Source organism: Nyctibius grandis, chromosome 19 (assembly GCF_013368605.1).
Source record: "Nyctibius grandis isolate bNycGra1 chromosome 19, bNycGra1.pri, whole genome shotgun sequence".
Taxonomy (NCBI): Eukaryota; Metazoa; Chordata; class Aves; order Nyctibiiformes; family Nyctibiidae; genus Nyctibius; species Nyctibius grandis.
The window spans coordinates 8,171,835-8,460,192 of NC_090676.1; the positions used below are offsets into that span (position 1 = coordinate 8,171,835).

The following is a 288,358-nucleotide window of genomic DNA, read 5'->3' on the forward strand; positions in this document are numbered from 1 at the left end:
TCCCGGCACTAGCCACCGTTCCTCCTCGGGAGAAGCAGCTTCCGCGGAGGGGAGCGCCGGCAGCTCCTCCTTCGCCGGCCCCGCCGGCAGGTCAGCCCGGGCCCGCGGGCGAGCGGAGATTGCGCCAGGCTACTCGCCGGTGCGCACCTCCGCTGCCGGGCGCGCACACGCACAGGCGCGGGGCGGGCCGCGGGCTTTCCGCGGGGCGCGCACCGTCCCTCTCCGCCCGTCGCCGGCCGCACCATGCGGAGGGTCGGGGCCCCGCTGCCCGCCCCCCCGCCGCGGCCGCCCGCCCCGCACACGCGGCCGCCCCCGCCGCCGCACCGCGCAGCGCCGGCGCAGCGCGCTGAGCACGGCCGGGCGCCGCCGCCGACCCCACGCCGCGGGGCTGCCGGCGGCCGCGCTCGCTGCCCGGCGCCGCGGGCAACTTGCAGGCAAGTTTCCGGGGAACTTTTTTTCCAGGAGCGGCTCGGGGCCGCGGGGCAGCGGCGGGGGAGCCGCGGGGCTGCGGGCATCGCCCCGGCTCGGGAGGCAGCGCCCGGCGGGGGCCGCCCGGGAGGGGGTTCCCCTGGGCTGCCGCCGTCCCCCCCCGGAGGCGCCCGGAGGGGTGTGCGCGGCGGGGAGGGGCGGCGGGTCGTGCGAGTCCGTGCACGGGTTGTAGCAACAGGTTTTCTCCCGCAGCAGGGATGGAAGAGCGGGACTGTCCCCCCGCGCCGGCATTGCTTCCCGACACCGGGCTGCCGGTGCTGCCAGCAGCGGGGGGCGGTCGGCTGGTGAACGGGACCGCTCGGCTGGTGCCCGGCTTGCTCCTGTCCTGTCGCGGAGGTGGCTGACGGCTGTCGAGGCTGATCCGTCGGGCTCGGTTTGTGATGCTCTGTCTTCCTCTTCCCGGCTCTCCTCTCCCCGAGTCCTGTGCCTGCACAGTGCAGTATGGAGGCTTGTGTTTCAAATTTCTTCTTCTTTGCTTAATCTGAAGGTCCTTTACAGCTTTAGTTTTAAAATAATTAAGAAATGGCTTTTATATTGATCTATTTACTGACTTCTGTTCGTTGGCAACTAACGCATCAAGTTAACTGTTCTTGATAGGCAATGTATTTCTAGCAGATATTTTTTCATTGGAAAAGACTTGGGGGGGGGAACACCACGGGTAAAATAACTCTTCCATAACTACGTATCTCTTCATTTCAGTGGCAAAATATAGATCTATATAAATAAATGACAAATCCCTTACTTTTTAAAAATATGTTTAAGAGATTGTTTTGAATGTGATTTATTAAAATTTGTTGACATAAATATATTTCACAGCAGGATAACAACTACAGTTATTAGTTCTAATGTATTTCAGAACATTCTCCTGGGGATATGTGTTATCTGCAAAGTTATTTTACTTCTGATTAGTATTGGCAGAATAAGGCTCAGCTTTATAAAACCAAACACTAACATATTTGTCGTAATTCAGTTTGTAGGTTGTCATAAGATGCCAAAAAGCATAACACTGTCCACATCAAGGAGGGCAATATAGAGAGATGAGCATATTTTTTCAAATTATTTGTTTTTCAGGATAGCTTTGTTTCATATTATACTTTGACCTTGATAAGTTTTACTTTGATTTGGCTGGAAGTTCACTTTGCAAGTGGGGTTGAAGTTTGAGATCGGTTCTTACTACATAAAGAGCTGCATGAGTATAGCTTGAAGTATTTCAGGAGGGTACCCTGACAGTGTAGACACAGTACAGAAATCATGTGTCAGAAGATAGATGAATTTAACATTGCTTGAAAATACTGCTTATTTTAACTAGGGAAAGAATAAAGGAGGAAGGATTGCTAAACTGTAAAGCAGTTTCTTATGGAATTCTGTCAAAAAAATCACTGTATTCATATTCAACCTGCACTGAAATCTGAAACTTTTTTTTTTTAAACTTAATTTACAAATGGTAAAAAGCAACAGAGACAAGTTCCAGGCACTGGAATGAATAGAAGAATCTAGGGGGGAGTTACGCATCTTCCTTGCATGCTTGTTATCATCCAGGCGCAACTTTGAATTGTCTGCACCACAGAGCAGTAGCAGGACTCCTTGCAGGAGCTCTGATTACATCAGAGATGCACTGCAGAATTCAAAGTACTGCAGAGGACACTGGGGGGGGGGGGAAACGACACTTGCAGTGGAATTTTAGCATGTTACTCATGATTTCTATTTCTTTCCCTCAAAAGGGCATCTTTAATAATTCTTTCCCCATTGCCTAGGAGTCTGGCACCCTTCCTGAATTTCGGCTGAAAGGAAGGGCAGTACAGATTTCTAATTCGATTTCTTCACCAGACATAATGGATAAAAAAAATCTTGTGCAAGACAGATTTTCGAAAAGATGTTGTATGTTGTTCACATGCACACCCCACTATTTTGAGTCACCACGAGCCCTTGCTGTGGGCCAGTTATTCTGTGTTACTGTAGTTTCTAGAAGCCAGAACAATGGTCAGGATTGTATAAAGTAGTAAGAGGGAGTTCTTGCCCCAGTAAGCTTACAAACAAAATAGGAAACGATGCTCAGAAAGAAGTGATTTGCCCAAGATGAGAACGCAGGATCAGCAGGGGAGCTGGAAAGATGGACTGGGCTTCACTGACTCCCAAGCATTCAAAGGGCCAAATACTATCTCAGACAAGAAGGAATTTTACCATTGGGCTTTACTCAACCAGAGCAGTTTTATTTGAGGATTTTACTGTTACAGCATATCCTTAAAGTTCATCTTGGTTAATTACTGGGAAAATTGTTGCTATAGGCTAATGTGTTTGTCTGACCTTATATTCCAGTGTGTTGTCTTTAATCCTTAACATATTTCTTACAGCCATCCCGAATGTCATCAGTCTGCAATGTATGAATAAAACAGTTTGCTTGTTTTTTAAGCTCAATAGCAAAAAACTCCTTCTATTAATTAGTTCTCACCCATCTTAAAACAGTGCTGACCATCATGCTGTAGAAGCTCCTTCCAAAGGAGAACAAGAAACATACAGAGAAATGTATGGGTTTATTTTTCTCCTTCCTCCATTCCTTCAAGTCAGGCCATCTTTTCTATTGATCTTTATTTCCTCCTATTCTTCCCCCTTAGATACGATGCTATGTGTATCTGAGGCAGAGAACATGTAAATAACACATGTACGGCATCAGATACTATAGCTGCCTACGTGGGATCTGTGGGCTTGCCAGTTCTGGTTATGGAAAAAGAAGGAGCCACCTTTTATAACTGCAGTCATTCAGTGTGTTACATACAGGATTAATTTGTCCAATTTATTGTCTTGCACAGGTCGAGAAGCTGGAGGCGAAGAAAGAAATTCTTTTTTCTTTGCTCTGTTGTTTCACAGTTGATGCCTCAGGGTTACAGCGTGTGTCTGACACATGCAGAACATTTACATTTCCCTCTCCCCATTTCTTACCATTGTGTCAACAATGGATGTGGTGGGAGATCAAACCAGTGACAGAGATGAGCTGCCTCCTCATTTTTCCTGGCTGAGATTCAGAGGCTAAGTTGTTGCTAACCAACATCATCTGGTGTTACAGAAGGGAAAACGGTTAACAGCTCCCATTTATCCACAGTCTTCTATCAGTCATAATCTTTATTCTCTGTGGGCCAGCCCTGCCTTAGACATAGTTGAGGCAGAAGGGAAAACGCTTGTTTCTAAATAAAACAATAGTTGCTCTAAGAAAAGGAATCCTACATAAAGATACATCGGGTAGCCCTGTTTTCCCACATCAAACCTATAGCTTGAACTCCCAGTGGCATTACTTCTACTGATGGTGTCTTGGGAACGCTTTAACAGAACACCAGCTCTGAGGTCACTAGGAGTGCTTCATGGGATGGGACTGTAGGTCAGGGTAATCGCAAGTTCAGCTGTTCCACACTTCCTCTGTTGAACACACTCTAGCCAGCACTACCTGCGCCAGCTATCGCTCTCCTCAGATCCCTTCATTTATCCGAGTCCCGCAGCTTTTCCAGTGGGCGATGGCAGAGTGCCCTCATCTGCCGTGAAGCTCCACTGATAATCCCAGTATTGGCTAGAATTTCCTAGAATGTGACTTTTTAATACAATTACATTTCATGTTAATGTTCTTTCCCAAAAAAAAGACACTTTCAGGTCAGCAGGCCTTCGCTCAGTCTTTCTTGAGGCAAGAGACAAACCGAAATTATTGGAAGTTTATTTGAGTGCAGGCCTGCGGGATTTTGTCATTGCTTGCACCCACCGTTACTTCCAGAGGAGTTGAGAATTGCCCATCCCTTGCCATGGGGATTTCCAGAGTCATAACTCTGGAGCAAAGACAGAGCAACTCAGCAATACAAGCAAGTATGTAGTGATAAGGCACTAAAAGCTAAAGAGAGTTGAGATTTTGACATGGAGAATAGGTTACTTGCCAAATAGCTGTTCTCAAATCACTACCAATAGTAATAGAGATCCCACTTTGTGATAGAAGCAAGATGACAAAGCTTACCTCTTTGCTTACCTCAGGCCAGAAAATAATACCACAGCTCTTGGAAGATCTGAATCATGCCTTGTCCATTCTTGCATTTTCCTGTAGGCTTTATCCATATGCCCTAAAGGTAAGTAAATGAACGATCCTTTTGTACTAAAGAGGATTACAGGTGAGGAATCAGGAAATGCCACTCCATCCAAAGATCACCTGGGGCCACCAGTTTGTAAGAGTATGTAAGGAACTGCTCTGTTCAGAGTAATCCCTCTGGGAAGTTTAGGAGCAGGACTGAGATAGTATTTTACTGAAAGCAGCATTTTAAGTCCCCTTGCAGCAAGGAAAGCCTGTTGCTCTTAAACTGAAGTGCAGCTATGTTTTGAGTACTTTACTGTTGTCTATTCATGGATTTTTCTTCTATAATAGGTATGTAACACTATTGATGTGGTTTATAAACCCCAGCTTCTGAAAACGACAGCTGTGTGTTTCAGGAAGCCACGCTAGCAGGGGATATATCCCCAGGGTGCATATCAAAGGGGAGGTAAGTACAGCCAGGGAAAGAACAAAACTACATACTGCCACTGAAGCCAATCAAGTGTAATATTTACTACTTTCCTGTGAACTCCAGGCTAGAAAGTCAGAATACTTGTGCATAATTAATATCTATTTATTGTACAACCTACTTAATAAATACTCTTATCAAATGAAACTCAGCAACTCCATGCATTAAGCTGTAGGTGACTGTGCAGATGGAAGATCTAGAAGCGGTACTGTACAGCTCTCTGGTGTATGAACAGACTTTCAGTCTGAGTTTTAAAATGCATTGAGTTAGAGAGGCAAAAAGTTTAACAACTTTTCCAGCACTTGCTTTTTATACCCATTTGAACTCTGTGGTCACTTCATTCCACAGACTTTACACTAGTGTTGTGTGAGCAGAATTTGAACATGATTTTCAAAGTTGTCATAAGAATTTTTTGGTTTCCTATAATCAGAGGTGAAGGCAGTCACCTTGGCTCTCAGCTGCTGTTCAATCCATTGTAAGGACAAAGACCTATTACTGCATATAGGGTGTCAGTTATAACTGAAATAATTTTCCAATGTTTGTGTAGAAATCGTGTATTTCTTTGCAATCTTTTGTAAATGAGGCTGTAAAAAGGGAGTTGCCATGTCATTAAAGGTATATAAACTCTATATAACATTTTATGTGATCATCAACATAAGTGGGTTTTTTCCCCAAAATTGTTTCCATATGGCCTTTTAGAAATTAGTCTTGTACCAACTGTTTCTTAGAAGTGTGTATTTACTGAATTACAACATAATTGACTTCTGATTCTTCCTATATACTTCATGAGTACTAAAATACTTAAGATTTTTATGCGTAATAGTTAAATAAAAATATACAATTTCCTTTTCTACAAAACACACTTGAAATTCTGTGGTCTTATGTGATAGTGTCATAGTTTTTATACTTCCATTCTGAACCAGGAATATCCTGCCAGATGCAGGAATTATTCCTGGTTTCCCTCTATATCCACTGGGAACTGACACCTCTCTATCTGAGACAGGAGAAGCCCCCCAGTGTGACAAACATGCTGAGCAGAGCTCCTGAACAAGGGAGCAGCCTTTGATAGAGTCAGAGTCAGCTCTACCCAGCTGGACAAACCCAGGCTCACCAGAAAGGTCTTCTGACCATACTCAGCGACTGCTGTTTTCTTTCCAATTGTTTTTATCAGCCATAAATGTTTTTGAGCTCCAATCACTACATTTGTTCCAAACTTGAAAACCTGTCATCCACTCACCCGATATATCTGGTTTTTGTTCCAGAAGACACTTGCAGAAGTAGCAAAGTGATGTGAAGTTATCTTCCAAGATGACTCTTCTACCTGGGGAAAATTCCGACTATGACTATAGTGCCCTGAGCTGTACTTCAGATACTTCTTTCAACCACACATTCTTTCCAGAAACAGAAACCCTTAAGGGAGTCTTTTACCAAAGAGCCAAGCTAATTCACCCTCAAGAGGATCTCCTGAAAGGCTTTCACCCCAATGATCGGAAGCATCATATTATTATAAACGTAGGAGGCATTAAGTATTTGCTCCCATGGACCACGCTTGATGAATTCCCATTGACACGTTTGGGTCAGCTAAAATTCTGTAATAATTTTGATGACATTCTGAACATCTGTGATGATTACGATGTGACATGTAATGAGTTCTTTTTCGACCGCAACCCAGGGGCATTCAGGACAATCCTGACCTTTTTGCGGGTTGGAAAACTTCGGCTCTTGCGCGAGATGTGTGCACTGTCTTTCCAAGAGGAGCTGCTCTACTGGGGAATTGAGGAAGACAACTTGGACTGGTGTTGTAAAAGGAGATACCTGCAAAAAATGGAGGAGTTTACAGAAATAAATGAACGGGAGGATGACCTCATAGAAAATGAAACAACAGGTGAAACAGTAGAGGAGACCAAAATTGGCTTGTGCATGAAAAAGTTGCAAGACATGGTGGAAAGGCCCCAGTCTGGCCTCCCTGGAAAGGTGTTTGCTTGTTTGTCTGTTTTATTTGTAACTATTACAGCAGTGAACTTATCAATCAGCACCATGCCTGACCTGAGGGAGGAGGAGGAAAAGGTAAGATAGCTTTTCAGGATGGAAAACGGTATGTGCTGGGAAGAGCAGAACAAGTACAAGGTCTGATGGTATTGATTTCAGTGGGGATTTTGCAGCTGTCTTTAAAGGGGGAAAAAAACCCACAAAGGATGTTTGAAATCTCACATGACCATGTTCAGTTACTTGTAAGAGAATTAATCATAGCAAGTTTTACATCCAAAGAAAATTTTGTTAGTGTGCACTCTCCTGTACAACTGTATATTACCTTGTTAAGCTTTGTATTTGCTATTTAGAAAGCCTGAAATTACCAAGCAATGTCTTCTGTGGAATAAGTAGCTCCTTTCTAAGTTTTGCATTTAACTTGTTCCAATTTGTCAACATGTTTCCCCATAGCAACAGCTTAGATTCCTTTAATATTTTGGTTTTAAAAAAAACAACACAGAAACCTCTCTTCCTGTCACCGTACCAACTAAAATAGTTATTATCCAGTGCCGATTACAAACTCCTCCTCTTTCCTGCAGGGTGAGTGTTCCCAGATGTGCTACAATATTTTCATTGTGGAGTCTGTCTGTGTGGCATGGTTTTCCCTGGAGTTCCTGCTAAGATTCATCCAGGCAAGGAGCAAATTTGCATTTTTGCGGAGACCATTAACCCTGATAGACATAATAGCCATTCTGCCATACTACATCACTTTGCTAGTAGACACCACTTCAGTGGGCTATAAAAAGCCCACCTCTGGGAGCATCTACCTGGACAAAGTAGGTCTGGTCCTCCGTATTCTCCGTGCCTTGAGGATTCTCTACGTCATGCGGCTGGCCAGGCACTCCCTGGGGCTGCAGACGCTGGGGCTGACCGCTCGCAGGTGCACCCGGGAGTTTGGTCTCTTGCTGCTCTTCCTCTGCGTGGCCATCGCGCTGTTTGCACCGCTCCTGTACGTCATTGAGAATGAGATGGCGGACTCGCAGGAGTTTACCAGCATCCCCGCGTGCTACTGGTGGGCTGTCATCACCATGACCACGGTAGGCTACGGAGATATGGTTCCCAGAAGCATTCCCGGCCAAGTGGTGGCACTAAGCAGCATACTGAGTGGCATCCTCCTCATGGCATTTCCAGTCACCTCCATCTTCCACACGTTTTCACGCTCCTACATTGAGCTAAAGCAAGAACAGGAAAGAATAATGTACAGGAGAGCGCAGTTCTTATTAAAAACAAAGTCTCAGATAAGCAATGCATCACAAGGGAGTGATATTTTATTCCCCGGTATCTCTTCTGAGACTAGGGACAATGAATGAAATTTAAGTCACTATTTCTCCTGATGTCAAGTAATGTTTTGTTGTATCAGATTCCATCTTTTAATTTGCTTTGGAAGCATTTTACAAAGGTAACCCTCATATTAAAATGAAGAAAAGGAGCTATTAACCAGGAATTGATATGGTTTAAGAAGTCAATTATTATGCTGTTTCTTCCTCCACCCAGTATAATGTATAGGACAGATCTTTCACTGAGATCATACAGTGGGATTTTAGGAATTAAAAGTTCTCTGACAAAAAAAAAAAGAACAACATATAATTATGTACTTGACAGGCTGTTTTGCCATTTGTAATACACATTTTTCCAACCGAATCACAATGTATATAGTCATTAAACAGGCTGCCATTTTTCTTGTTCTTGTATATAAATAATGTAAATACAAGATTAATGGCTAAATTCTCTCCCAGTAAAACGCCTTAGAGCGTAATGGAAATAACCACAGATGTTTGTCCTGTTGTGCTCTTAAAAAAACATTAAGTAAGATTTGTCATTCACACAGCAACTGTATATTTCTTTGCAAGTCGGCCCTAAACACACCAGAAAAGAATCGAGCTGTTTGTATCATAACTTGCTAAAGATGTAAATACTTATAGCTCACCAGCTTCAAAATTTAATTGAAGTTACAGTGTTGATCCTATGTCATTGAATGCAATATTCCCAGGAACAGAGTCTTTTGAGTTTTGTAGCATTTAATATTATTAAGTAACAGCTGCAAATCAAATGAAATATGCATGATGAGATGCCAGTCGTTCCCTACCATCTGTTTCCATGTTTTTACTTTACCTCAGATATGGAACAGAATTAAGAGAGGACTGTTTCCAGGGGACACCCTCCCATTACTTGACAAATCGATGCTGCAGCTACCCATTCACATTCTGCATTTGGTTCTTTAAAAGCAGCAGAAAATATATGGTCGTGGGAAGCTGCCAATGATGAAAAAAAGAAAATATCATTTGAGTCATGGAGTGGGGGGATACTGACAGCTTTATACGTTATTGTCCTCAATCACGAGGGACTTAAGACTTAATTAACTATACCTTTGCCATCATTACACACATCATAGTAATGGAGAAAATTTTAAATAGGATATGAAAAAGCAATTAAGGTCGCAAAACACAACCATTTATTCTTCATCTACATGTGTGTCTTGGTCTAAATTCTCCTCCTGAAGTCAGGGGGAGTGCATGGGTCGGTGAGACAGACACGTTTGGCACAGGTTTCTATGGAGATTGATGACAGACCTCCCATTTATTTTAGAGGGAATAAGACTGACTTGCATAACAGCTCAGGAGAAAAACTCCAGAACTTAAATAATTAAATACACTTGTTTGATTTCATGTGTGCTTAGAGGTAAAGAAGAGCTAATCTTGAGTTTCACCTTTTTTTCCCTCTTTTTTTTAGTAAATTTACTTATTAACAGTTAAGACCTAGGGAAATTTAGAAGTTCCTATTGTATTCACCAATGCTTCTCTGTCTTAATTTTAAGAAATACTATTGCTTCTTGGCATTTCTGGAGCAGATTGCTAGAAATGCCAGAACGCATGATGGTTTTGTGATTGATTGATTTAAATTAAGGCCAAGGACACAAACATTGTCCTTTCAAAAAAGGTAGAATTAGTTCCTCAGCCTATGCTGTTTGGCCAAGCCCACACTATGCTGGTTTTCTTTTCAAATGTCTTTAAAATACAATTTGAAGGTGTTCTGATATGCTTGTTCTTGAAGAATAATTCCAAAACTTTTAAAAATGAGCTTTACAAATAATTAGGGCTGTGCGTTCTTCAGCCTGTCGTAGGTAAATATGCCTACAGAGCATTACTGCAGAGCACTAAAACACCCAGTCTAAACTCTTGGCGATTAATTATGTGCCAGAGCTACGAATGCAACAAGCTTTTCACCCTTGTTCTTCAGCTTTAATTAGAGTTGGACAAAACCCAGGAACATCGTGACAAAAAAGGGACACATTTTCCATCCAAAATACTCTTAATCTCAAAACTGTTTGATCATCTGTAGCATTGGCTTCAACGCAAGTGCTATACATCCTTCTACCTTTGTGTCAGCATTCATTATAAAAAGAACTGGTAATTAGATTAGTCCTGTGAGCAACAGTTGCTTGTCTAAGAATGTTTTTGACGGGCTGAGCCATAAATAAGAAGCTGTAAGTGACTATAAGGAGAAATCAAGACTTACCAAATAAAACCTGATCTTATTTCCATGATTATGCTAGCTAATAAATGCTGAAGGTCTGTCCATTTTCTCAATGTCTTTACATTAAGTTAATGCTCTCCTATTTCATGTATCACTTTATTTTTTATCCCAAAATTATAGCTTGATCCTGAAGTCCTTGTCCAGAAAAAAAAGAATATATATCACCCTGAAGTTGGGTGTTGGTTGAGCAAATCTGTGAAAGCATCTTGCCTGTTGCAAGTTCTGCCTAAGCCAGGAACAAATAAGCCGTCCAGGATGTAATTTTGTCCTTGTAATTTTGTCCTTGGCAACACATTACTTGTAAGCATATCAACATGTTTTACTATGAATCACTGTAACAAACTTGCTTGTGTTTTACAGGAGGTAATACATACTGTAGTCCTTATGCTAAATAAATCCAGCTATAAGTCTTAAGAGCACAACATTAGCATGAAACCTACATGCTGTGTTCCAGCTTTTACTGTGAAGGCTGAAGGTTTAAGATGATTATCTGAATTTTTAGTCAAATTCATGAAAAATATGGATTGATTCAAAAGCTGTTTCCAGTGACACAGCCGACAGCTACCAAGTCAGCTATCACTCCTTTTTTGCATTTTAACAGCATGTGCAGTCAACAAGAAAGTTCCTATAAAAACACTTTGTGCTTTTATGAAGTCAAAAGAATTGTCTGAGTTGCCACTGACAAGGTGGTGCATGTCTCCAATAGAGATAGGCTTGCATTGCTGTTTATATTATCCTCTGTGTACTGCAGTAATATGTACAGTATGAATTCAAACAGCAGTAGCTGTATTAATTTTGATTAATAAAGTGTTAGGCTCTCCTTTCATTTTCATGTGCTTCTTATGGTATAGAAAGACTGTCACATGTGCTATAGGCACGCTGGACAACCTGGGGTCAATATGAGAAGTAAGCAGCAGCTGAGGGAGAATTTGGGCTATAAGCATCACTAGCTGAAGAAGGCTGGCTGTGATAGAAAGCATTTACTAGGAAATGAAATTATCTCAGTATAGAAAAATCTAGGTACCAATTCAGCAGCCTGAATAGGAAACCTCTTTCTTGTGTGTTGTCCTAAGAATCACAATCACAGTTAATTGGGACATAACTTCAAAATATTTTAACCATTTAACCAAAGAATCTAACAGATTCAGAAAAGAACAGGAAGGATCCGTAGAGATTGAGAAAAATTCCTGATAAAATCAGAATTTCCAGGTAAGGTGATATATTAAATTACTTTCTCCAAAATCTTTCCGTCCTCCATCCTCCTTCCTCAAAAAAAGTAACAAAAGCAACAAAAAATCACTTGGTGAGTGATAATACTGATAACACTGATAAATGCAGACAGAGCTACAAGGCTTCTTTAACTGTACAAAGAACATAATTTACAAGGTGAGTTGGAATAATTTGTATTACACTAACATTCATCACAGATCAAGGTCTTAGGGAAATATATAGGACTTGTCTCCATTTGTCCCTTTATATTTTTCCCACTGTAATTCAGTACTCCAGATTTCCATAGTCAGAGGCTGTAGTAGTGTCACGGAATAGTCAGAGTCATTAGCAATGTCCAATTAAACGATAAAAAATCATGCAGAACTGAATCATGGATTAACACATCATTGGATGCATGTCTGGGAAGGAAAACTGGCATGCTCAATCCATTATGCTCTATACATTCATGACTTGTGTGGGTGGAGTTTAACTGGGTATTCAGGCTGATGCAAAAGCAAAAATTTTTGCTGTAGATGGTTCTCATTCCTACAGCTGTAGCTCTCCTCTGTGCTGTAGCTCTCTTCTGTGACGAAAACCAAAGTTTCATAGACACCTCTGTGAACAAAAGCTTTCCACTCAAACAGTCCTTTAGGCTACAGCTGAGACTCAAGAGGCAAAATTCATTTTGAGCACTTACCAAAGTGCCTGAAGTGGTGGCCCCGTTGTCAAAAGATCTGAATCACCACTGGGAGATAACTAGTCTCCTCAATTTTTTATTAGAGGGAGCCTAGAATGAACTAGATCCCTAATTCAGGTGTCACTAAAAGGCCAATGGCAGGACAGATGAATTGAAGTCTTATTCTTCAATTGCACAGACCCACCAACATCTACCAGTGTGAACTCCACGTTATTTGTCCTTTCCACATCTCATTCACTGTATGTGGGGACCAAGGAATATGAAGCAGCACAAAGAATCCTGGTCCAGAGAGGTCAGCTTGTTCTTGGTCAGGGTCAGTTTGAAACAATAAGTGGCAAATACAACAGTTCTTGGCAACTCGTGCCTGACTCTAAAACAGTTGTTCCATACAGTTACTGATTTTTTTTTCCTTAGGTAAGAAAAAAGACTAGTAAGCTAAAACAAGAGGAGAGGAACAGATACTTGTCATAACAAAGCTACAAAATTTCACATCTCTCTCTTGGGTTTGCAACAGGCTGAAAACTGGACTGAGATAACCTTCAACCTACATAGATTTAATTGACTGTGTTTAATCAGAAATTAAACAAAAGTGAAAAATGTGACTTTGAAGACTGTGACATCAATCTCTGCTCACACATCAGTCAGTGACGTTAGCCCCTAACCTGACCAGTTGACTCTGGCCCGGGTGTCAGAGAGTTTCACCATTTTCGCATTCATTACTCACCATTTTCATTTCTATCAGTAGTTGCTACAATAGTACACGGCTCAGTTTTTTCGTGTTAATAGTTCTGTTGGCTACCTTATGCAAGATTTGACAGTGAATTTAGTATCTGTTTATCAAAAAGATGATATGGGTACCAAAAATACAGGAAAAATGAAAAACCCAAGTACGATGCCTCCTGAGACGGTGGAACTGCGGTATCCCATAGGCAGAAAGAAACCTACAGGAACCAGGCAGAACTGAAGGCATGAAACTAGAGTTCATGACAGCAGGTGAATGTCACTCGTCAACAAAAATACACTTAAAAAGTTCTATTGCTAAAACAGAAAATGCTTAATGCTAGATTTACCCACTCACTCATTTACCACTTCCTCTGAGGCCTTTTAACAATCCCATTTCAGCATTACTAATGATCTCAGTGTTCCTAACGAAGTAAAGATCGTATAAAAACCAGGAAAGTTAAGAAGACCAGTTTAGATCTAAGGCTTCTACTTCACTGAATCAGTTCACCTCTATGCATATTCTGTCTTCTCTTGTAACATTAGAGTGTAAGTCCTTAGGACAGGATTCCTTGTTTGGTAGCTGTCAGTCACTATGTAAAATCATACACCACAAATAAAGATATATTCATACACCACAAATAAAGTCACGGAAGATTTTGCCTGGCTACCAAACTGAAAACGTTCAGAGTTTAGCCTATTAATTATTAACAATAAAACCAGACCTTCCTCCCTTTTTGTTCATTGTTTTTTTGTCATTTTCCAGCATCTCACATCTTCTGAAATACTCCCTAGAAATCACTAAAGATATTAAGATGCTATTAGCCCTGCCAAAAGCATGGTGAAGAAACTGCAGGATCATAATATCAGGGGATGTTTCTACCCTGTCCAACAGGGCTTTTACTTTCTCTTTGCCTTCGGGAACTAATCCAGAAGCAAATGTCACTTGAACAGAAATAAAGTTCTGTCATAACTGGAAACACAGCAGGCCAATTAGGGTAATTAGAGCATATTTGCTACACTTTATACATATTAATTCGTTATCCCCGTAGCCCTTGTGACACGAGTTGAACAGCGCTGTGCAACACTAAAGTCAGCTAGGGCACATAAACACATGTAACGCTGTCGAGCTAAGGTTTCAGCTTCTCCTTTATCAGGTACTTTTTAATGACTGCAGTTTTGTAGCCATACTTAATTATGGTCATCATTTTATTCCTACATTCATCATGGGTCCAGGAAAACAGGGCTGTAAACTACAGTAATTAGCCTGCTCAAACGACTGACCTGGAATGCAAGCACTTCCCAGCCATCATCTGGAGATTAGAATTTTTAAAAAACCAAGGCCATTTGTTTCCAAAACTAGACAGCTAATTTTACAGCTCTCAGTCATGCAAGTAAAGTGGTCAGCAAGTATAACAACATTTATCTTTCTGTTAAAGATAACAATATAATTTAAATGGTGCCTACCACAGGAACAAAGTTGTAGGGACTAGAATAAGTTTCTACAGTCAATTATATATAGAAAAAGTTTTGACACAGAACTGATGAATGATAAATTGAAGTAATGCTGCTCGTTTTCACTAATGCACCTCATGTTGCAAAGAAGCTGAGTGATATAATTCGTAACTTCTACAGTGGTAGTAGTTCCCAGGTCAACCAAGGAAAAGATGACTCAGTTTCACTCATAAATAAAAGCACATTTTGGGAAATCAAAGAAATAATATCCTCAAGCAAACCAGGTCCAACACTGTGGAATTGCAGGTGTCTTTAATTTTGGAGAGGAGTGTTTCTGGGGACAACCTGAGTGAGGAAAGTTACGACTGCAAAGCATCACGCGGCACAGTAAGTGGTTGATGTTATCTTTTTAATTACATGAAAGCAGAGAGCACAAATTCAACATGGGCATCACAGGATGAAAACTAACATGATTTGATGGGAGCTGGGAAGAAGCCCCAGCAACAGCAGCATGAGGTAAGGCTGGCATCCTCATCCCACCACACAGGCTTCTATAAGCCCTGAAACTGCGTTAATAAAACGTTCCTCTTGGTGGGACTTGTGTGAACTTGCATGTGCATTTTTTCCTACCGACTCCTTGCTCTTCCCCTGGCAGCAGGAACTCTGGCCCACAGCTAAAGTACTTCAAGCACTTGCACAGGACCATGATGCATATTTAAGTTTTCGCATACGACAGGTACACAAAGTCAAAGGGCAAGTTTTCCCTGTAAATCAAAATCTGTCATTATTTGCTGTATTTGAATATGATTGTATTTCTAAATATTAAAGTTATAGTACTCAAAATGCATGACTAGCCAGAGGATGCGTTGGTCAGCGCTGCTAGAAGAGTCAAGAGTTGCTATAAATCCAACCTGTGCATCAGTATTTGGGTAAAAATAACGGGGTTTCATCAATGCCGAGCGGAGAATGTGCCCAATTCAAGGATCCTACATTGCCATCTACGGGCCAGTCCCGGCAGCTCTCCTCCGAGTCCCGGAACCTTGTCCTAAAGCATCAATCCGCACCAGTCGTTTCTAAAAGGATGTATAAAATGTTTTGAGAAATTGTTTTTAACATGGAGTGGCAAATATTCAATCCCTTGCACTGCTTGGCTTCTGCATATGTGGCCTCTCATTTACCAGAGCAGGCTGTTAGATCTGCAAGGAAACTAGGATGAAGATGCTGTTACCTTACTTTGTGTGCAGCCATACTGACACTACAGAAATACCAATAAAAAATATTTATGCAGCATTTATTTGGCTGGAATATTGGTAAGTGACATTTTTCAAAAAGCCAATGAAACTACCTGACTAAAATCAACAAGCTTCAAGGTCACATGGGGGAAATGTAAACACCTCCATTGCTTGTACAAAAGCAGTCTAGTAAGTAACCAGTTATGATTTTATTTATAAAAGAAACAAGATATACTTCAAAGGGGGGGAAAAAAAATATTTCAATTAGTTGTATCTGTGCAATCGCTCAATGTTCAAAGAGTTTCATTCCTACTCCGCCAGCCCCGGCACTCCTGCTGCTGTGGGACCAGGAAATTTGTCTTGCTGAAAAATAAGAATAGAAGATTCCCTGACCCAGCTCACACAAGTACATGTACGAGCCCAAGGCAAAGGGCACTGAGGTGCCAGGGAAAGCCTGTGTCAGCAGTGCTCAACAGTTAGTTGTGGAACTTCACTCCGTGAGGCAGGTGTCATCGCCCAGCTGACTGGGCTCTAGCAGAGCTCAGCGGGGAGTTTTCCCAGCCATCCCCGACACCTCTAGTGAGCTGGGACCGATCACCCTGCAAAGGAGAGACCCACTTCTCTCCCTGTCAGGTCCCGTCCCGCTCAGGGGACTCGGGGGGGTTCACTTACAGCTCCCTTGTGCGACAATCCGGAGTGCCTCGGCCCCTCGAGAGGCTTAACCAAAACATCAGTTTGTTGGAGAAGGTACCAAAGTCACAGCAAGCGGCGACTTGGTGAAAGATATTGGCAAAAACGCACCTTCACTACAAAACATGATAAAGAGAATCATAACAAAACCGCAACCCGACCAGTGACCTCAAGAACAGCAAAGCCTCAACAATCAGAAGTTCTCCCAAGCCCTGAGCGCTGCCGGCAGCATCACCCTTCGGGGCTGGGCAAGCGGGGGGAAAGGAATAGAGAGAGAGAAAGGGAGAACGGACTGAGCAGGAGAGCAGAGAGAGAAAAGATCTCACCACCCTTGGGTCCAGCAACGAATTCAACACATGGCCAGCAGGCACAGTCCAAAAGCATCCAGAGGCACCCGAGCGCGGAGGGAAGGGGCGGGGAGACGGACCACAAACAACACGGCAGCTTCAGCTTCCGCCCGTTGTCAGCCCGCCCCGCGGAGGGTCCCGCCGGGCCCGCGCGTGCGCAGCTCCAACTCCCAGAGAGCCCCTGGGCTGGCGCAGGGGCCATGGGGCCGCTGGAGAGTTCCTGCACTGGGGGGGTCCCCAGGGTCTCTGGTAACCCCATACACAGCATCTCTTCTAACACAAACTATGAAACTGCTTCTTTTTCATTGTCAGAGGATCAATCTATATTTCTCAAACTTGCAACGTCTTTGTGAGAAAAGTGACGTCATCACCGTGCCATTAAGCGCTGATCTGCAGACAGGGCCAGAATTTAACACAGTGGCTAGGTCAAGATCAATAGAGCAATTGAGTCCTTCTCTGTCGGTAAAGCACCTGTAAATAACAGCAGGGACTGTTGATACAAAAACCAGAAATCTCCAAACCCCCTTGCTTTCTAACTTTCCTCACCGCAGTGGGAAGCTCAGTGCGGCTGGGTAAAGAGTCCAAAAGAAAACTCAATGACACCAGAGTGTTATTAAGCAGGCGTTCTTTATTGCAGCCCTGGGCAGCACTGGGGATTATCCACCATGAGTGCCACCGATTTAGCAGATTTTCAGAGACTATATACCATAAAGTTATACACAGTCATAGGATTTCCGAGAACTCATTTACATAACCATAAGATATGCAAATGTCCACTCCGCATGCGCAGTCATCTTCCACGGTGGTCGTCAGGGGTCTTCAGATGAAGGCCGGTAGTCTTCCTCACTGTGTTCGCTGACTGACCCCTGCTTCTGCACAAACTCCATCCGGGGATCACGTAGGCCCTGTAGGCTGTGTCCTTCGAGGCAGCTGGTGCAACTCCCTTATCTTTAGGTTTCTGTGCCTCTGTTTTCCCAAGGCCAAGTTGTTTGAAGTGAAATACAGTCATCCTAATTAAAACTATCATCTTCTCAAGGCCCAATCGTCTGAAGTGAGATACAGCCATCTAAATTACAAAAGCTCCCCTTTGTTTATTTATATAACTAGGCTAGTCGAGTGTCTAAGGTATTTACAACATCCTCCTTGTTCTTGGGGCCCCAACCGTTTCACTGTTCAGAGTAACAGGCTACACAGCAAGTAAAAGTTATGCCTTGTGGATGCCAAATGTCGTCACTAGGGTGTAAATTTGTAGGTTGAGATGCTGCTCCATTACGATACAGGGTCATCTAAACCCCAGCTTCCCGTGTCCTGCTCTCCCAGAGCCCGCCACGAACCCACACCCACGCGTTCGTGGATACCAAGATATCTGCCAGACTCTCTACAGCTAGTGTAATGCAGATGTTTAATTGCAGCATTAAAGGAATACAAGCTTCATCCCACACATGAAACTAAAGATCTTAAAAACTTTAAAATCTATTTTAGTAAATCCCATGTTAAAAGATGCTTATAATTATAGAAGCTTCAAACATATGAATATGGTTATTTTCATCCCCTTGTTTCATCACTTTTGTTACCACACTTTTCTTTAGAGACCTACAAGGATAGCCCCTTCCCGCTTTTGTTATCTGAAGGTTCTGCAGAAACTTCAGCTTACTGTGAGAAGGTTCATTCAGGACATCTGCACTGAACACACTTGCAGGATTTTTTTACTTTTATCTTTTGGATACTGAAGACGGGCATCAAATGCTTCTATAGGACATGTAGACACTAAGGTTCACAACCCAGTTTCATTACCACAGAAATGGGTCCGAGGTCTGGGCACAGGTACTTCTACAGGCGTTCAGTTCTTGTTTTCCAAAGAAGTCCAATTTGTTGTGTGGGGACTCTCTGACTTAGAGAACTTTGATTTTCTTTTTTTTTTTTTTTAGATTTTATGCCTTATGTTCAGTTTTACAAAACAAGAAGGACAAAAAATAAATGTCCTTTACTTTTCAAAAAAACCCCCTGCCCTAACCAGGTAAGAAAATCTGCAATGCTTTTCAGTAATATTAAGAATGCACGGGCACCGACTCTACAGTGACTCTTTGTAGATTTAAGATCTACGGTCAATTTTGTGTCAGTATTTCTAATAGCCCTTTTCTGTACAATTATCCATTTGGCTGCAAAACCATTTCAAAATGTGAAAAAAAACACCGGTTAAGCCTCTGAAACAAACAACGCTTTGAAAACCTAGAAAGATAATTTCTGTTATAATTTTTTCTTGGAATATTTTATGTACTATTCAATTGCCCTGCATCTTGTTCTATTTCCACAGTCTTTTTTCAAAAGAACTATACAACGATACATTTTCACAAGTGAACCTCAGCTCTTGCTAAGGTTGAATTGCATCTTACAACCTAGACAATGATTTGGTTTATTAACTTGCAGTGCCACCTAGCCAATGTCCTTAACATTTTTTTTCCTAATGCAGTTTTACAAAGGACAGCTTAGAGCATTCATATTGAAAAAAAAAAAAAGACAAACTTGTGCTTGCAGTATTTTAAGCATCTAGTGCATACTTTCATTTTGAACAGTTAAATTTCTATTAGAAATTATGCTAAAAAATGGGATAATAACAAAGGTGCTCACATACCTAAAATTCTCCTATACAAACTTTGAGAACTAGTTTTGGACATATACCTTTGTCTACAAATAGTTCCATTAATCGTTGGGAGATTTTTTTGAAAGCATGCACTTTGGTAGTAGGTCAGTGCTGAATTTATTGGAGTTTTGAGATAAGAGAGACTCCTGCCACCAAGATAAGGAGGATTTTAGCTTATCAAGGCACACTAGTACCTTGTATGCAGACACCTTTTAGACTTGTGTGAAAGCTATACCAGCTTGATTTGCCTTGCCTTAAAATAATAACCATCTCCCAGGACAAAATAAGTTCTTCTTGACATCAACACACCAGAAGCCAGATGTTCTGACTGAACCAAGACTCCACCACATGTCTTAAAAGGTCTTGACTGATGATTCTTACTACACACCACAAAGCACCAATGCTTACTTTAAGTCATGGCCTTCAATGTTTTCATTGTCCTCCAAATTGCAAGAGGTATGACTCTCTATTTATAAATTCATGTAACCATTTACTTCACAAGAGACTATTATTGCTAGAACCCACGGCATGTTATAATAAAGTAGGCGGTGTGGATGTTCTCAATTTTACTAAAATATGCCTTTTTGACTACTAATTATAACGGTACTATTCTTTTTTTTTTTTCCCCTTGTATAATGCGAAGATTAGTCATGACAGGTGGTTTTTTCCTCCTCAGGAAGGAAATCCATACCTTAATTAATATAAGAAGATAATTACTATGCTTAAGTGACAAGGACTCAGGCAGCTCTCTGTTGAGAAGCTATTTATTTCTCTTTCCTTTCATTCAGTTCATTGACAAAAACTTTTTAGATATGCGTAGCTCTTCATGCCAGTTAACAAACCAATGCAGTACAACTGGGGCTATCCAACTGCCACAACAAAGAGAAAACTTATGAAATACATCCTTGTACTTGCAGAAGGGAGGCCACATATCAATTTTTTTCTCTCCCACCTCCTCTTCATCTCTCAGTCTCTGAAATCTAAGCCTCACAAAAGCATTTTCTGTATGTTTTACAAACATTCTGGGCTCAAACTTATGTCTTATGAACATTTAACCTCAGTTTCCCTGTACAAGTCTGAGAACATACTTTTTTTTGCCAGCCAACAAATGAGGATGGATGGCCCTGGAAGTTCTTAACAGAACACCCTTGCTGCAGGTGACGTTACTTGCAGTGAGCGCTTTTCTTTCATAAATACACAGTGCTACTACAGAGAACTAAAAGATGTTGACCAAAACAGTCTTGTCAGCATTGTCTTGGCAAATCCCTACGATAGGCTTAATAGTGCTACTGACCAGCTAGAGATTAAGTTAGTTGTTTTTAATTACTGCATGCATGGTTTCAATTTGTTAGGCAGAAGAATGAGGAAGAACTTTCAACACTTGACTCCTGCGCTTTGTTATTCTCCAGGTTATAATTACTAATTAGGAGTTATTCTTAATCATCACATGCACAATATTCCGAGTTTTCACTATTAAATAGTAACCAAGAAACACATTTCTTTCCATTTCCATGGATGGAAATGGTTTCACATTTTTATAAAAATAATCAGACATCTACAAAAATACATTTTTTTTTTGAAAAAAATTACCATTAAAAAAAGCAACATGGTATTTCTAGATCCTGTTTTATCCATGACATAATCATTACACAAAGAAGACGAAACCCTATGGAATTTACTATGAAAATTTGTATTTTTTCCACCATTTAGATTTCTAATACTGAGGAAACGCTGGGTCAATTTTACTGGCCCAAGCCATGAGCCCCCCTTTAATATCCTTAGCTAACACAGAACCAAATTCTTTGACAGGTAACTCCTGCAGAATTCTTACAGCCTTCTGGGAATCATTTCCTAATTTACAAACAACGTATACAGGAAAAGATGCCTGGCCATTAGTTCTCTGCTTTTCTTCACAAATTCTTTTTTCTAAACATTCCAGATATTCTTCATCTTTTTCTTCTAATTTACTCAAAGGAATGTGGACAGCATGTACCAGGCGACAGATATCCACTTCCACCTGTGGACGAACATCTAACAACACATGAGGAACTTGCTCATCCAACAGTTTTTTGTATTGCTCTACAGATATCCTGTCTTTACTGGACAGCAGATGTAAAGTCCTACACTTGTCTGTTGCAGAAGAACCACAAAATGCCTCATAATCCTGAAGGCAGGTAACAGATGGATTGTCACCACAAACAGCACAGTCTGGTTTCTTCGGTCTTAACTTGATGTTGCGAAATCTCCCTTCATGGGCATCAAACATCAGCATGAACTGACTGAAGGAGGAACCCATTCCCGAAGCAATCTTCAGCACTTCCAAGGCCTGGATGCACCCCATGATGCCTGGCACGACACCCAGCACTCCCCCATCTGCACAGTTAGTCACCGTCTCTGGCGGAGGGGGCTTGGGGAAGAGACACCTGTAGCAGGGCCCTCCCTGGTAGTTGTACACGACTAGCTGCCCCTCCAGCCGGAGGGCACTGCCGGACACCAGGGGTTTCCCAGCCAGAACACACGCGTCATTCACCAGGTACCTGGTGGGGACGTTGTCGGAGCAGTCGGCGACGACGTCGTACTGCCGCACCAGCTCTAGGGCAGTGCGAGGGCTCAGGGCCCCACAATAGGGCACGTACTGCACGGTGGAGTTCAGCAGCCGCAGGGCTGCCGCTGCAGATAAGGCCTTGGGGAGCCCTCGGCGGGCCTCCCCGTGCAGCACCTGCCTGTGCAGGTTGCTCGTCTCCACCACGTCGTGATCCACCAGGCCTAGGCGGCCGACGCCAGCCGCGGCCAGGTACTGGGCCAGGGGGCAGCCCAGGCCGCCGCAGCCCACCACGAGCACGGAGGAGCGGGCCAGGCGCAGCTGCCCCCGCACGCCCAGCTCAGGCAGCACCAGCTGCCGGCTGTACCGCAGGATGTCGGCAGGGCTCAGAGAGGCCTGGGCGGGCAGAGGGGGGAGCTCGTCAGGAAAGGCGGAGGCACCCTCCTCCGTAGCTGCGGCCTCCCCCGCGGCACCCCCTGCCAGGACGGCGGCGAGCCGCTCGCGTAAGCCGCGCAGCTCCTGCTCCCGCAGGCTGATCTCAGCGCTCAACCGCGCCGCCTCCGCGCCGCCCGCCATGGCTGAGGGCAAGGAGAAGACCGCCCCCCCCGCGCCACTTCCCCTTCCGCCGGCTGCCCCCCGGCTCCGGCGGTTCCGGCCGCGCCGCGCGCACTGATTGGCTGCGGCGCGTCCCCGCCGGTTCCGGGTGCGGCAGCGCTGACATGGCGGCCGGCGGCGCCGACAAGTTCTCGGTGCTGCTGCCCACCTACAATGAGCGGGAGAACCTCCCCCTTGTCGTCTGGCTCCTGGCGCGCACCTTCCAGGAGAGGTACCGGCTGCGGCGGGAGGGCGTGCCTCCCCCCGGGCCCGGGCCTGGGCTGGGGCCGGTGCGGGGGTGAGGGCCCCGGGGTCCCTGACGGGCCGGGGCTGAGCTCCGTGCCTCCGCCCGGGCCCGTTGCGGGCCGCTGCTCGGCGGAGGGGAGGCAGCCGGCGGCCCCTTTGCGAGGGGAGGCGGCTGTTAGCTGCAGGGAAACGGCGGTGTGCGAGCGCGGGCCGAACGCGCCCCCGGGCGGTAAGGAGCGGGCTGAGAGGGGTCAGGCGCCTCCGGCGGGGGGCTCTGACAGGGGCTCCGAGCAGCTCTCTGTAGAGCAGAGAGTCTGTAACATTGACAGAAGGACCTCGCAGCTTCGGAAGGCAATAACGTTATCCACCCCGTGAAATATAAAACGCTTCTCGGTAGCGATGGAGGGCGCGCAGCCAGGTGTACCTAACCCGGAGTGAAGAGCGCAGCTCTGCCCCGAGGTTAATTAGGGAAACGGAATTACTCTAATCAGAGGCCTCGCGTGAGCTCTGATCCGTTCTGCAGCAAGGGCTAGAGAGAGCGTTGCCGGATGAAGGCGCAAAGGCAGCGGTAGCTTGTCATCGCTCTCAGTCCCGAGGCGAGAGCGGACCGCTGCGGGGACGCCGGGGTAACGGTGAGGTTCGTAGCGCTGCGCTGTGCTGTGGGGCAGCTGCAGCCGGAGACCTGAACCGGCGCCACCGAGCCACGTTTTATCGCTGCAAGCAGAGTCTTACAGCTGTAAGAGTAACTACAGCACGTACTTCTGACTGTCAGAAAATCACTTTGTATTATATTTCTCCATTTCATGCCTTTCAAAATGACACAGGTAGTGAAACGGGGTTTTCCGTTCGTTCATTTAAAAATAATTCTCATTTCAGTGGAAACAATTTTGAAATTATCATCATAGATGATGGAAGCCCAGATGGGACACAGGAAATCGCTGAACAATTGGAAAAGATATATGGATCAGATAAAATAGTGAGTTGTATATTCTGTATGTTTTTTTCATTTTTATGCTATTGGAAAGTACTTGAAGTCCTGAGAGAATCAGAACAGTCCCTCAATTCTGCACTTTCTTTACATCCTTAAACAAGTTAAGTTTTTTGCATGCCACTTTAGACAAAATGTAAAATCACGATAGTCCTGCAGCCGTTTAGCAGCGTTATGAACTAATATGCAGAATCATGAGTTAATGTTTGCAAAATGTTTTCAATACTTTGTGCATTGCTGTGTGCTATGGAGTAATGAATAGTGGTTGTTAGCGTACTTAGTGCGTGCCTGAGGGAAAGATGAGGTTTGGATAAGCTTTAATTTCAAGTGACTGCAGGATTAGCGAAATTGGAAAGATGAAAGCTAGTCTGGTCTTGTGATTTATTTTTAATCTGCCTAGTTGCATTCCTCAATAACAGGACTTTTGTTTTTTTTCTGCTTAATATATTACCGTATAACCATCAATTATATACAACCAGATACTGTCATTTATTTAGTCTTTATGTAATTGATTTAATGAGAGGCCAACATGTTCAAGGAAGTAGATGAGGAATCAAAATGGGGTTTTTTGTTAATGTTCAGATTTAACTATTTATTAAAGAAAAAAAAAACCAGAAACCAAAATAACAAATCAGCAGAAGCACTACTGATTGCTAACTCTTCCATATCCATGTCCTTCTCTGCATTACATTATTTATGACCTCTCAGAACATGCATGAAAACTAGCCAAGATTTAAAAGTGAGATTTAAAATTTGTTTCTGAAGTATATTTAGATGACTCCTTAAATATGTACCCTCTCCTCCCCAAATGCTGACTTACATCAAAGGCACTTTAGGAAGAGTTGAAAGTTAAATTACTGTCATGATGATCTAAAAGTTAGATTCCTCTTTTGTTAGTGCTGGTGCCCCCCTCTCCCCATGCACTTCCTGTTGCCCTGCAGGAGCTGAGGATACTTGGCACGGGTTTAAAGCTTGGTCACTCATATCCTGAAAGATTCATAATGGTGTTATATGGTCGTTATTCATGGGTTATATCAGTATGCACATGAATATCTTGAAATTTATATTCAGTACTAGAAGTATGCTAAATCAGTTTGGGAAACCTGCTAAAATATTTGCTGTTAGTATTTGTCGTTCCTTAAAAGTAATGATGCTGGGGAGACTTGTTCAGATTTATAACTGTATAGTGGAATTTGAGGAAATCCTTTAGTTACTAAGATGGTGCTTTTAATTTTGTTTTTTTACTGAAGAACTACTAAATAAAGCTTAAAAGGGGTTTGTTTTTAAATATGACCCGATCAAATACCTGTTTAATATAATGGTTTGTTTCTCCTGTATTTTGACAGATAAATTTATTTTTATATGTTATATAGATTTCTAAAAATGAAAAGTACATTTTAAAATATTTTTATACCTTGAAAATAGCAGAATTTAAGGTGTCACTAAAATTAATTAAAAACTGTACTTCAAGTAATATATGTATATTTTAATATATCCTGCAGCTTCTAAGACCCAGAGCAAGAAAGTTGGGCCTCGGTAAGTCCTTATTAACTCTGGTTAGCACTTAAAAAAAAAAAACCTCTGCTGTATTCTTTGATTGATTCTAGTGTATAAAGTTCCAGAAAAAATCACAGTAAAGCCCAAGAGCAGAAATATATGTTTTCACCAAGCTTTTTGTAAGTGAATAAGCTTAAAAGCCACACACGTGAAAATCACAGAGCATTATTTATAACAAGTTCTCTACAACCTCAAACCTGAAAACTCTGGTCAGTGCAATTCTGTACAACTGTGTTTCCCCGTAAACATCATGCTGCTTCTCTCCCTCCCATACTGCATTCACCGATTACAGAATGAGGGGTCTAAATTGAGAAAAAATGTAACATTTTACAAGAGTAGCCGCTATATTTGTGTGGAACCTACTGAATCAGGGGGGACAGTGGTACTTTCTGTGCAAGCCACCCATGTGCAGGATGCTTCAAAAATTGGACCATAGTTCGTGCAGTCTCCAGAGAAGGCTGGGATGTTTTTCTGACACTTATTTGGACAGAACTTTTCACAGTTAAACCCATTTCAGTTTGAATTACAACTCTAATTAAATAAAAAAAAATACGTATCTGACAGATGTCCAGCACTCAAACTACTAAGTATTGTCTCACCTATGAACTAACATGTGAGTTGAAGGCTTTGAAGTACATTGCAAAAGTTACTCGTATTGCAGAAACCTCACTAATTTGGGAGCCAGTCTTGTACCACTGCGATTGATTATTGAAATTTGTATGGAATGATGCACGACTGCAATTTTATAGCTCTGATGCCATATTTCACAGAATATGGAAATCAAGTTTGTCATTGTTTGCTTTAGATAAAAGCAGATACCCTAGGAAGTCCTAAATGACATTAAAACTTGTGGTATGGAAACTATCCTAAAATAAAGTGGAAGTATTTCCATCTGTTAAGACTCATGTTGTATCCTTATCCCTCCTTTCATAAAAGGAATGGAGAAGATGATAAAATGCAATACCTTGTTTGATTTATTGTTAATCAGTATCTGCCTTCCTTGCTAAATGTCTTGGCAACCCCCATTTCCTGTGTAACTTTGCAAACAACATGGTAAAGAAAGGAAAGACAGGTTGTTCATTAACCAGGAGTTTAGTTTTCTGTGAGAGTGCCTGCTAAGGATGTCAGTTGAGAGTGTTGTGTTTTCAGTTTTATCTGTTCCTTATGAAATTAACAGAAAGACTCCAGAGTAATTTGGATCAGTGAAGAGTATATGCCAGTTTTTAATCTCTGTTGTGCTCCTGTACTGTCCTTGGAAGCAGTGCTGTCTTTGAACAATAGGACTCGGATCAGAAATTTGCATTGTTGAGGGAAGCTAATAGCAAGACTTGTTCCAGCTCTTATCAAGATAGCTACACCGGTTCACACAGGATGAATAAACCACAACAAAATCTAAAGTAAGAAAAAAAGACTCTCTTCGTATTAGGTATCAGAATATAATTCATGGTGCCAAGGAGAACAAACCAAAATGTATATACTACTGATAGTAAATCCTGAGCCTAGAGAGCAAGTTTTTTAAACTATCAGTGATTATTTTGTTGCCTATGTCCTATTTCCAGTTTTCTATGGCTCCTAAGTGCCTATGGTGCTAATGTCCCACTCATCAAGTCATGTTTCTCATTGCATTTCTAGTGCAGTAAGGTTTGCCAAGGTTTACATTTATAAAATCTAGTGCTGAAATTGTAGGGAAAAGGAAAAATGATTTTAATGTTTCACCACTGATACATTTTAAAATAAATTTTAGGAGTTGATCCTTTTCTAGTATAACACAGAGATTTTAGAAAATAAGTGAAGACTGTGGCTAGAAGATTGCATATGTTAAAATAGTGGGGGAAATTATTTCTGTACTGTTTTCATTAGGCACTGCTTATATTCATGGAATGAAGCATGCCACTGGGAATTTTATTGTTATTATGGATGCTGACCTCTCTCACCATGTAAGTCTGTGTTTTATGTAGTGTGTTTTTAATCTGTTAAAATTAAATTTGCATTGATTTTTTTTTTTTTTTTTAGCACCACCTCCTTTTCTTTTCTGATATGTTTTCCTTCCATTTCAGCCAAAATTTATTCCAGAGTTTATCAGGTAGGTGCCAATTGTAGTATGAGAAAATGACTTCTGAACACTTATTGTTTCGTAGTAATATTTGAAAGCTTTATATTTTTGTATAGCTGTCTAGCTGTAGTAAGAAAATTGGCAAACCAAGAATTCAAATAAAAGTGATTGGACCTCATTAGATTTGTCCCAAAATAATCCAGAAAAGCTGGAGCAAAAATCCCAAAGTTTAAAGTAACAGAGAGCATGTGTGGCTAGTACTTCCCTTCCTTGTCATGGTTGTTCAGCTTTGAAAAGCATGTATATATAAATGCCATCTTCTAATTCTGATCATTTCATCATGTATGCATGTAGGGATATTCATTGGAGGACCATGTCCTCAATTATTGGCGAAATACTTTTGTCTACCTTTCCTCTGCCTCACCTTCCTCTCCCTGTAACATTTCAGTTTGTGAGAAATGGTCAACAGGCATTATGCTGGAGGCTAAGGGCAGCAGTCTGGGTAACTTTCAACTTTCTTGCTAGAGGAGGAGCTCTAAAATTTTAGATAAGGTTCTGCAGCAGTCAGGCGTGGTATGGACTAAGGATAGGTCCAGACTTTTTTTTTTTCTTTTCTTACTATGGGTTTGTGTAGCTTTAATATTTAAACCTGTATTTAAAATCATTCTGTCTTTTATACTAGAGAGAGGCTTTAAAAATGCATAAGTTGGTCTTTATAAATTATTTATGAAGTAGTCTATGAAATTCTCTGACATAGTTGGTGAAAGATAATCATAAGATTCCCTGAAAGAGCTCTTTATAAGAGAACAGTTAACAGCTTTTTACACGCACAATGCTTATAACCACCGTAACTCTTTCTTTCCTCTCTTCTCTACTTATTTGTTCAACGGTTTGTAAAATACAGATTTTGTACTAAAAGAGTGATTGTTCTTATTCTTAAATTTGTACTACCTTCATACAAATATTCCTCCTGTTTTTCTGATAAAACCAATTGCTTATAGAAAGCAGAAAGAAGGCAATTTTGATATTGTGTCTGGAACAAGATATAAAGGAAATGGAGGAGTATATGGCTGGGATTTGAAAAGAAAATTAATCAGGTTAGTATTTTTCTAGATATTTACACATAAATTTGTTATTTAGAAATTTATAAGAATTCCAAGTCCTCAAACAATAAATCTGTGAGCTCTCCTGAATCTTTAGTCAATAGTACTGGGTACTGCAAAATTATATTAAATAATAGAAGCATGCATGATTAGCAAATTGTTTGGTTAAAACCCACCAAGAAAGAATGTAATGATATGACCAGGTTTGAGAAATGGGCTGGAACAGTGGACAAATCTGCAGGGTATCAGGGTGGGACAGTTTTTCAGCTTCATCATCTAAAGAATGAGCTGAGACTATGACACTTTTTTGTCAAGTTTGAAAGACACGTTTAGTTAGCTTTAAGATCTATAATGGTCCTTTCACTAAACAGTAAATCACTTGCTAAACCCCGCTGTTGACACTCTGATTTGTGATAAGTTACGAATTATCTGGCACGATCAATGTCAATAAAACATTACTTAGACCTTACTGGAAAGGGGTTACAGTGAGCACTAGGGAGAGGTTTCACCCCAAAAGAGAGAGGAAAACGATGTCAAGGTTGTATGAGCATATGGAGGCTGGCATCTCAGGTTTACAGGGACTTAAGATTTTCAAGAGGTCATTGGCAAGTTTCTTCTGCGTTTTGGCTTCAAGATGAACATTTATTAGTCAAATCAAGTGGTGAAAACGTATTAAAAATACGATAAAACGATAAAACGTGACTTGGTGGCATTAAAACTATAATTGTTTCATATTAAGCAATAAAGGTTTCTTTTTTTGCCCAGTAGAATGATATTTACTTACTTTCTAGAAACTCTGCTTGATCTTTTGGAGTTGTGTACTGACCAATTTTGACATTCATGTTTTCTTTCACAGTCGTGGTGCCAATTTTATAACTCAGGTTTTGCTGAGACCAGGTGCATCAGACTTAACAGGGAGTTTCAGGTATGGGTCTGGTTTGCAGTTCATATAGTTTATGTGACATTAAACTGCTGAAGAAGGAACTGGCGTAAGGACAGACCTTTACTGAGGACTATGAAATCTGTTTGGAAAGGGTGTAAGAAATGTAGGCTATTTTGCAAGAACTGTTGCTCCTATGACTGTGTTAAAGATTTTTAAAAATAGTAATGATATGAGTTAGTGATTACAGTTAAGATTCCTACACACTATCTTGATTTCTGAAGTTCCGAAACTGTGCTTCAGGTTTCATTTTCTTTGTAATCGTTTACAGGTTATACAGAAAAGAAGTCTTACAGAAACTAATGGAAAAATGTGTTTCTAAAGGATACGTCTTCCAGATGGAGATGATTGTTCGGGCTAGACAGTTAGGATATACTATTGGAGAGGTATAGTAAAAGTTTTTATAAGTATATTGTGCTTTCATTTAAATGTAGATACAGATTACTGGCAGCATAGGAAATTTTGTGCGCTTCCAAGAAGCAGCAAGATTTTCAGATCGATATAAAGAAATTACATACGTAGAACTCTATTTTTCCAACTTTTCCAGGTGAATACCAGAGCTGAAATTCCAGTTCCTTACTCCCCTGGCTGATATGCTTCTCAGATCCTTCCCTCTTCCTGTTGCCATTTCTTCAGCTGCATACAATTTTAGAAGGCTCTTCAAAGGAGGGAAAGAAGTCAAAATATACTATAAAGCTGCTCTGAGCTTTTTCTTTCCTCCATCGTATTGTACAGACATGTCTAGTTAGGTCTTTTCAAATTATGTTTTCTCCAGCAACCTGATTCTATTTCAGATTTATTCTGTTCTCTGTCATTTATTGCCTTGTTATTTTCCAGTTTTCCAGCTATCACAACTTTCCACTTCTGAACTCTTTGAATGTGCCGTCTACAGTCATTGAAAAAGAACTCCAAACAATTGTTAGATCCTATATTTCCAGCAGTCTGATTGCTGCCTTTTATATTTCGTTGAATTGCTCTTGCTGGTGTCTTTAAAGATGATTCACTGGAATTCCCTCTGCAGACAAATCTCAGAACCAGTTCTTCATCGTTATTTTCATGACTGTGAATTGTCAGAGAATTCTGTTGCTGGTACTTCTCTCTCTAAACCTTAGGTATTACACTTCTCTATCAATATCAGGTAGAGTATTTCCACACAATAAAGCAAGCTCTTTTCTTCCACCTTTCTTGCTTATGGAACAACATCACTATCCTGTGTGTAGCTGGGGTTTGCCTGACTGACAGTCTTCAGGAGGCCTCATATCTCCCAGTCAGTGTTGAGACATGGGCTCTGTTTTGGGATGGGTCAGTTAGGCCATCCTCCACAATTTGTGTGTTACATTCTCAAGGGCAGATGCCCTCCTCCTTTAGTTTCTCACATGTGGGAAGAGTTCTCTCTAACATCTGAAAACTTGCTTCATTATTCTGCTTCAGCCTAGTCTTTAAGATTTCCATTGTGGTATCTGTAACAAACTTGTCAGTGTTCAGGTTGCTGGCATGGACCTATAAATAAGACTATTGCATTTTTACTGTTCTGTGTATCATCTCTGTATTGTAACTTCCTGGGGCAGGACAACTTTCTGTTATGTTCCAAGTACATTGTTACAGTATTTCCTGATCAATACTTATGATCTTTATATATTTTATAATTATCCAAATAGTAATACAGAAATTCCAAAAGAGGTGACACTTGCACATCTAATTCCTGGTTTGTGGGTGCTGCAACTCTCCAGGCAGAATAGGAGTTTTTTGGCAGTTGTAAAATGTAGATACACTTGTGAGGGTAAAATATTTCTTAAGCAAAATTGAAAATGAAGATTGAGACCTGCCAGTCTAAAAGGAACAAATGGATGATTAGATGAACTGACACAATCTGTACCTGAATAGTCTTGCATGCATCCGTTTCATTTTGCTGTACTTCTTTACCATACATGACATGTACCCCAGTGCATGGAATACACCCTTCTGAAAATGCTTCTTTTAAGACTAATGATACAACTTCTTATGCAAGAAGGACAAAGTCCAGCAACAACACATGTGGTTAATTCCTATACTGAAGGGAAAGACTGGATACCTCTTACTAGATATCAACCATTCTTTCATCACTAGTCAGGAAATATCACTTCTGACATCCTGCACTGACTATGTATTCAGTGATTTCTGTTCATGCCCTGTAGATCAGCTGTCTCTAGTTGCCAGGACGCTTACTGGGATCATCAAAGGCACCCTACTAAGAAGACCAGAGTCATTGTTGAGTCTATATGCATGCCGTTTTAGGTATCTTCTTACCATCTTCTTGCCCTGGGTTCTCTCCTACCAGCAACTGATGTGCTAGAATTGTGAGAAATCCTCAGTCCTGGCACAGATGCAAGGGCGTGGTGATTTTTGTGTTCCACTTGCTAGATTTCTGGTTGAAACTGCCAGCAGAATGCTAAGCCAATTTTTTAATGACTTTTGCAAATGCAATTCTTTATTTTAGCCCCTGAAGTATTTCAATTTTGCACACAAACTTATATGGAAATTCTTGAATATTCTCACACAGTGTTGGTGGAATAAAATGTTCCTACCATTTTATGAGTAGTGAGTTTATCTCGACAGTATGATCACTTAAGTAAGGAAACCAAAATTACTGTTTTAAATGCCATGTAATCCTGTAAATAATCTATAAAATGGTCAAAGACAAAGAGAGGTATTGCTTGTAAAATATGCACTAACTGCCCTATTCAGATGTCCTCTTCTAGCCCGTGGTGAGGTTCAGCAAAATGCTGTTTCATGGTGGTGGAAGATTTTTGCCTTCCTGAGGCATTGACTCAAAGGTATTGAATTTAGCTAACAAGGGAAGTGGTGAAGGTTCATTTTAAGGCCCCAGGCTTTTAGTGCACTTAAAAGCTTAAGTTTGTTCTGACTGGTGTATCATCCAGCCACTGAGTAATGTCTTTGGATCATCTTTAAAGGTGATAAACCAAATAATTTCATGCTCCCCAGCCATAGGGTGTGATTAAAGCCACTGGTAAGAAGAACTGACACAAAGGAAGCCAATCTGGTGCTTGCCTTCTTCCCATGTCTAAACATGCTATAGTTCAAAGGCCGTTCTATTGTTTACAGAATATCTGATTATTTAGGTTTTGAACCTTAAAAATAGTTTTGCTTGTTTCAACAGGTTCCCATTTCATTTGTGGACCGTGTCTATGGAGAATCTAAACTGGGAGGCAATGAAATAGTCTCCTTCTTAAAGGGACTCTTGACCTTGTTTGCTACAACATGACAGTTTATCCTAAATTAACTTCTTTAGAAAAGCGTTTTCTGACATCTGTGTGGTTTTTAGTACGTAACAGCAGAAGCTTGAGAATTTGTGCGGTGACCAGTAGACCTGCTATAAACTAACAAACAATTAAACGAACCACCAATAATAAACTAAAAATACTGTATCCCAAAATGCTCCTTTCAAAATAAATGAACTGTGTGTTAAACTAAAAACTAATAAAGACTAATGCTCTATTCTATTTTTGTAAAAATAATGAAGTCCTAATAAAGAACACAAAGCTAAATGATCTTTTGCATTTAGAAATGAATCATTATTCAGCAGAAGCTAAAGATGATTTTAAAATGAAGACAAGCAAGGACATAAAAAAACCCTAGAGTTTATCTTATCTTTGTTCTGTGGTTTGCAGGTAGTATTTTAAATATATACTAATTAGTTCCCTTTCTTTCCTCAGCACATACATACATATATCTTAAAGCAGATATATAGAACAGTTTCTACAGAACTGATAATAGCTTGTAAGAGGGAATACAGATGAGGACAGTGATTTTTTTTCTTTGTAAAATTATTCCTAGACTGGAAAGAAGGAATATCCTTTGGATAAGAAAAAGAATCGTATGTGTGGAATAATTTTGTATTCCGTGTGTTTGTCCAGAAGCAGGTGATTCCCTTTTCCTCTTTTCTTTAGAAACTAAACATTTTTAAAATCTATAAAATAGGAGTATGACATCTCACCCAACTTAGGGGTGACAGAAGATGCAATTCACCTCACTGAAGATGTTTTGAGAAGTTTTTCTTATGTCAAATTACAGCTTGCAGTGTAAAACCTGTATTTGTTCCAGATCCTGATGAATGAAATACATACTGTTTTTCTGTTTCATGGCTTGATATAGCCAGAACTCGGAAATGATGAAGCCCTTGCAATCAAATATGCACTTGGGAGGGGGAGGAAGAATTAAGCAAGAGGATTAAATTATTCTGCTAATGGCTTTATATATACAAAAATATGTCCTCATTTTTTTTGTGAGGGGGGGGGGGGGGTGTAGTTCTGTGGATACCTGTATCAGAAAATGAATAGTAGGAGAGGAGAAGCAACAAATGTCTTAACAATTATGCATATTTGGCTTGTGTTTGTCTGCATTCCTTTAGTACACTAGATACAGTTGTTAATATTAGAAAAAATATTTAGAAAGTCTGTAGATAAATGATAAATTCATATTTCACATAGTTATCACAGTGACAAAAATAAATAGAACTTCAAAACAAAAGCTTATTTTCTAGTAGACTGCTTGAGAGATATTCCTTTGGTTTTTAGTGAAGTTGTACAGATTCTGATATTCTTCTCCTTTTCTGAGTATTCAGAGCAAACATTTCATACTTGATTTGCTTTAAAATAATAAAAAAAATGTAGCTGTAGGTTTTGAATCTACCTGTAACTGGATTACAGTGGCTTAACTGTACATTTTGTGACATTTGACTGTACTTTTTCAGCAAATTATATGTAACTTCATTTGGTGCAGGCTAATCAGATCTAATAAAATATACAAAAATAAATCTCTGGGTCTAAAGGGCCCTCAAAATGTCCAGTGAATAGATTTCATCTGTTTATGTTTCATTTGGAGGTTTCATGGCTAAAATCAACACTTTTAAGTTGAAAATAGGTACCCAGTTTTTAATGACCAAATAGTGAGTTTTTAGGTGTTTATTCAAAATTACAGACTACTGAAAACCATTTGCTAGAATACAAATTGAGCCTCAACAAGATCATATTTTTCTCAGACTTTTATGTAACAATATATAACTAAAGTCCATTATATTACTTATTCATGATCTAATTGCTGTGAATTAGGGTTTAGCTTTTAGAATGTGCATGCCTACTTTTTCATTATGAAAATTACCTGGTAAATTTCCTTTATTTATTTATTTATGAGATTGTGTTTGGAGGAAGGTGCTTTTATGTATAAATTAGGATCATAATACATGGCATATTTTGTGTGCTCCAGTTTGTGCAAGTTTGAAACGTGACTTGGGCTGTACTGAGTTTTTAGATAAATAGATAATATTTCTTATTATGCTTAAAGGTAATGATACTTAAGTTATCAAGAAAGAAGTGCTGTAAAGAAATAAAACCAAGTGCTTCATGGCATCAGGAGACAAGTAGACACTCTACAATACTTCTTGAAACAAGGAAAGGTCGCAAGAGTGAAACTAATTTCCATAGCCTGCACCAAGCTACTTGCAGAACGCACTACTGAAAGGAACTAGTACACGGGTCCAGTGGAAAGAAGCAGAATTAAGAACATAGAGGCTTTCCCTAAGTTAGTGGAATATATATACACGCACACACACACGTATATATTTCACAATATATACCATGAAAATCATCTGGGTTTTTTTCTAGCAAAAAGACTGTGCATTTCTTCAAAAAACAGGGGACTGGGCTGCAGGTAACTCCGTGAATGTTGAACGCACTTTCAAAAGTTGCCTTACAGTAAGTTTTAAAAGCCTGAACTTCAGAAGAGGTAGCTGTTGTTTGTGCCTTTGACCCTCCTTGCACTTGTAGAGAGGAGAGTCATGAAACAGTATGCTGTTAATGTTGAGTTAGAAAAAAAAACAAAAAAAAAGCCAACAGAATCTTTGCCTGGCACTGGCCTAAATAACCTCTCCCTTCATCCTTTCCCACATTTCAGCCTGCAGTATTTTCTTTCCAATGAGTTCCTCCAGTGAGGTGACTAAAACCATCTGGTTCTAAAGTATTCCCTGTCTTTGAGCACTTAGATCTGGCACTATAGAACCTCACCAGTACTTGAACAATGTTCTGTACATAGGAAAACATTGCGAAAACAAGCTCTAAGACTGCATTCTATTGCTGACCTTTTCTCTTGCATGCACTGCTGTGAGAGTTCATGAAAAATAAATATCGTAGTACTGTAACCAGTGTTCAGAGCTCTAATAGAGGTCCTTCTTTAATAAAGCTAGTATCTTTTTAGCAAATAATGGGATGAAATAGCCATCACTTAGTGCTACTTAAACTTTTAACAGAAACTCTTTGAGTTATTTGAATTTGTTCTCAGCTTCTTTCAATCAAGCCTCTTTGTATTTTCAGACCACCTATGTAAATTCTCAACACCAACCAAAAATTTTAAAAGAATATGTACTGTAGGGGAAGAATGGCTTACAACATAAGGAAGTTGTTCAGGAATGGCCATACTATCTCTTCCAGTGCTTGACAATTGATGCAGAATGAAAGCAAGTAAGAAACACGGCGAGTATCATCTTTGCCAAAATACACCAACAGTCGGCAACAAAGGGTCTTTTGGAGCCAGAAGTCAAGAGGGCCTAGACCTTTTAATGCTTCCTTGTGCTTTCTAAGGAGGGCCTAGACCTTTTAATGCTTCCTTGTGCTTTCTAAGGATTTGATTGCTTTGTGAATCCATTTAAAGTTTTGGCTTCTAAAGCATCCTATAGTAATGAGTTCAACAATTTTAATACATGTATTTTGTGAGGTATGTTCTTTTGTTTGCTTTAAGCTTACTGCTTAATAAGTTCATCAGATGTTCTCAATAAGTAGATTGAGACCAGCCCTGCAGAGAAGGACTTGGAGATATTGGTGGATGAAAAGCTTGACATGAGCCGGCAATGTGCACTCACAGCCCAGAAAGCCAACCTTATCCTGGGCTGCATCAAAAGAAGCATGGCCAGCAGGTCGAGGGAGGTTATTCTCCCCCTCTGCTCCACTCTGGTGAGACCCCACCTGGAGTACTCCATCCAGCTCTGGGGCCCTCAACATAAGAAAGATATGTACCTGTTGGAGCGAGTCCAGAGGAGGGCCACAAAGATGATCAGAGGGCTGGAGCACCTCTCCTATGAAGACAGACTCAAGAGGGTTGGGCTTGTTCAGCTTGGGGAAGAGAAGGCTCTGGGGAGGCCTTATAGCAGCCTTCCAGTACCTGAAGGGGGCCTACAGGAAAGATGGGAAGGGACTTTTCATCAGGGAGTGTAGTGACAGGACGAGGGCTAATGGTTTTAAACTGAAAGAGGGGAGATTTAGATTAGATATTAGGAAAAAATTCTTTACTGTGAGGGTGGTGAGACACTGGCACAGGTTACCCAGAGAAGTTGTGGATGTCGCCTTCCTGGAAGTGTTCAAGGCCAGGTTGGATGAGGCTTTGAGCAGCGTGGTCTAGAGGAAAGGTGTCCCTGCCCATGGCAGGGGTGTTAGAACCAGAAGATCTTTAAGGTCCCTTCCAACCCAAACCATTCTAAGATTTTAGTATTCTGTGTTCCCTATTTCTTGTTTCCCATTTGCCTTTTCCTGTTATTTTACAGACCCTGCTTATCCCCTCATCACACTCAGTCTTGTCTTTTTAATTTCCTCAGACAAGAAGCCACACCACACATTGCTATTCTCAAAATGTTAGTAGCAGACTATAGTAGAACAACAGTTCTACTATAATCTTTAGAGATTAGGTGCCTAAAACTCCATACAATGTCTTAAATATTCATGTACTAGGGATTTATATAGTGGCATTTTTGTTTTCAGTTCCTTTCATAATACCATTGCAATACTCTACGTTCCTTGTTTTGGCCACCACAAAACACTGACTTGACATTTACAGAGAATTTTTCATTTTATGTCCCTGGTTTTACAGTTCCACATAAATCAGCTTTTCTTAATTACATCCATATTAATTTCCTACGAAGGCACAAATACCCTGCTAATGTACTTTCTCTATTATACTTTCTTAGGAATCTGTGTCTGCAAGCACTCAATCATTTGGCAAGAACAGGAGCTGTAATTCCTTCCTGGCTTAAATCAGTATATATCATGGGTACATTTGTTTGGGCATGTTTAATGAAGAGGGGGAAGAAGGTAACTCACATTTTGCACCAGTAACAGTCACTTCCCCCTGAACAGTGAACTGATTGCCGCCACTGGCAGACAGGCAAGGCTCTGGGAAGATCCCTTATTCTGTTATTGTGGGCTAGAGATTCAATGTCATGTATGAAAACTTACACAGCAGGCTCACTTGTTCAAACCCATTAGAACAGCCAAAGCACGTGCTAAAGTGCAAGCATGCAGTCCCAACAGGCTTGGAGTTAAAGAATGGTTGTGGAGTTTTGTATGGCACATCATTAGGATTATCCTTCACCTAAGTTTGGTGCTTGCGCCCTGGTTGGAGCGTACTTCTGAATGCACATCCCCAGTCAGAGCTCTGTTGAGTGACTTGAGCAGCCCTGTATTAGCGTGAAAAGACAATCTGGAGCCCCTGCTGTGAGCTGAAATACATTAACTGGGGGCTGCTACAATTGGTACTGCCTCTTGTCCAAGGACTTAGCACCTGATCAACCATACTACATGGCAGCTGGACTGTGAGCAGCCGTGGTCTCCTCATGCCCCTAACACCCTCAGTAGCCCTGCCTCTGGAATATGCAATACAGGTTCATACCCTGAGGTATGGATTTTGTCACCCTTAGTCATATGCAGACTTAGGTATGTCATTGACAAGGTCAAACAGTTTAATCCCCCCGACCTAGATCGTTATGGTTCTAAAGCTGGGACAACCACTTCAGACAACCAAGGCCTGGTTAACGTATCCAACTGTGAAACCAGTATCAAAATGAGATCCCTAGCTTATCTGTTTTGGGTCTTGTGGGTGAGGATTTGTCTCATCTGAGGTTGGAGGGAGTCGCCTTCAATTTTGGTTTGGGTTTTTTTTACATCTGAAGCTTTAATCTGAGCCTGCAATAAAGATATACCTAGTTGCCAATACAAGCATTACAATAAAACATATTTTCCAGTGGACTGTGTAGAAAGCCAACTGCAAGTTTGCACAACCTGCTGCATATCAACAGTAAAAAATAATGTTGACTAATAAATAATATTTATTTAACGGTCTATCAAGATTCCAAGTATAAGCATGGATTGAAATCTTGGCACAAATGAATTAAATGACAGATTGCCTACTGAGTTCAATACATTGATGACTTCAGCAACAGCTTTTCAATAGTTAGCATTCCAGAGTTCTAGGCAAATTTTAACATTAGGATCAGTATGAACAGGGTATCCACAGACGAGAGGATTGCTTATTAAACTTCGTAATTGTTTGATGACACATTACCTCCAAGGTGCCATGCTATAGAAGACATGAATAAAGAAGCTAATCACAGAACTTCTGTAAAGCACAGAAACTTTTTGAGCTCATTTCCTCCTCAGTTCCTGCCACATCTTACCTTTTTTCTTCAAGCATGGTGGCCATTTATAACTTCTCATAGATTGTGATTGTTATTGTTCAGGGGAAAATACATTGGGACTGGAGAGAAGGAAACTGAATTGCAACTTCTAATCCAAAATTAGATCTGAAAACTCAGCCCTCGAGAGAGGGATTTCAGCAAAGCAGCAGGGGGTAAAGATAATAAAATGGAAGATTATCCCTACAAGGTTAGTTGCACTGACTGTTCAACAGACATTGGTACAATGATGCATCATAATAAAAAAAAAAAACCACAAACCCAACCTTGTGTTTGGCTCACAAACTTCTTTCCTGTTTAGACTTTTTGCAAACATGTCACAGTGCTAGGAGGTGAACCCAGACAAAACCACGGTTGAGAACTTCATGTTTCCTGGGAAGCTAAGGATGGTTATCTAGCTCCTAAAATGCTGTGCTCTCAGGAAGGGGAAGATCTGAGCACTAAATGATACTTCTATGAAACTTCTACTTTTGTTCCAGAACAGGAAAGACCTTGACTGAGCTCCTACAGTCACTGTTTGAGAATGCTTTGGGGTCTTCTGTCCCACTACTTCTGTGCAGCTACTGGGGGGATACCCAGGAAGAAAATAACCAGATTTACTTACTATATGGTGAATTTCAAGTCATGACTGCAACGTGTTGAAGAGGTCTCATTTCTGGTCCAGTTTTCCATTCTGCTTGTTCTTGCAAAGGCGGCATATGGCAGTACTTTTGATGGGTGGATCCTGTCAAAATAATTACGTTACTTATTGTACAATGCAGGGGAGGTAAAAAAGACAAGCTGCTTGAAAATGATAGATTATTGAAATATTGAAGTTAGATTATTTTTTAATTTTAATCATCTTTCATTAAGTAAATCCTATCTGAATGCAGTGTTTCTGGAAGTGTTGACAACATGTGACATCAATCCTATATCCACAGAAAGAATGTAGTTTGTCATGGCAGTAGAGCACCACCTCTAAAGGACGTGATACTTGACTGCCCAGCTTCCAAGTGTGCTTATGACAGATACATTTCTTACTGCTCTGACTAAGGGATCAACCTTTCCTTTTAAGTTATCCCAACCAACTAAGCAAACCTATCTTAAGCAGCTCTAATCACAGCCCTGCTCAATATGAATATCTTCTTAAAAACCAAGGAGGAGAGTAGTCTGGGTCAAGGGATAGTTTTCCCTCCTTTCATCTTGATACCAACTAAATTTGGTTCCTTCCTAGTGACTTTTCCCAAAGTCATCTTCATGGAAGAAGGTTAGAGAATGCTGACAGATGATGTGTCCAAACAGCATAGGAGCTAGATGGCTTAATGTATCTTAAAGATCATTGTGAGACCAGTGATCTTAATGCTGCTGAGGATTAACTTACATGTATTTATTACACAATTAATGATGTTAGGTGCTTAAAGCCGTTGATAGTTGTCTTAATTATTTTGCATTTAAATAAAAACCAAACATAGTACTGCTGCTAAACTAGTACAGTTATGAATGCGGGCACAATTTTGACCTGAATCAGTAGCACAACACATGTTCAATTATACCTATTCAACCTGGCAATGCTAATTGTCTCCCCTCTGGTGTTAAGTGTTGAGTCTCTTACAATGCTATTATTTTACTGATTTTTCTAGTGGCCATAGTCTATTGTGAGAAACAATACCCACTTCTGTAATATAAAAAGTATATTAAGAATATTATCAACTTTTGTTTCATTTTGTTCACCTCACTTTGTACACACAGGAGAAAAATAGGCTCAAGACTCTTTTTCTCCTTCTTCCCCACTGCTTGAATTTTTACTTTTAAAATCAATTGTTTCATACAAACTTCGTATTATTTTCATCTTTCTTTTCTAACTCACTGTTGACAACTGTCATGCTGTGCAAACCATCACGAAAACTCTCACTGAACTAAATGGGAGCAAGATCTTGTCCACCATTTGAGGGCTGCTTTCTACATATACCATCTCATCCTTCCCCCCGATTTTTTCAGCCCTGTCATTGCAGACTTTACCCTAAAGCAGGCAACAGCTCACATTTGCTCCAACTGCTGCTGCTACATTACCTTTCCCTCCTGTTGTTCTCTCCTTTGCCTTAAAAAGCTTTGCCTGCCTCACCCATCTTGTGCACTGAGTGGGTATTTCTGCCTTCTGATGTTCTTCTTTCTATCCATATCTAATTTAATTCCCTCTCTCACCAAATTCCAGTTTCTGAACTCTTCACAAATTGTTTTCCATACTCTTTTTGGCCCTAATTCTGGACTGGGTACCACCATCATGGCTGGAAATGCTGTTTCCAGGTGGAAATTCCTTGATATTGTTGATATTGAGGAAGTGGTTAGAGGACTCTCTGTCTTCAGCTGTCCTGGCTGCCAGCCTAGCCTGGAGGCTTCTTCTGTTAAGCATCAAGAAACTACAGCAAGATTCAAAATTGCTCTGACACTTACAATCGTACCCAGAATTCAGAACATGCAAAGGTGTCCAAAAGCCTATTCAGTTCTCCTGCTTTCATTCCAACTATTCCTGCTTGTGCTATTGTAACCTTTGCACATACCTTCATGTTGTGTTAATTCCCTTAAATATCTATCAAATATATTTTCTATTTCCAATTGCATTATCATATTCCATTAAATTCAGTTCCTCTAATCTGCAGACACGTCTTACTATGCTTTCTCAAATTCAGCCCTTAGATTAGAAGGTCTATGGGTCAGGGGTTTGTTTTCCTGGTGCTGTTGTATTTTTACACATTTTTTTCTGTTGCTGTTGTACTTTCTTAGACATTTATTTTCTGTGTGTAATAAATCCATGCTAGAGCCATGAAGTATGGCAGTGACAGAGACAGTGAGTTCAATGGGACAATCTTCTCCAACCTTGCTCATCTTCCAGGCATAATAACCACATGACCCAAGAATGTCTTGCAGACTCAAGCCTCAAGCAGTGCTTGCTAACTTCCATTCCTGTTTTCTGTTACTACAATTCATTTTCACATTTAAGTGTTCTTCTGTGCAACCAAAAGCATCAGATGGACGTACAACTCGCAGTAGGCAAGGCAACTGCAGTAGCTACCATTCTTCACTCCAAACCTTTTACATTGTTCATCATCATGCTTTGTGAAAGAAGGAAAGTTTGTGTAGCAATATTTGTGTATTAAATGTGCTGCAAACATTTCTCCTTTTCTTCTAAAACTTTAATTAATTTTAAGAAGAAAACAGAAGTCTGACCAGTAAGAGACAAGTTAGGTAAGTAAAAGTGTGTTATAATGCACCACTAATAAGTGATGGCTAAAAAGTGCTCAGTAGTAAAGCATAAACAACAAAGTCTTGAAATAGGAAGGTCCTGAAGTTTGTTTGGGCTTGTGTGTTGTAGTCAATAGCAATCAAACTGGCTTAAGGGGCCGTGAAGTTAGCTGATAGCTTCTGAATATGGTACTGACTTAACAACACTTCAGAAATGTTTTCCAACATATGTTTTTAATTGTGCCATTGCCACGGAAGGCAAACTGAAGTTAGTATAGAAAAAACAAACCGGCTTCCTTTGTCTTCCTTAGTTGAGACATATTTCACATACGTTTATCGCAGAGGAACTTTTAAGCACCTCCATTCTAGAAACCCTTTTAACGCTGAAGCACAAGCTTTGTTTTTGCAGGTAAGTTTTGTGTATTTCCATTCCGTTGTAAAAGACTCTTTCTGTGCCTTACTGATTCTTATGACCACTAATGTGAAGATACCATGAAAGTACCTGGTGAAATAAAGGTGTGATCTGCAGACAGTGACAAATAGCCTACTTCTAAATTCTGCCGAACTAGAAAGTCTTAAAGCAAGCTATCAAGTACAATAAAATGTCACTAAATTCTTCATAAAGGCTATTTACGTGAATTGTGATGAACACACTGGTGTATACATTTTCAGGATATCAGTCACTTGAAAATGTAGGAGATCCTTGAGTTTTATGAAGCCTAAGTAATTTATTACAACTTTTCTATGCTTTTATACTTCAGGCAATGATTCAAAAGCACAGACGTTTCTTTCTAGTATTGTAAGGCTTAACTATAATACGTGTCACTCTGAACCAGAAAGGTTTTGAATGCTGAGGATGGAAGGCATTACGCTTTACTTCATCCTTCAAGTGTTTGTGTATTTTTGAAGTAACAAAAGCCATCATTCCCTTCCACTTGTAGATTTTTTTTCCACTGTGCTATAGAATCGGGCCTCGTTTGTTGAAGAAATCTTAAGCATGTTTGCCTTGACCTAGAAGGACAAATGGCATGTGGGGTCCTGTCATGATCCAGATGTTACCCCTCTCAAATGACACTTGGGAAGCTGATGGTCTACCGCATGTATGTGTGTGAACACGTATGCACAAAGCTCACCAGAAACATGACACGCATCCACCTTTGGATGATTGCTTGTCTTCGGTAAATTAAGCCATACTATCATAAATTTAGCTTTGAGAGTGCAGCAGCGTGTAAATCAGACACGGCCTCTGTCACCTCACCAAACCTCCTGATCAATCCCGATCGTTTATGAACGGTTCTGCAGAGTGTGACCCCAGCGAGGCGCTCGCTGGAAGCCGCCCTCCCTTCGCCTGAGCCCGGCCTGCGCCTTACCCCGGCTCCGGGGCCCACCGGTCCTGGCCGTGCCGCAGGGCGCTGCGATGGCTCTGGAAGGGCCCGCGCGGGCCCGGGGGGGCCGCTCGCCCGCAGCCTGGGACGGGCCGCCTCGAGGCCCCGGCCCCACATGAGGCGGCTGCTGTCCATGGTGTGCGGCGAGGCGCGTGAGGGGCTCCGCGCGCGGCCGGGCGGGGCGCGGTCCCCGGGGGCCGCCGCGCGCGGGGTGGCCCCGCCCCGGCCCGGGGGCGGGCTGCGGCCCGGCGGCGCGCGGAGTCGGGCGGGCTCGCCCTGAGGCGCCGCCGCTCGGCGCGGCACGAGACCGTGTGCTCACGGCCGCGCGGTCACGTGCGCGCACCGCGGTCACGTGGGCGGGTTTCTCGCCAGCAGCGTGCCCCCGCCCCGGCGGCGGAGGCCCCTCAGGACAGGATGTAGTCCCGGCTGGGGGCGGCGGAGGGATAACCGCGCGGCGTCAGCTGCCTCTCCGGCCCCAGCCGCAGGGCGCGGCGCCTCCTAGCGGGGCCGGGGTAGATCCCGCCGCCAGCGGCAGCTCCCTCCATTTCTCTCGCGAGAGCCCCCCCGTCTCCCGCTCAGCGGAGTTATGTAACCCGCCTGCCCGCCGCCGGCGGGGCGCGGCCCGCGGGGTGGGATGGGGGCCTGGCCACCGGGAATCCACCGGGGCTCGGGCCCCCTCCCCCCCGGGGCGCGGCCCCCTCCCCTCCCGCCGGACAATGAGTCCCGTATGCTAATGAGAGTCTCGCGTCACTTCCGCTCTTTCTCGGCCGCCATCTTGGCCTGGGCAGGTTCTGGGCAGGAGGGACCCGGCTGTATTGTCTGCAGGGCGCCCAGGGAGCCCACCCCCCCCCCTCCCCACCCCCCCGCCCCGGAGCCCCACACCCCCCGCCCCGGGGACCGAGCCCAGTGAAGCCGCCGCCCCCGGGACCCGCTCAACCATAGGCTACCCCCCGCACACTCGCCCCCCCCCCCCCCTCCCCGCCATCCAGCCCCCTTTGTCTCCCCCGCGCCGCCGCCGCCGGCTCCGCTCCGCCCGCCCGCCCAGGGACCCGGGCGGCGCCAGGGAGGCAGCTCCGCGCACCCCCACCCCCAGCCAGAGGTGCCGGGGGAGCGCCCGCCCTCGCTGCTGAGGAGAGCCCCAGTCAGGTAGGTGTGTGCGTGAGTCCGCGGTCCGACCCGGGCGGGGGCAGCCCCCGCCCACCCCCTCTCTCCTTCCCTCCCTCCGCCCGGCGGTGCCGCGGGCCCCGGCAGCCCCGGTCTCTCACCCCGGCGGCGGGGCGGGAGTCCCGCGCCCACCCCCAGCGGCAGGAGCCCCGCGCCGAGCCCGCCGCCCTGCCCGCTGCAGCCGGTGGGCTGCGGAGTTGGCCGGCGGGCCCCCTCCCCCGGCCGCACACATGTTGAAGAGACTTCGCCGCCTTAACGGAGGCCGGTTCTGCTCCGGCCGGCTGCGGGGACCGCTATGCTGCCGGCTTCCCTCCCTTCTGCCCGGGGCCCGCGCGGCGGATGCAGTCCCAGCCTCCTCCCTTCCCCCTCCCGGGAGGGGGGACCACACACGGATGTGTCCCGAGAGCGGCTGCGATGGCGAGGGCTGCCTTGGCGGTAAGGCGAAGTGAACGGGATGCTGAGTGGGTGAATGGGTCCAGCATCCCGGCGCTGCCGGCAGCCGGGCGCGGGTCCCCGCCGGCGGAGTTGGTGCTGGAGCGAGGTGGGGGAGCAGCGCTGGCTGCCGGGCGATGAATGGGGAGCAGCCGCCCCCCGGCAGCCGACGTGTCCCTGCCCGCGGGAAAAGGCGCGATCCGCGGCTGGGTCCTGAGCCCAGCACCCGCTGCGGGATGGAGCAACGTTGACTCACCCGTCCCTCCTTTCCCTACCCTGGGCTATGGTTACCGACACCGTGTCTTAGACAAAGGCGGGGGAAATCAAGCCCTAAAGCCTCGCTCCGCTGCCGGGAGCTGCACCCCCCTTGTCACGCACCCCCTTCACTTGGCGGCTGCAGCCCGGGGCGGGTGCAGCGAGATTTACAAAACAAATACCACGGCGTACGCGATGCTGGTGGTGCCCCTTTACACCCCCCGTTAAATCGGTATTGTTGCTCCCGGTTTACCGCTGGAAGAAAAATACCAGCCCCCACCCAAAATGCACCGCAGCCCCGTCGGCGGCGCGGAGCCGAGTGCGGGAGGGAGGCAGTAGGGGGCGCCCTCCCCGCGCCGGGCAGGGCTGCGGCGGGGTGGGGGGGGGAGCGGCGGCGCGGCCGCAAAGCAGCGGCTGCGGCCCCGCCACCGGGAACCCCCCCGCTGCCGGGCGGGACGGGCCCCGGCGTGCTCCTGGCGCCGTACCTGCCGTCCCGGGCCGAGCTCGGCTGCCGGCCGGGGGCCGCTGGCGGAGCGGTGGGCGGGCGGTGCTGGGTTGGCAGGGGAGAGGGGAGCGGTGGGAGCCGGCGGGAGGGGGAGAGGGGTCGGAGGGTTCGGGGCGGGTTTGCGGGGCTCTGCGGAGGATGTTAGCGGTTGTAGCACAACTTGCTTGTGGCTTGTGGTGCCGTTTGCTGTATAAACTTGCGTGGCTCTTTGCACGCGTTGTGGCCGCATGGCCGCGGCGGTGGGACCCCGGCGCGGGGCGTGGGGGAGGCACCGGGTGCTTTGTCTGGGGCCGGAGCAGAGGCCGGGTAACCGGGCGCTTTGACGTTTTGATATTCTTTGTTTATGGGATGTATTTAAGCCATTTGGCAGGTGTGAAAGAGGTTTTCATTCCTTTGAGAGAAATTCCCTTTTTTTAAGGTTGCATTCACTAGCTGTGTTTCTGTCTATTTTTACTACTATTTTCTATTTCTGTTTGGGGGTTCAAGGTGTGACATAATGGAGACACCTGATTCCTACCTGTCAGGGTAGCGTGGACCAACCTTAGCAGGCTCCTGTGAGCACAGCCTGGATGTGCTGCAAGGCCACCAGCGTTGCTTCCTCTTGCAGGGTCTCAGCTACTTGGAAAAACTTTCACTTGGGGACTCTGGTAACTGTAATAATTACAAGTTGCCATCCTTCTAGGTGAGAAAGATGGATCATCCTGTTTAAAAAACAGAAAAGCTTTTTTGTTTGCTTTTAATAACAAACCAAACCAAAGCTTGGTTCCTTTTCAGATATGCATTTGCAGATGTTGGGTGGCAGTTTGATATCAGCACATCAGCATCTACCATGATATGTGGTGAAATCTTAAAACATTATACAGAGACCACGCAAGAGAAACATACTATTGTTAATAAAATTGCACCTGAGGCTGATGGTTGTAACATGATTGTTAGCTTTCCTGAAGATTATTACAGCAAATACTTAAATAAACTTCAGTCAAAATAGAGGTGTTGTTTTTGACACACAATGGATAACTTGTTCTCCTCCAAAAGTAATACTAAGCGAAATGTTTTTGTACTATTTTTTTAATAGGAAGCTGCCCCTTAATAAAATTAATATTATTTCTTAATTAACTGTTAAAAATTACTTTTTGGTATCTAATAGAAATGAGATGCTTCCAGTGTTTGGGGACAACTCTGAGATCATTGCAAACTGATCTATTTTTAGTGCCCCGTTATTAAAAAAAAAAGTTTGTTTTTTTTTTTTTAACTTGAAGTGATGGTCCATCAGATGGGTTTATAGAAAGCATCTCTAGGTTACTACCATTTATGCTTGCAAGTATGTTGTGTGGAACTACTAGAGCTTAAAAGTCATTAAGAGCTTGTAAGATCCCTTGTGTTAAGTTTTAGGAGGGAGGTGTTGTTTGGATATGCAGGGGATGGGGAAGAGGGAAGGTGGCTGCCTTTGCCTGTAGGTAGGACAGAGAAGTGGTGAACAGTGTCTGCTGCTCAGAGTGCTTAGGAGTGAAAAACCTTCACAGGAGAGGAACTTCTTGACTGTTTTGGAAAGTTCGTGTCCTGCAGTGTTAAGCATCAGCTGCACAAACAAAACATCTAGCAAGACTGTGTGTGCTCTTCAGGATAAGATGAATAACAATTTTTTTTTCCTGTATACGTAGGATAGAAGTTACCAGTTGTCAGAAGATGCCCATTAGCATTTTCAGAATTGGTATGTGTCACTTACAGTGGTACATTACAACACCATTTTAATTAAGCTTTAATAGTATAAAGTATCATTGTTAGGTACTTACCACAGTGAACTCTACAGTTAGTGAATTTGCTATTAAATTCTAGATGAATGCACGTACAAATTCTCTGTGGAAGGTAAGGTGTGCTTCTGACACACTGTGGAGTGAATTAACAGATGATTATTCCCAACCCAGCTTTACCACTCCCATAATAATAGTAAATATTGAAAATAAATATTAAAATTTAAAGGAGCATTCCTGGAATACGTAGCCATTATCAGAATCTTATCAGTAGTCAAAAGTCATATAGTCCAAATGTGTATTTAATAACTTTTTATTAAGATGGCAGCTGATTTGATTGAAGTAAAGAAATTGGAACAAAGGATTTTGTGGGAGCAAAGACAGTGGCCATGGGTTAACGTATTTATTTTAAGGTGGCCGCAAATCAGATCTAGCGACTGGATAGGAAATTCATTGGGGTGGGTGTTTTTTGTTTATTTTTCCCAGAAAGGGGAAGTTCTCTTTACTCCACTACTTGAAGTCGATTTCAAGAGACACAAGATTTTATACATCGGGAATGAACAGAACAGTATCAGAGGTGATGCGGATCATAGTCTAAGGTCTGTAGGACATGGGTGCCAGGAGGGAGGCAGTACATAGCTGTAGGGCTGCAATTAATCAGCTGATAAGTGTGGTCCATACGTGTCATTTGATCTGCTTTATCTGCATGGGCAAAGATGGGGTAATTTTTAAATTATTAGTTCATCTGAGTTTGTATATTAATAATGTAATGTTTGTTGGGATTTTTTTTTTAAGATGCATGTAACATGCTTGTTTACAAAAGAAAACAGCTCACTAGGTTGGCCTGTATCTAAACAAGCACTACAGTATTTTTGATTATATTAAATTAAAATCTGCTCTATGCTTAGATATTTTTTACATATGTTATGTTTTTTATTAACATAATTGTAAGAGTGTAATTGTTAATGTGGAGGTAGTCTTGCTCATATAAATAAATATGTTGATACAAGTTTGTTTCCTAATAATAGTATAAGCAATGGAGATGAGCGTAAAAGGCTCTGGGTTAAGGATAATGTAATGTAAATGTCTGGTGGAAGAAAAATAACTCTGATTATGTTAATTTAGTTTTTAAAAAGTCCTGTACCTTCTGAGTATGTAGAAGGTTTGTTTTGACTCACCTGGCACGTTTTGGGAAGAATGCCCTTGCTTTCCTAGTCAGGATGGCCAAATTGACCTGTTCATTTTGAGCTTTCAGGAAGTACTTAGATCTGGTATAGAAACTGAATACATGTTCCAGATTTGAATAAAGACATTTTTAGGGAGGGTGTAACTAATTTATCTCCCTGAGGGCCGTAGGCCTCAAGGTAAAACCCACATTGTTCCGAGCTTCACTATAGCTAGCTGATGTTGAAAGGCAAACATGAGGCTTGAATTTAGTCTCACTCCTATTTCACATTAGTGCTTTTGAATGCGTATGACGGTTGATGGTTTTGAATAAGAATGGAATAAATACCATTTTTTCTGCAGTGAGTCACTTTCAGTTACCACCATTTATATTCTTACTTTTTTTCTTAAGGTGGCAGTAAAGATGATTTGGATGAAATCTGATACTGGCTGTTGGGTCCTAAACCTGTGTCATTGACTCTGTGAACACATCACATCTGCAGATTCTTGACTCTCCAGATCATGTGGCAAAATGTTTCATTTCAAATCTACTTCTCAAGTAGTATCTAAAACAATTCACAAGAAATGGAAGTGAAGTAACTGTGTAAACAGCCTGTCCACTGAAGTAATACTCTTCAGCTCCTCCAGTCATTTAAATGTAGGAAAGGGCATGCTCTCAAGCCTGGCTGCACTGTTTGATGTTTCTTCCCTACCCCCAGCTCCACTTCTCTCTTTCAGGCCTCAGCCTTCAGGCATTCTTTCTTTCACCCCTTTTTACCTCTTCTGAGTATTGATTTCTGATGCGACTCTGGATCTGATAGTTCTTAGCTTGTGCAGCAGCTGGGCCAAAGAAGTTGTTAGTAATGCAGATTCATAGCAGCAACAGTAAGGGGGCAAAATGTCTCTTGAAATCTAATAGGCAAAATAATTGTCTTAAAAATGCTTTTTTTTCTGCTAAAAAGTCAAACTTAAGTTTGTGATCTTTTTTGTTTTGTTTCCCTATTCCTGCTGCTGCTGTTATGAAGCCTTTTGAATATCGAAGGTTCCTGGGTCAGACCGAAGACAGCAGTAGCTGAGGTGGATTAACGCTGGAATGTAGTCAGGGACTGGAACACTTGGGAGCTATGCTTAGACAGAAAGGGAAAGAGGTAAGAAATGTGAAGTGGTAAGACTGATTTTAAGCTCTTGTTTACAGACTTTACCCAATCATGTAATGCCAGCATTTGTGCATAGCGTGTGTGAAGTGGTAAGGCAAAGGAAAAACAATTAGCATCAGCCTACTTCGCTGACTATTTTTACACTTTAAATACTCAGATGCCAGCCAGTTGGCGAGATCCCGTCAATATCTAATATATCTACTATCTGAGAAAGCATGCATTGGCAGGGTTTTGGATGAGCTTGTAAAAGTATTTGTATGCTCTCTTTTGTTTCGTTGATTTGTTCTGCCACTTATACCAGCATGCAAGCAATGCATTTTACTAGTTAGGACACACTAAGGGATACAGTTTCACTGTTGGTTTAAATCTCTCTGTGCTGCCACTGGAAGGGGTGGTATGAGCCGTGCTTCCTGCCACTTTACTTGGACCAGTCTTAGTGCTTCTGTTTGGGTGAGTAAAGGAACTGCTCTGCCTGAAAACCACTCCTTTTCAGTTGGATCAGGTCTCTGCTCTGGCTGTTGACACAGTGATGTCAGGAAAACATGACACAAGGACAACAGACTACCGTTTTCACTTGCAGTCTAATCCGATTGCAGTTTCACAGTCAGTGTAATCCAATGATAAATTATGTGTATATTGATTACGTGCTTTGTTCTTGCACATTTTACAGATGCTTCTGTGCTGCTTTGTTTAATTATCCGGTAGTTTTTGTGAGTTTTGGATTGAAAATTTCAAGATGATTCTTGATGTAATTTAAATGGTAACTGCTAATTCATGAAACATGCTTATATTTCCAAAATAATTTTTATTCTGGGTTTGTTCATGCCTAGCTACAATCTAGATGAGGATTATTTTGGAATTGTAGAGCATATTCATGCAGCGTTTTTTCCTGATCACTGAAGTGTGGATATCATGGTGTAAGCAAATAATATCCTTTGTGCTTCAATGATCTTCAGTCTCGATTTCAAATTTCAGCAAGATGTGCAGGTTTTATTACATTTAAAACTGAAATCTTGAAGAAATAGCCCTAAACAAGTGAGACTGTCATATTGAGTATGTATATTACATATTGATTCCACTGCATGTATATGGATGCATATAAACGTTTATCTTTTGAGATCTTGAACAGTCATAAAAGATATTAAGATGGCAGTAGGTGTGTAAGCCTATTTCTTGAGCTGCTAGTGCCTCTAATTTAAAATTTCCTATACACTGAAGTATAGCATGCCCTAGAGAATGGATACAATTTAAAACTGCTTTTCAGAATACAGTAGAGATTGCCAGAATTGCTGTGGTTTTTATCATGTGTGTTCAAAAGATACTTCTTTAGGAAAATGTTCAAATTGAGCTAGCAGCATTCTTTAACATACTTCAGCCTGTCTCATCAAAATAAGAAAACCCAACACAAATTCCCAGCAGTGTCAGGTAGCAGATTATTCATCAAGAGTGGAAATAAGGAGTTGTGGTGCCCAGGGCAATCGAAATTTGGCCATTTTGTGTTTTATATTGGGGCATAGAAATTACACAGTGTACAGAACTTTCACTACTAAACAAAAGTTGATAAGGAAATAGTTAATTCCCTTTCAGTTTTGCAGTTAGTGTACACACCCACCAGATGGAGCTTCTGGCACCAGTGGAAAATTCCAGAAATCGAGCAAGAATGAGAAGTGTGTGACTTAGAAGATCAGATCCCTGGCTGCTGGACTGCAGAAGATTTTTTTTTTCACCTTTAAATAAAAAATGAATGGAGGGTAACACATCATCCTTACTGATTCCTTTCACTAGAACTGTCTTCCATGGAAGTTTTTTCTCCAATGGGAAGCTGGAGTTCTTAGTGCAAGAGTCACCAAGCTGAACCTAGACAGTAAGCTCCAAAAAAGAGATATAAAACAGAGTTTCATAAGCCCTTGCTGAAAACTGCATATAACCACTGAAACAGCATGTTAAGGTTTTTAGCCTAAGACTTTCCTCCAAAGGATTTTAAGTGGGTTTTTTTTTTAGTACCACATTTTAGATGGACTTCTCTCCTGAAGGAATATTTACATAGGATGTCCAGAGAAGTGCTGTGAAATGGTCCTTTTTGTTTGACAGACAACTTGAAATTTTTTTTGAAGGTAGCTGATTTAATCTCCAAAGTGATTTTAAAATATTTTTTAATTCTTTCTTTTGACAAAGGGACTTAAGAAATAGACCATTTGACCGTGAGCGGTGGTTGGGGTGGTTCTGTGCGCACAGTGCTGAAAAAATTTTACAATGCTTTGACCAGATAGCAAAATAAATTTGTCGATTTCCTTCAGTTCCAATAATCTTAGTTTCAAAACAACATGTCAGGTTTTTCCAGAGGGTTTGATTTGGGTTTTCTGTTCACTTTATATCTTTCTAATGTGCCTAGTCCTGTTTTGGATACAGACACAAGTGAAAGGGCTTGGGGGGCTTGCGCTTGCTGATGTGCTAGCTTAAAGTTGAGTTTACGTGCTGGGTCTAATGTGGCAGCTGTACACACAGCATTGTCTAGTTGGAGTTGAGAGGTGTTGGTTAGAAGTTAGCTGGAGACCATCATGTTACATGGGCAGAAGCTTGGTGTTGCTGATGGTTGAGCTGATAAGGCTGAGGAGGTGCGCTCTGTTTGAAATGTTGCTATGAGAATAGAGCACACGCTGTTACAAAACAGCCCCGGTCCTAGGATTATAGCGGACTTGAAAAATGAGCCCTTAGTTGTCTGGCATTTCAGATGTGCTGTTAAACTGCAAATCTCATTACCTTCACAGGAGATGTGGGTGCACAGCCCTCTGAAAACTAGGCCAGCAATGCTTAAATAAGGAGGAAAGAGTCCAACAGAAGAAAGTGAAAATGCTTAATGTAAGCGAGTGATAGATGTGTTGGGAGTAGACTGTTCACCCAGTGCAGGGAGGGGAGATATTTAATTGCAACTCTTACCTTTTCAGGGAAGTTTGCAGTAGTTTTCAGTTCTTCCAGCATCTCTGTTCTCCCTGATGGTTCTGCTTCTGGTATTTTTGAACTGCTCACTCTTCCCTGAGATACCTTTCTGCTTCCTGACTTCCTTCCTTGCTCAGCTGTCCTGGAATTGTCAGGTCCCAGAGTCCCAGCCTCCACCTTGCTGCAGGGACAGGCCATCGTTGTCTTCACGTGAATATAAAATATTAGACATATCATAGTATACAGCATCATGTAACCTGCATACGTGAGGAAGCTGCTTTTCTATTGCTGTGGGAACTGTAGGTTAATTTTCTTGCATATTTTTCCTGTATTTTAAGAGATTTCACTCGGTGTTACACTTCTTTGCAAATCCGTTTCTGACTGGCATTTTAGAGCATGCTATTAAATGCAGTTAGCTGGGCAAATAGTTAAAAGTAGACGTTATTTTAAATGCGGTTGGAATAGGGAGATAAAAAGCACAGTATCAAGAAACGAACAGCCTTGTTTCATTTTGTCTAGGAATATACAGCTGCTCTGAGCTCTGATATGTGCTAGTATGTTATACGTAAAACAAAACTTATTCAACTTAAAATACTAGCAAAAAAAAGGCTAAAACAAAAGAATTTTGGATTATATAAAGTCAGAAAAATGCCAGATGCTTGGTGATTCTTGTCAGCAACACAGAGCAGGGAAATGATGCTCAGACTTCGGGAGGCCCAGTATGGGATGAAGTACTTCCCTGTGCTCAGTATTTGTATCTTGAGTGGTACAGTCACTGATCTGCTCTCAAGGCTGATCAGTCCTCATCCAGCAGTGTGCTTTCTGCAATGAGGATTCAGTGGGAGAGAGGTAATTTGGGCTTGATAGAGATACAGGGGCACAAATTCTGCGTTGTAGGTAGAGAATAATCCAGTAGGAAACAAAATAGCCCATCATCCTTACCTGTTTGAAGATATGGCTAGTGGTCTTGTTAAGGCAGATGTGATACTCAGTTTTGCCTCAATGTGAAGTATTTTAAGAATTTTGTCTTTTTAAATTTGTTAGAACATTTTAGTATCTTCTGTTGAAACCATACTTGCTGAAGAAAACCAATCTGTACTTTAAGCTGTGGATGTTCTGTCTGAATAATCAACAGAGATTAAACTCCTAACAATTTTAAACAGAAAAAAACCCTTACTACTTGGAAAAGTAATTATAAATAACTCAACAAATTTTGCTTTTATAAACTTTAGATTTGGTTGTTCCAGACTTCATGATACTAATGTTATGTCTTGTGTTTTCAGTCTGTACAAGACTGAGTTTCTGTTCATAGGTGATGGGAGTTGAAGAGCTATCAGTCTTCCTACAGAAATGTAATCATTTACATGCCATTACCCAAACCAGTTTACTTCACATTTTCCTACTAGCAGCATTGTAACTGAAAATGTTAATCTGAATACTTCCCAAATGAATGTATGTCCCTAGGGTTGTTGCTGACATCCATGTCACCTGTTTGATCCCCCATAGTCTTGTTATTTAAGGTGGGACTGTGTTTCTATGGGAACCTTCTAGGAAAAATTACCTGTGCAAACAAGTGCTGTTGGTACTAAGTATACCTCATCTCTACAGGATGCAGCTATGCTGCTGATACTGATAGCTCAGATGAGGTGTAAACTGAGGTCCTAACCACTTCAGTCAAAAGGTTATATGAAGTGTGAATAGGAGTCTCTGTATCCTGATGGATTTCTGAATTGGGTAACTTAATTGAAACCTGAGCACCAAAATATTCCTCCAGTAGCATCACCCAGTGGAATCTGTTGTTTAAGCCACAAACCTGCTAAAACTTCCTGCAGCACTGTTAACTTGCTGGAGTGCACTCTACAGTAGCTTCGTGTCAGTAAAGGTACAGTAAATGTGGTTTATAATTAGCTTTGGAGTCCTTCACAATGAAACGTACATTATAAATGTAAGATTGCCCTTACTACGTTTCTTATCTCTTGTCTTTAACGCTTTGTTTTGTACAGCAGGATATGATCCTTCTTCTATGTCCGGGCTTTGGCCTCACACAGTAGGTGTAATATAATCGCTGAGGTGGGCGTTGTGGAAGGAGAATTATTTTTGGAGGCTCTTGCATGAAACTTGTCCAATGAGTCTGAGACGCCCAAGCACCATTAATTTTGGAGGTAAATGCCTCATAATATGTACTGAATAGATTGGGAAGAGTTAAGATTTTCATTTGGCGAAGTACGGGAAAAAGTTGAAAGGACAGTTCTGACTGTTTACTTCTGGCGTTTGGACATTTTGAACTTAAAGGAACACCAGCTTGGAACTCTAGAAAAATTGGGGGTGTGGGGAGCTTTGAGCTCAGGCAGTCTGGCAGCTTCACTGCATATTAATTGGTTTCCTAGTTTAAATATTCTCTCCCTCTTTTGGTCTGTTAAAACCAAGAGAGGCAAAAACGAAAGATGATTTTGGCTACAAGAGAAATGACCAAGCTGCCTGAAGTACTCTCTCATGCTGAAATAAACTGGGGAAAAACCTGTGACTTGTGATATGGAAGTTCAAAGATATATAATTTAAGTTGGATGTCCCTTTAAGTTATTCCTTAGAGTCTGACATTACTTATTTGAATCTCAATTAAAATGTTTAATCTTGGAAATTCAACTGAAATGTTTTTTATTAAGATATTTTCTATCATTTGTCTGTAAATTGGTCTGTCAAAGTGGGCTGGGATATGTATAAAGAGAGGGGAGGGAGGAACACTGTAGTTAAAAACAATGAAAGGATAAAGCCAAAGTTGGGGGAGGGAACAAACAACAAAACAAAACAAACAAAAAAAACCAAATGAAAGAAAATATAACCATTAGTCCCAGAAGAGTTTTTTTTAAAATGACAGATTTTCAGTGTCAGTACTTGCCTTGGGCAGGGGGCAGTAGGGGAGAATCATGTGCATGAAATATGATTTACTTTAACATGGTATTGTTACTGGAATAGAATCAGGTTACTGATAAAATTATAAAGATAATAATGTATGTTTTAAAAGTTATTAAGTTTGCTCTAGTAAACAACAGTAATGTAGTACTGGCATACAGCCGATAGAGAAATGAAAACTATTTTAAAGATTTACAGTGTCTGGGTTGCACTGATGATGTTGATCCTGGATTCTCATTGCTTTCTGATTTTAATGATAACTGTTATTGAGAGATATTTAATACTTAAAAACAGGCTGTCTAGTAGAGAGCTATCCTACACGTTTTAATGAAGTAATTTTTAGCATAATCTGAATTTTATGCACTAACTTGTTACCAAACTGCATGCATTTTTAAAATTATGCTGTTTCACTCTGCTGCAGCCCTTCCCTTTTATTATTGTTATGGATGTTAAGAAATTTGGGGTTGAATTGTTGGAATGAAAACCATGGGATCATGATACATACCTAACAAAGGCAATGGACTAGAGTAGTGGGTTTAAGTGTGTGTGGGGGTATATTTTGTAGGGAAAAGGAACAGCTTTTAGAATAAGGGTTTGAAACATTGCTTTTTCTGTAGGAAAAAGATGGAGTATTGCATGCTGGGAACAAGTGCTTTCCATAAGGTAGCTAAATTTTAAAAGTACATTTGTTTCATTTTGTTTTAGGCTTTGCTTAAGTATTCTAATCTAGTAATTTTGTCCTTTCTGCAGTTCTCATTTTGATTAGATCTCTGCAAAACTCTCTTGTAAACAAAAATTCAAAAACATACAAAAAAAAAAAAAACCCACCAAACCTGGGCCACAACTGCAGTTTGACATTCTGAAACGTTCCTCCATGTGTACAGAAGAGTGTTTAAAGGATATTAGTAATAGTAGAAATGCTTTCTGTGGTCTGCTTTGTTTTCCATTTTTTCAAAATTGCAGATATTAACTCCAGTAAATTTAAAGATGTGAATGTGTTGGGTGACTACAGAGAAATGACCAAAAGTAAAACGATTTGTTAAAAGGTAGTCTTCACTGACACCTCTTCAAAAACAAAACCAAACCAACCCAAAACAACAAAACCAAAAAGCTCCACTCATCAGGAATGCTATCCACAGAAACTCTGAGTAAATAGTCATATTCTTTTTTTCCTTTGTTCTTGTGAATAGCAAGACATAACATACTTGGAGGAAGTTTGAGTTGATGAGTCAGGACTTTTCATTAACTGCAGTTAATGTTTTGGCCGGGTTTCCCGAGGAAACAAAGCTTACACCATTTTTCACATTGTGGCTTGTCTCCTAATCCCCACTCCCTCCTCACAGCCAAGAAAAAAGTTGGCCATTTTCAACCAAATTTGGTGGAGATGGAGGTCTGAAAAGATAAGTAAGCACCCTTAAGTTTCATCAACCGTAGATCTCCAGTAAGAGAACAAACTAAGGTTTGAACATTTCCAAGTTTCCTTCACAACTCTCCTATCAGCCTGTTCCTTCAACGGGGTGCAGCAATGCCAAGTGGCTGCTAAAAACTGTGGGAGGAGTTGTAAGGGGGAGGGAAAAGAAATCCTACTGCTTAGGAGGGGGATTTTAGGGGGTTGACTTTTCACTGTTGGATGTGCGCCAGCTGCAGAGGTGCCAGTTAGGTGTTGTGCCTGGAGCTGAACATCGCAACTTGCCCATCATTATCTAATATGGAGCCAGCAGAGGGTTATGAAGGAAAGAGAAGCAGTAAATTATCTTGGCTTAGTATTTGAAGTATTCAGCTCCACATGAGGGTTGTTGGTGCCTGACTGAGTGCATGTATAGTATATTATTCCATGGATACGATATTATTACAGGTACAGCAGCAGCTCATGATGCCCCGTAAAGCTTTTCTTTCCCAGAAAGAAAAGCAGGCTCGTGCCAGGGAAAGGGATATGTTAAAAAAGAGGAGGAGGCGACAAGACTATCTCAAAAGAAGCGTGGAGCCGCAGAAAAATACAGAAACAATAAAATGGCACAGGGATGATGAGAAGAGGAGAGAAAATGAGCAAATTAAGGACAAAGATATCAAGAAGCGGTGGAGACAGGATGAGAGAGAACGACGAAAGAATGTGGACGCTATGAATTGGCGCAGGGAAGATGAGAAGAGGGAAAATGAGCGAGGTAAGGACCAAGAAGGCCAAGAACCAGCAAAGAAAGGATGAGGAGAGGGGGAAGGAGCAACGAGAGGCGGACCTTTTGAAGCAGCAGAGGGATAATGAGGGGGAGAGGGGAAAAGAGAGAGTAAGAACAGTTCAATTTTATAAGCATGTGCAGAAATAACAGAAAATATTAGTATCTTTTAGTTTCAAATTTATAGGCAATCTGCTTTAATGAACTATGGTTCTCACAGAGCTAATTATTTTAATAAGATTGATTTGATTATAGATGTATACAAACTCAAAGTCACACCGGGATAGAAAAGGCTTGGTTTACATGTTGCTTATGAAATTGTCTGTTTTGCACACATGCTCACACCTAATACTTTCTTCAGCAGTACAGTTGATAATAACTGTGTTTCAGATCACCAAAATTTCAGGTTTTCTCAGTCTTCATAATACGAGTAAATGAAAGCATTAGGAAAGGGTCAACCAAATGTGCTCGTAGGAGAAGGTAAAACTGATGGTTTGATGTATTTATGCCCAAGAGGTAGTTGTAATTGCATCCCCAGTTTTATTGCAAGGTAAATTATTTAACAAAAGTTGTATGGAAGTGTAAATCTCACAGAATGCTTTTAAGAAGCAGTCAATTCAAGAGCTGCACGTTTCTGTGTCATTAGATCTAACTGTTGGCATCAAATCGGTTGGCATCCCATTTGATTTGGTAGGTTCAGCCAACACCTTGGCATCAAATCTGAAAAACTGACAAACAGTAGATATTTACATTACAGTAGGAAGACCCCTTCTAAAGTTGCATTATTACTAAATTTTATATAGAAATTTTTTTATCTGGAGTTATGAATTCTTTTTTGCAGTAGCCCTACAACATTAGTTGTAGGCTTCTGGATTTATACTGAATGAGAGCGTAGTCTGTTGGAAGTCGTCCTAGTCTGATTTAGGAATTTGAGCCCTTAGAGTAAAAGGGGTGGTGCCTTTGCACACATGGTGGTAGTTTGCTCCCATCTTTACAGCTGGGGATGTTACAGCCCTTCTTGGAAGACACTGGGCTTCTTGACCTGCAGGGTTTTCACAGTAAGCATTGGGGGAAGGGGCTGTCACACTTACTCTTTGGGGAAATAGTGCCTCTTCTGAACAGTAGTAAAGAACTAGCTATCTGGAATTGGGAAACTGATTCAATTATCTGCATCTTTTGGATTTTCTGTATTTAACACATCTGTTTTAGGAGTAAAGATCTACACTTTTTTTTTAACTCCATAGAAATGTTTTGGCACCCCTGTTTTGACTGATCAGTTACGATGAGGCAGCCTGGACGGACATAGCCACAATAAGAAAGAGGAGAGTTGTGTAATTAGTAGGACCACTAACTCCTATGTGGCTGTGTACTGAATGTGGCTGAATAATCTTATTACTCAACAAAATCAAAATGATCAACATCCTGAATATGCATAAAGCTTTTCTTTTCAGTGCTAATCCTTTCAATTGAGCCAAAAAAAAAAAATACAGTGTTTAAGGGGTAGGGTGAGGGGTAAATGTTGCTTATTATGAGTAACTTTATATATTTCATTGTGAGGGGAGGATTCTCTCAAAATGAGTTACCAGCTTTCCACCTCTTATGTTCCTGTGAGGTTTTTATTGTAGGCCTGGAAATCATCAGCTGGTAAAATAAATTGTATGTCAAGAAAATTTATAAATGCATGTTAAAAAAAAATTGCTTCCAGGAGCCTTTGATTTATTTCTGTAACTTTCTTCTGTATTCTTCATTCCTAATTTTCACTCAATACTTACTAGGAAAGTTTAATTTTGTAGCTTTCCTTTTCTTGATTGACTGCTGCTTCTAACTGTTCTCAGCTCTGTGAACTTAAACTTAGAACTATGTTCATAAAATTTCCAAAGGAAATAAATGCAATAGCCAGATAATAACTTTCCAATTGTTTCTCCAGTACCATTAGCAATGTTGACATCATACTTTTCTTGTATGTAAAAAAAAAAAAAAAAAAAGAAAAAGAGCAAGAGAGAAGTAAAACTTTAAAAACTGTGTATTTCACTGGCTTGGTGCTGCCAGTGGACAGGTACTTCAGAAGAATCAGTGGCCATTGTTAAGAGCATTAGGACACCTAGCCTACTCGTACAGGTTTGAGACGCCTGACTAAGAATAAAATGCACTAGGAACTAGGGGTTTTTTGTTTATACCTTTTGGGGATTCCGTAACTGTTTTCTACTTGCCATTTCACAGTGATGCTCTTTACAAACCAGGTTTTAGTTGAGAGAGAAGGCTGTCTTGTTCTGAAACTGATGCATCTTTCCCAGAATCAGAATAGCATTGTTACCTGGTGGTGCTTTGAAGCTGTACACTAGAAGATCCTCTGTTTCATTGTTCTAGGTAAAGTTGGCAGAGCTGAAACAGTCTTAACATCTGTTCCCTGATGGTATCAAAGGTCGCAGGCTGCAAGGCTCCTCTTCTGATGAGGTCCAAAATACAAAACACCCTCTGGAGAATTAAGATTGTAGTTAGACTAAACTAGAAACAGCTTTTGGGGTCTAAAGACAAGTGGAAGTTTTCTCTTTTTTAATCACCTCTGATAATTTGACTGATAGGGGGTTTTGGTGTTTTTCCCTCTTGTGTTCCTTCTCCTCTCTCTCCTGAGTGCATACCTTCCTGTAAGGTCTCAGTTCTCAAGTTGTGAATACAGTATATTGTGTATAAGATCAGTACATCCCTCCTAAGGGAGGACTGTTTGCACTGAGAAAAATATGTAGCATAAGAAAATGTTAACTCTTGCGATATAGACTCTAAAACAGGCATGCAGTATTGTATTTTACATGAATTAATCTTCCAAATAATTGCACAGTAATCTTTTTTTTAACTGATCTTCTGACTCAGTTTTCTAGGTGGTTCCAGTCCCTTGGTAACTGACGTGTTAAAGGGCTGAACTGCATGGCCATGTTAACTTGAAATGCTTGAAGCTGGTACAGTGAGGATAGCTTATTCTTATTAAATGCTAAAAGTGGTTTAAAAATCAGAGTAAAGTACAGGAGGATGCATCAGACTTCACGTTCTGGATGTTTTTAGAACATGGACTGCAATTGTTTCTATCTGGAATTTGAAGTGCTAGTAAGAGTAGCAAGTTGGTGAAGAGGTAATTTGGAGTTGAAAGTCACTGAAGTCTATCTAAATGCTAAAATCTGTTTTAAAAAAATGATATGTTGAAGAATTGGGGGTTTGTTGAAACTTCTTTGTGACTATGCAGTGGTTAGTTTTTGGGCTAGACCTTGTTTCCTTTCTGCTTTTTTGTCGTGCCATAAAAATTAGAATCTTTATTCCCTGTGCCTTAGGATATTTGCACTGTCCATTTCCTAAAACTAAGCAGAAATTTTCTCTAGTAATGGGTTTATCCCTCCTGTTTCCTTGAATTATGTTTTTTCCTGAATATTGTTCACACTAGTGCTCTTGAGAGCATTTCAAGGTGTTACACAATTTTTTCCCCTCCTAGTATTTTCTTTTGCCAACTATGGCTAACAAGATTACAAAATTGAGTTGAGAGAAAAAGCCTTTTGCTGTGAAGCAACACTAACCTTCCAGTGAGGTCCCTTTTTATTACAGCAGTGAACCTGACTACTTTGAAAACACTGAAGAAGCCTTTGATTTTAAACAAATGAGGCACAATGTTGTTGCCTCTTCTCGCCTGCAGTTTTAGTTGCTTCCTAAAACTTGGACATAATTATTAATTAAAATCAATCAGCCTATATTATGTCCTGGCCCATTCTCATTTCAGGATGTGATTCTGTTGAGTGAACTGAACTGCTGGTTCCTATAGACTTTAGAAGTCTTTGTAGTCATTTTATGCCCTAATTTTGAGGTTGTAAGATGCACATACTAGAACTGCACTTGAGATTAAATTCTTCCTTCCTGGGACTCTTGTTAAAAGCCAAAGGCAGTGCTTCAGTTCTCCCGAGCACAATACCACATACACGCTTTGTACATGGTACTGAGTTTTGTGAAGTCTCTTAACTGTTGTTTCTCTGCTTACCTTGCAAATACTCCTTGCTTTTTCACAAAACCTTCCCTCCTGCCCACCCCTTCAGATTTTTGGATGAAGACCTGAGAGGACTTCATTCAGACCTCTCTCTGTTAACACGTGTGCACCAGCTAGGAAACTTGTCTTAGCTTTTTGTTCATGCTTTGCGTAGTGGCTGTTACCCATAGCAGTGAAATAGTACTGCATGAAGTTTGTCTGGAATAGGTCTTTGCAGCCCCAAAATTTGACTATGAAAACTGAAGTACAGTGTTTCTAATTCAGTAATGATATTTTGGCTCTTTTATAGCTTGTCTTTTCTGCTTACATTTGGCTACTGAATTATTCTAGGAGTCAGTATCTGGTTGTGGACTAGACCTTTATGCTAGGTACTGCATAAATACAGAGCAAAAGAAGGTTCCAAATATTTCTCACACAGTCTGCTTACTTTACCATTATTTTGTGACTGGTACGGTCAGACACTTTGTGTACAAGCACACTAAAGACGAGCAAGATCTTACTAAATCAGTCTAAATTTTTCAGAATTTCCTATAACTAGGTTAGTAATCCATTTTCTTGGGCACCTGAAGACGCTACCTGGATACTTCTAGTAAGGACATTGTTGGTCTTGTTTTTAAGTAATCATTTATTCTCTCCTCCCAGCGCTTTAGTGTAGATTGATGTGTAGTTCAGCTTACGAACAAGGGTTTCCCAATGTATATGTAGGTGGGACCAAATCAAGAAGTAGGAAACAGAAGGGCAGACACAAACTTAATTCCTCCTTTTTTTGTTGAATCATGAACTTGAACATAACTGGTTGACATAGAGGCAGATCTCATTATTCCTGTTACTTAAAGAGGACAAAAAATGCTCAGGTTTCTCTGTAGAATTATTTTTGCTAAACATATATGTGATTATCTTGACCTATTTTTCTGTGAATGTGTGTACACATGCACATTCCCTTACAAAGAAAAGTTCTATAATGTATTAAATATCTAGGACTTGTGCAGGAGTGAACAGGATAGAGTAAAACCATACAGGAAAATAATAAAACTTAGTTATGCCTTGGCTATGATAAAAAGAATACATGGAAATACAGGGTATTGCACTAACTAGAATCCTGGACTGGAATTGTCATTGATTGAATGGTATCATCTCAGCATAAATTAATTCCTCCTTTATTTAAATAAAATAAAAAAAAGCTGGTGAGCTGCTTTTGAAAGCTACTTGGAGATCTCAGAGAGAAGTTCTGTATTGAGCCTGTAATATTAGTTAAGTAGCGCTTCTTTCACCATCAGGAATTCGTAACTAATACATGTGTAAAGCTTAAGCTGCTTGTGCCTTTTATTTGTCTTCACTGAAGTGCAGTGTATTTAAGACCATTCACTTTTGGCATTTCAGTAGAAAAACTGGAGAAATGGCATTAAAGTCAACTATTTTACAGAAGGATCAGTTGATCTCTGACACTTTATTATGGGCATCCTTCGCTGTGGGGAATGCTGGATGCAGCGATAGCTTCAGTGCCAGATGGAAGCACTAGTGGGTTTTGTCAGTACTGGATGCTGCATTCCTCGGTGTTGTGTGCTGTTAAAATAATTACTTGGAGCTAAGCTTCAGAGCAGGAAGAAGAAGCCCTGACAGTGAAGAAGAGACGTTCCAGGTGTCCTCTCTTAAAACATCAACTTTTGGTCAGATAAAGGATACCTCATTTCAAGAACAGCATTGATGTCTAAATGATGATTTGAGATGCTGCTTAATCCCAACTGTTTTAATGGCCACATTCAAGGATGTGCCAGCAGCGTGTTGTGTATTTGCAATTACAATTTGAGTTACTTGCTGTAAATAGAAATGAATGGAGATGCTATAAGTTCTTTTTGTAGTCACAAACTACATAATATCAGACTGTATCTGGCTCTCCACTAATTATGATTAAATAGTCAAGAAGCTTCCTAAATAAAATTAACCGTATTTGCTTAAGGATGAGGTTTTTCTTAAGATTAGGTGAGTTGGATTCAGCTATCAAGCAGAACTTGTGAAGTAAGGCTGATCTTCAGTTTTCAGATGTGAAGATCTAATTATATATCCTCTGTTATGATGTGTTGTGATAGGAAGATACTGATAATTTGTTGTCTTTAAGAGTTGACTGTGAGGCAGGCAAAAGGGCAGAGGCAAGAAGATGGTGCAGATAGAATAAAGATCTTGTTTTCAGCCAGTCCTAAATAATGTGTGTCACGGTTTAAAGCTAGGCCAAACCAGGACAATTTGCTTGCTTTATCACTTGAGTTTTATATGTATCATGGTATATTTGGCAGGTCTAGGTATATTAGACACAGTAATTAAGAGAAAGCATTTGATTCTTTTGGTGAAGAAGTTATTCGCTATTTGATAATAAGCATTATTTTGAGACTTGTGGCTGACTTTCAAGTTTACAAGTGATTATTGCCTAAAGACAAACTCTGTACTGACTCTTGCTATGTCATGAGAAAAAAAAAATGGTTTCTTTACAAGCAAAATTAGTATATTCTTTAAGTGGGGACTTTGGTTTTGAAGAAAACAGCACAGCTTGCTAGAAGTATTAAAATGTAATGTATTCATGCACTGATGTTTCTACAGTTGATATTAATAACTTGGGTTATTATGGAATAAAATTACTAGGACATTATCTCCTTGGATTTTAAGTTCACTTGAAAATATTCATTTAAATCCTGAACATACTTGACTATGCTGCTTCATATAATTTTTGATGAAAAAAATGAGCATACAGGTAGCTACAAAGCAGCTACTGAAAGCATTACTGAACCAATGCAATACAGTGAGAGCAACACTTATTCAGTTGCCTTTAGAGAAGAGGAATTAGTGGAGCCATGATTAATTTCTTGGCTACATTAATATTTTTCACTCTGGCTCTATGAACTGCAGCAGAAAGAACTTTTAATAAATGGATGTTCTTGACTTTAAAAAAAAAAGATTATGCTGTGCTTTGAAAGCAAACTTGTGTTACTTTATTGTAACTTACTGTTCAGAGCCATACTTCCCAATTCTGTTTAGGGAAGAGAGGGAATAGAATGTTATAGAAGCATATTTTCTTTCCAATTTGTGATCTGTGTTTAAGGATATAAATCCACTTTGTGCACTATGTAGTATTTTCTGTTTTCCTATTAATGTAGTCCTAGTATCACACAGGTCAGATCTGTTTGAAGTCATGAAAAAAGTCACAGTGGGCTCAGCATTGAAAGCTGTTTCGTAGTGGCTGGCCTAGGAGAAGAAACTGCAGGTTGGAGTTGCTTTTTCCATCTGGAAATGTTAAGTTTCACTTACTATTTCAACTACAGATCAAAAATAGAGAAAATGATACTACTTGGAAATTGCAAATAGGACACAACCTTACAAAACCAATAGGCTAGTTAGGAGTTGAAATCTTAGGCAACAGCATTTTTTACCATCTTTTAAACTAATTTGTTACTAATACGTCACAAAACTGGCATTGCTGATCCTCAGCCGTGTTGTAAAATATTTTCAGTTACTGTTCATGCCTTTAAAATGGACCTGACTCAACTTTAAGCTATATTAGACATTGTTTTTACAATTGAAGCAAAATTGTAACCTTCAACTAATATTTTTAGTCAAGGAGATTTTAGTTCTGTTTGTTGAAGTAACTAGTTGTAATATTGCCCTGAAATATGTAAATGTACTCTTTGTGGTCTTAATTTTTTTAATACAACAATTTCTCAACACAAATTCCTGTTTGTAAGGTAAATATCCATTACTATTTTCAAAAGCTTTTCTACCATTTATGTGCTTATACTTTGTCATAAATGGTATTATTTTTATTTTACTTCCTCCAAAAGCATTTTAAGTAATAGTACAAATAACAGGATATAGCCTCTGCCCAGAGGTGCTTGCACAGTAAAACTGATACCACAGTATGGGCAAGGACGGGTAGAAAAGCAGGGCAGAGTTTGGCACATTCTGTAGTTACTTAATCAAAGCCTAATACACAGTACAGAGTTACAGAACCTTACGCATGTTGAAAGTGTTCTTAAACTTCTCTTCAATGTGTGCCTTCAGAAATAGCTCTTAATATAAGAAAGAGGAAAGGGACGTGGATACATTCAGAATTTGATCAGAAAATCAGATAAAGGAATGGTAAAGTTGAACGCAGATTTTGATAAAATAACCGATTTGCCTGAGTCAGTTTTCAGAGTAACAAGCAGCTGAAAACGCAGATTCAAACCTTATTTCCTAGTCCTTTATGAGCATTAAAAATCATTCACTGGGCAGGAGTGAGTAGCATTCTGAAAGGATAACATGAATCACTAACTGTTTGAACAACCACATCCACTCTTGCACAGAGAGGGAGAAAGTCTTAGGCCTGGATATTGTTTATAATTGCAGATTAATTATTTGATTATAAAAGAGTACAGATGAGAATGGATGCAGCATTAAAAAAGAGCACTTCATCATTTCCCATGCCAAGTCATTAGAGGCTTTAGAGGGAATAACTGGGAAGAGAGTCGTTTACTGCCATGATTTATTTAATCCTTGCCTTCTCTGAGATGGCAAAGGAGGCCTGTGGAGGTGCTCTTTGTAGCTTGATTAGGGCTCATATTATGACACTTGTAAGAATCTATCTGTAAGGTATTTCACTAGAATGCTAATTCTTCATATTTCTAAAGTGTATTGGAGTTTCCCTAAAACGAAAGGTGCCAGATAAGATATAGAACACAGTTACTTTTCACATTAACTTAATTCGAAATTTTTTGCAATTCTAATCCTTTTCACTGAGACTAGAGTTAGCTGAAACACCTCTACAGTCACATAAATTAATATACTTGCATTTAGAGTTTTGTATGTGAAGAAATGAAGATGTTTGTGATTATACTAAATTCTCTTAAGAAGTGTTACTTGGAGGAAATTAATACAGAACATTGAAATACTTCTTTTTCTGGCCTACGTTGTTTGAAAATTACTATGATTAGTCACTTTGCGTGTCTTAAGTAACTTCATTATTACAGATATTATAACTGAGTAATTTGGAATCCCTGAGATTTATAGTCAAGGTCTATTGGTTTTTTTTTCTTTGGTTTCCTAGTTTTCATATAGGGGTGTTAAAATGACACTATATTTGCTTCTGGTAGTCTGTGACAGTGGCCAGACAGATACGAGTACCAAAATCCTTAACAGTCAGAGTTGCTTTGGTACTTCTGAGAATTTTCCTGTACATCTTTATATAAACTCAGGTTTGTTTCCACTTAGTTTCTAATTTATAGCTGTGATGTGAATCCTAAATGTCATTATAGCTTTCTGCTCTTACCCAGGAGCTATTTCTGAATTCATTGAATTTGAAGAGACTAGAGCCTAGTAACACATGCTAGCAGCACTGCTTGTGACACTGATTGAAGGGGTTTGTACTAGCACTGCTACATGCAGAACTTAACCAGTTCTGTTTATTTCTGAAACTAAACGGTGGTGGTGGGAATCATGGAATAATAAGTTGTTAGTGTAATACTTTAAGGAGTATGTTAGTGTAATACTTTAAGGAGTATGTGTGATAGTGCGTATAGAAGGGTTAGTTTTGATCAGAGACGCTCAGTTGTTATAGTCACAACCCACATCCTTTGTACTTTGAGAAAATTTCTTAGTAAGCTCTTTGTAGCTTAGCAATTGCCCTTGATCTCATGATAAAAGGGGAGAATTTTTGCCTAACTCAAATATTTAATGGCTGCAAACTTCTGTTAACTGCATTCTAGGCTTCTGCTTGAAAGTGTTAAAAAATACTTTCAAGCTTCGAACAAAAAAAAAGTCCATTTAGTTGATGTCTGTAGTCTTTGGCCTTACAGCGGATTTATTTGTTAATATGAATCAAACTTTGTGTTGTTCAAACAAAGCAACATTTCTGAATTGGCTCACGGAATTATTAATGATCAAAAATGCAGCTTTTACCTTCTGGGGCGATATTCTTTATGCAACAGGCATTGGACCGTTAAAGCCCAGGGAACAAGATAACTCTGACACTTTCTCACTATTTAAGAAGCTTCCTCCCCTTTTCTTTGAGCAAAGCCTACCTTTTTGTTGCTGGCTCCACCCCCTCTCACTTCCAAAATAACTGTATTTTGTCAGGGACTGTCACGTTTCTGCCATTTTGCACCTTCTTAAAGTGCAGGTGACTGATGATAGCAGCATGCAGACTGAGAACTCCTGTATGCACAAAAGATAAATTGTGTTTTTAAGTACTTCAGCATGGGGGGTAAATTTCATGTAAATACAAACACTTTTTTTAAAAAAAAAAAGTTACTTCCAGATGCAGCTGATTACTCCTGCAACAGCTGTTACATCAGTTTGTTGGTTTTATAAGTGCTCTCTTAAGTTTGTCAATATTGAGCTTTATGGCCAGCCTCATTTAAGAACAAATCAGACAGAAAATGTGGTAGGTTCTTAGTTAATGGTACAGCTCTGTTACTGAGTTACATGGGTAAAATGAGACAGAAAATTACTAATAATTAAAAGTGCAGCACTCTTATCAAACAAAACACATTTGACTTAAACCTTTTCTCTTACTTTCTTTTTCAATAGAAACTATGTTCCAACTTCCTGTCAACAACCTTGGCAGTTTAAGAAAGGCCCGGAAAACTGTGAAAAAAATACTTAGTGACATTGGTTTGGAATACTGTAAAGAACATATAGAAGTAAGTATCATACCTCCCAAGTGTTGTAGCTGGAGTTAAAATGCTCCAAAGTTAGTGGCACTGTGAGGTCTTTGCTGTATGACATTATTTTCTTTTTAGACCTGTTTCACGAAATGTTAAATTTTTACTGTGAATTTTGAAGGAATCCCCTGTACCCCATTCCCACACCATACTCCTCTGTTCTCATCAGTTTCTGAGAATGACTCTGGGATTCCATTTGAGCCTTGTTGTAATTAACTTGAGATAAAATGTACCTGTAAACACTTTTTGGAAAATTTAGTGGAGACAAGATACACTTCAGGCTATCTGTGACTGACTTGATATATGTTGAAGGTAGGTTGTCTTTTGCTTATGTTGGATTCTTAGAAATAGCACTTGCTAAGTGAACATTTAGGAATGAAGCAAGGACTAGGGGCGGTGTAGGATGTTCCTGGGGGATGGAAGATGGTTCTGAGGTTTTCATGAAGTGTTTGTCAGTGCTAACAGTAGGTTATCAAGTTAAAGACTCACTTCTGTACCTGTGTGAGTTCCTTGAAAGGAAGGGTACTTGTGCTACTCTTCTGGACAAACTTCGTAACATCATCTCGGAAGTGCAGCTTTCTCTCCTGAACAGTAACTAACTTCTGTACTGTCAGTTCACACGCTTTAACTCTTTAGAGCACTCAGCAAATTGTGACGTGTTTGCTTTGGCTTTTCTGTTAGCGTCTCTTTAAAGAGCATTTAAGTGAGATGCGTAAGAGAAAGAAATGCCACTCCTTCCTGCTTGGAAAATTTTTGGAGCAAGTATAATTTTTACGGGTAGAATTCTGAACTGGGACGATGTTACTTTCAGTATTCATTTCAGTGGAAATACGATTTTTGAGTCCTTATGTGCGGCTGACTTTACATGCCAAAGATGAAATGCCAAAGTACTTCATAAGATTATTTTTTAATAGGAATTGAGCTTCTTGGACATCATACATGTAGTCAAACTTCTAATACTTTTATATGAATTTGTGTGTGAAATTAAAGCAATAAAAAAACCCCAAACCAATCAAACATGCCCCCCCACCAAAGAAAAAAAAAACAAACACACGCAAACAAACATCAGAGTTATGGTAAAGCATCTACATGATCTTTAAATGTTTAGCACTAGCCTGGGAACACTTTTCTTCATGACTGCTTTTGAAAATGGGGCAGGTATGTAATTATAGCCTTGACTTAATTAGGAGGATGACTATGGAAAATAGTTCTTCAGGTGTTTTATGATATTGAGATTTTCACAACTCTTCACCTCCAAAGAGGTGCATCTTAAATACCCACACCTCCTTGCATTAATAGTATCTACTAATTGCCAGCAGCACTTGAGAGGACTGCATGGATGCTTACAAGAGTTGTTTAAGGGAGCAGTTGGTCTTTGGTTGTGATTCTCTGTACTCTCTTCCCATCTTCCCCTTCTCCAGGATTTTAAGCAGTTTGAACCTAATGACTTTTATTTGAAAAACACTACATGGGAAGATGTAGGATTGTGGGACCCATCGCTTACGAAAAATCAGGTTGGTAATGGTTTATGTTGACACATCTGATTCAGAAGATGCTTCATACTAAAGGGCGTTTCACAAACATGCCAAGAGCTTTTTCTGCAATTTTACCCATTGATCTTCATTTGTCCTCAGTTTAAGGGACAGCGAAAAGCTGTGCTGCTTTTTTTTGAAAAAAGTAATAATCCTGGTCTTCATCTTAGTAGTATGGATAGCCAAATACTGAAGAACTGGTGGGTCAAGAAATCTTACTCACTTTGACAACTGCATATTAAGAGCCCATCCGTTTTCAAGCTTAGGACAATTTCACCGTCCTTCCAGTCAAAAGATCAACAATTTTATACAGTTCATAAGTTTTTTACTTTTCCTTAAATGGTTCATTATCTGTTTTCATCATTTCAGAAAAAGTTTAAATGAATGCATCTAACTGCTGCTCTCTCCACAATTGTTGTAGCTCTGTTAGCTTTTGCCACATTTGAGGATTCTCGTAATCTGACTCTGTTGAGATTTGGTTTAGGCAGATGTAGTTCTATACAGCAGAACCAAGTCACACCGGTAGTCTTACTTTTTAGATGTTTCTGAGCCAGTAATAAAAGGAATTTGAGGAAATAATACTTGATTCTGATTAAACACATTTAACATGAGTCATGTGCACTGCAGGACCCTCTACCAATGGTACAATATAGAGTAATAGCAGTGCTGACAGAACAGTGAGAAGGTTAGAAATGTCTCTACCAAATAATCTGCCTTTTAGCTTCTGAAAGATCAGGTATTGCTCTTACAGGAAATGGGGACTGTACTATGATGGATTCCTAGTGTAGTGTTAATCTAAAGATGTCCCTTTATTACTGTGTTCCATAGAATACACTGATGTCCTTTTTTTCTAGTTCATTCCAGAATAAAAATTGTAATATAAAAGGAGACAGCTTTTGTTTAGTTTGTTTTGTTGTAACTTGTCTCCAGCCTACCAGATGTCTGAGACTTCAGGAGGTGGACAGAAGCATGTATTCCTACTTACTTACGCAGGGGGAGAGTACAGCTCTCCAGCTGCTTCAAATGTTCTCTGTGTAGCTTGATGCACAAGACTTGTTTTGACACTGATGATGAATGTAACTATTTGAATTTCATGTCTTATCTCATCTGAAATGCCAGATTCCTTGTGGCTATCTCTAAGGCCAATATAACTTTAGTTTGTGTTACAACACTTGACAAGAACTGCATCGGCGACATGTTAAATATAACAAAGATAAAGGGTGCAGGGAAGCGGCAAGTGTGGAATTTTCAAATACCTTTTTTTTTTCTGATTCAAGATGATTGTGTTAAAAATCAGGTTTGTTCTTTGATCAGAAGGAAAAGGCTTTGGTGGCTTTAAGGGCTTGTGTAGCCTTAGTACGTGACTTGGTAAGCTTAAATCCAAAAACAAGTTTTGAAGAGCATCTTTTATATAACAGTTTGTAATGGATTAAAACACTGAAATAGCTAAAGTTATACATCTGTCTTGTATCTATAAATGTTTGGTGATTTTGATGGGAAGTAACTCATCTGGATACAGTCTTACTCTACTCAAACAAGCACGCTTCCCTTTTTGCCCTGGAAGTGAGCTTATGGTGAACTTGTTCATGCAGCTCAGCTGCAGGGAATGAGTCTCCTTTCTGACTGGTGGAGAAGGACGCTTATGATTTAGCCTGGCATGGTGAGTTTAGGGTTAAACTCTTGAGGGACCTCTAAATTGGCACTTGCCACATCATGTGTACGTTCAGATGATAAACATTTTAGGGCCTGATCTGCAGGCCAAGAATTGGAGAGAAGAAATTAAAGGTTTGAGACTGTTGCAGTGGGTCTTGAGATGATGATTATTTAGAAACATTATTGTTTAGAGAAGATCATGGATGTTGCTTTTCTAAAAACTGCTTTTCAATATTTAGTTTTTGCTTTGTTCTTTGTTTTAAGGACTATCGGACAAAGCCCTTTTGCTGCAGTGCATGTCCATTTTCCTCGAAGTTCTTTTCAGCGTACAAAAGCCACTTCCGGAATGTTCATAGTGAAGACTTTGAAAATAGGATTCTCCTCAATTGTCCTTACTGTACTTTCAATGCGGACAAAAAGACTTTGGAAACGCACATTAAAATATTTCATGCTCCAAATGCCAGTACACCGAGTGGAGGCATCAGCACTTTTAAAGATAAAAACAAACATGATAGCCTTAAACCTAAGCAGGCTGACAGTGTAGAGCAAGCTGTTTATTACTGTAAGAAGTGCACTTACCGAGATCCTCTGTATGAAATAGTTAGAAAGCACATTTACAGGGAACATTTTCAGCATGTTGCTGCTCCTTACGTAGCGAAGGGAGGTGAAAAGTCACTCAATGGTGCAGTTCCGTTAAGTTCCAGTACCCGAGAGGAGGGTAGTATTCACTGCAAACGATGCCTTTTTATGCCGAAATCATACGAAGCTTTAGTACAGCATGTTATCGAAGACCACGAACGTATAGGATACCAGGTAACAGCAATGATAGGTCACACTAATGTAGTGGTTCCAAGATCTAAACCTTTGATGCTAATAGCTCCAAAACCACAGGATAAAAAGCCTATGGGGCTCCCTCAGAGGATGGGTCCCCTTTCCCCTGGAAGCGTTCGATCTCTTTCGTCACAGCAGATGATGAACAGACTCACTATACCAAAGCCTACATTAAATTCCACGGGAGTGAATATGATGTCAAACGTTCACCTACAACAAAACAATTACGGAGTCAAATCAGTACCACCAAGTTATGTTGGTCAGCCAGGGGGAAGGCTAAACTTAAGTGGTAGTGCACCAGTTTCTATTCCACAGCAATCACAAACAATTAAACACTTTTCAACAAGTGGAAATGGAAGGCCTTATACTCTTGGAGGGGAACAGAGATCACAGGCCTCAGCAAGATACTCTCTTCAGTCTGCCAACTCGTCTTCTCTTTCATCAGCTCAGTTGAAACAGACGACGTTATCTCAATCACAGGCAGCTTCAAGAGTATTAGGTCAGTCTGGCTCAAAATCTCCAGTAGCTGCTACAGGTCCTTCTACTGTCAATACATCATCCACGCAGAAATGGAAAATCTGTACCATCTGTAATGAGCTGTTTCCTGAAAATGTGTATAGTGTCCACTTTGAAAAGGAGCACAAGGCTGAAAAGGTGCCTGCAGTAGCTAACTATATAATGAAAATACACAATTTCACTAGCAAATGTCTATACTGTAATCGCTATTTACCCACTGATACATTGCTTAATCATATGTTAATACATGGTCTGTCTTGTCCGTATTGCCGTTCAACCTTCAATGATGTTGAAAAGATGGCTGCTCATATGCGAATGGTTCATGTCGATGAAGAAATGGGACCTAAAACTGATTCCACTCTAACCTTTGATTTGACATTGCAGCAAGGTAGTCACACAAATATACATCTTCTTGTAACCACCTACAACCTGAGAGATGCTCCTGCTGAATCTGTAGCTTACCATGCTCAGAATACTCCCCCAGTTCCTCCAAAACCACAGCTGAAAAGCCAGGAGAAGTCTGATGTACCTGTAAAAAGTTCTCCGCAAGCAGCAGTCCCCTACAAGAAAGACGTGGGGAAAACTCTGTGTCCTCTGTGCTTTTCAATCCTGAAAGGACCCATCTCTGATGCACTTGCACATCATCTACGGGAGAGGCATCAAGTAATTCAGACGGTTCATCCGGTTGAGAAGAAGCTAACCTACAAATGCATTCATTGCCTTGGTGTATATACTAGTAACATGACTGCCTCAACTATAACGCTGCACCTTGTTCACTGCAGAGGTGTTGGGAAGACGCAGAATGGCCAGGAGAAAGGTACTTCGTCATCTCGGCTAAGCCAGTCTCCAGCTGTAGCACCTGTAAAACGTACTTACGAACACATGGAATTCTCGCTAATGAAGAAAAGGAGAATGGATGACGATGACTCCCCCTCTGCCTTTGAGGAGAAGCCTGAAGAACCTGTAGTTCTAGCATTGGACCCCAAGGGTCATGAAGATGATTCCTATGAAGCCAGGAAAACATTTCTTACAAAGTATTTTAATAAGCAACCATATCCCACTAGGAGAGAGATTGAAAAGCTGGCTGCCAGTTTGTGGCTATGGAAATCTGATATTGCGTCTCATTTTAGTAACAAAAGGAAGAAATGTGTTAGAGATTGTGAAAAGTACAAACCTGGTGTGCTGCTTGGTTTCAATATGAAAGAGTTAAACAAGGTTAAACATGAAATGGATTTTGATGCTGAATGGCTGTTTGAAAACCACGATGAAAAGAATTCCAGAGTCAATGTTAGTAAGACTGTTGATAAAAAAATAAACTTAGAAAAAGACAATGAAAGTTCTTCAGACAGCTACGAAAATATAGAAGAGGAGTACAACGAAAGCGGCAGTCCGTTTGGTCAGCGTATTTCTGATGTTGGTGGGAAACCCTCTTCTGATAGCATAGTGGAGAACCCAGAGGACAGCATATCCAAGGAAATCATTGAAGAAAATACATTACAGTTGCCAGAGAAGTCTGATCAAAAACAAGAGGAAAGCTCTAAATATGAAGAGATTATTTCTGCTGAAGAACCAACAAAACTGGTAGATGATGTTTCAGATAGCGAAGGTGATCAGGATGATCAAGATGATGCTGTTGAATGGAAAGATGGAGCTTCACAGTCTGAAAGTGGGCCTGGTTCTCAGCAGGTGTCTGATTTTGAAGATAATACATCAGAAGTAAAACCAGAAGTGTGGACAGATGAATCCTCCCAAAGCGAAGATGCTGGTAGCAGTAAACCGACTGTTGAGACAAAAGGGGGTGGATCTGAAAGTGATGAAGAACAGTCAAAATGGAAAAATCGTTCCTATGGAAAAGTAGAAGAGTTTTGGTCTAAGGACCAGTCACAATGGAAAAATGCATCAGAGATGGAGGAGAGCTTGTCAAATCAGCAGATGGAATGGCAGAATAGCACAATTGACAGTGAGGACGGAGATCAGTTTGACAGTGTGACTGATGGAGTAGCAGAACCAATGCATAGCAGCTTAACTGGTGTGGAGCTGAGTAGCCAGCAAGCGTAAGCTGCTCGATTCAGAAGCGTCAGTAATTATGATCCAATCTACAACTGTCTAAACACTTTCATTTCAGTGTGACTGCTAAGCTTCAGTTCTAACTGGTACAGCCTTCCGAGGGCTAGGTCATGGCGTGGGGTGGTTGTGGCCACTGTTACTCCAGTGGTGATTTAAGGATGCCGTTGGCTAATCTTGCTTGAGAATACCTGCTGGGACGAGCACGGTGACTTAATGTGAAAACGGATGAGCTGGTGGCTCCCGAATGCACACAGAGAAAAGCAGAGGTTTATTTTATCTGCGTTTTCAACATTTATTTCACTCTTGTACATGTTCAGTTGTATGTCTTTTTAAACATTACCCTTTTTCACATGGTAGTGTAGGGCCAACCATACAAGCTACCAGTTCAACGTGTATAGTAGACTATGGGAAAATTGATTTTTTTTTCATGTATCATTCTGAATAGTTGAAATGTATATTTGTACAGTCTTTTAGACCTATTCAAGTGAAGCTTATGAAATTGTTCTTGTGTACCCATCATAGATTTGTTTCTCTTTTTTAGTGTTGCCCTGCTGTGTAATAAATGCTGTATCTAGTTTACCTAGCAAAAGCTTGAAACTGCTATAGTATGACTTTTGACAAACTTAGTTTTTGCACATAACCTTGTACAATCTCAAAACGGAGGCCAGCAACATAAAAAAATATATCTGGACTCTATTGTATTATAGAATTTTCTTGTTCTGAATATCCTTGACATTACAACTGATGACAAACGTATTTCAGAGCCATTTTCTGAAATCTTTTAAGCTAAAAAAAAAAAAGAAAAATCACATGCAAGAAACAAGTTTGCAGCTACTAATTTTGACACCTTTTAGATCTGTATAAAAGTGTATTGTGTTGAAGCAGCACACTGAAACAAAAGTGCTGTGTTTTGGATATTTAGTTTTATCTTTAGTTAACACCAACAAGGTGTTGTATTCATTTATACCATCTAATATATGACACACTGTTGTAGTATGTATAATTTTGTGATCTTTATTTCCCTTTGTATTCTTCATTTAAGCATCTAAATAAATTGCTGTATTGTGCTTAATGTAAATATTTGCTTTATTACATGCAAGTGCTACATTCCTGTTTGGTAAATCCCACCCATTCATTCCTTTCTTTTTTTTTTGTCTTTTTTTTTTTTTTTCAAAGTGCTCTGCAGCAGCATGTATGTTTGGTACTTTCTTACTGAATAGACTGATCTCCTTCAAGGACATTGAAAATCCTACAAAACTAACTTTGGCTGAATTCGTTTTTACTATTTAGCATTCTAGAACACTTTTTAAATAGGATTGTAGTGATTTGCTTGTTCTGCAGCCTGGAGAAACAAGGTCTATGCATTACTTGCATTTTTCATCCCTTTGTACTTACATGAATGAAGATCACTTTAACATATTAAAAAGTTATCTAGAAGTCCGTCTCTCTCTGCAGCACTACGTACTGAGGGTAAGTGATAGCGAAGGTATTTGAATACTCACATGTAAACATGCAGGAGCATGCCTTGCAAGCTACCGGCTTGTTTTGGCTTTGAAGGAAAAGTAATTTGAATACTAAAAAAAAAAAATCAGTTTGTTAAAATTTGTGATTGGTTTGGTCAAACCACTCCTGCGCTTTGGCAAGTGTGCAGTACAACAGACCAGCTGCAGAACCAAAAGCTCATCGAGATAGTAATAATTTACTGAAAGGAATCTAATTGTGATGAGAACAAAACTATTCTTAATTAGAGCAATGAGTTTGATTTAGGCATATGTCTCATAAATATCAGAGTAGCTACTTTTTGATACTTTACAAGAACTAAATTGACCTGTGAAATTTTCATTAATGTTCTAAAGGAGAAAGTAGTTCTGTGCTCTTCAACACTTAAACAGCAAAACCATTTCACAGAGATCTTGAGAAAACATTTTGATATCTCTGTAGCAGTCTTGGGTAGGTATAAACTGTACTTTCCACTAATGTAACAAACAAGCCTCCATATAAGCCAAAGACGGGAATATGTGTGTGCTCTCATGTTCTGCAACTAACTTGACGCTCTGGACTGAGCATTTCTGGGTTTTGTTGAACTAATTATGTGTGGGAAGTGATGATTGAGGACAGTTACCTTTAGGTGAAGATGGTTTAGATTTGTCTTGTTCTTCCTTTCCCCCTTCACAGAAGGGATACATGCTTTCATTCTGCTTTTTGAACTCGGAGGAGTGGAAGGGGGACTGGCTGCCACTTACGCACTCAAGTGGTAGAACATACATTTTAAGAACAATACAGGAAAATTCTTTTGACACTTTCAGCAGCAAAAAAGCTCCTTGTGTTTCTCTGCCTTAAAAGAAAACTTGAGCCTCTACTCCTTTTGTTAGCAGGTTTTCCAAACTATTTCATTGAAAATAACTTTCAGTAAATCAGGTGGGAGTTTGTTAACTACCACTTACAGATGTCAGTGGGGTGGTAATCATTTTACAAATACATTTTTAAAAACTTAAAAAAAAAACCAAACAAAACCCCAACAGTTTAATCACAGTACAAAAATTTATCTGTTAAATTGCTTATCATCTTCCAAACCTGCATCATATTTATTTGTCTCAATATCTGGCAAGGTTAATTTAACGTTAGTGAGCTCTATAGTTAAAAGTCAAGTTTCCAAATTCTGAGCTCCTGTTTGTAGTCAGTGAATAGTAAGACTATGAAATATGAACTCTTCAGAAGTGCTTCATTTGCCAGAAGGTTCCATGACAGGAAACACCATTTTATACAGTGATTAAATTAAAGGTCTTGCACAAAAGTAATCAGTCTTACCAGGAGCATCAAGGAGTGAGGGTGGTGGTTCTAAGTTTCATCATAAACTTTATAGTATTTCAAACAAGTTACTCTTCAAATCTGGATTTTAGCCTAGGCAAGAATTCTTTTCTAGATTTGAGGCTAATCACACATTTTTGAGGAAGTCAAAAAGCAGAAGAGGTAAATGGCCCAATAAAACTGGAGGAACCTTAAACCCAGTTTGTGTAATCTTAACATACCGCACCATTATAATTGTGTGAGATGGAAGTTAGCCAATTTTTACACACATGACTAAAGTTCTATAGCAAAACTCCAGACACTTGCCAGCTGTGCTTGCAGAGTAGCTAGCTCAAGCCAACACTTAACTTCTGCTGTCTTCAGTGGGAGACCTTGAAAGCACACGAGGCTGTCCAGACTTTGGCCAGCACAACAGAGCAGAAAGACCATTAAGACACTTCTCTAAAGAATTTGTTTCAGCCAGTTTACCTGAAGTGAAGTGTGTTTTCCAACTTAACTACGCTATCTGAAATCTAAAGGTTGTAACAGTTGAGAACGAAGTAGGAGGTTATTAGCATACCCATTGTTTCTAGACACAAGACAGCTTTGTACAACAAAAACCCTTTCAGAGCTGCTGCAACCTGTAATCTGACTTCTGACGAATACCTGAGACAGTCAAGGACAGTCTGAGATTGTTCAGGGTAGGTGCATTTTATATGACGCTTTATTTCTATGGGTGTTTGTATGGGCTTGTAATAACTTATTTTGAAGCACTGTTCATTGCACTGACCTGCAGCTGAGATGCAGTGGTTCAGCAAGTACACTTCTCCTTTTAGTACACTCCTCTCCTTCCCTCCCTCTCGCTTGGTGAAGCACAGGTACAGCCAATAAGCTTTTCTCCAAACTAACCAGTTCTTTTCCAGCAGGGACAGACAGACAGACAGCTTTTGCTAAACTCCCAGTTTTCTATCCAGTGCATCAGACACTGAAGTCACACTTGATCTCAGCATTTTCCTTTGGGTACTGTGACTTAACCCTTTATCTACACTAGGATTTCTAATCAATCAAAACCTTTTACATTATGTTGCAGAAATATCTGCATTGAAGTTTTATTTCACAAGCTCTTAATCTTACTGAAAGTTCAAGTGACATTTAATGCTGCCATCCTCTGGCAGTAACATTTCCGTAGCGAGAACTTGCCAATTAATATTTGACCCATTGACATGTTATTTTCAAGACAGAAACCTGAATATTCACTCGGGTTTTTTTTTTACAGGAAAATTCTACCATTCTTACCACCAAGAAATTTGTAGGTTTCAAGTATCCGCTAATACAGTTACAGTAAACAGGTTACCATTTTGTAGTACATATTTCATACACTGCTATGGTATTAAAACAAGTTTATTTCCATTTTTATCAGAACTAAGAGATTTCAGGAACATGTTGTGTGTACTGTCTCTTCATTTCTCTTAATAAAGAAGCTGATATTTGGATAAACAGGTTGGTATAACTAAGAGTATTTTGTTCCTTTCATAACTACTTTGCCTCTCTGCAATACCAGCTCATTCGTAATAATCCGTTACAATAACCTGCATTGCAGGGGTAGAGACATTGACTAGATCTGTCTTCTATTGCTTTATATATTAATTCAACTTTATCTTTCATCATCAGTCTCACTAATAAATATGAAAAGGTTGGGTTCATTTATTTCTGCATCAGAAAAGCATTGGTCTCCATGGTTACTCAAAGCCATGTAGCTTTACTTTCACCATAAGCTCCCCCCCACCCCTTTACAGAATTTGCACTGGATCCTCCATCTTGAGTTTTTCCACAGGCATTTTTAAAATGAGCATTTATTTCTATTTCTCCATATTGTACTGCATGCGACGCCAATTATCTGCAAATCACATAACCTTCTCTTCCTAATGTTCTTTATTCAGAGAATTGAGTGGGTTTTGTTTCCCTACACCTATTTTGCAGTCAAAAATAAAAAGGCTGCAGGTGGGGAGATGAACTATGCTACTCCTAGTCCTGGCTAAATAGCACCTGCATTACACAATTGCACATCCAAAGGTCCATAACAGCTTTGCAGAAATTTTATTTATACCATTCAAATTATGTTACACAACAGCTTGTAAAACCCTATTCCTTGTTTGAAATAGTGTGCTGGAAGCTTCCGCCATGTGCAGTTTAATGCATTTTAAAATGCTGACATTGATTTCATGTTTTCTTATAAAATCTGAAAATCTGAACATTTGTGAAGCTGGCAGTATTAGCACATTACTTAACAGTTTTAACATGCTATACTAGAGCACTCTTCAACCTTATGATCATTTTAAGTATAAAAATGAAGGTAAGCAAAGTGAGTATTTATACATTTTCTTCACTGATTTAGGAAGCTTATCAAGTAAGTGCAAACTCCTGTGATCAAATCTTAGAATAAATGTTCCAGCCTCCGTATAGCTACAATATGATCAGAAGTTTTAGCTTCCTTTAGATATGGCAGTCAAAGATCTGAAATGAAACAGTTGCTTCTTCCTAATGTCATAAAGTATGAACTGTAAGAATGAACTGAGGCAGCCTTTCCTAAAAACCTTTTGGTAGTCAAAAAATTAATTATTTTGATACTTAGTACCTACATCGTTCATAGGAAAAAAGTCTTCAGTTCGGTAGAGTTTTGGCAGGTCATAGGGGCGTGCTGCTGATAGAGGATGTCTCTGAAACAAGAACAGGACAGAAATTAATCTTATTGTTAAAGAAAGAACAGGAAATAATACTTCAAGGAGTTGACCATGTAAAAGAGACATGGGGGTGGGGAGAGGAGTCAGTGTCTCAGAGCTGAAGTTACTTTCTAATACAAGATACTTTGCTCTCTAAACAATGCTGAAAACGTGAAGTTGTTTACTTTCACACCTGGTTCTACAGACTTCGTAGTCATCTGAGTTGGTTTAATATTGAACAGATAAAAATAGAGTAGAACACAGGGGAAATTAGTTTTAAAGCACAGAGCAATGCAAATGAATTAGTAACAGTGGAAAATAGTGACTACAGAAGAAATAAAGAAAGGGATTTGGCTCTGCTTCTGGGGTTTTTAAGAATTCAAATAATTGATTAATCCTGAACTGAGGAGATAAAATCATTTTTTGTAGTGCAGCAATTCAAACCTCTAGCTAAAATCAGTCTCAATGGAAAATGAAGAGCCTGTCCTTCCCATAAAGCTAATGGTCTTCAGGCTCTAAACTTCACATATTTCCAGAGAATAATTTGCTATTTAGATGTAATCCTCACATTTATTTGTATTTAATTCTCATTCATGTGCTTTAAGCTGTGCATCTTGATAGTATCCACTGCTAATTCTTTGGAATAGATACTGGCTCTCCATGTACATCTAGGCACAACTTAAGAAGTAAATATTAATTTATACTATGACCTAGGTACTGGCCACCGAAGCTGCATTTGGTGTTGCTGTTGTCAGAATGGGCTGGATGAGGGGGAGTTCTGCTGAGAAACTCCTGATCTGCACACCTCGGAGATAAACAGCGGGTTCTCAGAGAAGGGCACTTGCTACCTATTAGGATATACAAACTTTGCTATGGGGGAGAAACATACTGTTAGCGATAATCAAAGAGATGCATGTGGTTTTGAAGTTTTTATGTGAAGACCCAAGCAAAAGGAGATAGGCTTCTTTTAATGGGCAGAATACGAGATCTTTTAATGTAACATCTAAGTTTTTTCATCTAAGACTGAAAACAGTCACAACCACTGAGTAAGACAAGATGAAGAATCTGAATTGATCATTTAAGAACTATGAGTGACGAGGTTCCCCTCTGCAAAATAGAAAGGAGAAAAAACCCTAACCAAAGAAGCTGTAAAAATAGCCAGCTGTAACAATTCACAAGGGAATACTAACATGTTCTGTATTTTCCATAAAATAAAAGTAGAGAGAAAGAAAAGTTAAAAATCCCTCCAATTTTCAAAGTAAAATAATCTGTCCTTCCTTTCTAGGGCAATATTGCCAGTGGTCATACCAGGAAAAAACAAGGCAGGAATAGTGCTAGGAATGACAGTAATTAAACTTCACAGGCTGGGTGACAATGTGGTTGCAGAAAGCCCTGATCAGAGCAATCAAACTTAACTAAAGACATGAGCCGCAAACTAACTTTAAAAGTAGACTCGGGTTTTCCCATAGCTTATGAAACCACTGCCCCACTCTGATTTGTAACTGGTTATTCTAGAACTGCTTATTCTTAGCACTTACTATCCAGAATTCCTCCCAACAGATGATGCCATGATTGCAATGAGAATTTTTTTTGAGATCCCTGCAATAGTAATCTGATGCTTTGGTGAATAATACCTTATTACTTCTATAGTAATATACTATATACTATATATAAGTGTATATATCGTCCAACCTTTAATGGCTGGACTCGATGATCCCAGAGGTCTCTTCCAACCTGATTGATTCTGTGTATAGATTCTGTGTATGATTCATAGACAAACGTAGTCCCTCCTGACCTGCAGGTACTATATGTTTTCTATACACCCTCTTGACACAGGTGGTTGTTTTGGGTGACTTCCTGTAACCGTGCCATAAATACTTACAAAAGTGACTCCTCCTGTTTTCCATCTACCCACACCAAACTTTTGTCAAGGAACACTCTTGTTACCAGCTTACGTTAAAAGCACTACTTCAGCCTTCATTATCTTAAAGTATAGCTGCTGAATCGATAGGAAATGAGAGGCAAAGATACCAATCCATATGACTTCACAGTATTGTATGAGGAAGGGTCTGAGAAAAGCTTTCTTTCGCAATGGTACAAATGCCACACGGGGTTAACAGACAAGGGCATGAGGCATCTCTGTGCCGCGCACATCACACAGACTGAAGATGAAATAATTCCTTTGTGGTCAGGCTGCTGTGAAACTTAAAGGAAAAGAGGTATGGTTGCCTGCTACGGAGGTGGGAGGGGGGAGAAGGAGGAGGAAAGAGCTTGACATTCCAAAGCCTATTAAAGTCATCAAAAGAGAAAGGTTTAAGTGGTAACAAATAGCTTTTCACCTCTAGATCACTTGATTCCTGTCTGTCACAATCTAATAAAGGCCAGATTATGGCCCTTAGAAGGTAGGTGCTCTCATTAGGATGGCACCCGTACCATAACATACAACCACTAGTGGCACTGACTGCAGCAGCAGCTTGCTGAAAGCCAAGTGGCCATAAGACTAAACTGTGTTTGTGTCTAATCCAGGCTATAAAGGCCTCCCTCAGGCGAGGTTCTGTCATTTCACCAGCCTCTGTGAGCACCTACGGCACCTATTCAGTGCCAATACATAAATCCTTGTTTCTTCTCTTGTCTCTTAGGTCAGGCTTGAGACAGCCAAGCACAGCGTAGCAAGTTTACATGGTACCTGAAAAACACAAGCTGGAAAGAGGTCGCTGTTGAGATGCCCATACTCCTGTATTCTTTGTCGCAAATTTGGAAACTATTAATTAACTTAAAGATCCAACAATGAGTGAATAAACTGAGGAAACAAAGATTAAAGGAATTACAGAGGAATTTAGCATTTGGAAGGCAGTATAACGTGTTTGGATGAAGCTAGATCAAATAGTAGAAATTAAAGGATTAAAACATTTGAGAAGCTTTTGAAAAATAAAGTACGCGCTACAACTCTGCACTTGCAGGAAAATAAAAGAAATGGCATGTAGAATCATGCCTGAAAGCTTAAAACTTCTGGTGGCAGCTTTAGAGACTTCAGTCAGTTGCATTTTAACAGGCAGCCAAGTTATCCACAGAGACAAGTTGCGTGACATCGTATCTAAGGCACTAAAAGCACCCCTTGAGAAATACAGTTTGAAGCCCCTAAAAGCCAGGTCCCCAGCTGATAAAGCTAAATACATGAGAGCAGTAAGAAAATGACCCATTTAAGAGCATAGTGGTTACTCTGACAACTGCAACCCAGAATCAGAACAGCAAAGCTGGGTCAAAAGGTGATCACTTGCAGGTTGTATGACATCCAGGAAACAGCTTAATTCACTGACAGTTAGATTCTACCTTCTGTTGAAGAAAAAGAAATGCTGAGCTGAATGTGTCTGCTTGCTCAGTTTCATTTTATAGCCAGGCTTAAGTCAGCCTGCACTGGAACATTACACTTAAGGCAAGTGCTCTACGAGTTGCTGATGTGGACACAGAAAATTGTTTCCCTTCTATCCCAGTCTCTACAAGATGGTCCACAAATCCACTTTGGTACTGCTTTTATAACGGAGATGCAGGGCATCTACCCCTCAGGGACCATGAGCCCAGCCCAGCAGACAATTCATCCCTCCGTCCCTGGCTATTCTCTTTCCCAAGAGCCTCCCAAACAGACCAGGAACAGGCAGCACTTGTAATAAACACACTCTGGGCACCAGCGAGGCAAGCGCAGTATGGTCTCTGTGGTGCAGGGCACTGGTACAGCCACCAAGTGCCCCAGCAGAAAGGTTTGGCATCATTATAAGGATTTCTGACCCCATTCCAAACAGTATGTTTATCCAGGCTATTTGTAGTGTGCCTGACCATTACAGCTAAAACGTTGAGCTATTTTCACAGACAGAAAATAGCAGATTACCTGAGAAAAGGAGAAGGGATATTATTTCACATAGAAAGAAGTTAACCTTCCACATGCTGCATCTCTGGAAACTTAGCTGGTAACTTGGACCTTCATTCTCACTCTGGCAGCAATCCTTCCAGATCCACCAAAAAAAAAAAAAAAAAGCCTCCTTAAAGACTACCAAATTTAAAGCCTTGGTAGTTCAACTTAGATGTATTTACAATAACTGTACTGACTTTGCCTTAAGTATTATTCTACACAAATGGGAAGAAACAAGCAGTGACAAGGCTTATCCTTAGCTAACTAATACAACTTCTCAGAAGCTTCTTAAAGATTCTCAAAGTTGTTTAACCAGCATCGAGGAACCACCTTTCAATTAGCAACTTTGAAATAGACTGAAGATTGAAGATTAATCCTAACAATAGCCTTACAAACTAGGCAAACACTACTGCACCTTGGGAAACTGAGGCAGAAAGGTTGCGTGATGTGTCCTAACAGACAGCAAGTCACGGCAAAGCCCAGATTTAAATCAGGACAGACAGGGGAATGCTAGCAGAGCCTGCAGCACTGGTTTAAAACTTCACCGCCTACAGCTGTCCTCCCCATTCCTCCCCCAGAGGTTATTTTTCCCTCAATCAGCAGAAGGAAGTGTGGCACCACATCAGAGCCATCCCAGTTCAGTCTGACACACCACCTTAAATCACTGATGAAGGTGGGTTTGTACTAAGGTGCCCAAACTATTAATTGCAAAAGCCAGAGCATGGGTGTAAGTTCTCCTCTTCAGGACAGTAGTAGCTTCTGTCCTGAGGCAAACATAGTAATGTCAAACCACTCCAATTTTCAGAGCCCAATTTTCGCTTATCTCCCCCAGTATATATATTTTACCCAGTATGACTTGCAGGAGTTGGATTCCATTCTCGACTTCACATGCACAGTGTCTTTACTATCTCAGCAAGGTAAAGAAATCTATCAATGATTCTTTAAGCCCAGAATGTGACTGGATAAGGAGCACAAACCGCAGAATTTTCTTCCTGAGAAAATACAAAAGTCTTTTCTGATTCTGGTACCTGTGCCTGCCATGAGCTGGAGTCGGCTGAGCTGGACATCTGACCTCACTCGCAGCACCCACAAAATTTCCAGTTACAACCTCTGCAGATCCACTCCTTATACAATCCAGTTTGAAGACCACGTTACCTTCTCCCTTTCCTTCAAGTCTGTGCGATTACTGTGAAGGCTTTCCAGATGATTATTGACTCTTGCATCAATTTTCTCTAATCTCTAATTGACCGACAGATGGGGGGAAAAAAAGAGTTCTTCCTATGGTGGTCTGTTACTAGTGCCCTAATTAGAGGACAATATAAACTTTGAGGCATACTGTTTCCAAACATAAGGCGATCATGTCACTTTCTAGCATTATTTATGGTCTCAAAAGCACAGTAAATAGTTCACAGACTGACTGGGTGGGTTTCATTCTTATACAGCTTATGAAGTAAATAATACACAACAGAAACAGGAAATTTACCAATTAGAATTAACTTCATTCCCTCACACCTTTGCTTTGTAACTCAGGAGGCACACGCCTTATCCTTCTTGGCAGGATCATATTATCATCTCAATCATAAATCATAAGCTTTTTCTTCCTGTTGTTCTAAACATTCTGTGTAAGCACTTCAGAGCAAGGCCAATTCCATGCAAGCTCCAGAAAGCATCATACATATCCTTTTGGCTGAAATTAGTCATTAACGACAACCTTTCACTTATGACTTATGACTAGAATCTCTTCAAGGGAAGGATAAATCAGGCTTCCCTTTGTGAAGTACAGAACCATGAAAACATGTAAAAACAGTCAAACAGCTGTTTTTATTCCAACAGTAATGAGATACATAAAGTCAAGAGAATTTAGAAAAAGCACAGGAGAAAAAAACACGTCCCCCTTTTTCCTCCCTCAATCTCTTCAGCAAAGATCTATTCAACAGCTGCAATAATGATCACTGCACAAATCAATAATCTTGCTGAAGCCACGGGGAAGTACAGTTTATTAGCTGTTCAGTAAGGAGACAGAAACACAAGGATGCAGCAGCTCTTCTGCTGCCAAAAGAGTGTGGGATGCAGAAGAGATGTGAAAGCTTTGAAGAATCTCACTGCAAAATGTGTTCTCCCTAAGTGTGTAGTCTAAGATTTTATGCTTAGGCATGTTGTCCACCAGGCTTCCCTCTCTTCAGTGATGGATCTAGTTTCTCACTAATACCATTTTCCCAATATACTGTTGCCAGAAGGAGCATGTCCTTTAAAAAGGAAAGTCTGGATTTGTTTTGTTGTTGCCATTTGTGATTGGTCTGACAGTCTGTGTCTATGAGGCTTCCTCAGGCAGACTGCCCTGGCTTCAGCACTCTCAGTCTCTCAATTTATTTCTGAACAAGAAGCAGTAATATATATCTGGGGCTGCTCCTCATGCGTTAATCTTCAGGAAAGCCAAAAGGAAGTAGTAGTGAAAGAAAGAATGAGACAAACTAAGATAAATAATAACAATAATCCTAGCATTTCTACCTGCAGGAGCACAAAGGGCAGAAACTGGCCATTTGACCTTCACAGTATCCTTCTAACACAAGTATTCTCATTTTACTAGTAAGATAACTATGCATTCTTTGCCGTGGTTTTTACTGCAAGGTCTGCTCCCAGAATTCCCAGGTCCCCGTCTAGTGGCACAACCTAAGAAAGTGCATAAGACAGTCCCTGTTTGGATCTGCCCCTATTACAGTGAACTGGTAAAAAAAAAAAAAAAAACCAAACAGAAAAAAAACCAACAAAACCTGTGGGATCAGATGGATGCATTTGAGGATGATAAAGTTGCTGGTTCATATCATTGTGAGGCTGCTGTCAGTCATCTTAAAGGTCAGGGCAATCAGAGGAAGTTCTTGATGAGTGCTTATCTTCAAGAAGGCCAAGAACGAAGATTTGGGGATCTACAGGATGTTCAGCCTAACCCGAGTCCCAAAGAAAATATGGAGCAAAGCCTTTTGGAATCCATTTCCAGCACTTCAAACAAAAGGACGTGATTGAAAAGAGTCAGCATAGATCTAATCAGGGCAAACAATGGTTAGCCAACCTAATTAACAGCTGGCTAGAAAGCAGCTTTCCAGAAAAAGCACTAGTGGTCCTCAGAGACAAGAAGCTGAACCTGAATCAGCAGAGCACTCTGGCAGTGATCAAAGCTAACTGCCTACTGGTACCAGTACGAGCACGACCAACAGACTGAGGGATGTGATCTCTTCCCTCTGTTTTGGCATGAGGCTGAATCTGGAGTGCTGTGTCTGAACTTGGGCTCCCCAGTTTATGAAGGATTTACCAGACTGACATACTTGGAGCAAGGCCAGCAGAGGCCAATCAAGGTGCTTGGGGGCTGGAGCACATACGTTATGATGAGAGGTTGAGACTGTCGGTTTCTTCAGACAGAAGTGCAATTTAGTTGATGTCTTCAACTATCTAATGAGGGAAGACAGAGCTATGTACAGAGAAACCAGAGCTGGACTCTACTCAGAACTGTATAGCAAAAAACTACAGGCAATGGATGTAAGTTGCTTGCAGAAAAAGAAATACCAATCAGACATAAGGGAAAAAATCTACACCACGACAGGGTCAACCACTGGAACAGGTGCCCAGAGAGGCTGTAAAATCTCCCTTCTCGGAGATGTTCAGCCCTTGACTGGACAAGACCCTGGGCAGCCTAATCTGACTTTGGCTGACCCTGCTTTCAGTAGGGAGTTGGACCTGACAATCTCCAAAACTTCTAACTTCTGTTATCCAGTGATTCTTAACTGAGGCACAGAGGCAATAAATTACTTGAACTCTACCTGTGGTCTTAATCACGTTAACTGTAAGCTTTAAACTCAGCATTTCCGGGCTATTTATCCCATTCCCTAACTGCTGGGGAATGCCCACATGGTATTAGGGTCAGGTAGGTTTTCTGCCTTCTTGCACAAGTTAAATTATAAATTAAAAAAATGCAGTGCTGCACTCACATTATTCAGTGGCACTCCAAGCAAAATGTGCAAAGTCCAAGTCTGCTGCTATGTCTGTTACTCATATCCAACACTCAAAATGAATTTATTCATTACTCACTAATGTATCACTTGCTGACAGTCTCAGCCCAGTTCCCAGGGGACTGAGAGTTATATCCGCAAACCTTCAAAGCAGGTGTTAGACAGCTTTTTCCACAAAGGTGCTGAAGTGAATGGCCAGGGAGTCTCAACTAGGCATCTTATCCTGGCTTTCAGTCTTTCTGAAACAATGAGTTAAGGCATAAACAGCAGACTCCAAGGCTGTCAGTCCCAGACTTTTACGAGCACTTTTTTCTTTTTCTTTATTAATGCAGTGTCTGAGTCAAGTACATACAATACTAGAATAGTAATAGCCTCCAATTCCAGGTCCCTTTGCAAATCAACTTGTACCAACACATTTTCTCATCTAAGGCATTTAAACATTTGGAGCCTCTTGCACATGGAACAGCAGCTGAGGTCCCCAAGGAACAACTCAAACTGCTTTCACTTTCTAGAATAATACCACAGACAAAAGTAAACAAAAATAATACCGTCCATCTGAAGCATGAGGCAGCATTATATTCAGGACAGAGTCTGTAATTATAATGGGAATCAGATAAGGCTAATAAAAAAATAGATTGACCAAACAGACCTGACAAAGCAGAAGGAGTCTCACGCTCCTTTCCTTAACTTTGTACATGATTCACTCTAAGTCGTTAGAAGTAGCCAAGTCGAGGAAAGAGCCTGCTTCCCAAGCTGGCTCGCTGCTTCAATATTATCATAATACAACACGACCTTCCAACTCCTCGTCTGAGACTATGAACAAGCAATCAGGCAGTATAGATGTGAGACACACCCGAGCATAAGCTCATACTAGAAAGGCATTTGGATATAGTCTGAGTGACTCTGAATAACAGCCTTTACAGTTTCTGTACTTAGGTTCTATTATCTGTAAAATGGGGCAATGAAGCAGCATGAAACTTCATACATAAACTCACCGATTTTATTGCACTAGGTCCAGCAGCACTGAAGGAACGGATGAGGCTGTCTGAACATCCTGCTGCAATTTATGACTGCTGTCTCCCCCTCATCTCTTGTGCACCTCACTAAAGAACTTAGCTTCATCTTCTTGGAAACTTCTTAAGCACACTGGAAGGCTGCTATTATGTCCCCGTGTTTTCTCTTCTTCAGGCTGAACAAACTCAGCTGTCCCAGCCTCTCTTCATTGATCATGTTGTCCAGCCCAAGCATCTTGATGACCCTCCCTTAAGCTCAATCGAGTTTATCCACATCTTTCTTGTACTGTGACTCCCAAAACTAGCCATGGTATTCCCGATAAAGTCTAAGGAATGCCCAGTTAAAAAGAATAATCACCTCCCTCAATCTCCTGTTGATACTGCCCAATCATCTGTTGGCCTTCATTGACGGCACACTGCTAACCCACGCTTAGCCTACCCTCTAAAAAGATCCCTGGGTCTTTTTCAGTAGAGCTGCTTTCCACCCAGTCAGTCCCCAGCTTGTACCATAGCAGAGTGTTAGTCCATCCCAGGTGCAGGATTTAGTGCTTGTCCTTCTTGAATTTAGTAAGATTCACATAAGCACATCCCTCTGGCCAGCTGATGTCCTCAGAAAAGCAGCCCTGCTCTGGAGCACACTCCTTAGTTCACTGTGGTCCACAAACCTGAGAAGGGTGCATTCTGTCTCCTCCTCCAGGTCACTGATAAAGTTATTAGGCAAATGTCTGACAAACTACACCTGTAACTAGCATCCAGGTAAAGTACAAACCATTAACAACAACAAGTAGTCCACCCATCTAGATCATAACATCCCAATTTGGATATAAGGATGCCGTGGGTGTCTGTATCAAAAGGCTTCCTAAAGACAAGGTACAGTCGGCTGCTCTCCTCTTATCCAGAGCTACGTCACAGTCATATCATTCCTGATGAAGGTCCTTTCCAAGCCAAACTATTCACAGTTAGAACAAACTCAACATTCCTAATAGAGAAACAGTGCTAGAAAAAGCATTCATAAAGGAAAAGTATTAAAACAGATAGGTCCTAGTCCTACTATATTTCCATGTAAGGCAATGGGAATTGAAAGCACACAGCACTTTGGACAATCCAGCAGATACTAGAAATGTGACAAAACTGGAAGCATTAGATTTAGCCTGGCAAAATAGACAATATTCTAACGCTCATTAGGAAGGCATTCAGACAAACAGAGAGACCGACCCACCCACAAGTCATAGGAAATGGAAAATTACACTCCTTCTCCAAGAGTAATACAGCAAGAAACAAAGATCAATGAGGTTTGGCTTGTATGTCAGCCTCTAGTCAGCGGCTGCGATGCTGTTCTACAGTGTTACAAGAAGAAATCTGTCCACAAATACAAGAATAGCCAGCATGCCTACAGTGTCAAATCAAAGCTTAGTAACTTGTCTCCAGCTGAGACCCAACAGCTGATGCTTAGAGTATAAAAACAGGGCAAGTATGCAGCGTTCCTGCCTTAAATACTCTCCTAACCTACAGGAATTTGCAGCATATGGGTTCCTAGAAATAGAAAGGTAAGTTTGCTAAATGACTTTAATCGAATTTAACATACATAAATCTCCTTTTGTTTACAACTGCAACAGTGAGTTCCAAACTTCAGTGATATATTGCATGAAAAAACCCTCCTGTAGTTCATTTTGAGACTAATGCTTGATAATAACTTCTACTTACTGTCCCATGCAATTTTAGATTTCAAAGAACTCTAATGCATTCTTCTTCAGTGTGGAAAAGAGAAGACTAAAATCATAGTTTGCTTAGCTGTTTCCCAAAGGGATGTGGTTCCAAACTCCTGTTCCAGACGCCTGTTCTAGTTCTGCTGCAATAGGATCAGAACTTCAGTCAGTATTAAAGATGAAGCCAGAGATTTAGAATGTGGCATAAGGTTTTTATTTTCTTTCTTTGTACTTTTCCTAATAGTTCCTAACATTCAATTTTCTTTCTTGCCTGCTATTGACCTGTGAGCTGAAGATTTTCATGAGGCCATCTTGATTACTCCATGACCTCTTTCTTTAGTGAAAAATGCTAGTTCAGAGACCAATACCATAATGTAAGGCTCACTCGCATCACCTCCATTTGCATCACCTTATATTTATTGACATTTCATTTTGGCTACAAGTTTTTCCACTCAGTCTCTCAATGTTGCAAGGTCTGTCTACAGCTCTCTGAAGTTGGCATTCACTTCTGTGATCTCAAAATAACTACATCAACAAGCTTTCTCATCTCATTGTGGGTCTCATTTTCTAAATGATTTGCAAACACTGAACAGCATACTAGAGATACAGCTGGCATCTGAAAGACTTCTTCCCAAGTCTTTTGCTCAGGAGCAGATAAAATCTTTGGGATCCCAACAGGATGAAGGTGTCAGCACTGCACTCGTACGCTTTGCAGGCCCATTGTGGAACATAAATGAATAATGACTTTTAGCAACCTGACGTGAGCACAGCCACAGTGCTCAAGTGGGAAGAGAAACGGTCCCAAATAAAAACAAAAGTAGTAATAGTCCCACAACTGATACAAGCTTCCATTTTTTTTTTCTATAAAAAGAAATACAGTTTTGTCTTAGTAACAACTGATACCAAAATTGTTGTTATGGTCTGGAAATTATTGTAATAGATTGGTTTTACAATCCAATATGGTCCTGCTATAGGGGGCACTCTGGAAATCAAAGAGTTAAGCAGGAATGGTGGGGGGTTCACATGGATCAACCAGACTTTTCTGGAAGAGACACTATCAGCGAATGGTTCTCCTTTAATAGGTGAAGTTGTGTCAACGAACAGAGAACAAAACAGTCTGCGTGCGCCTACACAAAGGCAAGGCAAGGTGCCTTGCACACCAGGGCAAGGGCTGGACAACAGGCGGGGGGAGCCCAGTCCAGCCAAACCCAACCCAGCCAAGCCCAGCCAGGGATGAGCGAGCCGAGTCGCTGGGGTGACTCCAGCTGAGCAGAGCCCGGCTGCCGGGGTGGCTCTGGCTGGCGCACGCACAGGCACACATTTTCTGCAGACTGCCTTGCGTTTTTGTTCTTGGCAAACCAGAGCAGCCTGGGAAATATTCGCAGGTCTGGCTATTTAAGCAGGAGCAGCCTAGCAGGGAGCACACAACAATCACCCAAGACTGGCGCGCAGCTTTACTGCTGCTGGAGGAAGAAAATTGTTTCCATAATAACTGTTTTGCAGCGTACCAGCTATGCTTTCTATAGCATTTCACCGCCCAGCTTAATTACAAAAAAACAAGGGCAAACATGCCATTTTCATACCTTTTTTTTCCCCAAGCCATATTGACACATGGACTCTGCGACAAAATGAATGCTACTGAAGCCCAAAAATATCTGCACCGAATATAAATATATTATGAAATAGCTTCTAAACTCTGCCCTAAAGCACTTTCTGATTGGCTGCCAATGATGTCACACATCCATAAAGACCAATAAAACGCATGGGTTAACGAGTCTCATTTCTGTGTGTGAACTGCATGCAGCAGGAGCCCAGCCCGCTCCAGGAGGGCCAGGGGTTAACTGTACCATCTCTCAGGTAGTTAAAATCCTGCCACCTCCGGCCTCCATATCAAGCAAGCTGCTCCGCTGTCTGTGCTTGCAGGCTGCTCTTAACCATAGTTAACTAAGCACTGTTTACTTGGCAGAGAAGCCTTCCTAACGAATACAGTAAATCACTGTTAGTTTTCAGCTATGAAAGATACACTCATGCATATTCAGAGCAATTAGTTTGGTCTTATCTGGTAGTTATGATCTTAGATTTCAAGTCAAGGGTGAACTAAGCATGGTACCCTTCCCAAACAGGAACTTGACCTTCAGTCCTGTTTGAATAAACTGTTATTATAGTGAGTAACATAATTTACAAAACCCCTAACGAAACTAAAATCTACAATTTTAGAAAACTCAAAAACTAATGCCAGAAATATCAACTAAGCCTTTAAAACATACTATTTTGGCACCAATTGCTCAAATAGTAAAATAAGTTAACTCTGTGCACTCAAGCTTACAGGTTGCCTGACAAGGAACACTGGTTTGTAGGTTTAGGTGTTTAGGTAGTTCTGACAAACGAAGCATTTTATGCAGAGAGACTTTTGCTGTGTAAAATACTAAGTGTGTATGATGCTCAATTACCAGCAACCAATATTTGTTTCTTACTATGAATACAATTCTTAGAGCTGGCTTAGTTTCAAATGCTATTAGGTAGGTAGCATGTGGTGGTGTACTAAGGAGTCTTACGCATTAACTGAAAATATACTGAATTTGATCACCCTATTCTAGGCAGTTTTGCTGCCAAATGTGGGCTAATTTATATATAGCAGCCTATTTAATAGTTTGCACTCATACTTCCAAAGCAAGCATGGAAGCAGAAACACATAAAAATATGAAAATGTTTCCTGATTTGCTACATAAAACTTTGTTTTTTAAATCCTTGTCTAAGGTTTAGAAACATTCAATAGAAATGAAATTGCAAGCTACACGGTTCAAAATAGAGCTGCTATAAGGTATGGTATCACTGCAGTGCTCAAAGCCCTATCACAATATAAAAGGCAGTATATTGCTATCTACTATTGTTCCTTCTGCCTCTCTTTTCAGTTTCATATTAATGGCAAAAATGCTAAAATCAGTCAAAGGGGAAAAAAAAAACCCACAAGCTCAGTCCCTAGAAACCTCATGCTTTCCTCGATTACTCCTGAAGGATCCCTTTACCACTGAACCTCAGCACATACCATCAAATATTTCAAGTGGAACAAATTCATTAACTTGTAAACACTACTTAACTAACTGAAAGCCAGTGACAGAAACCTAGAGCACTGTTAAATCAACTTTGAGCAGGCACTGCATTTCATGTGTTAATACTTGCCATCTGCTCATGTTGCATTTTTTACCACAAGAAAAAAATGTGACTGCTGAGTAAAGACACTTCAAAAAAAAGAAATAGGAGAAACCTGGCCTCACTTAGCTATAAAGTATGGGGGGGTGGTTTTTTTTGGTTTTTTTTTTCTTCTTCTTTTTTTTTTTTTTTTTAAACATACACACAGACACTCGCTCTGTCTCTCTACTAAAAACAGAAGAACCTTTGCAAAATAGTCTTTTTAGCTATTGCTGCCTTATAATAGCAACGAAATCTTAAGAAAGTGCCTGTGCATGTTTGGTACTCCAGACAGCAAGAAATTTGCCTCAGGGAGAAACACTTTGTAAAAGAGGTGGGGGAAGGGTAATATGGTGGTAGACAGAGCGCGTAAGGGAACCAAGGCATGAGCGTGTACGCGTGTGCGCAGTTGTGTTAGAGGCTCTGGAAAAAAATGCTAGTCGCTACGGCTCCTAGAGGCTCCGGCACAGCAAAGCACCTTTCCTGCAACACAACCATTACATCATGCATAAAACTGCCTGCCAGGCACAGAAAATGGCCCAGCCAGGAAGGGGTGGATACCAGCAGATGGAATGTTTCTCTACTTTCGAAACATGCAGTTTTTAAACTATTTTTTTTCAACAATTACCTTTAAAAAAAAAATTCCTAACTTCTTACCTCGTAGAAAACTAAAGGTGATCAATATTTTGCCCCAAAAGTTGGGCCTGTGACTTCGAGGATGCCAAGACACAATGGTAAGCTTAGTTTTAGTTTTGGCCAAAATGGTATTTCATTTGATATTCGGTGTGCTTCTAGTAATAATCCTAAAGAACACTCAAGCATTTCAGTAATGCAAGTGAAAGGAATTTGCTACAGCACCAGGTCACCAAGGAATAAATATTTCTGAAGTTATGTGTCATGAAGTTCTGCTTAGCTGCTGCCAAGAAAAACAAAAGAAAAACACCCCACCTTATCTGCATTTGTGCCTTTTAACAAGTGTCATGTTTTAAATGGGTGCTTATAAAGAAAGCATCTGATGGACCACTTTGGTGGGAGACATCTACTATCAGTATGTGAGATACACTGAGCAGCAGGTTCTGATCTAGATGGGCAAATTCCAAAGCAAGTTTCTTTACAGAAGCTGTCAGGGAGAGAAGCACATGTGGTGATGGTGCATGAGGTAGAAACCTATCCACTGGAAGCTGGACAAAGCCTTTTCACAAAAGTCACTGCACGGTAACTGTGCACGAACGCTGGCTCCAATATATACCCCAGCTGTAATGATAAAGCCAGTGCATGAAACTTGAAATTGTGACTTCTGGCTAAAGATCTGTCGCATCTATTTCCTATTACTAGTCCACAGAACTATTTTACCTTCATAAAACTACAGCATAGTGTAATTTCTCTGGATGTCACCTTTCTTTGGATGTATTCCCGACCTCACCTACCATGATTTGATTTTGGTAAAACTTCATTAGCTGCTGGGGCCCTAGTCCTGATGACTGGAAATAGAGAAAAAAAAAAAAACAAACCACAACACTGTGGTTGTAACCAAAGTAAATAAATGTCAGCCTATGTCGCACACAACTGAAGAAAGGACAGTAACAGGATGTATTCATGCCACAAATACTTGGACACAAGGCATTCCTTATAGTGAAAAAACCTCATCTGCTCCCAGATCCCTCATACTTAAAACTCATGCCTTTTTACTTCCACCCCAGATTTTTCACCAGATCTTTCCTCTCCACAGGTGTTTCTTGAATTCACTCAGCATTTCCAACACCTCACTCCTTCTCACATTAATGAAACCCATATGTTTCAGTATTACTGTCCCCAGTTCCTACCTTACTGCCCTATTCCTGAGATCTGAATTCGTTTTGTGAGTAGCTTTCTCTGTACTAAAAAAAGTTGCAGACATTTTATTAACATCTTCCATAATTTTGAAGACTACTCTGAAATTGCTTATTTACTTGAGACAGGTTTGATGCTAGGAAACAAAGATGTGCGTCTCTCCTGTTACAACATTCAAGCTCCTATTTTCAAAAGCATATTGGACCTAGATTACTCTTTTTACAGCTACCCATTTAAGAGCTACTTCAAGAATTAGTGTTGCAGACTGCATACATTAAACAGCTCAAAGAGAGAACAGCTTGCATTAAGAGAGCTGCAGTGATTTTCAACCCCAGTTGGCTTCTCTGCCTCTTCTCTAGTATCCTTCCACACTGCAGCAGCAGTGGCTGAACTGTCCCAGTTAACAGCCCAGCATATGCAAGAAAATTAGACTAGATGACACGCAACTCTTTAAAAACAGGTCCCAAACAAAATCCAAGTGGAGGAAGTATGAACAACCACCAAGACAAGAGGAGACATTTTAGACACAGAGAAGGCCAGTAGAACCCCCAGGAGACTTCCATATGTAACAGTGACACAGAAAAGGGAGAGGCACTGGAAATGAGTTGATAAAATACTTTTAAAAAGTGGTGGGTGTCCCAAGTAGGAACATCTATGTGGCTACACAAGGAGATGGAGGAAAGAGTAGACGAAGGGGGAGTTAACTGGACGTCTGTGTGAAGCTGGGGGAGGGCAGACAGGAAGGCAGTAATAAATTCCATAAGCAGACTGTGCCACAGGGCTAGAATAAGACTCCGGCTTTTCTCAGAGCAAGAAAGTAGAATCCACGTTTGTCAGAGTATGCCTGTGTAAGAATTTTAACACCTTCTAACTGACCTTGCTTACCCAGGGCATTTTGGAGGAGAACAGGCCATGTAGTAACAGCAATGTGGCCTTTAGCAGCACTCTGGTCATCTGCTAAAAGGGAGAGCAGAAAAAATTTCTCCAGTATCTGACTCTGTACTTTACCTCTCACCTCATACACAAATTATCTCGAGTACTTTAGTGAAAGCCAAGATTCAGACTAATTTCACAAACAACACTATTTCGTGGATCACTTTGCGTATGAGTTGATAGCTATACACATACTTATGGTGAACTTTATTTGAAAGTATTTATACAGGATCAAGATCTTTATTTCCCAGACAGCCTTCATATTTAATTCATCTTAATCTATAAAAGTACTTCCAGAAAAAGTCAACCTGATTTACAATGAGTGATTTATGAGAGAGTTGCTCCTGTTTGAGTATCACTTTAGGATACTGTGAAAATCCACAAGCTACGACATGTTCCATATTATAAAAGCCAAATTAGAACAAAAATTCCTTTCCAAAATTTCCTCATGACAACTTCACCCAAATTTTAACATAGAAATTACTCTGTGTGGAATATCTGGAGTGAGGATTTTTCTATTTAAACCTTTTACTAGCTCATAGTATCTTCTTGGGTCTTGTACCAGTTTATCCAGCTATAAAACAGGTTCTTTGTTCATATATTCTTTTTTAATCCTTTAAAAAAGGACTTCAGGAGGACAGCTGAAGCTTTACAATAGTTCATCAAACAAGTTTCATTCAGAGAGTCTCCTACTCAGGGTTCTGTGGACACTTCAATGTAGTGCCAGGCCATACTGTAGATTTATGGTACAACCATAATAAAGTCATTTTATTTCTGTATGTCTCCAGTTCCCCTCAGCAAGATGGTGCATGTGTTTCCTTTTGCCATTTGTCTGGTGTGTTTACCCAGAAAGCAGTTTGTGCCTGGAACTACTGTCAATCATGTGCTCCAAGTTTGCACCCCAATCTCAGTTAAGCCATCTAGCATCCACTATAAATTATGAACAAAAAATTTTAAGTAAAATGTTTGTAAACAGAAAATAATTTTAAAGGTCAGCTTTCTTTGTGCACAATTAAAAATAGGAACAAAATAAACACAGAAATTTTTGCTTTTGTCACACTGAGACCACAATTTCTACAGACATTCCCCTGGTGAGACACCATTACAAAAGTATATATTACATGGTTACAGAAATAAGTGGAGGAGCATACCATACTGTGGAGACAATAATCCACACAAATATGGTAAAACAAAGTTCCCAACAAGCTCACCGCAACTATGGCTGGCAAGAACATAATTTCTCAGTGTATTACAATCCATTCGAAATGTTTAACCCTAACATCATCTAATCTGCAGTATGTTTCTGCATCTTAGCTAAAATTTAAAATGTAGCTGGTAGAAACAGAAACAGAGTATACCAAAGAAACCCTGAAACAGGGAAAATAGTAATCCTTCTCCAAGAATCCTAATATTTTTGAAAACGTGGTTAATTTCTCTTAAAACCAGATGTATAAATGGCACACCCGTAACAAAGAAACTGGGATGTTGTGAGAAAAATCCAGACAAGTAATTCTGCTAAGAAAGGGACCCAACAAAACCTCTGACAACGTGCTGCTCTGCTGGCCCTAGGGTATTCGTGCTAGAGACACAACAGCCAAGTTTTAGCTTTTATTATTTTACTGCTTTTGTTTTTTTAAGAAACAATGGCAGCACAGCACAGGTTTATGAATAGGAACCCTGAACCACTGGGATTGTGAACCGTAAGTGTTTTACACGCATTGTTTTGTAACGATGAGAGCACACAATCCTGTTTAACAATGGATATAATGGCAGAGGCTCATATGGAAGACAGAAATGCAAGTACAAACACAAAATCTGATACAACTGAAGACATCCTATATTGCCCCAGAAGACAGGCCAGTGCAGAGCTGCAATGTATAACATGCAAATGCTTAAATCAATAGCACGAGCAGTAGCCACTGTTTGCTGCATTCCTTACAGGAGCAGCCAAAAGGAACATCAGAAAAGGGGAGAGTGAAGAGACATTTACTGCTTATTTCACTGGCACCAGCTAAAATCTTTTCTGTAACTAATTCACTTTAACTCTGCACCAGGCAATGTTATGTAAAACATTTCTGAAGGAAGATTTTTTTTCTTGCCTTTCAAGAGCAAGCATCAAAGCCTAGTAAACCATGTACTGCAGAATATATTTAAAGCTCAACAACACTAACCAATAGAGTCACTGAAACTGAACTCTGGAGGAGGAGCTCTTTACATGCAGAGGCTGGGTTTCTATTTTCTGGCACAGATTATACCAGCTTACAGAAAGGCAGTATTTTACAAATCTTTACATATGTAGCCAGAAGCTTTTGTCATGTGAGATGCAATTATAGCTTAAAAACAATTTCTATGATAGAAAAGAGATGACAGCACTAATGAAGATGGCTGTTTTACAAATCAAGTTTTTTCCTGACTGTTTTTGTTCATTCATTTGATCTCAGTACTGGAATTTTGCAACAGGAATTGGCTCGGTCTCTTTCAAAACATAAAGGGCCTAATCCCTTCCCATTAGAGAACAGGAAGTCAGAAGCCAATCTTAGCACTGAATAAAAAAAAGAACCTGGATTGTTATTTTGACTTCTTTGTTGCATGTAAGCTAGAGAATTATTTTTTCAGCTACCATTTCAGCATGAAGGCTCGATTAAAAGCTGATGTCTCCCCTAAGTGGCACCTATTTAGTACGGGACACCCTTTGCACCGACTGCTCTCTACAGAGCAGCAATTACACTACAGTTTCTCCCCATCACTATGTATGTAACTCAGAACATGTGCTGCACAAATCCTTATTTACGTGCCGCTATGCTGTCCTGCTTTGGACAGTCTAACAATGACATTTTTCTAAAGACTTTTTACACCTGCTCTAGGTGCATTCAAACAAAATTGGTTCAAGTGGGAACAGGCAGTATTTTGTATTTTGACTTCTGTTCATGCATGTGGTTTGAAAACCACACACTGTTATTGTCAAGAGTGTTGTATGTGTGGGCTGGATCCCACCAGCCCAAACTCTCACTTCTCCCCCAGCCTCCCCTAATGTTCTCAATACACAGGTGTGTGCATGTGTGTATTTCTGCTCCTGTGTGCAAGCCCCAAGCACTCCCATCTGCTCCTCCAGACCGGTGGCACTTCTTGATGTCTGAGCGCAGTGTTGCAGCCTCTCTCAAGCCCTTCCGCTACACGCCAGACTCAGCAAACTGGAAAGAAACTCTCACTTAACTTCGAGAATTGTGTGGGCTCCCTCAAAGAAGCAGGCAAACGTGGCCTAAAGCCACGGGTAGCTGAAATCTTTACTTCTGGGCCTACTGCATCCCCTCACTTGAATCTTCCTATTTTTAACTGTCATCTTTCTCAATACAGAATCAGTGTAACTTCTCTGGGGCTCACAAACCCATTAATGAATTAGTCCAAATCAGAATGGAACTGGATGAACTTCAAGCACAGCTGCAGATAAAATAAGCTGAACATGCCCCCAAAGTTCTTAACATTAAATATTTAAGTACCTGACAGATTTTTTATTTTCCCTAATATTAAAAAAATGACTGGTAGTATTCAGCACTTGAAAATTAATGAGTTTTAAATATGAGCGTAGTACACCCCCAGTTTTGAAATACTCTGCTCTATTTTCTCTCTTCTCATCTTTCCCATCTGGTATGTTTTAGTAATAATTTAACAAATATTTTTCCTCAAGGCTGTCAGAAAAATCTCATAGCATTTTGGAAACACCAAACATTATCTTGTGAGGTAAATTAGGACACAAAGAAGTAGCATGACATATATGTGATCACACATAGTCAGTGGCAAAGACAGTAACAGAAATCCCAGTATGTGCTGCTTTGGAGTCTTCAAGAAAAGAAATTGGTAATATATAGCAAATAGTGATGCTGAAACCAACATCAAGTTACACTTGAAGGATGATCTGCAAAAGTTAAAAAAATGCCAAGCCTCAACATAGGAAAGATTTCTTATTCCAATGATTCATTTTCATTAAGATTTATTTATGAAAATTTGAACCCAGATGTCTCCTCCATTAAGCAAAACTTTATTTCTACATAGCTCCCTAGTCCTTCTGAGCTTTCTTCTCTCAGAGGATGAATCTGCTATCAGTCTACAGAGACTGCAGCCAGAAGTCTATGTCCACTTCCACACTTCACACTGGTAACCACTGAGAAGAACTGTTAAGTACAGGTCTCTTTCCTAGATACTTTAGTCAGTATAACTCATCAATAACTTTTGCTCATTACTGAGCTCAGATGAACTAATTAAGTAACACACAGAATGCTTCATATCTCATTATCAATTTCCCAGTTCAATTTGTCAGAATCTACCCCAGGTGTCAGGAAAAAACATTAGCCAGCACCTCAGCCAAGCAAGACAGCAAACACCACCTCAGATAAGCAGCTGCTGTTCTGGAGACTACAATACTAGTAGAAAGAAAAAGACAATTAAAAGCCTCTGAAAAAAAAAAATCTATCAAACGTCCACCTTTGTCTTCATATCATCAGCATGAGATTTTTTGGAGGTTATGATTTTATAAGCCTTTCCCTGCAACTATACAAGGGTTAAAAATTACTCTAAAAATAAGTATTTGTCAAGATTCTCGGCCAATGACATTGAAAGAAAAATTCTGGCTTTAAGAAAATGCCAGGTATCACAAGATGCACGACAAAACAGCAAGAGTTGCTGACATTCAGTTTTCTTCCATTGGAAAAGATACTAGTGGTTTTTTTAAACTCCACATGCTGAAGTTTTCTAAAATAGATTTCCTGTCCTTTCTCTAAGATTGCTGAACCCCATTCAGCCAGGGCACAGATAACATCTTTGGATAAAAGATTTGAAATCACAGTTTCTCCCATACAAAGTTCAAGCTTTCCAGAAGAAAAGCTTTTCTTCCACAGAGCTGCAAACTTCACAAGATAAAAGTTATTTCCTCTGTTCTATTCCCTCAGGAGGTGCTATATTCTTAAAACCTGTCAGACTTACCCAGTCATATTTGTAATTTATATTTAGTATAAGGTCATTTCTTTTCAGACCACCTCTGGATATTCCTAACAAAAAGTGAATTCTGATTACTCACTTTTCTCCCCCAGATTAGACACCTTTCCCAGAGTTACTGTGCACTAGAAGTCTATATGAAACAACTTTCTGAATACCCAAAAAACACAGCCAAAAATAAAAAAGACAAACATTACAGGAGTTTGCTGCACTTTGAAGTGTAATTGCAGAACAATGAGAATGAGATTTTCCTTACTTTTAAAATAGCACACATGTTTAATTACAAGAGGAAAAACTTAGCTGAGATACATGTACACGGACACACTCAGAGAGAGGGGGATTACTGCTGGAACTATTCAATGCCTAAGCAGTAACTCTTAAAAAAAAAAAATTTGAAGATTTTTTAAAAAGTAAAAGAATTCCCTTTACAGATACAAACTGTATCTAGTTCTTTTATGCCACTTAAAATTAACAATTAAATATGCTGTAAGGCCACATTTGATACAAAAAGGGTATTTAACATCACTTTCCCATCTGATGGAAGCAACTTTAAAAATACTCACATTTTTAAATGATGAGATAGTTGCACACTGAAATAATTTGCAAACAGTATTAAGAAAGGTGCCATGGCTCTTCTCTGCTTCAAGCACTTGCTCTTCTAGGAAGGAAACATGGTGTGCAACCATTTTAACAAATGCCTATGGAGAGAGGAGAAACACCTAATGAAAATTAAAAGCACCTGTGCTGGGTTTCAACCTTATCCTAGCTAGAGATCAGAAAGCAAAGAAAAAGCTTTAACACGGTTTCAAGTACACTACTGCTAATATAAATATCCGAGGGGCACATACTCATAAGTAGACTACCGATGTTCACAGCCATGAGAAGAACCATCAGTCATGACCTAAGGCTAATTTCTCCTTACCTAAGGGCAGAGTTTTGCTCCCTTTTCAGCACACAGTATGTAAGCACTTGCATAGTGTCTGGCATTTCAGCAGTGGGGTGAAAAGCTCTTCAGAACCTGCAAAAACACTGCTGCTACTGGTGGGAGTGGGAAAGTGGCCAAAGTGGCAGGAGGGAGGAGACAGCAGAGGAAAAGATAATGACAGGTGATTTTAGCTAAAAAAGGTCAGGAATTATTGACCTAAAATGTATATGTGTTCAGTTTCAGTTGAAATTTGAGCCATCAGGGAAAGCCAACTTGAAATAACACAGTATTTATTTGTTAAAATGCAGAACAGTTTATAAAGAGTTTTGATACTCTCTATTGATGATTAAACTTCATACTTTTTTTTTTTTTTTTTTGAGAAGTTGAGCACTGCCTATTTTAGGGATGGGGAAGGTAAGGCTGAACAGGTAAATTAATTGCCCAAAATGTACCAGTGGCAAAATCAAAATTAAAACCCAGCAGATACTCATCCTATATAACCATTACACAACAGTCCCTTCCTTTTCTGGTCTTGGGAGTACCAGTTAATTTCTCCCTTGAAAATTCCCATGGATGCTAAGATTTAAATTTAAAAGTTCTAATTAAAATATTAACTACTGCTCAAATTGCCAATTTAATCTTGTGCTCTCAGATTACTGCCATTAGAGCTGGTAATGTTAGGAAGAAAAACTGATTCCTAGCCAATCAGGGTATTATCCTCCCTTGATAACTAAAAAAAGCCTCTCAACAAAATTCTGCTGCATTATTCAAGGACAACCTGTAGCCTAGCAAAGAGTGGTGTTTTCTTCATATTCCAAATTACTATGTCCCTACAGCTGTATGAAGTATTTTGATAAGTCTGTTATCTAATGTAGGTATAAAAATGCTAACTACAAAAAATGAATTGCACTTAAAGAAAACTTGCTGAAAGCTAAGTCAATTGTCCTGTCTCTGACAGAGTAATAAACCTTACCAGAGGATACAACTTTGTACAGGCATAGAGCCTGAAGCTTAAGCACTACTGCCTATCTGGATTTAATGCCACAAACACTTCCTTTCTTTCACTTTGAGACAGTTAAAACTGATTTTAAACATTACACAATTTATCTTGTCATGTTTTCATTATATTCCTCCCAGAGGCAAACTTGCCCTCAGTTGACACAAATTTTAACATACTGCTTACTAAATATGGTGAGGGCATCATCTCAGTGAGTCATACTGGCTTCCCTCATTCAGGATACAATGAACACCAAAACAGACACAACAGATGAAAGTTGTTCAGAAATCTCTCCACTACTACATAAGATGGTCATCAACAACTTAAAATGGGTATGTCCAGCACTGGACGTGAGACTTGAATTTTTAGAGTTATAAATGGTTTCACAGATAATCCTTCAAGTCACAAAATAAATTAACATTATTAGCATTATTATTAACATCAAACGCACAACGAATGCTTTTAATCTACAATTAGGAACTGTAGAATCCACAGCAATAAATTACTCAGTGATGTTCCAAAACCATAAACACATACATGTGCTGAACCATGGGTAAACATATTGATTTAAAAACAAACATCAGACAATAGAGAGCCATAAACATCCGAGTGCTCCATTTAAATACCTGGACAGTTAACCTATAAAACACATAAAAAGAAGGATGTAAATTTTCTAATGCAATGAACAAACCTCTAATTTATCAACTTTGGCATAGATGTGGTTCATTTCCATCATCTTGTCTTTAATGAGGGGAATGGTCTCATCCAGGATCTGTGATGTATCACTTCTAATCTGCATGAAAAAAAAGTATCTCACATTAGGATGAATCTTGAAGATAAACACTACACTATTTTTTTCACATGAATATTTCAGAAAACATCTATTCAGAAAAGACATTATGAGGGTCCTTTTGTATTATGTTATCAAGTAGAGACTGAAAAAATAACTTACTTTCTCAAGTAATTCATGAGACAATCAAAAAAACAACAGTAGATGACAGGACTCCCACACCAAAACTGTAACCAGACCCTTCCCTCTTCTCCCCAGATTTCCACACTCCTCCTCCCAAGAGGCCATCTACTTTCTATTGTGAAATCGGGGAGAAATGAGGGGTAATAATGGATTTAAAATGAAAACTGCCTCTATACCATCCTTCATGATTTGACTTTATTGGGGAAGAGCTAGCTCATACTACTTATCAATCACTTTTTGGAAAGAGTCACATCTTTGAGTACACCACTTCTAGTATCTTGCCTTCAACAGGGGCTCACGACTAGAGTTCTCAGGAGAGCAAGAATCTTCACACAACATTATACCATAGGCACCTCAGAGAAAGCTTCTGCTCCCTAGTCCCTGTCCGTTTCCACAATAGTTAAGTGCCTTAATACAGGAAAGATTCTAATTTTTTGTTACCTACTACAACGAAGCTTGTTTCTGATATCCGTATAAGAGCATGAACCTTCTCTGAAATCGTGCTCAGTGCTGTGTTAGCAAGAATTGCCCAATTTCCTATAAAAACCGCTGCCAGTGCTTTGTCAGGTGGCAGTAAGGTACATCTCCAAGCAGAGCACTATAGCTAATGGAACATACAAGCCAAAAATGATGGCTAAGCCAAGAACTGGGAAGAGCTCTCTAAAGGGAAAGATAAAAGCAAACCCAAGAAAACCTCCACTAAGCCACCCAGACAGGCATTCTAATTTGCAAAACAGAGCAGCAACACATTGACAAGAGAAGTAAGAGAGGCAGTTGAGCCCACTTTTATACAAGTTTTCTTTCTCAACTACAATGGAGTACAGGAGGTCTTGGTTCACTTCTGGATTAAAGCTGTCCTGCCTACAATTTTAATAGACTTAAAAAATACAGAGGAGCCAGGATCCCTTCAAAGGATATTTTTGTCCCAAAGACTGAGCTGGAAGACATTCTTCCTTCAACTTCACAGGAAAGAGTAAAGATCTTTTAGCTAGAACTGTGAGAATCTGGACTCGGACTAATACTGCAGGGAATTTTCTGGCCATTTTGAGATTTAATCCAGAATCTCAAATAAAGCGTAAATGCCCTATATAAGTAATCTAATCCATGGACCAAGCATTATAAACTCTAATAAGTACTTAGACATTTTACTGATGATCATATGACTCATTTATGTGTTTGGGTTTTTTTTTAAGAAGTTGTGTTTTTAAAAGTTGAGTATAGACAAAACTATATACGTATAAAATGACTCAGAGCAAGATTTTATGGTATTTTATTACCAGAATGAGTACATACAGATCAAGTGCTTTTATAGTGCTATAAGTGTTCTGTAATAGGAGATCAAACAGACATATCAAAATAGCAGTAGCTTTCTATTGTAAACAAACCAACAGTATCTCCTGTATTACTGGTCTCAGCACTACATCCACCAAACATATATACGGACACCTCCCCCAGCAGTGACATACCTGTACACACAGACACACTCTGTTATCTTTACAGGGTGTACTTTATATCCAAGAAAAAGTGAGCACAGACACTCTGGCAGGATCCCTGTGAATAGAATGAGACTTATATTTTCTAATGTTAAATAAAAATACAGAATGAATACCTAATGAAGGAGCCAATGCAGAAGAATTCCAGGCTTGTTCTATTGAATTATTTTGGGTCAATGGTAGGCAAAAAACCCCTCCTCTCTCATAAAGCACATGTGAAAAAAAAAAAAAGATTGGTGAACTGGCTGAGGTGAGGTTCATACTCAGGTAAACTACATCAGATTAAAATTTCAGCTTGGACTATCCAAAGATAAGGTAGCAAACTTGTTTGCTAATGTTGGTCTCAGAAAGGACTAGGGAAAAGCCACTCTTACAGCTAAATGCTAGATAACTACTGTAAATATAAACAAAAGTCTGGGACATAGCCAGAAAGAGGGAGATGTTGTACAGACCCAGTACAAAAACTATCAACACAAGGTCAGAGCAGACATGGAACAAATCTAAACCATCTTTCTTTGAGGGTAAAAGCAAACCACCAATACAAGACACAGGAGAGCTGATTTTTCCAGCAAGCAGCCTGTGATGAAAGGAAATGATATGCAAATATGATTCAAGAAGAGTCATTCTGCAGCAGTCTGCAGAACCACAGCGACAGAGGAGTTCAAGAGGAGTCAGCACATGACAAAGGAAAATGATTTTCTTGGTGCAGCAACCTCTCACGAGCCAGAGAAAGCAGGACTGGTCTGAAACCCCACATTATAAAACAAGATTTATTTTCCCTTGTGCAATGTATTTTACTTTATCTTACTGAAGATTTAGCTGAGTGCTCAGTACAAGCACCAGAGCACAGGAGTTCATGGGAAAAAAAAAACTGTATTCCTCTTACTAGGTTTTGATTCAGCTTTGTCTTCTAATTCAAGTCAGGAAGACTAAGCTCAAAGGTAGCCAACCAACAGCACAAAAGTCAGCAGTTAGGAGACAGCACAACCAGAGTATGAATGATGAATTAGAACACAAACCAGGAATGGCACATTGCATGTAGGGCAGTGAGACCTGATCCTTACATGCACTGCAGTTCAAGCTGTACCAGTTAAACAAGCACAGATTCTTGTTATTCTGTATTTTATAAAAACTTATTTTTTCAGTAAAAGAAAAAAAAAAGTAGCTGGAGCCACAAGTCAAAGATACTGTGCAAATTCTAGTTGCCGCAGGGACTTTTTTAAAGGATCTCTCTATATTCTTTTTTTCGTCTTTGATCCCATAGGTTAACACAGAGTAACATAAAAGGATCATGTGTAAAAGTAACCACTGTAAACTGAACAGCTCAGTGGTGAGAAAAGAGAAAGCTGAGCTTGGAATGTTCCTGAGAAGTTATCAAACCCTAGCCACACCGAACCAAACAAAACAACCTCTTCCTCTCTTCTCCCCAGTGATGAAACCAGGTTTCACACCTAGGACCTCAGGGAGGAGGTTCCCAAACTGTAAGTCCATGAGACAAAGATAAGCAGCTAGCAGCTGGTCTGCAGAACCACAATAAAACAAGATTTATAAACACATCATTTTTTCCCTGAGGTATGTTCTCCAAGAAGGTTCAATGGCTTGAGAACCACTAACCTGTGGTTTTATAAATGGGTGAGTATGCCGGAGGATCAACATAAGTATTTTTTTAAAAAAAGAGGAGTATCAAACATAAGCACAGATTTTGTATCTATCCATGCATGCTCTTCAAGGATTAGGAGCCAAAGAAATGGAAGTAGTGAATTCCCACATGTAACTAAACCAGCTGTGCATCTCTGAATAGATATAATTTTCAACCATGCTTTAAGATATACAAGAAGCATGAAGAATTGTATCTAAAAAGGTAACTAGCAACAACCCACAGAAACAATATAACAACAGCATATACAAGAGTCTGGTTATTACAATGACATTCCTTTGCTTTTGTGTCACTGGTTCAAATCATAGCTCACTTAAAAATCACAATTTGATAATTATACTTGAGAGCCACATAATTATACTGAAGCCACTTAAAAGACATTAATTTACTTTGTTGAAGTTGGTGCCCTAAGGAAGACATCACAAAAAGTTAAATAACTGGCACTAGAATTCTTCTAGCACAATCTTTTAATTGCAAGATGCTCCTTCCATGGCAAGTGTGAGGCATGCTGAACAGTATTTACATTGTCACTGTAACTTACTTCCTGTACAAGTGTCCATTTTAAGTGCTGTGCCATGCTGTGCCTAGCCAGGCACAACATTATGACACTGGAAAGAGCATTTTGTCTTCCTAGCACTGAGGATCCAGGTTTTTCCTCATTGCAATATTCAAATGTATGCACGAAGAGTACTTGTAAGTGAAAAGCAGCAGCACACTCAGAGGAGAAAAGCCAAATGCCGCTATGTGAATACTTTACTGAATGCCCAGTTGAAAAAAGCAAGATTCCCCTTGCCTTTTGTTGGCATAAACAAAAGACCAAATTATTGCTAGGCACGGAAGCTGGAATCAGTTCAAATACTACATTATATTTATCAGATTCCCAGATACTGCTTGATGTGCTGCTGAAAGGAACCTTACATTGAAGGTACTGGATAGAAAGGCACAGAATCAGCACACTGGCTGCAGTGCTTTGATGTTCCCAGATAAGGTCAATAATCTGCATACTAGGGAATTATTCACAGCCTGCAGGTTGTGGAAAAGTGTTTTCGGGGCAACATAAAGATAGTGTATTGAAACTAGGTTAGTGTTTTTTGTAGAAAAGGTTGGCAAGAGAAGAAGTCTCACAGGAGGTTTAAAAGCTCACTGGAGACATCTGAACAAGGTAAATCTTCCCTATATTGGAGCCAAAAATGTAAGGTGCATGGTTGAGTGATAGGCAAAAGCATAAGGTACATACAAAATCTTAGCGTAAGCTCCCAAACAGAAGAACTGAGTGAAGGAACTTAACAGTGAATCAAACAGAATACAATCAGCAGTGAAAAGCTATTGATTTAAACCACTTGCTTTGAGCAGGTGATGTCGTATCACTGTAGCAATCATCACCCTTCAGGAATGAACTCAAAGGATTTTTTGACCCAAGGAACCACTCTCTTGTATTCTACATTTTACATAGGTTAAACGCACCGTACTAGAGAATCTAAAGCTGACAAATGTAAGCCAAGATGTATCAAAAAATAGACTGCATGCTCTGAGGTTCACATGCTTCTTTACAGCTATTTTTGTCAAAAGCTGAATGGAAAAAGAACTGCTTAAACAGCCACTGATACTGAACCATTCTTACAAGGCAGCTATTTCTCCTTTTAAGTCCCCTACTAACGATGCAAGACTTTGATGAGCCAAGCTTTTGTTTCTTTCCACCTTATGTCACTTCCTTCTGGAAGCAATGATGCCTCCTTTCCATAAGCAAAACATGCCAACAAAAAAACCCAGAAACCTCTGATAGAAGTCGAAAAAGGATTAATAACTGGCTATATTGCTGATTTGCCTAGAACAAAGATCATGGCCTCACTTCTCTTGAGCAGAATTCACATCCAAGGTACAAGAAAGACCTGTACCATTAAAAAAAAAAAAAAAAATCATTAGTTAACTGATGATGTTAATTTGAGTTTTCAATGGGCTCTTGCAGACCACAACAGACTGCTTTGGGGCCACCTGTGACTTGTGACTTCTGTCCTTGAGAGTAAGCACAACATTTCTCCAAACAACACTGGGATACGTGAACAGAAAAGTAGAAAGATGCTTAGAAGGCAACATCGGCATTTGTTCTGTAAACAAGACCACGTGCAGAAAGGCCAGCACACCAATGTCCTTCATTTGCACTAAAGCTGGTAAGAACAAAGCCAGGAAATTGCTTTTCAACTACCTAAGAAACACAGGCCACATAATTTTCTTATCTGCTTCACTTTATCCTGTCCCTCTCCATTTATCTATGCAATTCCTAAAAATCATCCAACAAAATGGCTCACAAGCAACAAGTCTCCGAGGAGATGTTGGCTGGTCACTTCTTGGCGTTAGAAGTGCATTCAATACCATTTCCAACCACTGTATTTGCCAGGGACACATGCATTATACAAGATGCTTGAAGAAAGAAGAAAAATGTTGTGGTAAGCGCTAACAGAAGATGAGATGGTCTGCGCATCAGTGATTATAAGAGGAGGTCCCTCTAGGTAAACTCGGTCCATGCCATCTGAACTAGTGCTCTATGAAACACTCAGGAAGGGTTAAAACGGAGTATCAGTTCCTCTACCTAATTTTATGGTTTTTAGCCTAAGGAAGGAAAGAAAAGTTGACCACAAAAATCACATTCATTGTTTTTACAGGAACACCATAACCCAAATAGCCTTCAGACACCACCATTCTACGCAGAAAGCCTAGTGTAAGCTAAATAGTAATACACACCTCCCGCTCGAAATGGTTTATCCCAAACAATTAGGCGCTGACAATGGCAAAGATAATCGGTGTGTTACAAATGTTGCATGGCGTATCAGTCACAACGCCATCATTTATTAGTGCTCGCCGCTTAGTTATTCCTCCCGTACGGACTCCTCTCGTATTCTGATCGCAGGCTCTTAGTAGACACAACTAGCTTGTTGCATTTGTACAGCATCTAGCACAAGTGGCCTTAATTAGTAGCTGGTGTCGTGAATGTTACTGTAACGCACATAATCACTGTCTCATCAGCCAGTCTAGTGCCACTGTCTCAACACCAGCCAGCTGCTGTGGCACTGGCACAGACTTCTCAGAAGGTTTTATAGCACAACTAAAGGTAGTGGAAAGTGCCAGGGAAAACACAGATTATTTCATTATTCCAGAATTTACTCGGTGTTTCACCGACTGGCGGGCCGGGCGGGCAGAACCCCGGCTCGCAGGCAGCAAAGGCAGGAAAAAGGCGGGCGCCGGCGCAGGCCCCGCCGCGCGCCCACCTGCACCCGCCCGGCGGCGGGGCGGCACCCGCGGGGGCGGCCCGGCTGCGCGCGCCCGAGCGCCACCTGGCGGGCGCGGCGCCCCGCAGCCCTTCCCGCCGCGCTGTCAAGATGGCCGCCCCGCGCGCGCCGCCCGCCTTCCCGCCCTCAGGGCCGGCGGCGACATGGCCTCGGGGCACGTACCGCCTCCGTTATCCCGCAGAACTCCTCCAGCCTCCTCAGCAGCTCTTCAATCGTCTCTTCCACTTCTTTCACCTGGGGGGGGAAGAAAAACAGTCACAGAGGCCAGGCTGGGGCCACCGGCCGGGCACCACACCGCTGCCCCAGCCTTGCCCCTTCTGCCATCCCACTGGGGAACCCAAGCCGAGCTGGGGAATATTTAGGCAACCACCATATCACCAACTCTGAAAGTTCAAAAACCACATGCACAGAATTCATTTTACTGAGAAAGTGTAAAATTTGGAGGCTCTGGGAGGGACTTTTCACCCCCGCACCAAGAGGTGACCCACACGGTAATGAAGGATGTCCCCAACATCTACCTCCACACGGATTTCAGGTTCTAGGTCTCACAATGAGCTTTCTGCCAGCAGGCTTCTAAACCTGTAAAGTCAATGTATTTCAGCAGAAGTTCCTTGCCAAGGATCTCACTGAAGTTTTGAAGTGGAAAAGTTTATTCCAACAAGTGCACTTGGATCTAACAACAAAGCATGATTTATAAAATTCAATTTGAAGTCACAGCCCACATTATTCACTGATAGAAAAATGGGTAAACCCCAAAAAAACCAAGCTGTTAGCAAATACCTAAAAGAAAAACAAAAAAACAAAACCACTTTGACTATTCTGAAGCAAAGACAACACTATGAAAGAAAACCAAGAGCTGCTCAGAAGGGCGGTTTTGGACAGACGCTGAAATGTTTGTCCCATATCGGAAAAGGAGCCCATATTCAGAACTCCAGAAAAACTCAACAGGTACAAGAGTGTCTGCCCGAAGCCAGGAGCCCAGGCATACCCAGCGCTGCAGAGGACAGAAGCTGATAAACCCTCACTCTTAACTGAAGTTTAGAATTAAAGACTGTTATTCACAAAATCCCAGTAAAGAATTGCAACTACAAGGAGAACAAACCTTCTATTCTGGGCATATTTTTAAAAACAAATGGAATAATCAGAGTTCAAATACAGGAAATGGAAATCAGTAAAATTAAGAGGCCACCCCAAATCCCGCATTTGCACTGTAATTTAAATAACTTTTAAAATCCTGAATCTATTATCCTATCCTAATCACATCTCATATTCTCCAAAATTAAAATAATGAACTTGATGAAAACTTTTTTTTCTAAATAAAGCCAAACAAAGGGAAGTTGTCCCATTTTTTGGGGCTACTTTGCTTAAATGGTCATCATAACAGCAGAACAAGAGCAAGGGTTGCCTTAGCAGACCTCTTTATCATTTTTCATCTAGGCTGTAAGGAATGATCTCGTTCCTAAATAAAGTTTATTATCCTTTCACCTGGTAATAAAATTAAGGAAACCTGAGTCAACTCTGAAATTCAAATTGTAGTTATCAATCCAACAGTTGGGTTAACTCCAGGATTTTTTTTTGCCATTCTTAAATGTGAAAGGATCTCGCAAAATAGGTACAATCACTCTTGTCTGGAACAATGTGGCAAAGGGAGCTGCTCTCACGTAAAGGCAATAGCTATAAGAGGTTCCTGTCCTGCTCTGACTGAACTTGCAGACATGGTTCAGGCAAGGAGCTTGCTGACGTTACTCGCCCTTCTAATATCTACCGTGAGCATCTTGCATTCATAATGTTCATAAAGATTCAAACACTGGAGTAGCATGTGTTAGAGGACAGAAGCAAAGTTTATTGACACCACTGAGAATAAGTTAATTCAAAACAGATTCACAGTTAATCTTTACTCTAAAGTGTTACATAGCCTGAAACATAACAGAAGACAACAGTAAGAAACAATAGAAAATAGATGCAAACAAACCACTTCACGCTATTTCTTCAAGGCATGCTACTATAAAAGCACACATAAAAAAGCCAAAATACTAAGCTTGAAAAGGACTCAACTGCAAATACTTAGCAGTTCCATGTGAATTGCAAATGGGAAAAACAACATCCAAAGGGCTCAATGTATTTAAGCCACCTTCAGAAATGGTTAAGAAGGGCCTGTTGCAAATTGCAGTGTCAACAAGATATTTACCATCATCTGTAATTAGGTACTTATTAAACAGACCATACAACCTCCTTCCAGGTGACTACAGAACTCACTGTATATTTATCAGTAAGATATAAAATAAAACCCACTGGACACATTTCAAAGTTATGATGAAAATATGGGGTGACAAGTGTTTCTTAGTTAAGACTGTAATTTCACAGTCACTTTAAAATGATATGAGCTGGCATTGGCAATAAAAGTAGTTCACTCTTTTCCATCATTCACTTATGCCCCTAAGGCCAACCCTTTGCATGTGAGAGGACAGATATTCACAGTGGAATGAATCAGGAAATTGTTCTGGGTTGAAAACTAACTGTTAATTTTTTTGCCATATCATTTTAGCTCAAATCAGTTCTTCAACTCAATTCGTAACACAGCCATGTTAAGGCTAGCACTGACAAATAAAACAGGTAGCGAGGGGAAGAGACACGTTGGATCTTTCAATAACAGTGTTAACTTATCATGAAACCTTAGCCAAAGGCACAACAGCACCACTTCCAGATGGCATTTTAATGTTCCCATATATCCACTGTTGAGTCTCCTATTTACGGAAAGAAAAACAAAACAAAACAAAATTAAGACCATGACTTCATTTTGTAACTTAGGGAAAAAATACGCAGTCTAGCTTTGAGGTTAGCTTTCCTTTCAGACTTTCTTTTATGTAGTATATACTGTACCCATAGTAATATCCCTTTCTCACCACTTCCCTTTAAACGTCTTTGTTCCTCGACAGCAATCTCCTCCCTCTTTAGTCCAAGCCCAAGATAAGATAAGCTTTTGCATCTCCCTCCATCGTTCCTCCTTTCATTTTGCCTTAGCATTATGCTTCCACTCAACCTTATAACAATTTACCTGCTTTTCCCAATGATTTTTTTTTTAATACCAGGCTTGCTCCTTGATAAAAAGATTTGGGTCAGGTATTTTGTATCATCAACTGTTCAGGCCCACAAGATATGAATATAGTGTTCTAACTTATCACATTTCATTAAGGAAAACGAAAAAAGACAATTCAGCACTAAATGTCCTCTACAAAGTTTTCCAAAAAGCCTTCCACTTTCACTCAAAAAGTTAAGCTCCCTTTGTTGGAACTGGCAGTGCTCTCCTAGCATGTCATTAAGATGAAAAGGTAGGCACAGAAAACTTTAAAAATAGCCAAACCAGAAAACCACACAGCTCTTTATAACGTTAGAGACTCCAGCAGGAACATTTAAATATTGCTGAAAATTAACAGGTTCTTCAGTACGAAGTCTTCCTATGCCAGCTTCAGAATACTGAAAAAAAAAAACCCTACAAAGGGAAAACAATCAGCGTATAAAGGGGAACAAAATGAGCAGAATAGCAAGTGTATTGCAATAATAAAACTAAAGTCTTTCATAGCTATTTACAGGATACACTCAAATCAGGCAGAATAATATTAATGTCATGCGGCATATGCTTGAAAGCTTTCACTTAACATCTTCTACTGGAGTATACAAATACCTTATTTTGCATTCATCATTATTGTAGTCTCATTTGCTACAACTGCTACACAAAATTAAAAATCAATGAAATTAGGAGTTATATGCTAGAGGAAATTGTTATTGCTAATTACAAAATTTTAGAAATGCAAAACTAAGGCAACTCTTTGTGCAAAGGAACTGAAAGCCTGCATTCTGGTTCCCACAACACTGTGGTATGGGACAGAGCTGAGCTAGCAAGGCAAGGCCCACAGGAAAAGACACTTAAGGAGACACTTCCACAAAAGCTGTGATTAATCCACAAGTAGGAAAATATCTAAATTATATCGCTTCTTTGAGCAAGCTACCAATACATGCAAGAATCAAGAGAGATCACTACTAAAACAAGTGTTTAATTTCAGGTGAAGATGCCTAAAGGAAACAGAATGACTTTCAAGTAGCAAAGAACACAAGTTGTTTCTGTATTCCTCGTAAGAACTAACAGGCTTGGCACTCAGTTACAAAAATAGTCTGCCATACAACACTGTACAGGAAACTTGTTTCACTAATTAGCAGGTCTTCTTTATTTCTTATTTAACACCAGTAGCACTTGATAAAACCAATAGAATCCAGCTGACATGAACTATACTTTAATGAAACTTATTCCCCACTAAGTAGCTCACTTTGCAATGTCATCTTAATGAAGCTTGAAAATTAATTTTTGTAATTGTTAATAGCATTAACAATACTTGTTTCGCGCCCACTATAGATGTGTCGATGACTAATAAAGTAGATCTTAATCCAGAAGTAAGACAAAAGTTGTCAGTGGTTTAACCACATAAAAATTATGTGGGTATCATGGACTAAGCATTATATCATCTCCTTGAAAATGCTGAACAGAAAAACAAAACAAAGATCCTACGATTGGGATGTTTGTAAGTGGTCTGACTTATTGCAAATCATAGATACCCAGATATGGAGAGATGAAATTGATGGAGTGATGATGTCAAGGGAGAGGCATAGGAAAAAAACTCTACGAATAGTGAAACTGAACAAGAGTTTCCCATTCTTTTTTGTCTTGGAGACAAAAATAAATCACATCAACGTTTTACTGCCAAAATGAAGGGAAGGGGTGAGGGGAAGCTGTTCTAAAGCCTGATTTAAGAGTGTCTTTTATCTTGACAAAAGAAAATTTTAAATAATCTGCCCAAAGAGAATGTTATTCACTTTACCTCAGCACCAGGCTCAAGTGGGACAGGAGCTACCTACAGGTCAGAAAGGACGATACTCCCAAGTGCTCTCTACTTCTACTCTACTACTTTTGCCTTCCTCTCTTTTTGGGGGGTTGGTGGGGGAGTGTCTTATCCTACAAAGTGCAACTCCCTCTTTGCCTTCAGGGATCTAAAGCGTTCCCTGTCCGTTACCAGGACAGTGACAGTGCTCTGCAAGATCACCGCTGTCACCATCCTGATTTGAGCGAAACAGCTGGACTCGGTAGCTAACCACACGTAAGACCCTCCAGCTGAGCATCATTCCACTGAATCACATCAGCGCTCCGAGCCTGACCTTACTGTCACCAGCAGACTTAGTTTCCACAAAAACAAGTAACAGAGTAGCAGTCACAGCCGTGGTTATTTCAACAAAACACTTATTCATCCATTCAGGAGCTCAGCAGTAGCTCAACTTTATCCGACACTGCATCCCAGACACGGGAGACCTGCACACTAGGCCCTCCTCAGCCAGAGGGAACGCAAACACCCCGCTGCCTCCAAAAACACGACAAGCATCACGAGCAGCGGGCTCGTCCGAGCCGGGCAGGAGGGGAGGGGAGCTCCTGGCACACCCCCGCCGAGCAGGGCGCAGGGAAGAGGGGCAGGAGCCCCCGCGGCTGGCGAGTAGGGAGAGCCCGAGGGCTGCTGATGCACCGGCCGGGGGAAGCGGCCCCCCCGGCAGCCTCTGACCGGGCGGCGGGGACGCGCGAGCGGAGGTTGCTGCCCCCACGGCGGCCGTGCCGGGCCCCGCCCGCTGAGAGCCCCCGGCCCGGGGGCTGAGCCACCGCCCCCTTCCCTCCCTCCCTCCCCGCCCCTGCCCTCAGGGAGCCCCAGGGCCGCTGCCCGGCGGCCGCCCCTGCAGCCTCCCCGCCTCAGCCGTCCCCGCGGGCCGCTACAGCCGGCGCCCCTCGGGAGGCGCCGCCGAGCCCGCCCCTCGCTCCCCGGCTCACGGACCGCCCCCGGGCCGGGGCAGCCCCTGCTCGGCGCCCCCTCCCCTGCACCTACCTCCTCCCCGGGCGGCGGGGTCAGGCAGCGGGCGAACCGCCGAGCCCCGCTCTCGTCAGCCGCCGCCCCCGCCCAAGGCTCCGGCGGCTCCTCCGGCCGCAGCATCACCTCCGCGGCAGCTCGCCGCTGGTCCCCGGCTGAGCTCATGGCAGCCGCCGCTCCTCCCCCGGCTGCCGCTCCTCCCCTGGCCCGGGCCCGGCGCCCGCCCAGCCAGCGCCGCCGCCGGGGGCTCCCCGGGGCCGCCTCAGCGCTCCCCGCCCGCCGCCGCGGGCCGCGCGCGCCACCTAGTGACGCCGGGAGGGGGCGGCAACGGCTGAGGGGCGGGCGGCTGCGGCCGGTCCCCGCGTCCCATGGCAAGGCCTCCTCGCCCGCGGGGAGCGGCAGCCATAACGCTCCCTTAGGAGAGAGAAGGGCCAAAGGTTTAGTGAAACATCTTTGTTTAAAGCCGGGACACCGGACCCAGGGGAACAGGATTCGACAAAACCAGCACCACGTAACGCCGCACCGCAGGCACAAAGCCTCCCTCTTTCCTGACCATTTCATTTGCCACTAACAGCATTTTCTAATAGCACTTTGCTTTAACAGGCCCCTACTGCAACCTAGAAGCCAGAGGCTAATTCAATGACCAGATGCACTAGACTCGAGGTCTATTTTTGAGTCACTGAGAAATTAAAGGCTGCAGCTGAAAATGCAGCTTTAAGGTGCTCAGAATTTCTCTATGCCCTGTTTGCAAGGTATTTGAGTGACTTGAGGTTCAAGACATTCCATTTCACATTAGGCAGAGCAGAACTTCTGACACAGTGCCTAAGTCCCACAGACATCCTGTCCTACTCCCTTAGGATGGAGCTGTGGGAGACTCCCTGTGGAAGCCTGCAGTTAGAGACGACTCTTAGGCCTTCTGGATGCTTCTTCGCTACAGAAGATGCTCTTCCTTGCATTAGGCTCCTTTAAAATACAATCTTAAACCGAAGTGACTTTTTAGAGAAGGACAGATGATCAAGACAGCAGTTAGAGTTGAGACAAAAATAACCATCTGTTCTCAGTTTGCTCGTTGTTCTTCTAAGCAGGAAACGGGACCTACTTGATAACTAATGATCAATCAAGGGTTGGTAGATAGAACAAGGGGAGGGTTTCTCAGTAACAGCGTGTTTCTTCTCAATAACAGCGTTATTCTCAGTTGGAACATGTCAGAAGCAGCCTGCTCTTGAAAGCAGTTTGGCCCATGTATCTTGTAGTGAAGACTCATACTAGGGTCAAGTGGACTCTAGTAGTGGGGACATACGGCAATATGCAGTATTTCCCAGTAATCAGTTTGAGGCATTATCTAATTTTAGAAGTTTTGTTTGCAGACAGCCACAACCAAGGGAGAGGAAAATCCATTAGATATTGTGTAAAGATGAAATCTGCACAAAACTAGAAAAAAATTCCATCCACTTTCTGAATAAACCACAGTGCTAGTTAGCCACTGGAGCATTATTCACATTGCAGTTATTAAAAATACTATATAAAACTACTTTTGAGTGCTTGCGGAGCAGAAGGCCACAACAGGCCTGCACTGTCATACAAAGCTCTTCTTGGGTTTGGGTAAGACTAAATTACTGCTGAATAATGGGAGAAATTTAAATTCGGTTTAGCATTCATAAGAAAGTGCCAAATTTATAGTCTGTGGTTTGCTGAGAGGATCAAAGAAGCCAGGCTTGAAGAGGTACTCCCAGCACGGTGATCTGACCCTAGTCTATGTCATCCTGACAATAGCACCAGACAGACCCTTTTATGCTACACATGTGGTGACTAAAACTCTCTTACCCCAAAAACTGTAAGGTATTTGCAAAACCTGCTCTTCCACTGACCAGCACTGCATAGAGGAGAAACCAACTGCATCTCTGGGCACTTTATTTCTCATTTCAATTCCAAGCTCTCCAGGCCTGGGCAGCCTCCTTGCTGTGGATTTGCAGAGTTAACAACACAACCCTGTTCTCTGCTCAGCCACTCAGGTACCATTCATGCTGCAGACACCAAGTGTTTGCAGTCTGTATCTTTGAAAGCAGTGTTTCTATCAGGGAAAGATCATAGAATGGTTTGGTTTGGAAGGGACCTTAAAGATCATCTAGCTCCAACCCCCCTGCCACAGGCAGGGACACCTTTCCTCTAAGACCAGGTTGCTCAAAGCCTCGTCCTACCTGGCCTTAAACACTGCCAGGGAGGGGGCAGCCACAGCTTCTCTGGGCAGCCACAGCTTCTCTGGGCAACCTGTGCCAGTGTCTCACCACCCTCACAGTAAAGAATTTTTTCCTAATATCTCATCTAAATCTCCCCTCTTTCAGTTTAAAACCATTCCCCCTCGTCCTGTCACTACTTGCCCTTGTAAAAAGCCCCTCTCCCGCTTTCCTGTAGCCCCTTCAGGTACTGGAAGGCTGCTCTAAGGTCTCCCCGGAGCCTTCTCTTCTCCAGGCTGAACAGCCCCAACTCTCTCAGTCTGTCTTCATAGGAGAGGTGCTCCAGCCCTCTGATCATGCACCAGATAAAACTTCAGTGAGATTTGGAAAGTGTATTTGGGAAGCTTTAACAGACCAGAATGAAATATTCCTACGTTGTGTATCACAGATTAACTGTTACAAAACTAAGTTATCTATCCTGGAGAAAGAACATGAAGAGGTATGTTTAGAAGAAACACAAGGAGCCAGGGGGGCACTTTAGATGCTTTAAAAGTATAACACCAACTTACATTCCTCCTGATTATTTCATGTAGACTATGCCATCCATGTGAGCTTTAGCACTGGCATGAATCATTTACTGTAGAAGAAACCTCTCAAGAGAAAACAGTGTTAAAAAGAACAGATCATGCATTGTATTTCTGTTTCTTTGACCAAATGGCTTCATGACCCCTGCATCTCAGCTGCAAGGTTAGGATAACCCTTCTATCTTCACTATCCTAACAGTTTATCAGCATAAAAAAGCCACATGTTGAACTACTTCATTTTTTCAAGATACCAACTCAAAAAATCAAATCATTTTTCTACATTATACAGATCCAGTTACTAACCACCTGAAGTATTTTTTAAAGACAGTTAATAGCATTTCAATGTTTAATAAAATACCCAAATTGTCTTTTGCAAGCAGGTTTTTTTTGCATTAAGTTTTAGCTCATTTGTTCATAAGTTTGCAAAATATATCTACTATTCTCCTTTAACAGCACAAGATAGAAACAGTACGAAGGGCAGACTTAAGAACAAGGTTATTAGGGGATTTAAGCTATTAGGATTTAAAATTTCTGAATTACAAGTCCAAGTGTTTTATGTAACCTTATGTAGCATTCAGAAAGTCAGATAAATCTATGTTTATATATTCAATACTTTCTCCTCAGCATTTTAAGAATTACAAATCCTCTGCATCCTCCAACAGAAAGATGAGAACCCCACTTTTTTTTTTTTTACTGGGTCCACAATGTCAAGAACAACAGCAAAGCAGCAAAAGAGAAAAAAAGGAAAGACCTTGTACGAATCCCAGAGTTCCACAACAGGAATACCTTTTTTGTGCCTCGAGGTTATTGTTACAGCTATAAGGATCTAAACAGAGAGGCCAGGCTTGCAGGTAGAGATAGTATCTTTTACTTGACCAGCTTATACAGCTTAATATAATACAAACTTCTGGCTATTGCAAAATTAAGTATTCCTTTCTGTAACATGCCGGGACTCTCACCTCCTTCAGTAGCATCTCCTATTGCTTCCTACTTTTCACTCTTACCTCCATTTTGTCTCACAATTGTGAATAATTAGGCCACTTATTTTCAGAACTGATTTAGACATGCCAGATTATGATACACATGAGCTTTGTCTGTTGTAACCACACCAACAAAATGTTTTTTTATACAAGCATGAACCCCTGCACTGGATGATGTCCCTACCTCCTCTAGCTCCTTTCGCATCATCTGCTGTTCTCATCTGTCCCTCAAACTCTGTTCCTTCTTTCTGAGCATTGCCATCGTATCTGTGACTACCAAAAAAAAAAAAAAAAGCCACATCAGTAACTAGGTATTACCAGGTCCTCAAAAGAAAGTATTCTGAAGAAGTCATTATACCAGAGAAAAAGAACCACGTTCTTCTGTGGAAAGCAAACGTGGCAGCAATAAATATGCTCTTATATACTTTCTTAAACGTAACATCACAGAGCCTGAAACAAGTCTTTCAACTGATGAAATGCAAGGTATTTCCTTATACTATCAGGTAATAAAGTGGTAGTTCAAGTAGAAAGGAATGTTAATTGGGAAATTATATCTTATTAGCAACACTTCTGAATTGCTGTAGTAAGAAATGCTGGTTAAATAGCACAGCACTTCTTCAAATCGCTTTGTGCTTCATATTTCTAAAGCACTTTTAAAATCAAGCATACTACATTAAGTCCTCAGAGACATTTATCTCCTCTTTGAGAGGGAAAGTACACAAGTGATCTACCATAGCTGCACAAGGAGTCTGAATTCTTAAATCTTGGCTACAATCTCGCCTCTCTAAGAACCAGCTGTACCATTTCTTGCATACTTCTACAGCATCCAAGAACAATACTGTTACCGTCCAACACGTTTTTCCTCATGCTGTACTGGAAGCCATTTATGAAGCTACCTTGAAGCTGATTATTCCTCTCTAGCATTACCACACGCAACTACTACATAATAGTATCTAAATGTTGATATTTGTATTGCAACAAACACATTCATCAGAAGTAATTCACGGAAGTCTGAAACCAGGATGTCACAGCTAGTTTTAAGATAACAAGAAAACTTCAAAGGTGTATTTAGCACTAGTCCAAATCTTTCTCCTGTTGTTATACCAAGGAGAGGAGGATTTTCAATTTATTACTTATGAAAATGGTAGAAAGTATTCGTATCTGCAATCGTACATGAATTTTCAATTTTGTAAAATAACTGAAGTCCTAACACCCTGTTAAGAGCTCCTCACCTTCAGAGAAGTTAAGTACTGTTGGCATTTAAAGGACAGACATGTTATTGAATAGTATTTAACAGTTGCATTCCTTCCTCAAGGAGGCAGCAGTAGGAAAAGTTACAGTCTTCCTTTACCATTAGTTTCTTAGTTGAGGGTATCTACCAGTAGGGATTACCGTGATTTGCAGAGATAGTGTTGCTGACCTGCATGAGTATGCATTTTAGTCGCATTCCCTTAAATGGTCTCAGATTAGTCCTGTACTGTGCCTCCACTGCAGATTCAGTCCAGGCCAATATTAGCATTAGTCTACCATTATTCCTGATAAATGGGAATTATATTCCACTGCACTTTTTCAGTCCATCTGCTGATATTTAACTTCCTCACACAAAAGTGTTTACACACACCTTTATTGCTTTTTACAACCTTTTTCAGGCTGATCAGTCCTCTACTACTCAGTTTTGTTACACTAAAAGCATCCTATAATGAATGCAGATTACTTACTACTTTTTTCAGACTGGTATCCTTTTTGAAAATAAGCAATTAGAACTGCGCACTATATTAAAAGCGTTGCTGAATCAGTTTTATACAGTAACATTATGTTTTCAGTTTTGTCCTTTACTCCTTTCCTAACACAGTTTGTTTTTTCATGCTAGCAAGTATGGGGCTGATGTTTTCACTGAGCTATCATAGCCCAGGACGAGCTCCCAAGAGGCGAGTCTGCTTGGCATTCATCATTACATTTGCAAAATGAAGACGTTTTTCCCCACACGTGCACATTTAACCTGCACTGCCATTTTATTGTGTAATCTTGCAGTCTGTCTGCAGTCTTTCAGATTTTGCTCCTCTCATTTTTTCATATCTAATTTATTCAAAATATTTGATACTTGAAAAATTTCAGCAGCAATTCTAGAAAGTGACTTGCTCACACAAGAATTTACATGTTAAAGAAGAGTCAGTAACTTGGAAATCTCTCCCAGTTTCAGAGCTTTATGCATTTGGACAGAAGTTCCGAAGTTAGAAAAATACTACACCTGAATTTTAATACAGGCAGGATGACTTCTTAAAGCTCACACTATTTCAATAATACCATATTGATTTCAGCATTCCTTTAGGAAAGGGGTGAGCCATCAATTTCTGTGCAAAGTAAAGAAATTTCTTCCAGCTACAGGACAGTCAGACTCTAGTGCACAGATGACGTAGACTGGGTTCTTTCAGCTGCATACCCATATTAAGATACCGTAGTGCTGTTCTGAGTCTTTTTGTCACCTTTCCATAGCTAAATAGGCAAGTATGACAAGTACTGAACCATACAAATGAAACTAGTCATGCGTATATGAAGGTATAGAACGTAAGTCATATGCTTGGCCCCGAGACCAACAGTCACAAAAGCCCTACACAAAAGGGCTAAACAAAACTCAAGTCTTTTGTCACTAGGTAAATGTTTACAAGGGCTGCCAAGGTATTAGATATGGGAGAAAACATTTGCAAGTGGAACGGGTTCAAGTTAAAACTTTAACAGTTATACCAAATACTTACAGTAACAGTGAAAACCTCCACACCACCAGCAGCACTTGACAACGGTGACAGAGGACGAGGAACCATCTCGCAGGCCTCATGACCTAAACTTTACTATCAGCAGTCCTCAGGCAAGCGATACAATGGAAAATTCATTATTTGCAGCTACTGTAGGAATAAGCACACCACAGGTTAAGTCAGCAGAACTGAAGGACAAATGTTTTGAACCCTTGCATAATTTCCATTGGTAGAGATTTGCTCCAAAGAAGAGAGCAAAGGAAGCAAACGTTTACCACTGCTATGAAAACAGAGCCCACTTAGCTGCCCAAGAGAAAAAAAAAAATGAAGCCCATCTACTTTCACACTTCAGAATAAGAGGACACATTCTTCCTCATTTTTACTTATCTGACAAAGTAATTGAGAAAAAAAACATTTTATTTCTATATCCATTTATTATTCCAGTCTGTAAAAATATAAGACTAATATACAACTACATCTAGCTTGATTTTGTAAAATCAGTCTTCATTCAGTGAGATACCAATGTACATTATACATTTAAGTTGTAAGAAAAATACTGATATTTGACATTTTAAACAAGTTCATTCATGTAAAAATCACATTGCAAGTAAAATTTAATTAGAAAATACATAATATTCACAAAAATACACATGTTAAAGACAGCTTGTGAGAACATTGTCCTAAATTTAATTCAGCTGTGGAAAAAAAAAAAATGATTCACAGTTAGGCTTGACTTATCCAGTACCATAGCAGAACTTCAAAGTAAATGCATCTTAATTCTATTAAGAATTTGTTCTTCTTCCTATTAAGGTGCACTTAAATCTCCCAGTCACAAGTAAGGAATGACTTGTCCCCCCGCTGTGCATGTACACAACATGTAACACTAGTCAAAGGAATTTTAGTTTTCCATTCCATTTTGAAATCATTTGGATATTTATAAATTAATTTATAAAATCTGGATTGAAAATACAATTTACATACACAGGATACTTAATACACAAAGATTACATTAATAGCAGCGTAATATTGTCAATCATGCGTAGCATCCTCACTATGACTTTTGGATTTTTCTTTTTTTTTTAGCTAAAGATAAAATCTATATAAAACAGTCAAGCCTTTAAGTATTTTCTTCCAAGGAGAAAATTGTAAAGATGTTAAAAATTTAGGAGGTAGTGAATGAAAGGCTAACAATATCAGCATATTTTTAAAAACCTTATACTGAACAACCCAGTACCATTTACATATAAAATTAAGTTTAGCCACTCATAATCAACCATTGATCATCCTGAAGTAACAATTTAAAAATATTTCGTAATTAACAGTGGATGCATTAGTAAGATATGGAAGAACTTCAGAAACTTTATGGTAACTGCAGCATTAAGCAATTACATGCTGTGCAGTCTGTCATTGTAACTGTAAATACACACTTTAAAAAAAAAAAAACCAAACATTTTTAGGTTTATTCTTTAATGTTTTTAAGTCCCAAATGCTTAGTTTTACTACATGTTACCAAATTTCTATAAAACAGAACATGATGTGTGTCAAAAAGAATATTATCTCACATGTAGATGATGAATCTTTTTGCAGGAAAGGTCCTAAGAGATGAATTCTCATGCAATTTAGAGTAGGACCCTAGTTAAATTTCTACAGGTCCTTAATACTGGCATATATGTTCAAAATATTCATGCATCTGTTATAAGTACAGATTAGGTAACACACAGAGTTTGGCAGCACACAAACCTTGGGTGCTTGTACCTAAGTAATAAGTTACCTTGCAACATTACCATTCTCAGGCTCAACCCTCCTGTGTAAGTTAATAGCTCAAACTATTACCCAAGCTGCAAAATACTAATGCACCACATGAGACCCATAATGTATTTTCACTGAATGAAAACATTACACCTGCATTAAGTGTACTACCAGTTCATTTTCTGTATCTGTGGACCTCATTCTCTTCTCATCCAAGTGCCTTTATTCCTTCGATTATTCAAAATACATTCAAGTAAACAAAAGGCACAGAAGTGCAAACTAGCATAATAAATGAAAGTCACCCTCCACTGATGATTTCATACAGGAAGGAAAGTCTCTTGATAAAGGAAAAAAAAAAAAGACATTTTAAAGTAAACAATCTTCCTTAAATAAAGGAAGTGTAGAGCAGCACTGACAGAAAAACATGTATATCTAATGTCTACATGTTGCAGAATGAACATTTATTTTCCTCATTTCACACTAAGTGGATGTAGTTACTTAATTTTTAATAATTATTAGCAAAATAAAACACTTCCAAATTCTTGCTCATGTTGGAAAAGATTCCAGGGCCTCTCCATATGCACACTGAAGAAACCATAAATAAATCCAACAAAGCAGAACTCTAACATGTATTTGCAGGGTACCATTGTCTGTTATGCTAACTCTCCATAAATCAAAACGGGCATGACTACCTTTGACATCTGAGACTTAAATTCCAATGGTATTGAAGGCTTGAAAATACCACTGGTCATGAGATATGAATTTAAAATTTGCATTTAGTAAAGTTAAACAGAATTAATTTCTGAAGCAATTTTGTTTACATTACAAAAATCTTAAACAAAAACCAGTTTTAGCCTCTGATATCCTATAAAGACTTTTACAGATGCCTTAACATTAAACTTACAGTTAGTCTCTTGTTAGTAAAGTTACCAGAGGTAGATGTTTCCTCAAGATATACTGAGGGAAAAAAAGAAAGGGGTTAGTCTCCTTTCCTGCTCATTGTGTCTCCCCACAGGGTAGAATATGCTTCCAAGAACCTAAACTACTGGCTATGGTAAGCCCAGTACCACAGTACAGAACTGGTAGCATCCTACTTCTTTCTTAGTATTTGACATAGACTGCTGGATCCCTAGTGAGAAGCTCGCTCCATCCTTCTCCCCAATCCTGTTAGTCCCCATCTCATTTTCCTGCCACAATTTATGTTCCCAGAGAAGGGTCAGACTGGGAACTGAGCGCCGAAGTGGTAAAGCAGGAGATACTAAAAGGGGAAAAATAATGCTAGAAGCCTCTCCCTGCAATTCTCATAGTAAGTTTGCAGCTGATTACATGCATCCTTATGCACTCACAGTATCAGAACTTGTCATCAGTATTTTGTTTTACACGTAGCAACTTTGTAATATTCAAAACACCCAGCCAGTGGTACACAGGAAGATCAGCATTTACAGTTTAGCTCACTGTAATGAATAATTTAATATCACCTGGCTCAAGCAAATTCCATTAAAGCCTCATTCTGATTTAAAACCTTTTTTTAATCCAGGGATTTAACTTTAATTTAAGGTGTTCTACCTTGTTCAGGTTTGAAGAAAGTCACTTTTTACATAATTCAGACTCACTACAACAAACCTTTGCTAGTAGAAACCTTTACAACTTCTACTAGGACTGCAGTTTTAACAGAGATTATGTTATTTTCATAGCATTAAGTTTACATTTGATTTCTTTGAAATTTCCTGGGATTAGCAACTAAATCCAATGATAACCTTAAATATTGCAAAATAAAATGAGAACAGGTCTTTGATGCATAAGTGTTAAGACTTTCACGTTAGAATTTCAAAATCATAGCCATTAAAAGTAAGCTTACCTGGCCATTAAAAACAGTAAAGGTGCATGACTAATGAGCCTGTGGTTGCACATTCACTTACAAAGGAACAGTCAACTTCAGAAGCCCCCACCCTCAAATCCTGACCATAGTCAAGTTGCTGATCACTATCACAGACCCCTGTGGCTCAAAGTGTCAGTCAGGGAACTAGACCAACCACAAACATCTCTTCCAGCCCCACCTCCTGCTTATTTTTCAGTTTCCTCATACACGGAGCCACAGAAATAGCTCTACCAGCTAAACAGCAGTCCAGAATAGGAATGAAGTGGCTTAAAGCAGCTCCGTCATACGTAAGCAGCACTTCAGATGAACATGAAACCACAGTACATTAGATAGTCAACCTCACACAATAATGGAAGTTTACTTCTATAGAACCAGTAGTATTCTGCATTAAAAAAAAAAAATCAAGTACCTTTAAAAGAAAGCTCACAGCCATCTCTTAGGTATCCTTCACTTTCAATTTAAATTTTCCTCATCCAATTTCAGTCATTAATCAATTCTCTTGTGAAGTATTTACATTGAAGTGCAGAATTAACCAAAGTTAATCAACTTACATAATTTTGAACTTCTTGTATTTACTTTTTTCCCCTCCTTTTAATCTAACTGCAGTGCTCAGTAGATGGAGAGGTATAAAATGTGTTACATATTAAGCCAAATTAAAACACGTATGGCATCCTTACTTAATACAAAGTACACCAACGTAATTTCATAGCGTTATTATAGTTCCATCTTCTTCTAATGACTTATGATCTGGATCTTGTTCTTCATATTCCATGCTAATGCTGCCTGCTGAATGATCCAAGTTCATCTCACTGGAAGGAAGGAATCCATTTTGTGTCGATTCATGAAGGAGTTCAATTTGTGTCAACGATTCTAGGCTTTCGCTGGTAGGTGCAGCTTTTGGAATCTGCTGTGGCTCACCACTATCTTCAATAATAATGTCCTCTTCATCACTCTCCTCTTCTCCTTGCAAGAAATTTGCCAAAATATTTGGTGTGCTACTTGGAAGGCTAGATTCAGTAGACTGACCGGAGCTGCCAGAAGTCCGACTGTTCCTCACAACGTTATTTCTCTGGTTTGCTGGTCTTACCGTAATGATCAGGTTACGGCTGTTTGCAATCATCATGTCTGTAACCTGATCAAGGCTTTTTCCTGAAACCTCTATTCCATTCACCTCCAGTACTTCATCATTAACAGCCAGTAAGCCTGTGCTTTGAGCCAGACCTCCAGGGACAAGCCTAGATATGAAAATCCCTGGAACTTTCTCTAATCCATGTGGCGTTACTCTGACACTAGAGCCATCTCGTATATAGAATCCAAGGGGTTTGTCAGTTCCGTATTTGTAAAGTCGTACCCTACGATGAGTTTCTGGAAGAATATCTACATCTATAATAGAAGACACTGGTCTGAAGTCTTGTGGCATGCTAATGACAATGTGTGGTTTCTTCTTGTGATTATCCGGACGTAACACATTTGATAAGACATTTTTCTTCCTTGTCATAGTATCCGTACCAAAGGCACTGTAGTCTGCATCTTCTGTAAGACATAGCACATGATGATTAGATCACTTTATATGTGGTCCATATCGCATTGCTATTGTGTTTTAGGTTAGCAGAATGAAATCTCACCTAGAAGGTTTCTGGCTTGCTATAGTAGAAACATTTACCTCTATGCATGAAACAAGAGCTTTCACATTATGAGATTCGTCAAAGTTTGTAACACTTTTGGTTTCCTACTACCAAAGGAAAGACTATGCAAAAAAATTAAAGCAAGTTGGCAGCAGTATAGACACAAAGAACTATATTCTAGTTGCTTGAGAGGAAGGTTAGAATGGAAAGAGTATGTTCCTAGAAACATTCTAATTTTATTCAGAGTAATTCCACTTGTTAGTTTTCTCTCCTCAGGTTTCAGATCATAGGAAAAGAAAGAATGAAAAAGGGAAAGCAGCCAGTGTGCCTATCATTGCCTAGTTCCTGGAAGCCAGCCAAGTGACCTGGATTCAAACTCCAGAAAGCTTATTCCATTCTGCACCCTCTTCCCTGCCCCCAGGCAATGTAGGTAAAATGGCTGTGGAGCAGAAACAAAGAGATCTTGCACACAAATACCTCAAGCAAAATCATTCATACAAGCAGTGCTGTAACTGCCACAATTTGATACAGAAATATGCAAATATCTTAGAATTTTTAAAAAAAGAAGACATATGCAAGTTATACAAACACTGTTAATGGAAAAGAAAGTATGTTCTGCAGAAGCAATTCTGATCTCCAAAATGCCTATTTTCCAAAGGAAGCTCCCATTTTTCTTTTTAATATGCTATAACTCTCCAAAAACAACGAACCAAAACACATTCAGATCCGAGTTTCCTTAGATTTACACTTGTATTTTTGCAATGTTGCATAGATTTTTTTTTTCTGCAGTGGATAAAAAAAAAAATAAATAATCAAGCAGAACTGGTCTGCGCTAACCCTGGGACTCAGAGCTCAGAGAAGTTGGGATTTCTTTGTATTATCACATTAAGATGCCACTGGTACAGCCAACAGAGTGAAAGAATTGCTATACATTTCAATCTGCGAATTGAAATAACTATGGAAATGCTCCCCTAGTGTGAAATTTCAGGAGAGCTGTCAATTGCTGATAAAAAAGTACACAGTGAGAGCTAGTAAGTCAGAAGATTTTTTTTCTAAGCTAAGATGAAGATATATGGACATGTAGCAGTTATATCTGGACTCTTCAGATGCTTTAAGCAAACAGAACAGAGAAAGTTGTTCCGAAGCAATAGTCTAACACTATTCCAACATGTTTCTGAAGACAGCTAGGTCTACACGGCCATACTACACTCTGGAGCCTCTTTTGTGACAATCTCAGTTATTTTGGGAGGACATGGATACCTCTCTAGAATATTATATCCACCTTGCATAGTTAATTTTTACTTCTGCTCTTTCTCAGATTTGCCCATCTTTTCATCCAGACTGATGTTTCTGCAAGTTATTAAACGAACAAAGGCAGCACTAACACAAATTGCTCCACATGTTACTTTAGCACAGACACCCCACAGTGCTCTCACTTCATGTGAGAAAGTGCATACTGACAGCACCCACTGAGACAGCCTCTGCAAAATCTGCTTCCCTGCCTTCTTAGGATCAGCAGGTAAAAATGAAGCTAAATCAAGGAGTGGGCTAGCAAGAACAGTATGAAGTTTAACCAAGACAAGTGCAAAGTCTTGCACCTAGAATGAGATAACCAAAGAGCCCGGTACAGGCTGTGATCTGTGTGGCTGGGGAGCAGCCTTGCTGAAAGGGACCTGCGGGTCCTGGTGGAGAAGCTGAGCATGATTCAGCAATGCGCTGCTGCAGCAAAGGCAACCTGGATCCTTGGCCTGCATCCGCAGGGGCATTACTAGCAGAGAAAGAGATGTGATCAACCCACTACTCAGTGCTTGTCAGGCTGCACCTGGAGTACTGTGTCCACTTCTGGTCCTCACAATTCAAGAACGACATAGACTGGAAAGGGTCCAAAGGAAGGCCACAAAGATGATCAAAGGGCTGGAGAACCTGCCCTGTGAGGAAAGGCTGAAGGAGTTAGGTCTTGAAAAGGCTCAGAGGTAACCTCATCTCACAGTATTCAAGTACTTAAAAGGTGACTGCCAAGAAGACGAAGAAACATGGAGAAAACAAGGGACAACAGGTACAAGTTGCACTGGGAGAGGTTTCACCTCAATATAAGACAGACTTTTTTTTTTTTTTTTTTTTTTTTACAGTGAGAACAATTAATCACTAGAACAACCTCCACAGGGACGCAGTGGAGTCCCCATCACTAGAGTTTTTCAAAATGCAACTGGACAGGGTGCTAGATAATCTTATCTAGGCTCCCCTTCCCATAAAAGGTTGGACTAGATGATCTTTCAAGGCCCCCTTGAACCTGTGCTATTCTATGATTCCATGAACCATAGAAGGAAGAGTAGGAAGGTAGAAGCAAATGGAAGAATCTACACTAGCTATGCTTGAGAACTTTAAATTAGATCATTGTGAATACAGGAAATAATTTTTAGTTTATTTGAGAGTCTGAAAGGTTCTCTCAGGAAAGCACAGAATTACTATTGTTCTTCAGCAAAAGAGGCTGAGAAAAATATTGTAATTTAAGGTTAAATTAAACCAAGATATGATCTCAACATCAAGCAACAAGGCTTTAGAAATAGCCTAAAATCTGCTCTTCAGATGCCTAAGAGTGTTAAGTCAGTTGTGTTGAACAGTGGGTTGATTAAAAAACAATCCAACCTCCCAAACCAAGGCATATAACAGACTATGTCTGAAGTGTAGACCACCTCCAAAAATGCAAACTTACCATTTTCTCTGTAAAATGCATTTTGGGATATCTAACTGACCGAAGATCAGCCATTAAAAATCCTGTACTCCATTGATGAAAACTTGCTGATTTTTCAGACAACATGGAGCAATTCTTTTAATGTTTGCTTAAAATTTATGATCAAAAAAGTGTGAGAAGTTTTGCCCTTATCTCCACTGACAGCCCATTCAACCAGTGGTCATTACATTGGGAGGATTTTTGCAATTCAATGAGTTGCAATGCCCTCTCTTTTTATTTGGAACAACAATTGCTTACAAAACTTGGAAAGGGCAATTGTGAAATAAGATACGAGACAGAAGGGTCTTGCTTTAAATATCTTTTACTGTTAAATACAAATTGTGTTCAATTGTGTTCAATGACAGCAAGAAAGTGATAGTATAGGTGAAGATTTTAAACAATAGACAATGGTGACTTGAATATTAGAATTAGGAATGTTAATGAGCGCAAAGGTTATTTTTTTTAGGTCATGGATTTCCCCCTCCCCCACCAGCAGCTGGTAAGCATCTTAGTGATCTCAAAAACTGTAACAACTTTTTTGTGTGATGCACATCTAAGTACTGTAGATCTCTCATACTTTAGAACTCTGGTTTTAAGGCTGCACGGTTAATAGTAAATTCAACAAGACTAGAGAAAAATATTCCAAGGACCAGAGACATTGCATGGACAAGAAGTGCCATTTTGCCTAATTTCAAAAGCTTCACATCCCTTTGGTTTGTAGTGGTGACACATTTCTAGACATGTAACACTACATTGCTCCATAAGAGCTCTGTTCTTTGGGAAAATCTCCAGAGAGCCAATGAGTAAGTTGGAAGCATTTTGACTGATTAGTTCCATATTGTTCAGACCTTAAGGTTTTTTTTTAATGTAAGCTCTTCTAAAGAAAAATCGTGCATGTGCAATTTTCCTGTTATTTGTGCTAGAGTGGAAGTTGCTGATACCTAGGATATAGGTACTAACATATTGGTACCAGGAAAGCACTAGGTTTCTGCTGCTTTTATTACAAGAATTCTTTTAGAAACAGTACACAGGGAAACAGTGTATCAAAACATTGTCAGGATTCATTTTCTTACAAGTGCTCTTCCACATGCATTGCACCATTAAAAGGTATTCAGTTTGGGGTTTTTTCTCCTTTAATTCAAAGTGTATAAATTCAGATTCTTGTCAAAGAATATGACAGAGTATCTGGGTTTTTACACATTCTGTCATATCAAATGTATATCATATCTGACATTCCCAGCTTGCCACAGTGGGCTGTAAAGCTGCTTCACCTTCACAGCAGGCCACATCCCAGGATCCCTCTCCTGCCACTCAGGCCTTCTGTGCCTACGTGGTAAGTTTGGCATGGACTAGATACACAAACACTCACACATTTATTACATCCAAGAAGTAGATTTACTGCGTCCTGCAAATGATCACAGTAAGTTTGTGCTCTTTACCCAACAGTTACATCTAGAACTATTCACATAGCTTTTCACAGCTTCCTTCCCCAAGAAGAACAGAGTTCACAAAAATCACCACCCAACCTGCCCTCCCAGAACTACCAGCTGAAAAGGCTTAAAACTTTTGTCCAAATCAAATTTTTCACAGTTAGTAGAGAAACACGAAGATCAGCTGCAGAAGGACTGGCTTTAAAGGAAATACTATGTAAATATATCTGTATGTGAACTAACAGATTCAAAAGTGCTTTTAAAACAAACACGAAGATCAGAAAAACATTTATTGGAAGAGATACGAACTTTAAAAAGGCTCTTTCAGAAGACAAATATACAATCAGAAATCTTAACATTGTGCTGGAGCTTTTGCTTTTAGAAACTTACTTTTTAAGTTACACGACACATTGTTGAAGTAAAAGCATCCCAAAATTTCAAGCCGTATGTCAAAACATTTACAAAACTATCAAGCACCAGGGGGTAGTTGGTTTGCATTGTACCTAGTCTTAGTAGTCTAAATTCCAAACTAACACAAACCTTAAGACACACAGTTAAAGTTACATAATTTGTGGGAAAACGAAATAGTGAAAGGTTGATGAAAACTCATCTCTCCAATCTCAGACAAGCAGCATGACTCTGTTTAACCTCTCTTCCACTGTTAAACAAATTTTCTAAAGCAATATTCTTGAGTACAAAGGCATCTTTGTTCTGGCACCTAGCTAATCAGTGTAAAGCTGCAGCGGAAAATATTTTGGCATAAAGCCAAAGGACAAGGTGTTAACTACAGATAGTGTTAAGCAGAGTGTCCACATAGTGCAAGAATGACTTTTCCCCCAGCAGTTTCAAGCTCAAGGTGGCACTAATTTGTATATACTTATTATGAAATTTAAAACAAAAGCCCACAAATGCCAAATCTGGTTTCAATTTAAAATTGCTCAAGACATTTAAAATGCTTTCCTGATCTACTTGCAAAGCAATGTAGAGTTACCCCTTAAAGAATTACATTTTCAAAACCCCCAAATCATTAGTACATTTGAATATAGATGCAATTTAGCATTTTTTAAATAAGACCCAAGAAATTTTGTCTTTTTTTTTTTGTCACAAGTTATAACAAAAGACGGTTTTAGGAAACCAACCTATGTTTTTTGGAAGACTACTCAGAATATCTGGGATATTACATAGAGACCTGTTTAAAAAGCCAACTTCTCTTACGTTTCACCAAAATAAAGCTTCTCAGTGAAAAAGTCTATCTCAAGAGGCACAAATGAATTAACCAAAGAACCCACTTTTTACTATATACAGCCATGTACATGCAGAACTTGCAGGAGTTGTATATTGTAATTTAACATCCTGCGAGTGAGTTTTAAGGACACTATAATGAAAGTTATCTTTTGTTAAGTTATCATCTCTATTATTCTTGTATTTACAATGCAAAGTCCCCCACATTAAACTGCCCTTCGGGGCCTGTGTGGACTATATCCCCCCCACCATTTTATCTTCAGTAAGGTTTTTCTCACAGACAGCGTGACTCCCATACATCTGGATTTAATCATGATACATCAATTTAACCTTTAAATTCCAGATGTCAACAGTACCTGTTAATCTGTTCAACTGCAGAATGAAATTCCAATAAGCAACTGTTTTCTGCAGACTGACAGCCATTCTCAGCTTGTGCAATATCAAGCTCCCATTGAGATTTAGCACTGGAGCAGTTCAAAGTATTTTAAAGTAATTTAGTTAAATATAATTAGAAAAGCCTAAGGGGAATAATGTGATTTGATTTCATTTCATTACAGAATCTCTAGGTTTCTTACCACATTAACCAATACACATGAATGCTTAGGACAGACATCTTTCTAGTTTTCATAAATCAGGAGTCAAAATCAAACAAAAGAGAAAAAAAAAAAAGAGTGCTTACTCTGGCCTGACAAAATTTCTGAAATTTCAGAGTCGTTATCACAATTGTCACTTAACATTGCAAAAGCATCTTGTTGCTCCCATTTCAACCCCTTAAGGTGTTCCTTGGATGCAAAATACCAAGACATTAATACTATTCACCCTAGACTTTATTGTAATCTGCTCATACCTTATGTTAGCTTCAAGTTATTTCCTTATTTTCTGTCAAACAAAGCTCTGTTCTATATGGCAAAGATGCTAACGGAATCAAAGCCTCAATGTAGTCAACAGAAGTGATTGAAGCAGTCACAACTAATTCAAAACAAAGTACAGTGCTGGAAGTGCTGGACTCAAGACACCAGCCGGGGGTCTGTATTCCCTAAAATTCTATAGCCACAGGACTCCAGTCTCAAAAAGAAGGAGATGACAACTGATATTTTCTACATAGCTTTTCCTGCTATCAATTCTTGGCATGATAAAACTTAAGTGGGTTAATCTTATTTCTAGTTCTGTACATTATATCAATTCTATTAACAATTCATTGCACCAGAGTAATAAGAAATAATCCATCATGCTTTAAGTAAAGGTACAATGAACAAAGGTGTATGGTGTTACAAATGTAACACTAGTAACAGCATTAAACATGTAACACTAGTAACAATCTAAAAACATATGGTGTTAAAATATAACCTCAATAATCCCAGTCTGACAAAGTGGCTTATCTGTTCTCGTCATATGGCTACTGTGGGAGATTAAATGGAATCATAGACCTTTTCTACCTCTACGTTCTAGTAAAGCAAATAGTTCATTCCTTTGGCATTTCAGGACTAAAAACACAGGCATTACTAGACTATACTATCCTCAATACAAACAAAGCAAATGCATTTTGCCAGCAGTACAGCAGCTGGCAAGCAGCCACACTATTTTTGAATATTGTTTTTGTCTCAGGCTGTTGTGGAGCTTGTTCATTTTTTGGAGTGGGAAAGTTGACAGAAAATACTTGGGCATCGGAAGCTTTTAAGGAAAATAAGCCTGTCTTAGCAACAAGCAGCAACAGTGCACATCTTTATAAAACAGCTAAGCAAGAAGCAGTCTGCTATTCAAAGATCAGTTGACTGCCTTTTTACGATAGGAATTGCACATGCACGTGTTCATATATATACACACATAATGCAGGCACACTGACACCTGTATGCAAGTAAGCAGAAAACCCACAAGTGCAGAAATCAGGTTTTCTTGGTTTCTCTGGGTTAAAACAATTTCAAATTACATCACTAGATTTCTCCCCTCCCCTTCAGTTCCATGTACTGAATATGTTCTCCTGGACAAGAAGAAATATAACTTCAAATTTGATTTTTTTTCCTTCATGAACAAAAGCAGACACTAGAAAAAGACAACCAGAACTTTGTGCCTAGAAAACATGCTATATTTAAAGGCAAACCAACAAACTGAGCAGCATTCGTATTTGAGGTTTGTTAACTGAAATAAGCTTGTCAGTTTGAGAATGTTTTATTAGGACAGTGTGATAAGAGTAGCATATCACAAAGTTACTCTCTAATTTATACTGACATTTAATACTTAATGTAATAAGACTTTCAAGATTCCTTTCCATCCTGTAATGGCCTCTCTTGTCTGATCAAGATCAGAATTTTAAGTGAAAGGCATCCAACATACAGAGCAGAAAACCCAAGAGGTTTATAGTTTATTTTCATTTGCTTACATAAAGCCAGAAAGAAGCATTTGCTAGAGATTTAACTTGACTTCAACTGAACTAAATACAAGCAAAAACCACACAAAGTATAACTAGGTTGCTCGAGGAAGCTCTTGCAAGAGAGACGAGTTGTGAATACCTTTAATGATCCATAGTTATTACGGAATTCAACATGATGAAATAGGACTGAAGGGCTTTTTCCTCCATACGTCACACTGTTTACTGCAACACAGTATAACTGGATAAACAAATGATTCACGGACTTCAAGTGCACTTACCTTTCCTCTGAATGAAAATCCTGAGTAGAGGATTGGCTGTAGAAACTGCTTTATGATAATTGTCATCATTATTGATAGGCAGCAGGTCTCCATGAATGTCTGTATATCCCACTAGAACATCAACATTCGGTATCTTGTGCACATGCTGCAATAATCCATAGAACTCCTCGAACTTTCCAGGTTTGGATCTCTCCAGAGAAAATCGTCGAAATTCTGCTCCAAACTACAACAAAATATATCTTACATCATAAATACGGAAATCTAACATCCTCAAGCAACAGAATGATTAGAATGTTAAACCAGAAGTGTTATGGAGTTAAGAGTGCACGAAAAACTACAGCAAATAATTTTGAAGTGGCATAAAAAGGTCAGTTTAAACTGTTGGGTTTTTTTTTTCCCAAAAGTTATAACTATTTTTGATCGATAAAACATGTACTTTTGAATATGCAAGAGTTGTTTTCATTGTTCCGTTTAGGTCAAAGCATTCACTAATATGGGAGCTTAGCATTAAGGTGACAAACGAGCGCAAGAATAATTGCAGATTCTTACACGCTTATGAAACAGCCATGCTCTTGGTAAGGGACAGATTTCACACCCAGCACTGATGTTGGCGGCTCAAAAACAAGATTATGATTAACCTCCTATGGTATGGGACTACCTGGAACTTTTTCAAATAAATTTCAGTGCACTTTAGAATGTTATGCATAGATTGTTACAGAGCTATGCTTAACCTATCAAGACTGAGCAGTTTTCAGATTCCCAGTTGTCAGGACAAGAAATGAAAAAGCCACTTTGACCTGAAGACTACAAAGAACGGCTGCTGCTTTTCAGTACAAACTATGTGCAGTAAAGCTTTAGTGAGCTGATCTCAAGTCAATTCTGTTCTTGCCTAAAAAGAAATATATAGGAGGCAACCAGCCACTACTCCTTAAGAGCATTCAGAAGATTTGCCTGCATGATCAAGACTCAAATCTTAATTGCATAGTCTTTTAAAATGTGGTTGTATCCAGGGTATAAAACAGACAAGATTCAGAAGATATGCAAAAAAGCATTTAATCACTGGCACTGTACTTTCAGGGGTAGGATTTGCATTTAGTCAGTATGATCATTCAACAAAAAAGCCCAGCTCCCTAGTCCACTCAAGCTTCAGTCTCCTACATCACCTATATAACAAGCACTTAGTAGAAACAATGCTAGCAATGACTCAGTGGTGGTAGGCATACGACTAAACTGGGTGCAAATAAAAGAACAAGCATTTGATGTAGACTAGACAAATTGTAATTTTAGCAACCATAACTGGTAAAGTGATAGTGTTCTGCCCAACATGGGCAGGACCCAAAGTAAACAGAATATTGGATAAAAATTACTCCAAAACCTCCATATCAGGCACATACAACATACCAAAGATGCTAAAAGGAATTACGAGATAGCAGCAGCCAGGTTACTAAAAGCAGACCAGCTTGTATATGAATTAAAAGGGTAATAAAATAATCATTAAAAAACAGAAAACAAACAAAAAAAGTCAGTTGGTGGCATTTTTTTTGTGAATTCTATTGCTGACCTACAGTGACCATAAAGATTTTAAATAATTTCTTTAGAAAGTTTAGTTTCAAGCAGAACAGAAGGGCACATGGAACAAAACACTCACTGACTGAAAGTTTGAGCCTCAGTATCACATACTTGGGTATATGTTACACACAGTAGATGTGAAGGTGCACATTACCAAGCCTCCAGACCAACGTTTACCTCACATTTGATTACAACCTTTTGGAGAATAAAAGCTTTAGAGTTCTCACGTACAAACAAAGGAATGAAAATAAAGGGACAAGGACCCCGTTGTTAGCACATTAACACCATGCTAACTCAAACACAGCACAGCAAAACAAGCTACACCTTCCAACATCCCACCTTCCTCCAGAAGCTTTGAATAAAGAAATTATCTGGGAACATTCCTCTTCTAGAAACACTCCAATTACAGTAACATTAACTAACAATACGGCAGCAGGGATGATTCACACCTGATTACAAGAAGAGCCTGCAGGAGGAACTCCCATCACGTCAAAAGCAGCACACTTAATCATGACATCAGTCAAAGACTATCCTGTGTCTCTCCAATCTTTCTTCAGCTATGTGAAGTATGAATGCCACAGGAACCGTCCACGCATTGCATCAATTCCGATTGTTTGGCTTCGAAAGACTACGTAGTTTAAACATAATTCCATTATAAAAGTTTAAAAAGCCAACAACCTCACCGTCCATTTGGAGTACACGTTAAACCCTACTGCAGCAAGCATACAAAGGGCCAGATTTTCAAACGTGTGATTTTTATTTTTTTCCTCGTTATTTTATACACAGTTGGTGCAAACACTAAGAGACTAACAATCTGGCTATTATTTCCTAACATGGTTTGCCATATGCTAAATACTGCTATAAAGCAGATAAAGACAAAAGTAAAACTATGCAATTTCACATTTTAACCTCCTGAAATGTTTTCATTTTATATCAAATGTTGCACACCATTCCATTGAACGGGCTGCACTTATAAGAAGTTTAGAGATGAAAGATTGGAAGAGACTAACTTAAGAAAATAAGAGAAGGCTTCTTGCCACCTGAGCTCTTTACAAATGCATGCTGTTACACGGGTAAGTCATCTGGGAAAACACAGTACAAGCGATGTCAGCATACTAGGAAGTTACTAGAGATACTCACTTAAGTAAGACTTACTCATGAGAGACATCTTTAAGTCCTCTGTAACACAGCACACTGCTGCTAAACTACAAGTCTCCAGCAACAATAGAACATGAACTACAGTAACCATATCTGTCTTGTCAGTATATTAGATTTCATTCTGAAAAAAAAAAATATTATTCCAAGTCATAAGGGGGAGGAAGCTGAATTTTACACCTATAAAACTAGAGGTTTATTTTGAGGCTTTCATACATCACCAGGGACTCTAGTTTGGGGTGTAAAACTTGATTTTCTATGATGAGAGAAAGGGCTAACTGGAATTAATATTCTGTGGTGATTCCCCAGGGCAAGTTCAGACCAGTTACCCAAACTGAATAAACTAGACTAACAAAAGGATTTTGCTCATATAACTGCGACTACAGTTGGGCTGTGCTGGCACAGCTTTGTCAGCTGGAGCACAATTATTGATCTGGAGTATCTAAATAAAGAGTTGTACATCGCTAATAAGCCTTCAAAGCCTAGATCACTCCACAGTAATGGTCCCCTCTACCTCCCACACAAGCCTTTCTTCTTTCTCTTTAGAATTTATTATTTTCATAAAAGGAAGATGACTCCTATGCGATATTAAATCAAGGTGCTGTTAAATAATACATTAGCAACAAGTAGTTCTAGGAATGCCTTGAAATCTGCTTCATAACATGCACTTAAGAGACAGTCCCTATTCATTAGAGGTTCTATGCTTCTCTGTACAAACACCAAAGACCACATCACACAGGTGATCCCTAGATACATTTCAAATCAAGGAAAACACATAACAGGGGAACAGTAAGCCTAGAGATTTGGGCTGAGGCAACAAGTATTTTGTTTATAAACACATTGTACTGGCTGTTTTCAATCTTACACGAGCATAGATTAAAAAAAAAAAAGAAAACTTCACCAACCACAGTAACAGCCATGCTTAACTAGTATTTGAAATCATAGCTACCAGCTATTCCTGTGCTTTCTGGCTTTGTCCCCATGAAAGTTAATTTAATACTTCAAAGAAATCATCATCATTCAAGCTATAGAGACCAACCATATACTTTCTAGAAGTTTCAGCACTATGTTATCCTTAAAAAACCACACACCACCACAAATCCTGACCGCCTCACCTATACTGCTGCTGTAACACTCGATTAGCAGGAAAGGAAGGTACAGAATATAGAGAACAGACTGTAGACCAGTTTAAAAAAGCCCACAAGAGACATATTTTTCTACCAATGGGAGAAAACACATTCCCATGTAGGTGTGCTTGCAATTTGCCTAGACAATGAAAAGGGGGTTTTAACTCAAGTTACACACATTTAAGTAACTAATACCTTGACACTCCACCTAATACTCCACGGCTTTTACAATTGTTAACTGCAGAATGACATGTTAACAAAATATTACAAGTATAAACCAGAACAAAAATCTCATTTCTTTCAGAACAAAGTTTTGTCAGCAAGGCTTTGTCTAACTCGCACACGAAAAATTAACAATAGGAAGAATAGATGCAGACAGACCCACGAGAGAATTTACAGAATTGTGCAAAGCTTTGACAACACGAAACTGTTGGTATAAGCCATAACACATGGACACACTCATAAAACAATTGCCAGTGTAAATTCTCAGATAGCCTCTAAAAGATGGCAAGCTCTGCTTTAAGTTAGACAGGGCTTACCTCTACCAAGTAATGCAAGCTATGCTCTAGCCCACCAAAAAAGTACAGAAACATAGTCATGAAGTTAAACCAAAAAAAAACCCCCCAAAAATACAGAAACAGTCACTAAGTAAAACAAATGCACTCGTTTTCTAATTCAGATGAGAACAGGCTTTGGAGTTTGAATGATAACTCCCAAGTATCTCTTGTGGCCCAGATATCTCAAACTTTACCCAAACATCTACTTACCTGTATGTTTTTTAGCCTATGCAGAGATTAAGGGGTCAACTCCACTAACCTGTTTTTGTAAAACACTTCAAGAATACTTCCCCCGCTACCTCTGCAGACAGCGCACCCAGTAAGCGACCCCACACACCTACTCCCACCACCTCAGCCCTGTAGCAGCTGGGGAGACCAGAGGGAGCTGGCTGGAGCAGGGACAGGCAGGTGGGGAAGGCAGTCCGCGCCCAGCCGCAGCCCGATCACCGCCTCCCACAGCCCGGCGGCCCGAGGGGCGCTAAAGCGACACCGGGGCCGTGCCCCAGCGGACGGCGGCCCCTCGCCCCCGGTGCCACCGCCGGCAGGTGAGTCAGCAGCTCTCCCTGCCCCCCGTCCCCTGACCGCCCCCCCCGCTGCTCACCGCCCTTCTCCACAGCGACACTACGACCAGACGCCCCCACAGGGGAGAGCAGGGCCAGGCCAGGCCGGCTCCTTCCCGCCCCAGCGCCGCTGCCGCCGCCCGCGGCCCTCACACGCCGTAGCCAGCACCCACCTTACTCTTCACCTCCATGGTGCCCAGGCCCCGGCTGCCCGCAGCCCCGCGGTGAGGCCGGTTCATGCCGCCGGAGGGTCGGGGTCTCGCCTTCTCTCCTCTCTCTCCCCCGGGTGCCCCCGAGCGCGCTGCGGGAAGGCGAGAGAGGCAGAAGGGGAGGGCGAGTGGCGCGGCCCGAAGCCAACTGCCCCCGGCAACCGCGGCCGCTCCGCCGGCTCCTGTCGCCGCGACGCCTCCGCCCTCAGACCGGGGGAGGGGGCGGGGCCACGGCGGCTCCTGGCACCTGCCGCGCCGCCGAGCCTGCGGCCAGCCGCGGGGGCGGGGCGGGGCAGCCGCGCGGCGCCGCCACAGCGCCTGCGCTGCAGGGCGGGGCGGAGGGCGGGGCCGCGCACCTGCCGCAGGCGGGCATGCGCAGTCGCCGGCTGGCGAGAGGGGCCGCGCACCTGCGCCCGCCTCGGCGGGGTTCCGAGATGGAGGCGGCCGCCCGGCGCGGGTGAGGAGGAGGCGGGGCTGTTGTGTTAAGGAAGTCTTGTTGTGTTTTCCCCCCCCCCCCTCCTCTCCTAGGGAGCAGGTGTGCGATGTGCCTCGGCAACCTTCGCCCTGGAGTAGCCGGGTCTGGTGTGCACACACAGGGCCGCGGTGGCTGCAGCGCGGTTCCCCGCGTTCTCAGGCGCCTCAGCGCGTCGCACCCTGAGGTGGGGCCGGCCCGGCCTCGGGCTGCGCCCCTCGCCGCGGGGAGCCCCTAGCCCGCACCTCCGCGCCCTCCCGCAGTGATAGGGAGGCGGGTCCGGCAGCCCGACAGGCCGCGGCGCCTCGCAGCCTCTGTGCTGGGAGCCCCGAGGGCCGGGCTGCCCTCAGGGCCGGTGGCATCCAGACACCTCAGACATCTTGGGATCCTGTGAATTCAACACAGGAAGTGCACCAGTGTCAGAGTATGTATTGACAGATTACATAAAATAAGTATAGATCGGGCTTAAAGTTTGAACTCTCTTACTCTCAGGACGCATCTGTACGCCCATCCTGGGTGTCAAGATGTTCATGGAGTTTGTTTTCATTTTAACCACAAATATTGCAGGATCTGGTACCATGTCAGAGTGGTTAACTTAGGTAACCTTGCTTATTGATTTAATTCTGAAATAGATCAATTATTTTCATATAAAGGTCTGCTTAGCTACCCTGACAGGTACTGACAAACCTCTTTAGTGGAGGGACCATAAACACCTTACAATCTGAAGAAAAAGGACTTTTCACTTATATAATTTTACACATGTTAGCAAGAAGGCATGTAGGTTAATCTAGTTATGTCAACAAACCTTTGAAATATAGGTCTTTCCCTAATCTATGAACCTGATAGAAGAGAACTTGGTGTGAGGCATCCTTGTGTAGATGTTATGCAGACAGCTGTGAGGGGACTTCAAACAAGTCCTTGCAGTTGAGGCAAGGTGTGAGTGTCTAGTCAGTTCTCAAGTCTCAGTTGGTAATCAGTAATTAAAAAAAAAAAAAAATCCAGTGCTGAATCACTTTCAAGTTGGTGCCGTTTTTTGTACAGTTGATCTTACTCCCGTCATGCCAAAGGCAAAGAAATTGCAGCTATCAGTCAAGCCAAGACAACTTGTAATTAGTACAGAGGATATTGTTAAGCATAGTTTGCTGTCAGACAGTGTCTAGGCTAATTCAAGTCTTCCCATCCTTTGTCTAGTATGTTTTGGTTTGACACTGCAAAGGATACATAGAGAATTCAGTCGTAGATTTAGATAAAATCTGTGATCTTGGTGTAAACAGAAGATAGATTACAGCTATGTGAGGAAGACTTGGATAAAACCTCTTATTTTGTCACTTTGTAATTACAAAATTGAAAAGAGTTTAGAGTGTTTTCCACTTCTGTCTTCTATAGCATGCTTTGCTTAATGAGGTGTAGGAAAGCACAGAGAAGAGTGCGAGTGACAGAACAGTGTCTTCTCCAGGTTTTCAAAGCTATTGGTTTGCCTTTTTTCTTTGGGAGAGAGGGAGGAAGAACCTCCTGAAGACAATTTGTGCTTGAAGCCATCATGCAGCTAATTTTATTGCTATAGATTTATGGAGTATCGTCTAAGATATTTTTTTTTTCTATTTTGCATTCCTAGCATGGTTGGAGTGCCATGCAGTGGGTGTGGTAGCATGCTTAAGGAGTCAGGGTGAATTCATTTCAAGTCACTGGAACCAACCTAATAAAAAGTATTAATCACTGGCTTGCTTTCATCACAAGGAGGTGATGTATGAGGAAGGAATGTGATAAACAATTTGATTTCAGATAAAGGTAGGGAGAGAGGCAGGCTTTATATGCCAGTTGTAACACAAGTATATAGAGCTATTTTAGTCACAAGTTCTGTAAAACCTGTGATTCAGACTTGATCAAGCTATTCATGGCACGTTCAGTTTCAGCTTCTGTGAAGTTGAAAGACAGGTTGGATTTCGTAATCTCTGGACAGTTAGGGAACTTTTTTGGGAGGCCTTTTTTTTTCTTTGTTTCGGTGTAGAAATTCGATCACTAAGTCCACCATGGAGTATAGTGAGATTGTACTGAAATGCTGCTTTCCCATCTTGAGACTTCCCACTTTTTAAGTGGAACAGTATTCCATACAGTCCTCCTGGGAGTTGAAAGAATCCTTCCAAGAATAAAGCATAGAACTGTCTGCCAGTGTATGTTGACTGTCATTGATGACCCACCTAAACTCCTGTTGTATGGTTCAGGGCTTGTGCTATTTCTATATTTAACATAAACTATTCTTTATTTACATTGTCAGTGCTAGCTCAGAAAAGTGACTGTTAGATTCAGTAGACTGTAATCTGATCTTGTATTGGAGTTGATAAGAGGCTGGGGTTTTTTTGATGGGAAGAGAAAAATAAAAGGGGAAAAAAGAAGCTTTATTTATACTAAGGCGGCCCTACCACAGATTCTCCTGCTTTCTTTAAAAAAAATAAAATCTGTACTTACAGGTGTTCATTTTGACACCTTTTGCAATTTTGATACATTAATCTTGCATGCCAGTTATATTTCCCTACAAAGAGGGGAGTTTTCAAGAACAGTGTATATGCTTGGATAACTGCATTTTCAGAATATTAGGGACATGTGTGACCTCACATTGCTTTTACCTTCCCCTTGAGTGGTACAGACAAACCATTTGTGTTGTAAAGACATCTGATGTTCACAAATGCAATAATATTACATATTGTATGATTTATAGGTGCCCATGAAGCCATGGAAATACATTTCATAACATGCTGTTAATACTCCTGATCCTGGAGCAGGATATGTGAGTTTACAAATGTTGCATTAGAGAGAAAGAATTTGAGAAGGGTAGTGTGTTATATTTTATCTCCATGAAATACAATCCATACCAACAGCACTACACAAACATAAGAGAAAGCTCATCAAGTAAACCCCATTGCATGGCAGTTTAGCTAATTCATTAATAATAGTAATATTTAAATAACACTTGTATAATAAAAAATGAATTTCTTATCCTGAAATTGTGACAGTTGTGGGATTTTGTGGATTTTAATTTTGGTTTGTGGATTTTTGTTTTGGTTTTCTTTTTATTTTCTTGGGGCAGGAACCAATAGTTGGTTTAGTAATGAATGTATTTGTTTTTCAAATGTACAGCTATAAAATTGCTTCTAATGTCAAAGTAGTGATAGAAAAGTTTGTTGTTTTTCTTGTGCAGAAATCAGCAATACAATACGATCGTACCAATAGTATAGTGGCTGTGTAGGTACAAGTATATGAGTGGAGTTCAAAAGTGCTCTCTGGCTAGGGACTGCTGCTCCTTTTCTGGCTAGATTTTATCAATGCATTTTTTGTACAGGTACCTGGAAAGGCTTGAGAAATGTTTCTGTATTGGAAAAAAAAAAAATACCAAAGAACTGCAACACTTGGGTTTTAATAGTAGACTGCAAAGAAGCCAGGAACATGTAAGTCCAAAGTGGTGTACATTTCAAATCATGTTTTTGCTCAGTAAATAGATATTACAAAATGCTTACATTGTTAACTGAAGAACTAATGCCACTTCACCTGTTAAAAATAGGATGGACCAGAGGAGCAACCAGAGAGTTAAGATGGACGAATTTTTGTGTTCTGATTCTGCCTCTGCTTTCTTCTTTGACTGTCAGCAAAACAATTAGCCCTTTTTTTTTACCCCACTCCTCCTCCAGGCACCTTTAGTTGTTACTTTGATACAGTATTTACTTACCTGTTGGTGACAAAATGAACTGATTATTTTTAAAGTTCATATAGGAGAACTTTTCCAATAAAATATTTCTAGTTTCCTGTTGTGGGGTTTTGTTTCAATTTGTACTTTTGTTTTATTTTGTCTAGCTTTATGGGAAAAGTTGTCTTTGTATCATGCTGCCTGTCAAAAAAACATTTGTTTCTGGTGTGCTATAAATCTAGATCCAGTTTTGGAAACACATTTAAACTTATTCACACAAAATATTCCCATAAATCAAAGTTAAACGTAGGTACCATACCTAGGAATCTCCCCAAATCTAGAAGAGTTGTGTGGAAAGGAGTGACTAGCAGCAATATACCCTGGTAATCAGGACACCAAAGCTGTCACGCTTCCTGCCACAGAATTGAGACTGTAACAAACATGGGAGCACCGTGAAAGCGGCTCTGGTTAGGACTGCTGAGATAAGTGTGCTTGGCAGGCTCGAGGATCCACTGCTGAGGAAGTCCTCAGAATGTACTGTTATGGAATAATTTATTTATTAGGTGAGAGAAATAAGTGAATTATTTCAGATTTTCTTACCTCTGCAGAGTTTTTTGCCCTTCATTCTGAATGGGAATTCTGACTTTCAGCTAGCTCTAACATCAGGCCCTTAAAGGAGGATGTGTTGCAAGTGCGTTAGAAAGTATGCCATTTGTCCCAGCAGTGGATGGCCTGTAGAATATTTCTGTGATTTTTTTTGGTTGGGGGCTTCAGTTGTGATAAACTTCTGAAGTTTTTTGAAAGTACTTTCCTAACAAGTCGAAAGCTAATACTGATATATTAATTTGCACTCTGAGGTTTCTAAATATAGTAATTAAAAGCTTTTAAAGCCTTTTCTTCCCATTCATCTAGTAATCCATTTCTGTTCAATGACTCTGGATTACTTTGAAATTCTTCCTTATTTAAACATGGTAGTACTAATCAGAGCTGACATCTCACACTTGCACATGTGTGTAGAGTTTAATGATTTAACTCTTCTGGCTAAAGTGTTCAAAAGAAACCATGCTGGTGCTCGAGCTGTGTAGGTCAATAGATACACTTCAGTATTTCTTTCCTCAAAGTAATTTGTGAACATTACTTATTTGTCTTTCCAGTACTCACTGAGTATTCCTCATCTAGAATTTGGAAAAATTTTGACACATCAAAGGAGTAATTGCTTCAAAATTTCTTTTAAACTTCACTTGGTACAGATTAGAGAATTAAATAAAAAGCTCCACCTAATAAACCTTTTGGAATGAAGGCTTTGCTTTTAAGCTTGTCTGGAAAGCATGTTAATGGTTTTTGTGAGTAAAATAATGCCCTCTGCTAGCAGCTGCAACCTAGAGTAAGTAATACTTTAAGTGCCATCTGCTGAATAATAAGTACTTGTGCCTTTTACTACAAAGGAACGTTTTTATACAGAATGGTGGCTGATAGATCTTAAAATTATTTGTGACTACACACAGTATACTTATAAAGCAAATTATTAAGGCTTTGTCAGTTGTTAAAAGTAATTTCCTATCAAACAAGGATAACATTTAAGCTTTGAAGTGAACAAGCTACTATGGATTCTAACAGTTTAATCTTTTATAAACATCCAGCTCCTGTTACACAGTACCTTGCTTCACAGCTAGATTGCACCGTGTTGGCTTTATGTCCTTGTCCTCCAGGGTGTGATGTTTGAACACTGCATCACTTGTCAGTGTGTTATTTTGACATCGCTTAGTAGCGAGTTCATATATCCCTCTTGTAAGCAAGTCCCTCCTGCCCCATAGTTTCGCAGGTACTCTTTCAGAAATCTTGCATTTAACTCCCTTTTCCTGAGCTCGCGTGCTTTTCTATGTCTGCCTTCTGTCAGAGCTTCCCGAAACCCATCTGTGTCCTCCACGTTGGCCCTGCTCCGAGTCAAGCTGCTGTGGTAGAAATGTTCAAAGGGAAATCACAGGACCTGTTCTGGTTCTGTTACTTCTCTGACTGTGAGAAAATTAATTAATTTTGCAAATGATGCCTGCATCCAATTGCAAAAATAATGATAGCTCTTTATAAAATAATTCATTATTACTTACTGTGATTGAATGAGTATTGGCTAACACGCGAGTCACGCAAGGTTGCTCACACATGCTCAAAAAAAATACTGGAAGCGCTTGTGATGTCCTGCCGATTGGACAGCATTGCGCACACGCAGAGGGTGGATTAGCCGGTTGAGCGGAGCCTCGCGGGGATTGTGCGGTCGGGTCACGCGTGGGAGGCTGCCGCGGCGCCGCCTCCACGCTCGCTGCCCTGCGTGGTCGCCCGGGCTGCGGCCGGTGCGGGGAGAGCCCGGCAGGGGGCGCTGCGCCTCCCCGGCGGTGCAGGAGCTGTCCCGGGGCGAGCCCCGCGCCCCTGCCCCGGGAGCTGCTCGGCTGGAGGGGACGTGGCGTTCAGCTGTCACCTACACCACTGGCCCTGTCTGTACCACACGTTTCTAGTACAACTGCTACTCTCGTAACCCGACGTGTATTTGTAATTTACGTATAATCTTGTAATGGTGTAATAGTTCGTTGATTTATTGTTGAAATCGTAAGATGAAGTTAGCAACATTTTAGGAAAATGTAAAACAATTATTAGGAACATTTTTTAGGAAGATATAAACCGATTATTGTATTTAGACAAATTAATTTAGGCTTTTTCTCCTGAGTACTTTTACGCATGCATACATGAACAAGTCAAACCCACTGTGAAACTAGAGTGTAAACAGGGAGACGTTTATACACTAACATAATAGAACTGTCACTGTTTATTAACCAAATAGTACTGATGCAGTGGTAATAAGTAAAAAAAGAAAAGTACAAGCCAAAGGGAGTAGAAAAGCAATGCAATTTTTCCATGTGTGTCACATTTGGAAATACTGAATCCGTGTGAGTTCAGCCACTGTCCCAGTTGCATTCTGCTTTTAGAAGGTATTCTTTGCTTCTCTTGGCTCATCTCTTAGTTTCCCTCCTGAGTTAGAATACTGTGAACTATAAAGTCCAATGCAGATAGATGCACAAAGAAGCAAAAATTATCATGTGCTTAGAATTCTGGATGTGTGTAATTCCAGTTTAATCTTACTATAACACTCCCTCAGAAACTCTGAGTAAATGCTCTTTATGTAGGGATGGTTTGTTATAACATGGTCTGAAGTTTATTGTGTTGCAGTAATGAAAGTGCCTAGTCAACATATTTATAGATAATGTTTGCGTACCTATTGCTTGTGTTAAGAGCAGCAAGAAAAATGGTTGTTTTCTCCAAGTCAGCCTGGTGCAAAGGATCATATTAATAGGCCTAACTACTGAGTTATTACAGATTGCTATTATAAACAGAGTTATAGTTTGTAGCAGTCTTCCTAAAAGTCAGTTTAGTCTGGATCTTCCTGAGAAGCCTGGGGTGCTCACGGAGTTTGCTGTCCGTAGTTCAGTTGGTTTAGAAAGCAAACAAAAATTACTTAATTCAGTACTTAAACAATAAAATTATAGTTAATCTGATTATGCCAGAACACTGGTGAGGCTGAAACACTGAATGCATAATGTTATTGCAACCATCCTGGGTGTTTAATTGTAAAATTATCTTTCTATATGACTGGCATACTGCTTGGTAGATGTTGAGTGCCTGAATTTGTGAAGTGCTTTGAGATCCTTGAAGGAAACATACGAGCGTTTTTTTTCATGTCCCTTTAGCTCTAAGACATCAGAATGTGTTTTATTTTTCCATTGTAAATATTATAATGGTGCCAGCAATGGAGTATTTACTGCTTTTCATATGCGTGAGAATACTAAACACATGTATTTTTAAAGGAAATTCCAGAAGAATATGAACCTAGCTTGTAACAAAAATTTGTAGGTTTGTGTCCATTGTTTTCAAGAATATGTAAATTGTTACATTATAGAACTCACTTTGAACCCTGCTACATAATTAGCTGCACTAAACATCAGTATTCAATTTGGAAAATCTGTAGCCAAGTGTTTTATTAGAATTTCGTGGAAAAGGAGAATGTGAACAAAACCATAGAGCAAATAATCTGAACTGCAGTTAAAAATAATGAAAACCAAGCACCAGCCACATAAACAAACCAGATGAAGACACAGCAAATGAAGATCATGAAAAATAAACTGGAATAAAAAACACGTAAGGCCAATCCTCAGCTGAAGTAAATAGGGACATCTGCACTTGGAGTGGTGGAACCTTGGTCATTTGCATTAGCTGAGGGTCTGGTCTGTGAAATTTATTATAAGTCTCATGTTTAGGAGGAAATGACAGTAACAGTAAAGGTTTTTCGGTCAACTGGTTGCGCAGGGCTCCTGCAGAGATTTGGTGTTCTGACAAATGTCCTCCTGCAAATCCAGTTAAGCTGATTTAAAATAGCCCCTGTGTGCTCCACCCTGCTATGGGGCTGGCACGCGAAGACACGAGGCCATACTTAAACTGCTGCAGTTCACGCTCCGTGTTTTAGGATAATCCTGTGTTGCATGAGTTGGTCTGATAGCGTTCGCATGCTGGGTCTGAGACTGGAGCATACATCCGGCTTTGCTGACTGTCCTACAAGACTGGAAAACCTGAGCAGAGAGGCAGGGCATGTGGCTGGCTGCATCTTGAACTGCTGCAGTTATATTTGCCACGGGGGGATTCTTCAAGCAGTCACTGTGATTGATCATAAAACCCCAAAATACTATGAAAATCAAGAGAACAGTTAGTAGAGTTACAATTATTAGAATAGGTCATGTATTTACCTGAACAAGTTCATGTATTTGCATCTGCTTCCTTTGTCTTGCTAGGTACACCAGCTCTGGTGTACCTGCTCTTTTCCATGGTGTATCACCATTGCTTTTCTCAGCACTCCAAGCCCCAATCAGTTTCAAGATCCGGTATGAAACCCACTTTTACTTGCCTCTCAGCACCGTTCTTTCTAATATATGTAAAACCTGAAGTGCTTGAGTTGTTTGCTCAGCCAACTCCATCAGCCCATCTGGTTTTGTCTCTTACTGCTCTCCCTTTCATATGTGTCAAGTCCCTCATGCATCTTCTTAAAAACATATTCAGCTGTGCGAGAGATCTTCCCTTGCCTCTTTCAAGACTTTCCTTTAAGCATGCACACAGAAAAATACAAATCCTAATCGACTTATTAAAGTACTGCAAAAGAAAACAATAACTCTGCCTTAACAGGCTCTTGTATGGGATCTCGTTGAGAACTATAGTTTGTGTTTTATCCTCCTGAAACAGGATGGAAGAGTCTGGTATGTGTCCTAGATGTTGCTGAATATGGTCAAAAGGGGAGCAAACACTATTAGTAATAAAGTTATCGTAAGAGCATGTCCAAATTCCATACAGTCAGCTCATTTTCTTCATGGGGAGTGTCTAGCTTCCTGTGCTGTCAGTCAGCATGCAAACCCGATGGGGAAATGGTGCTAAAAAACACGGAGGAAAATGGAAGAGGGATGAGATATACTGTAATCCAAGGTGCTGTGCCCAGTGCAGGAACACATTCATGTGTTGGTGTTTACAAAAGGCCTGGCAAGGCATTGTTCAAAAGAAAAGAGGTGTGATTGTGTGGGTTCATGTGGTGAGGCAAGGAACCGGGGAGAATTTCAGCCTGCTTTCTACATCACAATTTCACATCTTTTTGCCAGGATTATCTGGAAGGTGTCTAGAAAGCTAGCAGAAGGGAGCTCCTTCTCGAGGAACAGTACCTGCCTGAAGAAGCAACGAGGAGGTCAGTAGTGGGTGCAGCAGAAAGGGCTTGGGGCGGGCTTTGGTTGAAGGATCAAAGACTAATCAAAAGCTAATTACAAGTCTTGAATAAGAAAAAACCTATGGGAGGGTAGGACTGAAAAAGGGAGGAGGCAATAAGAGAAAGAATGATGATTAGGGAAAGACTGAGGGTTGTGAGAGGAGGGAGTCTTAAAAAGGATAGTGAAGAGTGGGGTAAGGGGAGAGGAGGAGCGAGCCATGGATGGGGAAGATGGGAAAGGAGGAATCTGGGCACGGGAGAAAATGCCTGAGAAGTGAAGGGGTAAGAACTGGGGGGGGGGCAGGGGAACGGAGGGATAAACGGGGGATCCGGGGCGGCTGTCCCCGCGCGTGTAGCCCGTTTGTCCCTGCCCCGCGGCGCGGAGGGGCCCGCAGCAGAACGGCTGGAGTGAGCGAGGGGGCGCTGGGGGTGCTCCGCGGCTGCGGAGGGGGCCCGGGCCGTGACCGCGGGCTCGGGCATGTGCCGGAGCCGCGCTGCACTGTCCCAGCCCCCCTGCCAGGATGAGGGGGGCGGAGGGAGGGGGGCAGCCAGCGGGACGGGGGCGATCGGCAGCCAGCAGCAAACAGGCGCTCCGGAGCCGCGGCTTCCTGGAAGCGGAGCCCAGCTGGGTGACAGGCAGCGGCGATAAGCGGCGGCTATCGGGGCCCTCCCGGCGGGCCCGGCCTCCCCGCGCCGCCGGCAGCTGCCGCGGGAGCCGTGCGGAGCCGCTCTCCGCGCCCCGCCGCCGAGAGCGCAGGTAGGAAACACCTGGCCGCGGAGCAGCGCGGAGCGGATCCCGCCGCGGACGCCCGGGGGGAGCGCGGGGTGCCGGCTGCGGCCCGGGCGGGGAGAGGCGGCGGCCCGCCCCGCTGCGCGCCGGCGGAGCGCGGGCCGCGACCCCCGCCCTGCCCGGCGGCGGGAGGTGCGGTCAGGGGCGCGTCGGTAACGCCGCTTCGGGCACCCGGCGGAGAGACGGTGTCCGGGACGTGCGGGGCAACTGCGGAGACACCGGCACCTCATCGGTAGGTGAGAGCTGCAGGGCACCGGGGGGGGGGGGCGTGTCACCTATAGCGGGGGTGCGTGTCACCTATAGCGGGGGAAGGCTCCGTAGGAGTCTGCGGGCATCTGTGAACGGGCAAGCTTCGAAGGATGCTGATATTCTCACCGAGGCTGCATCGGCGCGAAGAGCTGCGGTAGCTTTTTATCCAGGGGTTAACTCATTCACGCCAGGAAACACCCAGGAACCCCCTGGGAGGTGAACGCCTGGCTGGAGCAGGTGGAAAAGTAAGAGGAGGCGGACAATGTTTATGCCATCCTGTAGGGTTTGCGTTTTGGAGGTGTCATTGTATGGGCTGGTTGTATTTTAGTGAACTCTTTTTGTCTGTGCAGAGATTACATTTTATTTGCTCATAAATATGAATTGAGGTTTTGGGTCACAGCCCAGTTACATTTTGCTTCAGACAGAGTTTTAATTTCCCCTTTTAAAAAGTGCTTTAAATAAGTTGGGCCATATGGAAATTGAGTTGTTCATCAACCAAAGAAACTTAAAGGAATTTGAAAAATAAGGTTACATATTTCTTGAGCCATTTCTTGAGTATTGAACCAAAGTCAGAGTACAGCACCGGTATTCAAAACTCCTGATTCAGTCATTTCCTTTGTTGGGATCAAGACTTAATCCGTCTCTACCTGTGTTTTCACAGCTGTAAAACGGGAGTTACACCTATTAATGAGGGGAATTACATATTCTTTTTTGGAAAGACCTTAATTTAAAAAAAAGCAGAGGAAGATTATTTGTAAGGGTAGTAAACAATGCAAAATGTACCTGAGGGAACACTTAATGTTGAATGGGGAGACACATCTGAGAAAGATGTGGTGTCTAAAGGAACACGCATATTAGAAGCTTCTCTGTTGTATTAATTTCTTGTGCAGTTGATCACTTACGTGCTGCTGCTATGAATTATGCAGGGTGGATGACATAAGCACCACATGTAGTAGTGCAGGAAAAGCTGCAAAAAACCTGCCAAAATGGGACGGAACTGTTACTGAGTGGCAGGCCAAGCCCACGTTATGCCCCAGGTCTAGAGAGAAACTTGTATGAGATACAACACGTGCAATACGGTAGGGAACAACTAGCTTGGTAAAATTTTCCTCTGACTAGAGTCTGAATACCTTTTAGAGGAATTAAAGGGCTTCCCTGAGATGACAGGTCCTGCATCCCTGTCCAGTACTCGATTCTTGAGTCAGTCAGTAACTGCAGTGAAGCAGGGGTATTTCTGTTAACAGCATGGAGCCAAGAATGGGGAAATATAGGCCAAACAGTGAGTTATGTAATGGTATTCCCTAAGGGGTAGTATAAAAATGAGATTATTTCCTTCTGTCAAGACAAAGAGCAGCCGCACAGTTGCTCCACAGTGTTCACTCTAGCCCTGGGTTCCTTAGGAGCAATCCAGGCAGGGAGTTGGGCCCCTGTAATAGCAGATCCACCAATATCACTTTATTCCCTTCCACAGCTAATTCCTTCACAAATATTCCTTTGCAATGTCCTCATAAAGAACCTGAGGAGTGGAGTAGAGCTGTTATGTCTAGAAAGGGAAACCAGACTCAGTCTATGGGGAGGGCAAAGTTATGATTTTAACGTGTCTCTTTCTCGAAGGTTTCTGGGGTGATAATGTGGAGTTATAGTGCACCAGGACAGAACAGAGGTTAGCAAGTTACACAAGATAAAGCGAGGGAGTGAGAACTGTCTCAGAAGGTTTGTTAATTGTGCCATTTGGATGAAATAAATAGAAAGGCTAGATTGGAAGTGAAGGAGGTATTTTATGTAAAATATTAGGTTTAATACTAGTTACATATACACGCTTGATCTTAGCCAAAAGACTGAGAAAAAGGGAACAGAGAGAGTTGAATTATCCAGACTGTTACTGGCCAGAACTGCATTTTGGAAGGTGATTGGCTGGTGACAATCCAAAATGATACAGAGAGAAGTCTTGCAAAGGACATCAGCCGGCCTTTAATGACTGCAGGTGCTCAGGGCCCTGGGTTTAATTCTGATCGTAAGATGGCGCCTCCAGAAGTACAAAAAGGACATACATATTTATGAAATACCAGGTTTTATCCACTTTTTTCAACTTTTCCATTTCTGTTGCCAGTTTATTCTCCCTGAGCACAGATTGCTTTAAACCAGTATGTCTTCAAAGACAAAATGCCTGAAAACCATAATTTTTATTAAATTCAACTTTTTAGGGAAAAAAACTTGTTTTTCAGCCAATCAATGCATTTAATCATTAGTAATTTAGAGGATCAGAACACCGAGATGGTCTTGTTTTCTTTGTCACTAATACAGAAAATACTTTAAGTGTAGTTAGGAAACCAATTTCTATGTAACTGATGTAGATTTGAGTTTAGCTGTTTCAAATTAAATAATAAAATTTGTTTCATGGGGAACTTCAAATGCAAATATTATTGAAAAAGTAACTGTCAGTGGTATTTTGTTATTCATCAGATATGTTCTTTCCATGAAATCATCCCTGATCTACTTGATGGAGTAGCAAAAATCTACTTTCATTATTTTTTTAACCCTTGCTACTCCAGGCTGAGTTAAGTGAATTCAGTAGCCCTTGCAAATTACTCTGGCCCTTGTATCATGAATTAAGGTTCATGGTAGAGTTTATGTCTTGAGGTATCAATCTCAGTTGCACAGTAAAATACCCATTATAACTTTCATCGGGTTATAGTCATATAGTATGACTTTAAGTTTTCAGACTGACTTGTCAGGATTATTAGTGATTAAAAAAACTGTTCACTTGTTGACTGAGCAAACTGAATTGGGGCTGTAAGCTTTTATTCTTGTTCTTCTTTCCTTCCTCTGCAACTGAATTGTTTGAACTAGAAATTACGAGAATGCTGGCGTGCTCAAGCTGGGATGTCCAAGACTTACATTAAGTGTCAATAGGTTCCTAGAATTTCAAGTAAGGCCAGTAAAACCTATTGCTCCTCAAGAGCTCAGAGAGCCAAGGGCTGCTTGTCTCGGTGTGGGTAACTAATAACAGGGGCATCTGAATTTAACAGACACTTCCGACATTTTGGCCTTATGTGCTCGTGACATCTCTCATCTGTAAAATGATGATAATACAGTAATATTTAGATAGTACTGGGGAGATGATAAGAAATCAATATCAATCTTTCTCCATTACATAGGGAGAGTTATATTTATGATTAGGGAATGAACCTTACTCCTCTTAGCTGAATACTTTCCTCACTTATTTCACATGGTAGGAACAGCGGTAACAAAGCACGTGTCATTTTGTTTAAAAAAAGCTGGCTTGTAGAATGTGTGCTCACCACAAGAGTTTTTTCTACAAAAAAAACTTTAAACTTGCAATTTTAAGCTATGCATAAGTATCGGTAGCTAATATTCTGTGTGCCTATGAAGGCGAAAAGGGTTATGAGATTACGTGTGTTTGCAGATCTCTCTCTGCTTCATATTCTTGCAGACCAGAACAACAACATAACTTTCTTCTTTCAGGATAGTTAATGTTCTGGCCCAGAATTATAGCACCAGATGTGTTGCTACAGAAACAATTTAAAGGGAAGAGGAATTGCAAGCAAATTGTCCTTCTAGTGGAAAACGTAAAAGCAGTGTTCATGTTTTAGAGCGTCTCATTGGTTTCTGTGTGTGTTATATGTGCCCATAGCAGAGAATAAGGGAGCATTTTGCTGTTTTGTTTCATACATCTGTTAGCATTTTAAAATTCTCTATACTGAGTTGAAAATTGAAAAATATTCTATTATGGGCAGGAGTTACGTACCTCAGAGACATTTTTATTAAATCCTGACTCATTTTTAGAGACTTTTTTTCTTGAAAAGTGTGCAGTGTGCTAGCTGATTTACTTAGCTCCACTTGCAACATGCTTTAGAAAATATTTCCAGTAATAGTTGTTTCTGTGAAAGTAAGGAAACATCTGACTATATAAAATTATCCCAGATTTTGATGCTGAGAATTAATAGCACATTCTTGCTTACTACAATTGACAAGCTGGTGAAAAGAGGGAATGTATACAGGCAATATTTTGATTTAATCTTGCCTAGGAAGCCTTAAAGCAGCCAAAGCCCTTGATTTTAGCTAGCATTTCTTTTTCTAAGAATAGTTGCTACAGGATACTCTATTCAACATAACCTTTTCTCAATTATTATGAAAATATTTGTCTGAAAAAAATGCAACATGAATAATTAATATCCCCTTTTCATTTTTTTGACCGCAGAAGGGCATCTTTATCCTACAGTTTTTCATACTGTTTGGGGTAGAATAACGAGAAAAACATCCAGGAAGGCCACAGCTACAGCAGAGCAGGTTGGCGCATGTAATAATTGTGTCAGAAACTCTCCAGATGTGGATATAGCTAGTATTCGTAAAAAGAGATATTTCTTGTAGAGTTTATGCTGATTTTTTGACCAAATAAACTAACAAAAATGCTGATGGAATTGTGTCTGCACTAGGATTTCAGTGTTATCATAGACATATCATAAAATACAGCATCTGTAACGAACGTTGGTGGACATTTCTTGTATAAACTTGACTGAAAAATCTGGGAAAAATTTTAAAAGGCCAAGATCCACACATAAAGAGACTTGTTTCTATAGTTCTTTGTCATTCATGCATTTGGAAGGTTTTTCTCCCTGCAAATTTTGAAATACTGCTGGCTGGGTAGCTGGAGGAAACATAATTGCATTTATCTTACCAAAAGCCAGGCTGAAGTTCGTGTCTCTTTGGAGTGATGGAAAATGTTAACGCATCTGTATGCATAATGCTGCTCCGTGATCTTGGAGGATAATGGACATACAATGTTATGCCGAGAAGCCTTCTTTCATTATTTGTTTATTTGTTTAGTATTTTCCCTCTGTGAAATTTATTTTTTTAAAATCTTTTTTCATATAGCCATACTTTTAAATGCCCCTCAGTTTGGAAATGTGTAATTTATTCCCTTTGTTACTCATTTTTTATTCAAATCTGGGATCTTCATTTTTCCATTGATGAAAATTGTTTATAACAGAAGTATCGGAATATATCCAGGCATACTAGAGTTAGGAACAGTTACGCTTATGAAAATAGTTTGACCTTATTTTACGTGTCCTACAAGAGTAATCTTTTGAAATCTATCGGTTTTGGAATTAGACAGCATACCATGTCACACGTTTGAGTTTTGGCAGGTTCACAGGCATGTACATCACCAAACAAGATCTGCCATAATGATAAGAAGTTCATTTCTTTCTTGCATTCCTTATTCAGGCAGAACTCCAACCCTGGGTGTGGAAGGAATGCAGAGCTGGGCCTAGAGCTTGTGTCTGCACAGGTTAGAAATGAACTTTCAGTGTAAAATTTGGATCTGAATCTGCACCCATATTTTGCTAGAAGACCACAGATATATGAATCCATGTTTCTCGTTTGGGTGCCCTTTGGGGTTGAATCAGTCCTTATGTTTGCAAGCTGATCCAAATGTCGCCTTAATTAGTTCACATCTCTTTTGTTTGATCCCGTGAGAAGATAGGTTAGTCTTTCTCTAGGCAGTAGAGCTTTCCCAGACAGACGTTGTAAACTAGAAATATAGGTACTTATAATTTTCTTAAAAACGTCCTTTGGGCCTGAAATTTCTTGTGCTTGGTTTCAATCCAGTATTGAATAAAACTGGAAAGTCTGAATAATGTCAGTTCAGCTGCATTTGAGTTATTCAAGTGCATTTATAAAATGTGTACTTTCCACTTACATTTTTTCCATAATTCTCTGCACTTACATAACCTCTGTTTTATTATTTAAATTGCCACAGACTTGAGGAGGTCAAAATCATTCTGCAATACTGGGACTCAACAGATAAACAGGGAGGCAATTAAAAGACTTCAGTGTGCTTTAAAATCTTAATGTTTACTGCTTTAGTGTTAGCATAAATAGGTTTATATTTCTACTTGTGCAGACAAAATACAATATAAATAACCTTCAGTTTACCTATGTGCTGAATTTCTGCAATTTTCACATTATGTAATTGAAATTTTACAAAATGTTTAGAAGGTTTCTCTAGATTATAGGGAAGGATTTTGTTTGATGAGATCTGTAAAGTTAAAATAGTAGGCCAGGGTTTTAAAAAAGATTTCACACGCAGAGATATTCCAAATGCATATGTAGCTCTTTGAGCAATTATTACAATAGAGCGTACCTATTGAGTAACTGTGCGTGAAAATGTGGCTAATACTTGATCTATACAGAAAGTTCATAGGTTTTTCTAAAGTTTGGAAGGTAACTGATTTGTAGCAAGTTAGTTACCTGTTTTTTACAATGAAAGACAAAAATAAAAGAGCAGTTAAAATGAATGGATCATGTCTAAAAATGCATTGGTTTAATTCCATAGTACCATCACAGCTTTGGCATCACTGTGTTTGTTGTATAGATATATATAACTGCACATTACTGTGTGCCTCTTTTCACGCTTTTAGTACAATAGTATATGCCCAGACTTTATGAAAATCTGTCAGTAGGCTTTTGTTATTCATTATCTGAAGTGGAAGCCCACGCAGTGATCTTGAAGGTAATGCCACCTTTGAAGAGAGTCCTGCATGTAGAAAGCTGACGGGAAATACTACTTTAATTAACCACAACTCCCACTGAAACACTAGAGCTATCCTTTGTGTAACTCTGCTGAAGTCACTGGATCTTCTTCCTAATTCCACTGAGGCTGAGTTGTGACCCTCCCTTTTTCTGAAGTGTTCACATGCCAATGTGTTGTGCAACCAACATAATTTGCTAACAAATAAAAAAGAATTTAAATAACCTTAGAAAATCAGCACAGGCATCCCAGCTGCCTGCAAACAAACATGAGAAGTGCAAAACAAGTAAGTAGCAGTGCGGAGTATCTCAAAATTACTTGAGCTTCAGTTCTTCAAGAACAAAAACACAAGTCTAAGGAGTATGTGCTCTGCAGGAGAAGGCTTTGGATAAGAACATATACTGCATTTTCTGGTAAGATCTCCTGTCCAGACATAATTTCTGCGTCTGCCCAGCCTACTTGTTTTCTCCAGTGCTGTAATAATACATGATGAATCTTTCCCTCATACGTGTATGAATTTGACTGCTTCTAGTTTCATTTAAAGCAATAAGCAAGTATACTTTGACCTGTAATTGTCAGATTGTCTTTACAATACAGTAAAACTGTAGCTTATTGTAAAATATCTATCTTGAGTAAGCCAAGTCACATGGAGCAAAACATCATTTTTCTATTATACCATGGAATGCACTGTGTGCCATTGCTGCTGTAACTGTGTCAGGATCTGGATTTAATTCTGGATTAGTATATTGTTGGAATCACTTGTTGACATGTATATTTTGTATCTGAATGGCCATTTCTGAATTTTGAAGATCACCCAAGAGTGATTTTCTGCCAGTAAGTTCTCTGGGCTGTATACTTGCAATGGCGATTCTGTAGAGGATCACAAACGTGAGTTCATAAGATCAACGATGCATGCACTGATGGTTGGAGGGTCATATTGCAAGTGTGGGAAAACTGCCAGGGGACACAGAACATCACAGGGACATACTGTTCTATGTACTGCCTCTCCAGCCAGGCATGATTCCTCATTAATGGGAAGGCGTATCACTGTTGTGCTTATAGCACCTTTCAGCATTCTGGATGCTGCTGCCATCATCTCAGGCTCATCTGGCAAGATGTGTAATGATTAGGTCTTTCACAAATCATGCCTGTCTGATGCCAAAAAAAGCAGATCAGTGCACACTTAGTGCCTTTGATATCACTGGAGTCATCACATTACTGTGATATTTAACTGTTTTGCTTATATGTTGTCCTGAAATTTAAAGTTCTTTGCTGGTGATCTCATCCATCACCAGGCCTCCTTAAATTATCAATCAAGCAACAGCTATGTGGAAATGGACTATGCATTTGGCCATCCATTTTTGTGTTAGATCTCTCTGCAGCTCTAATAACTGTAACTTAATGCAAACCTGACTGTCATTTCCCTACATACTGCATTCTGAAGGTGGCTGTTGTTTGTCCTCGTTCTGTTAGGACAATAGGAGCTGATGAACTGAGGATCAGTATCTACAGTGAACTGATTGATACCTTGAGTCTTGCTCATGGGTCTTGGGTAAGAGCTCTTGACACTCTTGGGTGAGTGTGCGTGTTAGCATTACAATTCACTCCTTCCATGTTGAAAGGGAACTGAGAGAACTTTCTTTCAGGGGCCCAGTTTTGTGAAGTGGCACGATCCTATTCTGCAAGAGTGGTCGTCTCAATTATAATTGGCTCATAGGTAAGTAATAGAGTCTGGGTAACATAGACTAAGTCAATTTACATCACAAAAATCAGTCTTGGTTTATGAGGCATGAAGGACTTACCCACAGATTTTTTTGTAAATTGAGGATTGTAGTTGTTCTACACTTGCCATGTAGTCATACTGAGCTTTGTTCTGTGCTTAAATGTAGGACTGCTGTAATTTTGTCTCAGTTGAGGGTTTTTTCTTAATGATATAGCCATATGATAGTAAAAGCTTCTGCAGCTGTATTGTTGTGGCAGTGTTGCATGCTAATACAATTTATTGTTTTCCCTGATGCTTTATAGCAGCACATATGTACTAGCAAAGTCCTTGTAGTATCTAAAGACACAAAAGTAACAAGCCCCTCTCTACAGATGTTAAATCCCTGTCTATATTACAGATTCCTGCCTCAGCTAAATAGGGTAAGGACTGTGAAAAACTGTTTGTTTTACCAACATGGCTGAATTAGCAGAAGATGCAAGTATAGAAGCAGTTATAATGCACGGCAAACTTATGCATGTGTTAGTACTAATTGTTTTAAGTCTGATGGATAGTTTTAACTATGCTGATAGAACGCACAGGCTTGCTGAGTTGCTCCATTCATTCTAGGAGAACTTCTGTAGTAAATAATACCGATATTCTGATAGCAGTGAGGTGCTGGTAGTATAGATACACAGAAGGTGTTCACATCGAAGGATTTTTTACATTATCTGCAGGCTACTAATACCTTTCAAAACTCTACTAGGTGTATTAAAACAGCAAAGCTTTCTTGTGTAGCTGTACAGATCTGTGTTTCAAAGTTTCTGGCATAGCTGTGAGCACTAAGAGGAATGTTAAAAAATGAAACCCATAAAGATTTAGCTATGCTGGCAAAATACTCATACAGAACGCTCTGTTTGCCAGGATTGCCTGTGTCTTCTGGGGCGAGAGGTAGAAACAAACTGGCAGAAGACCTCAGTTCTCTATTCTGTTGGAGCTTTGTTGTTGTACTTACATATAGATGCTGAGTAAACCACTCCAAGCTCTAAGAAAAACTCCCTGTGATGCTGAAAAATATGAAACACTAAGCAGATGTGACTTCTAGTTGCAGTAAAAGCTTTGAGTCCTGGGGGAACAAACAATTGAGTTCAACGGTCTTTGAAGGAATTTGAGACAGAGAGCTGATTGATTTTTTTTTTTGTGCACAAAACTGAAATGCATTTTCATGAGTGACTCTTGCCGTGTTTGTTGATGATATTCCTAACATTTCAAGGGACCTTAAAATTAGATTAGCTTTTGGCCTAAATGTTGAAGTGGTTTGATCTCAACTGATCCTGCTACTGAGCAACTTCTGCTTAACACTTCCAGTTATGTCAGCCTTTTTTTTTTTCCAGTGAGTAGCTCTCTTGTGCTTGGGCTGGGTGATGTAGAAGAGCCTGACATTTCCAGGAATTTATTATCTCTGGCAGAAGTCTTGTTAATGTCAGCTATTGATAAGTGAGAAGGTAAACATGTGGCTGATTAGGCAGTGCACTTCCCATGGCTTACCACTAGTCTGATTTCATGTCATAGCACACAGTGGTCCTCCAAATAAAAATTCTTCTACCGCTAATTAATTTTAAAAATTATTTTTACTGTATGATTTTGGTTATAACTTTTCTAATGTAGAAATATTTTATTCTTGTTTACAAATTTCAGCCACATTAGAGATACCATTTTCTAGTCTTGCTAGAAATATTTCTGATTTAAGAAATAAGTGTGGCAACTCTATTAACCTTTAATGAATTTCAGAAGGAAGTTTTCACATGCCCAAACGGATTCTTTCTATTTGCTGACTGTGAAATATTTGAATTAACCAGCAGTAACAAAAACAGGGGGCTGAAGAAAGGACGTTTATAAAGGCCAAGGCAGATCTGCAATCAGTTACTCTGGTGGAAGGCATCACCACTCTCCTTTAGAGATGTGTTGTCAGAACTGTTTGTGTGAGCTCTCCCTACCCAGCTTCCAGGAAAATAACTACTTTAGCCAAACCACTTGAAACGGTAGTCTTTGCTAAGCTATCTTTTTTAGGCTAAAATAGGTTTAAGGGACATTCCGTGGAGTAATGGTCATTGTAGATTTTGTAGTCTTTCCCTGGGCAAACTATGTCTAGAAGTCAGTACACAAGTTTGACTCTTCTGATTCTACAGTTTTAAAAAAAGTATTGCTGTAATTCTGTTTAGACTTGAAATAATCCAAAGCTCTCTTCTAGGCAGAACCAGACTGACAAAACTTGAATATCTGGTTTAAAAGTAAATGTAGCCTGGTTTAGACTGCATTTAGCTTAACTGCTTGCTTCACCGTATGTATCCTAATATGCATTAGTCTTTCAGCTGTTTCCAAAGCCATCTACTTTTGAATGTTTAATATTTAAGAACCAATTAGTTCCATTTTGTTTTGTTTGGATAGTTTGCAATTAAGCATTCTTTCAAGTGGGCTTTATTTAGCTAATTCCGTCACAAAAAATAAGCTCTAAGGGAATGAAAAGAAGTTCAAGCTAGCCAATGTTTATTTTTATTATTAATAATTTATATTATGGTAGTCCCCAGGGGAACTAGGGCCCCACTAAACCCAGTTTCCTCTGCATGTGATGACTGTGTCTCACAAAGCCTTATACAGCAGAAAATTCTCTTTTGCTGCCGTGGCTTAGTGCAAGGGACCCACTCTATACTGCAGGGGAGTGTACTCATGAAAAGCATGTAAAGACAAATCAAGAATAATTTTTTAAAGAAGCTTAAGCTAGTAACCAGAGGTAAAACCTGATGCATCTATTCTATAGAAAGCCAATCACTAATGCATTTTTCCAGTGTGAGTGCCAAATCATGACTACAAAGGTCTTGTTCGTCCTCTCTGAAGTTATGGCCATGCTCCCAGTGACTTTGATGGGAGCAAGATTGGGCAGAGAAGCAATGGTCCCAAAAACCTTGTCTATTTCTGAACTAGCAGCAGAAGACACTTTATGTTTTAAGAACACACTGATGGGCAAAGTTAGTTTAAAAAATTTTCATGTTTAGTCAGATTTCTGTCAGAAGTTATGGTTTTCACAGCATCTGATCCTAAATAATTGGTCTACTTTATGTTTACAGAGGTCTTGAAAGATGTGATTTAAGAGTCCTTTCATACCTGCTAAATGCAAAGGAGACACAGGGCCAAATCCTGTATTTCTGTAAATAGGTTGATTTGAATAGAGTTACGGCAGTTCATATAAACTGAGGATCTGGCCTGCTCTCTATGGGATACTTGTGTGAGTTAAGTGGATAGAGCTGACATTGGGATGAACAGGGCTGCGAAGTAGAAGTGCCTTCAAGTTAGTGGAGCAGTGCAAATTTTCATCATCAGGGGATTTACCATCCTTCTCCCCGCCCCTTATGTGGAAGCCCCAGTCTTTTCCGTACTCTTCCCGTAATTCCAAATTCAAAATCTAGACAGAAGTGTTCCTGACCTATCTGTTCCATATTCCTGTCCTCATTAGTTCAGTTTAAAGGGGGTGAAACATCTGTTTCCAAGTACAGCTGTGTGGTTAGTATGTCGGCCTTTTTTTTTTCCATACAAAAATCACTAAATCTGGCCATTTAAGACACAGATTTTATAGGAGCCAGAGTTGGGCTGTGCAAAGTTCACCTCATTAAAAGCAAACCCAAACCAAATAAAAGCAGAGAATAACAGCGTAAAAAATGTGGGCCATGAATGTCAGAGCGTATATATTAGGAGTTGGTAAGAAATGAAGGGGAAAGTACAGATATATCCACATATATTCAAAGGTTCTTGTTTTTTTCCACAAGTAAAGTTTACATGCTTGTGGAGTGTCACAGCAAGGGAACATTAGTACAGAACACAGTATTAGGATTGCTATGACAGCTATCCTAATTTGTTAGAAAATATAATGAGTTCAAGCCTGTGTTAGATGATACTGAGTAAATTCAGCCTAGATAAAATGTTCAAACACACCAAATAAGCTTTTGATGCTTTGGCTGTTAGCTGGCCCATGAGAGACATTCTAAATATTCTTGATTTTGATACCTCTTTCTAAAAAATACACCCTTTTTCATTCTCATAAGATAGGTACCGAGATTCACTAATCAAAAGTGGAAATATTGACTTTGATAAAACTAAGTCTATGTCTACTCAGAATTAAAGAAAAGACTTTGCTTTAAAACATAAACCTTTTCTCTCTCCTATTTCCCTCTTACATGACATTTGATATACTTTTCCTCTTTTTCCAGTGTTCTTTGGGATACTGATCATATCTTAGCAACTTCATTATTTCTGTGGCACAAGATTGTCTTGGTAATGTTGATGGGAATAAAACATGGTTGCTGTAGGAAGGTGACTTAATGGTTTAAGTCATAAAAAAGGGACAATTTTCTTGATCAGACAGCTAAATGACAGATAGTTTCTCCCACTTCAGAAGCATGCCCCAGGACACATACTGGTATATTGTGATTCACAGACTTCAGTTTTTGAAGATATCAAAATACATCCCACATACCGTGAACATCAAATTTCACTATTACTGGAAGTTTGTCATCTGTTTCGGTTAATATGGCCTTCTCAGTGTAATAATCAAAACATATATCTATCCATCATGGTGGTTTCGATTGAAGCTTAGACTTCGGACTTCCCACAACCCTGAGGCTGAGATAAAGGACCTTCCTTATTTCATAATTGACCTGGTATAAGCTTTTAGGAGGCTTCTGCATTAGCTGATGGATGGAGATACGATCACACCTGATAAGTCTATCTATCTGTAACATACATTCAGGCATAGATGGGGGAAAACGAAGAGAATGAGATATGTATTACAGAAGAATGTTCCTTGGGGTTCCTAATTAAGAAGGAGGAACCTCTCAAGGACATAATTGGTAGGATTCAGTGCCTTGCTGCTAGGCAAATTTTCCTTTGTCAGAAAGGGAAGAGCCTGTTCATCACTTGTGGATTGCTCTCCCTCAGTGCCATCTGCTTCTTCTCTTGTTAGGAATTTGTTTTTAAGTATTCATTATAATGTAGCTTAATGCAGACTCAAATTCTGCCAAAGCTGAAAAAGCTGCAAGTCAGGCTATCGTGTGGAGCCTGCCACATTCCTGAATCTCTGATTCAGGCTTGCAAGTTTGTCATCAAGTTTGAAATTGAAACCAGAGGAGCTAGCAGCAAGCCCTGTGCTCATAAATCAGCTGATAATGGGTGAATTGTTCTGTGCCTTCCCCTGAAGAGGAAAGCAAAACTCAATGCAAAAGTACTCACAGCAACTAGAAGAGCTATGATCTAGGCAAGCACGGAGGAGCTACGTGTGGCTGTATGAATATGCCACATACTGGCAAAGGAAATAAACGGGGATTTTGGCTACATGCAATCACTTGATTCTTTTCTTATTACAACATTACAAAAAAGTTACAGTGGGATTTACAGCCAACCTTGATTCCGAGTAACAAATTTCCATAAAAGAAATAGGCACAATACATCAGTGTGTGATCCGGGACAAGGTCTCCTTTGTGCTTCATTTGTTTGATATCTGCTGCCACTAGAGGGAGGTACAAAATTAACCACAAAAGTATGTCTTGAAAAATAGTTTCCAGGTCATTAACTAAGAACGGGCCAACATTTACTGCCGGGATTCTACTGGAAATCTGGAATAAATGACTGATTAATTTCCTCTGGATGTGCACCAGTGTCACTGAGAATAGAACTTGGATCTGTATGCTTAGATGAAAACTAATTAGAAATACAGTAACATTTTGAATCACAGGCTTGAAAAACAGGTCATCTTGGACTTGAAAGTTGAGTCCTCTGTTCAAAGAACTACACTAGAAATGGTTACACCAGAGACACTACCTCCAGCACAGGAGAAGCTGTCTGAGGGGACTGCTTATGATATTTAAATTTATTGCTGCATAGGAAACCTAGACTCCAGAACTTCATTTCCAGAAGCTGTCATAAAGCTGTAGAAGGGCCTAATGACTAAAGCAATAACTTGGATCAAAGCCGTTTATCTGATTTTCTTTTTATGGCTTGAATATGGCTAGGAGAAAAGTATGTCAGATATGTAGCATTTAAATATATATTTGAGAGTTGAATTTGCCTAGATAAAATTTTCAAAAGTACCAAAATGAGTTACACACTGAAGCCCTATCTTTATAAATAATGTGAGCTATGAATGTAATTCTTATTAAAAATCAATTGAACTAACTCCTAAGAGCCTACATTACTTTTGAGAATAGGTTTATATTCTGAAATCATTTGAGATTTTGAAAATGCAACCCGACAGATGTAAGTTTGGTGCAAAGTAAAGGGCCCGTCTAATAATCTGAGTTAAACAGGTTCGGGCCAAGAAGTTCTGTGGAATACATGTGCAGGTTTGTAAAGAAGCAAAATCTTCCACTTGCAGCAAAATTGCTGTGTAATTGCTCACATTGCTCAGTCTTCAAACAGCAGAAATATCTGGTGAATATGAGTGGAAGAATGATTGTTCATAGCTCTGTACAGCTATATCCAGTGGACTTTACAGCACTGTAGCTAAACATACCTCTTTGGTAGAAGACGGTTTCCTGCATGGGTTGCATTTTTCTGCAAAGAAGGCTGAACACGTTCAGCTGTCTACATTGTTTTATTCCCATTGTAGAAAGCAGACGGGAGAAAGAGATGAGTAGGGGTGAGATGGGAGAGCAGGGAAAGTACAAGACAGAAGCAAAATTTACCTCTTAGTGCCTCAGAGACAGATGATAAAGGTACTAAGGGGAAAAATTTCAAAAGCTCAGGCAGTGATTTGTCTCCATTACCCCAATTTTTGCAAATCTGTTTTACGATATAAGAACAAATTATCAAACATACTTTTTCCATATCTGTAATTGCAGTGGCTCTTCCCCTGTCAGCAGGGTGGACTAGTTACAGGTTATATGTGTTGGTGCGAGACACCAGGTCTAGATAGATGATAGCCACAAGTCAGAATTCCTGTGTTACAGTGAATTACATATAACCTTTTCAGATTCTGCTGTGAATCCTTTCCACAGAAAGGATGTATCTGAAGAAAGGATCCCTATTTGAGTACAATGCTGTGTTAAAATAGCTATATTGAGATGTAGCATCAAGGGCATTTTCTGTCTCCCTAATCAAATGGCTTTTCATCTCTAGAAAATAACCAGATAAATTTTGCTTAGTTCTGCCAATAACAGTATAAATAGAATGTTTGTCTAACAATTGAACAAAAATGCTCAAAAGTTAAGGGGTTTTAATCATAAATTTGGAATGTTTATCTAGCAGAGTAGACATTGCTGCTGAGGTCAATGGTTTTTCTAAAGAATGCTAAAGAGCAAAGATTAAATATAGTGTGTATTTTCCCAGAGGACTCAACACTGTGCTGTGCACAAGATGGTCACTTCATTCTTTGTTCAGTCAGCCTTCATTACATCTACCTTTTGAGTGATTAGGGCTGAGTCATGATGTTATCACATCTCAGGAGTTTCTTTAATTTTAATGGTCTAGATTCTTTAGATGCCCAACACTGCAAAGTGTGTGCCAAGGTCTAGAAATTTCCAGCCTGTTCCAGGGTACATTGAAATCACAAAGAGCTTCAGTGGTTCAGGCCCAGAACAGCCCTAAGACTTTGTTCAAAAAGTTTGACAGTGTTGTAATACATTGTGGCAATCTGTTTTTTTTTCTTTATCAGTGTCGTGAGAGACTCAAATCCCATTGTCTGCCGCAAGTGTTTTGAAATGGATACCACCCATCATAAGCATCCAGTAGTGTTAGTTAATTCCATTGTTCCTGAGTTTTGAAATAAATGAGAGGAAGAAAAATAATTGTGATTGTATCAATGTGATGGTAGACAAATGTAGCCCAGTTTGCAAAATCAGTCTTAAATTTGACTTACGCTAGAAATTTTCTGGTGTAATTATGTTGGGGTTGTCTTTTCACCTATTAAGTGTTTGCAATATATATTTCTGTCAGCTAAAACCCTAATACAGATGCAATTATAGCAGCAAAGGTTATTGTGGTGGAGTTTATAATAAATTCAGGGAAGTGAAATGAGTAACAGCACCTTTGACTGAAGGTTTTTTTTGAAACAGCGGATGATTAGTTGGAATCACAGGTCTTTTCTAGAGTCAGTCAGTCCAGAGAATGTTTCTAAAGTCCCTAAATATTAATCTACTTAATCACTACTGATTTTTGTTGCATATAGTGAAAATTGAGTTTCAGTGGAGATGGTATAAAGCCAATAGACATTCATGGCAAATTTGTTTGGCTGTCATGGAGCTGAAGTAAATTTTATAAAACCACGCTCTAAAAAGACATAGATTCTAGGTGGCAACCCTACAATAAAATCTGTGTACTATGCTATGCAGAAATCCACCTACTAAGAGGATTTTCCATATAGACACAAATATAAGCGACATAATTTAGGGTCAAGGCTGCACTCCCTCCAATAAAATGTTGAGCACATCTGATACTGAGGAAAGGGTGATGTTGTGATAATACAAAAATGAAATCAACTCTGATCGGTTTCCACAACTAGAAGATAGACTGGCTCTATTGTTCTTCCCAGTAAAGCTAATGTAATACTTAACAACAATCTAAAAATGTAAGGAGAAAGTTAGCATCAAGCGATGTAAGACAAATTGTCACGATCACGTAATGTATCCAGAATCACAAACATGATCCTAAGACATTGAAGTGATTGACGTTTGTTAGTTTGTGTTCAGTCATTGTGTTTATATTTTATAGTGACTAATAATTTACTTGGTTTCAAACTGGTTGTTTTTTTTGTTAGGCAGCCGTGGCTTGCTGAAGCCAGTGAACAGCAGGTACTGACGTACTAGTGAGATATGTAGCCGCTTGTTGCCTACCCTATCAACTTGATGTGTGTGTCCACAATTAGCTGATGGAAACAGAAGTCTGGTACAGTTTTTGAAGACACACAACTATAAGCAAGTGTGTGTCTCCTAATCAACTGGTCATACACAATTGCAACACCATAAATTTTAAGGAGACATGAGTACCTTACTCTGGCAATAGTTCACGAAGTTCAAGTGAACCTCTTGGAGATACTAAAAGAAAAAACATGGCTACTAATTTAAAGTACAAAACACAAGCAGAAATATTTTGCAAGAAGTCAGTGAGTCATATTTTCCTCATAAAATTGTTGAAACCATTGTGCCCAGAAACAATTAAATATGTGACTAGGGCTGGAAAAGTTTAGCCATAAACACAAACAGACACTAGCTTTTTGTTTGTAGAGGATGAAGGTCATTTGGCTTGAGGAATATCCTAATACTAACAGAGATGAAGCAGAACATGCAGTTTGAGTGTACTCACTGCTGCATAGAAGCTCAAATGTTTGCCCTTACATGCCCGGATGCTTGGTAACACTGAAGGTTAAACGCTAATTGTCTATTATGGCAAATCAGTGGCACATCATTGAAATAGGGACAAACAAACATACTCCTTTAATTTGAAAAAAATACTCTTTTGATTTATATTAAAAATACATTTCTGAGACCTGAAGTCTCAGTCTTCCAAAATTGCACGTATTAAAATGTTTGAGTAGATTAGTACCTGGCAGTTTGGAGGTCTGTTTAAGACTCACAAACTTTATAAGACTTTTTCAAGACCCCTTGTTTTTTCCAGTAGTTCGGTGTTTCTATTGCCCCTGGCAATAGTCTCCTTCATTTTGTCCTGATATTTTTGCACTCTACATATGCCAGTCCCTAGCTAGCTACCGTGTTCACGTTTTGTGCTTTCTGGGAAGATTACAAGTGAGGAAGGACCTCTGCTCCCCAGGGTGTAAGCCCTGTATTTATGAGATTTGGAGACATTGGCCTACACAGCAGAGGTTACACAGGTTGGAAGACAGATTTGAACTCAGCTTTGTCGGGGGTCCTTATCTGATTTATTTCTAGCCTAAAGGGAGACTTGAATTTGAGATGTGTCCAGATGCTTTTTCTCAGGGGCAGTTTTAATGTAGCTCAGCACTTTTATACAGACACTCTGGCTAGCAAAACCTTCTGTTTAAACAACTGCATTTATAAATCTTTCTTACAAATAAAATGTTGTCTTGACATCCTACTTATGGTCTTCTACTCAGAAGTGTGAAATGAGCTGTAAGATTTCTAGGTCACTACAAAAAATGTGTGTACCAAGAGGTATTTGACTTTGTCAACGTTATCTCAAAGTAAGAAAGATAACCCCTTTAATGGTGCTTTTCTAACATTAGTTAGATTCTCTTCGTTCTTATAAGAGGGAACTGTGAAAATGTGCTTGTGAATTGCTTTTGAGTGTAGCTATGCATTACAGCAGAACGTGACACGGTCAGTGGCCTCGAGGACTGAGCTTTCTGCAGTTAAAAAAAACAAACAATCCATGAGAATTTTTAAATGCTTATGGCTATGGGCAAGTGAGGTCCAATTCATCTCTCATTTCTACTAATTTGCAACAGTGTATCTTCTTGAAGTCCAGAATTGTATTTGATTTATAAAAACGTGTGTGGCAGCAGAATCAAGTCTAGGCAACTTAAGCAATTTATTTCTTTCACCCAACTGAGTTTTGGGGGTCTGTATGTTTCCAAGTTAATCCTTCACATCTAGAGTTCAGTACCACACGTTTGTGCTTCGGGAGTCTTCTCATCATTTCCCACTTTCTGTTCCTTGTCAAAGATCTGCCTGGTTTTGTTTGTTTCATATTTATATGCTTCAAAGGCTTTCGGCCTCATGCTATGCAGGCTTTAGGAGTCCTATAAAATTAGACAAGGTTTTCCTGCACTTTCTTCCTCCCTTTTACTCATGAACTAACTTTCCCAGGTTAGAGAGCTGACAAATAGATCCTGGGAATCTGGCTTAGCCTTGATGAGGGATGTGGTCAATAACCATGAGGCTATTCCTTTTATTTCTTCCTTTAACAGCTTGTTATGCAATTACATTTTTCAGTAAGTTGCATGTTTTTTTCAGTCTAATGATCCTTTTGATGGGGTGACTGTTCACAGACTTATAAGCATCTGAAAACTAGAGGAAAGAATGGAAAATATTTTGAAACTTCAGCTGTGTTGTGATGCAAGTACCATCTCTGATTAAGGGTGTTAAGGAGGCTTCCTTTCAAAGCAAGGGAACGTAAGTGCTGTACAGTTTGATTAAAAGGTGATTAAGATGCACGTAAATTTTTCCATGTAACGGATTTCTATTGATACTACTGAAGCTGTGGAGTCATGTGGACTTTGATGCACTGAGACACAAAATACCTAGCCATGCCCAACACCTCTTTTGACAAACTAGGAAGCTTGCAAAGCAGGTAGCTGTTTGGCTCAACTTTATAATTTTCATATCTCATTCTAAAATCTTTTGCCTGTTTTATCACAGATGTATTCGTGAGCTTGGGCCAGCCGGTAGAGCAGGCAAAGAAATGGGAGTCTTACACCTCAGTCCAGGGATCTGACTGAGCCGCTTTAAGGAAATAGTCAGCTCTCACTGCAGGATCTCTGCTTGTGGAAATCCATGACAACCCTTGTTACTGCTTTGATAGATAATGACACCTAAAGCATAGTCACTTGCAGTAATTCCCTGTACTTGTAGACTAGCCCAGACTTAGCAAAACACTCTCAAATCTCACCCCTCTTGGGAAGTATAGTTCAACCATTCAGTTCTTTATATGCAGTCTGGAAGAGCATTGAGTTAGGTTGCTCTCCAAGTTAGTGGCAGAGCCAGGAAAAGAGTCTTATCCTGACATTTCTGGGCTTCTAGTCTGACTAATTGTAGCCATGCTGGGGGGATAATGTCAGGCATAGGGGTTGAGTGCAGATGTTTCTTTCCAGTATCTACTCTGATAGATTAAGAGCTCACTGTTCTTCAGAGCACATTCTGTAATGTAGGATAAACTTTTGCATGGAGCATCTCCATGTAGAGCTCTTTATTGGAGTTTGTACTTCTCTCTACAATTCAATGCTCCAGCTTTTTGTTTTACTCAGTTTTACTCAGTTGTGGTGTTTACATTACACCAGCTTGAGGGGGGAAGGAAGGGAATTTTTCTGTATATTAACTGTCTGGGTGATTTTCTACAGCTGCTTTGAAGGATATGTCTGTTACTTATATTGTAACTTGGATTCTATAGACATATGGCAGAGAACACAATTCTCCAGAAAGCAAAAGAGTTTGACTGATGGAAAGCAGAAAAGAGCCATCCAAGAGAAATCCCACCAGAGGAGGAGCATGAACCTGAAATTTACTGTTGAAACCAGACTTTTGCTTTGGGCTTAAGTACCACACTCAGCCAGTTCTACCATTGACTTCAGCGTGGCTCTGCACAGATGCAAGGAACTGCTTTTTGGACCTGACTAAGTCTGGAGCTTAAGTATTGTTCTGGCATCCATGCTGATTTGGAAATACACTGGTTGGCCTGAACTCCTTAAGCAGTGGGACAATTAACAGGGTTTTTTAAAAAATCAGAAATGTAGGGAGCCTGTGGATGTAGGCTGTTGTGGCTTTTACAGAGTGAGTTTGTAAAATCAATCAGAAATTGAAGAGGGCACGAGAGATTTCATTTTAGGCTGTTCAGTCCCTTATTAATTGTATTGTGGATGGCAACAGAGGAAACAGGTATAGCAGACAAGTCTTTTTTTTCTATTTAATCTACTGTCTGTTGTTCTGACTTTCCATTTCCATGCAGCTCAGCACTTGCAGCAGCACAGGTCTAAGCCTGAACTGCCAAGAAGGTTTTGACTCATCTATTTTTCTGTTTTATTTCAGAAGCTGATAGACTTACTGACTGGCAATCATGTCGGTCAAACTCACATTTGTCTCTCCTGGTGATGGGGGTGGTATCAGCAGGAGTTGTTCCTTCACTGGATTCAGCACTGTGCAAAGCAGAAAATTAGCGTAAGTAACACAAAAAGAAGAGCGCCTGATGGTTTGGGCACTAGACATTAGGTACTGTGAATGTATTTTTTAACCTCAGGCATCTATGTGTAGAAGTTGTTCCCTATTTGTTATTTAAGACTATTGAGTGTTGTCATGGTTCACTGATAAATAGCTATACTTCACACCATACTATCTTTCTACTGTACACACTGTACCTCAGAGATGGCTGGATTTCAGACATTATGTATCAGCTTGTTAATAGTGTTCTCTTCTAGAAAAATGAAGTGCTGTGACCCTTCCTGCTAGCAGCCTAGTAGTAACTGATGTTTTCTGACTAAAACCTTGTGAATAGTTACAGTTATTAAAAATCTCATAGACCTTTAAAAAGATGGGGATGTTAATGGTGAATCCTGGCAAAATGTGTAACTGAACCCAACTCAAGTTCTCCTGGAGTTATGTCAGCAGAGCAGCATTACATGAGAGGAAGGGCTGCTTTCTGGCAATGCCACAAACGAGAGGAAGGGAGGAGTACAAAGAGGCCAAGAAGGCCGCTGCAAATTCGCTGCTATCAGTAACAGGTCTATAGTGTAGCCAAGGTTGCAGTCCAGTCTTCCAGTTTTCAGTGAAGAGCTGTAATTGCTGAACCATCCTGCACTGTTTTTCCCTTTTTGCTTATCATAAATTGTCGTGTGGCATTGCTCTATGTAGGTAACTGTGCAGCTTTTTCACTAGAAGTGCTTTTGTTCTTTTTCTGAATGTGGTGATCCCCGTATAGCCTGTCGAGTGCTTTTAGAAGTTATGATATATAAGTGGAAAATTAATATAATCTCTGACTGCCAATGCATGCTAGAGTAATAAGAAAGTGAATCATTTAGCAGTATCATATAGAAGTATTGGAAATTATGCCTCTGAAGGTATTGTACTCAAAAAAAATCCTATTGTGTATCAGTAAAATACCTGACTTGTCATAAAATATATTTTCAAAGAATCAATGACTGAATTAACCTTTTAGTTAAACACAGCATGGTAAAGTATGAGCAAAAATGAAATTCCAGCATGATTGTGATGCAATCAAGAAGTCTTTACATATGAATAAATTAATTTGTTGTAGAAGCTGAAAAATAATATTACATCTAGCAAAGATCGGACATCTAGAATCACACCAATCGCTAAGATCTTGAGAAAAACACTGTCAATAAATTATATAAACAGACTTGAGCTCAAGTACATAGTGGGAGTTCTAGCAGGGAAAGGATCTACCAGGAAAACTGTTGAACAGCTGTTTCTCCAACAAAGCTACAGTCCAGCAGGGTAAGAATGCTCCAAACAGAAGAGTTCATATATCCCTTAAGATTATTCTGTTACTTTTAGCTGCAAAGGTTTTCTAACCAAATGTCTCTCTTTATGCAATTTTATGATGTTGCTTTTCATTATTTAAGTGTTTAGACAGACAGTTTTGTTCAGGAATCACTGCAATAAGAAAAATCTGTCTACTAGATACTCAATCACAGCCCAGTGAACACCCGAGAGCCTTCCCCAGCATAGTGAAGAAAGTTTTTAATCAGCCCTTCCTGACTTATCTCTCCCTCAGGCTCTGTTGCAAAACAGCGGGAGATTGCAGGGGCCCTATGCAAGGTCTGTCCAAAGGATGACACACAAATCAGGTCCACATGGAGATTCTTAAGCAGATGCTAAATATACTTTTGCATTTCTTTAGCAGCTTCCTTTTGAGGCTCTCAGTCAGACACGCTATTTAATTTCTCCTCACAATGGTCTCCACAGGAAGTAAATATTATTACTGTTATCTATGAAGTGGGAAATCTGATACTTAAATTATTAAGTTCACAAGGGAAAGCAGCAACATAGCATGTAGCTTTTAGCTACTGTCCCTGAAGGCCCACATCAGCCTCTTAACTTTTCTATGAAATGTATGAAAATGGGGTTCTTAACATCAGTGCGCTGAGTACATATTGGCTACATCAGCTGGGAGGAGATACTGAGGAAAACAGTGAGTTTTAAATCCCAGCCTATCTGTTTGCAGTGCTTAGATGCTATACTTTAGCTGAAGGGAAATGATTTTCTGAATTTAGGATTTGCAGTTCAAAACTCGGAAGGTAAATATCAAAGTCCTTTCCTTTTCAGAAATAAACAACACCCAAGAGTAATTTGGGCTTTTTAATTTCAAAAGATAGAATTATCTGATATCGTCCATATGGTATTTTGCTAATTAGAGTACTCATCTAAAGCATGGAACTGGATGCTATTTCCTGCTTTGCATGAAAGAATTTTAAGTGATAATCCTTCTAGGAGACTCTTTCAACTGCTCTTATTGGCTAGACTGTCCCTTCCAGTGTTATTCCTGTTGATTCCACTTTGCATGGAATACTCAAAGATTCTTTATCTTAAGAAAGAAAACAATATCAATGTAAGGTTCTAATTTAACAGTTGTGTTCCTCATTATAGGTAACCTGAGTTCCAAATAGTTTGGTTAATTAATACTTTATGTTAGGCCATTGTAAAAAACTAGGATAATCATTGGGATGAAAAAAATAAATATCCAGTAATGTTTGGCAACACCTAATTTTATCAGATTTTTTGCAGATTGTATGTCAAAAAATAGAGTTAAGTGGAAATTTAGCTCCAGGATAATTAAAGTAGCTACTCAAAGGTTTCTATAATAGGACTGAGGACAGCTCTCAGGTGTGTTGGGCCTAGGATTTAATCACCCAGCTCAATAATCTTGTTAGGCCTTCAGTCACATGCCTAGAACTTAAAAGGCAGTTAGCCAGTGACTAAGTATTAAACCTGTTGAAGTTCATAATTTCTCCAGGTGAGATGAATTTAGGATGGAGATTGTAGAGAAGGTGGAAAGCTTCTCTGAGAGCAACCAGTTGGTTTGGCTTGGTGGAATGGGAAGCTACTTTAGGTAATGTTATTTTAGAGGCTTGACTTATGAAACTATATAAAAATAACTAAGACATAGAGGTAAGCCAGGCAGGGATCTGGCAATGTGAAAGAATCATTTGCAGAGAATTCGTTTTCTGGTTTAAATCTCGTGGGTGTATATAACTAATGGCTAGGGGTGTTCTAACTCCTTAGGTTAGTATAAAAAATCCTGTGTGGGGGACTTCTGTTAGAAGCAATATTTAATTTTGGTTTTGCAGTTGCTTTTAAAAGTGAGGTGTTAGACACTGAAAAAACACCTGATAATTATATCTTGTATGCAGTCTGGGCTTGGTAGCTTGCTCTTCTAGAACGTAGTAAGGCTCTAAGCTATCATTTAAATGGATGGTGAATGCAGCCAAAGAAATAGCCATTTCTAAAGGCCTTTTATGTTAGCTGTATCAGTTAGACCTTGAGCACATCAAAAGTTTGTTGCCTTGTTTTCATGAATTGTAGCTGAGAGTTAGAATGGGAATGTCCTTGTCCTGCAGCATGACTTACTTGACTAGCTCTGTAGTTGACTCAACAACTGGTGTGAATGTGCACACAGAAGGAGGGTCTTAGCTAGCTGCCACGCATGTCTGTTAAGATAATTGCTTAAAAAGTATGAACGTTATCTTGTTATTAACTTGTTGTAAAAAAAGAGTTTTTCTTGCTCAGTGCCTCCTCCACCTTCCCAAAGAAGTGGGGACCTGCACAATTTTCCTTTATTTAAAAAGGATAAAAGAGAACCACTATGCTTCTCAGAGTCTGTGCCAGGCTTGGAGAAGGAGATGTTTCTTATTGAAATTATTATTGTTGAAGTCATAAAAAACTTGCAGCTTTTCTGCACTGGATATTTAGGGCTGGGCCTTAACTTTCTCATGTTATCTGTGAAAGTATTCTCAGTGTGTCCAAGAGCTTAGTTCCTTTGAGTGAAGGTATATGGCATTGAGCATATAACTTGTAGCCTGGAAGCTTTGTGGGTTAGGCGTCTCTCTTCTCCCACGTGATGGGGTTTGCATCTTTCCCATATTTCTTTTGTCTTTCTACAGAAAGTCTCTCAGCAGAAGTTCAGTGAGATCAAGAATGTCATTGAAATCCCCCAAGGCTTATAATTCCCTGCAGAAGGGAGCAGTCATCTGGGATCCAAAGCCACTGCAGGTGAAGAAAATTTTTGAAGCTTTGAAGAAAGGACTTAAGTAAGGACTTTTTAAATATTGTAATTTGCCTTACCTAGTCATGCTGCTTAAGTCTGTGTATCACTGTTCTCTGTCTATGTCTGGCATCTCTAAACATATGTAGTGACTTTCCCAGACACTGGCTTGGGACCTTGTAAAACAAGTTTCATCCACTCTCAGACAGTCTGCTTGCAAACAAAGTCCTCTGATGTTTTGGTTTGTTCCTAGTTTGTTACACTTCTCTAAAGTCAGTGACAGGTAGAACTCTGTGGGGAGATTTTTACATCTCTTGAGGAGCAACTAAGCTCTCTTGAGGAAGGGAGGCTTTGAGACCATGCAGGGTGGCAGGCAGGAAGTCTGCAGATCAGGAAGAGACTTGGATAGGGATGGGACAGCCAGACCTGGGGGGGGATTGGCAGAAAGTTTCTGGAGAGGGAGCTGTGTTGACTTCGCTTTGACTCAAAAAGCTGACTTAAAACCACGTCCGAAAGCGAGGGTGTGCCCTGCAAGGACACAGTGGGGAGGCTGGTTCATAAACCATTTCTATTCTCTATATGCTAATTAGAGAAGAGTTAGAGAATTAGATATTCTAGTGGGGGGTTTTTGTTTATTTTTTCTTTTAATAGAATTAAACTCTGGAGTTCAAAAGTCGTCTTTCATCTCTGGGTGGCTTGTTGTAAGGGAAAGGTCTAAGTAGATCCACCTGAAAACTTCAGCTGACTTGAGGTGATGAGACAGAGCTGTCCTTCTTCTTATGGCAATGTAAATACCATTATCTTGCTATAAACACAGCATTATTTCAGAGCTTTATTATGGTTGACCACACAGTCAATGTTGCATTAGTACAGACTTGAGTGAAAAGGCTAAAGACCAGTTTTGCACATTGTCTCAGTCTGTCGGATGCGAGGTGTATACAGCAGACGTAACAGAGATCAAAGGGATGGGCTGGCAATCTGAATTTAGGGTGTTCTGGCTTTGAGGAAGCTGTCAGTTACCTCACAGAAATGCTGATATTATTAAATGGCAATTAAAACATGGATGAGCTTGCTCTGTTGGTATTATAGACCAGAATGGAAGTGGTGGTAAGTGCTGTTTGCCTCCATCAGTGATTGAAACTGATCAACCTTTAACTGAGTCCTCAAATCTTACTATATAAAAATACATACTAAATCGTTACAGTTCATGTTGATGGGTCTAGTCTAATATCATAGGAAGTTCATTTACACCCTGAAGCTACTCTCGGAAGATGAAATACCTTTCCTTGGATTTGTAAACCCTGCAGCTCTTTCTGCTGGCATCCTACTAACAGTTCCCTCACGTATGTTGCTGCTGTCCTCAGAATTTTGCTACTGTATTAATTATGATCATAGTTTGTTTGCTTAAGCAAGGAACATAAAACACACTGTAATAATACATTGTAAACTCAGAGGTGTCACATTTTTGTTCCAATAGAAGACTATAAAGTCTTAGCCCTAAAAATATCAGTCAATGTCTTATTAGTGGATTTAGATTTAAAACAAATAATGAAACCAAATGTTTTTGCAGAGTTTAGAATTTACCAGACCTTAGGGAGGAGAAACCATAAAGCGGATCAGAATTTGTTCCCAGTTCTGCAGGGAATGCCATATGATCAGACTCCTGCCAAAACTGAGGAGCTAACTAATTGACTAAAGTAACCTACAGAAAACAACTGTATCAAATAGCAATGCAAGGTCCAAATTTTAAGCAGATGCAGACTAAGTCCACTTGGTGCTGGAGTGACTTGAATTTTTAGTACAGAACATGTTTTACGTGCCTGTTTCTTTATAGCTATAGCAAATAACTCTTTATTCTGTTAACCATCTGGGCACCATTCCATCAAGCTGGCAATTCTAACATACTTAAATCTAAAAGTGATGAAGCTCTGCTAAGAGGAAAGTGAACCCTTTTCTGCCCCCAGCCTTGGCTACTTCTGCACTGAGCTGTTAATAGGCAAGTGTAAAGAGTGGACAGCTGAGTGCTGGAGCCACTGGGTGTCTTGGAGGAACTGGTTTTGTAACAGTAAGAAAATGAAATGCATCAAAGCAAATGTGAAGAAGTGCAGCTGTCTAAAATGAAGTTATTTTGACTTGTCAGAGACTGTGTCTTATAATGTAGTACTTACCAGGTGACTCTTGTTCCCTTTTAAGCATAAGAGGAAAAAGCTACCTAAGTCTGCTCTGTAATAAAAGCAAAGATGGAAGAAGATGGTCTTGGCAGAATAGTTTAAGGCCCTGTGGGAACTCCTAAGGGACAATGCTTGCATGCAAGCAACTCTATAGAAGCCAAGTGGCACCAAGTGCTTCACACCTTGCAAAATAGTTCCCATTCTGGAAAAAGTAATGGTTACGTTAAGAAATTGTCTAGCATACTAATATAGGTGGTATTCAGCTCTGTTTGCTAAAACGCTGAATGACATGTGCCCTGCCTTACATGTGGAGTACTTCTATGAGCTTGATTTTGTAGTGCAAGTGTTCCATGTTGCAATCCTTTGACTTTGTAAAATTGAGTTGGTTGATGAATTCTTATTCCTCGGTAGCTGTAAGAAGAGACTTGCTCAGGAAACGAAGTGGTTTTCTTCCTTACAGAAAAGGTTCCAGAAGGCTAAACAGGAATAGCTAGAGAAATCTGAAAAGAAGATCTGTGAGCTGAGTTATGGGTGTGTTAGAACTTGCTGTTCTCCTCCTACATCCCTCCTTTCCTCTTGCCTTTAGTAGTACTTCCAGCTCTACTGTCTTGTGTTGTTTTGCCCCACATTTCCAGAATAAATCTTATCTTTCACTTGAATGATCTAGTTTAGATTAAGGGAAACAAGAAATAGTGAATGTCTGAGTGCAGTGTGTGCATGTGTACATGTACATACCTTATGCAGCAGTGGTGGCCTTCTTGAGTTGCACGGTAGCATTCCACATCTTGGAGGAGTAAAAAGGATTCAGGAGGATACCTAATGTACACACCTTTCAATGTTAGGTACCAGTAACCAGCATCTGCTGGCACTCATTGTGTACAGATGCTCCTCTAGGAGTGACTTTGCATTTAGGACAAATATTTGTCTATGGAAACCACCCTTTCTCATCTGTTGACCCATGTTCACATCTCTAGAGAGGAAGACAAGAGGTGTCTTCTAGAGAAGGAAGTTGCTTTGTAACGTTCTGCTGAAAAATTCTTTGGAGAGTTGTTATAATGAATGTCCCGGAAGAAGGTAACACTGGGTTTTCTTCCTACGCAGTGAATACTTGGAAGCACATCAGGCTGAATTGGATTATCTCTCTGGTCGACACAAAGATACAAAAAGGAACTCCAGATTGGTAAGATGCTTTGAATGTCAAATACTTAAATGACTTCAAAAATAAAGTTACAAAAGTAGATGCTCTCTCACATCTGGGACTCCCAGGGGTTTTCCAGTTAAAGCACTGAGGTGAGATCCATCAAGGCATCACAGTCAGAAATTTACCAAGCAAGTTAGCTCTCGATGCGAGAATTAAACTTGGGATTTGTCATTTTCAGTATCCAGCAGTGTTCTTCAGATCATGTTCCTTTACTGGGATGGTATCTCCATGTGTCTTTTTAGTGATCCATGTTCAAACCTGACTCTGTATGGACACAAATGGTGATAAAGATTGGGCTTTGTTTTCCATAGCTGGTGAATGTGTTCTAGCAACATAGATTCTGTCATGTTTATGACTCCCTAAAAGTACCTTCAGCAACAATGTTAATGAAAACACAACTTGCAGATCCAACTTTGCCTTTCATTTGGGAAATAATAGCTAGATTAAAAAAAAATCAGAAACTCCTGTGTACCATGACCAAGTCCTTGTTAGAGCTGGTGGCAAGATTCTTACAGTCTCATGTTAAGTATCTGTGAAAACAAACCAACCAACCGTGCACAGAAAATGAAACTACTTCTAAAAATGTTGGACTGTCTCCTTGTGGTAAACAATGCATCTTAATTTAGTGTAACTTAAGATATGCATAGTGACTCTTGCAGTAAATATGAAAGTATCATTAATATGTACAAATGTACATGCTCTCCTGATCAGCCTGTGCTATTTCTCTTTCAGGCTTTCTACTATGACCTGGATAAGGTAAGACTTGTGAGCATGAGATGAAATGTTGCGAATAGAGAAAACTTGATGATGTGTTTACTGTGTTACTTAAAGACAAGTTTAGGAAATAATTTCTAAAGTCCTTCCCCCCTCTCTTTCCCCTCTTCAAAAGCAAATCCGCTTTGTGGAGAGATACATCAGAAAACTGGAGTTTCACATAAGCAAGGTAAGGAGTTTTATCTCTTGTATATGTAAGGCTTACACTGCTAGATAAGCAAACTATCAAAATAGAAAATACTTTTATTATAATTAATCTGAAGAGGAATAATGCTGCGTACTTTCTGAAAGCTGTAACCACTCTTTTTACAGGAGGAGGGGATTATTATTTATTTTCTTGAATGGCTCTATTCAGGCTAAATGTTGGGCGCAACCCAACCTGAGTTTGCCTGTGAAACCAGTTTGCATACTCTGCCAGTTTATTCAGAAAATGCTGCTGTGGGAAGACTTGCAAGTTCTCCCTGCTTCCCACAAGGGGCCAGACAGGCAGTTCTGTAGAGTGCATGTCTGTTATCTGCCCTCTGCTTCCAAAGGAATCAAATCTCTCCTCTGATATAACTAAAGATACAGGTGTTTTAATCTCTATTGAGGGAATAGGTTTCCTGCTCCCCAACTAATTTTTCCTTGAACAAAGTGTTATTCTACTCTTTGTCTTCTAGTCTGATAACAGCAGAGCAAATTATTTCTCACTATCCTATGCTTTTTTTTCAGGAATGTCTGCAAACTGTTGCATTCTAATCAGTCTGTAAAATGCAGAAGTTGCACCCTTCTGCAGTACTATGATAATGGGATTTGGTTGGGTTTTTTTGCCAGGAAAGACTGATGATGTTCCTTTCCAAAACTTATTAAAACTATACCAGGGTAATTCTTGTTCATTCTTCCCCCACGCTCAAATCTTAAAGGTAGAAGAACTCTATGAAGCTTACTGTATCCAGTGCAGACTACGAGATGGGGCCACTAATATGAAACATGCCTTTTCCTTGTCTCCTTCCACCAAAGCATCCAGAGAGAGCCTAGTGGAGCTTTACAAGAACTTCCAAGAGTGCACAGAGGTAGGAAATAGTACACACATGTAACGAAGACCTGACTGTTCCTTAGCAAAAAAAAGTACAAGGACTTGCTGCTAGCTTTTTTTTTTAATGGTGTGGATTAAAAACTTAGCATGTGAATGAAATACAGGTACATAACGTGAACTGAAGCTTGTGAGATAAATACCTTGCAGGCAAAACTCTTGAGTTCTATACTCTTCTTTTGCTCCTGCTCAACTTGGCTTCATGCATTCATGAAGACAAGTGAAAGTCCTTTGAATTTCTGCTTTAGTACTGGGGTCCATTATGACTTCCACTGGAAGTAAGGGGATGAGAATTAAATAATGAATAAGCTATACTATTTTTACAAAACAAGCAGTGGAAGGTAACTGACAGTGAACTGCTCAAGCAGTTCCACTCTTCTGTGGAGCCAGAAGTCCTTTAAAGCCAAAGTCCTTTGAAGATGAGATAAAAAACTGGCATGTATGGGAAGGTAGCTACTCTGCACTGCTTTTCAGTCATAGTGACTGTTCAGTCTTTCTTCTAGGACATGTGCTTTATAGAAGGGGCATTGGAGGTCCATTTGGGAGAGTTTCACTTGAAGATGAAAGGTATGTTCCTTTCTTCTTTCCTTCAAGACTCATCAGTTGATTTTGGGTTTCCTGTAGCAATCATCTGATCCATTGAGAGTCCATTTATTCAATGTCAGTTGCTTCCACTGGCTTTCTGGATCAGACCCTGAACAGAGCTTTGACAAACTTCTGTTTGCTTCAGTGCTGTAAAACAGGTCTGCAATCATATTTTATTTTTGAGTACAAAAGCTGACAAGCTTTCTTTCCTCAGCCCAATTAAAGTTTGTCCTTCTGAGTGTTTTGGGCTAGTGACATAGCTTCTGCACAGAGTTAAGTGCAAGGGGGTGTTAGCCAGAGTGTCACGTCACTTATTGCAAGCTGAGGCTTTGGGGGACATTGTAAGACTCTACAAGTGTTAGCAGTTTTCCTTCTCTTTTCAGGGTTGGTGGGCTTTGCACGTCTCTGCCCGGGGGACCAGTATGAGGTGCAGTATACAGCAATTCATTTTGTCCTTTATTTTACTGCTGTGAGTAGAGGAACAGGAGAGCAAGGGTGCAACGTGTACAAGGGGAGCAGGAAACAGACTGATAAAACTGTGCGCCCTTCTGATGAGAAGGGTGCTTTGGCACATTCGCTAGTTACTCTGCCCTCTGAGACTGAAGAGTGAAAGATGTGATTCAAGTGTTATGGGAGGATTTAAAAGATGGCAGTGATTATCTATCAAAACCAACATGTCAGGTCTTTGTCTTCAAAGTTGCCCTGGAATCAAGTAACAGTTGCTGCCTGTTTCTTGGAAGATTGCCCTTGGCATGATTTGAATGCATCTTAGTGTCTTACTGAGTTGCTCTCCTACTTCTAACAGTTCCAAATGAATTCCAGTGTGCCTTTTATTTCAGTACCACTGCACTTGCTATGCAATGTAGTTTTGCAGTTCTTCTAGAACGGGTGGGATGTGTCATTTGGCACTGAGTTAAGGTGTTAAAACCAGCAACTTGAATTCCTGCCTCCAATCTTCTAGCTTTATCCGAGTTCCTAAATGTATAGTGATCAAAGGAATGGCTTTGCCTATGCGGTACTGGAACAGTGTGAGGCCTATGGACTGAAGGGAACATTCTGGGATATGTTGACCCAACATCCTGTTTATTTCATGGTTTCTAGGTGTTTGTGCGACTGGGGCGCCAAAAATGGAGGTTGAAAGGCAAGATTGAGACTGATGACAGCCAAACATGGGATGAGGAAGAAAAGATTTTTATACCCAATCTCCATGAAAAGTTTGAAATCAAGGTGTGGTGTATAATGGTTGGATTGGAATCAGTGGGTTAACAGGTCTTCTGCCATGCTACTTACCTGTTAGGCTACCAAGTGTTTGTCAAAATTCTTAAGTAGTTTTCTTTTCTTAGCCATGTAAAAATGGCAGTTAATCAATGTTCTGCTTACTGAACAGACATCTACTTCTGTTTTTCCTTTGCTCCTGGCACTCCTAACTCTATTAGTGTAACTGCTTTCCCACGTTCTGGTATATGTGGTGTCTTTTTTTTTTTTAAAAAAAAGGGAAAAAAAGAAAAAATATCTGGGGTTTTCTGGGGTGAAGTCTAGATGTAGACACAAAAAGATGTGTATGTATATATTATATCACCCATGTGGAATATTAAGTACCTGGAGTTCTGTTCTCTATTGAAAAAAGAGAAATATGTATATGGAAAACATACCATTGCACATGTGTATGTTTTGAATGTGTAGTTCAAATGTCCCTTTATCTGGGTGTACTGCAGGTTCTTTTGTCATGTTTTACTCCAGAGATGCTCCATATCTGCGAAGAATCGATGGCACTTATATGCTGGTACAAACTGTCTGTACTTTATAACTTTATTTAGAGTTCTGACACTTTTCTTAAAGTGCTTTGGAAGAGGTCATATCTTTAATAGTAGGGGACCAGTGCTACTGGCCTGTGATACGTAGATGACACATTGTGTGTACACCTTGGAAGAGGCTTGTAGTTTTTGTAGACCCTTGTGCAGCTGCCACTGGCATTGGTTCTGGCGCTTACCTAGCATGTGGAGTTAATCCTTAAATAGCATTTCCACTGTAGTCTGGCATCTTTCATGGGCTGGACTCTGCAGCATGACTCCTGTCAACCTAAAAGGAGCTGAGATTGAAGGCTGTGCTGGATCCTATTCTGCTAGGAAACTGTGCCAGTGCAGGGATTTAGGTTCTGGCAGCTGTGTTAAAGCAGCCATTGCAATGTTCCCCTCCTATCTGGCAGCAAGAACTGGGTTACATAGGAGAGACTCTTTGGTGCGTTGCCAGCACAGCCTTTGGAAATGTGCTTCTAATGCATTTTTTTGCTGCCACTGCACAATGAAGATCAGGTGAGAGGCTGTTTCCCCATAATAGTTGTAAAAACTTGTACTACTTTGTATGACAATGATAGTTTTACTATTTTTGTCAGCTTATGAAAGTCTACTGACTAATGTTTTCCACACCCTCCTGCTCTTTCCACTTTGTACTTAATGATCTTCACCCAGTACCAATACACAGCAGGTTTAAAAAAAAAAAAAAAATAATTTGAGAAGTGCCAAAGAGTGTTCTAAGAGGACCCTAGCAACAAAACTTTTTCTAGCTCTTAAAGGAGAGGTAGGCATGTAACTAGTTCCCAAAGTGGACTTTAGACACTTGTGCTAAAGTTCTGTGCTGAGTCTGATGCTCTGTGTGGTTCTAGAACAATTTGATCTTCAATTGGAAGTATGTTTTTATAGCAAATGTTTGATCTGATTTTTTTTTTTTAAGTAGCTGAAGAAGCAAAATGCCAGGCTGGAAAAAACCCAGGCCTGTAACTGCATTGATTACAAACTTGGAGCTACCTTCAGAGCTAGAGGAAAGAACTGACACTTACAACTTCTGATTTTGGTCCACAGCTGAGCTCAGGACAGTTAGAAAGGTCACAGTGGATGCAGACAGTTGTGCTTCCAGATCCTTTAGGCAATTGAGAGCTGAAAAAGTCTAGTGTAGGCAGGCTAATGTGCTTCTCTGTAATATATATATTTTATGACAGTGGTGTTCTAATATGTAGGCAAGCTAGACTCTGTACTATAGATGACAACTACTTGTATATATACCAGATCTAGAATTTCCGAATTTCAGACTAATTTTTCTTAAAATCACAGTCTACCAAATTCTCTTGTCAGAAGTGCTGTACAGCTCTGTCTCTCCACAACTCATAGAACTCCTTTCTTCTTTGCTAGCCATCTATGGCATATTCCTTGTGGGGATATTGGCTCACAACAGTTTCGGAGCCCAGAATTGAGTATCAAGGCTTTAAGTTTGTTGCGGGCCTCGGAGCAGATCTGAACCTGGGGTGCTCTTCTTTCCATACACATGACTTAGGATTGTCTGGTAAGATGAAAATGGATATGCTTGTCTGTCCCTGCAGGTGACAGAGCTGCGAGGACTGGCCACTATTCTAGTTGGTGTCGTGACATGTGACAGCATAAACTTCTTCACAACCAAGCCGCAGGCAATCATTGTGGATATAACTGAACTGGGCACCATCAAGCTACAGCTGGAGGTCCTCTGGAAGTAAGTACAGCTTCAAATGAAAAAAGCTGGAGCTAAGCATTTGAAATAAATGTAAGGCCTCTAAGTATGTCACTTAGTAGCATTCAACATCACAGTCCTCTTTCTATTCGCAGAGCAGGTGCAGGGTAGATAGCAGCCACATGCTCCTCACAGCAACCCCAGCTACTGTGCCTCATCTCTGACGCTGTGGGACCAACACTCAGGGAGGGGGGAAGGGGCAGAAGCTGTTTCTGTGACCTTGCAGTTCTCTGTGTTGATGTTACTAGAGCCATGGCTAGCCACATTAACTGACTATAGGCTTTTACTTAGCTTACTACTCTTCAGAATGAGCATTCAAGTCTAGCTCCAAGCAATGCATGTACATCCATAAAACAGGAACAATAATCTTAAAGACGATGAAATGAAATGGAAAATAGCAGCTTCTGGGCACAATGAAAAAGTATGTAGTTGAAATTTTATGACAATCACTGTTACCAGGCTATAACTTGGTAAAAATGAAGCTTTCCCAAAGACTTAGCACCTTCGTGTTTGCACTATGATTACAGTTATCGATATAAGGCCTGTTTGTGCACTACAGGGAAGCTTGGTTACAGATGCACTTTTAAAATAGCTGAGTATTTTCATGGTGCCTGTGATTTGTTAAATTGCTTTATAATTTAAATTTGTGAATTGATTTTTGTAGTGGATTACTGATGTTATTAAAAGAAAATTCTCAATTTTGTGGATGCTGCACTGGAACTTCTTCCTCACTCTAGACATACTGCCATAGATTTTTGAGGTAGTACTATTTTTTCTGCTGTATGGGACTGTTGGTCCATACTGAGAGTCTTGTCTATAACAAATCAAAACTTTTTAACCTGTTTCCATTTACTGCTGTCCAAGGGTCAAATCCAGCCATTTTAGCGAAGTGCCCAATTAAACAATGAGCACTCTTCACTTGTACTTTTTCCTATGGCTCACTGCAGTCCTTAGTTCTTGCCAACCTAATATGGCAGAGGCATGTGAACACACCTTCATGGTAAGGACCTTCTTGAAGGGCCACTTTGTGATGGCTTGTGGATCTAGGTGCTCTTCAGGAAAAGCAGAAACTGAACAATGTTTAGATCAGGAAGGGCTGGGAGCTATGTCTTGCAGGCCAGGCTCACCTGTGGCTCAGCCTTATACAGCTCTTCTTCTCTGGCCATGCTGATTTCTTGTTTTCTTAAAAATTATCCCAAAATAAAAAATCTTGTATGTGTTGAATGTGTGGTGTGCCAAATGTGCACAGGAGCCAAACAGATCTTTCAGTAAGAGAAAAGTTTCCCTGCCCTTAGGGTAAAGTAGCCAAATGTATTTTACAATCAGACTTGATTTTTCAGGTCTTAATACTCTGTTTCTATTTTTAATTACTTTTGGAAGCATCGTTTGACTTAAACCTTGTCACAGTCTTTAAAACCACCAATAGGAGAAATGCCACAAAGGTTTTTTGTTGCAATTACTGTTCAAGTGTCGATAAACAGTTTTCAGGTTGCTTTTCTGGGTTGGGGAAAGAAAAGCTTTATTTAATCAACATACTATTTTCTGAATGTTTTTTGTGTATGCTGTGGTTCTTGACATTTATTGTTGACTTGTACATGCAGTTGTACTCAGAAACATGAGTCTTGGCAACAGCATCTGAAAATTATTTTCAAACACACACATTCCTCTAAGTCAATGAGGAATAAACTTACACAGCAGAGTTTTGCCCACACCTGTTGTTTATGACACTTTTTCCTCTTGAGATCTAACAATGGGCGTTAGTATATGTTTTGTTTTGGTGTGGTGCTGCAGCTGCTTTGAGACTTTTGAGGCCTCTGTTTCTTACTTGAGAAGCTGAGCCACTAATTAGTTGGGTAACAAAGCGTCATTCCAGAAGCTTGCTGTGATCTTGCATTATATGCTCTATGAAACTTCCTCTTACTCATGCCAAGTTACGTAGGTATTCCCATTTGAATCTGAAAGCAGAAACATTCATGGTAGAGTCATTGAAGCTAATATATATATATATTTTTTAAGTAAAAGTAGCTCTTAGGCCTTTTAAATGAAGGCACATTAAAGTATCCTGTTGTTTGATATTCACATGTCAAGGTATTGGGGAAGGAAGGAGAGAAAAGGGGTAACAGGGGGATATATAGGCTGTTACATATCCTTAGCAAAGTCTGATGCCTTAATTTGTCATCTCTCACCCTGTAACAAACACATGCCACCAAAACTTTCATTGGCTTTAATCTAGATGTTGAATGATCAAAAGCTCTATATGCAGTTTTGGAGCAGAAAGGAACCCTCTGCTTACAGAGATGCTTTTCTTATAAGGGACGTCCTTTTTCCCTATGACTTCAAGCCAGACACCTTAAGAAGCTACACTTGTGCAGTGAGGGAGACATACTTCCTTTACTGAACTGGGTATAAAATCTGTTTTTGCAGATGGCACATTTGTAGTTGAGTGTGGAAGAGATCCCTTCTGCTTTCTTGTTAACCCACACAAATGGCATCTAACAGATTCACTTTATTACTTTTGCTGGATCTACTTGCTTGCCTTTCCTCACCGTCAATAACTTGCATAAATAATTATGCACATAAGTTGTTCTTCCAAAAGGACCATATGAGGAAAACACCTTCCTGTTCTGGGATATTGCATAGTTTCTCAGATAACAACAGCCTAAATCTCCAAAGCAAATTATATTTGTGACTAAATTTTCTAAAAAAAAATATGATTTAAATTATGTTGACGATTGTTGCAGTAGCTTGCAGCTCAGAGCATAGCTTTTGATGGGCAAGATGAGCACTTCTATGGCATTTGGGACAACCATCACCCACCTTTTAGAGTTGGCAACAGCTGGGCTGGGAGCAGGGTTAGTGGTGATGCGTTTTCTTTGGGAGTTAATCCCCACTTGGAATTTTTCAGCATATGAGAAAACTCTGGCTGCATGTCTCTGCTGTGTTTAAGTTTTGTGAAATGCGTTGGTATCCTACCAAGTGGATTCTCCAGAGCACTTCTGGCAGGCTCCTCCTCTTTGACAGCCTGTTTGCTGAAGCTGTTTACAGAAAAGAGAAGCTGTGTGGTGATAGCTCAGGGTGTTTCTATTTTCAAAGGCAGAGCACTCAAAATAACAGCTGCTTTTTTCTTTGATTTAAGAATGATGAAACAAATCCAGCTGATTTGCCCAGACTTCCCTGAGAGGCAAGCTTTCAATCTAGACCTGCTTTGTGAGAAATCCAAGGGTAGATCACTCTTCCACTTCTAAATGTGTCTTTTCTTTAAATAGGCCACTAGTCTTCTGGGCCCTAACAAAAGTTCCTTCCACTCCTTTATAGATTATGCCATGAGGAGCGCGAATGAGCTTGGGCCTGTTGCAGAACAGCTTCGTTGGCCAGTTTGGCAGAACACTTTGCTTTTTTTGCCAACCTAAACAGCAGTCTGAATTCTGTCTCTCACATGAAGGACAAAGAGAAAGCCTGTATTCTCTTTTCAGACCTTCAGTTAGCACCCCGTACTGGGATCTAAGGGTACCAGCCAGCCAGAACTATTCTTGTAATTTGTGCCCGCTTTGAGCCTGTGCTTGCCTGTCTCGCAAGGGTTCATGGAGTAGGAGGAAAAAAACCTTAAGGGAGAATAAAAAAGGAAAGTCTGTGTCTTTGGATACATACCTACTGACAGTCTTGCTCTTATAGATGAAAACTTATGTGAACAAGTAGTTATTCATGCATATCTCTTAAGGCAGCAGTCCATCAGTGCATCTCTGCTTTTGATGGAAGTGTTGTTTCATAGCTTAGTCTTGTGATAAGCTGTACTAACCTTGAAACTGGTGCTTATTGTGCTTTAGTGGGTAGGAGAAACCTAACAACAATCACACTGTTAAAATTGCATGGGCATCTTTACCTGTGTTCAATAGGGAAAAAAAGAAATCTCATGATTAACAACGAGTCCAGTCCAGTTGACCAGATTGCGGTGTGGTTTGTTTTTGGTTTTTTTTTTTTTTGTGTTAATGCAAGTCTGGATTCACAGGCTTGGTAGTGGGATTCAGACAGGTCTATCCACAAAGAGCCCTTCTGGCCGGGTGGTATTTAATACACGGAGGGACTGGACAGACGGGGAGTGATTAGCGCACAGTCTTGGCAGTGGGAGAAAGGAATGCAGGTCCTCTGGGGCTGAAGACTGAAATGAGTTCAGCTCTTATATGCTCTACCTGATTACTTATGTTCCTCTGAGAACATAAACCAGGAAGTGTCCTCCTTATACCCAACAGGAAAATGCAGCAGGGTGAGGGAAATGGTAGAAATCTCGAGTATTTCATCCCTCCACAGGTTTGGTGATTATGACAATATCTCACTGGGAATCCACGTTCAGTGCTGGCAAGGCCAAGGCGCCTCTGAATGTGTGCAGATGCAAAGCTTCTGATGTCATGGGAGGTTCAATCTAGGAAACATGAGCTCTGATGAATTGTAAACCCCTTCAAGGTCAGGCTGGGCATGTGTGTTTTGGACGTGAACACTGCATCCTGCAGTGGTGCTAAGGGAAGCTGAAGGAGAGTTATGTGCTGCATTTACATTGGCCTTAACAATGGTGGCATTGTAGTGTTGTGCATTTAATGCCAATGTTGTAAGTAGTCACAATGAAAGGCCAACGTGTTTGGCAATATAGAAATAGAATGGGGACAACAGAGATGATCAGAGAAGTGGGGCCACTTCCATTTTTTTAATAGAATTATTCAGTCTTTAAAAGGTGTTGATGGGTAATACTGCACAGGCATATAGATGTTCGCTGTGGGGAATGTGGAAAGGAAAGGATTAGCCACCATTTCTCTCAGTACAGCCATAGAGACCCCTCCAAGTCAAAGTACTTGTTCCACAACATAAAGTTAAATAATGAAATTTCTGCATGCTTTTGACCTACACAGAGATTTTGTGTCAATGGTTTCAGGAAGTGACTAGACAAACTAAGGAGAAGTGTGTGACAATTAAAGGCAATAGTCTGTTTGCAAAGTCTGGTGCATGACAGATCTAAGCTATGGATTGCCTCAAATTTGAGTATGTGTCTGGGGAATGCCTACTATATTTGACTTATTTCCTATGGTTTCCCCTGAATATCCCCTACTGGCTTCTGTCAATGTCAAGGTGCTGGGAGAAATGGATTCATAGATCTGTCCCAGTATGATGTTTTGTTTGCTGTACAAATGTGGAACAAGATGAGGGATCATGCCCAAAGAGCTTGCAATCAAGAGATAATAGATGCTTTAGAGCAGACTTCATTCTTTTCTTCACCCTTCGCTTTGCTCTCTTAACTTGTCATCTGGCAGTAACAGGGAGTGTGTGCTTGTTTGGAGGGCAGCTGAATAGCTGTGTTTTGCTAGAGCATTTTAGTCCTTGTCAAAGAGGCAAAACAGATTTAGCTTATTATTCCTGTCCCTTTCCTCCAAAGTATCATTTTGCATTACTGCATTGCTATATTAAAAGCTAAAAATGAAAAATCTGAGGAATGGATCCCTGTGACTCTTAAGAAATGCCATGGGTGGGAGTAATTTGCTTCCATCAGTAAACATAGGCTTTGGCTAAAAGGCTCTTACTGTCAGAAACTCGATTTATTTTCCGCACAGTGAGACAATGCAGATGGTTGTTAATGTGACTTCATGGAACTGGCCTGTTAGATGAACCCCAGCTGGGTGACACTGGTTAATTTAGCCAATTAACCTGTATTAGGCGAGCTCACAGAGCGTTACCTCCATGCTGAGGGAGACAGGGGTGTGTTGCACTGCAGGATGCTGTTGAGAATTGTCCCTGTGCAACATGAGAAGCTGGAGAGAATTGGAGCTCTGCTTTTCAACTTTTGCTAGAGAGCAGAAGTTCATTTCCCTGTAATTGATTAGTCCTAATTATTGTTTGGATCTTTTCAGACTTCTAGTGGTTCTATATTGTACAGCTAAATGCAGCTGACTTTATCCTACTGTTTGGTCATTATATTCATATCTATGAGATTACACATTTGTTACAAACATTCACTTTTTTTCAAAATGCCAGTGCTTAAGTGGAAAACATACTTTCTTTTGGTGCCATGAGGCATATCAGTAGGGAACAAAAGTAACATGCGGAGGAAAAAAACAAACTTGCTTTCCTTAACTTTAAATATGTTTTCCCTCTCCTGGTTAGCTGAGTTGCATTTTGGGAGACAGTTTGTCCACGTTTCCTTAGACTGCGTTGCAAAGAGGTTGGGAAACTAATGGCTGTGATGTAGTAGGTAATTAGGAAGTCGTTAGAGCAGGGCTTGTCAAACTCTTGTAGACCATAGCCCGTGTCCTCTGGGGCTGTAACTGGGCTCATCCATGACTATATGAACACATAACTTGGCATATACCACTGCAGAAGCTTCCTCTGCCAGCCAAAGGAGTTCATTATTGATATTTGAAGGATGATGAAGTGTTTTTTTAGTGGCTTTTCCAGGTGGTGTGTGCTCTGCAAGAGGGAAATCAATGACAGTTTTCCTTTATTACATGTGTTCTATTGGGTATGGTGTACGTCTCGCTAGCTGCCCAGTGACTGTCAGCAAGCAGCCTATGCTGCACTTGCCAGCACCGGTGTCTGTGTAGGACATTGCAGGAGGACGGAGAGCACTTTTGGCCTGTTGGACTCTTCTTCCAAAGACACTGGCACAGGTCTCTGTCTAAAGGGTGTTGAGAATTCTGTGTAAGTTCTTTCTCTGCACCTCTTTCTCTGCTGGTGCAATCAAAATATTATTCAGAGAGGCAGTCTCTCTTTCCTTTTGTTCCCTGTGTTTACTAAATATCACAGTTCAAATTCTAACAGCTGTTCCTGCTGCTAAACATTTCTGTGTTTTCTGGTCTTACTGACACCTAGGCCTTTATGTCTTCTGCTACAGCCCCTTTGACACAGAGAACCTGTTTTTGTCACCTGGAACCACTGCCAAGTTTTCTGTGGGTAGCAGGAAGAGCTCTTTATACAACTGGACCCCACCAAATACTCCCAGCTTCAGAGAGAAATACTACCTGGTGAGTATGCCAAGGAAAGCAAAATGCAAAGCACAGACCTAGGACTTGATTTTTGGATTAGATTAGGCTATTGGAGGACACACTCAGAAATGCAAAAGCATAGCACTCCAAGGCCATTGCAGTTTAGTTTGGGGCTTCGTTATTTTTTTTTTTCTCCTAACCCCTATTCTTTTGAGTTCCATTTTAGATTTTGTAAAAGGAAAAAAACCCTGCCAGATATTCATCTTGGCAGGCAGAACGGTAGGGGTGTGGGCATCTGCTCTGATAGTCTATGGTGGGAATCAAACTAGGAACCAATCTGTCTCTGTAGCCGTGGAGGAGAATGGTGCCTTAGAGGTGCTATGTGAAACAAGCCTTCCTCTTCCTCAACCCCACTTTTTGCCAAGTGTAGCTCGGAGGAATAGAAAACCCTGTCTTCTTTCTCATTCATTCAAGAGGGTTTTATTTTAGTGGTTGTTTTACATGATCCTGTTAATTCTGCCATACATCTGAAATACTGATAACATCACGTATCTGTTCCCCTAACATCAGGTCTAAGTCAGGTTTGGCATTGCCTCACCAAGGCAGCAGAATATGTAGTTTTCAGAAAGGTTTATTATTTGTACAGGGTAGGCTGGACTCTTAAAAGTGAACATTTCCTTTATCCACTACATTCACATCCTGTTCTGAGCTGATGTAACATGAAATCTGCTTGGCAAGGTTTTTTTTTTTTTCAAGAAATAATTTTTTTAGCTGTCTTGATAACCTTCATCTGAAAGATCTAAAGCACAGTTACTACTGCTCCACTTAGTTCATCCAGTAGGCTCTTAGTACTTTGTTTCAATAGTTTCTTTTGTCCAGTCTGTGCTGGCCTGGCTCCCTTGTGCAGAGGAGCCCTGTGGTTTTGATCAGTTTGGGTGCATCTGTTTCCAGGAACAGGAAACCAGAGTTCTCTGTCTTAGGCAGTGTCTCATGCTTTTCAGTTGTATACGTGCTCACTTATGAATCTTGTTTGCTGCAGTCCGTTTTGCAACAAAGGCAGAACCAAGGGGATGTAAGTGATGAAGCTCAGCCTCCCAGCATATTGACCTACTTGGCTGCCTGTGATTTTGATGTACCTGGGAGGAGCAAGCCTCACAATCCTGCAGAGACAAGTGAGGCAGACTCCTTCAGCTCTGAGGATCAGAAAGGGATGGAATCCCGAAATACAACTCCAGCTCTAGACCATAGGACTTTGCCATCGGTGATTATTCAAGAGACTTGTGCAGAAGAGCGACAGCATCCTCTTCCAAATCACACAACTCTAGATATCCTGAAGAAGACTCCATGTGTGGATGGATTTCCAAATAACCCATCTGGTTTTCTGAATCGTCACAAAGGTTGTAGAGATTCTTTCAACCAGACCAGAAATCGCTGTCTGACAGAGCAAGATGACATTAATCAGAGAAGCTTGAATGCTGCAAATAACTTAAAACTAGATGGACATACAACATCAATTGATAAGACTCTTCAAGAAGTGTTAAACTTGCTGAAATTACACGATGTGGGACAAGCCCAACTGGAGAAACTGGAATACCAGGTTTCATCTCTGAGGGATAAATTAAAGGTATGGTAGTGGTTCACTCTTGGTAGATGGTGTAGCTTCCATTGTTACTCCTCAAAGTGTAGAAGTTCCATGACCATGTGGTAGATTTGACTTAATGACGTGTCGCTGGCATGTTCCCAAAAGGTGAGTTTGGCCGGCAGGGGTCAGGCACTGCCCAGGGCAGGCAGCTGTGAGCGCTGTGTTGCACAGCAGCTCTTGGAGACAGCCTTCAAATGCTGTGTGCTGATCAATAATCTGGAAAAAGAAGTTAAGAAACTGCATGCCGTCAAAGTGGAAACTAGTCTGGGCTAAGCAGAATCTGAATTGTATGTCAGAGCCTCTGCATTTTGGTTTGCTTCTTATTTTTTTTGATGTTTTTCAGATTTAGTACCTTGAGATGACTGCATCAGTTCATCAAATCTAATGTTTCTCCAGGATCACCTAGCTTTTGCAGGCAGTTCAGTCTGTCTGACAAGTTATATGACACTGAAAACATCTCTTTCTTTAGAGGAAAGGTCCTGGAGAAGAGTTTTCTGAAAGCAGTGGGCTATATTCCAAATTTGGTAGCATTGTAATACATGGGGCCAGTGTGCAGACTTGGGAGATAAGATACTGTAAGACTTCATCTAAGGTGTGGAATAATAAATGATGTTAACAAAACTGCACTTACTTCCTATTCCAGTGCAGCCACTTTAAAAATAGAAATTAAAAAGAAAAAAAAAAACAAGCCAAGTCCTCTTAAAGCAGCTTCTCCAAGGGGGAGAAAGTTAGTGGCTCCATGAAATCCACTAATGATATTGAAGTTCTTGGATACTACGCTGGAATGCAACAGACCCCTAAGAATGCTCCCTCTAGATCTGAAACAGGGAATAAGTGAAAATAGCACTAATGGCAGAAGATGCAGAGAAAAACAGCTCTCACACCAACCTTAACAGGCATGGAAATCCAAAGAGGAATACAGACAGATTAATATTGAAGCATATTTTGAATTTAATTAGCAACAGTATTTTGTGATCACAGTGATGTACCAAGAGTTAACTTTCCTGATGTGTTAAGAATGAAATCAGAAAAGCAAATTGATCTGTTATTAAAAGGGATTTGAAAAACAGCAAAGTACTCATGCACAAATGGCTTGATAACTCATGTAACAATATTTTTCCTCCTGTTCCATCAACAGCTAAAGACACTTCATCACAAACATTCATCTATGGAAAGTTTAATGGTGGAGACAGTACTGGAAAGTTTTGACTTTTTAAACGCTGACTATAGTGCTGATGAGCTTTCGTTATTTGGAAGCGTAAGAACAGCCAGTATCAGGTATGTATCTGCAGCACTTCATTATAGGGGACAAGAGAAAGGCGTAAGGAGGGCTGATCCCAGGCGCACTTACAGATACGCTGTGCTTGGCTAAGTAACAATTGTGCAGAGCTGCTATTGGTATGAACATCCAGGATAGAAACTAATTTTTTTGAATAATCTGAGATTCATAATTCAGAACATCTACCAGATGGAAATGGCAGGAAACTTAAACTGAATTTATGGAAAACATTGCAGAATGATACCCGCAGGAAATGATGGGAAGCCTAACGTGTAGGACTGCTAGAAACAGACTGCAGGAAACAGGCTTATCAGGATGATGCTGAACAGTTAGTTCTGCACTAGCAAGGGAGAGCGATCTTCTACCTGTTCTTTCTTTTGAATTGGGTTTTGTGTTTTGCAAGTTGAGTAGCACAGGAACTTACATTCCAGAGCTACGAGCCTGATCCTGGGAGACTTAATACATTCCCAGTATCATCAAGTTGGGAGAACCCAAAGGGATTTGTCTGTTATATGTGCTGCTTTTGCAGTTCACCTGCTGCAAATGAGCCAGCAACTCAATCCACGTTATCTGGAAGCATCTTTTCCTAGTATTGATTCTCCAGAATGGGATTTTGTGGGATCAGCTGATCTGGTACTACTGTCCTGGAATGAGTTTTAAAAATAAAGTCCTTACGTTTTTAAGTGTTTTAAATGCAATAAAAGATGGTGTTATCTGTTAAATGCCACCTGGTTGGTACTTTTGCAGCTTGCTTGAAGGCTGCACATCTTCATCTTCATTTGGTGATGAGGTAATGTTTTAACTCCTTTCTACCTCAACAGCACATACAATGACAACACGCTTCAGTCCTTGAGCTGTGACATGAGAACAGAAACAAGAGATGTAACCACTGGTGATGACAACTTGGACACACTTTTGATAACTCATCTGAAGCTATGCAAAGGCCTTTTGCAGGTAAGGAGTAGCTTATGGGTTTCCAGGGCACTGGTTGTGATGTTGATTCTGATTACGGACAAAAGTGAATATGTAGCTGGTTCTTTTATAAAAGCAGAAAGACTCAGAAGAGAAATAGTCAAAAAAATGCAGTGTATACATGTGTATGCACAGAACATGTCGTACAAAACTCTGCTGCTTTTGTTTTTTTTTGTTTTTTTTTTTTTTTTTTTTTAGCCTCTGGGCTTTGCTGGAGCTCTAAGTAATACCTTTGTGCCCAAAGCAGGCTGCTAATGCAGTAGGACAGATTTGGGTTGAATTGTGTATCCATAGCAGGTGATCAATTTTTTTAATGAATGAAAAACTGCTACTACTGGAAAGAAACTGCTAGCATGTAGGGCAAAAAAGAACTCTTATCTGCCCTTGAGACCTCATTGCTCAATTAATTTCAGTTATAGTGTTCAAGCACATTATCATCCTCAAAGTATTACCTCTGATGAGGATGCGCAGCAGAGGACAGTGTAACTGTCAGTATTGATCTGCTACACAGTAGTCAATGGAAGGGGCAGAGAAGAATGTCAAATGCCAGACAGCCTCTTCCAGCATAATATGATTTACTCATCCTGTTCTGCTGAGCAGCTTGCACTCAGAATTGACCTGTCCATGCTGTGAGGGGAAAAGAGGCCTTCTGAGAGTAGCTGGTGTGTTTTCTCATAGATTTTAGAAGTTTGGTTCCAAGAAACAATTCCTTATTCATCTTGAGTTTGATTCTGCCTTTCTTTCCGCTACTAAGAAAAGCATGTTGCGTTTCAGAAACTGAGGTCACCAAATGTAGCCCAGGTTGTCCAGGAGAGCATTTTGGAAGAAGTGTCAGAGCAGACGCGAGTCCTGGGGGATGTCTTGGATATGTCTGTTGAAGAAAGTGAGTAACTACATTATTCCAAGGCATGCCAGAGATGTGAGAGGTACAGGTAACTCTGCTTGAGCTTTCTCAGACATATCAGGATTTCATTCTAAATTCCTTATGAACATTCACATAAATAAAACAGCTCTTATATCTAGATTGTTAAAAAAAACAAGGCTCATCATTTGTTTGTTTTTTCCCCTGCAAGGAAGGAAAAGATTTGAAGAAGTTTGGCTCAAAGAAATAGTAGCTGAACTGGTACATTTTAGAAAGATGGATGTTATAGATGGAATTTGCAGTCAAAGGACAGCAGAATAGCTGTAAAATCCTCTTTTATATCTATGCTTTTACTTAGCAAACAGCCCAACTCTGTACGCATTTGCAAGAGAAGTTTGGTGTGCAATGTTTCCCATCGCAGGCCTTCCTCCTATTAAATTCTTCCATTGACTGTTGGATATGACAAAATGATAAAGGCACAATGGGAGACTTGGAAGGCTTTTGTTCTTGTCTTGGTAAATATAGTGGCAAGAATGCAAATTTTAGTTGGAAGCATGTGCTGACAGATCTTATCCTGAAGGATGTGAGAATAAACCGTTCCCTAGAGCAAGGCTCCGAAGGGCCTTCAGCACAGTGTGATGAGGAAAGTGTAGGAGTCTCAAATGCAGAACACAAGTTCAACATCTCTTTAGGTAAGAGTGAGAAATGATAGGGTTTAAATGATAGCGAGAAACCACAGGGTATTGCTTCAAGTGCTCTTCTGAAGTGTTTGATGAAAGCAAGCCTGCCTCAGCCTATGCACTGAGGTTCAAAGTTCTCCACTTGTGAAGGTACATATGACAGGATCTCTAAAATGCTTGGAAATAGCACATCTCTTGCTGGTACAAGTGGAAACAGTTAAACTCACAGAAAGTTCTTCTGAAACTTGACTCAGATGCTGGGATAAAATGAATAATGAGAGGCAGGAGAGCTGCAAGGCTTCTTATTCAGGTCTCATAATGATAGTTTAGGAGCTCAACCCAAGCTTGGTGAAATCAATGCTTGCAGATGTTAAAATACTGGCAGCAAATCTCCAGCTTTGAACAAAGCCATCTATATAACACAAATACAAGTTATGCTGACACATCTCTAGATATGCCATCTGGTGCCTAATTTCTTGTGTAAAATCCAAAATCAGCTAGAGCTTGCTAACTTTCTAAAATGTGATATTTTTTTTTTTTCCTCCAGTTATTCAGAAAACTAAAAAGAAGAAGCACTATCTGAAAATCTGGAGTGATCTTGCAGAGCCTGGCAGCATCTTGTTTGCTTCAGCAGAAAGATTCCGTCATGCACTAAAATACACATCGACGCTCAAAGTGAGGGAAAAATACCCTGGTCAATTAGAAGCAGGTACCAGTCTGTTTCTTGAACACAAGGCCACTCCAGTTTCATTTTACTGCACAGCTAAAAATTGTCCTTGTGCATTTTAAAAATAAACTAAAACTCGTACTTATTTTAAGCAGCTTCCATCTAACCAACCTTTAATTTTCTCATTTGTTCTTTTCTGTGTTACTTTCAGTGTTGCAGAGGTTGCTGGAGCAGATCATCACCTGTGATGGGTTGCTCCCCTCTCTGCACCTCCAAACAGAACCAGTTACTGTATTCCAATTTTATAGCTACCTGGAGAAACACCACATTACCAGCCTGGAGAAACACTTGGGAAAACTTGCTAAAGAAGGTAATGGCAGTGCTTGGCTCCTTCACTTGAACTCCCAAGCCCCACAGCTGGCTGTTGCTCTCAAGGTTACTACTCAATGCACACTTTCAGAGCAGAAAACAGCCCAGCCATTGCACTGACAATTTCTTTCCATTTTAATTCCCCTTATGACCATGCAATTTTAATTGGAACAGGAAAGACATGCTTCACTCCCATATCTAACCAGGCAGAAACAAAACAGAGGTGTGAAGGATGGGTTTATCTTAAGTGCCCTAAAAAGTGGGTTCTGTGATGTTCTGAAGTTCAAGCAGAAACAAAGTTGGCAGCAACCTACAGCTGGATTCAAGGACTGAGTAAATGTCTGTAGCTTTGTGTGACTGTAGCAGCCGTAATCAGACACGGGTAATAGCAATAAAATTTCAGAGGTTACTAACGTGCATTTTCTAGCACGAGGTTGCCAGTGTCTTGCTGAAGCCTAGTCCAACATATGAAAATACTTTAAAACTTAGTCTGTATTAGAAAATAATTATTTAAAAAATACTCCTGATATTGGCTGCATCTTTAGTCTTATTTTGATGAGATGACTCATCTGGTGGGGGACTAAGAACTTGTGCATTGCTAGTCAGGGAAAAAGACCTGAAATATTCTTCAAATTGAAACTGTCAATCCAGTGCCTGATTTCTTGAGAGAGAGTGTTTTCTCTTTGACCAGTACAGCTAGATCTTTCGGAGATCTTTAGAAGTGTTTTGCTTGATTGTGTTTTCCTTATTCTAGGATTAGCTCGCTTCTCCTAATGCCCAAAGGTGTAAGAGTTCTTTTGCACTGTATGTTGTACTCAATGCACCCAGGGCTTCACTGCATCCTGTGAACTAATATTGTGAAATAATCATCCCTGCTCCATTTGTCTGACAGTCTTGGCACAGGAGGAAATGAAACAATGACAGGGAAAGAAGACAGGATGGTCAAAAAGGCAGTTGTCCTGATATGCTTCCTGCCATGCTTGGCTACTTATTAGCCACATGTAGCTAATCACAAGGCTAAAGGAGACTGAATTAGAGAGGAGTTTGTCTTCTCTTGCTAATGTCTTCATCTGTCAGTTAGTGAAGGAGTCCTTTCGCTTGCAGTGATGCTAATTGAGGAGCTACAATGCCCTGGACGGCTGAAGACTCTTAAAAAATTGAAAGGAAAGCGACTGAACAAGCTCCAACCTCTACCCCAGACTTTACGGCTACTTGGGATTTTACAGCTAGACGACAACCACCGCGTCTGCAAAGCAGCCACATCCTGCCTCTCCCGTGCAGCAGCAAACAAGAACTTCAGGGAAAAGGTGAGGACTGCAGTTCTGGCCAGCTTTTCTAAATAGATGCTGAAATACATGGAACTTGGTTTATCCTAGAATATCCCTATTATCCTCTCTGCACTTCATTAATTTATTAACTAGAACCTAAACTACATCAGTGCCTGGGTGATTTGTCTATATCCTTTACTCAGTTTCAGAGAAGTAAAACAGTGCTTATGTCAGTCTGAATTTGAGTGCTTGATTACACTTAAGTTTATAAAGCCTTTTGTTTTTCCTTCTTTTTTTCATTTAGGCTCTCTTTTTTTACACTGATGTTTTAGCTGACTGTGATGCAAGACTTCAGCAAGCTGCATGTTTGGCCCTGAAAAACCTCAGAGTAAGTCTTCACAGCTCTACTGTGCTGCATGTCTGGCCAAAATTGCTAGATGCAGAAGTGTATCTACCTTTTTTTTAAGCTGGTAGGGATACTTTTTCAGCTTGCTTCTATTTGGAATTAATGAATTCTTTGCCTGCCAAAGTTCCAAACTACTAATGCTATTATTCACAAGGCAGCAGGCAGAGGGAGCTGCAGGCATCTTGGAGTGTCTCAATTTGATCTGACAGGCACAGTACGATGGCAGAAAGGATGTCTTCTAACTTCTGTGGTACTGTCAGTGGTGAAGGACAACAGACATGGTCTGACTGGGGGACATCTAGCATGTAGAAAAACGAGCAACAGTCAGCTTTAACTATAAAACTTTAAAGTTAAATCAGTTCATCATCTTTTTTTAACAATAGCTAATTCTAGTCAGAAAATAAAAGTAATATTTGCATTGCTATTATAAGAAACTGTCAGAATAGATTTAAAGCTTCCCAACAGCCACAAGTCTGTAATAAGTTGGTTTGCGTGGAAGGGATTATTGTGAGTACAGTTTCTGCAAACATGTAGTCACAAGACAGGCCCAACAAATCAGTCTTACTCTCAAAGTCAGATTTGCAAAGCAACTGTTGCCCTTGCACAACCTGCATTAACTCTGAAGGTCCCGACTGCTTTGTGCCAATTTAATGGTACTGTGGCAGTGAATTGTACCCTTAAACTTTTGTACTTTTTCATGCCCTAAAGCAGGAGGGAAAGTATCAGAGGTGGAATCATGCTCAGAAAAATTAACTGCAAGCTGGTATGTTAGGGGAGAAAAGAAAGGTCATAGTAGAATTCAGATGTGAGATGGGAGTTAGTATGTACATGTTTACCTTGCAAAAAGCATTCACCAAAATGCTTGCTGAAAAGCTGCTGTTGCAAATTTTCTTTTCTCAAACAGGGTGTTGAGAGTATTGAGCAGGTTGCCCACCTGTGCCAGTCTGAAACAGAGGAAGTTAGGAATGCTGCCAGGGAAACAACCCTATCCTTTGGTAAGTCTTTCTTACAACTTTAAAATACAGACTTTAAAAAAGTAATGTGAAATAACAGTGCAGAACCAGCCCAGGCCTGATGTTCAGCCTGAACGCAGCTGGGACAAGGGAAACGTTTCATGAACAGCTATTTCGTACCATTAAGTTTATACCATGTGTATTAACCAAAGGCTCCCACTACAGTTTGTAGAACCAGACCAAGGAGATGACTGTAGGATAAAGTGCTTTAAGAGACACTAAACTTTTTAAATAGGTGGCAGATAAGCACTGAAAGTGCTGACAGTGCTGCTGGACTACTTCTTAGTAGTAGTACTGGCATCAGCAATTTCTTCCCCCTAGATTTTTTAAAAAGGGCATTTGAACCAGGCAGATAACAATAAAGCCTCTTCTAACTCTGAGATTAGTTAAACTGACATAGAGATCTTATATATATCAGAACAACAACAGACTCTCTGGACCCAGTAATCTCTTCTAGCCACCTACAAACTGATTAGTTACTTGTAATTGTGAAGTTCCTGTTCTTCTTCAAATGGTTCCACTCTGAATACTGGAGGGGTAAAGAGTGCAAACAAACTGGTTTTATTCTGGTTCATGACCTGTTACTTCACCCAAATTCAGTAGATCTACGGTGGAGTTGAGCTGCTAATGAAATGTCTGAGTTCCCAGTTTGCTACTGCTATTGGTACTTCTGGTGAGGGTGCAGGAGAATTGCCTGTGCTAAATACCTGACATACACAGCTGCTAGAGAGGGTGTCCAGTTTATCTAGGAGAGAGTCACTTCCCTGGTCTGTTCTTCCCAAAAACTTCAATTCATGCTTCCTTCTGGGGCTCTACAGACTTGCTTCACAGAAAACACTCAGATTCATGTGTATTACAAAACAAGTTTTCCAGCTGTGATGTTCCGTATCGTTACTCATGTGGAAACATTTACAGAAGGCCAGATTTTCCACGGTGGCTTCTAGCAGCTTTTGGAACTCTATTGCCTTAGAGCTGTGTTTCTCACTGCTGAGAGTTCTTGTTAGTTCCGAACAAGGTCACAACAGAAGTATTTCTGGAGTATTGCTTTTCTCAGGGTGTTCCTAACTGCCTTCCTCAGCATGGGATGTGTTTTTCTCCATAGGTGAAAAGGGACGGCAAGCCTTTGAGAAAATGGACAGGATTTGCTGTGAATTAAGAGAAACTGTACAACAAGAGGCTGAAATTGAAATCACAGTATTTTAGTAGTGGAATACGAGGAGCTGAATCATACTGTCCTCACAGCCACAGATGGGTACCTGAGGGTTTGCTGTTTGTTACCTATGCCCTGCTATACATGTGCTGCATACTGACAGAGTACAGGGTTAGTGCCAAAGGGGGAGAGTTTGCAGTCCACACTAAGCAGACTGGAACACATTTTCTCCCTGTCTCTCTGCACATGATGAACTATCAAGTGCTGGACAAATAAAAACTAGGATCTGTTAGAATATGGAACCAGGTTGTCACCTGAGTTAAATCTCCATCTCGCTGGACTGCAAGTCAAATATTATGTTTTCCCAAAGAGTATTTTATTAATTTGGCATTCCTCAAAGAGGATAGAAATGATCACTCTCCCCCAGTCCATCTAGAAACTAGCAGAGAACATTAGAAAAATCTCACAGCATTGCCTGGTGGTTTCCTTTTCTTGTACAATTCAGCTGCAGAAGGAAAGCTTGTTACTGCCAAAGCCAATTTCTTCATAATCAATCACTGTAACTTAGGACAGGTTCCAGCAAGGACTGACAAGGATCTATACTGAGTGTACATCCTCAGCAGTATACAACAGGAGGGTATGTATTGTATTCGCCATGTACAGGTCTGACTGATGTATAGATAGTTCTGTTAAGTTGTTTTGGTTTGTTTGTTTTAAATTTATTCATTTAGTCATAGATCAAGACGTCTCATAATCATACACCCATTGTCAGGCTCCTTACTCAACGCTTTTTTTAATGTAGTGGAGGGTAGCCATAAAGAGAAGCCTGGCTTCAGGTAAAATACTTGAAAGGGTTTGGCTTGTGTGTATATATATTTTTTATATATATATTACTTTTCTATTCAGTATTTATTTGTTGGATTTCATACTGTTTTCTAAAATTCTAATAAAACATTTGAGACAAGTTGCTGCATACTGATGTGCTTGTAGCATCAGGGATAGCTGTAAGGCAGTAAACCCCCAAGGGAATTAAGATACTCAAGTGCCACACATCTTCACCCGATACGCAGCATGTTACATACCCGCGGCTCTACTCTGCCTGGGACAAGTTCAGGCTTGTACTGTTGAAGCAGGCTGAGCTACTGTTCTGCTAGGGGGGATGGCCTGGTTTGGACTGTCACCTTCAACAGTGACAGGTATTTAGTTTGTACAGATGAACTCTGCAGAGCAGGGCCATGGATTTAGCTCGTGCTATTCCATAGCAAAGTCAAACTGAACAAGCTGCTTGTCTGTGCTGTAACTCTGCTTTTAATTCACAGGTTTATTTAAAAGCAGGGGAAAGAAGTTTTACTTTGGTAAATTCTCTGCTTCCCCAGGCCTCCCTCCCCTCCTCTCCCCCTTCTCAAGAAGGGAGAAAGGGAAACAGCTGGTGACTTGGGGGAGACAGGGCAGCCCAGTCACCTTGTTGGGAAGGCAGCCAGAGCCTTACCCGGACCGTAGAGGCTGGCTGGGTGTGGGGGGCCGTGCATGCCTTAATAGCACTTCAGGAAACTACTGAAAATTCTCTTTTCATGCACCTCTCCTCTGTTTGTAGCTTTCTGTAAAAATATAAATGAAAAGGTAAATACTCCAAACACGAGAGAGCTGTGATGGCTGCAGCTGCTGTAACACAAACATGTATGCTGCCCTGTCCCTGCCCAACGCAGCTTCAGGGTAAGGCACTACAGTTTTTAATATTACACTGATTCCTGAGCCAAGATAGTTAAAATGTAACTGTTTAAAGTGAAGGAGGGGGATGTAGGTGTTGGGGAGAGACAGGGGATGCTCGTTTCACTTACTCTCTTTTACTGGGGCTTGTCCTACAAGTAAGTTCTCACAGTAACATTTAAATCACCCTTCTCTACAAAAACAACCCCACAAAGTACCATGCTAGCCCAGAGCTGCAAGTGGTTCAAAACAAGCCCCTGGCTTCAGCCCTGAGAACACAAGAAGCAATATGACTCTCATGTACATTCTTTAAAAAAAGAATTTTATTGTTACAACTGAAATGAGAACTGAAAACTTGTATGGGAAATTGAAAAACTGTACAGTTTTACTATAACCTGTGAGGTCTTTGCAGCGGCTTACACAAAAGACAAGATACCTGAAAATGTATTATACCAAAACATTTAGCTTGTTTGATTTTTTTTTTAATTTATTTTTATTTTTTTAAAAAAAAGTTTATTCTATGGCAATCTGTAAAAAAGAAAGACCTGATGAGTAAATATTTGCTTAAGGCATATAGCAGAGCAGCTCACTAACTTTCTAACAAGTTTAACATGGATATTTGTCCATTTTCCAAGAACAGGTTAACCAATACACCCACTGTGAAACACTACTGTATATACACACCCACACTACTACATACAGATACAGGACAGCAAAACAAAGATGGTGACAGTTCAGTATTCTAAGCCTTATACACACCTCCCGGGGCTCACGGGCTCTCCTCCCTCTGTCCTGGAACAGCGTAAGTTTGGGGTTTGGAACAGAGGAAAGACATGGCAAAATGCACAGGGGGGTGGTCAGAACTTCTTTATCAGCTGCAGAAACTTTCTCTTTTTAGAATAATTCACAAGTCAATTATTCCAGATGCAAAGGAAGGAGGCTTTGCTTTCCTGTCAAGCCTAAAATTTAAAATATTCCCTCTTGGGAACAGTATATTCGAGGTGGTTTTTGTTTATTTTTAAATAGGCCACCACTTCAGGAGCCTGTATTTCTGCTCATCAAAGCAGGCTGCTGAGCTCTTGCAGAAGAGACTTTCCCTTCTCGACTGCAGTTTTGAAGGCAGCACAGCAAGTCATCCCCTGAAACCAGTGAGCTGTTGCTTGCCTCGAGGGGCCAGCAGTGAGGTGTGAACAGGGCTTAGGGAACTCTCTGGAATGTCGGCACTATACTGCCTCAGCTGAAATGAACCATGCTAAACAACTGGGCTACACTGAGCACGCAGAAATCCAATAGGAAGTCATGCCAAGTATTAGGCGAGTACATGTTATCTGATAAACACCACATCAGTCCATCGCTGAACGCGGGTACTTTCAGCAACACCCTTTGAACCACAGCCACTTAATGATCAGGTCATGCAAATATAATCTGGGCACATCAGGAAGCAGAAATATAAGTTCTTTCACCTTTCAAGCACATGGTATTTAATCAGGACACGAGGAGACTTCACATGCATTTTAATACAAATGGGTACAAATGTTGCCTTAGAACAATATTCTACCAGATGATGGAGAGAAGAGTGGGGACAAAGCAATCACATACTGTATCTTAAATACACAGATGAGCCATTATATATTACCATTTTTCTATACTCATTTTTCATGTTTCCAATAATATAACTAAATATTGACTGATTACAACATTCCTCCGTTCAAGTACTGGTTTGACCAACAGTCTCACAGGTAAAGTATTGATTCCCAGTACTACCTGAGGATTTATTATTGTACTTTTGAAAAGCCCTTGATGCAAGCTTAACAAAACATAAAACAGAAATAACAAACCCCCCTCCCCGCCCCCCATTCACCAACTTATTCACTGAAGGAAAAGAGCTACACCTACAGACAGCAAAAATAAATATGGAGTGAGAGAGACTTACATGAGATACTCCATAGCAACATTTGCACTGAGAACAGCGGTTAAGTGCTATAAATCTAGAAAAGCCTTTAAAAATAAAACAAACTGATTAGTAACACTGGTGCAGATCAGCTGTCATGGTTTAGTTGCAATCACTACAGCTTTCAGTAGTGACTTCACTCCTATCCTCTGCCCCATGACACCAGCACAGAAACTTTGCTATTGTTGTTTAAACTATTACTAATTTGGTACTAACACGAGGAACAGCACTGACTAAGACCGTTTAGTGCAATGCCGACTTCCAGTCACAGTTCTACCCATGCACCCAAATCCTTATTTACAAGCACTTGACGCTATCCAAGCCCTGGCCTGGAGCCCAGCCACGCCGACACGCCTGGCACAGGACGCAGCCGCCCCTCTCGCTCGGCTCACCCCGGGACAGTGACAGCCCCGGCTGCAGAGCTGCGAGCCTCCCTGACACCGCTACGTCCCACAGCTACTGGAGGGCGTATCTTCAAGCCAAGCTCAAGCCAGTATGTTAAATCTTGATCTGTTCACAGCCCAACACGGCTCCTGTTGAGCTGTTTGTGTCTGAAGGAAGCTGCCACAGCAGTAACTGCTCAGGATTTACTGAAACGCTTTCCCGCTCGCTGCCTGCGCCGCCTCCGAGCGCGGCACCGCCCCGGCCCCTGCAGGACACACGCTGTTCCTGGCGGAGCAGATGTCGAGTGAAACTGCATTTTACATTCCAAATGCTGAGGTTTAAGAACTGGTCCTTCCGAATGCCAACCGCACAGCTGCACAATGCTGGTGGGTACGTTTTGGTGGAATTGTCTTTCCTGTTTCTCTCCCTTCCCTCAACCTCTCCTAACCCAGAATATAAAAGTAAAAACAGCTTTACAAAGGATGGTGCAATGTAAATAGGCATATGTGCAAGTAGAGTGCAACAAAAGTCAATGAGGAGATATATTTATTAAAAAAAAAAAAAAGGAAAAAAAAAGAGCTGGACATGTTGGGATACCCTGAGCAAATGCAGAAGCCTGTTTCTATAAACATATGTAAAACAATAAGCTCTTTAAGAACAGTTATGCCAAGATTAAATATATCAATACCACAGGCACTGCCCACAACTCAGTCTTTAATGATGAAGCAAGTTAAAAAAACAAAACAACCAACCACAACCGCCCTCCCCCAACGCTCTCCCCTTTCCAAAAGTTTACATTCTTCAGGTATGTGGGTTTCGTTCTCTTTTTTTTGGGAACTCATCAATATACGTTATGTATTTGGTTAAAACACTTGGAGGGTACAAGCAAGTTTCACTTGTGCCTAAGTTTTTCTGAAACACAAAAGAAAAAGAACTGGCTTTTTAAAAAAGGCTAAAAACAACAATGTGTTGTAATTCTATTATTTAGTTTAAAAAAAAAAAAGACAAAAAAAACCCAGACTATTTGGCATTTTCTCTGCTTACTCCTGAATATTTTAAGGCCCTGAGATTAGAATATTATGTTCTTGGGACCACAGGGCTAGATAAAACCCTAGTGCATCAATTCTCTCTTTAAGCCCTAACCAAAGTTCTGGCCTTTCAACCTAAGATCTACCTCCACCGAGACAAGGCTCCCCGCCTCCATTAGCTTGCTTTCCGAGGAGCTCACTACAAACCGCTCAAATCCTTGGTGTTTCCTGCAGGGTCGGTCTTGCTGGCACGTCCGTCAGTGAAAACACACCCTGTAACAGAGATAAGCTCCTGCCGTGAGGAAAGTGAACATGCAGATATTCACTAGAAATGGCTTCCAAGTTGACATCATGTTCTCATCATCCTCTTCCGAGTTTTCTGACTTCGTCGACTCTTCTTTGTGGGGCGAGAGGCGCAGGTTTTCACCAACAGTTCTCCTCCGAATTTCAGTGTCTTGACTAGTGCTTAAGGACAAAGAAATAATGATTCAGTACCGGATTCTCCATTGAGGAGAGAAGCTGTGCAGACTCTACAAGAGTATGGCCTCACCCACTGAATACCACAGACAGCTACAAATCTCTTGCTCTCAGGAGCTGCAGCAGACAACAAACGAAAGCCTATCCTAATTATTACAGTTCTGGCCATTAAATTGCAGGTTTAGAACAATGCTTGTCATCAAAAGCCGTGCTTGGGAGGATTTTGTGTCCTTTAAAGAATAAGCTGACTTAGTTTTAAACACCACCTACTCCCATTGCTTATCCTGAATCTGCTACCTGCACCGAGACAGGCACTGAAGTAGCATCACGGAGGGAAGAAAGAGGAAGGTGCTCCCATTGCAACATTTCCTGCTTTTGTAGCTAAACCTCCATTTGTGTCCAATTCTTATTTCTAAGATTTTCTTGCTTTTTAGTAAAGATGTTTGGAATTTGAGTATTTCACTTCCAGAATCTCCCCAATGAATCAAGAAAAATCCTGATCAAAACACTGTTTCACGTTGAGCAGGGAAACACTTCCATTTTATCTCCTTGCCTCCAGCAGAATTTGGAGGGAGACAACAGGTTCAGCTCATGGTCTCAGCCCCTCTGCTATGTGAAATTAAGAGGAGGTTTATTTTGAAGAAAGGCTATTGCAAACACATCTCACTGATCTCCAGTTCCCAGAGTCACACGCTCCCCCACTGGTACAGCCAGCCTGCCAGCTGCAGCTGGTGAAAAGGCTTGAGAGTTTGGTGGATGATACCAAAACTGGGTATTTTATTCCAGTGTTCCTATGGGAAGCTGAAGATGTCTTGCGAGGAGACCACCTAATGGGGGAACATTAAACTTTCCCTTGATTATCCCTGGTAGGTGTACAGGGGTTTTTATTTTTATTTTTTTAATTTTGATTTTTTTTTTTGTTCTGCGTGGCATTTGTTTGGCTGTTCGGAATAAAACTAGTGGGATGGCGGCGACACCACGGCGCGGGGGTTCCCACCCGCTCCACGCCACCCCGACACACCGGGACTGACACCTAGTGGTTACGCAGGCAGGAGTCCCGGCTCCGCCGCCCGGGACAGCCCCTCTGCACAGGGATGAACCGTTCAGGTTACAATGACAGGTCGAACAGTTCCCTGTTCACGAGCCCCCTCTACTCCTTCCATCAAAAGTAGCTTTGCTTGTAATTCATTCTCCATTTCTAAGTATGGCTAAAGCCAGCCAGCCTAGTTTTCAGCTACCTGACTAACACCGCCTCTAAGCAGTGGAAGAGCTCCTCTGTAACTTAACACATAGGGCGTGAGGCTGAACCACCTCATTACACTGTCACTTTTTCTTTTACTCTAGCAGTATCCTGTGAGATGTCCTCGCTTAATGCATGAAGTTAAAAGAACATGAGTGTAAAACCTTGACTGAAAAGATTTTGTGTTGGAACTACTATTACCCAAACTCCATCAAGGGCTGTTCAGGCCCTTCTGTATGAAATGCCATTTATGAGCACATGTCCTACAACCTCTCATCGCCGTAAGCCAATGGAAAGTCGTCTTTGACAGTTAGAAGTGGGAAACAATGAATTACCTGTCTGTGATCAGTGGTACAGATGAATGAGCTCTGCCATCTGGAACCGTCTCTTCCACATTGCTGACCGAACAGCTCATCTCTTCCTCTACTACTTGATGTTTAGGGCAGAATTCTGTGTGTTCGTGCATCCTTCCGTTGTGCATTTCTGAGGTTCGCTTTGGTGGTCTGGGAGGTGGGGGGGTATGTTCAGGTGGAGGGTCCAGGTCTTCATTGGAGAGTTCTTTCCACTGTTCCTTCAGGAAGAAAAAGCCCCATTAAGCTTTTCTCTATTTCTTTTATGCAAGCTGCTATAACTTAACTTTAACATGGCAGGGTCTTTATACTCTACTTTTTCATTTATTCTTAGAGTGGCTGCTCAATTGCATTGAAAAAAAGGGGGGGGGAAAAAAACAGACGACAAAAGACAAGAACTCCAAACCTAAGCTACATCCAGTACCCAGAAGACATCACTATAAATGCAGGAAATTTTAATCTACTTCTGGAAAATGTAAATAGCACAGAATAGAATCCGTGTTGCTAGAGTTCTCTTACCATCAAACAAACTTACAGGATTTAATCATAATACCTAAACTTCTGGCATATTAGAAAATGTTTATTATCTGAAAAGAAAGACAGGCCAGTCTACACCCCAATTACAGTGCTGAAAGGTACACAAGGCCACCCGTTACACTACAGGTACTTTTATACTAAGGAACTTCTGTGAAGGTTCTTGTATACAACACTTCAGGTTGTGACACATCACAAAGCACTGTATTTAAGAACCCCATAATACACAAATGTATTGAAGTTGAAGCGAACATGAAACTTAAAAGTTTCTATTCTGTTCATCCCACATATTTGCTACAGTTACAACAGCGTTGCAGCTCACGTGAGGCCGTGCAGTCAATAGTACTCACCTGCACTGATGCATCTCCCATAATGAATTTTGCCCCTTCAATAACAGCTAAGTAGGAGAAACGGAGCTGATCCGCTGTCTGTATGAGTCCCATCCTGTACTTCCTCATTTCTAGGAGAACCTGTTTAACGTCCACAGAAGAAGGATCTTTCCGTTTGTCCATCTGAAGATAAAAATTTGAGATGTGCTTTATGCTCTGAGGAGATTCAATACAATGACTCATGTTGTAGTATGGCCTTCAGACTACCCTCCACATTACAGAATTAATAAACTAAGAAACACTGGTATCAGCAGCTATGTATTGGGTCTCTAAAAAGACAGAGAGAGGAAAACACACTCGGCCTCCAACATGTTGTACATTTTTCCCTTTTTTTGTCTTTCTGGTTTTGAAAACATAATTAGGAAAAAAAAAAGGACATTTTAACCTAGGCCTGACTTCTGTGTATTAGTTGCTCTCACACAGTGACAGAATAAAGCCAAGGGAACTCCAGTTTTATCTTAAAGTCCGGACAATTTCCCCCTGCCTACAGGTGAAGTTGACTCTGTAAAAGGAAACACATTAGCTTTATTTTGCATTGTTTCAGGATAGTTCACACTATTACTTAGCAGACACCTAGTGGTTCTTTTTCTTAACCACGAGAGCAAAGCCTATCTTTGCAAATCACTCTACAAACTACAGACTTTTCTTCACCAGGCTCAAAATGGCCAGTCAAGGAGATCTCCCTTGGAATACACTCCCAAACCAGAATATGTGTAAGATAATGGGAAATAGGATGCAACAGGACTTCACAGAACACACCACAGCTCTTTGTAAGCCTACAACAAACCATTCCTCAAAATAACTCTACAGAAACAGCATATCGTTTGGAGTAAGTAGTTCTTACCAGTAGAAGACACGTGTCAACCAAACAAAAAGTTCCCGATCTCCCGATGCCTGCGCTGCAGTGCACCACAACGGGTCCGTGCTCAGGGCTGAGCGAGCCCGACTCTCTCACTTTGAAGAGGAAATTGAGGAATGAAGCAGGTGACTCTGGGACGCCAAAGTCAGGCCACGTAGTATAATGAAAGTGCAGAATCTCTCTGGTTTCCTGTGTCTGTGAAAAGAGTATTTAGGAAACCTTTTAGCTTGGCTACATGAGTCAGAAGTATTCAAAGCACAGTTGCCTACAGCAATGTTCTCATCAGCAAATACAATTCCTCATTCATTTTCCTAGCAAACAGTCTCTTATCTATTTAGACATACAGCTTTAGCCATTAGACGTTTTTACCTTTAGGTCAATCTCAAATTTGTGCCTTTGGCAAAATTTTAGCTACTTCCTTTGAAAATAACTCTGACTTAGATGGAATGGAGGCGTGTGCCTACTCAGACTACACTGCTTCTAGTACATCTTTAGAACAGCTGACTTAAATTCAAATGTCAAAGTTCCACCAGTCTGAGGGAGCTTTTATAGCTGCACAGCTAAGAAACTAATTACAAATAATTCCCTCTTCTTGTGAAGGTCTCCATTTTGAGCAAAGGAAACTGGATAAGTAAATTTACTTATTTATAACATGGTGTAGTTTTTTTCAGTACAGTTCAGAAGCTTGTATCACCACAAGATAGCTGGCACTACTGCCTTCCAATTGCTAATGGCAGAATATCATTTGAAGATTTCTCAAAATGAAGTACCTCACGTTATAGAAGCCCTTTACACTTTCTGCAGACAAAGCCCTTACACTATCACAGCTGTTCTTTTACAGGTGTGTTCCCAACGTGAAAACTTTCTTCCAAGACTACTAAACCACTGGCGCTCACATCCTCCTAGAATACCGAGCTACAACCAAACATGTCTGCGGTAAACGTCATACACACTACAAACTACATCAAGCAAATTCTTACTCAGGCATAATTCAGTCAAATTCATATTTGCTGTCTCACGTTTCGTGGCAGGATGAAGCATGCAAGATGCTAATAGATGAGCAAAGGAACAACTGTGTCTTCCAGTAGTGAGCAGTACCAGGAGAGAGCAGAACTCAGGCTAGCACGTCACAACATACACACCTAGCTCAGCACCATCGAGGACCTCAGACATTATCTTCAGTGACCTGCATTCAGTGAAAGTTAATGGTGTTCTTCCTTAGCCAGCCTCCCCAAGCAGCTTTAGATTAGCTCTCACTGTTCTAATACAGGGCAGTGTTGAAGAGGAGAGGAAGGGTTGGAAATGGCATGTATACTTTTATTTTGGTATTGCAAAAAAGGACAAAAAAAAAAAAAAAAAGAGTTATTTCTCTTAAAGCTGGTGGCCTGATCCTTGTACCGAGTTCCATACAGCTCATTGCAGGACAGTGCTAAAACAGTTCCTGCCTTCTGATGAAGGCCATCAATACAAAACCTGAAGATTTAAGCCAAAACCTAAAAAATAAACCTTAGAACAGGACACAGGCAAACAGGTAGCTTAAGTGACAGGAAGAGCAATTATTTCAGCTCTAACACAAAAACAGTAGAACATCTGCTAAGTGATTTTATAAAGGGTTCTCTGAAAGGTAGCGACAAACTAACCTTCTCACTCAGTGTATGGCCAAGACATGCAAATGAAGCTCTTAAATGTTTCATAAATATTTAAGAGCTTCATTTCCACAATACACAAACTCATGCAGAATCACCAATTCCAGAACAAAATCTGCCATAATCCACAACCATCTTTTTCAAGACCCTGTTAATGAGAAGGAGAGTCTCACCTCAGACTGAAGAATCTGACTGGTACTAGTTTCTGTACTTACTGTAAGGTTTTCCAATTCTAGCTGTCGTACTGTGTAATATGATTTTATATCTTCAGATATCAATGTTAGTTTCAAGTTTGTATCTTCAAAAAACATTTCCTTCTCCTCCTTCTGTGGCCAGTACTGTGCACACTTTACCTAAAAACAGACAGGAGACATTTACATGTCATTTATGTTTGTGTAAAAGGCAAGGAACAAACATCCTCAAATACAACATCATCTTATGAGACAATTTCTTCATCTGCTTTTATTACAAGGAGGAGCAATTCTAGTGTGAAGAATTTCAGTCTTCCTTTCTGTTGCAGAACCACATACTCACTGAATCTTTTGTGTGAGTCAAATTATTTTGGCCCTGACTGAACTCATTAAATACCTAAGGACAGGTTTGTTTAGGTAGAGCTCTCTTTCTTCTATGTATAAGCCGAAAGAGTGTGAAGCCATGGAATCTAATCAAAGTCACCAAAGACATTATTTATTTTAGCTTGTGTCAGAACAAACAAAAAAAATCTAATAGCTGTCTAAGTTTAAAAGCTCTCACAACGCTCTGCCAAAATCTGAATTTTAGTCTACATTTTATTTATTATCCTCATGTCAAATAGTTAAATGTCAAAAGAAGAGACAGATAGTAACAGGATCAGAACATACTGTGAAAAAGTATTATGAATTCCACAAATAAGCTACATAGAGAATTACAACATTGCTAATTTGCAAGTGTAACATCAGATGAGATTTTGGGTTACTCCATTCACTCACCACAAAAATAAAAATAGCAGTGAGATCATTTTGATTTTACACAGCACAGTTTAAAAGTAAAGTGCCAAACAAAAAACCCTGCATTCAGCAAACATTCCCATTACCTACTTCTGACTGAATTTCAGTTTTCTCAGTGAAGTTTCCCAGAGAGCTTAGTTTTGGGAAGACTGCTACCTGCTAGGACCTTAAATGAGGCAACCAAATAGGAAAGTAGCACATTTTGCAGGAAGAAAAATGAAACTAAAGAAACTCATCAGCAACACGAACAGGAAAGTCTGCAACCAAGTTTCTGAGAGCTAAACCTAAGGATCCTGTGACTGGGAGAACTGGCCTGCTGCTTCTGTCACTAAGCACTGCTCCTCTGAAATGGGGCTGGGACCACCATTTGCCCATACCCAAACATGCAATAAGAACGGATTGTTGGACATGGCTAATGCCTCCTTAATAAAAGGGCAAAGAATACGGCTTTAAAGTTGAAGAAGGATGAAAAAAGAACAGCATTCTCAAGACTAAGATGACTTCTGAGACCATTTAAGAGTACCCTATTCAGTATTCTATTCATAGGTAGACTAACACTAGTTTTGCTCAGTCTAATTTTAGTTTTTATTCAAAATACATCCTCTAGTTTATAGGGCTGAAGAATGCAGTTATAATTCTCTGCACTTTTTTTTGGTATTAATGTTAAAGAGACAGCAACTAGCTCTGTGTCCAATTTCTCCACCAAATGTGTCTGCAAACAATATTTTGTTGTACTCCACTGTAGGTCCCCCACTGCTGTTTGCTGAGAAGTGTAAGCAGCCTGCCCTAAGGGATCACAGTAACTCATTGTGTTCAAAACTATTGGCAGTGCAGAGAAGGAGCAGGAATGGTTGGAAAGGAAGACACTATTGAAAAATATGGTTACTGCATCTCTTTTGAAGATTAAATTTCACTTGCACTACAAAAAAAGCAGAGCACTCAAAAATCAAGACTGAAGTTTATTAAAATACAACTCATAACACAAGAATTTTCCTGATTATTGGGAATTCTTTCCTGATTATGCAAAAGCACGTACCACCTAGTTATCACTGCTGGATACCCAACATACCCGCTACCCCCTCTCCACAGTGTCTTTATACTGACTACTCTGTAACGTTCAACTTTAAATTGTGCATTTCTACCAGTCTTTAAAATGGCTTTTGTCTCAAATTTGCACAGCTGCCAAGTCTGCTTTAAGGATGGCAGCTGTAGAATTAGCACAGAGGCAGGACTCTGACCCACGGATGAAAACCATGCCTGATGGTTCCTGTCTTCTCCACCATCAGAAAGGCTGAGGCATTTCCTTCTCAATACAGCAGCTACTCCCAGTGCCAGAGGAACCAAAACGTTTTATCTATCTGAAGGTGAATTACTTAGAATAACCCCAACTGCTTGTTCATCTATTGTTTCCCTTCACCTCCTGCCTGTCTTGTCTAATGTAAACTTCCTAAAAGGTCAGGACAGAACTTGCCCACCACACTTGTCCTAGCAAGTAAAGCACTGACTTAACAGCTGGTTCCACATCACCCAGATTATTGCTTAAGATAGATACCAGGAGAAGCACTTTCCATTCTACCCCCGTTCTCCTCATACCTCTAATGTCTTTTGTAAAACAATGACACTGGTGGAGAAACAAGATGTCTAGATGATACATTGAATAACCAGAGCTCTTATTGCATGAAGGAAACTTGGAGTCAGAGTGCCTCTATAACTACTTCAAAGCCATTTCATAGGGCTTGTGAACGAACACTTGGTGTAAATGACCTCTGAGAGGTGCAATCCATGTACTCTGAAAAGAGCCACACTCACATGCCTAGCTTAGTAGTAGAGACCAAATATTCAGTTGCATGGAGAGTCATACTGTGTTCATGCCTTATTTCAGCCAAATTCAGAAGAAATTAAGACCTACAATTACAAACTGAGTAATTTTCTGACTGCACTAAGATCGGTTGACCGGGTATTCAATTCTAGGCATAATTTCTTAGATAAAATTACTGATGGTTGTCATCTCTCCACCGCCTCCCCGTTCTTTGGGTTGGGGGTCTTTTTGGTAGGTTTTTTTTTGGTTTTGTTTTGGTTTTTTTTTTTACAAAAAAAAAAAGGAAAACCATAAACATGAAATAAACACATAGCTAGAATCGGGTAAATACTTACGGATCCCTTTTCCATCACTCTGTTCAACATGACAACACCACGGCTTTTCTGTTCCCAAACCATCTCCCAAAAGTGACCACAAGTATTTGGCAAAGGTCCCTGCAGAGACAGAATCCCCAGAAATAAGCATTATTTTCTGTTAATGTCAGTGCAATGTTACCCAGTAAAAGTTACTGCACTAGGCAATAAATTCAGACAAGCAACTGCTCATTTCAAACTGTAAAAAAATACAGATACAGCTTTAAGTTCCATTTTCCCACTATGAATTTACCCACGAAAGCATGGTTAATCTTTTCCCCCCATACATAACAGGAAGAGAGAAGTAGTCTCATTTGCGAGAAGAGAACTGGGAGTGAAAAATGCTGAGAGAATTTTCTTAGGAAAGGTATACATATAAGGGGGAAATAAAACCTCATTGACTTAAGAGCAGAATTAAAGTCTATGTTGAACTATTCTGCAATACATCACCGTTATTCATAATATTTGACTATTATTAGACTGAATGGACAAAGACTGAAACAATGCCAGATTGGTAACAAATTATATGGTTTTCCAGAATCCTCATGGATCTGCTTTGGGACTGAACAAAATGATACCTAAAGACTACTATCTACTCACAAAGTAGATTTCCTTGTAACTTTTTGTTTGTGCTATGTTCCTTTGCTATTTTCTACTTCAAAACCATTGCTCTCAATTTTGGGCAACACAAACCAGCATCATTGTGCCTCCCGTATTTGCTGTCCATCGCTTTGCTCAAACAAAACAGCAGGCCAGGGTCCTCAGAAAGAATGACTGGATTTAAATAAAGCCATTCGAATTCATTAAATTCTGGATCTGAATAGACATCTAGTACCAGGTAGCTGCACATTTGACTATTCCACATACCAATTTAACCCTATGATCAACCTCCCCTGTCCTGAACAAGTGGAATAAGAGCTGTGTGCACAGAGTCATTTTCATATTGAACACTGCACTGTCCACTTCTTCCTTAGAAGATTTATCTTTATTCTCTAGAAACAGGAAGGAAGAGCTGCTGCTTGAAAATATTAATCCCAGTCTACCTTTATCTAAAGTGTGGGAGGAAGAGGTAAAAAAAAAAAAAAAAAAGGCAAGATTAGAGACCAGGACAGTCTCCAGGGAGCTGAACATTTCGACAAACAAAGAGTTCTGGCACAGTTGCTAGCTCTCAGAATAAGACAACAGGGTATCCGGGTATTTTTAAATTTGTTATACAGATAGGCACGGAATGCACAGATTCAGTGAAAAACAGTCACCTCCCTCCCACCCCCCAAATTCCCATCACTAAAGTCTGTATTCACAGCTTTCCTCCCTCACATTAAAGGTAGAAGCATCAGCATTGCCTAACTTAGACCTTTTGGAAGTTGCATTATTAGGAGGTGCATAATTTGTAAATACTACAATAATATCACTTTCAGAAGGACGTTTAACAAGAAATACGTGGCGGACCATACTGCTTGTTTGAAACAGCAGATCAGGTGCAAGAAATTCCCTGATATATTTTAGTTAATTTCTGCCCCACTCAACATAACACATAAATACCCATTATATTTAAAGTATGTTATTTCAAATAGGTTTTGAACATCTTGAAGTTCATACGTATAGTTCTGTAAATGTGAAACCCTCCCACTAAGTGAGGTTCACCTCTGTTCATAGAATGTATCAGGCAACTTCAGACTAGTGGTCTGAAGCCTTTGTGCTGACCTTCCATGTAGAAGTGTGATTCATTTCAACCACATCTGAATGTCGCTTGTCATAAGCCAACAAGCAGATTTCTAGAGGTCTGTTAGCTTCTAGACTAGATGGGGCTAAAGTCAAATACACAGTGGCCAAAATACTCTCCAAAAAGTCAGTCAGTGCTGACAGGAAGCAGGAAGAGATAAGTAGCATTTCAGTAAATTATTCTACGTGTATGTTTATGTTTATATACACTTAACTAGCCTTACAATAAAGAAAATAAACATAAGAAGGCTAAAGAAAACCTGTGAAAAACAACTCCAATCATCATATGATTTTTATTATCCACTGCCAGCAATTACCTGGGTAAGGATGTAGCTCCTTTGGGCCTCTTCCATTTTTATCAAACTAGCATTGATATAGTCATTGTCACCTTGGTTTAGCTTAATTCGACTGTGATCAACTGCAGCATAATTAGAAAACACTGGTTAATGTATATGCAACACAGCACAATCCATGCACAACCTCATCAGATGTTAGGATCAAAAAAGCTGAGTTGTCCTGAAGAATAAAAAGAGCTTAATCACAGGTAGCGCAGAAATGTTTGCTGGTGCTTGTCACTCTGGAAATACAATATAGGTACCACAAGGACAGCACTACAGCAGAGCAGTGAACATAAGTTGTGCTCCGTGTTCCAAGAATACATTGCAAGAATGCAAGTATTTGTATCTCAAGTAATCACATCGGTAATTTGCAAACCAGATCACACTGACCTATTTGTAGTTATCGAGTTACTGTTTTTAAATAAATCTAATTACACAGCTGCTTATCTTTTGCAGCTTAAACATTCAAATCCAGCTTGTTCAAGGTTGCCTAAACATATATTGGACAAACAGAACTGAGACCTCTTATTCTTCTTACAGACATTTAGCCACTTTTCCCAATCCAACCACACCTTAATGTACAGAAAGAATGACCAAAATTCAAGATTACAGCAAATGTAATTTCATTGCTCTTTTGTTAGTCTCAGCTTGCTCCATTTCAGATTAAAGAAAACAAACCACCGTCAAAAAAACACATACAAGAGTTCCCACATTTTGCAAGAAAGCCAAACAGATTGGAAGCAGTATTATTTAAAGGCAAAGAGGAACACTTTGTTACTCACAACCCCAAATATTAGAACTGCTTAGTAAAGCAAACTATGTGCAACATTATTGTTCCTAGTCAGCTGCCCCAAAGACTTCAGTAACTTTTAACCACTAAGTATAAAAGTCTTCTGATATACAATAATACCCTTGTCTTTGAACAGAAGCCAGACATTTGCCCAGGGACAGAGCCTATAGAAACTCTGCATTTAAAACAGGCAGCAGTGCTGCACCCTTGAAGAGGGAAAGCAGTCCCAGAACAGGCATTGTCATCCAGTGCAGAGAAGGCAGTTTAGCAAACCAGCTGTGAACTTTCTTCAGTGTCTGATACATCAAGTATTATTTGCCAACCATTTAACTACAGTCCTGTACGTCTTGGCACTCTGTGTTTTCCTCGTTGCAGTCTCTCTTGCACCCCAAAAGTACAGCACGCCAGGCACAGGCAAGCCTGAATGTTACTGTCTCTGTACATGGGATCATGTAAAGGAAAGGCTGCAGCACCGAACTGAGCTGTGCCTTGTACACAGGACACGTGCTCAAAGATGCACTTCCCACCAGAACACGTAATGAAAATCATTTCAGAAACGCAGGTCTCACACGATATTACTGCCCTTGCAAACTTCCCCTTTTCTTTGTTCCAATGAGCTTAGGATTTATTTCTAGTAGTCACATGTTTTATGCAAGACTCTTCCCAGTCTCCCAAAAGGGGCACAGTTATGCTATATTGTCTAGAAGGATGCTCTAGTTAAGTCTACTGCAATAGAAAGGATACTTGCAGTTTTATTAATGCTATTTCAGCCACCATTCTTCTCTAGTGTAAGAATTCAAAGGTAAAGCAATTTCCTGTCTTCAGATTTCTGCCCACAAATACAGAACCTACTGTACGCTGCTCTAGTATACTCCTTTGGATATAAAGGCATCCTATGACATCTATCTCATAACTAAATATATTAACAAAAATAACTGTCTTGGATACACATCCATCTAACAGAAATCCTGTTCTTACAAAGAACATTTAGCTGTTAAGAGTAAGTCACTAGAGGTCAACAGTCTGTTACAAACAATGGAAAAGAAAGTGTACTTACAGGGGCTGACATCTCTGTACCTATTTCTATTTTTGTTTCTGGGATGTTTGGCCACTTTACACGGAAAATCACTGGCTTCATGCCTGATGTCCTGAAACACACACACACAAAAAAAGTCTTAGATATGAATCCATCTAATATAATCGTCCCATCAACTATTTTAAGACAAAGACCCATTTGACTTCACATCTTCACATATGGGAGTTCTGGACAGAAAGCACTTTGGGCTTCAACCTAAGAACTGAGTTTAAACTTATCAGAATACAACACTAATATTATTGGGGTGTTAAAATACTATTAGCTTGCACAATAAAGTAGCAGAACATTCACCAGACATTATGCCTTTATACTCCTGCTGGAGCATGGTCTCTGCCCCAAAGCACTTTCATATAAACTGCTTTAAGCAATTGTTGCCACTATCAGCAAAACTATCAATTGTACTTCTGATTCAGCAGCAATTAGAAAACCTTCATTGTGATAGAAAAAAACTTGTCCACCCCTTGGCATCAAACACACACATGGAGCGGTGACTTGTCTAAGATCACTTACATCTTTATCTCGAGTTATCAGCAAGATGTCACAAAGCTGCGAAGGGCAAAGGTTACTTGTATCCATTCACATGCTCAACTAAAACATATGTATCATCTCAAGAACATAACTAGAGTTTCCTTCAGGTTTTCAGATGTGTATAATAGCTCAGCTGAGACAATTTTAAAAGTTATAGTAAAAGGGATTTTGCCATCCTTGGACCTTAGTCCCAAGTTGTAGAAACAGAACTTTACGTTGTAAATAAATACTGCATAAATATGCAATTCTTAAAAATTATAGTACTAGGAATGTCAGGGTGAAGCTGTTAGATATAACTAAAATGAATGAAAACTGAAGGAATGGATTTACTGTAGAACTGGTATTTCAAGAGCATAATTAAGTTCAAGAAATCCTAAGGCAGACATCATGCACATACATGAAATGAACAAATGAACCTAGCCCAGAGGCCACTAAAAAAAAAATAATTAAAAATAAATTATTGAGCTAAATTAATCTCCTTTCATTAGATGAAATTAATTTTGTTAAATACAGTCAACCAAATGAAGTGGAGTTTAATATCAATTATCTCTCCAGATGCAGATGTATTTCAGCACGGTGTTGCTCCCCACCCAGTGCGACAGAGAACAGGTTTCTGCGCACATGAAGTTACTGTATTTTGAGGGCTGCTTGTGATATATGGATCACTTGTACCGAGGGGCTGGGCACTCCTCTGGTAACAGTTTCAAATTAGCTCAGGCTCTGGTTCAAGTTGTGGTAGCTTTCCAACATCACAACAGGAGGATTTTATACCAGCAAATCTAATCCCTAAAATGCAGGCCAAACCAGATCGGTTTTCGGTTCCTCTCAGTTTTGCATAAAGAATCAGATAAAAAAAAAATCTTCAGCATTATAAGTGGGCTATCTACTGCAGCTTATTACTTGTTCATCTTTTTCTACCCCATCATTCACATATGTATCAATTTACACTGAACGCTACACGTCGAGGGAAGACTTCTCGTTTACGTATACCTGCTCAAAATTAGTACAGTATTCTGAAATGGCTCCTCGCTGAAATAAGCCCTGACATCAGCTGCTATCTTTTTATAACTTAACACATGGCTGCCAGTATTTCTGCTTATGAAGAATGCAGTCTGGAGAACATGATCTTGACTGCCACCGTCTAATATCTCAAACATGAGGCAGCTAAAATGGGTGTTTTCACAAACTCATCCCTGACACTAGGCTGGTGACTTGCTATTTTGCAGGGGTTTATTTTTCTTCTGTACCAACTGTACAGGATTAACAAGAGACAAAACCAGGGAACTAGGAAAAATGGTTTTCTAGGTCTCTAACCACATTTCCCACAGAGCCTACATATGTTATTTTTTTTTGTTGTTAAAAAAAAACCAAACAAAAAACAACACAACCACCCTGCCACTTAGGATTCATATTAAAAAAAAAACCGAAAAAACAAAAACCAAAAAAACCCAACCACCAGCAAAATGCAAACCAAACCAAAAGACCCTCAGGCATTTTTGCTGTAAATATTGGGTTAAATCGGCAGCAGGACTAATCTACACTGTTTCCTTTCACGGCATTAACAGATTTGAAAAGAACAGTCCCGCTTTTAAAAAAGGAAACGGATGAAATACTTCATCACAGAAATGGAATGATACAAAGGCATTCTAATATAAAAATATTATACATATGTATGTGCACATACACACTGCTCCCAGCCTCAGAGTTCCACAAATTCAAACACCAACATCACATATTTAAGGATTTGAAACTGCTAATTTATTGTTCAGGGAATAGAGAGCTGGCTATTACCTTGCTACCAAATATTAGATCTTTTTAAAGATGCTACGATGCCTAAAGGTATGGAAAGCATAAGGGATTCCTAGAAGATGCATAACTCCCATGGGCACAGAGAAAATGAAAAGAAGTTACCCACATACCTTCCAGAAACACAGACAATTTAAAAAGCATAATATATTTCTGAAGCACGTTTCAACAAACAGGAAAAGAAATGGGGTGGGGTGGTAATAAAATGAGGCACCTAGATATGGCAACAGGCAAGCTGCTGCCTCGTATGAAAATCCAACTAGCATATAGCACTTCATTTTTGAATGTAATGAACACCAACAAGATAGAAAACCCCGGAGGGCATGCATGCCTGGACCTCAGTGGTCAAACCCATGCCTGAAAAGATGGGGCATACTCTTCTCACCAATATGGGATAAAAGTGGTTTGGGGTTTTGGTTGGTGGTTGGGGTTGGTTGTTTTTTTTTTTTTTGGCTATAGCAGTTGCTAGAACATCTAAAGTGAATAAAAAAAAAAAAAAATCCAAGATCACTTCCAGGATATGAAGCTGACTTCACTGGAAATCAGATAGCCTTCAGAGAAAATTATTAGAGAAACCATCTAGTGACAAGTTACATAAAATGGCCATGTTATAGGCTTTCTTGTACATTCCTCAAAAACTTCTGTTACTGGTCACTGCAGGACTCACACAACTACTGATGCTCACTGGTGTTACGGCGGTTTCCGAACATGTCAAGAACAGTACTACAGGATCTCCATGCTGGAGAAAGCAGACTCATTCAAAGCATGTAATTATTATGCTATGAGGAACTTGAAGCCAGCGATGTTATGAGAACTGAAGTTAGTGGATGGGCACAGGGATTGATAAAGTTACGAAACACCTTGAATCACACTCATAGTCACACTGCAGAGATTCTGTCATTTAAAAAGGAAGCTCGACATTTCATTTAAAAGGTCGTGCAATATAAAACTTTAAAGAGGAAGGGCTAGAACTGAAGTCAGTTTTCCAAAGTCAATGCTTCTGGTTTTGAGCATGAGTCATCCCATGCCACTCATCTCCTGGTTTTAAGTCCTGTACCCTGTGCAAATACCCCCAAAATCTTCAGGGGTGGAAAGAGGAAGTCTGCTGAAGCGCTGTTCTTCAAATGGGAAGTTCTTATTGCTGTGAATTTGCAGTAGTGACTGGAATAACAAGTTCTTTAGTGCTTTACAGGAGAAGGTCACTCTCAGTTGCACGAATGGGTTCCACTTGGCCTTACAGCATCATATTTCCTGCCACAAAGAAAGGACACAGAATGCAAGGGCAGATGGCTGTGTTGTTCAGACAAAAGGGATCAGTCCCACGAACACAGCCTTACTTTCCAGAGTCCTACAGATGTTCATCAGGAAGAGGTGCTCACGGTGGCTCTCAGCCCCTTGTCCCAGAGCCTTCTGTACCAGAATGTCTGTCCTTTCCTCTCTCCCTGCTGCCAGAAACCCAAGAGTAGTGATTCGCTCTGCAGCCCACAGCCCTTTCTTTCCATTCCTCCCAGCAATCAGAAGATTACCCTCAATTCAGCCTCCTAACCCGTAACTCCTCTGGAGTTGTAGGTCTGTCAACTCCCCCTTTGCTCAGTAAGTACCTTCTGCAAACTCTCCTATTTGTCCTAGCCACTGTCCTCTGCACTACACTACAGCTGCCACACCCAAACAGACACCAACGGGAGGTTAAGAGAGAAGATATACTCCAAAATCTTCAAGTAAGTATTAGGTAAGATCACATGAAGAGGTGTTCATGGCATCATTCAAGCACACTGCAATGTGGCATAGATTTGCATGTCCATATTTCCAGAAAAGAAACTAATATCGAGTCTAAAGACCTTCAGATTCAACAGAAAGGCTCCCGAAGAACTTTGCAGCAGGCCTCAATTTGATCACACTATTTTATTACCCCATAAACTCTGGAGTAGCACAGACTAAGAGATAAAGATATATTGTAATTTTAACAGTTCTGTTCCTATGGGAAGCAGCAATTGCCAAGATCTTATCATGGGCTACAGAAGTGCACAGTAATCTATCTACTGAGGTAGTCACACTAAGGAAAGCAATTCACAACAAGTATATAAAGACTTAAATAAAAAGTAATTTTAGCTTAAGAGATTAAAAAAATGTTTCCTCTTAAAGCTGGCACTGAAAAAAATGACGCTGCTGTAAAAGGTGGAAGAGTAAAAAAAAAAGTTACAGTAAAGTCAAGTGAAAGCTGCTGTTTTCCGAGATGTTATTACAGGCTAATTTCAGAATGGAAATACCCCTACAATTACATGAGGTGGCAAAGATCTGTATGGAAGACCACAAGAAAAACAGGTAGTACTGAGGGATCCACAATAAACAGCTACTTTACACAAATGGGAAAAGGTCTTCAGAGTCAGGGAAGGGAGCAAACTGAGTCGTTGAGAAGCAGTGAACTGACTGCTCAGCAAAAGAACCTTGCTAAGATATAAAGCATACATAGATCAACTGTTCATTCAGCCCACTTTGACAAGGAAGATTGGATTTCTTATCCTATATTAAACTTTACATCAGGATATTTGGATAGGGACAAGAAAGAAGGATGTAAGTTGCAGATAACAAGAGGATCATCTAAAGATCTCATAAATGAGCAGACAATTGCATCACATAACATTAATCTTAACAACAAGCTGCAGAATTTTAGCCAGATAAATTAAATAAATGCAGATTTTTAATACCCTTTTAAAACATTTTATCTAGTCTCTCAGTTTTGCTTTCAAGTAAAATAAGGTAGTATTGATTTGCTTATTAATCTCCCTCAAAAAAAGCCTGTTGGCTGGTACACCAAGCTTCCTCTTGAGGTCAAGTAGCACAGAGAAAGAGAGAAAGGGACAGGCTTGTTTAAAGTTCAACAGCATTATCATGTGAGTTTTTTTTAAAAAAAAAAAAAAATAAAAAAAAAAAATCACACACTTGCAACATGGTTTTCCTAGAAAGCCCCTTGCTAATTCAGCACTATGCAGGCAATCTGGAACAGGTTGTAGCAACACAGCGTAAGCAGGGTTTCTGACACCAGTCAGCTGGTTGTAGGCACGGAAATAACCCCCCAGGAGAATGTAAACTGGGCATGATTGTGTTATTAAATCATATCAGCACATGGGAAAGTGTATTAATTTTTTTCTGGGCCCACATTTATTGCTGCCAGCAAATATTATAGATTGTTTCCCACCACTGACTAGTTTCAACAGGCCTAACTGTAGAAATTTAAGAATTATGAAAGTAAATCCTGCAGTACTTTATTGTACCCACTTCATCATGGTAGATAACCGAACACAGTAAATGTCCCATTAAACACTTGCACCTGAACACTTCTTACAACTTGGGTATGTACTTCCAGAAGGGAGAAAGCCATAGACATGTGTCATTTCCAAATTTTAACAGTATATTTATTTTGCACGTTGTCAAAAGAAAGACACTGCTATAGAATAAATCATTGCAATTCTGCAGAACTCAGCTGTTCAGATTCTTGTATTGCTTCAACGTCATTATCTGCAATGAGTAAAAACTGACTTTTCAATTCTGATTTTTTTTGAGGGTTACAGCAGAGCCAGGGTGATCAAAGATCTAAACTCTTAATATTAAGTTAAAGAATTACATGAGACTTCTCAAATTTCAGTAAGTTCAAAATACAGTTTGTCCTTGAAATTTATGACCCGTAACAGTAGAAGTTCAGAGTAGCTGGCAGGAACACTCTACTTCTGCTGTTTTGTAGCCACGTACTCATTGCCAAAACAGGAAACAACTGAATGGAGGGTCAGTATAAGAAAACAACTGAAGTTCCCTTGTTCTTCATGTCCATCTCTGTTTTTCCTCCCAGATATTCAATCTGCTCCAGAAGTGCATCTTAGACATTGTGGGAAGGATAGAGACTTTTGAGAAGATGAAATGACTTTTTTTTTTTTGACAGCTGTTGTGCAAAAGAAAAGCTTTGCTATCTGTATCATCAAACAGTCACTGTCAGGAAATAAACCACAGTCTCATTAAAGTGTCAAGAGGTTCTAACTCAGTTACTCTTCCCCTATAAGAAAAATAATCACGGATCCAGATCTTGATTTGCCTAAACAGTAGAGGTCTCCAGATAGAGTGTTTTGATTTAACCTCTGCATCTGACAGCCCAGATATCTACATAACTCCTAAAGGAATTTAGTCTGTGTAGCAAATCCAGACCCTAATTTGTTTGCAGTATGGGTGTATGAGTTTAAAAATGTGGAATTCCTGGCCTGTAGGGTATTCCAGGCTTCATAAACTGACAACTGTGGTTATAAACAGAGTCCTCCTTTCCTAGTTACCTAATATGTTCATCCTGACATTTCACAAGCCACCTAACATTATAGCTCTTACAGAGCTACCACCCCAAAAAAATCCCCGCCCAACAAGGTAAAGACCACGTGTGTAGACTTCGCAGGCTTCAGGGAGGGTGAGGAGGGAAGGAAAAAAAAAAAAAAAAAAAAAAAAAGACATAAAACCTCTAAGTACTAGAAGGTGAGGGAGGGATGAGAAAAGCTTCTTCTCACACCTTTTCACAGCAAAACCAGTTCACTGTGCTGCATAACCAAGACATTTTCTAGAGTTTAGACAAGCTGCAAATGACAAGTTGCAAACTGGAAACAAAAGGACAAGAGATGCCCTTGGAACCACTGCACATAGTTTACAGTTTCTCAAGGGGATCTCTGACTTCATGAAATAGGAACCATGGAATGACTTTTTATTTATACTCACTCGGAACCCGCTACTGTCTTCCAGAGATACTACATACAGAGTTAATAACCTCAGTTAATGTTAAGAAAGCAAGACTGTGCTATTGCTCCAAATTCCTGCATGATCCATTATCACCATTTAATCTTAAGACAAATTAGCTCATTTGATTAAAAAAAAAAAAGATGATCAAATGTAAGACTTTCTTGCTTTTGAGTGCCCCTTGTTCAGCAAGGTTTACAAAGTGATACAGTGAGTTTCAAGCTATCTGCATCAACATCACTCCTTGCTCACTGTTTCATCATTTGTATAGGTACACTGTTCACTTTCATGGTCATTAGTCACTAATATTTTAAAGTTTTACTGTTTTTTAAGAAGCTAACCAAAACCAAAACAGGGTTTGTTTTGGGTTTGGGTTTTTCTTTTCTGTTTTTTTTTTTTGTTTGTTTGTTTTTAAATCATCAAGCAGCTACATATTTCCCCCCCACCGTCAATTCCCTCAAAATGACGCAAATGTTTTTAAACACACGCTAGACTTTCAAGTATTTAAATTTATCTACATGGGTCTCAGAAAGCAGCTCAGGTTAATATACCAATTTGAACATTGGTGTATTAACATACATTAAACACTGAAGTTCAGTATTAGAAGTTCAATGTATAAACTCAGAAAGCCTGACTCATTCATAAAGCTCAGTGTTCCACACAGAAAAAAAATAAAAATCCAGTGTTTTTGAAAGGTTTGAGATAATATTTTGTTTAAACAATTTCAAGGATTGTGCTAGAACAAGGGCAGAAGACTTCAGATGAAAGCTAATTAGCCTGGTTCGCACAGTTAATACCACTAGTAACAGCTGGCACTCATGTATGAATTTCCAACTTTTTTAAAAGTTTAATATCTGGCTTATAGAAATAATTCCTTTTGTAAAAATCTACAATAAAACTGAGATAAAAAACTTCCTAATAGCTGTCTAACAGCAGCCAATTGACACTATATCTCTCTGTAACCAGAGTCCTATTTACTAAAAGATAGTAGAAGGCAATGCCATGTTGACATGGTTTAATCTGTAACAGTTTTATCAAAAACCCTTTGGTAGAAGGATAAAAGTTTTTTCTGTAACAGGCATTTGATCAAGCTATGAAAATCCACTTCATCTTTAGTTAAAACCAGCAAACTAAAATCTAGATTTTGCCCTGAATTTAACCAGGTAATTTGATTGATTAAATCCATAAATCTTAAGAGAATCAAAGAGACAGAAGGAATAAACTTAAGTATTATCCTTTAAGTTTTTCACTCTCTTTCAGGACCTATCGTCAGGTGGTGGTTCTTTACCTGTCATCATTGACATATGGATAGCCTATTCTTGGAACCCTGAAAACAGGTTATTCTACTAAGCAGTGGCTAATTTATCTTCAGAAAATCAAGAAAAGCTACTGAAATAAAGGCAGGAAAACAGTGAGAATTCTTGTTCTAGATAAGCACAAACCAGTTGTGAACTTCATCACCATTACAGGAATTACCCAGAATCATTCTTACTCAGATTTAAATCTCACCTTAAAAAAAAAAACCAACAACCCTCAAGAACAAGAAAAAAGGCTTTATTATTATCAGTCATTCCAAGTGATGTCTGAAAAAAATAAAACAACCCACTCATGCTTTGTTAATATCAGAAGTTTCACTTCAGGGAGAAATCAATATGCAGAAAGTGAATCAGTTGAGCCCGACTTCCTGTAAATTGATTTCAGCACACTGAAACAAGCACATTTAAAATCTTGAAGCAGAAGAATGTTCCTGTAAACGAACACAAGCACATAGTTCCATTTAATAACTTACCATCCTCTCCCTTCACGCAGAAGGCATGTGTGATTTGATCTATACAGGTACAGGGCATCAGAGCGTGTGCTCTGGTGCAGGGACAAAAACTTGCTAATAATTATACTCCTAATTCCTGTCAGCTGTATGACAACAGTAGTAAGCAATAAAAATCACCACCAGACCCTGTCTGAAGTCGTCTCTTTCCCACTCTTCCAGGTGTCCTCTCTGACAAATTGTCTCCTTAATTTTGATAAATACAACAAAAAGCCACCTGTAGCTTTATGGGTTGTAGGTTTGTTTGTTCGGGTGGGTTGAGTGTTTTTAAATTATGTCTTTCCCAATGAAACTACAGTTGCCAGCTTCTTGTCAAGTATTTAAGACTTAGTTACGTATTAAAAAAAAAGATACAGGAGAGATCCTTTAACTGAATTATTGTTTCAGAATTTAAACTTGGCCTGGCATCTGAATTGACAACTATGAAATATTTTGGACCCAACTGGCATTCTGCAATCAGACCCACTTCCATCACTACCACCACCTGAGTGCCCTCATCAGGCAACAGATTCAAGGTCTTATCAGTTAAAAGCTAAACAGATCTTTAGGGATTCTTTATCTCCCATTTTTGACCCCAATGTATATGTCTGCTCTAAGACTTTCGGTTCTGAACACATCTTGCTCTTCTATTTACTTGGGCACGTAGGCATACTGCCCACTAAAAAGAACAAAAATTTTCAGAATATCTGGCATTTTTATTACTACTGTTAACAAGTAATTTGAGAGGCTCCAAAGGTACTAGGTATTGGATCAATATAGAAGAACAATATAATCTTCTGCCTAAAAGAGAGACTCCAGGCAGTTGTTTAGTATTGGATCTACTGTCACTCTTTAAGGCCCTCTAAATCAATTGGGGAGACTATTAACACGCTCATCTAATGAACTGTAACAGAACTACTACACTTACCAAAGAACCCAGAGCATCCAAACACAGAACAAGTTCTGTGGTCTTGATGAGCAATACCATGCTTGCCAAGCTTGAAAGCAAGCAGCCGTGCGTATTTGAGGAGCTGAAGTTTGACTCTTCCTACTAAGCCTCAATTAAGTTTTTTAAAAAGAGACTTCATTTTAGATTAAAACATATACTTCACATTCACTGAACTACAAACGAAACTTGTCTGTGGCGTTTGTGTCCTTTCACCGTTTCCTGGAAAGTATGTTGACTAAAAGCCAAACAAACAGCACAGCACTTCAGCTTCTTAATAGACAAACACCGCAGTCATTTCGCTCAGGACAAATACTTTACAGAAACAAAATAAGATTACAAATGTTAGGGTTTGTTTTTGTTGTTTTTGTTTGTTTGTTTGTTTTTTTAAGAAATGCCAACATTTGTGCATTTTTCTTATCAGCAGTTTAAATTTACACAATTGCAGAACTTCCATAGCATTATTTTTAATCCTTTTGTAGATGACATGAATTAAACACATCCAGATTACTAACTGGTATTTTAAAAATACCGGTCACATTAACAGAAGACTAGTCACGCCCAGTATTCTCTATCTGCAGTGATATATGCTTATCAGTAACATGCAGAACTTCTTAAAACAACAGAACTGTCAAAGAGTTCAAATTAAGGTATCATATCCTAGACAGAGATCTAATTGTCTAGCACACACCACAACGAGAAATTACCAGAGAAAAACAAAGTCAGCATTAGAACCACCTTTTAGCAAGCCACTGCTCTAAGTTTAAAAGATGCAGTTCTACCACCTGGTACATTTCCACAACATGGCCCATACAAGAAGCTCACACAGTCACTTTCCTGATGGGTTTATGAAATTATCCATGAAAGCATAACACAAATCAGAGCTTCCAAACAACGGGTGATTCCCCAGACATTCCAATTGGTATGATACATGTATCATGCTCACTCCCCCCAGGGAAGGGCAATTTTGCCGTGAAGCCAGAGCGCAGAAGTTGACAGCAGGGAGTACGAGCCCACAACTAAACCAGAGGGCTGTCCTGGGAAAGGATCTTATGGAAAATGACAAGGTGTTTATACAGCAGTCCCACAACACCAACCACAAATAAGCTGGGAACACAACCTCACCAACTAATTAGCTTTCCCTTTTCTCTGTAATTGAAACTAATTAGGTAGCATCCATGAAGTATGAGGGATCTGAGTTAGCAGTAAGGCCGTGAAGTGGCCCTAAGGGACAAGTAAAGTACCTATAAAATACACAAGACGTTAGCAACACTTGTGATGTGGGTAAAATTGCTATCTACTACAAAGTCATCATCTCTCCTAAACCCATCATTTTGCCTATCCAGTAGGGATAAAAAAATTATTTGCCAACCCTTGGGGTATTTTATAGCTCTAATCCTCAAGGTAATCCTAACCAAGTCAGAGAAAGAAAAGCTGTTTTCTTAAACAGTCTCCTAGTGGTAAAGAGAAGAAATACAGAGCTGCTGTTTTTCAGAGAGTTTGATTTTACATCCATACATTTAGCACCAGAACAATTCCTTGGAAGGCATCTGATTCCCTGAATAAGATCACAAGGATTTTTAACCTTGGATTCAGCAAATAAGAACACGTTTTTTACAGTTTTCAGTTTGTTCTACAGCACTACTTTCTGTTGTAGATGGATGATGAGGTTCAAATAGAAAAAAAACAGACATCTCTCTCTCTGATGGTGCGATATCTACATCAAAGTGATGGTAATCCAGTTACTAGTAATGAAGACCAAAGACTGTTCGCAAATACTACTTGAAACAGTAAAGAGATGACCTCAGAAGTTTTGGTGGGTGCTCAAAATGAATATTAAAAACTAGGTGGAATGACAGATGGCTACATAGAAACAAGTTGATCAAAAGCAAAAAATTCACCAATGTCAGAGAGGTCTCACAGCACTAGATGTGCCTGGAAACAGAAAACCTGAGCTTCTAAAGAGCTCCAGAGTTGTTCTGATATTTACTTATCAAGCTCTACAAATTCAACAACTTGACTTGACAATAGCTCCTAGAAACCACAGTCAATGCAATGAGTAATAGGGAAAGCAGGAGACTTCGTACACTCCCAGGTTTATCACCAATTCATTTTGTTACGCTCTTAACATAGCATTAGAACTTGCATGCAAAGGGAGAAGATAGGCTGTATGTAAGAATACGCATGGACATAATCCTTCCTGAGTTCATTACAGACTTAAAGCTACTAAAATATCCTTCTAGGTCTTACAAAGGAAAACATCATACATTTTTTCTTTGTCCTTTGGATGCCTTAACGTCAGGTTTGTTGCTGTTACTGGCATTACATTCCAAAATAAACATTTATGTCAACTTAGGCTGCTAAAACATTAAAGGGTTTCAATGAGAAAGAGAGCGGCCTTTATGCCAGACTAGTGATTTTGATCTACCCTCTCTCTTCCGAATAGCCACTTGTGTCCTCTCTGAAGAGTAGCGCAAACGTGCCAGTTAAGGAAGTCACCCATTGAAGACAGTCAGAAGACACCTCTTGGTTGCTATTATGGATGCTGCTTGTGTTCTCCAAGCAGATTAGTTTTCATCTGCAATGCTCCAACTCATTAGGTTTCTAACTTAGGAGTCAATGTTTCTCACTACCATTTTAGGAATCCAACCACTTCGCTGTAATGCTCTTGGGTTGACAGCTGTGTTGGAACAACTATATATTTCTCCTTTCAGAAGGGAGGCTATTTCTCTGAGCAATTTTTTTAGGCTCTTGTAGGAATGCTTTTGTCTTCCCTGGTCCCTAGAGGCAAGGGAAGAAAGTTTTAGATTAGCCTCCCTTCCCCGTCATCAGTGCTATAGAAAAAAGAATTGCCATTGGAAGGGGACATCATTCAGAGCCATGGGAGCAAGGCCTGGAAATCATGCATTTCCTTTATGTTTTTGGCAATGAAGTCTTTCTAAATACAAAAGCACTTCTAGATTAATTGTCAATGGCCTATTTTCCATGATGACACAAAACCAGAAACAAAAAGATTATTACTTAGGAATCAGAACTTCTGGAGTTTGCCTAGTTTTTAATTTTCTTGATTTGAGTTGGGCTGAAAGTCTCTCACCATCATGAAACACAGAAGTGAAAACAGGATTAATTAGCAAGCATCATTTTCTACACCCAACATTGACTAAAACTAAACTCAGATCTTATCTACTGTAATCCAGAGGATAGAGTAAGCAAGCTATTGGTCTTAACAGAAGCAAATAGGAATTAAAATAGTTTTTCTAAGACTTAATTCTTATCTCAAGTTAAACTAGTTATATATGCCTTTAGAAAGTACAGTCAGTTAAAAAGCAGTTTTAGACACCAGCTTGCCATATGTTATGTTAAAATTAGACTGATTTTTTTTTTAAAAAAGCAACAAATTTATGCATGAAGTATGTCTATTCATTACACACAGATTTTGAGGAATGCTTTTGCTCATCCAGTAATCTTTGCAGAAAGTACCAAATAAAGCTTATTAGAAACTAGTTCAGAATGTAATTTTGAAGTTAATCTTGACAATATCTCATAGAACTGTAAACACTTCACACAAAGTAACCTCCACTAGCATTGTTTTCCAAATTTTTATTAGTGCAGTTATTTCATAGTCAGCAGAAGTATCGTTAACTGCAATGATTCTTACATTTCAGAATAGAATTTATAGTAATTTTTACAGGATCTGTACAATGATCATATCTCAAGGATCAACAGAAAAGCGTTTTGAATGCAAGCAACAGCACGCAAGAAATTCTTGTGTAGTGAAAAAAGGCAACTTTATTGGATGGCAATAAAAGGGGGAATATGTATGCTAGACAGACTGCATTTAAACAACTTCTAGAAAACAATTACTTCATTCCAGGGCTCATGCCTCTTCCTCTGAGCAAGCTTTCGGTTTGAATTCATACAAGTCATAGACATGATTTCAGTATAACAGCCCAGATGCCACCTGAAGTGTTCTGTTGCGTCTGTATATTCACAGTTTGTTCGATTTAAAAAGTAATGGACTGGTTGCACTGAAAATGTTTATTGCACCTAGTTTCTCAGTGTGATAAATACACATTAATATAATTTTTTAAAGTATTAACATGGGTACCATTGAGAACTAGAGACAGTATAAGCTGGCTAAAAATAGTAATTTGAATTCCTAGCTTAGTCAGCTTGGCAGAAACAGCTGTGTTCACTGTAATCTCCAATTAGTTTGCATATTATAAGAGTTCCAAAGGTTATTTCCCTCTCAGAAACCTACTAAATTAGCCTTCACAGCACAATACTGTTACCATATCAAATGAACAGCAACAGATATTCAGACTTTAGAGACTTACCACTATTTTTTCTGTAATGTTTCATTTATAAAGGCATATATTCTTATTTGATAAGGTAAAGGCAATGTCCTCTCTATCTCGATCACTCAGAAACGCCTGTCTTGAAAGGAAAAGAAAAGGTCCAGTTCACAGCTGCTTGCTTATGACCATGTACTCCTTGTTTAAAGAGCTCTGAACCCTAGTTTCAGTAATTAATGCACAAAAGTGTTCACATAGCTCCTGTATCTATTCAGCAGCAAAAGCATGAAACAGACTTGAACATACTTCTCAAACACAACACACCAGAACTGCCATGAAGGTTTTTCACGAGCCCTCTGGGTTTTAGAAATAGTGACCTGGAGGTGGGTATTTTGAAGCCATTTTTGTTTAGATTAGGAAGAAATGCATTTAGAAATCAAAGGTATTTTTTTTAACCAAGCTGTACATTTAATACTATGTCTTGGCCTAAGTTTCTGCTACATAATCTTCTGAATACATTACATTACATAGGTGAGACTTTCAAAATGCTGACTGTCCCACCAATAGTCAAAATATCATTAAATTTACATGGCAGAAATAGCGACAAGCCAATCTTGAACCTGCTTGAATATGAATTAACAGTCAGATTTTAAAATTAAAACACAGGTGGCTCTACACATGTATCAGATTCTTACTCTGCAGAAACAGGTATATCAGTGATGAAGACTGAAAGATGAGCAGCAACATGCATTATCACAGTGCATTTAAAATAGACATTTACAAAATAACTCATATTTAAGCCATCATGTTTTTGGTTTATACGTATTACATCAGTTATTTTACTAGTATTTTTATAAACAGGAAAGGTAAGAGAATAATTTCTTAAAATTATATTTCTATTGGTAAAAGCTTACTTTTAAATCTACTTCTTCTAGAAACAACTATGAAAAACTATCATAACATAAAAAAATTTGTGTTAAACCTTTAAAAGGACAAGCAAAGCAATACCAGTAAATGTTTAATATGAAAAAGAAAGGAGTCGGTTCTAACACAAGTAAACTCTGTTCATTACTTTGAAGCACTGAGCAACTGCAGTCAGAGTTTAAAGCATTTTTTTTTTTTCTCTCATGGCTAAGGGATGTCATTCTGTATAAATTATTTCATTCATGTTCGGTACTCCAATAATCTAAAAGCTAAATAATACTTCCTAATATATTTGCAAATGTTCCAACTTTCTACTAATTCCATCAAAATTCTCAAAGTTATGAGCTCGTATGTAAAGGAAGTACTAAAACACACAAGAAATGAAGTGGCAGGAATTGTTAAATAGGAAGTTGTGACCTCTGCATCACCTATTTAAAAAAAAAAAAAAAAAAAGAGATCTCTACATCTCATTTAGTGGTAAGCTTCATTTCCTTGAAAATGTTTGCACCATACGTTGTTTTACTGGCTTTCTTGAGATGCAATTTTTAAGTTAAAAGTGTGAGGGGGGATTACTAGATTTATTTAGTATCAAGAAACCCTGTTCATTCAAAATTATGAACCATATGTTACAACAGGTACCATCTCCATAATGTAAGAGGGTTTCCCTCCTGCATTCTGTTTCTTCCCTACGAATCAGGATACAATACAAAATCCCAGCCAGTTCTAATCTACGGCATAAGAATGCTTCACTCCGTTGGCCATGAGTAAGAACACAGGCAATGGAACTAAGGATTCTTTCTGCCAAAGCATACCCATTACACTATTACCAAAAGCTTTTTACCATTTCTAACATTCTGAGATTCAAGTTTAAAGAGAACGTACAATTAACAGGATTGCACAAACCATGTTCATGCCTCTGCATGCAGAGAAAGGCCAAACTCAAGCTTTGCTCCTACACCAGGACCAGCAAATAGTCATACTTTTAGTAGCTATGTTTTTCAGCATACCACCCAAATCTGTACTTGGGAACTTTAAGTAGCTGTAACTGCTTAAATATCGTTCCCAGAAAGAAGTTATAAGTATCCTTTCTTAAACTAATTTCAAGAAAGACTTTTGGACTGAAATTTGAAGAAATACACTGGATTACAAATTTGCATGAACAGCTTGTTTCAGTTGGGATCTGTTCAACATGGCTGTTGCTGTTACAATCACAGATGACCACTTCACTGTCCTTATAATATTCAAATTTGGAAAGGAAAATTTTAGTGATGATGAAAAGCATACTGAATTCATTGAATGGTGCAACCTACAGGTTGCCAAGCTACTGCAATGAACACAAAAACCTGCTGAGAACAAACAGTACTGCTGAAAACAGATGTTAGATAAAGCAGAATTGGGATACTCCTGTTTTCTCACATGACTGTCTAATACGTGTTTAGGAAACCAATCGAAGCTAAGCTAGTTTAATATTAAAGCTTACAGCTTTCTAAACCTGAGATGATCAGCTCACAATCTATGGACCAAATACTGTTTTGCAAACACTGATGCCACTTCCCCTATCCCCACAAACACAAGCCTACACATTTGTTTACCTGACGCTATGACTGTCAGGTCACGTAAGGACTGAACAGGCCACGTGACAAATGCACAAGCGTGTTGGTTGATGATAGGAACAGAACAGACTGTCCAACCTTCACATGGCTCTAGGACATAATGGCTGGGCACCTCTGTTCTACACCAAGGTTTAACAGAAGAAGTTGCACTTGAAGCTGAATGTTTACGTAACTACTTCCAGAGTAGTAAACTGTTCCAAGAAAAAAAAACAGAAAAATCAATACCTTTTTGGAAAGAGAAACTTAACCCTTAAATGCTGAGAGCAGAGATGTGTGTTCACTGAACTGACATTCACAGAAGTTAAGCTACTAAGATCTGAGGTAGGTTTCTGAGCACTTTGCTTTACTAGCTGCCCTTCGCACACAGATCATAACGCATATTAAGTCTTTAGTCACAGTGGATATCGATACTGCATTTTACTTATCATAAGCATAGTTTAGTTTCTAGTGTGTGTTAGCATTTAGTTCTCACACAGGAAAGGTGAATAAAGGTATGTCTTCAGAAAAGACAATATCTAAGAAAATCTACCTATGGCCAACAAGCCTGACAACTTCCTGTGGAAAGATACAACCCCTCCTTTAACTCCAAAGCAGCCATATCTTAAATGCTAAAATTTACTCTATATTTTATTATTTCTCCAAGTTGCAAAGCAATACTTGAAGACACTGACAGAACCAATCCTCTGTTACTAGAGATTGTTTTAATTATCATTGCAGTGAGACAGAGCTTTCACCTCCAGCTGTGCATGTTGTCTTCCTCCCATCTGAAAGCAACTCAAGAGTTTGAAAAACAAATGTCAGTGTTAAACAGGCACATCACATAATCAAGATAAGCTTTCACAGACATCCTAACACAGAACAGATTAGCACTCTGCCCTCCAGTACATGAAAAAGACTGCAAAACTCGACAAGCTAGGCCTTCAAAGGACTATTTAATCCTCCCCATGCTAATAAAACAGACTTGTGAGTGAAACTAAGCTGCATAGATCAGATGCGATAAAAAATGTTTTGACACTTCGTGCATCTACTAATACTGCTAGTGTAGAAGAATTCACTCCAAGAACACCAATTGATTCAGCAAAGCCAAGCAACTATCATAATGTCTATCTCTGTAACGACAGCATCCTCTCTGGAAACGCACGACTCCTATTACTTCCTCTACTCCTCTTTCACAGCCAGACACAGTGCTGTACCCACCGCACCACACCCCACAGCTCCACTAGACTCTTGCTCATCTCGTTCCAGTTCCTGTCAGCTGGAGCCAGTTATCAGTCTTGACTAAACATGCTTTATAATTCGGTGGCTATCTCAAACCCTCACTTGCCGTCTTAGCACATATCTAGAACACTTACAGAAAAAGAAGTAGGAAAATGCAGTAACTTCCAAACATCTTTAAAAAACTCTTTGCCCCATCACATCCTTTCCCATTCTCCTGCCCCCCAACAGACAATGACACTGAAGGCTTCTGAGCACTGGATCCACAAATAAAGGTTATCAACTATTAGAATCACAAACAAGTGCCTCCTCTTACATAAACGGTGCTGAGGGCAAAGCATTTTTACTAGAAGATGGGATTATTTTTCTCTAAGCATTCCAAGATAGAATTTTGCATGTAGAGAGAGAGTTTTATATGGAGAACATATAGCAAAGACTTTAGTACAAGAAAACCCTAAAGATGTAGACATTATTACATGAAAACAATAAATGTTTGAGTGGTTGGTCCTAACTGGGTAGCAATATTAACTTATTTAGCCACTCTTAAAAAGACAATATGCACCTAACAGTTCTACCACCCAAAATCCCCACTTCATGTGGTGGAGAACTTAGCAGACACAACAGCAAATAAGGAATTTCCTGCTGTCAGTCAGTCACAGAAAAGTAGCCTGTACGCTGGACTGCATAAAGCAATCAAGCAAAGCCTAGCATTAATGGACTCGCTCCTAACGGAGGTTCTGAATGGTAAGCTTTACACAAATCATAAACAAGAAATCAATGACAAATAAGGCATGTCAGTAGTTTCCATGAAGTCTTTCTGCTCTGCCTGCTTCTTGACAGGCTTTAAAAAGACTTGTAAGATTAGACCTCTCCACTAATGCTCTCGTGTTGGCTAATAAATCCAGTTACTTAGCAGCTGTAAAGATTTTACATATTTTCAACCTCCTGTTCCAGTCTTTCACCTCTACTGAAAATGAGTCTGATGGACACAGAACAAACAAGCTCCAGAACCCAGGGGTACCCCCGAAACACATCCCTATTCCTGAGCCTGCCTCCAGAGAGGACAGCTGACCACCTCAGGGTGTTGAACCTCAGGTTGCTTAGACCCTCCCTGTCCCCAAGCCACAACTACCCATGCCCACCACCCACCTCTGCCTCTCTGCTTGCCTCTCCCAACCAGGGCCAGACTGCTACACGCTCTTTCATAGTTTAGCTCTCTGTTAATAGGTGACAGTTATCAGAGTGATTATTGTAGAAGAACTGAAAGCAATTGCTATCTAAAGGGAAATTATTGATGAGCCATCTATATAATATTGCTCACTGGCAAATTAACCAACCAAGCCCCCCAACTCAATATTGCATTTTTCAGTACACTGCCCATTCAACCACAACTAATATTGTAATATGCAAGGATAAAAAGGATGGGTTTGTTGGTTCACAACACATGTTGTCCTTCACATACTTACTATACTAGTTTTGAAACAGTACAAGGGCAGATCTGCTCTGGTCATGAAACACTTCAGGCCAATTCTGAGAAGATATCAATACTGGGAATGAAAACATCGTACAAGTTGAAACAAGATTCTTGTTCATGTCATCCTACAGACACTGCTGGGCACTGCACAGTTCTAGGTAACAACGGTGGTTTAATGTGAAAATTCTCCGCTGTCAGAAGTTTAAGAAACAAGTGACAATTGTTGTTTGCCAATTTAATTGTAAAGGGAATAAATAAAAACATTTTCTAGAGGTGGGTAGCTGTCCACTCCCCCATCCTTTGCTGGTTAACTGTCCCTATTTTTCTTCAATTTCTGGAAATACTTAGAAAATTTCTAAAATGTGTGTATATGTATTTTGGCTGTTTAATAAGCTATGTAGTATTTTTCCAGTTCTTGCTCCAATGACCAACTCTCTCCTTTCCAAAAAAAGTCCCTCTTACTAAAACCTCTTGCTCATGTCAGAGTTACTTTTCCAGTAGCCCCCATCTTTAGTCATTTATGCCTGCGCAATGCAGAGCAAGGATGTAGAATTCTACACAAGGATGGCAGAGATTTACTCCTGCTTCAGGCAGCTGCAATGACTGTACAGAAGACAGTGGAAAAAATAGGCCCTATACAATGTAGTGGAATGGGGATCTTCTGAACTACTACGGGTTATTTTTCCTGTCAGAAAAAGGAAGTATATTCTTCCTTAGTCAAAGATGCATTTTTAAAATAGATTTCACATTTTACTTCCTGTGATCACATTAAAAGGTCACACTGTTTATGCTACTGTAACCTGTTACTGTGGGACTAGAAATCATATAAACAAGCAATTCTCATTCAAATGTGCACAAGGGAAGAAGGTTATGAGGACATTCCTCTTTATGTGTAGACCACTTGTTCCAAATAAATATAAAGAATCTGAGAAACAGAGTGCCTTTTGTAGAACGGCTCACAGCATCAAGTACTTGATGACAAGCACTTCACATAAGCAGCATAAAATTCTGGGAACTTCAGATACAAGAAAAAGCACCTGAAAGATCACAAATAGAACAGCCACTTTAAGTTCCTAATACTTTTATTTAGTAGCATTTTTAGCAAGCAATTATTTTAGTACTAAAAGTATAGCGAGCCTTCTGCCCAGAGCGGACAGCTTCCTCTCTGCCTGCAGCGAGATCTGCATAGCTCCACACTCGCCACTGGTACAGCATGGAAGTTTTTCTAAAATTGCATATACTGGCAGAATGCAAAAAATTGCTTTGTTGTTGCTTTATTTCCTATTTCTAGTTATGTAGAAACTGTTTTAACCTTCTTCTAAGTACAGGAAAAAGATTGCACCACAAGATTCAAATCTGATTCAACAATCTCTTAACAGTTGGTGAGACAAGTAGATTTTCCTTGCCATTGATCTCCTCAAGGGGTGAATTTTTACCCCTTGAACCACATGTTCCCAAAGCATCCACAATAACCAAGAGCTGAAACAACTATGGAGCTACTTAAAGGCCTGGATCCTAACGCACAAGGAAACAAGACATCCTATATCTAAAGTAGAAACCCAGTTTCAGTCCCTAACAATGGCAACAGGCCTCAGAAACGGGGCTTTAATGTAGGTATCAGCATGCTACTAAGTATATCCAATATGAGATGAATGCTGGATTCAGTGGAAAGGTTTTTTTAATCTCTCGACTTTCTTCCATGAAAGATAAGCCCAACTGGGAAGCAGGACTGTCCAAATACTTTTTCATCAGAGGTTAACAAATCAGCAACCAAATAAGGTGTATGTTCAGTATCAGTGACACAAAAAAATGCCTGCTTAAAAGTATAGCATAATGCCAACAAGGACAGGTAGGAGACAGCAAGAGAGTATATGTTAAAAACAAAAGCCACCAGAAGAAAAAAACAGAACACACACACACACAACTTGGGGAGGAATCACACCTGACTTAGTGTTGATGATAAATATTTTGAGTTGAAAAATATAGACAGACTCTAGCTACAACAGTTAAAAACACAGATCTCTCAAGTAAGCTGGCTGTATTTACATTGCTTCCACAAGTAGATGCCCTTTACCAACTCCACTACTCACAGATGCAAAAACAATAACTTATGGAAATAATGTGTTTATCAGTCCATATTCTAGGACAAAGTATTGTACAAGGTGAAAACATATGGAAACAGAACCTACAGAATCAGAAATAAGAAAACCTTTCTAAAAATTTCCTAGCTCATTTTCCTTCCCCACAAGGACATCAGATTTTTCATTGTTGTCCTATGAAACTTTTTTCTTAAATGTAGAAAGCACAAACCCAATTTGAAAGTAGATCAGCTATCGCTATTAGCAGAATCACATGAATTTCCAAGAATCACTTTTATCACTTTTTCTTAGTATAATATGACAGGCAAGCTGTTGAATCTTAGCTGCGTTTTGCGTGGGTGAGAGAAAAAGCACATCTAAATTCACAGGGTTTGGTAGAAAATGAATTGGCATTTGTACTCCATGATCTACAAAGTGAACACACAAAGGCATTTTGATGCTGTATCATAGTGCCTCTCCCAGCCAAACCAGCAAGGGCATGTCTACTGGAACCAGAAAGATAAACAAAAAAAATGTTTCTTGTGCAAATCAACACGAAACAAGTTGACCAATGACTAAAAAAACCCCCATATCTCAATGGTAAGTGCTGTAAACAACTTAAGCTTACAGATCAGATCAAGTTTATATTATTAATTCTGAACATTGCAGAGAATGTTTCATAAGCTTGCTTCTTTCAGGAAAAAATGCACACAATGTTCACTAGGGCTGCTTTCTTCTGACAGTGATGCTGTACACATTTTTACAGAGGTGCTGATACAAACGTTCTAGTCTAATAGTTCTAGTCTAATATTTTAAAAATAACAAAGTTTTCAATTTATGTAATTCTGTAAAATGTCTGAACACTGACAGCACTTCAGATCAGTACTGAAGATGACAGAAAAACTTAGGTAAGCCTCTAATGTTTGTCTTGTATCTCAGTTTATACTAACCTTTTTCCAAATCAGTATTCCAAAACCAAGCAGAATTAAGTAAAGTTTAATATGAAATCCTACACTCAGGAACATTCTAACCAACCACTCCAGCTAAGGGGTTGGGTGTTTTGTTTTGTTAGTTTGTTAGGTTTATGGCACAATATTAAATTTTCAAGTATTTATCAATTTGTTGTTAATAAGCCTCCTACTCAACTTACACTTTGAAAAACTTTCATTCTCTGCAGAGATCTCATCCCTTCCATTGCTGAACAACAGCCCTCTGGTTTTAAAAGAGGAGAACAAAATTGCAAGAAGTATGGTCACAGGAGAAAATCCTCCTATGATGTTGAATTGCCTGAAGCATTACAGGAGCTGAGCTGAGCTAACCTAACCGCGCTAACCTAATTTGCAGATACTTAAAAAACACATACACACAAACCCCCAAACCCTACTAGAAAACTACTATCTCATTTTGCATATGGGGAGACTAAAGAAAAAACAAGTTTATATGACTGTGGAAAAAACAAATTCAGTGGCATAGCTGGTGACTGAAACAACCCACCCAATTCTCCGATTCACTGGAGTACAAGCAATAGCATGACTTCAAGCTTTTACCCCCTTTTTATAATTTTTTTTTCTTTCTTTTGTTCGTAAACTCCCCTTCCTCCAGCATTTTCTTTTAATTAAAAGGTGTCCACTTTGAATCATACATGAATTCTGAATTTTAAGGAATCAGTTAGTATCCTCAGATATTTAATGAGGCTAAATTCACAGTCCAAATAGATCATTATGTCATGCTAGCAACACTGATTTAAAACCTGAGAATTCATACGTTTACAAGAAAGTAGCAGCAATATTTCAGTGTAAACCACAGCTTAGAAAGTCTCAGCTAAAGAGAACCCTTGGAGAAAGTCCATTTGCAAGGCAAGTATTACAAGAAAAGATTTCATTTTAATGTTTAGTTAACTATAGGATGAACTGCTAATTCAAACCTACCCAGAATATTTAGAAAGTGATTTTAGTTTCAAAAATACTTGGTCTACCACTACCACATTTTATTCTCTACTTACAAGGGCTATTTCTATTTGAATTTAACATTATTTGGCATATGGCCAACACTGCATTCTCCTTAGCTGTCAGTTTCCTTCTATATATGTACCCTTTCAGCAGACAGAGAAAGAAAGAGGAATAAATAACACTTGGAAGAACATACTAAAACCATAAAAATCTTCTGAAGGTACTCAGAACCAGGTGTAGCACTGTCTGCATGTTGTATGATTTCTAGATATTTAACAAATTATATCCCCTTAACAGGGGATAACAAGCCATAACAGGCTCCATTTTTCAATGTTCTTCTTACAGTAACACTATCACAGAAGATTTGGATTCACGTACTTAGATTTTAAACTCTGGAGTCTGAAAAACAAGCAGAACTACGCAGCTCAGTAGCTCCATATAACGGGACTTGCACAATCTCACGTTTGCCATCAGTAAATGCAATCGGTCTTGATCTGAAAAAATTAGTAGCATAACTAACCAATGCAGCAGAGTGCCCTGAAACACTCTCAATAGCACAAAACATACTATCACTTGCAATTGAAAGTAACCTCTGGTTTTCACGGAGAGGACATTGACTTTGCAAGCTACAGAGACTTAGCTACTTCATCATCCGTTAGCCTCTCCCATACTTGTATCAAGATTCAGTGTCTGTATAGTGCTGGAAAACCTGGAATATCTTTAGCTGCATTGAAGGAAAAGAAGAGACTCCCTGCAACTACCAGTTCTAAACGAGCTTTCCATAACCAGAGCCAATTAAGCTAAACCTCGAATGAATCAACATAGCATGAATTAAGCAGTGGCAAGGCATACATGCAGAGACTTGCGTTTTCAAGTAGCAAGAACTGGCAGAATAAAGCACAAAGATGCATTTGTAATAAGTCATGCTCATGCCACAATTCATGCGCTGCAAAGAAGTTTAAAGTTTTTTAGCACCAGAGCAAGGGTAACCCAAATGCTTACAGACTGCAGGAGCACAAAGTCTGAACTCTCACTGCAGCTTATAAACCAAAAACACTAGTAGAACTTCCTGTTCATTTACTTTAAATACACAACACAACCACACTGATGTAAGTGTACAGGGTCAACCATTTCACAGTTTACTTTCAACATTAAAATCTAGTTGCCTATTCTACAAATATTCTTCCGGACTCAGTGAATACATAAAAAACTTCCCATGCCTCTTCTCTCTTGACAGAGAGATATCCAAAATGTCCACGATACCTTTCTATCTTCCTCCCATAATCTAGGTAAAGCCTACTAACTTTTGTAATTTGTAGTATTTTAGTTTAGCTTAGAGATGTCTGGAAAAAAAGTAACATTCATGTTAATAGCTTACCCTCAAAAATTAATAAAGAAATTGAGAACAGTTATGTGTCTCTTACAGGCCTCAAACCAAACTTTAACCACACTTCAGCTTTCCAGAGCACACACACCAGTATAGTTAGTTCTGTTTTCAGTATACTTACTTCCAAACATATTTGAAAATCTAGACTATAGCCAGGTTCTTTTTTATTTTATATTCTACTGACTATAAAAATTAGAAAAGTGCATATTTTAGTTTAACTTTGCTACCTTCACATGGAAAACTCTGTATGAGCTGTCCCCATAGATGTTTCTGTAAAGCCAAGTGTCAGCTCTGCCTCCATCCACACTGCATTGGATCCCTAGTTGAAAGGTAGATCAGTAAATAATTCCGAGGTATCTTTACTGTTACTGATAAGCACATCAAAGTTAGTATCATTAGCCAACATACTAAAGTCAACATATCTAGTTTGTATAAACACAAGAAGCAACTCTACCTGTGAGGGTTGTGTTTTCAAGATAATATCTCATTCTATTACTATGTGTGAGAAGTTAGAAACTAAAATACCTCCTAAAATTCTGAAAGACTTCTGCATATAAAAGTACTATGAAAATCTGATATTGCACTCACTGTGAGTAAATGAAAATTCAATGTTCCTTTGATATTCTGGACAAATATCTGTACCTTTTTCTCCCCTGCTCTTAACAGCAAGCCTACACTGTGCTTTTCTTAGCTTTGGGCTATTGCTTTTTTGTTGTGACATCTCCAGAGTGAATGCTTTTCATTCCTATTGATACTTCTAACGATATTTATGCAGAGTGTGTATCATCCACTTACCCTCAAGCATTTGTTTTCTGCTGCATACCTTTACCTCAGTATCACATTGCAAAGCTCACATTTAATCTGCTGGCCCTTTTCCTTTAACTTACTCTTATGGAAGAGGACCTTAATTTGAATGGGCATTTCTTATGCTTAGATCAGGTCTCATTTTATTAGTTATCTTCTAAGTATGTTTCTCTACAATACAAGCAACAGCCAGAACCAGACCAGTCCTTTTATCTGTCGGGCCTCTGAAAAACCTTTACAGGATCTCATGGCTCACAGTTCTTGTAGCAAGTAAATCTAGATGAAAGTAAGGGACAGTACTGAGTGTTGTTTTTTTTAAAAAAACAAAACCAAACCAACAAAAAAGCTCCAAACACAGAGAACTTCATCAGTGTTCACCCTGTTCTGACCAGCTACAGCACAGAATAGTTCCACTATACATGCAGTGCCCGAGACACGATTGTCACAAAATCACCTACACGAGGTCTTAATTTTGAAATGTTTTTGTCTCCATCCTGTGATTATTTACACTTTAAAAAAATAATCTAAATTTTATTCTTTCACAACTGCACTATTATCGTAGTTGAACATAGCTTCCCCTTGTCCAAAAAAAAGAAGCTTGGACAATTTTAACCCTTCAAAGTCACATGGCACCCTGACAAGTCTCCTTGTAGCCATCCTTCCAATGAGCTTCACCTCCCTGTAGTACTCATAATTCCTCCCCTAGATGCTGTGCAGTTCTGTATCCCTAGATAATAGATTTAGCCAAGAAACAAGAGGAAGTGACTGTTAGTAAATTGCATTATGCTTCACTCGGAATACTGGTGAACATTTTTTGATTTTAGCAGTTACAGTCGTTAACACCTAGATACTGGAAGCCTGTGGTACAATTAACTTGGGGGAAGACTTTTTTCTGCACCAATAACATACATTATTCTACTTACACCATTCTTCAGGCAAAGATTGGTATTTGTAGGAAATCTGCATTGTTAATGTAACAGCCCAGACATCAAAAGCATGGATTATAGTGAACTACATTGTTCTTCCAGATGTACATGATCTGCCAAGATGTCATTTTCAACAACTGTATTTAAAAGCAGGATGCAGTTGAGAAACTGAGTTACATGACATAGATGCACATACTTAACAATCAGTCTTAAGGAAAAAAAAAAAAAGCAAAAATGCCACCTTTCATGCTTGTCAATAGTTGGATGCAAATCAAAGAATCACTTTAGTCGTCTTTATTTTTTTTTGAGTTGCATTTTAGTCCTCAAACCTTGCACTGTGCCACAGTCTGAGCAGGCTACTGAGTCACATCATTCAAAGAAAGTAGGACAAAAATATCACTGAATGCCGATTCCACATTGAAAATATGCCACAGTCCCTCGTTCTCCTTATACATTTCACTTTGTAATTAAATTGTACCCGTAGAAATACACCGCCTCCATTACAGAGTTACATTACTCAAAATCATTTCCTGAGCACTAAGCCTGCAACACACCAAATAGTCAAGAAGAGTTTAGTAAAAACATAACGTCATATATGCACATGACTTTCAACCGATACAGCTAGCAAGCACTGAAACTCTGCAGGAAACGAAATATTCTAGCAGAAAATGGACCCTCTGAAAAGCTCGCTCAAAATGTCATGCTTATTCTCTAACTGCCAAACAACTGGAGATGTTCATCCTGCAAGCTACTACTTTTAAAACTTGCCTGCTGTGATTCTGAAACTGGAGTTCATTTCACTTTTATAAAACTCCACTCTTTCTTTTAAATTACTATTGCCAGAGAAATTCATAGTGAAAGGGAAGCAAAGCTCAGCGTCTATGCTACAAATATAAACTTAAAACTCATTAGTATATGCAATATACCAGCTTAAACATTCAAATGGATTTTCCAGTAATGCTGCCTGATCTGACTGAACACAGCCACCCAACCATTCATGTACTTCATCTTCTCTTAAATTTCATTTTGGATAAATGCGCAAAGAACTTTTTAAAGACAAAAGCTCTAATTTCTGTTGCTTGTATGTGTGAAGCTTTATCCAGTCAGCAGATAATCTTACAAGTATTCTCGTTTGCCACACAGTTTTAAAATGTCACAAAAAATCTAAATGCGGTAAACAAATAATACAAAATAGTACCAGATAATTGCACAAGTATTACTAACAAGCTGTTTTCAGACTGTTCTGTTATTAAAATGACTGAAAAGCTAGATGCATGCAAGGCTGCCCATCACTGTTTTTCTGTAAAGAAAAAAAAAAGACAAATACGATACTTAGATTTACTCCCTCACGGTTAGGAAGGGGGCAGTTTTAAAAAGTTACTGAGAATTTAAGTCCATGTTTAGCTCCAAGCAGAACCTGGAGCCAGAACAAGAGCGCGGCTGAGGGATCTCGCAGCGGAAACTCCTTCCAGGCTAAGAGCGGGGCTGCAGCCCGGCTCCCGCCCCGGGCAGCCCCGCAGAGGCACGGGAGCGCCGCAGGACGCCCCCGCCGCGGAGGGGAGCGGGTCCGCGGGCACGGCCATGCCGGGGGGGGGGGGCGGCGGCGCCCCGCACTCCCCGCCCACACCAGCCCGGGGGAGAACGAGGTGAGAGGGGCTTCGCTCCGCGGGGGGAGAGGCGTTTCCTCGGGGGGGGGGGGGGGGGGGGGGGCAGAGCGGGGCCTCCCTCTGCCCCCTCAGCGGCGGGCGAAAGGGGAAGGAGGGCAGAGCATAGCGGCGGGCCAGCCCGCAGCTTGTTGCGGGAGGGGAGCAGGGAAGGGAAAGCCCCGAGCCATGAGAGGGGAGGCGGAGGGCTGCGCTCCCCCCGCAGGGCCCTCGGCAGCCCGGGGATGGGGGGACAGAACCAGGCGGGTGAGGGAAGGGGCGCTCCCCCCGCTCAGCGCCGGGGCTGGGGGCAGAGCCGGGCCGGGCGGCTGCCCCTCACCTGGTAGATGGCGGCCCAGCTGGCGGCCTGGTCGAGCCGGTGGAACTCCTTCTCGATCTCCATGGTGGGGACGCCGCGGCAGGCCTGGCCCCCCAGCGCCGCTCCCGCCCGCCGCTCCGGCAGCTCCGGCTCCAGCTGCTCCCGCGGCCGCGGCTGCCTGCTCTGCATCTCACCCCTCCCTTCTCCCCGCCGGAACTACGCAGCCCGCCCCGGCGACGCGACGTCCGGGGCGGCCCGCGGGCGGCGGGCGGGAGGGCGCGCGGGCGGCGCGTGGCGCCAGCGGTCCGTGACGGGCGCGGCGGGCGCGAGCGCCCTGTGGGGGGGCCGTGGGGGGGGCCGCTGCCCGCCCGCGCCAGGCAGGGGCGGCAGCGCTTTCACCGCCGCCGGGGGCGCGGGGTGCTGCCGGCCCCCTGAGGCGACGGTCTCCGGCAGGGAGCTGCCTGTGGGCGGCGAACGGGGCGGGCTCGGGTGCCTCCTCCCCCCTCAGCACCCGCTCCCCCCAGCCCAGCCGCCCCGCCCGGGGCTGCGCTGACAGGTAGGGCGGCCCCGGCAGGGCTGAGGGGCCGCAGGTTGGCGGTGGAAGCGGGGAGTCCCGGCTTGTGCTCGGCAACGGGATCTGGCTGGGGAGACAGCAGACGGAGCCATGGGTTGTAGCTCTTCAGGCTCCGGGCTGGCGTCTTCTGGTGTCTGAGCCGTGAGGGAGTGCGTGAATCATGTTTTCAAGCTCTTCGTCTGCGGCAAGAGGGTCAGAAATTTTTTTAAAGATCTCGTGCGGCCATCTGATGGCAGAGGAAGGGCTGTGAGGAAAACGGCGGTCTGGCAGCAAGTGCCTGATCCGGCAGTGCAGGGTGCTTGGATGTATGTGCATGTGCTCCCTTCAGAGGTGGGGAAGACAACTGCATTCTCTCCTGCCATAGTCAGAAGATGGAGAGTTTATTTTTCACTCTTACACAGTCTGCAGAATGAAATGGCTTTCTGTCAGTTGTCCCATACTCTTTGATTTAAAGGAATGTGTGATGTGACAAGCTCTGAATAGAGTTTGATCATCTGTCCTCAGCTCTTGGATTACTACTCTGAAATGGCCATTACTATCAAGGTGCTATAGTCCTGTCCCAGGAGGTGAACATTTGTCACTCTGTCCCACCCTTCTCATAAGGCAATGCTGAGTGAAGCTTTAGCGTACATATCTCATATTAAAGAGCCAACGTCTTTCTTCCTGAGCTTCAAGAGCAGATGTTCCAAACATATGGACGTAGTTATCCCATGTATAATGCTAGAGCACGCTTTGTTTCCAAAGCGAGGAATTTTACTCCTCATGTCAGCCAGCTTCTGTTTGTTGGATTACTGTTTCTCAGGGTTTTAGAGCATACTACTACTTCTGAGGGCTGGTGCAGGCTTGGCGTACCTGGTATCTCCGCAGCGTGAATGGTGTCCCAAAATAAAGTTGTGAGAGTGGGTTTGTAGGATCAACAATTTTCATGAATTTGATTATAAATACCCTAAGCACAGCATGAACTGAAGGCAGTGAGAGTGGTAGAGAACCATCAAGTGCATTCTGAAGGTGAGAATTCTGAAATTCCTCCGGCTGAGTAGGGGAGAGCACCCCACCTTTTTCTATGTAACAGTTGTAGGGGTTTGTAGTAATTTTTATTTGTCCTCTAATATGCACTGGGCGCTAGCTACCCACAGAACAATTTGAAACAGCCTGGCCTTGAGTTTAAAAGTGAACATGAGCAGAACAATGAAACAAACTCTTATTATTTTTAATTCATTTGAAACCCATAAAATGACTTACTCAGACTAATCACGTTAAAGTCTTCTATTTGCCTTTCTGCTAACAATATTCAGCATTTTGAGATGACCTAGTTTAAAACAGCCAATGTCATAAATCTCCATTAAAGTGTCTGCAAATATGATACATGTTGTTTCTTCGCTGTTTGATTTTTGAATGCAACTTTATAGTTACATTGAGCCAGTTCTAGCAGGCTGCATCTTCGGTGTACAACTGGGAAGCTAGTCATTCACTTTTCACACACTTAACACTGTTGCACTGTACATATTTGTATCTCTATTTAGCAGAAATACAATCTCGTGTGAAACACAGGTCAGACTTGGATCTTCTAGTGTGTCCTTTTGGTGTTACATCTTAGCCATGCCTTGTTCTGATTTCCTCTTTTGTTGTAGTGAAGCATTCAGGATTGTTCCTGGGGAAAGTTCAGTTCTGTCTTGATTTTCCTCTCACTGATACTACAACATCACACAAGGCTCTAACAATTCACATGTTATACCTTGGTTACTTTGAACTACCTGTAACTTCATGAGCAAAACCCAGTGCAATTGGACATTGTCATATAGTATAAATACACTGTTTTGCTTCTGATTTTGTTCTGATGTTAGCATTAGTTAATGTGATAAAATTATTCTTGATTTATATTACTGTATGCAAGATCAGGATCAAGCCTGGTATATTCTAACTGGGTATGATTTCTGTGGTAAAAATGTACATTAGCTTGTAATTTTTTAATACTAAGGTTACACACACGAATTAATATTCAGGCTTACCTAACTTTAAAGCTCCCTGAAGAGGTAAGTGGTTAAGAGTGGAACTTACAAAAGACAGCATGCTTAGTGGAGACTCAGGGTGAAAGACTACAATAGGAAGTAGCAGAAATAGGAAACTATTAAATATGTAAGTGCAGAGAATCTATTTGTGAGCTGAGGGCTTAGAGTAAAGAGAAATGCTGATGCATGCAATTGTGTCAAAACTGAGAGGATTTTGTGTGTGCTGAGTTCAGGTAGAGAACTTTAGGCTCAAAGTTTTAGGTTGGTGACCTAAGAGACCTTGTAACGTAGCGAAGGATTCATGTTGTACTAGGCACTGCACAGGGACACTGTAGTAGGATGCTGGTGTCAGAAACCATTCATAATTTATCAGAGAAGATGCAATGAAATGACTAGGCTATTGTGACTTGAACAGTGGTAGAATCAGAGTGTCCAGCTTCAGTCTGGCTTGTAACCCTGTATCCTCTCTGTCCTGCTCCAGTCTGGCTTGTAACCCTGTATCCTCTCTAACCTTCTCAGGTCAATGGAATCCTTTTCTTGTATCTGGCTTTCCTGATGCCTGTCTCTTTATGCCAAGATAAAAGAACAAGCATTTGCTGGGAAGAGGATACTGAAATAAACTGTTACCAAAAATGTCACCACAGAGAGGGCCAATAGAAAAGCTGAATAGATCAATGAATCTAAGTTGGGAAAAAAAAAGCTCAGAAGTGTTTGCATAGTTGGTTGGTGCTAAATTCCTAGAAAACTATACAGGGTAGGATGGGAGAGAGCTAGTATTTCTTCTGGAATTCCTGCTGGTGTCCTCATCCTGCAGTGCTAAAGAAGTCCCCAACAAGAAAAGGATGGCGGATCCTAAAATTGTCTGTTTCAATGGGCAGTGAAGCTTCACGACAGTGAAGTCGTGTGGGAACTAATTAGAATTTTGCTCTTTCTGAAAGACCAGGAAGCAGGATGAGTATCTGTTTCTGCAGTGACTAATATCTATTGCATTTAAAAGCAAAGATACTTCAAGTTATTTCTTAACAGCTCCTTCAGATCAAGGGGTGAGAATGTTGAGTATAAAAGGTTTTAATGGATACATGTCTAGTGAGAGATCTCGTTGTATATGGCCACCTTGGATCTGCAGTGCTCCAGAAAAATGATTCCTGATCTTGGCTTGTTCTTTCTGTGTTCATTCATAGTTAGAGAAAGAGACATTAAAATATTAATATACAAGTGTGTTAAACTCTAGGGAAAAAAGACTTCTATATTACGGCTTAATATTGAATCTGTTGGGGGGAATGCTTGACATCTTTTTAATGAGGACAGCTTCTTTCCAAAACATGTTAGGAGAGGTGGCATCCCTACTCTGCAGAGTAATCCATGCTGGGAGTTCTAATCTATGTGAAGTAAGTGGTCCACTTGACCTTGTCTCCTAATGAGAACAGGTGATACTGGCTGGACTTTGTGCTAAAGAGGAGACAAACTAAGGATAGTGGGAGTACAAGAGTGTGAGAAACCAAATTGCAGTTATCAGTGTGCAACAGAAAATTTCATCTGATCTACAGATATCAAAAATCCTTGCTCCAAACTTCAGGACTGAGATTTTGAGAGATGGCCTTAAACCCTAAATGCTACAGAATCTCTGAAGTTCCGCTGCAATGAAGCATCTTAGGCGACAGATGCAGTGTAATGCAAAACAAAGTCCTTGGTGGAAGGAGAAGCGCAGCTATGGAGAAGATCAGTGCGTAGGTTCACACGCTTCGGAGACCCAATCCTACGGAGAGAATCAGCATCTTCATGGATGGCTGGGAAAGGGGCCGACATGGAAGTGGCCGCATTTGCTAGACCCCTTGTTGCCTAATCAGCTAAAGAGCAGTGGCAGCCATCAGGGGCTCGTTTCACTTTAGTTGGTGTGAAGTTTAGTTGGTGGCTTCATGCAGAGCTTGACCAAACTGGTTAGTTTTACAGGGAGGTTGGGACCAAGCTGGGATAGGAGTGAAGGTGGATCAGGACCAAGAGAAGCTGCAGAGTGGGAAGTGAGGGTAGATAATAGTGATGAAAAGGAGATGCAGATAGGGAAAAATACATTTCTGATGGCACATTAAAGATCAAAACTGGATTCAAAAGCAACGCCGATGTCCTGAGGAGCGAGAGTCGCGTTCTCACGGTGCGGGAGTGACGTCACGGGTGGGGTACCGGTTTGCATGGCGCCATCTGCTGGCTGCAGTGCTTCACCTGCGGCGTCTCGCCCCGGAGCTGGGGAAGGTCACTGCGTGTGCACCTCGTGTGCCACGTGTTCGTGCTGAATTTGCCATCGGGGTGTCAGTACATGGTCACCGTGGGTCAGCCTCATCTTGCATTTCAGAGGGGTCACTTCAACGTGTCGTAACGGGATTCACACGTTGACAGGGAGCTCAGTAGCCACTTGCCTTTACCTAACTCACTGCGTGACTCTGACCTCTTGTCAAACCTTACTGATGTAACTGGGCCCCAAAATGACCTCTAATAAGGAGACCACTGAGAGAGAAAATTACCTGTGGCGACAAGAAATGTATGCATCATTGAAAGTAACCGCTTGGTGTCACTCTTTTCCATAGTTAATACTGTATGAAGTTGAACTATTTAAATTGTTTACTCCATAGGTGTTTCCTTTTGGAACCATTACTGTAGACAGTTGGGTAGGAGCAGAGCTGCTCATGTAATGAAACAAATGTCTTCCTCTTTGAAATTAACGGTTTTCTGTAACGATATCAATATCCTGTATTACTCATTGCAGTGCCTCTGATTCTCCAAGGATGAGGCTGAAATTTAGAATCTGAGTAGATGTGGCATCCAAACTGTGGGCAGATGTACTTGCAGAAGGCTGCAGCACTGCTGCATGTCATAACGACTCATTTCTCAGCTCCAAAACAAGTAGAGCAATTACTGTCTTCTGTATGGAAACTATGACCATCATTTTTCATTTTATGAAAAATATAAAGTTTAGCACAAAATTGTTGTTGCAGCAATGCAATAGGGTCTCATACATAGATGGTTATGCATAGACCGTCCCTTTCTAAATTAGGGTCTGCATGAAAGCAGGATGAAAAGACCATCCTTGACCCTCTTAATCAAGTAATAATTAAAGTTCTAATTTATTTTCCTTCAGTATAGGGTCTTAAAACTGTTAGTGTATTTTTGAAAACTTTGCTGTACGTGTTGACGGAGGGTTATTAAGAGTTGAGTCATTTAACTTTTTACACTGTTCCTTTCCATTCCTCATTGTGAAGATGCACTTTTCCACTGGCAAAATATTTCAGTCTAAAATGCTTCTGCAGGGAAAACTGACCCTTGCATAGACTGGCTTGTTTTGAAAGATTTTTTTCAGTGACTTCTGAACTATTTTCTTCTTGATAGGAAGGAGTACAAATTAAAACCAATCATGTAACACAATCTAGTAATGATTGGAATAGAATAGAATAGGTAATAGGAATGACTGGATTGGAATTTTGATGAGAAGGTCTGTTTTAATGACATTTCCAGTCCTGGCTTGCAATGTAAAGAGAGTAAATTAATATCTGGATTTATAATTTCAGTTGAAGCCAAAGGGGGCAATACCCGTTTGCTCTAATCCTCAATTGGACTCAACAGGCCCCATGTTTTTGGATGCCTGTCCCAGTAGAATCGAAGGTCTTAAATACATTCCAGTCAAGAATATGGGCTGAAAAGGGCCACTTGGATAATAGAGACCTGTGCCCTACAAATGTGTGCAACCATTTAATAGATCTTAAGTCCTCAAATTGCACTCTCCACACAGATCCAGGGCAGCAAAACATTTCCTAACAGCCTATATGAAATTTACAATCTACCTTACAAAATACTAAAAGTTGCAAAATCTGCAAAGCATTGCAGGAAAACAACAGAAAAGATTAAAAGCATTACTAGTGACTTAGATCCTTATAATAATTGGAGGATTAGGTAACTGAAAACATTGTGCTCTCAGGACACAACCCTTTTTGCCTTTAGAGGGGAAGGCAGCCCCTCCTCAAAATAATTCCAACCTGTGTCACATGGCTTTTTCATCCCATTATACTCTGATTCAGGGTTTTTAGTTGGTAAATTGTCCATTAGAACCTGGCACTTGGAAAGAAAATAAGAATCCAAAAGAAAGCGTTGGATCTTGTTACTTGTTCCACTTCTTAAAAAAGGAAGGTGCTTGTCCAAACTCAAACATACATTTCATATCCTCTCTTCATTTTCTATAGTTCAAAGCAATTTGATAAAGAGAGTTGCAAATACGGACCAGGATACAAAAAACTCTGCTTACTCCCTCTGTTAAAAGAGAGTAAGAATAACTTTTTTTTTTTTTCTTGCAAAGTACATCAGTTTACACTGAAGTAGCCTTGGGAAATAATCTGTCGGAATTCTGTGTGAAAACAAAAGAAGGGATATCTACTTATTTGTACATTGAAGTTTGAGCCATCGGTGATGGTGTGACAAACTGTACCTATGGGAGAAGTGAAAAAGGTATGTGTGAGCAGGTGCACCTTTTGCTGCTTCTGACATTTTTCAGCCTTCATGGGTTTTGCAGAATGTGTTTAAGGTTAACGTCAGGCTGTGGCAGAAGCAGCAAGAGGTAGCAAAGGAAGTCATAGATGCTAAAGACATCTTACCATTGGATGGCACTGTAGTCCTTACTGCTGATAGTAATCACAGCCCTGAATAATTTTACTCGTAAGAATTTTAGATCAAGCAGCAACTAATAGGGGAATAGTTACTGGAAAGCCTTTTTTATGGATAACGTGATGTTAATAAAATAAAATTACACTTGCAGAGCTGGCTGTAGTTTTGCAGCATTAGATTTTAGGAAGTCTGTGTTGAAATCTTGCCAGGTTCCTTAATTTTCTAAATAAAGATTTCAAAATGCAGTTGATTCTATCATGTGGGACTCAGGTACTGTGTGGTCTCTACTGTCATAAAAGATGTTATGGGTATGTTTTCTGATTATAGGGTATTTTACCCCAAGGCTTTCGCTCAATGTTTTATTCTTTATGAAATGTTTTATATTAATGGGAGAATGTTTTCAGCAACCCTTTCTTTAAATAATTCTATTTCCTTACAGCAGATTTGGCATATCTGAGTTTGGGATCGCCTTCACCTGTGGATCCTAGGGCTACAGAATGGGTGAGTGTTTTAAGTCTGCGGACCTGTAGTCTTGCAAGCATAAATATTTTTTACCTCAAGTTGAAGACACAAGTGTTCAAGAGAATTTCTGTAGTTCATTCAAAGTTGTGGCTGCAGTTTTTGCACATGCAAGGAAGCATTAGCTTAAATTTGATACACCATTAGTTTAATATTGAGACAGTTATGTCATTGGTATCACTACAACCATAGCATGGCATTCAGCGCAAGCAAGCCAGTTGCAAATTTACCTGAGTTTCCTGTTGGGTTTTGCAGTCTGTTCTGAGTTCATTGCTGCCAGTACACTTAGTCTGAACCTAAGTGAATTATATACATGAACTGCTGACTAGACTTGAGGCTGTGTATCCAACGGCAAAGTGTTTGGCAGCAATATTGACCTAGCCTCACCTCCTTTGCCACCTGCTGCTGGTTTCTGTGGTATACCACCCCTTCAATTGTGCCAGCCCAACTATTTATGCAGCTGCACATGGAAATGGAGCTGGGAACTCATTTACTTATATAAAAAAATACTAGGTTTTCTTCTGGATTAGTTTTAAGCAAGATCAGGCCTCCAGTATAGTGAACCACATGGCTACACAAACAGTTTTTCTAGAACAACAGAATACGTTGATGCTGGGGCTGGAAGATTACAGAAGACTAATATCGATACCATAAGCCAGTATTGCCACTAAAGACTTCATCTTGAGACACCGCAACTAAATCTACGATTTCAGTGATTCAGAGTAAACTATGTTAAATTAAGATAAAGTTATATTTTAAATGATTCTGTTTGGAGCTACTTCCATATGCCATCTCCTGGTGGCACACAGACAGTATGGGCCCTGACAAGCAAAGTTAGAGAGTTCTGAGAACAGCTCAATGATGAACTTAATATTTATGACAAAAAAACCCCCCATAAGTAAGATCACTGTACTGGCAGAAAATGCCTTATGTGGAAGGAGTGCCGTGAAATTCTTTTTACGTGGGAGTAGAATGAGAACCTTCTAGTTTCAGGCAAGCCTCTAAGTGGAAAAAATAGTGATAGGAAAATAAGAGTACATCCATTTTAACCAGTGTTTCATTGAAACAAGTGTGACTATTTTCATATTGTCCTCTGAAGACCAGTTATTTCTACAGGTGTATCTTATTTCTTTTGTAGTGTGTGAGTTTTATCACTCTTAATTTATTTCCCATAAATGAAGAGGAGCTCAGATCAACTCCTTTTCGCATAGTCCAAGAAGGGCTCAATAAAACTGCTTGAGAAACTAACACCACGTTTGTGATGACAGTAGGTAGATTTACACATTGTATTTCCCCAGAACTGTATATAAACAAGTATCTTTCAGCTGAAATATTTATTCCAAGTCAGATATAGTAAAAATTTCAAATCTGGCCTAGTTTGATAAGCAGACAAGCCAGGAAAATACTGCTGCAGGGGGAAGAAACCTCAGTGCATGGTTGGCCTTGGTGACTACCTGCCAGGAGAAAAGGGACCTATGAAACTTTCTTCTAACGTATTATCTGAATCTTATCTGCTCAAACACTTCAGAGTTCAGGAAGAGCAGCCAAAGTCAATTTTTGCTTAGAGTGTTTAAGACCAAAAATAAACAGAAGGGAGAAGTTGTGCGTGTGCAGGAGGAGGTGTTGGGGTGGAGAATGGACAGGATGGTGGGATTGGGGAGGGAATGTTTTAACCTACATTGACTCTTCTGAAATCCTCTTGGAAGTATACACTGTTTTCTCAAATGACAATGAAATTGCACAATACATAATTGTGGTGGTGAAGAGCTGCTGGTACGTATCCAGGGGCCAGTATTCTATCTGACCTCAACAGGTAGATGAAACAATAGTTTAAATTAGAGAACAGCTTTGTCATTACTGTATGCTAGTTATCTGATTCTGCAAAGCCTGAAAAATGCCTTCTGAAATGTATATAACAGAAACTGAATTTTCAGGTCTTCGTCTGTTCATTATTAACATACTAAAAAAAAAAAAAAAAAAAAAAAAAAAAAAAAAAACGAAAAAAAAAAAAAGAAAAGCTTTGTTGACTGTGCAGTACTCCAAAGTGCCTGAAATCCTGTGTGCACAGTGTGCACTGTTATGCTGTCCAGACACAGCAAAATCCTTAGTATTTCAGGAACATTTTGTGAATTTCCCTGTCTTGCCGTCTGAGAAGAGGTACCTTGGTGTTGCTTTCATCCAGATCTCTCTGATGATTGAGGGATTAGTTACCTGCTCTGTGCCTCCACCCTCCCTGCCTGAATCAGGTATTCTCAGCCCAACCATCAAGCTAACTTAACCCTGTATTTAAATGGAAATGGTAGTATTTAATCTGTAAAATTCTCTTTCAGTCTAATAAACACTTTATTTATTGAATGTAATGGCTTATAAAAGCTACAAGGGCTAATGCTCTTGGAATAGCTTGCTGTTTAGTGACCAATCACCACCATTTTTAGAGTTGCTGTGTTCCAAAAGAAGGTCCAAGAATGATTGTGCCTTGAGATGTAATTCCTCCCAACTCTGTAATATCGGTGCAGAGTATAAATTGTTTGGCATTATCTTTTATGATGCAGCCCTGTCCCTTTTGTTAGGTGTAATCTGCTCTGTGATTAAGAAGAAAGGGCACTTCTTCCCTGTTGTGTGAATTGTATAGGGTAGAATAGAGAAATGCATTTTCTTGAACTAGTTTTCAATGGATTGAGCAGGGATTCAAGAAGGAATTCTAATCTGGTATTTGAATTTTATTTAAATTGTGTAAAAGAAAGAAATTGAAGCACTGTTACAAAATTAAAACATTGCTATATATTCTGCCTATGATCTGTCTAGCAGCAGACAGATCCACTTCTGTTCTTATTTAGAAATGTAAATAGTAATTTTTGTTGCAGAATTATGACAGTGTGTTGTCCACATTCTGCTTCTTCACATATCCTCTGAAAACTAGGGTTGGGGCAAAACTTGCTGCTTGTGAATTTTCCAATATATTCTGTACAAACTGACTAGCCACAATTTGGCTTTATATTTTGTGAAAGAGGAATAGTATTAAAATTTGGTTGGAACAGATCTTGAGAGGTAAAATTAGGGATCAGCTATAGGGATGTTTCTGCTGTTTGTCTATGAGATTCTCAAGCTGAGCTCTCCAGAGTATATTGGAAGTGGAAGGGAGGATAATATATTGTCAGAGTTGCTGGGAACAGAGTGCAGGATGTATCAAGGAGTTTGAGATAAAGGTAGGGCTAATCAATGAATTTCCACTCTTTGGCCTCTCATCACCTTCTCCCAGACACATCTTCCATTCTCAGCTCAGCACCTTACAGCATTGATCTTCCATTATAATATCTATGGGGGTATCTCTTTCTCCTCATTAATACGAGCACCACTGAGAAATCAGTTGGGGAGAAGAATACTAAGGGCACAAAATGTGTTGCAGCAGGGAGTAAAAGCATTCAGGTGAACCTAAATAGACCTAAATGGATGAAGATTCTCTAATATTCTCAGACAGTGCTTCAGTATGCTCCTATGAAAAATACTGTCTGTGAGAACATAAAAGCACTTACAAAATGTCAACATTTTACTCCTATCTGCATGTAGATCAATATGAATGGGTCACAGTAACCTCTCAGGGAGCAGGTCTGCATGACAACCAAAACTAATATGTAGCTAAGGTTCTTAAAAAAAACACTAACCACCTTTATCCACAAAGTATCTGCTCCCAACAGGATAATTTATATCAGGTAGGTCTGAATGATCTTGTATGAAGATGGCTTCTTTTAACTCTGCATTGTAGCAGAAGTAAAACTTTCATCAATAAAGACAGGCATATTTAATCTAGAAGAATATATTCTGAATTGCTAGTTGTTAAAAAACTTTGTCAAATGACTGTCTTACTATGACACTTTTAAATATTTTTAATATCACAAATGTAGGAAAAGTTCTCAAATTGCATGTGTAATTATCACGACCGTATGCAGTAAGCTGTGCACAGCTCTAGCTTGGGATAACATTTTCAAAAGCTATTAGCTAAGAAGCTTAAAAGACAAGTCTGTACCAGGTGCTGATATGAATGGCACAGATGCCAGCCTGACACCGGAACATGGTGCAGCACACTTGTGCAGACATAGTATTTGGCAGCTCTACATAATATAACTTAGGTGTAGCAAAACTCCAGTAAGCTCTGCCTTCCTGCCCAGTTTCTGATTGCATCACATCTCTGCCATGATTCAGCAGTACCATTCCTGGTTGGGGTGCTAGTGCTCTGTCACAAATGCATAGTCTTAGAAGTGTATGTACCCTTTGCGTGATGTGAACATACCAGAAATTTGTTTGGAAATTAAATATTCAGACTCCTAAGTATTATAAATGCTTTTGAAAATCACAGGATAACTCTGCAGAATGTCTTTGCAGATCATGTGTGGTGTACTGGAAGTCTGAATCCAGCTGGGAATCCAGCCTCGTATTAAATTTTGGAGGTCTAGGGTCCAGTCCTTTTTAGTTATCTTGTTTGCATTTTTGTAGACTGGAATAGACCTTTAATAGGAAATTAATTGCAGGACCCTTTAAGGAGCTTATAAAAGACAATGCATAGTGGCAGTCCACATGCACTTCTGAACTACTTATGGTTACTTCAGTGAAGGGGAGGAGTAGTCATCTGCACGCAGCTACAAGGTTTGTTTTATTTGCATTATTTGCAGGACTTTAACAACTGAGGCGGGAACTCCACAGGAGCACAGGTTATCCCTTTGAAATTTGAAATGCACATTAGACAATCCTGGATTAACCAAAATGATGATAGTTTTAAAGTCTCTAAGTTTCTGGTATGTGTATACAGTCATCATTTTTACTGCCTGCCATCTGGAAATCTCTGTTATAATTGCAGAGCTGAGCGTCTGGTTTACGTTTTGTGGGGTTTGTATATAGTATAGTATGTTTTGCAAGATGTTTGCTGGATCAATTCCAATTCTTTCTCTGAAGCTTTATACATAGAGAGATTGCTGGGAAAACTGAGGTTGATCCTTTTGGTAACGGGGGCAGAGATGCAAACTCTCACCTCTGTAACAGGTATCACACGGGCTGCCTTCTAATGCTTCATATAGAAAGCAGTTGCCACTGACGTCTGTCCTGTGCTGAGTTATAATCAATAAATCATATGGTGGTGCTGGTTGTTCATGTTGTTAGATCTCATTTAAAGACTTCAATATCTTAAGCTGCTGTGCAGTATTTGCTTGTTTTTCTTGTGGCATATTCCATACTAACAGCTATAATGTTGTGATTTACAAGAATATTGGTTCACATCTGACAGGACAGGGAAAAAAAGGGGTTCATTGTTCCTTTTTCTCACTGTGTTTTTATGCTTATGTAACTTTAAATCAACTCCAATAGTGTTACTCCTGATTGAAGTGTGTAATAAGAATTGGGCTATTAAAGAATAACAGCAAGAAAAGAAAAATTCTGTTTTCCCAAATGAAGAGAATGAAAGGGTGAAGGAGGAAACAATGCTTCATTAGGTCCACTGAATGTGTGCTTTGCTACAGAAATTTAGGCTCATGTGGATTGCATTAAGCAAACAAGCTGCCCACAGGAAGAACCAAATGACACTCTTGGGTGTTAACTGGCCACTTGTTGACCAAAATAAAAAATGAAAACCTCCTTTGTCACATATAGGTCGTGAGCGTTTGATTGACACAGCACCTATGTCCAGTTGTTGTGCAAGGAACTAGTTTATTGACAAGTTGAAAATCAGATGATTTAGTGCAGAAATTTTATTATCCATAAACTATGTTTTGATCAATTTATAGAACCTTATTGATAGAGGTTTAAATTTGGTGAAGATTTGGCTGTCAGTTCTGTTATATATATGTGTGTGTGTGTGTGCGCATGTATAAAATCTTGCAAATATATTTATTTCTCCCAGCATAGAAGAAAATTGTCAAATATCAAGAATAACGTGTGAAACAGAAGCTGTGATCATTTCTCAATCCAATGAGAAATTGTTTCTAAGATACAAGTATTCAGTATAAACTCTCTATGAAGGCCTTTGTTCACATTATTGTTTATAAATATTCTTGCTTTTGTGATTACAGAGTATTTTTAGTACTTAATACAGACAAGTAGTTCCTTTTTTTTTTGATCAGTCTGTGCTTTTACATGATAGAATTGAATAGCATTCATATTCCCTAATTGTGGGCACATCTTACATTCCAAATACATACTCAGCTTTTAATTACCTGTACAGTAAATAGAAAAAGATGGCGATTTAGAGCTAGACGCATTGAATTGTGTTCCAAGGATAACGCCACTTTGTGTTGACAGCAGGTTAAGTAAGGACAGCTAACTTCCCATTTAGCTATTCATTTTATTGTACACAAGTCAGTAGTATGGATTTCCACCTCTCTTCTTGGTAATAAATTCAAACTTACTGATTCTTTGCCCCCATAATGTACTCCCATTTGTGGCAGTTTGCTGCTGATTTTGGTGAAAATGAAACTGAATTCTTATTAAAGGTTAGGAGACTTCAACAATTATTTCCTTAAAGCAGTAATTCATTTGTTCTAATAAAACTGCCAGGAGCTCCAGAAGGGAAGCAAACAAACAAAATTCCTTTTGAAAGGTCTTTGTATGACTGTGCATGGCTTTCAGAGTAAGCAAGATCAGATCAAATATTCATTTTTAAAATAAAATTTTAGTGTAACTATTTTACAGTTGGTTTCAGGGCCATATTAGCATGGGGTTTTGGGGTGGATTGTTTTTTTTTTTAACAAGGAACTTTTAAGATGGAACAAGGGACTTCATTTTTGCTACAGCAAAGCATTTTCAAATATTAGAACATCTTGTTTTATGAGGTGAAAAATCTCTGCTGCCAGAGCATAGTTTTAAGCGCTGGAAAAGTCAGTGTCTTCACAGAAAATGGGACTATTTCTGAGCAAAGAAGCATGCAGATCTATGAAACACATTCCACTATGTAATATTTCAGTGAATCCCAAAAATCTGTGGTTCAAGGTTTTATTTTCCTTATCTGAAATAGAACTATATAACTACGCTTGTAAGAGGAATGACTGAGTACTGGTGGAGAATTTTTTGGCAAAGCATTCTCTGTCTAAAAATGCTGTTTTGTTAGAAGAGAAAACTCTTGTGGACATGTACTTTTTACAAAAAGGTTCTGAGATCCAGAATGGAATAACTAATCAAAGTAAGAGAAAGTGAGAGACTCTCCCATTTTGGAAAATCAAGAAGTCCAGTGATTAGCACTGTCACTCACAACAGGCGCTTTAATTTTTGTCTCCTCTGTCTCAGAGAAGTGCCTTGAAGAAATGGCTGTTTGAAATTTGCCTGCCTGTACAAGAGTTATGTGCTCATGTTCTCCTCTTGGAAAAAATTTGGAAGGTCTTCAGTTTGTTCCAGTCTGGAACACAGCTAAATGTTGATACTTCAGGATTTTTCTCAGATATTTTTTCCTGTCCAGCCATAAGTAGTTTAAATAGTAGTTTAAATACAATGGCTTCTTACCATGCATCTTGGTTTCACTCTTCCTTCTTTAGGGTATCTACATATCACGTTTGTCTTCCATCTGTTACCCAGATGAACAATGCCATGGGATGCGTGACCCACCTAATGGCTTGAAATTCTGGCACTGGATCATTGGTTACAATAGATGGGGCTGTGTACACCCAAAACCAAAAAATGTGTGTTTGGACAATAAGATGATTGGGACTTGTTTGTGTTTAGGTTTGCACATTCTGCACATAAGCCATTGATCCCAAGTAAATAATGAAGAAGAGAAAATCCATTAAATAAGTTATTCAAAATATCATAGAACTGGTCAAATTAATGATTTCACAAGCAGCATCCAACCAATTGTTTTTGCAGTAGAGCAGTTTTTTAGGGATTAGAGACAATCCAGACTGTTCTCAGGCAAAATCCATCTGAGGTGAGGTCAGAATTTTGCATTAGATCTTAAAAGTCCAGAGGATTGTGGAAAATGTTGAATAAGTTTTGTGAATTATTAATTTTATTTTTTCACTCCTGTGAAGCAGCTTATATCAATGTAAAGCCAGGCATGGGAGAAGTACAACACTATTGCCCAAACCATGGTGAATGCCTAATAATGAAACTTCAGTCAAATAGAATTGGCCTAATGAGATGTGAAGCTAGTAGAATATCTAATACAAATTAAGAGATTAATCTGTAGCTACCTTGAAAATACAGTCTTAGTGCTCAAACTAAGAGCAGTCAATAAGAAGAACTTACAAAGGGGATGGAAAAAGAATGTTATGATTATGGTTTAAATGTTATGAGATTAGGAAACTTGTATTTCACAACTACCTTTAATTTTGTCTTTATGAAATAATGTAAAATTGATAGGAAATATTTTTTTCCACATCAGGCAATGTGATCAGCTCTTTGGTGACTAGGGGGAGAACACCAAAGGTGCTAAGCGTTGTGATGCTTAACGGTCGAGCAACTGGATGAGTTAACCTGCTGGGTGATCCACAGTGTGGGCGTCTGTTTGCCTGGTCAGAGAAGGTGCAAGTCTAGAACACCAGAGTGGCTCTAGGGTAGGCCAACACATACTGAAACTTAGGTACATAAAGAGTGCCCAGGTGGGTTCCTGGGTTTTTAACTCAGACTAACATTTCTGAAGCCAGAATAAATTTCTCGGTAATAATATGATTTGACAAAAATTCATTTTAATTAACACATTTATAGATGTGGCCTGGTGTAGCTTATAGCTCACATCATAGAGACTGTCCTGTGACCCGACAGGATGGTATTTTAGCAGTGCTGAATTTTATCACTGAGAATTTTATCAGTTGGCATAGTTAAATATGCCTATATTGCTACTGCTAATTAGCAGGTTACAGAGATAATGAGGAAGCTAAAATATATGAGAGATTTATTAGACATTGGCATCCCAGTTGAAACGCTCCATGGAACAGATATCTGTAGTTTGGGCAGGGCGTTTTTTCCATGCAGAGTGGGTATGCTATTGTCCATATTTGTCTAATTTCAGTCTAAGTAGTTCCAGATTTCAACAAAACATGATGTTTGTGAGCTTTTTCCACTTCATATGTCTCTAATGAGTATTTTCAGCTGAACGGGGATGTGAACACTCCACTTACTAATGCTGTGAGTCTGATGGTCATGACCTAGGCCAAAAGAAAATGGTGAAATTGGCTTCTGGAATGTAACGTGCAATGTACTGTGCATGATTCTAGTTTAGCTTCAAACAGCTGAAGGATGTACATAGCTCATTCCCAAGATGTCCTTCCTGTTTTGAATTGAAGAGGAATATAGTCCTTGAAGAGGCACTGAAGTACAGAGAGCCGTCTGGTGATGTTTGCTGAGCAGCCTCAAATTCAACTGGCATTGAAGCTCAGCGTTTTCTGTAAAGAGCTGAAGAATTCCAACAAACAGGAAGGTGATGGACATTTTCAGACGAAGATTTTCTCGAGGATTAAATTTTAAATAACTGCCAAATAAAAATTCTGTTTTCCAAAATTAGTTCCATGTTCAATTACCATAAGATTTATAGATCAGAAAATTTCTCTGATAAACTTCTAGAAGTCAATGGCTGGAATGATACAACTTCTGGTATCAGTGACTGGAACTCTCAAAAGAATCGAGGAGTTAAGACTTTGATGCTATTAAAATTCTCCTGAAGGCCCTAGTTCCACATTATCAGCTCAGCAGTCTTTGGGACTGCTCAGCTAATTACCCATTCTGTGTAATTCTATGGAAGATTCTGGAATACACATTTAAAATCCACACCGATTTCTTTTTTCTAATGTGCTCTTTAGAATTTCAGAATTATTTTCAGAATCAGCACTCAAGTTTCTAACAAATTGTACAAGTCTACACTGTATTCTTGATGTCCTCAAAGTTCTCCAGGTATAGGGCACTGGGTTGAGCCAAAATCTGCTTTAGTGCACTGGACATAAATTGTAGGCTTGGATGCCAAAAACCAGGCACTGGATGCCACATACAGTAATTGAGTACTTGGATGCTGAGTCCAAGTATCAAAGTTTTGGACTGAAAGCAATATAATTTGAAATGTCAGTGTTCTGAAGAATGGTAGAGCTTGTAAGAGTACATCAGTGGATTTTTAAAAATTCACTGTGCACACTTATTAAATTGTAAATGAATAGCAGTCTACATCAGATACTTACATTTAGGTCCTATTTCTAAATGTTCTCTTGTACAGCAGAGAATTTGATGAATCAGATACCTGCTTGTTAACTGCACGAATACTCTACACAAAAAACCCTCTAAAGACACATTTTAAATCAGTTGCTTAATAAATTTAGAAACACTTAGAAAGTAGATCTGCACGTATAAACTATGTGGTTAGAAATGAACAAAACTAAATTTTGTTAAATAAAATTAATGCTGTGGAGTGATTGGAAAGTGTCATTGTAATGTATGGAATTAAATGTTGTGAGGGAAACAAAACAGTCAGCGATGAGTTTAAAATATACAGATCTGTGGAACAGGATCTGATAATTCCCTCTAGAAAAAAATTCTGCTAGGTTTCATTGGCCAGTGAAATTATTGGTACAATTTAGTTTCACAAGTTTTTAATATCCACTAAATATTTTTATAGTACATCAGATCTCTGATTGTGCTCCCTTCTCTTCCCACCAGTCTTGCCCCTGAAATTTCTCTACCAAGAATCAGCAAGGAAAATCCGATGGGAGGTACTTTCCATGAGGGACATCCTCAGCTGCACAGATTCTCAGTTTTACCACAGATTGCTCGTGTCTTTGCTGGAGTTTTCAAAAAAGACAATGTCACATGACAGCATCTGAATCAGAGTCTTATCTGTAGGTCACAGGTTTAAATCTAGTAGTGACAAAAATTTTAACAGAACCATTACTCAGTGTGACATGTGGGGCTTGTTAAGCCTCAGTCTAGTTTCTTTTTAGCTTCATGTTATGAAAACAATCTAGCACTACAACAAGCACTAACACCAATTTTAGTTCTTGCATAGAATTTTTAGCAGTAGCTCTTGAAGTGTTTGGTAAGGGAAGTCAGTAACACTAATCCCATTTTTAGTTAAAAACTGAATTATAGAGAGGTAAAGGCACTTCCAAAAAATCAGGCTGCTTGTCAGTGACAATTCAGAAACGGAGTTTAAGTGACAGGCATCTCACCCCCGTGCACCACCCACAGGGATCACAGCTCTTAAAAAGGAACTTCGAAGTGGAGCACCTTCTTTCAGTTGCCAGTGTGAACGTGGGTCTGGACTGTCTCAGCAGACCCTCAAGATCCAGGAGTGCCACACTGGGGAACCTTCACTGTTCCCCACCAGGTGTGGCTTGGGCGTTGTCAGTCTGGCACTCCAGATTCGTGTCAGCAACACCCATTGTAATTGTTGCTATCCAAATATTTCCTAGTCTTTTTCTAGATTTTATTATATTTTTTTTTTTTTTCTGTGCTTAGCAGTATTTTGGAAACTTGTTGGCTGTCATTTTTTCTCAAGTACCTTAATTGTGGCTATGAAGAAACTAGAAAGATTGTTTTTCTGTCCTTAAACTGCTTTCTGGATTTTGCATATTAACTCAATACTCAATACTGCAAACTTTTTCAGTCTCTACTTAAAGACCTGTTTAATATTTAACTCAAATAAACAGAACTGAGATTTTTTTATACAAAACTAGCTATTGCAGACCAAAAAATCTTTGGATTATTTTGTTTCAAATTATTTAAAGTAAAAAACATGAAAGAATGGACCTTTGTAATACTTTAAGTGCTACAAAAAGTGGAATGGGAAGTAGTAAGTATTTAAGGACATCTTTTCACTGTGTGCGCTATTTGTGTTAGTAAGATTAGTACTTTTGAGTATTAACTTAAGAAGGTGCTGTGCAGAAAAACAAAAGCAAAATACTAGGCCTGTCATAGTTCATTTAATTTTCTGCTGATTTGCCCTCAGTCTCGTTCTCTTAACTCTCCCCAGCTACTGTGATAAGTTTCTACTTGTTGCTGTTTTTTTCCATAGTAAAACTTTTGTCCCAGTGCCAGCACATTATGTTCCTGGTTAGAGCCATGACGTCAAATGGTATCTGGCTCCAGGCCAAGGAATGCTGCTGGGAAGGAGTGAATGAATGAATGGATTTTTCAATTCACATCATAGTTGCCTATTTTGGAGCCAGGAATCTTCATGTAATACTCAGTCAAATGGCTAATGTAAATTTGTCGATGTTTCTTAATAGAACTAGAAGGAACTTCAGAGAGGGTTCACAATATGTACAGCAACTCAGGAAAAATATTGTGATAAACTTCAAGTTCAGAACCGGTTATAATCACTAGAACCACGAAGGAAGAAAGATGTGATTCAATGTAGAGTGACTGCTAAATTCTAAATAGAGGAAGAGAAAGAACCTGTGCCTGGAATAGTTACTGTCTAGTGCTCAGAAACTGAAAGGGAGGATAAGTTCCAAATGATAGATACTTCTGTGAGCTCATGTAGTATGCATTTCTTTCAAAAATAATATATCCTTAACTCTGCGTGACAATACACTTCTTTTATCTGTACATTTGCAAAACTGAGGGATCAAAATTACAATTCAAATCAGAATTTACTGCTGAAAATTCAGTAATCCCAAAATGCTGATAAAATTTTGACCCTGAGTTTTTTCTCTGATTTTTATGAAAATCCTCTCATAAAATGTCTCTCTCAACTGAAAGCTAATGTTCAATTTACTGCCAGTTCATTTTCATGACTTCCTGATGTTTAAGTCCTTCTAGGAGGAGGAAGAATAAGATAACTTTGTAGTATTTCTTTTCTCATCTATAATTTATTCAGTGGTAGATGATCTATATTGTATCAGTTAGTCCCGAAGAATGAAGTATAACTAAACCCATGTCACAGTAGTTCCCTTGTTTCTTGATGGCAGCATGTGCAAATCCTGCTTTAATGTAGTTCTTAAGCAGTGTGAGCTGTAAGAGAGACAGCAAAGGATTTTTATTTAGTCTCTGAGGTCTTAGCCCCACCCTTTATCACGCAGTCAGTCATTGAATCATAGAATCATTCAGGTTGGAAGAGACCTGGGGAAATCTGTAGTTCGGTTCCTGCGCAAAGCAGAATCAGCATTGAATTTAGGCCGATTTGTCAACCTCTCTGAACAGCGTGTTCCAGTGCTTAATTACCCTCTCAGTGAAAAAGGTTTTCTGTACATCCAGTCAGAAGTTCCTATTGCAATTTTGACCCCTGCCTCCTCCTGCCGCACACCTCAGTAAAAGGCCTTGTTCTAGATTCTCCATTGTCTCCTCTTAACTATTTGAAGGTCCCCCAAGCTGCCTCCTCTCTAGGCTAAGCCGGGGTCAGTTCCCTCTGCATAGGTACTGCGATCTCTGACTGGCACTGACAGTGTATACTTCACTTAGGAGAGTTTATGCAGCATTGTAGAGACAGACACACTAATTTTTCCCTCTGCTTAGTTCAGAAAAAAGGAAGCAAACCAATATCATGCTTCAAATTATGAAAAAAGAAAACCTTGTCTCAGAGAAATAGAACTGACTTTAACTTCAAACTATTTGAATACTTAAATTCTACCCACTTTGTATACGGCATAAAGAAGCACTAATGAAGTGCGGTAATGTATTTGTTATGGTGAGTACCAAGACTAAAAACTAGCAACAAAAGAGACAGTATTTTGAAATTTATAATAAGGTTATGGAATGAGATATGAAGAAAACATCTATGAGGTCAGTTGGACTGTGGAAACTTTGTTAGGGAAGGCTTACTCAGTCAGAGTCATAGAATACATGAAAGAGTTTTTATTTAGAGGATTTCACTCATCTTGCAGGAGTATTGAAATGGAACAGGTGACTTCAGCCAGCTTCTTTCAGGGCCTGGATCTATTGTATGAAGTTTTAGTTATTGTGATCAGTTTCCATGTCCTTTCTAAAGACCAAATTAACATGGTAGGAATAACCTTTCTATGACAATACTGTACATGCTCACCTTCAGTTTAATTACACAGAATTCTTCAGTAGACAGATGTACAGAAAGAGGAAATTGAATGATTGGAGCAACCACAAAATGCACAGATTTGGCAGCAGAACAGTGCACGCTCTTGAATTTATAAGGGACAAACCAATACGCATATGGAAGATACACTGATGAATTATGTGAAGAATCAGTGGTCCAGGAGCTGCCGAAGAGGGAACGCTGACATGGTGTACCAGCTGGGCTCCACAACAGGCCGTATGATGTATAAAGCCAGTAACTATTGAATTAAAGACTGTCCAATGGTACTCAGGGCTCTTTGATAAGACACAGTAAAGAACAGTACTAAGCATCCCAATCCTTAAATTAACAAATCTGCACACTCATAGAGTATTATCATAATAAACACTTTACTGTTTCATAATTAAAAGACACTGTAATCCAGATTTTTAAAAAATCACATTTTAAAATGAATTTTGCTAATTACTGCTACTCTTGCATGAATATAAAGGCACACTTTTAAGTCTTCCACTTGGTAGGAAACAATTACAATAGTTACAGCTATTTTGGCATCCAAAAGATGCACAATACCCTGCTGTAGAAAAATACCTGGATTCTTGGATGTATTTACTTGTTTCTTTGAAAGAACTCCTGTATCTTAGTGAAGGCATAACTCCCTGAGTATTGTGTAGTGACAAATACGTTTTTCATGCCATATGAATCCAAAGATACATAAAAATCATTGTTCCGCGTAAGTGACTAAATTCAGTAATTTAGGCCTAATGCTGCAAGTATTTACGTCTGTGCTCACCTTTATTGCTTTGACTATGCTTTTGAAATCAGTGGGACTATTCACAGTGTTGGAGTTAAGGACATACATGAGCATTTGCAGCACTGAGCTGAAAAAGTCTGGGTTTAAATACAAGCCTCTAAAAACCATGGTCATGCTCTACGGTATCGATCTGATTAGTCTGGTTTGGACAATGGAGGAAGAAGATATTTTGTGATCCTCTTTTTTTTCTAATTTGGAAAATAAAAACATAATAATGAAGAGAACAATAATGACACCCAGTCCCTCAAGCAGATGGTGATGCCATTTTCTTCTGCATCTTCTTCTGAAAATTATTAAGTAGAACTGGCAGGAATTGTTTTTCTTTCTTGATCCAGTGTGATTACTTGATTGTGAGTCTTGCATATAACTTTGCCATCACCAATTAACCTCCAGCTTTATTGTATATAATTGTATGTACTATAGATATCTGAGGCTGAGAGCTCTTTCAGAAGTGAATGATCTCTTCACATGCAGTATGGTATAATCTCTGAGACAGTTCTCTTCAATACAGTTTGAAAAGAGTAGTCTTTTAACCTTTCAAATAAGCAAAGTTTAGTGCAGAATTGGATACAGAGAAAAGATTGGAGTAGGAAACAGCCCAGGACAATGCATACCTCCACATATGAAATAGGTGAGCAGTAGCAGTGGCTTCCATCCTTTTCTGAAGAAACCAGCAGCAAATGAAGCAAAATTGTTCAGTATATCCTCTCTGAGGATACTGTCAGTGAAAAAATGACAGTTTATATGATCTGTGACAAATGTGGCTGGGATGCCTATGGATACATCATGCCCTTAACACCCTAACCTTGGGGTGTCAGCCAGCCAGCAGCCAATGTCTCAGGTCAAATTCTGTGGAACCAGAACCTGTTGAGCTGGTAAAGTTGGGATCCATAGGAGGCCTTGCAGTCACTTCCGTCTGTTAGCATGTCTGTAATTTTTAAAGACTTTTGACACTGTTGCTTTGAGGCTTTTTTTTTGCAGCTGACTGTGAGTGGACAGGGATGCAATGAACTTGCATCATGATGTGGGAAACAGCTATCAATCACAGATGGGTTACAGAACAGAGGAGAGCATTCCACTGATTGTAGCTCGCTGAGATACCTGGCTTCAAAGCAATAAGATGACACTTACTTATGCCTCCAATAAGAGGCCTTTACTAGGGAAGAAATACTAATCAGCCGTAGAGCCAAAGGTGCTTCTAGTGTAATTGTGACAGCACTGGTACTTTGTACTAAAGCAGTGCAGTGAAACATAATATAATGTAACTACTCGTCCAGAGAAAAACAACTCATACCAGTGAAGTGCTGTTTTACTGATTTGTTTCTACATTATGTGTTTCTCCTAGCACATCTCATGCACCTCTTCACACCTCTCACCTTCACGATACATGCCTCCAGAAGTCTGTAGTGTAGACCTAGTCTGAGGCTTTAGTGCTCCAGTGCTCTTTTCCTTAGAAATTGCAACAGCTCCTTTTTTTCCCACAGAATTAAAGGGCACAGTCGTGGGTGTGGGAACTTTGTAATGGGTGGACCTCAAAACTTCACATTTTATTTGGGTTAGTTCCCCAAAATTTCCATGCTGCTAGCCCAACTAATTCAAACTGTTTTGATCAGCAGAATTAAGGACAATATAATAGGACTGGCTTATATGGTGGCACTTTTGATCCAGACAGTGTCACACACATAAGTACAAAGAGGTAAATCATTACAATTAACTAGACTTCCTTGAACCTCCCCAGAAATGTTCTGTTTTATTCACAGCAAAGGTTCAGAACTGCTCATGTTTTAATTGAACCACTTCACTCATCCTTAAATGAAAACAGTTGCAAACAGTGTCCAATGTACATAGCCCCAAGCACTGTAAAACAATCAAATGAAAAGACTTTTCTTTGTCTTATTTATTTACTTGAAGCTAAAGAAAAATGCCAAAATTCTGCCCTTGAACAAATCACCACTTTTTGCATACTTTACCCCAGGCAAAAGTTCCAGCTTTTTCCTAACTTATGAGTTGCTTTTGTTTGTATTTGTGTTTGTATATTTTTATATATCTTATTTGTTTACTTTTCCTGCTTCTTAAAATTGTCTCTTCTCTTTAGAAGTGGGGGATAAGGAAAGAAATTGAGGTGAAACCACAACATGTTTTCATTTTCCTGTAACAAACAGATCTTTTTTTCACAAGCTTCTGCAGGCACTAAATACCAAATATGGCTTGAGACAATAAATTATAATGTCCTTCAGAGAATGCAGAGCTGGGAAAAGAAGAAATGCAAGTGTTTGCAACATGTGTTAAGAGAGATAGCTGATTGAGATTTCTTTGTTAACTCTACATTGTCTCATAATTTATATTTGTAAAAGATAATAATGATATTATTTCTGCCTGTGCTGCTCACTTTAAGTTTGCCAAAGTCTTTACAAGTTTGAATATGTATCATTATTTCTGTTTTTCAAATGTATCTCTCATAAAAGTAGCAAAATGCCCATGGAAGGTGAGGCTGGCATTTTCAAAAGATTGACTGGCTTACGTTAATCTTCATTGATGGCTGCTTGGTGAATATTCTGTGTTGTAATTTATAAGCAAGCTGAATCTTAAGTAAGTAGAGCAATAGGTAAGCTAATCAGCATTAGAGAAAACTCCTGGAGGGAGAGACGAGGAGCAGGGAGTTGGACTCGATGATCCTTATAGGTCCCTTCCAGCTTGAGATATTCTATGATTCTATGATTTATGATAAAATTTCACTTACCACTAATTTCAAAGATGGCTGAATTACATACAACAACATTGTCCAGGAAGATTTCCTTTCATGTTGTCAACACAGCATAAAGAGAAGCAATTAATTTGTACTATTCCAAGGCAAGGTTCTACAGAAATGAAATAATGTAAGGGAGCCTTAACATAAAGGAGACAGAACTCTTGTTTTGTTCTGTTTATTATTCTGTATGTGCCTTTTGTCAGAATCTTATCTTTAGACACCTTCACATCAGGATTAGATATCATTTCATAGAGTCTCCCTGGGACACTGAACTTCTACAACAGTACAGTCAACTGAGCTAGATTCCAGAGACTCCATGTTCTGCTAGGACCCAGTTAGAGTCCAAGGAGCGCAACATCAGAAGCAATTTAGTTTCTATGCCCTGGATTCTGTCACTGTGTCCTTGTTTCACCTTCTCTTGCCCAAACTAGAATTCTTTCCTTCCTTGATCATTCAGTGTAACATTCATTTCTTATCACCAGATGAACCTCACATACTTAAGTGCTCAAACAAACTGTACAAAAATTAACTGGGCAGATCCTATGAAAAGCTGAAGCATTTAATTATCTGTGTCCTGCTTTAACAACCTCTACTGAAAAATGTAAATTTCATGAGATGATAGATGAGATAAGGAACAATTCCTATTTGAGGCCTGTATGTGTTATACCTCCTTCTGCTGCTGCAGAAGTCAAAGGTAAACTCTGCATATTGAGATTTGTCGTGAGAAAACTGAACATTGAAAAAGAAATGTTTGTTTATTAGATGAATTGGCTTCATCAAGGACTGCCCTGATTCTTTTAAACAAGGATGGAAAAAAAATTCTTCTGACTTTGCAGCTCTGTGTATATAGATAAGTCATAAGGAATGTTCAGTAAGTCAGGTCAGTTCAGAGCCCCTGTAAGTTTTGTGTTGTAAACAGGTATGTGTTTGTATGTAACTTTTTGGATGTAATAAAACATGTATTGGTTTTAAAAATTATGTCAGAAAAATGTCCTCCTTGTGTAAAGATTGAGTACATTTGAAGGGACACTGAGGATCAGCAGGGCTTAAGTGGACAAGGACAATGCAAAAAGTTACTTAAATTACAAAAATGTGTCCAAAACAAAAATATGTCTCTGGAAAAGCCAGGTGTGGTTGAAGGGATAGGTACCCGAAAACCCACAGCCTACACAAACAGAAATCTCTTCCTTTCGGGACATCATGCATATACTTATAGTGAAAAAATGTATGTATTTGCTTAATGTTTGTCATTTCCCAATCTTCTGCACATTTTTAGTAAATATTGCTTAAAATAATTGCTGTAAAATCAGCATAATTTGCTTAGTTAGGAGTTTGGGATTTTTTATGAAGGAATCATAGAATATTTGTGGCTGGAAGGGACCTCTGAAGGTCATCTAGTCCAACTCCCCAACCCAAAGCAGGACCAAGATAGACCAGTTTACTCCGGATTGTGTCTAGTTTGAATATTTTGAACAATAGTGACTCCACAAGCTCCTCAGAGGGCAAGCTGTTCCCGTGCTAGACCACCCTCGCAGTACAAAAGCTTTTTCTTACATTTAAGTTAAAATTTCCTGTGTTTCATTATATGTTCATAGTGAATAGAATATTGACATACCCAAAAGAGGGCACACTTTTGACTACAACCTGAATTTTCACATCTGTAAAATAAGCCACTATTATAATAATCCTTATAACATCAGCAGATACATGAGGCTGTTGCTAGTACTGAAACATATGTGCTTCGGTAAGAGCAGTCATTAGATTTCAGATTATGCTGGGTTATACTCTTGCTGACTTTTAATAAAGATTTTTAGTTTAGCAAAAGCCTTGGAGTGCCTGATACCAGAAAATTTATTGCTGGTATAGTCATTTGTATGATGATTTGAGAGTTGCAAATGTGCTTGACTAAAAAGTGACTTCTATAAATAGGTCGACACTTTGAGGGCTCCAGTGGAGGAAGCCCTGAGCTTCAGCTAAGAAGGGAACTCGCACAAGACATCCCATGGCCCCAGGAAAGAGAGTGTGTTGTAGATCAGAGAAAATTATTTTTTTTCTCTTCTCTCCTGGCCTTGTTGTCTCTGATGATGTATTATTTTATGGCTTATCTTGGTATTTTAACTGTGGAACTGACCTTTTTATAAGCAGAGCAAAAGGTGATGTATATTATGCTTCTTTTTGAAAGCACTCTTAATGATCTTTTGGGTTTGCCCTTGTCTGTGTAGTGTAAAATGATGTTTGGATGATATTGTTTTGCTTGGCTTCTTTCCAGGCTTTTTCTACTTGCTTTACCACTTCTCTCTGTATGTGTAGCATCTGACTAGTGGTCCCACAAAAAGGTGTGTATTAATACAGTACAAAGTCTTTTTTGCTACCCTCTCCTGGGAAACAGAGGCATTGGCAGTAGTAATATTTTTCTGTCTGTTAATAAAGCAACAGAAGTGGTCTTAATGTGGATGTTTTGCTTACCTTGTTGAGTAAGTTTTGCATAGGTATTGCCTGCAAAAGGACAAGACTTCGAAGCTCAGGCAAACCATTTCCCCTTGAACACATAGTGGCATTGCTACCTATTCAGTTAAACTTCAGCTGTATTATGAATGTTTGCCATCTCCAGTAACTGGGCATGGTACATGGTATGTAGTGTGTTGTTTTGAGGACAGCAGTAATGTGCTTGGCATATTCTGAAGAGCCCAGTTGGTTGCCAGAGTGTGCAGAAAGCCTGAGTCTTACCCAATCCATTTGTACAAGAAATAATCTCTTCTAGTGACAGAGATTTTATCAAAATTTTGAGGACTTTGCACAGTTCTCATGCAGGTTGTACCTCCAGTGGGAATGTTACTTGGGTGGCATTTAATGGATCAAAGTGTGGCTTTCTTGTTCAGTCATTATAGAGTTCTTACTCATATAAAAGTCCTGTTGTAAAAATGGAGCAGAATTTGATCCATTACATTTAATGAAAAAGATGGTAGAAACTTACCAACTCCTGGATTCAGAAAAGTCCTTTAAATTCTTAAAGTCTGTATCTTAGTACAGCAGATCCCTCCCATCTTAATATCATGCTTTAAATAACAGAGGATGTAAAGGGAACACACAAATTTACATGGTAATCTGGCCCTTTGATGACAGTTTAGGTTTATATTACTATATACGCTTCATTCCTGAGCTATTATACACAGAAGGATTCAAATAAAACCAGTGTCATCATGAATTTAAAAGTGTCCAAAGCCATGAATTTCAGAATTCAGATTAATATTTAGATTTTTATCTTGAGTGGATGTTGTATTTGTGTCACCAACCTGCGATGTGAAAAATTTCCAGATTATTCCTGAGTACCACTGAATTCATGAGTGATTTTGGATAAACTATTTCTGCCTTATGTTTCTCTTAACAGTCTTTGGCATATCTTTTCACTGTTTATGTTAGTTATTTCTACAGAGTCTGTATTGGATAGACAGGAAGATCAAAGAGAAAAATGACATTTTCTAGACCTCATGCCTGCATCTGCCACCCAATGGTGTACTTTATTATTACCCACTGCCTTCTCTGTTTCTTAGGAGTTGTTCCATTATTATTTTATTTTTTAATACAAACTTGTCTCCTGTGATACAAATTTCACATCAATGTAGAAACATTGTCCACAGATGAGAATTGTAATGGAAAACTGTCACATGGAAAAAAGGGAGTTTTTCCATGTAGATTTTTGATACTGGTACTGTTGAATACCATTTTCAAACTCTGCTTACGTCTCACTTTTGAGGTTTCTGATTCCTCTGAGATCAAAGTTCCTTTGATGTTGCACTGTGAAGGCTTAAGAAGAAATAGAGGACATAAAAGAAGGAATTGCAATTCAAACTACTACCTTTTAAGATCAGTTATGTCAGGGAAAGAAAAAATATCTGCCCCTGAAGTGGTTAAAAATGTGAAATAATTTTATATATACATGAGACCTTTACAGGCTTAAACCATATGCCTGAAATGTGTTACAACTTCTCAATCCCTTCTGATGACAGATGCTGTTTTAAGATGAAAAGCTTAACTCGGTGTTAGGCCAGAAAATGCGCCAAAGACATCTAAGCAAAGCATTCATGTGATCTTGATGGGAGAACTAGACGGATCTCTAGAACATGTACTTCAAGAAGCTGAGGAGTGGAATGGGGTGTCAGGATTATTGCTAGACCAGTCGTTCCTCTCAGGTGCTTATTAAAGGAATGTGGAGTTTTGGAGGAAATGTACAAACTCATTTGTCCTTATCAGCAAATGTGTGCAAAATAAGTACTGTCAACTGTCAGATCTGGCAAGCGCTGTACATACTGTACCCTGAGAGTTCAGTCACGATGCTATGAGTTTGTTTACTTTGCTTTTCTATCTTAAGAGTTATACAGGTGTGTACCTTGCGGGAAGATAAAAAAAGGGTGGGGGTTGAGAGGGAGGGAATGTTTAAGAAGTAGGATGTTAATGAGCATAGCATGTTGGGAAGATGTGATTGAGCCCCAAGTACAGGGTGATTTTAAAAAGCATGGTGAAGGTTTTCAATGCAGTGAAGAGCAGCTGGGTACTTTGGGGTTTCATGCAAAGTGTAAGCTTATCCACTGACAGTGTTTAAATACCAACATAAATAGTTATGGTAATCTGTGTAATATTTATAGGACTTGCATCCTAGCTAGCCTTGAAATAGGTAAAAATGTAGGTCCATCTCACAACATATGGGAGCCGGCAATATTTCAGACCATGTGACCATGTGTTTTTAGACTGTGTTCAGGTTTTACTGAAATAAGGCTGCAGGCCTATTTCCCACCCAATTTTGTTTTGCTATATTGACACACGAATATTTGCTTTTATTGACACATGAACATTTGTTTTGGTCTTGACTTCAAGATATTAATCTTGTGTTTATTTAAGAGACTAAGAGATACTGGTTGGAAGGGACCTTTATTGATAAACTTGTTCAACCTCTTGCTCGAAACAGGACAAGTTAGTTCACTGCACTGTGTAACTCAAAGCTTTAGGAAGGCAGTGTACTGCTGAAAACGCTGAGCTATTTGGTAGTGATTGGTGAGAGCAATAGTAGTAGTTACAGCTATGCATGATGAAGTGAGCCATCATAACTTTAACCATTCAGAATATTCCTGCCTAAGCTGTGAGATACTTTTAGTTCCTTTGGAGTGCCAAGATTTCAATAAGAAAAGGAGCCTGAACTAGAGCACTTGTGGCATTTTGAAATCTTGCTGCAACTCTGGGGCTTGCCTCACACCTATGAAAAGGGCAGGCACATGCCTGAACTCTGGAAGAGGAAGTACTCTGGCTGTACAAGGGAGGAAAGCAGTGAGATACCTTTTGGAAAAATGCAGAATTCTGTCACCTTTTCTTATGTCCTGCTGGGAATGCGGTTGTCTGCCCTCGTGACATGACTCGTTCTGTACACCTGGTTCTGTAGGCTGCACGCAGGGATTATCAAGCCATGAATTTCCCTTGTCCCTGTCTTCTCTGGAAAGACAGTGGAGGAACCTGCCCCTGTACTCCTTTATGTGCATGGACTCAACTAGTCCTGATTTCCCCCAGACTACTTGTGCCCTGCCTGCATTGGTCATCTATATTCAAGAGGAAGCAAAACCTGATCTTTAGGCAACTGCTTTCTCCATTTTCTTCAGTCATACTTCGCTTCACATTTAAAATCCTTACTGGATGTGTAATCTAGACTATAGAGGGCATCTATTAGTGTACACTTTGCTGTCTTTCCCTGTGCCGTTAAGCCATGAACTGGTCTGGTTTCAGATTCCAAACTCACCAGAGTACAGTTTTAATTTGCATTAATAGCAAAGTCATTCTGACTGATAAAATTCCTTGGGGGAAAAAGCACCATTTCTATATTGCTTTCTGTCATGGTGGAAGTATATCAGTGCTTCTGTCACTTGAAACACAGATTTCCACTCTAAACTATATATATTAAAAATTCCTTAGTTAACCGCTTACAAGCAGTTAAAAAAATGTGAGGACTTATTTTCTATTCAGTTATACTGGATTTCTACGTGTATAGCTTCAATTGCTACTTTGAAGCCACCCTAATTTCCACCAATATAAATGAGAGGAGAAACGGGCCTTATCGATTGCTTGGAAAATTACCATGAAATGTTAAGACTGCCTACAGAGGTGTTCAACGTCTGCAAGCAGAAATGATGCTACAATAAACATAAAAAAGAATAGTGCTGAAAAGCTGCATTTATGCAAAATTCAAGTTTAGTTTTAGACTAAATTCAAGAAAATTGACTTAGGTCTCGCTGCCCACTACAGCAAATACATTAGCCATGCTAATGTGGTGGAAAGTAAGCTATGATGCAACTGAGCACACATCAAATGATGAAGCTTCCAATTGTACTATATATTGTGGATATTTGCGTTTATGAGATAATTGTTGCTGGCATGGATGAAACAGCAATGAAAATATTATTGTACAATCCTGGGATGGAGTTTGTTGCCAGTTCATAAATGCATACAATGGAAACAATGTTTCTGAATAAAATCAAAGTGCTGAATGAACTGTTCAGTCATCTGAATGTTTCCATTTGGAATGCCGAATAAAGAGTCCTATTTCTAATCCAAGACGGTTTTTATTAGCACTCAGTGCATTTAGCACAAGCACAGACCAGTTCTGAAATCGGCCAGGGTACAGCTTGAATAATAGGGAAGTTATTTTCTGCATAAACACTAGATTTATTAAGGCCTATTTTTTTCTGTCTCATGAAAGACTAGTTGCAACTTGTTTGAGGAAGCCACCAGAACAATTTATACAGTCTCAGGCTCTTTAAGAAAAGGAGGTAGATTTACATCACTGTACAAACAATAATTCATTTATACCTGTTACAAATATTGGTGCAGCCGTTACCTGCTCCATAACTTCCTTCTTCAGAATTTTTCTAAAATCAGGATCATGCCATACTCAACGTCCAGCTGAGTAATTCAAATGAAAGATGGACAAGTTATCAGCTTTCTAAAATGAAGGTTGCTTTTAATTTATTCTCTATCTCATCAATTTACTGGCTCACATTACCATCTGTTTCAGTTATGCTGCTTATCTTCCAACTATTATTTTTCTGCCTGACAATTTATGTAAAATGTCCAAGAAGGTGCAGTTAATCTGTGGATAAGTACCCACTGGTAAAAACCACCTTTTCATAGAAAATAAATATTGGCAAGAATCCATGAAAAACAACAGCCACAATTCATATCAATTTTTATTTTAATTAATTCTGTTGTGCAGATGTGTATGACTTTCTTCCAAAGTTTCTTTGTTCCCATATGTAGTATGTGGTCAGTTGCCTTACTTCCAGATCTTAGATAGCTTATGTTCTTCATGTTGTATAATTCTTCTTTATGCTGGAAAATTAAAAGAATGCATGTACATTGATATTGTGGACAAGACGAGGAGTCTGCTTTTGAAGTGAATCTCCCAACTGTTGCTGCATGCAGTCTGGCTGGTGTTATGGGGTGGTCTGATGCTGCATATACTGGGTTTCTTTCAGATGAAATGGAACTGAAGATGTACTTCAGGAGCATGGTGGGCAACGCCAACTGTAAATGGGAATTCTGCTTATGAGAAGACACTAGAGTTAGTCCCAAGTAAACTGCTGACACACACGCAGTGTGACTGCTGGGTCCTCCATACCAACTGTTTCTGTTAAATGGTCCTACTCAACTGACTTGCTTCTGTTGCGCCACGTGACTTGCCAATATAGACATAGTGAGAGATGGATAAATGAACGACATATCCAACTCCCATTAATCTTCATGCTCTTCAATAAAAAAAACATTTTTCAGTTGATCTCTCTCTGAGTGCCTGTTTAATGTTTCACACAGTACAGGGAAACTGCAACATAAGGTCTTAATACGGTGCCAACATATGATACGACCTTGTGGTTAAGATACAATTTTGAGAGGGTAAACTCTGCTTTCTCCAGGAGCTTAGGCAGCTTTGTGCAGTTGGCTGTCTTCATTGTGTTTAGATTTCTTAAAAGCACTTGAAACAAAACAAAACACAGTTTTCTGCCGTTCCGTGAGAAAAACAAACGAAAAAACTTATTTAGATATTGAGTTTTTCCTGACTTTTTGTTAACTGAACCAAAACTATGAAATATTTGCATATAGTTTTCCCAGCACTTGTGAATTAATTTGGTTTGGTCATTAAATATCTTTCAGTTGTCAATTTATGCCTATTCAGTAAGGTCTCCTGAGAAGATTTTCTATCGAGTGTTACTAGTCCAGATCCATTTGGAAATTGAATTTGAAGTTTATTCTCTCAGGACTGAACTTGCAGGCCACAGTATATGTGTTTAACTTTGTAGGGGTAATCCCACTGACTGTCACTTTTTATTGTATGTCAGATCTGCTTAAGTATGGCCAGCTGCTGGATTTTGGAACAAGAATTAATTATTTTTAATGGCTATTCAGTTTATAAATCTTTGTATGTGTAGGCAGATCAATATGCCTCTGTATGTGGTCACCAGTGAGGCTTACATAAAGGGAAAATGCAGGAAAAATTACTTTGCTGTAAATATACCATTAGCTAAATTTCAGTCTTTTTAAACCATTAAGCTGAAATGGTGCCAGAGTGAATTGTTGTATTGCTGGAACTAAGTAAATGCATATTGCAAAGTAAATGAAAATGTGTAAGGAATGTTGCCTGTTTGTAACTGCATTAATTTAGTGCAACTGTCGGCAGTATTCAATGTCATGACTGAATGCAAAGAAAAACAAAATCGTGCCTGATGAAAACATCTGGATTCAACTTTTGGTGCCAGTAAATTCTTCCCCCACTGGTAAAAAAGATTGTAAAACTGCATTCTTTTTGGGTTATGTGATTCGTAGGAATGTTCTACAGAGTGCTCCAGCTCTTCTTCTAAATACATAGCTCAGGGTCATTGGCTGGCAATGGCAGTGTTCTGGGACTAAACCAGAGAGAGGTCAAGGGGCTATATCCTCAGTTATGCTGAGCTTGCAACTGGCAGGTAGGAGAGAATTAGCCTCCATTTCAATTCCCTGAAACTCAGAATCCAGAATAGCCCTGGATGTAACTCGGAGTAGTTAGCTGGAGACCTTCGCATAAGGATTGTATATTAAACAGTGTTTTGTTCCGGGAAGCTGGTTTATGCTTCATGCTACCTCTGGTGGTACTTCTATTGCTCTGCCACCTGTAAGGAGGATCAAGAAGTCTGTGATGGAAAATCGACTATACTGTCTGTTGTACAGAGTTCTGTCTGTAATGACGACGATCCTCAGCTGCTCCTGAAAACTTGTCCTCAGTTGCTTTTTGCTCTCTTATTACTTTGGAGATACAGTGATAATGAACAATGTTTTGGCAGCACTGTTAGCCTCAGAAAGTACTGTCTTCTATTCCTTTTCCCTGCCGTGGTCACTTGTTCCCACCCTTCTGATGTCCCCAGCTGCTGCAAGAGTCAGTTCGGGGAATGGTGCCCCTGATCAGTAACTGCTTCATTGCCTGTCTCTTCTTGGATCCATTCCCGAGCACGAGCAGTTGTGCCAGCGCAAGACAGGGACAGCCCAAAGATAGAAATCAGCAGCTGGGAGCAAGACAGGAAGGGGTGGCAAATTCTTAAGGATTATTACTGCCAAAGGTCTAACCACGTACTGAGCTAGGGCAGTTGGCGCAAAACATGGACTTATCCTTCATTTTCTGACCGTGAATACAGTAAAGATGCGGTTTCATGAGATCAAGTCTTTGCCAGCTGTCTTGGATATTTGTCTTCAGCCCCAGTCTTCCCCTTGTCCCTGCACACTTTGTTGCTCATGCCATTACAGATGCATACGATGCTGAATTTTGAATCAGATCAGAGAAAGTGATCCCGCTTAAATAGAATAGCACAAAACCCCCCATTTTTAAAAACTAGATCAGTTTGCCACTCCTGTTCACTGCACAGTCAAAAAGATGCTTGCATTCTCAGACATATAGCGCGTGTGGGAGAATGAGGGGCCGAGGACTGGAGAGAAATGAGGGCTGCTTGTGCACAGAAGTGCAGCCTCTCGGGATTACAGAGTGAATGATGATATGTCTAAAATTTATACAAGTGTGAGCTTCTACTGAAGACTCATATCTGAGATCAGTTTACATTTTTATTGAAATGATGAATCAGTGCCTTTTCTTTAGACTCTGGTTTATCCTGACATAGAGATAACTAAGATAACCAAGAAAGACAAAACCATGGTAGCTCTAAGATCAGTACCTTTATCTGAGCTATGAGGACCTAGATATGGCCAAACACCATTTGACCAAACACCACATTCGGTGAATTTCTGTAGGGATTCAATCCCTGATTATTTCAGGTGACGGTGTTACATAAGTTCATATGATGAGGAAGGGAACTTCATTTGATAATATAACTGTGAAGGGATATTCAGGATATCCCACCGAGCAGGTACAGACTTACTGTCCTAAATGTGCAGACAATTGTGGAACCAGGACTATGAGGACTTGAACACTAGGTGGGTTCATCTTGCATGCTCAACTTAGATACGTAAAGGCCCTGTCCAGAACTCAGAAGCTAACTGCAGCAATATGTAGTGAAATGAAATTTACAGACATGGGAAAAAACGCAACTGTGTGTTAGCTGAGGTGCATTAAATGGCTTCTAAAGGCAGTGGTAGCCTTTGGATACACTGTGTGATTCAGAGCCTGAGAATTCCTGCTTTCTTTGTGGGAAGGGAATTGTCTTCAGACATAAAGAGTATGGAAGTGGAGAGGTAGGAATATGGGATTTAGGGAGGTAGCAATAAAGGATAATATAGGAGTGGGGTGTTAGTGTAGAGCAATGAGGAACTATGAGGATAGAGAAGGGTGCAGTTCTCAGCCCCATGAAAATTTTAGACTGTGGCTCAAAAAGTTAGGAAGTTATTACCTCTGTGCTTAACTGCTGGTTTTCTTGTTGTATTTTCTTTCTTCTTTTAAACTGGTTTGGCTTTTTCTTAGTTATTTGCCAAAACTTCCCACCCCTATTCAAGCAGGGTGCGTGTTCTAAGTTTTCTGTCTGCAGACCAAGTTCTGAATAGTGTCCAGTCTTCACTGATTTGTGTGCAGTCTTCATGTGGAGCGTTGCCAAACCCTCATACTCTGCATTTTCTTCTCTATTGGAGGCTGCCACTCTAGAGGGAGAATTGCTTTACGCGTTGCAGGAAATCTGAACATGTGCCAAGGCTCGTGAAGGCATCACAAATGACAAAGTTAATGAGCTGTACATGGCAGGACTAGTGAGTGTTCTTTCTCTGAAGTATGAGCAAAGAGGGAAGGATGTGATGGTGATGTACCTCTGAAATTTTATTCTGAAAATGAGAAAATGCAGAGTAGTAATCTGGTGCCAAATATATTGCTTGCAGTTTCTTCTAGCAAAAACATCCAAGCAGTCAGTTTGTCAGCATTGAGACGGTGGTTCTTATTCAAAATAAACTCCCACTGTAAC

At 40.0% G+C, this 288,358-nt stretch overlaps 8 protein-coding genes and 1 long non-coding RNA gene across 31 annotated transcripts; 5 read left to right on the forward strand and 4 right to left on the reverse strand.

The window, feature by feature from the left end:
* Positions 1 to 6,323: 6,323 nt before the first annotated feature.
* Positions 6,324 to 8,353, forward strand: KCNG1 (potassium voltage-gated channel modifier subfamily G member 1). Its single transcript, XM_068416360.1, has 2 exons — positions 6,324 to 7,082; positions 7,583 to 8,353. Exons 1-2 carry the CDS (start codon positions 6,324 to 6,326, stop codon positions 8,351 to 8,353), a joined length of 1,530 nt encoding a protein of 509 aa, XP_068272461.1.
* A 12,889-nt stretch (positions 8,354 to 21,242) lies between these two features.
* On the reverse strand, positions 21,243 to 22,699 carry MOCS3 (molybdenum cofactor synthesis 3). Its single transcript, XM_068416122.1, has one exon. It carries the CDS (start codon positions 22,684 to 22,686, stop codon positions 21,283 to 21,285), a length of 1,404 nt encoding a protein of 467 aa, XP_068272223.1. The 5' UTR covers positions 22,687 to 22,699; the 3' UTR covers positions 21,243 to 21,282.
* Positions 22,700 to 22,798: 99 nt separating this feature from the next.
* DPM1 (dolichyl-phosphate mannosyltransferase subunit 1, catalytic) lies at positions 22,799 to 33,139 on the forward strand. Its single transcript, XM_068416123.1, has 9 exons — positions 22,799 to 22,936; positions 23,827 to 23,926; positions 25,441 to 25,474; positions 27,356 to 27,432; positions 27,553 to 27,578; positions 28,550 to 28,645; positions 29,508 to 29,576; positions 29,863 to 29,977; positions 32,749 to 33,139. Exons 1-9 carry the CDS (start codon positions 22,830 to 22,832, stop codon positions 32,851 to 32,853), a joined length of 729 nt encoding a protein of 242 aa, XP_068272224.1. The 5' UTR covers positions 22,799 to 22,829; the 3' UTR covers positions 32,854 to 33,139.
* Positions 33,140 to 44,499: 11,360 nt separating this feature from the next.
* Positions 44,500 to 76,264, forward strand: ADNP (activity dependent neuroprotector homeobox). 7 transcript variants are annotated; one of them, XM_068416043.1, is made up of 8 exons: positions 44,500 to 44,852; positions 50,003 to 50,125; positions 55,075 to 55,233; positions 56,599 to 56,644; positions 57,837 to 58,143; positions 68,726 to 68,838; positions 70,281 to 70,373; positions 72,309 to 76,264. In XM_068416043.1, the coding sequence occupies exons 4-8, from the start codon at positions 56,606 to 56,608 to the stop codon at positions 75,447 to 75,449; spliced, it is 3,693 nt and encodes a 1,230-aa protein (XP_068272144.1). In that variant the 5' UTR covers positions 44,500 to 44,852; positions 50,003 to 50,125; positions 55,075 to 55,233; positions 56,599 to 56,605; the 3' UTR covers positions 75,450 to 76,264. The 7 variants fall into 7 exon arrangements, with proteins under 7 accessions (XP_068272144.1, XP_068272145.1, XP_068272147.1 ...); XM_068416044.1 differs by having other exon boundaries at positions 55,078 to 55,233; XM_068416046.1 differs by lacking the exon at positions 56,599 to 56,644.
* On the reverse strand, positions 51,845 to 117,903 carry BCAS4 (breast carcinoma amplified sequence 4). Of its 4 annotated transcripts, none has more exons than XM_068416051.1 (7): positions 117,775 to 117,903; positions 112,022 to 112,093; positions 105,144 to 105,245; positions 103,094 to 103,228; positions 80,885 to 80,962; positions 53,072 to 53,275; positions 51,845 to 52,003 (listed from the first exon to the last, which is right to left on the reverse strand). In XM_068416051.1, the coding sequence occupies exons 1-7, from the start codon at positions 117,877 to 117,879 to the stop codon at positions 51,992 to 51,994; spliced, it is 708 nt and encodes a 235-aa protein (XP_068272152.1). In that variant the 5' UTR covers positions 117,880 to 117,903; the 3' UTR covers positions 51,845 to 51,991. The 4 variants fall into 4 exon arrangements, 3 of the variants coding, with proteins under 3 accessions (XP_068272152.1, XP_068272154.1, XP_068272153.1); XM_068416053.1 differs by lacking the exon at positions 51,845 to 52,003 and adding an exon at positions 60,467 to 60,627 and having other exon boundaries at positions 53,174 to 53,252; XM_068416052.1 differs by lacking the exons at positions 51,845 to 52,003; positions 53,072 to 53,275 and adding exons at positions 58,733 to 58,880; positions 60,467 to 60,627.
* Positions 117,904 to 124,689: 6,786 nt separating this feature from the next.
* On the reverse strand, positions 124,690 to 142,921 carry PARD6B (par-6 family cell polarity regulator beta). The gene is made up of 3 exons (XM_068416418.1): positions 142,688 to 142,921; positions 137,547 to 137,769; positions 124,690 to 129,405 (listed from the first exon to the last, which is right to left on the reverse strand). The coding sequence occupies exons 1-3, from the start codon at positions 142,751 to 142,753 to the stop codon at positions 128,576 to 128,578; spliced, it is 1,119 nt and encodes a 372-aa protein (XP_068272519.1). The 5' UTR covers positions 142,754 to 142,921; the 3' UTR covers positions 124,690 to 128,575.
* A 191-nt stretch (positions 142,922 to 143,112) lies between these two features.
* On the forward strand, positions 143,113 to 146,871 carry LOC137672071 (uncharacterized). The gene is made up of 3 exons (XR_011049488.1): positions 143,113 to 143,180; positions 146,533 to 146,638; positions 146,752 to 146,871. It is a non-coding gene; the product is annotated as an uncharacterized lncRNA (long non-coding RNA).
* A 6,705-nt stretch (positions 146,872 to 153,576) lies between these two features.
* Positions 153,577 to 206,461, forward strand: RIPOR3 (RIPOR family member 3). 9 transcript variants are annotated; one of them, XM_068416379.1, is made up of 26 exons: positions 153,589 to 153,678; positions 158,943 to 159,006; positions 160,487 to 160,661; positions 161,693 to 161,800; positions 161,895 to 161,965; positions 174,709 to 174,837; positions 178,797 to 178,943; positions 182,170 to 182,248; positions 183,002 to 183,025; positions 183,159 to 183,212; positions 183,946 to 184,095; positions 184,619 to 184,682; positions 185,084 to 185,127; positions 185,802 to 185,927; positions 188,074 to 188,219; positions 195,109 to 195,238; positions 196,239 to 196,823; positions 197,980 to 198,119; positions 198,942 to 199,074; positions 199,867 to 199,975; positions 201,182 to 201,343; positions 201,513 to 201,671; positions 202,775 to 202,977; positions 203,243 to 203,326; positions 204,249 to 204,339; positions 205,436 to 206,461. In XM_068416379.1, the coding sequence occupies exons 6-26, from the start codon at positions 174,737 to 174,739 to the stop codon at positions 205,558 to 205,560; spliced, it is 2,856 nt and encodes a 951-aa protein (XP_068272480.1). In that variant the 5' UTR covers positions 153,589 to 153,678; positions 158,943 to 159,006; positions 160,487 to 160,661; positions 161,693 to 161,800; positions 161,895 to 161,965; positions 174,709 to 174,736; the 3' UTR covers positions 205,561 to 206,461. The 9 variants fall into 9 exon arrangements, with proteins under 9 accessions (XP_068272483.1, XP_068272487.1, XP_068272479.1 ...); XM_068416380.1 differs by lacking the exon at positions 160,487 to 160,661 and having other exon boundaries at positions 161,722 to 161,800; XM_068416378.1 differs by lacking the exons at positions 158,943 to 159,006; positions 160,487 to 160,661 and having other exon boundaries at positions 153,585 to 153,678; positions 161,722 to 161,800.
* A 1,054-nt stretch (positions 206,462 to 207,515) lies between these two features.
* PTPN1 (protein tyrosine phosphatase non-receptor type 1) lies at positions 207,516 to 251,851 on the reverse strand. 6 transcript variants are annotated; one of them, XM_068416296.1, is made up of 9 exons: positions 251,673 to 251,851; positions 223,138 to 223,228; positions 221,270 to 221,370; positions 219,213 to 219,311; positions 216,288 to 216,425; positions 214,412 to 214,621; positions 213,529 to 213,690; positions 212,630 to 212,859; positions 207,516 to 211,042 (listed from the first exon to the last, which is right to left on the reverse strand). In XM_068416296.1, exons 1-9 carry the CDS (start codon positions 251,838 to 251,840, stop codon positions 210,835 to 210,837), a joined length of 1,407 nt encoding a protein of 468 aa, XP_068272397.1. In that variant the 5' UTR covers positions 251,841 to 251,851; the 3' UTR covers positions 207,516 to 210,834. The 6 variants fall into 6 exon arrangements, with proteins under 6 accessions (XP_068272397.1, XP_068272396.1, XP_068272400.1 ...); XM_068416295.1 differs by having other exon boundaries at positions 212,630 to 212,865; XM_068416299.1 differs by lacking the exon at positions 251,673 to 251,851 and adding an exon at positions 248,187 to 248,266 and having other exon boundaries at positions 212,630 to 212,865.
* Positions 251,852 to 288,358: the final 36,507 nt, after the last annotated feature.

Excerpts from the sequence above, each read along its gene's own strand:
- DPM1 (XM_068416123.1), top strand. The coding sequence starts at position 22,830 with ATGGCGGCCGGCGGCGCCGACAAGTTCTCGGTGCTGCTGCCCACCTAC. Across the intron at positions 27,433-27,552 it reads ATGCTGACCTCTCTCACCAT|CCAAAATTTATTCCAGAGTT; the intron begins GTAAGTCTGTGT and ends CTTCCATTTCAG. Across the intron at positions 29,978-32,748 it reads TAGGATATACTATTGGAGAG|GTTCCCATTTCATTTGTGGA; the intron begins GTATAGTAAAAG and ends TTGTTTCAACAG.
- PARD6B (XM_068416418.1), bottom strand. The coding sequence starts at position 142,753 with ATGAACCGGCCTCACCGCGGGGCTGCGGGCAGCCGGGGCCTGGGCACC. Across the intron at positions 137,770-142,687 it reads CCATGGAGGTGAAGAGTAAG|TTTGGAGCAGAATTTCGACG; the intron begins GTGGGTGCTGGC and ends ATTTTGTTGTAG. Across the intron at positions 129,406-137,546 it reads GATTTTCATTCAGAGGAAAG|AAGATGCAGACTACAGTGCC; the intron begins GTAAGTGCACTT and ends TATGTCTTACAG.
- BCAS4 (XM_068416051.1), bottom strand. The coding sequence starts at position 117,879 with ATGCTGCGGCCGGAGGAGCCGCCGGAGCCTTGGGCGGGGGCGGCGGCT. Across the intron at positions 112,094-117,774 it reads CCCCGCCGCCCGGGGAGGAG|GTGAAAGAAGTGGAAGAGAC; the intron begins GTAGGTGCAGGG and ends TTCCCCCCCCAG. Across the intron at positions 80,963-103,093 it reads CTATCTCATCATTTAAAAAT|AGACATCCTCTATCAGCAGC; the intron begins GTGAGTATTTTT and ends TTCTTGTTTCAG.
- RIPOR3 (XM_068416382.1), top strand. The coding sequence starts at position 174,737 with ATGTCGGTCAAACTCACATTTGTCTCTCCTGGTGATGGGGGTGGTATC. Across the intron at positions 174,838-178,796 it reads GTGCAAAGCAGAAAATTAGC|AAAGTCTCTCAGCAGAAGTT; the intron begins GTAAGTAACACA and ends GTCTTTCTACAG. Across the intron at positions 199,075-199,866 it reads TATGCAAAGGCCTTTTGCAG|AAACTGAGGTCACCAAATGT; the intron begins GTAAGGAGTAGC and ends GTTGCGTTTCAG.
- ADNP (XM_068416043.1), top strand. The coding sequence starts at position 56,606 with ATGGAGTATTGCATGCTGGGAACAAGTGCTTTCCATAAG. Across the intron at positions 56,645-57,836 it reads GAACAAGTGCTTTCCATAAG|GTACAGCAGCAGCTCATGAT; the intron begins GTAGCTAAATTT and ends ATATTATTACAG. Across the intron at positions 70,374-72,308 it reads CATCGCTTACGAAAAATCAG|GACTATCGGACAAAGCCCTT; the intron begins GTTGGTAATGGT and ends CTTTGTTTTAAG.
- KCNG1 (XM_068416360.1), top strand. The coding sequence starts at position 6,324 with ATGACTCTTCTACCTGGGGAAAATTCCGACTATGACTATAGTGCCCTG. Across the intron at positions 7,083-7,582 it reads TGAGGGAGGAGGAGGAAAAG|GGTGAGTGTTCCCAGATGTG; the intron begins GTAAGATAGCTT and ends TCTTTCCTGCAG.
- MOCS3 (XM_068416122.1), bottom strand. The coding sequence starts at position 22,686 with ATGGCGGGCGGCGCGGAGGCGGCGCGGTTGAGCGCTGAGATCAGCCTG.
- PTPN1 (XM_068416295.1), bottom strand. The coding sequence starts at position 251,840 with ATGCAGAGCAGGCAGCCGCGGCCGCGGGAGCAGCTGGAGCCGGAGCTG. Across the intron at positions 212,866-213,528 it reads TGGGAGATGCATCAGTGCAG|GAACAGTGGAAAGAACTCTC; the intron begins GTGAGTACTATT and ends TTCTTCCTGAAG. Across the intron at positions 211,043-212,629 it reads GTACCACTGATCACAGACAG|CACTAGTCAAGACACTGAAA; the intron begins GTAATTCATTGT and ends TTTGTCCTTAAG.